This window comes from Myotis daubentonii, chromosome X (assembly GCF_963259705.1).
Source record: "Myotis daubentonii chromosome X, mMyoDau2.1, whole genome shotgun sequence".
Lineage (NCBI taxonomy): Eukaryota > Metazoa > Chordata > Mammalia > Chiroptera > Vespertilionidae > Myotis > Myotis daubentonii.
The window spans coordinates 129,175,788-129,405,552 of NC_081861.1; the positions used below are offsets into that span (position 1 = coordinate 129,175,788).

At 40.8% G+C, this 229,765-nt stretch overlaps 2 protein-coding genes, 1 long non-coding RNA gene and 1 pseudogene across 12 annotated transcripts; 2 read left to right on the forward strand and 2 right to left on the reverse strand.

The window, feature by feature from the left end:
- The first annotated feature begins 47,201 nt into the window (after nucleotides 1–47,201).
- ADGRG2 (adhesion G protein-coupled receptor G2) lies at nucleotides 47,202–161,845 on the forward strand. Of its 5 annotated transcripts, XM_059678560.1 has the most exons (29): nucleotides 47,202–47,257; nucleotides 77,006–77,050; nucleotides 91,940–92,055; nucleotides 114,292–114,327; nucleotides 116,885–116,920; nucleotides 117,028–117,051; nucleotides 118,888–118,926; nucleotides 120,814–120,855; nucleotides 123,105–123,158; nucleotides 129,482–129,537; nucleotides 130,403–130,458; nucleotides 133,177–133,216; nucleotides 133,685–133,722; nucleotides 135,637–135,731; nucleotides 136,456–136,522; nucleotides 137,006–137,385; nucleotides 140,061–140,232; nucleotides 140,419–140,575; nucleotides 141,887–142,030; nucleotides 142,698–142,820; nucleotides 143,731–143,776; nucleotides 143,902–144,005; nucleotides 144,797–144,918; nucleotides 147,208–147,476; nucleotides 154,031–154,130; nucleotides 154,684–154,967; nucleotides 157,433–157,534; nucleotides 158,491–158,643; nucleotides 160,948–161,845. In XM_059678560.1, the coding sequence occupies exons 3-29, from the start codon at nucleotides 91,941–91,943 to the stop codon at nucleotides 161,130–161,132; spliced, it is 3,039 nt and encodes a 1,012-aa protein (XP_059534543.1). In that variant the 5' UTR covers nucleotides 47,202–47,257; nucleotides 77,006–77,050; nucleotide 91,940; the 3' UTR covers nucleotides 161,133–161,845. The 5 variants fall into 5 exon arrangements, with proteins under 5 accessions (XP_059534543.1, XP_059534544.1, XP_059534545.1 ...); XM_059678561.1 differs by lacking the exon at nucleotides 120,814–120,855; XM_059678562.1 differs by lacking the exons at nucleotides 116,885–116,920; nucleotides 117,028–117,051.
- On the reverse strand, nucleotides 60,971–168,221 carry LOC132223329 (uncharacterized). Its single transcript, XR_009450463.1, has 3 exons — nucleotides 168,193–168,221; nucleotides 105,537–105,677; nucleotides 60,971–61,522 (listed from the first exon to the last, which is right to left on the reverse strand). It is a non-coding gene; the product is annotated as an uncharacterized LOC132223329 (long non-coding RNA).
- On the reverse strand, nucleotides 127,652–129,035 carry LOC132224450 (scavenger receptor class B member 1-like; annotated as a pseudogene).
- A 23-nt stretch (nucleotides 168,222–168,244) lies between the features above and the next one.
- Nucleotides 168,245–229,403, forward strand: PHKA2 (phosphorylase kinase regulatory subunit alpha 2). 6 transcript variants are annotated; one of them, XM_059678541.1, is made up of 34 exons: nucleotides 168,245–168,345; nucleotides 168,688–168,909; nucleotides 182,647–182,805; nucleotides 185,231–185,278; nucleotides 186,197–186,365; nucleotides 187,703–187,785; nucleotides 189,990–190,070; nucleotides 191,497–191,595; nucleotides 193,574–193,720; nucleotides 195,702–195,755; nucleotides 196,338–196,460; nucleotides 198,061–198,156; nucleotides 201,608–201,715; nucleotides 202,097–202,175; nucleotides 203,499–203,633; nucleotides 204,331–204,440; nucleotides 205,593–205,737; nucleotides 206,007–206,085; nucleotides 209,990–210,168; nucleotides 210,928–211,104; nucleotides 214,189–214,277; nucleotides 215,278–215,417; nucleotides 215,831–215,987; nucleotides 216,804–216,883; nucleotides 217,085–217,163; nucleotides 217,268–217,397; nucleotides 217,970–218,071; nucleotides 220,566–220,684; nucleotides 221,454–221,483; nucleotides 223,134–223,187; nucleotides 224,921–225,091; nucleotides 227,407–227,460; nucleotides 228,177–228,377; nucleotides 228,896–229,403. In XM_059678541.1, the coding sequence occupies exons 2-34, from the start codon at nucleotides 168,832–168,834 to the stop codon at nucleotides 229,064–229,066; spliced, it is 3,726 nt and encodes a 1,241-aa protein (XP_059534524.1). In that variant the 5' UTR covers nucleotides 168,245–168,345; nucleotides 168,688–168,831; the 3' UTR covers nucleotides 229,067–229,403. The 6 variants fall into 6 exon arrangements, with proteins under 6 accessions (XP_059534524.1, XP_059534523.1, XP_059534525.1 ...); XM_059678540.1 differs by having other exon boundaries at nucleotides 168,280–168,349; XM_059678542.1 differs by lacking the exon at nucleotides 223,134–223,187 and having other exon boundaries at nucleotides 168,280–168,349.
- Nucleotides 229,404–229,765: the final 362 nt, after the last annotated feature.

Genomic DNA, 229,765 nt, shown 5'->3' on the forward strand with positions numbered 1-229,765 from the left:
ATAGTTATATTATGTTAATGCGACTTGTGTTTTTAAATAATTGGTTTGAGCAAGATCAACAGAACATTGGGAGGAGGTTTAATACATGGGGGATTTTGCTGATAATGGACTAGAATTAAAGTACTTTGGGAGTTGGAAAGAGACAGAATATGGGGTCTAAGTAGGTCATTTGCTTCCACATTTACTTCTACCATAGCCCATAGTATAAAATACAGTTTATAGCATGACCCAGTATACACAAATATACATATATAATGGAAATAAAGATTGCATAAGAGGAATAATACCTTCACCACATGTAGTGCATTCTTCTATTTTCCATTTTATTCTATTCTCTTCTGTGCCGTCCTATTTATTATATCCTATTTTATTATATTTAATTTTTCATATGTTGGTTGAAATTCATTAAATTGACATCATAACCTAGGGTTCCAATGTGCAGTTTGAAAATACTGGATTAGGAGTTGTATGGAGTCATATGGGTTGGAGTGTTTGAGTGAAGAGGGGTGACTTAGGAGTGCTGGGCTTTAGACACAAACAGAGATAGAGGCTACATCAGTCTGCTTGGGTTGCCATGACAAAGTACCACAGAATAGATGGCTTAAACAACAGGAAGTTATTTTCTCACAGTTCTAGAGGCTAGAAGACAAGATCAAGATACTGGCAGTGTTGGTTTCTCCTAAGTTCTCTCTCCTTGGTATGCAGATGGCCACCATCTTGCTGCCTTTCCACAGGGTTGCCCTTCTGGTGTCTCTTCCTCATCTTATATTCTTCTGAAATAGAGCCCCACCTTATAGCATCATTTAAATTTAATCACCTCATTAAAGAGATTATCTTCAAATATGGTCACATTCTGAGGTACCAGGGTTGGGACTTTACCATAAGAATGTTGGAGACAATTCAGCCCATAACACAAAGAGGGCAGAAGGGCATGAGCCCCAGTAGTCTTCAAGGCAGAGTTTGATGGTAGGTTATGAGTGTTGGAGGAGAAGGTGGCTCTTACTAGGGGCACTCAGAGCTTTGGGGTTCCTCTTCTTTCCCACCCTTTGAGGTTTGGAGGTCCAAGGAGCAATGCACTTGCCCCTAGCTTATCAATACCTGGTCTCCATTTTAACCTGGAACTATTTTCTTATAGTGTTGTTTTAGGATGGTAGAGACATTAAAGTGTTCATATGCTGAATTAAGGAGTCTGTGACAGTTTTTAAAAATTGCTTTTCTTAATCAGCTAATCAAACAACAGCAAATGAAATAGATTGGGGATGGGGAAATAAACGGAAATTTATCTCACACCTGCCAGAATGGCTATCATCAACAAATCAACAAACAACAAGTGTTGGAGAGGATGTGGAGAAAAAGGAACCCTTCTGCACTGCTGGTGGGAATGCAGACTGGTGCAGCCACTGTGGAGAACAGTATGGAGCTTCCTCAAAAACTAAAAATGGAATGCCCATTTGACCCAGTGATCCCACTTCTAGGAATATATCCCAAGAAGCCAGAAACACCAATCAGAAAGGATATATGCACCCCTATGTTCATAGCAGCACAATTCACCATAGCTAAGATTTGGAAACAGCCTAAGTGCCCATCAGCAGATGAGTGGATTAAAAAACCGTGGTACATCTACACAATGGAATACTATGCTGAGGTAAAAAAGAAGGCACTCTTGCCTTTTGCAACAGCATGGATGAAACTGGAGAGCATTATGCTAAGTGAAATAAGCCAGTCAGAGAAAGATAAATACCACATGATCTCACTCATTTGTGGAATATAGAGAACAACATAGACCAGCCGTGGGCAAACTACGGCCCGCGGGCCAGATCCGGCCCATTTGAAATGAATAAAACTAAAAAAAAAAAAAAAAAGACCGTATCCTTTTATGTAATGATGTTTACTTTGAATTTATATTAGTTCACACAAACACTCCATTCATGCTTTTGTTCCGGCCCTCCAGTCCAGTTTAAGAACCCATTGTGACCCTCGAGTCAAAAAGTTTGCCCACCCCTGACATAGACTGATGAACAGGGACAGATCCAAAGACAGAGAAACAGCGATCAGACTATTAATCCCTAGAGGGAAAATAGGGGAGGGTGGGGGTAAGGGGAAGGGATCAACCAAAGGACTTGTATGCATGCATATAAACCAAACCAATGGACATGGACAACAGGGGGATGAGAGCATGAGTGGGGGGGGGAGGATGGGGCTTAATGGGGGGGGGATGAGGACACATTTGTAATACCTTAGCTAATAAAGAATTTAAAGATAAAAAAAATTCAGACTCGAGAACCAAGATGGCGGCATAGGTAAACACTGGAGTATGCTGCCTTGCACAACCACTTCAAAAATACAACTAAAGGACGGATGGACATCACCCAGAACCACAGGAAAGCTGGCTGAGGGGAAATTCTTCAACTAGAAAGAAAGAGAACAGCACACCGAGACTCAGAGGAGGCGCAGTGTGGAAAATACAAAGGTGCCGAGGTGTGCGCGGAGCAGGCTGGTGGCTGAGGGCACGGTTGTCATTTTCAAGCGGGAGGGAGGCTCAGGCCCTGAGCTCCAGTTCTGGGCCAGTCTCTAGGGACTCAGACTCAAACAGGAGAAGCGGGACTGTCTGGCATCAGTTGGAACACGAGGGCAGCTTTCTCTCCGAGGTTTGCAGCAGTTTCTGGGACTCTGAGAGGCAGAGCCTCTGGGGAAGGGACTGAGAGCAGCCAAAACTGCTCCCTCCACCCGCCCTGTAGATCCCATGCTACCCACCCCGCCCAAGCCCTGCACAGAGCCATTTGCCAGATAGCCGCAGGCAAAGGCTAGATTAGCACCTCCCCAGAGGACAGAAGTTTTCCCACTGCAGACACAGCTGACTCTCACAACCAGTTGGCCTGGAGGTCAAATCCCCCCAGTATTAACTACAACAATCAAGGCTTACCTACAACAAGACTTTGCACAAAGACCACTAGGGGGTGCACCAAGAAAGCATTAAAAAAATGCAGAGACAAAGAAACAGGACAAAATTGTCAATGGAAGATATAGAGTTCAGAACCAAACTTTTAAGGTCTCTCAAGAACTGTCTAGAAGCTGCCGATAAACTTAATGAGATCTACAAGAAATCTAATGAGACCCTTGATGTTATGATAAAGAACCAACTAGAAATTAAGCATACACTGACTGAAATAACGAATGCTATACAGACTCCCAACAGCAGACTAGAGGAGTGCAAGAATCAAGTCAAAGATTTGAAATGTGAAGAAGCAAAAAACACCCAACTGGAAAAGCAAAATGAAAAAAGAATCCGAAAATACGAAGATAGTGCAAGGAGCCTCTGGGACAGCTTCAAGCATACCTACATCTGAATTATAGGGGTGCCAGAAGATGAGAGAGAGCAAGATATTGAAAACCTATTTGAAGAAATAATGACAGAAAACTTCCCCTACCTGGTGAAAGAAATAGACTTACAAGTCCAGGAAGCGCAGAGAACCCCAAACAAAAGGAATCCAAAGAGGACCACACCAAGATACATCATAATTAAAATGCCAAGAGCAAAAGACAAAGAGAGAATCTTAAAAGCAGCAAGAGAAAGAAACTCAGTTACCTACAAGGGAATACCCATACGACTGTCAGCTGATTTCTCAACAGAAACTTTGCAGGCCAGAAGGGAGTGGCAAGAAATATTCAAAGTGATGAATGCCAAGAACCTACAACCAAGATTACTTTATCCAGCAAAACTATCATTCAGAATTGAAGGTCAGATAAAGAGCTTCACAGATAAGAAAAAGCTAAAGGAGTTCATCACCACCAAACCAGTATTATATGAAATGCTGAAAGGTATCCTTTAAGAAGAGGAAGAAGAAGAAAAAGGTAAAGATACAAATTATGAACAACAAATATGCATCTATCGACAAGTGAATCTAAGAATCAAGTGAATAAATAATCTGATGAACAGAATGAACTGCTGATTATAATAGAATCAGGGACATAGAAAGGGAATGGACTGACTATTCTTGGGGGGGAAAGGGGGGTAGGAGATGCGGGAAGAGACTGGACAAAAATCGTGCACCTATGGATGAGGACAGTGGGTGGGGAGTGAGGGCGGAGGGTGGGGTGGGAACTGGAAGGAGGGGAGTTATGAGGGGAAAAAAGAGGAACAAATGTAATAATCTGAACAATAAAGATTTAATAAAAAAAAATTCAGAGAGTGGAAATCCTATATAATAAAGAGCAAATATGCAAGTGGTCATCACACCTTCACACCCTCATGCCCTTGTGCAGGGGCCAGGGGACCTGAGGCTGCACCCCCTGCCCTGGCATCAGAGGACCTGAGGCCATGCCCCCTGCCCCGGTACTGGGCTGGGGGACCTGAGGCTGCACCAGGGGACCTGAGGTCTCAATCCCCTGCACAGGAATAGGAGCATAGAACACATTAAAAATAAATTACTGCTGTCCTGGCTGGTCTCACTCAGTTGGTTGGGTAGTGTCCCATGTACAGAGGGTTTGCAGATTTGGTTCCCTGTCAGGGCACATGCCTGGGTTGTGGGCTTGACGAGGGACCTGAGGCTGCACCCCCCCGCCCAATGGGGCTTGATGGGGGACCTGAGGCTGTGCCCCCTGCCCTGTGGGACTTGACAGGGGTGGGGCTGGCCAGGTCTGGGTCTCACGCGATTTCAAGGTGCGTGCGGATGGGCTGGGACTTGACTCTGGGTCCTACGGTGTGCCCCAGACTCTGAAAGGAGGGATATTTTTATATACATTTTACTAATTTTCTCTCATCTCTGACAATTCTATTATAAAGAAAGGGCAAATAGCAATATTAAAATATTTCCTCTAATTAATTCCCTTTTAATGTGCGTGAATTTCATGCACAGGGCCACTAGTGGTACCATAAAACTGGAGATGCTGATTAGAGTGCCCAAAATCCTTTAGTTCTTATATATTCAATAAGTACCTATGATGTAAAGTGAATATTTAGGCATAGAGGAGGAAATGTACATAATTAAAAGCATAAGCATAATAGTTAAATAAAAATATGCATTATTTTAACTTTGTGTAAAACAACAATTCAAAACTTAATACATGAATGCTAATGGTTCTTAGACTGAAGAAAAAACGGGAGCATAAAACACATTAAAAATAAATTATTGCTGCCCTGGCCGGTCTGGCTCAGTTGGTTGGGTGTTGTCCCGTGAATAGAGGGTTTGCTGGTTTGATTCCCTGTCAGGGCACATGCCTGGGTTGTGGGCTTGATCCCTGATAGGGAGCATGCAGGAGGCAACTGATTAATGTCTTGATGTCACATCAATGCTTCTCTCCCTCTCTCTCAAAAAAATCAATAAAAAATCTTTAAAAAATAAATTACTGTTAACTTAGTGAAAAAAGAAGTTGGTTAAATTCAAGTAGTAAATTCTGAATTTAAAATACAAATGTACATGCTTGCTTATATTAATATCTAACAAAAATCCTCACAATCACATTTGGCTTATTGGTCAGTGTTTGATTCAAGGCTCACTTATCATAAATAAGAACTGAAAATTCTTTTGAAATTGGACAGGGAAAGAGGCTGTCTAGTCTCAATAAGCTATTTTTAAGGATACTTGAAGAACAGAACAGAATTTTCTGTGCAAATATTAACTTGCCACATCATACAAAATTTTTCCCCTTGGACCACCTATATCAGGATGGTACCATTTCAGTTTTCCAGATATGGAACAGCTTAGTTCTCTCCTGCGGTTGCATAAAAGCACAAGTGTCCCAAACCAATGCCAAATTAAGCAATCAACCAGTTCTCAGCCAGTACAGCTAAACCAGATGGGCTGCTTTAGTGACTTCCAAGCCAATTTCATCTATTTTCAAACCAAATTTAATAGATTTGTGCACTGCATGACTTTTTCATTTGTTAGCTTTAGGAGGGAAAGAGCACATTCTTAATGCCTACCTTTGTAAGTATAAAATAATTCCTTCCAGTTCATGGAAAGTGAAAAGTAAAATATATATCACCCATAACCCCACCACCCACTTTAAGGCTTTAGCATATTTCCTTCCAATGTTTTTAATAATGCATTTTATAATGATAATCATCCTATATATAGTTTTTGTCCTGCATTACTTAATTAAGATTATACCCAGCGCTCTTCCTATTACACTTAAAACTCTTCCTAAGCATTATTTTTCATGGATACTAGATATTTCTTCCTGTGTGTCCAATGGAAGGAGGGAGATGGCAGTCCAGGGTGGGACTCAAACCAAAAGGGTAGTATAAAAACAAGGGTTAAGCCCTAACTGGTTTGGCTCAGTGGATAGAGCGTCGGCCTGTGGACTGAAGGGTCCCGGGTTCGATTCCAGTCAAGGGCATGTACCTTGGTTGTGGGAACATCCCCAATGGGAGGTGTGCAGGAGGCAGCTGATTGATGTTTCTCTCTCTATCGATGTTTCTAACTCTCTATCCCTCTCCCTTCCTCTCTGTAAAAAATCAATCTACACTAATAAAAGAGAAAAATGGTAATTGGTGTACGACGATACCCTTTTCATTGGCTAATCAGGGCTATATGCAAATTAACTACCAACTAAGATTGGCAGTTAACTGCCAACAAGATGACTGTTAATTTGCATATGTAGGCACAATGCAGGGAGGCGAAAGGGAAAGCAGGAAGAAGCCCCCTGCCACTGACAGTGATCGGAAACCCAGGGGGGAGCTAAGAGCTGGGGGGCAGGGCAAAGGCGGCCCTGGGGCCGCCTTTGGCCTGCACCCCAGCCATGATCGGAGAATCAGGCGCCTTTTCCGCCCTGGCCAGTGATAGCAGGAAGTAGAGGTGGAGCCAGCGATGGGAGCTGGGCACGGTCGAAGCTGGCAGTCCCGGGAGCTAGGGGTCCCTTGCCTGGGCCTAAAGCAGAGCCCATGATCGCGGGGCCACTGCAGCTGCGGGTCCCCGCTGCCCGGGCCGGACGCCTCAGCCAGAGGCGTCTTGCAGGGGCAGGGGCGGAGCCCGCGTGATCGCGGTGCCCCCTGCTGCCACTGCAGGTCCCCGCTGCCTGGGGCTGGACGCCTCGGCCAGAGGTGTTAGGCCTGGGCAGGGGCGGAGCCTGCAACCGCGGGGAGCTGGGGGTCCCCTGCCCAGGCCTGACACCTCTGCCGGAGGCCTCAGGCCTGGTCAAGGGGCCGATCCGGTGATTGGTGATTGGAGGGTGATGAGGGTCAACTCCTCTGGCCGAGGCATCAGGCCTGGGTGGGGGGCGGAGCCGGGGATTGGGGGGATATAAGGGTCTCCTTGCCCAGGACTGAAGCCTGGGTCAGAGGCGTCAGGCTTGGGCGGGTGCTGGAGCAAGCGATCAGAGGGAGATGGGGGTCCCCTGCCCAGGCATGATTCCTGGGCCAGAGGCCTCAGGCCTGGGCGGGGGCCAGAGCCAGTGATCGGGGGGAGATGGGGGTCCCCTTTCCAATCCTGACACCTCTGGCGGAGGCGTCAGGCCTGGGCAAGGGGCCGATCAGGCGATCGGAGGGTGATGGGGGTCTACGCCTCTGACCGAGGCATCAGGCCTGGGCAAGGGGCAGAGTCAGCAATTGGAGGGGTCTGGGGGTCCCCTGCCCGGGCCTGACGCCTGGGTCAGAGGCATCAGGCCTGGGCTGGGAGCAGAACCAGTGATGTGGGGAAATGAGGGTCCCCTGCCCAGGCCTGACGACTCTGTCAGAGGCGTCAGGCCTGGGCAAGGGGCCAATCCTGCAATTGGAGGGTGATGGGGGTCAACGCCTGAGGGCTCTCAGTATGTGAGAGGGGGCAGGCTGGGCTGAGGGACACTCCCCCCCACCACACCCAGTGCACGAATTTCATGCACCGGGCCCCTAGTAAAAATATATTTTAAAAAAACAACAAACAAACAAAGAACAAAAAAACACACACAAGGGTTAAGGTGATCATCAGGACAACAGACCAAGAGAAGGTCTAGTGCTGGTTGTTGATAAACTGTGGGGTAGAATATTGGGGAGGGGAGAAATTTGTTCAAGATTAACTAAACCAGCAAGAAATAGGCAAAATTTGCCATAAGGCCCGAATCTCAGGCCTCATAGTCTGTGGGTACTGACAAATAACTTTAACATGAATACTTGTATCTCATACCCTATAAGCCTCACTTACCCATTCAAAAAATTTCAGTCCCTTGTGAAATCTTTCCTGAGTGTCTGGGGAAAAGCTAGGGGCACTCCATGTGTTCACAACCATCAGTCTGGGCCACGACACTCTGTTGACTTCTGCTTCTCCAAGTTCTGTCACAGCCTTTGCTGACCTATTTGGAAAGGATTTCTGCTTCTACCCAGGCTCTACCCTTTAAAGGGACAAATTCCTGGAGATTAAGTTTGCCACTCAAAATCCCACTCCTGACATGCTTCAATTACCCAGCAGCCTCCTTACATGTGCTACATTCTGTGTTGGGTTCCTTGTTGCATTACATTCCTTCAGAGGAGTGGGTACCACAACAACATTGCATGGGCCCTAAGTGTACAGAAATTAGTGAGCTAGCTCTCCTTAGTTAACACACCACTAGTTCACACAGCCATCCCACCACTTGCCCCCTATAGCATTGCAACATGCTATAGTATATAGTAGCCACTTCTCCTGGAATCTCAAACTGTGTTGCTGAATCCACTTCATCACACCAAATTCCTTCTTTTCTAGGACTAATTATTTGGAGGGCTATAGTCCTTCCCTATAAGTTGGATTCTGTTGGCATCCTCCTCCTCCCTACTGAGTCTACATGACATGTCTACACATATATATCTAAACTGCAACTGTGGGCTTGAATTAATGTTTTTTCTGCTTCAGTGCCCATGTGTATCAGTTAATTCAAACCTATACTCAAAGAGTGGGGACACCCAACATACATGAGTCTATGTTCTGGCTTAACTGGAGCTTCTGCCACAGTGATTTAGCCATTCAGTAAGAGGGTTTTAGAGCACTTCACTATCCTATCTAATAAAGAGGGAATATGCTAATTGACTACACTGCCCTCAAAGATGGTGGCACCCACAGCCAATAAGGAGGAAATATGGTAATTGACTGTCACACCCTCAAAGATGGTGGCACCCACAGCCACAAGATGGCAGTACCCAGTCCCCTCAGCCCCGCTGGTGCACCTGCTTCCAGAGTCCCCCAGTCCCCTCAGCCCCCCAGCCACCCAGGGCTGGCCTGAGGCAAAAGCAAGCCTTGGATGGTGGCTGCCCAGCCACCCAGGGCCCGCCTGAGGTGCAGGTAACCAGGGCCGGCCGAGGCTTGCACTGCCAGCAGTGGCAGTAGCAGAGGTGTGATGGGGCGTCACCTTCACCTGATCGCCAGGTTGCCTCCCGCTCCTGAGGGCTCCTGGACTGTGAGAGGGGCAGGCCGGGCTGAGGGATCCCCCTTCCAGTGCATGAATTTTCATGCACCGGGCCTCTAGTTAAAAATAATACTGTAATAACATCTTTTTGCACTATTCTCTGGTAACCATCCACATCTTAGATAATTTCTTTTAGAAAGATTTCTAACAGTGGAATTATACAAACAGAAGGTATAAACATTTTAGAGGGTCTTTATAGATAATTCAAATTGCTTTTCTCAAAGGTGGTTTCAATATTCACTCCCACCTGTAACATAGGACAGTAGAAAAGGCACATTTTGGAATATATTCCTGTATGTTTCTGAGGGTAGAATGGGTGGTAGCTGCACTGACTGTTGGAGTTACAAGTAGAAAGGCTTGATTTAAACACTGGCTTGCTAACTATGTGACTTTAGTGAGTCACATATTTTCCTAAGACCTGGTTTCTTCATATGTTTAATGACACCTTCCCAAAGAGCTATTGGAATGACTATGTGAGAAATAGCACTATGAGGCGTAATTTACATCCCTTTACAGCTCTGCTTGGAGACTAGTTAATCTTGGAATGGAATGAGATTTTACTTTTTATTGATCAATTATGGTCTAATTGGTGACCTTTCCCAGCAACCTTTACTAGAGATAGGTAAGTGGGAACAATCCTCTCCTCTCCTCTCCTCTCCTCTCCTCTCCTCTCCTCTCCTCTCCTCTCCTCCCCTCTTCTCCCCTCCCCTCCCTTCTCCTCTCCTCTCCTACTGGCTGAGAATGGAGACTACATCATGCCAATACTGCTTGCCCTGCCTCCCAGATGTTGAGGGCATTACCATTCCATTCAGTAGAATAATAAGCCACATGGTGAATGCAAAACTTTGGACTAACATTTTTGTTTTACGAATGTTTCCACAGTTTTGAATTCGGCTGAATACCACACTTGCCAACAATAGCAAAGTAAGAATACAATTCAGCACCTCATTAATCCCAACATTATTACATGTGTGGTTTTCATTTCACATTTAATATTTATTTTTCTCAAGAGGAAACCAAGACCAAGTTAGGCATGTTATAGTCATCCAGACTGAAGGTCAGGAAGGTACTGGTGAAGGGGGAGAGACAGGGGTTTTGAGGGGAAGCAAAAACTGTGGCTGGCTTTAGTTCTTGTCCCGATAGGTAACATTCATTGATCACTTTTATGAACTTCAAAAATTAAGTGGAATTTTGGACTGACTAAACTAAAACTATGGGATGCATGAACAAATTTAGATTGTCTCTAAACATTTGACTATACCCACCAATTCATTTCCAGCAACCACAGCTTCAAATTATAGCAGCTTGTCAGTAGCATGTTAGCTCTAAAATGGATCTTAGAGACAAACTTCTTGTTTTATAGATGAGGAAACTGAGGTTCAGAGAAGTTATATGACTTATTCAATATTACTCAAGCTATAGTGAACAGAGCCAGGATAGAGCTGAGGCCTCTTATAGAACTCAGTCCAATACAGCACACCATCTCTCTTCCTCTGTCTGCATTTGTGAAATGTTTATCATTATAGTACCTTTTTTGGCTTAACAACATAGAAAATCCATTTGCCAAATGTGCTCCAACAAAAATGTCCTCAGGAAGAGAGTCACAGATGTCCAGAAGTGGAGGGGTGAATGTGAAGGGAATATGGATAGAGCACCAACAAAGTCTGGAAAATCAAGTGGCTTAATTCCCATCTGGAATTAAAATTAAATTGCAGTATAAGAAAATACAGGAGGACATTCACATGCAGAATTTTGTTCTAATTGTACTGATAAGAGCCCTGGTTCTGGATGAAAGAACTTTGGGAGGGGAGGGGGGCTGTTTTTAATCTATTTACAGAAAATTTCTAAGTGCAAAGAAGTACTTTGTACTTCTCTTAAGTAGAATAAAGGTGGAAGTATAATGTCCAGATGACTTTTCTCACTTCCCTTTGAGCTTTCTTATTCTAGAAATATTTAGCAACTGTGAACAGGATAGGTCAGCAGGAGCATCCGACACATTCAAAGGGGTTGTGGATCAAAGGCTGGGGAGGGGTATGGGCCAGATTATGAGAGGGGGTTTGACTTTTGTTCCCACTTAGAAGGTGGTTAATAGTAAAAGAGTTGGGGGGATGATACATCCAAGCAATACTTCAGGAGGAAGGATAATCTGGGAGCAATGGGTGGTAAGAAAGGAAGGAAAAGAGATTGCAAGCCAGAGGCCAGCTAGGAAATACATAAAATCATCAAGGAGAGAAGCGAGAAAGACCTAACTAGAATTGCAGAAGTAAAAATTATCTTAGTTTGGGATCTTCCCAAAGCACACCCTAAGATGAAGATTCATATGCAAAAAGTTTCTTTGAGAGGTGATCCCAGGAAATACTGGTTGGAGAGAGAGGAAGTGATGCCAGGAAAGAAAGGAAGGCAACAACAAATGTGTTAGCTGCCGGGAGACAGTCCATCCTTGCTGTTTCAAAGGACCTGGCATATATGGCATACTGTGCCGGGGTCCAACCCCAGCAGGTCCAGGGGTCCCCAAAGGTGTGGACGGAGTCGGCGAAGATGGAATGATACGGAGACAGTGTTCAGTTGATCAGCAGCCTAGCCAGGATCTCTAGCCAGGATCTCCAGCCAAGTTCTGGTCTGGATCTCCAGAGAGGTTCTGCTCTGGATCTCCAGCGAAGTTCTTCTGTCTCTAGAGGACGTTCTGTGTAGGTTCTGTGCCTAGGCTCTGTCTCTCTTGGTCCTGTCTTCCAAGCCCTGTGTCCTTAGTTCTGTGTTCTGAGTTCTGTCTCTTGCTGTCTTGTTACATCTGTATTTATACCAGTTGATTCAATCCTATCAATCTCTATTACAAAGGTTAGGGCGTTTCTTATCTCCATTCCAGGGAGTAAAGATTATGTAGCTTAAGCATGATTGTTTGTAGTGATCAACCACCCGCATGGCACCCAGTTAAGGAGTTTCATCCCCTCCCTGACTTCAGGGAAAAATTCCTACCTGGGGAAACAACCTTTCTAGGAGAGGCATCCCCTCCCTGACTTCAGGGAAAAATTCCTACGTGGGGAAACAACCTTTCTCGGAGAGGTGACCTTGGTTAAAACACAGCGCCAAGAAGGTGAGCAAACATATTAAGAACCGCATGCCATATATGCCAGGTCCCTTGAAACAGCAAGCATGAACCGGCTCCCAGCAAATTCCCCCTTTTTTATTTTTTAAAAGCAAGCATTAAAAAGAAAAACCTGAAACGCTCTCTTGTATCCATTTTAAGAGTAGGATTGGCGCTTTCCGCTATTACCTGAGTCCTGATCTATCACCCCAGGGAGAGCTTGCCAATCCTGCACTTTCCCGGGGTGGAAAGGCTGCAGTGGGGTTAAGGATAAGGCTCCTTGGGCCTACCTTCTCCCATGCCTCTACATTTACCTTTCCGGCACCTTTCCTTCCTCAGAAAAGCATGGACGTATTTCTTGTATAAAATGTTCCATCTGACTGGGAGTAACCTTAATTCCGCTGTTAACAAGCATATGTGTTAAAAGATCAATACGGAGTCTTTTTTCTTTAGACTCAGTATGGCACATCTTCTTAATCTAAAGATCAATACAGAGTCTTCTTTCTTTGGACTCAATATGGCACATCTTCTCAATCTAAGTTCTGTACTATCCACCTTCTTACCCTATTTATCCTCTATAGGGGGGTCTGTAGCACCCTGGTGGAGTCCTATCCGTCCCGAGTGTGGGGGTTTTCAAGGGGGGGGCTTACCTAAGGGAATCCTGTTCCAGGCATTCCCAAAGGTGTGGACGGAGTCGGCGAAGACTATCCACCCTCTTCCTACGGTGGAGTCCTATCCGTCCCGAGGGCGGGGCGCTTATCTAGGGGTCCCTGTTTGGGCGCCAGATGCCGGGGTCCAACCCCAGCGGGTCCAGGGGTTCCCAAAGGTGTGGACGGAGTCAGCGAAGAAGGAAGGACATTGAGACAGCGTTCAGTTGATCAGCAGCCTAGCCAGGATCTCTAGCCCGGATCTCCAGCCAAGTTCTGGTCTGGATCTCCAGAGAGGTTCTGCTCAGGTTCTCCAGTCAGGTTCAGTCACCAGGTTCTAGTCAGGCTCTCCTGCCAATCTCCGCAGTCAGGTTCAGTCCAGGATCCCTGCCATGCTCTCTTGCCAGGCTCCACCTCCAGGCTCCGAGGCCAGTCCCTATCCAGGATCCTCCGGCATGCTCTCGCCAGCGAAGTTCTTCTGTCTCTAGAGAACGTTCTGTGTAGGTTCTGTGCCTAGGCTCTGTCTCTCTTGGTCCTGTCTTCCAAGCCCTGTGTCCTTAGTTCTGTGTTCTGAGTTCTGTCTGTTGTTGTCTTGTTGCATCTGTATTTATACCAGTTGATTCTAATCCTGTCAATTTCTATTACAAAGGTTAGGGCGTTTCTTATCTCCATTCCAGGGAGTAAAGATTATGTAGCTTAAGCATGATTGTTTGTAGTTAAATTGATTAACTACCCGCCTGGCACTTAGTTAAGGAGTTTCATCCCCTCCCTAACTTCAGGGGAAAATCCCTACCTGGGGATTCAACCTTTCTCAGAGAGGTGACCTTGGTTAAAACACAGCGCCAAGAAGGTGAGCAAACATATTAAGAACCGTATGCTATATATGGCAGGTCCCTTGAAACAGCAAGGATGGACCGGCTCCCGGCAATACTGTTCTTAAAATGTTTGCTCACCTTCTTGGCACTATGTGTTTTAACCAAGGTCTCCTCTCTGAGAAAGGTTGTTTCCCCAGGTAGGGATTTTCCCCTGAAGTTAGGGAGGGAATAAAACCCCTCAACTAAGTGCCAGGCGGGTAATTAATCACTTTAACTACGAACAATCATGCTTAAGCTACATAATCTTTACTCCCTGGAATGGAGATAAGAAACGCCCTAGCCTTTGTAATAGAGATTGATAGGATTGAATCAACTGGTATAAATACAGATGCAACAAGACAGCGAGAGACAGAATTCAGAAGACAGAACCTACGCGGAACCTGGAGATGGAGGAGCTTCACTGGAGAGAACATGGCAAGGGATCCTGGACTGAACCTGACTGCAGAGGTTGGCAAGAGAGCCTGACTAGAACCTGGTGACTGGACCTGGCTGGAGAACCTGGACAGAACCTGGCTGGAGAACCTAGCAAGGGAACATGGCCACAGAACCTGGCTGGAGATCCGAAGCAGAACCTTTCTGGAGATCCAGACCAGAACTTGGCTGGAGATCCTGGCTAGGCTGCTGATCAACTGAACACTGTCTCCGTGTCATTCCTTCTTCGCCGACTCTGTCTACACCTTTGGGGACCCCTGGACCCGCTGGGGTTGGACCCCGGCATTAGCAAGTCAGTTGCTGGAATTCTATCCTCCAGGGGAGCTCTGGGAGACAGAGGAGAGCATACCTCAGAGTAGTCCCTGCAAGGCATCAGGAAGGTGGAGGACTTATTTGCCAAATCCACCACTGGTTTAGAAATGTTTCCAAAAGCACTAACTCTACAGCACTCCAGGCTTGCCCTGTATGTGGGCAAATGTGCTCCAGCAAAAAGGTCCTCAGGATGAGAGTCAGATGTCCAGAAGTGGAGGGGTGAATGTGAAGGGAGTATGGGTAGAGCACCAACAGAGTCTGATACACAGACTCTTGTGTCTCCCTAGAGATACTTAAGCAGTTCTGCATACTGTACACAGGACTTAACATGCTATAAGTAGTTGGGTGGGAAGACCTCTGATCTTATTTTCTTCTCCAGATTCTGTGACTCCATCTTCAAAAATAGACCACCCTGCCTATAAGCACCCATTGCATTCTTGCTGTATCTGGTCCCAGTTTTTAATCCGTACCCCTTTTAAAATTCTACGCCATAACACAAATTTACTTGAGGAACTGGTGATTAGTATCTATCATATGTTTTATGAAATAGTATTTTAAAGACACTTCTCTAATGAGATTACAGGAGACTAGAAATTATAGTAATGAAGGTATTAGTCAGGCATGTGATACCCAAGGTAGGAAAGAAAAACATATTAACTCAACTTGCCTTAACTTCATTGAAGTTGGCAACTGGCAAGCGATCCACTCCATCATTTACTAGAATTAATTCAAAGTCTGTCTAGGGTTCAATCCAGAATAAAAACTTGCCAGGACTTCAAAACCATGCATGACATATTTTCTTTGCAGAACCACACAAGTCAAAATTTAAGAAATTTGAGGAATTTCTGGAAAATTCCATATTAGGTCAATGAAGACTAACTTCAAGAAGAGAGAAATGGATATTAACCCCTTATCAGATGTATCATTGGGAAATATGTTCTCCCATACAGTGGGTTCTCTTTTCATTTTGTTGATGGTTTCTTTTGCTGTGCAGAAGCTTTTTATTTTGATGTAGTCCCATTTGTTTATTTTCTCCTTCATTTCCCTTGCCCTAGGAAATGTACCGGCAAACATATTGCTATGAGAGGCGTCTGAGATTTTGCTGCCTGTGGTTTCTTCTAGGATTTTTATGGTTTCACAACTTACATTTAAATCTTTTATCCAGCCGAGACCGGTTTGGCTCAGTGGATGGAGCGTTGGCCTGCGGACTGAAAGGTCCCAGGTTCTATTCCGGTCAAGGGCATATACCTGGGTTGCGGACACATCCCCAGTGGGAGATGTGCGGGAGGCAGCTGATCGATGTTTCTCTCTCATCGATGTTTCTGGCTCTCTATCTCTCTCCCTCTCTGTAAAAAATCAATAAAATATAAAAAAATGAACTATCAATTTAAAAAAAATAAATCTTTTATCCATTTTGAGTTTATTCTTATGTATGGCTTAAGTTGCTGGTCTAGTTTCATTTTTTTCATGTACCTGTCCAATTTTCCCAACACCATTTATTGAAGAGACTGTCTTTATTGTATGCTCTTGTCTTTTTTGTCAAATATTAATTGAGCAAAATGGTTTGGGTCAATTTCTTGGATCTCTGCTCTGTTTCACTGATCTATATGCCTGTTCTAGCACCAATAATCCTAAACAGACACTTCTCCAAAGTGGACATACAGATGACCAAGAGAGATATGAAAAAATGCTCAAAGTCACTGATCATTAGGGAGATGCAAATTAAAAGGACAATGAGGTATCACCTCACACCTGTCAGAATGGCTACCATCAACAAATCAACAAATGACAAGTGCTGGTGAGAATGTGGAGAAAAGGGAACCCTAGTACACTGCTGGTAGGAATGCAGACTGGTGCAGCCTCTGTGGAAAATAGTATGGAGTTTCCACAAAAAATGAAAAATGGGACTGCCATTTGACTTGGTGACCCCACTTCTGGGAATATAACCTAAGAAATCATAAACAGCATTCAGAAAGAATATATGCACCCCTATGTTCATAGCAGCACATTTTACAAAGCTAAGATCTGGAAACAGCTCAAGTGCTCATCAGTAGATGAGTGGATAAAAAAGCTTTGGTACATTTACACCATGGAATACCATGCAGCAGTGAAAAAGAAGGATCTCTTACCCTTTGAGACAGCATGGAAGGACCTAGAGCAGTGATGGCGAACCTATGACACATGTGTCAGAGGTGACACGTGAACTCATTTTTTTGGTTGATTTTTCTTTGTTAAATGGCATTTAAAAATATAAAATAAATATTAAAAATATAAGTCTTTGTTTTACTATGGTTGCAAATATCAAAAAATTTCTATATGTGACACGGCACCAGAGTTAAGTTAGGGTTTTTCAAAATGCTGACACGCTGAGCTCAAAAGGTTCACCATCACTGACCTAGAGAGTATTATTCTAAGTGAAATAAGCCAGTCAGAGAAAGACAAGTATCATGATCTCACACATATGTGGAATCTAAAGAACAAAATAAATGGGTGAACAAAATAGATTCAGAGATATAAGAAGCATAGAACTGACTGTGGAATCTCAGAGGGAAGGCAGGTGAGGGTGGGTGTGTGGGAAGAGAGCAACCAAAGAATTTATTTGCATACTAGAGGCCCAGTGCATGAATTCATGCACCATGGAAGAAACTGTGGGCCATGAGGCTGTGGTGGGCCTGGGTGGGTCTCGGCCCAGCCTCTGTGCCCCTGCCCAGCCCCTCCAACCATAGCCCCTGGTCCCCTGTCTGCTGGAAGCCCCCCATTCTCACCGCCACCACTCCCACATGCTGACAGCACTGTCCCTGCTCACACCTGCTGATGGTGTAGAGCAATTGGGGGCTGGTGCCATCAGTGGGTGTGAGTGGCAGCTGCCAGCCCTGATAGCCCCTCAGAAGCAGGGGGAGGTGGAGAAGCCTGAGGGGCGACTGGGGCTGGCACTGGGTACTGGCAGCAGGTGCAAGAGGCAGCTCTGGTGCCAGCAGTGGGTGAGAGCAGGGCCAGCACCGGCAGCAGGTGCAAACACCGGGCAGGACCGTGGTGCATGGGAGCAAAAAATTTTCAGTTACCATCAGAGGCTTGCCCTGATGACAGCGACCAGCACCCTGCCTTGGTCTGGTGCCCCCACTCACCTACCCCACCATCCCACGGTGGCCCATGCCCACCATGTTCTGTGCTCTGCCACCTGCTGCTGATGCCCTCCATGTTCCATGTGCACCCCCTGGTGGTCAGTGCACGTCATAGTGACCAGTTGTTCAGTTGTTTCACCATTCAATCTATTTGCATATTAGCCTTTTATTTTATAGGGTAGGCATAACTCATGGGCACAGACAACATTGTGGTGAAGGCCTGGGGTGGGAAGACGGGGTGGCAGGGAAGGTGGGGGTGGCCTAGAGGGGATCAATGGTGGGTAGAGGGGACATATGTAATACTTTCACCAATAAAGATAATTAAAAATATATATATTTTTATTGATTTCAGAGAGGAAGGGAAAGGGAGAGAAAGATAGAAACATCAATGAAAGAGAATCATTGGTCAGCTGCCTCCTGCACTCCCCCTTCTGGGGATTGAGCTTGCAACCCAGGCATGTGCCCTGACCAGGAATTGAACCTTGACTTCCTGGTTCATATGTTGCCCCTCAATCACTGAGACATGCCGGCTGTGCTAAAGATACATTTTTATAAAAAGAAAAAAGAAAAGAGAAATGACTTTCTTTTTTTAAATTTATTGATTTTTTTGAGAAAGAAAACATGGATTTGTTCCACTTATTATGATTTTTTAATCTTAATTGTTGACAGTATTAAAGGGTGTCCCAAAATTCACGCAAGATTTGAATTTAATGGTGCTCGCTATCACGACATGATAATCCAGTTTTTTGTGCCTAAATTGCAAGATATGGATGTGGACGACATGTGGTTTCAACAAGATGGTGCCACATGCCAAACAGCCCAAGAAACAATTCAATTACTGCATGAGTCATTTCCTGGTCGTGTAATTTCCCGTTTTGGTGATCAGAATTGGCCACCCAGATCATGTGATTTAACACTGTTGGACTTTTTTCTTTGGGGTTTTTTGAAGTCTAAGGTTTATGACAACAAGCCCATGACCACCCAAGCCGTGAAGGAGGAAATTGAGCGCTGTATCAATGAAATTCAGCCACATTTATGCAAAACGGTCATGGAAAATTTCAACAAAAGAGTGCGTATGTGCCAGCAAAGCTGTGGAGGCCATTTACCTGATATGCTATTCTATAAATAACCCTATACTGGATACTTTATGAATCAATAAAAATTTACAGTTTTTAATTATAAACTTGTGTTTTCTATCAAAATTACTTCTTGCATGAATTTTGGGACACCCTTTACATAGGTTCCCCTCCCCCCCCCATTAATCTCTCCCAGCCCGCTCCCATTGCCCCCACAAACCCTCACTACCCTATTGTCTGTGTCCACAGGTTATTTATGCATTCATTGGTTGATTCTTGTATATTCCCTGACAGAGGATCGAACCTGAAACCTTGGTGTATTGGCACGATGCTCTCACCAACTGAGAACCTGGCCAGGGTGAGAAGTGACTTTCTTAGGAAAACAATAACTTACTTGCATTTGTGGATCTTAAAACTGACATTTTTGTTCTCTTTCAGTGAGCTTATTAAGGAGGTAGGGAGTGGGAAAGTGCTAACAGCTCCCAGGATAGATTTTTTGAGTGCTGAGGTCCACCCAGTGAACTCCAAAGCCAAATAACCAACCCTTGGAACATTTACATCATGGGAGTAGAAACGCCAAACCTGATATGGCCTTCATGCGAAGGAATAAATAATTATAAAGCCCAGGATGAATATATGGCATCTCTGGGTAAGGCAGTTTTTCCTTCTCCTTTTCATTTGCCCCTTTTCCTTCTCCACAGACCCATGCAGCCCCTCAGGATTTGCTCTGGAAGGCAGGAGGCAGCTCCTGTTACTTTCACACCCAATTGAAGTGGCCTGGGGGCTGACCCAAATCTGGGTGAATCCATTTTCATTAAATACGCAGGTAGATATTTATTGAGCACCTAATAAGTGTAAGGAACTGATTCAAATGTTATTTCATTTGTAAATGCATCTGCTCTGGAGGACTTAGAATTGGGTAGGGGAGATAAGATTCACACAAAGAACTTTAATATAAAGTCAAGAGGGCTAAATGCTCCTCCCATGCTCTAACATCCCTCTGTACTTGTAACTGTTAAAACAATTGTAACGACAACAACAACAATAATGATAGGAGCCCACTTATAGAGCACTTTCAATAGTCTATACTCTATGCCAGTGATGGCGAACCTTTTGAGCTCGGAGTGTCAGCATTTTGAAAAGCCCTAACTTAGCTCTGGTGCCGTGACACATATAGAAATTTTTTGATATTTGCAACCATAGTAAAACAAAGACTTATATATATTTTTAATATATTTTATTGATTTTTTTACAGAGAGGAAGGGAGAGAGATAGAGAGCTAGAAACATCGATGAAAAAGAAACATCGATCAGCTGCCCCCCGCACATCTCCCACTGGGGATGTGCCCGCAACCCAAGTACATGCCCCTGACCGGAATCAAACCCGGGACCCCCCAGTCCGCAGGCCAACGCTCTATCCACTGAGCCAAACCGGTCCCGGCAAAGACTTATATTTTTGATATTTATTTTATATATTTAAATGCCATTTAACAAAGAAAAATCACAGGGGATTGTCAAGGGCGGGGGGAAAAAAGGACACATATGTAATACCCTTTGTAATACTTTAAGCAATAAAAAAAAAAGAAAAAAAAAACAAAGAAAAATCAACCAAAAAAATGAGTTCGTGTGTCATAGGTTCACAACCATCACTGCTCTATGCGGTAAGTATTATTGCTATCTTATCTTGCAGATGTTGAAGCTAAGACACAGAGAGGGTTAAAACACTTGCCCAATTTTACACAGCCAGTCAGTGATAGAGTTGAGATTCAAATCCAAGCAGTTTGGCTTCAGAGCCCACACTCTTAACTGTACTATATACCACACAAGAATTTTTTAATATTCAACTTTTCATGTCCACAACTGTCTCTCAGTTACTATGGAAAGTTCTATGAGGTAGGAAACTTGTGTTCTAGTACATGGCACTGGGACTGGTCCCAGAAGATTCTCAATAAATATTTACTGAATGAATGAATGAACTTGAAGCAAAGGTGAGACTCTGTGGCTGTTTAAAGAAGGTGAAAATGGCATTTATTCATAGGCATGAGGGAAGGCTGCATGGAGGAGGTAGCATTTAGTCTTTGCCTTGACTGGTGGATAGGTGCCACAAAGATGGAGGAACATTTTCAATTCTTTGCTTCAAATACAGACCTTCAGTCACTTGGAGATAACTGGCTGGTTGAAGGGCCTACAGCCAGTGATATGGCAGGCCTGCTCACCAGAAAGAATGGGTATGCTATTGCCAAGTGCCTAGAGCCCTAGGTCTATCTGTCTCCAGACGCTAAGTGATTGCTGGAGACAGAGTGAGGGTACAGACACCCCACAAATTTTAGACGAGGCATTTGGGAGCTCAGAGAGTGTGAGGTTATACCACCTGGCTGTGCTGGGCTGGGTCCCCCCTGGAGCCTCAGGAATCTGGGAAACCAGAGTAGAGGCATGCTAGTCTGTGGAATGCATGCACAGGGGGCAGTGTGACTCTAGTTTCAGGGGACTGCTGCTGCTGCTGCTGCTGCTGCTGCTGCTGCTGCTGCTGCTGCTGGAAAGTACCTTCTAAAGTGAATCTCATGAGTGGAACTGGCCAGGGGGTGCCATGCCCAGTGGAGCCCACTTGATAGTGGTGGTGTGGTGTATACAAGCCAAAAAAGGGTATTGGTTGATTGAGAAAAGCCCAAACGGCATCCAGACCCCAGGAGTAATCACAAGGCTCTGAGAGAGCTCACATCTGTTGGGACTGGAAGAGCACTTGAGGGGCCTTACTTGGATTGGTAACTTTGGAAATCAGACCTGAAGGGCACTTAATATCTTTGTATAAAGAGAACCACTCACTGGGGGGGCGGGGGGGGGGGGGACTATGGAGAATCCAGTCACGGTCCAAGGAAAGGACTCCAGTGGCTGGTAACTGGATTGTGTGAAGTCGGTGGACAAAGAACCCAAACAGAATTGTTTTGGGACTCATAATGCTGTAAGGTTGATGGGGGGACAATGGGGCTCTGCTTGGTTGTTTCCTCCCTATCCCCAATTAGGATTGTGTGAGTCACTGTTGAGAGGCGATTCTCAATGTTACATGGCTGGCCAGGTGTAGGAAAATCCCAGGCACAAGATATAGGCTATTTAGTTGTTATTTCCTATTTGATAACATCACAGTTTGGCAATATCAGTAAAGCTAGAGCAAGGCAGTTGGCGAGAGGTAGAGGCACTTATCCAGAATCTTAAAATCTTCAACTCCACAGTCCCACTTCCTGATCTCATCATCCCTCTTCCACTGTTTACAACAACTCTTTCAAACTTTCACAATACACTCTCCATTCTCCTAGCATATAATCTCCTCATACAACACAAAGTATAGAAGCCAAAGGGAAAGCCATTTTCTTCATGCTACCCTCACATGTTAAACAGATTATCTCCCCCTCCTACTTCATAATCCTTCCTCCATTTCTGCAATGGGGTGTCCACTTTACAGCCACCTGGGCAGGGGTTCCCCCCCTTCCAGGTATTTCAGTTACCTGATTCTCCTGTATCTTCAACCTTCAAATATCCTCTGCCTTTTATTCATCTAGGTTATAAACACTTTCAAATCAAACCCTCTTTTTACTGTCTATCCCATCTTGCCACCGCCATTTTTTCCTTCTCTTTCAATCCAGCTTCTTTATTATGATTTTTCCTTCTATTCATTATTCAAACCACTTTGATTTTTCTTCACCCCTAGCAAGTTCCTGCAACTGCTCACACTAAGGCAATTAAGGATGTTATTGCCAAATCCAGTTCACACCATAGTGCTGGCCACTGCCTCCTTTTCAGGACTCTTCTTGATTTCTGTGACCATCCTCATCCTCTCCTCATGTCCCTCCTGATCTCTGATTTGTCTTTCTTTGTCTTCTTCGTGGGCTTCTTGTGGTTGCCTCCTCTCTCCTTAAATATTGCTGTTCTCCAAGGTCCTGTCCTCACTCTTTCCCATACCTCTCCTCCTTTCATTTTCCCTCCCTTCTCCACACCTCTCCTTATACTTCCACACTTCTCATTTCTATTTTTCTCCTTTTCTTCCTCTCCTCATCCGGTCCTTTTCCCATAGATGAGTCCATTCCAAAGATTTCAACTACCACCCATATTTAGATGACCCTCCCCTCTGAAATCTATATTCAACTGCCTAGAACACTCTCCTGAATTCCAGACCCACGGAGTCAACCCATCTGGACAGTTCCATTTGGATGTGCTTATGCTCAGCATGTCTGAATTGAAGTTTTATTAGAACCCAGCCATGCCAATTCGTTCACATGTTGTCTGTGACTGTTTTCACACTACAATAGCAGAGTTGAGTAGTTAATACAGGCATCCTGTGTCCTGCAAAGCCTAAAATATTTATCATCTGGCCCATTACAAAAAAGTTCAACAGTCTCTGAAGTAAAATATTTAAAGTCCTTTCCCCATAAATTTTGTAATATACTACCATGCAAAAATAATAATTGGAAAAAAATAAATAAAACATCTGGAAATTGAAATAATGAAAAGGAGAATATTTGGATTTCCTAGGCAGCCTGAAGGGCTAGAAGCTACAAAAGTTTGAAGATGATACCTAGCCTAAAGTTAAATCACTTTAATAACAATTATTAAATGTAATTAATTAGATATTTGGAAAATAATATTTTAAGAGATTTGGCTGAAGTCAATGATATTCTAAGGTATCAGTAACTTTCCTTAGCTCTGCAAGAAAAAAGTTTTGATATTAAAACTGGAAGATTAATTAGATGAAAGGGAATAGTTATTGTATATATAAAATATCAAAGTATAAAAGAGAGGTGGATGATATTATTAGAGATAAAGAATTAGGACAAAATCCTTTGACACTACGCAAATACCAATTCCAAAAATACTATTCATTTTGTCTTTAAAATTCTTTAAAAATTTGTTGTTTAATGACAAATATGAGAGAAAAACATAATATTGAAACTTGAAATTTGACCAAATGATGTTTTGAGTCTCTTTGGATTTTAAGAGAACAAATTTTTTTAAATTAAGACAACTAATTTTATATAAAATTCTAATAAATGATTTTCAGGACTTAGTCAAAATGTCATGAAAATAAAAACCTTGTTGAATCTATAAAATCCTTAACCAGAATTATAGAAGTGAGGAGGTCTCCAGATGTCAATGCTATAAGTTCAGCAGTAGCTGAAAAGGGGTTAGCACCATGAGCAATATGATAATAAGATTAATTATCTATGAATTGAGACTACAAGTTACTTAATGACTATCAATTCAATGGTATAGTTATTAGAAGTTGATGTTACTCCTTGTGTCAAATCACTGCTCACTTGGCCATTATTTGGCAGTAACAGTCCATGCAAACAAAAGACCCCATCAAGATTTTCTAAAAATCAAGATATAATTTAGAAATTATGAACTATTTGATGAATGATTTAATAAGCAGTTTTGCACTGCCCCAGGTGCGGCCAGGGAGGGACCGAGGGAAGTTGGCTCCAAGGCGTGTCCAGCCCATCTCGCACAGTCCCAGCCCGCTGGCCACCTTCTAATTAATAAACTTTCAATGTGCTCGAATCCGTGCACTGGGCTTCTAGTAATATATAAACATATATTATATTTCTACATCTGCATCTCTATAATATTTCACTTGTTGTTAAATATTTTGACCATCACCCCTAGGCACAGTTCACATTCCATACTAGTTTTCTGTCCTGGCCTCACCTTTTAAATGGCACACATGAAATTGACTTCCCAGCTCTGACCTTGGCTCCAAACAAGAACTATTCTGGTTCTCCCATGCAGTTGGCGGGCACCTCAGACTGCCTTGAGCCACACTCCTTTTATTTCAACCCAGTCCTGGAGAACCTTCCTTCCCTGGCACAGCCGGTGGGGGGCACTCCTACTTATCTTGCCTCTGTCAGTCTCAGCAGAGCCTGGGTAGTTAAGGAAGCCCATCCACTCTTTTTCTGCCTGTATCAAAATTTGCTGCCTAGGAAGCATCTGAACTCTTAGCCAATATGCTCTTTTTCGAAGAGCCATTTTCAATTCATGTTTTGACTTGAGTTGTAGAAGGAAAGCTTTATTCCTTTATGGAAGAATTACAGGCATCAAGGCAGGTGGGGAATAATTTTGGGAGCTGAAGAATCTAGAATACTAATGTTTTATGAGTCCACCTGAAAATCAAAAGAAATAAAACTTGAACTTTAACATGTTATTTTTCCAGAGTGGGAAGAAGTTCCTCTACATTTTTTGGTTTCTGCTTTGTGATTTAAATGGATTGTGTGAGTGTACAGGCTTAAATTAGATGAAGTTGATGTCTGCTGTATCACTTATTATGCTATGAAATATAAAGTCATGCAGTTTAATAGGAAAAGACAGCTTGAAGACTTCCATGTAAGCCAACTTTCAGAATTATGTTCATGAGGACATACTTCTTAACATTGATAAACTGGTCATACTTGAAACAAATAAGTAAGTCTGTATCTTCAATAGTCAATACAATAAAAATGCTAGCTAGCATTAGTTGTATGCTTCTTCTAAGCCAGACATTGTGTTAAGAATTATACACCATCTCATTTAATCCTCAAAACAAATTTAGGAGGTAGGTACTATTTTGTTCCCATTTACACATTTTACAGCATGCTAGATAGCCTCTCCTCTCCATGCTAGATCCTCATCCTAATCCACTCTTGGCCTGCTCTGTCCCTGGGACTACCTTATCCTCTGGATTCTGTTTGAGTTTGGCCAATGGGGGTCACCACAGGAGATTCCCATCTATATGGTTATGGCAGTAACTGCCTCCCTTCACAACTATAGCTTCTATTAGTTGTCCCATCTCTATAGCTCCAGCTCTCACTGAGAGCTGGAAACACCATTTCTTGCCTTTCTCCTTTCCAGCCCAAGGGTATTTAAGAGCTTCCTGCTGTTGCTGGTCTCTGGGTGTTCTGACATCTCATGTTGGTTCCCTCAACCCTGCCCACACCTCCATAAAATAGTCTCTTCATTAAATCATCCTCACAGATCCCGGCTGAGTGTGCCTTCTGTTTCCTGCTGGAACTCTGACTAATAAGTTAATATTAGATCTCAGAATTATCTGCCAAAGATCCTGTCCACTTCTTTACTCACCGCCTTCTTCTAAATGCTATATTTTTGTTTGTTTTGAAATGTCCATTTGGCATTTTTGAAGGAAGCTGATCTCACAAATAAAAGTACATATTTTTCAGGTCAGCAATGGTAATGTTGACCCTTGATTGAAGGAACTATCTTCTGTAGCTATATATACATATTCATGGCAATTTATCAGCTCCATGGGATTGTTACTTCTTATTCATGAATGTAACTAGGAAGTCTCAAGGGCTGATGTTCGGTTTGACATCAACACACATTATAATAACAGGCAAGCAATTTTTATCCCTTTAAACCAAAATAAACATTTGGGGGCATTTCTGGAAAATATAATTAGACAGATTTCAGCAAGATGCTATCCACAGCTTTAGAGAGGCCTGTGCAAGAAGGACTTCCTTTATTGGTAGCTCAAGGGCTCAGCAGCACAACTGCACTCCTTGGAAAATTTGTATATTATGATATAATCTTATAGATGGATAAATGTTCTTTTGCTTGGCCAAATAATACGCTTTTAAAAACTCAGAGCAGGGATTGGAAATAGAGGCTTGAGTTGCAGCTTCACACTGGCTCCAAATTTCTTAGAGCAGCAATTTTCAACTGATGTGCCATGGCACACTGGGGTGCCGCAATAATTTTTAAAACATGCAATACCTGACTATTTAGTCATGGACACTGACTTCTTTTCCCTTAGTTGTCAACTTTAAAAAATGACAACAGTCAACACAACAATAGCCTCTTGGTGTGAATGAATTAAAATTATACCTTTTTTTGGTCAGATCAGCAAAAAATATATTTTTGTGTGTGCTGCAGATTTTTAGTAATTAGTTTATATGTGCCGTGAGATGAAAAGGATTGAAACAATCTATCCCAGAGGTTAACAAAATATATTTAAAACCTTGTCCTAGAATCTACTAGTATATCCTGAGATATAACTCAGTATCAAACAATGTATAAGACAACCACACATACAATAGATTTAAAATATCACAAATGTAATATAATTTTCCTTTTCCCAACCCTCATGATTCATATTGTCTTAGCCACTGGAATTCCTACATATAGCTTCCCAGTTGATAAGATTGACTTTTTTTTAATGGTGCTGTGACTAAACAGAGATATCTTCTTGTTAGAGCTATGTTGTTCCAAGCACCAGTTCACCACCTGAATATGTTCTGCCATGGGCATGCATATGTTATGATAATTGTGACTTATCAAAGTTCAATTCTAGATTTTAATTTCCCCAACACAAGCCCAGGAAACAAGCAAACATAAAACACAGTCTGAATTGCAGTTTCAAAGAAGGTACAGGATTTTTATCAAAGCCAATCAACTTGGTAATTAAACATTTATATACTTACTTTAAAGTGTTCTTTTGTATTTAACCATCTAAATGTTATTTTATAGATTGAATAATGTTGCAGAGTTGATAAAGTAGAAAATAATTGTAAAATACAGTTATTAATTTTATAGATTTTAGGACTGTATTCCAAAAGGGATCTCAAAATCTCAAAGATCTAAGACCTCAAAATTCTATCTGCTGATTTATGCTTGAAACTTTGGGATAGAGTTTCATTCTTTTAGGTTAAACTCTAAATGCCTGTTGGAATGCAAATACCACCACTGGAGGGTAGTAGTTTGTATTAGATTTGGCTGCATGTAACAGAAAATCCAAAATAGCAGTCACTAAACACAAAGAAGTTTATTTTTCCCTTATGCACAGTAAGTCCTGAAGTGGGCAGTCCAATGTTGGGAAAGAAGTCACATAGTCACCAAAAACCCAATTCCTTTTAGTCTTTTTGCTTTATCATCCTAAGCACATGCATTCCATCTCCAAGATACACTCAGAGTACAAGTTGGGTAGAGCTCAAGTCCATATATATGTATTCAGCCAGCATGAAAGAAGAAAAAGAAGAAGGAGGAGGTGGTGGTGGTGGATGAGGAGGAGGAGGAGGAGGATGAGGAGGAGGAGAAGGAGGAGGAGGAGGAGGAGAAGAACAGGAAAGAGAGAGTTCCAAAAGGCCTATGCCAGCTTCTATCCCCTTCTAAAGAGGTTTCCTGAACATCCCATCCAATAATTCTTTATATCACAACTGTCAACCCTAGCTAAAGTAGGTTGGGTAATGTAGTCTTGTCACTGGTCTAATTGGGATCCAGAATAACACTAAGATTCTGTACCCAAGGAAGGAAGATAATGAGTGATCTCAACCACAGAAGGATAAAATTTTCAATCTTTTCTATGTCATTTGAGCATTCATGGAGATAGGGACCTGAATAAATTATTTTAGGAGAGAGTGGAAGAGCACTGGGATCTGAGAAGAGTAGAAGGAAGGGAGCAAAACTGGATTAGGGAAAGAAAGCTAAAGAAAATATTCAATGCTTGGAACTTACTAGCTAATCAAGAGCAATTTTGGAAGAAAGTGGGAAGAGATTAAGAAATGAAGGGAGGGAGGAAGGGAGGAAGGAAGAAAGGATCGCTCTTTTGAAAATGCTTTGAAGATAGAGACCTGTTTTCTATCCCCTAGTCCCAGCTCTTGTCATTAAAGTGGTTTGGGATGTAAAGTCTCTCCTTTCTTTCAGGTCTGATATATTTTGTTCTACCTTAATAATGTCACATTATTTTGTCATCTCCCTGTTTATATCACTCTCTTTCACTAAACCACACATTCTCAATTGAAGCAATAGGCCTCCAAGGTGCCAAAAATCTTACATATGACAATGATTTATGGCCTTCCAAAGGGCCACAAATACATAACAAATAAAAAAATGTATCTGTGGATTTGAAATTTTATGATGGAGGGGGGTCTTTTGGGGGGAAAAGTTCTACAAAAGCTCTTTAGGAAGAGAAAAAGGGGAGGGGATTGAGAAACACTACACTAAACTTGGCCAACCTTGATGTCTGGAAAGAAATCTCTCTCATTTATTTTGTACTAAAGGCCCAGTCCATGAATTCATGCACGGGTGGGGTCTGGCCAGCCTGCCCTGATCAGGCCAGGCCAGCCGGGGGGAGGGGCCACAGGCAGTTGGCGGGCTGGCCCCACCCCTGGTCGAACTTCGGTTTGAACTCCCTGTCGAACTCCCAGTCAAGGGGACAATTTGCATATTAGCCTTTTATTATATAGGATTCCTGGAACTTAGCATAGTACCCGGTACTCAGAAGGTAAATGAATGTTTGTTGAATCAATAAATAATGCCCAGAGGGACAGCTTCATAGAGAAAAGTCCAAAGATACAACAATAATTTATTAATATCACAGTTAGGGACTGCCTCTAACCCTTGCTCTCACCAACTATGTCAGACAGCAAATGAACTCCATCTGCCAACTCCAGAATGCATTCATCTTAATACAAAGGTTAATGAAAAGATAGTTGATGAAAGAAAGAACAGAGATAAAGGTAGAATTTAAGCAGGAGAAAAGAAGTTTTAAAAAGTATTATTTCTAAAAATACCAGAAGAATGGAAAAGAGAAGCCCAAAGTAAGGAATGTGGACAATTTTCTTTCCCCATTATCTGTTTGTTTCTCTCTCTCTCTCTATTTTAATATTTTCTCCTTTTATAAAATTTCTTAGTACTGAGCAAACCTATAGGAAGACATTGAAACTTCAAAAATAATTTGTCTTTTGGAATACTGGGGCAAATCTGAAAGGTATTTCTCACAATGCATAAAATATTTTTGGAAGCAGTGGCTCCCAATATTTTTTGGAGTTTTCATGTGTGATTGTTTGAACATATGGACTACATGAAATTACATATAAATATGCACATATGTGTGCAAATGACAAATACTTTGTTATCCTATAGAAATAACTTATGAAGAAATACTTTATGTAGGGTTTTACAATTTTGATCACCCTGGAGATCACTGATGTATTCATTAGTTCCAGATCATTCCAGCAGATATGGACTTAACCAATGCCTTCTTAAAAATTATTTTTCAGCCCTAACCGGTTTGGCTCAGTGGATAGAGTGTCAGCCTGCAGACTCAAGGGTCCCAGGTTCGATTCCAGTTAAGGGCATGTACCTTGGTTGTGGGCACATCCCCAGTAGGGAGTGTGCAGGAGGCAGCTGATCGAAGTTTCTAACTCTCTATCCCTCTTCCTTCCTCTCTGTAAAAAAATCAATAAAATATATATTTTTTAAAAATTATTTTCCAATAACAGCTTTATTAAGATATTATTCACATAACATACAATTCACCCACTTAAAGTATAAAATTCAATGGGTTTTGGTATGTTCACACAGTTGTGCAACCATCATCACAATAAATTTTAGAACATATCATCACCTTAAAAAGAAACCCCATACCCATTAGTAATTTCTTCTCATTTTTCCTCAAACCTCTCCCTTTCGCCCCAGATCTGGTCCTAGGCAATCTACTCTCTGTCTGCATAGATTTGCCTATGTTGGACATTTTATATGAATGAAATCATTCAGTACATATGTGGCCTTTTATGACTGGCTTCTTTCACTTAGCATCATGTTTTCAAGGATCATCCATTTTGTAACATGTAACAGTACCTCATGCCCTTTTTGTGGCCAAATAATATTTTATTGTATGGATATGCCTTATTTTGTTTATCCATTCATCAGCTGATGGACATTTGAGCTGTTCCACCTTTTGGCTATTATGAATAATGTTGCTATGAACATTCATGTGCAAGTTTTTGTGTGGACACATGTTTTCATTGGGGGGGGGGGGAGGTAGATCAGGAACAAGACAAGGATATCTGCTCTCACGACCTTTATTCTACATAGTTCTGGAAGTCCTAGTCAGAGCAATAAGGCAAGGGAAAGAAATAAAAGGTATCCAAATAGGGAAGAAAGAACTAAAACTGCCACTTTTTGTGGATGATAGAATTCTGTATATAGAACTCCTTAAAGACTCCACCAAAAAACTATTAGAAACAATAAACAAATACAGTTGAGTTGCAGGATAAAAAATCCATTGCCTTTCTGTATACTAACAACAAATTTTCAGAAAAAGAAATGAAAAAAAACACAATTCATTTTGCAATTACAACCAAAAGAATAAAATACCTAAGAATAAACTTAACAAAGAATGTGAAACACCTATATACTGAAAATTACAAAGCATTATTAAAAGTGATTGAAAAAGACACAAAAAATGGAAAAACATCCCATGCTCATGGATTGGAAGAATCAACATAGTTAAAATGGCCATATTACCCAATGCAACACACAGATGTAATGCAATCACCATCAAAATCCCAATGTCATTTTTTAAAGAAATAGAACAAAAAATCATCAGATTTGTATGGAACCACAAAAGGCCCCAAATAGCCAAAGCAATCCTGAGAAAAAAGAATGAAGCCAGAGGTAGTATACCACCTGACTTCAAATCATACTACAGAGCAACAGTAATCAAACTAGCATGGTATTGGTAGAAAAAACAGACACACAGACCAATGGAACAGAATTGAGAGCCCAGATCTGGTCCAAGGCAATCTACTAGGCAATCATATACATGTAAAATAAAACCACATGTATACGGGCAAACACTTTTTAACAAAGGAGCAAAAAACACACAATGGGGAAAAGAAAGTCACTTCAATAAATGGTGCTGGGAAAATTGGAAAGCCACATGCAAAAGAATGAAACCAGACTACAGTTTGTCCCCATGTACAAAAATTAATTCATAATGGATCAAATACCTAAATATAATATCTGAAACAATAAATTACATAGAAGAAAACATAGGTACTAAGCTCATGGACCTTGGTCTTAGAGAAGATTTTACTAATTTAACCCCAAAGGCAAGGGAAGTAAAGGCAAACATAAATGAATGGTATTATATGAAACTAAAAAGCTTCTGCTCAGCAAAAGAAACCACCAACAAAACAAAAAGGCAACCAACCAAATGGGAGGTGATGTTTACAAACAAAAGCTCCAATAGGGGTTAATATCCAAGATATATAAAGAACTCATATGACTCAACACCAAATAAACAAACAATCCAATTCAAAAATGGGCAGAGGATCTGAATAGACACTTCTCCAAAGAAGACATACAAATGACCAACAGATACATGAAATGATGCTCAACTTCACTAGCTATTAGGGAAATGCAAATCAAAACTACGACCTCAAACCTGTTAGAATGGCTATTATCAACAAGACAAGTAATAACAGTGTTGGAGAGGTTGTGGAGAAAAAGGAGCCCTTATTCACTGGGGTGAGAGTGTAAACTGGTATAGCCACTATGGAAAAGAATATGATGGTTCCTCAAAAAAATTAAGAGTAGAGTTATCATATGACCCAGCAATCCCTCTTATGGGCATCTACCCCCCAAAATTGAAAAAAAAAATATTTGCAAAGATATTTGCACCTCTATGCTCATTGCAGCATTATTCATGGTGGCCAAGACATGGAAATAACCAAAGTGTCCTTCAATATATACTATGGAATACTACTCAGCCATAAGAAAAGATGAAATACTGCCATTTGCGACAACATGAACGGGCCTTGAGAATACTATGCTAAGTGAAATAAGTCAGTCAGAAAAAGCTAAGAACCATATGATTTCACTCATATGTAGGATATAAAACTAAAACTCATAGACACAGACAACAGTATGGTGGTTACCAGAGGGAAAGGGGGTGTGAGAAGTTGTAAAGGGTAAAGGGAGTCAAATATATGGTGACAGGAGACTTGACTTTGGGTGATGGGCACACAGTGCAATCAATATACAGAGCATGTATCATAGAAATCTGCACTTGAAACCTATATAGTCTTATAAACCAATGTCACACCAATAATTTTTTAAAAAAATTTAAAGAAAAAAAGGCATATTTAAAGGTAAAATAAAATAAAATGTCTACATGAGTAATTGATTTAGGCCTATGATGACCAGTTTGCCAACTTTGCAAACAGTATTAGAAATTTGACTGAAGAACTTATTTAGAAATTTATGAAATTTATTAGAATCAGTAACATTCTTGAGGAAGCTGGTTTGTTAGAAAACAATTGATATATTTAAACAGAAAATAAAATATGTTAAATGTATAAATTTGGTTTAAAACTACTTAAAAGAACTTAATTGTAAAAGTCCCTGTAAAATTATTGTTAACATGCAATTATATTTATAAAGAAAACAACATTTATAAATTGAACTTAAAAATGTAAGATCTCAGTTTTTAAGTTATTTAATTTGTTAATTTAATTTGAATCAAATGTTATTTCCAAGAACTGAATTAGCCTCTGAATAATATTTTCTGTGTACAAAAGCCATCCTGAGGCCACAGAAGAACTTCACACTGACAATGAGAAGTTAGTTGCCTCATAAGGGGTGTGACCAATGGATTTACACATAGTCCCCAAGGGCTCTGAGGAACAAACAGTGTTATGTCCTCCTCTTATTTCACGGAATCACTTTCTGGAATGATGAATAAAATGTATGACTAAAAGTGAGAAAATCAAGGGGGATAATGTGGGGAAAGTATTCCTTCAAAATGAGGAAAAATGGAAGGCATTAACTTTTAAAAATTTATTGAAGGAAAAAATATTTGGGATAGGTGTCAATACTCTCCTAAATCAATTTTTAAAATATGAAATAGAAAGATATTGTGTAAAAGTTTCTAAAACAGTATTTCTTAAATATGAATGTGCATATGAATCACTTGGGAATCTTATGAAAATACCCAGTCTGCTATGTGAGGGGATGGCGGTGGTAGCTAATGCTATCATGGTAATCATTTCACAATATATAAATGTAGCAAATCAACATTTTGTACACCTTAAACTCACACAATATTATGTGTTGATTATATCTTGGTAAATCTGGGGGGGATTTAAAAAATAAATTGTTTTTAAAAGTAGCACAACTAATTTTAAAGAGAGCTTTGCATATAGTTAAATTTGCTTATTTTATTTAAAAATATATATGCTGTACTATTGAAAAAACAAATTCTAACGCAGTAGGTCTGGAGTGGGCCTGAGAATCTGAATTTCTAACAAGCTTCTAGGTGATGGTGCCAATACTGATCCCAGGACCATGCCTGAAATTGCAAGAAGTCAGAGGATCAGGCATTATAATTCTGTTCATTAAAGACAAGAATATCCTTAACTTTCATAAGCAAAATAACTTCTAACCAAAAGAACTTCTGCCCTCATAAGAGCAAGGAGAGGTTTGAAGAGGGTCTTAGCTGGTCACTTGCTTCATTCACATAGATGCTAATAGAGGTATGGATATCAGCAGCCAATATCAAGTCTCTTATGTTGGACCAAGGAAGTATAGGATTTCTTTCCTTCCCAAAAAACATCAAAGTCTTTGCATCTCAGTGTCTGAGTTTTATTCCTGGTTGAGTCTTGAGAATGTGAAAGAAATGGGTCTGTTCTGAAAATTCATGGTCAATAAAAATATTTAACAATTTTCTAGGCAAAAAAGTGAAAATAAAGAATCAGAAAATAACCTTATTTGGTGAAGTCTCAGGTGGCAAATGCCACATTCAATGAGCTTGGGATGTAGGGTTGTGTTGATTTTTGAATCTGTTTGATAATAAGGTGAACACTAAGTCCAGAAAACACAACATCTATTCTTCTTTTATCATAATGTCAGTAGGTTTTAGGTTGTCAAATTTTACTTGCATATAGTTATCCTCAGAATGAAGATACAACATTTGAAACAAAAATATATTTTTTTAAATATGTTTTTATTGTTTTCAGAGAGGAATGATGAGGGAGAGAGAAATAGAAACATCAATGAGAAGAGAGAATCATTGATTGGCTGCCTTCTGCACAGTTGAGCCCACAACCCAGGCATGTGAACCTGACCAGGATTTGAACCATGACCTCCTGGTGCATAGGTTGAAGCTCAATTATTGAGCCACACCAGCTGAGCAAAAAACTATTTTAAAAAATTAAACGAATAATCATGTTCATGTTATCTGAGTAAACTCTGCTTTTATGTAAAATATATCAAACACAGGAGTTTTAAAGAACAATCTTACTTATGTGAAATACATTTTTTATTTTTTTCTAAACTGGAAAAGAACTGTACAGATGTCGAGGGCACTAAAGATAAGCAATGCAGAAATAGATTTGATTTAATTTACAAAACAACAACAACACTAGATCCTGGAGTATTTCTCCTTATAATGAAAACACATTTGTATTTCACATCTTTAATAATGAGTAGCTTTGGGAATAAATGTTTATTTTAAAGAACAGTCCAAAGAATAAAATATTAATGCTAGGTCTAGAAAGAATTTGAGAGGCAGGTATGGAAATGGAATGATTTACATTGAGAGTTATTAGTATAAACATTAGTAATGACTAACATAGCTCGGGCATTTACTATGTGCTAGCTAGGCTACTAAATCCTCAACACTGTTACTTCTCAAATTGTAGTGTGCATAAGAATAATCTGGGATCTTATTAAAATGAAGAGTTTGTTTCAGTCTGGGGAGGGACCTGAGATCCTGCATTTCTAAGAAGCACCCCAGTGATGCAGATATTGCTGGGATATAAACCACCTTTCTAATAGCAAGGTTCTAGTTGGATCATCTCATGGAATTCTCACAATAACTCTATGTACTATTAATGTTTCCATGTTACAGATAGAGAAACTGAGTCCTAAGGATATTACACGATTTTTTCCAAGCAGTGGAGCTGGAATTTGGATTCTAAGTCTACATTTTAAAATTAGAATGATAGACAGTGGTTCTCAACTCCGGCTGCACATGAGACCCACCTTGAGAGCTTTCACAATAGTAGTGCCCCCACAATTTAAATCAGATTCTCTGAAGATAGGAACTAAGCATTGGTATTTGTCTTAAGCTTGTGGTTCTTATGGTCAGTCAAGTCTGAGTACCATTGATCTGGGTCAAACCCATTTTTTTACAAATAAGAAAATTAGTCTCTCCCCCCCGCCCAAAGAGTCAGTGTTTATCACAAATAATACAGGTCCCATGATTCAGTAAATATCCTAAATACAGGTTGGGATTGGAAGGAAGGGGGATGTTTATCTTTGTTGAAAAAAAGCTGTATTTTAAACCTTATGAAACTAACAATTAACTAAAGTCTACAAGGTACTAGGAAGACTAAAGAAGATATAAATTAAAATTAATTTGCATTATTTTGAGAAAAAAAGAGTATATAACTGTGTTTCCAAAGACAAAGTAGGATCAGAATGAGCCTCAGAAATCCAAAAGAATGTAAATTGGATATGTTGGGTCATAGCATAATCCCTCTGGTCTCTACTGGGATTTTTAAAAAAGATAAGAACAGTAAACGGGTTGGGTACAGTAAAATTGTTTGGAAATCTGCAGAAATTTCACACCTACCTACAGAATACTTAGGACCACCAATTTTGAAGATTTTTAGATCCACTAAGAAAAGCTTACACTCTCCATGAAATGATTTATCTATTAATTCAGCGAATGTTTGTTAAGCACCTGCTGTGTGCTAGGCACTATATCTTGAAAATGTGGCAATGAACAGAACAGAAATAACAGTTACAGTCTGAGAAGGCTGCTGCTGATCCTAATGCTCTAGCTCTCTCTTCAAAAGAAGGCATGTGACCTAGTCTTAGCAAATCATAACACTACATCCTCTTCACCATGTGATGGTCCAAGTCAGGATATGAGAGTCCATCCCTGAGATTAATATACATTGAACTAGGGAACAGGAGTTCTATTTCTTTTCTGGGACTACTATCTAGGATAATATAAGCTGGAGATGTCTTCAGCCATGCCTCATGCCACTTATCACAAAGAAGTCCTGTATAGAGGGAGGAGGGGGGGTGAGGGGAGGAAGGGAGAGGAAGAGAGATCTGATGACATAATTTGAATTCCTGTATCCAGAATCTACTCCATCTCTGTCCTTCCCAGATTTGTAAGCTGATAAATTCCTTTTCTTACTTAGCTAGTTTGAATCATGTTTCTGTCACTTACAACAAAAAGAGCTCTGACTCATACTTATAGACTCACTGAATGAACAAGTAAAGAACCTCAGAGTCATCTAATCCAGTGGCTCTCACAGTGTGATCCCTAAATCAGCAGCCTCGGCTTGATCTGAGAATTTGTTAGAGATGCAAATCCTGGAATCCTACTCTAAACCCACTGAATCTAAGTCTGGAGCAAGGGCCCAGCCATCAATTTTAACGTCTTGCAGATGATTTTGATCCACATTAGAGTTTAAAGAACTCTGCTCTAATATATTCCTTTATGTGAGATGTGAAACTAGAAGCCCAGAAAAGGGAGGTAACTTGCTGAAGATCACAAAGCCAGTTAGAGGTGACCCCAGATCCTCTTAGTAATGCAAAGGCTGTGGGGTTTGGGAAAGAAGGGCTACTTTGAGTTTTGAGGAAAGTAACACATGGATTGGCATATAGGAGGGGGGAAATATTTTGGGTCAAATAATACAGTATGGTTGGAAACACTTGCTGTGTGTTTCCACAGGAGTTTAGAGAATATTTTACTCATCTTGGCTCCCCAGCTGAGCCAACAACAATGTGTTAAAACTCCATGGCCAATTGCAGGAATCCAGGAGAGTCATTTCTATATGCCAGCAAAGAGGAATTTCTTAGAAAAGCTACAGAAATTATGCTACTATCACATTTCGCTTTGCGGAGTGAAGGAATAAAGAGGATGAAACAAAAAGCAAGGGATTGCAGTTATTCCTGAGTCCCACCTCTCCAGTTGGGAGAAAGGGATCTTATTATTGTTCTTGCCAGGGCAGAAGTTCCCCAGAGGGAAACTGGGCATCTAACCTGGTGACTTGGAGAGTAACTTGTGTTTTTTAGCCTTTTTTTCAGGTGGAGGGAGAGAACAGCAGTATTCCAGAGTGTCCCTGGAAACTCTATTTAGTAGCCTGCTTTCCGATGATTTGCCCAGCTTGCCCTAATGATGTGGTCCATCCAGAGGCAAACCTAAGAAAAGAAAGGCCCTGGCACTAATATTTCTGAAGCCTTCTCTTACTCTCTCCTTCTCCTAATCTTGTACAGATGGGCATACTACGGAGCAAATGAAAGATCAAGGGAAGTTGCTGACTCTACCAATTTTAGAAAGTATGAGCTTTTAATAATTAATGTACACTTTTCCTTTCATACATCTACCTAGGCAAGAAAAATGCCATTCAGAAAGGTACCTGGTTAAAGAAAAACACCAAAAGCATCACCTCTTATTATATAATTAGATGATCATTCATTCATTCATTCACTCACTCATTCATCAATTATGTATTGAACACCAGCTAGGTGCCAGCAACTGGTTGAGGCATTGGGGAGACAGTAGTAACAATTTATAGTAACAAACAGTAAAAGAAAATCCTTGCCCTTATGAAACTTACTTTCTGTCTCTTCAGGGAGACAGGCAATAAACAAAACAAGCAAGTAAAATAAGTTGGTTTGCAAGTCATGCTATGGAGAAAAAAATAAAACAGAGGAAAAGAGTGGAAAGAGCTGGGGCTAGTGAAGGATGGAATTTGAAAGTATAAATATATAGGGTGGTCAGGGAAGCCCTCAGTGGAATCCAGTGTGGTCTTGGCCATTAACACTCAAGAAAGATATCTTGAAACTGGAAAAGACCCAGAGAAAGAGATTCAAACTATTGGTCAAGAAATATCTACTGATTCTTACTATGGTATAGACAAGTGCTCATCAAATATTCCATGTGCTTCCCTACATTTCCCAGACTTCCCTGTAGTTAAATTGGAGCCATAGCACTAGTAAAGGTAAATCGATTGTGAGCAGAAGTTACTTCTGGGCTGAGGCAGTTAAACGTCCAGGTGCCTCCTTTCCCCTTCTCTTCCCTGCCTCAGCCATCTTGTTGGCTCAAGGTGGAGGAGGGTATCCTGTCCCACCTCTGACTCCATGTGAGGGAGAAATTCACCTTTGTCAAGTTAAGCCATTGAATTTCAGGGTTATCACTGCAGCCTAGCCTAACTTTATTTGACAAATACATGTACTATACCCAGATACGGGGGTGAACACTGTAAGGAAAAAAGGAAGCAGCAGAGCTTGCCTTCAAGAAACTTATATTGTAGATGAAGACTAAAATTGAAACTTAAACTCAACATTCAAGGCCTTAAGTCATCAGAGATTAATGAGTGGTGCAGACAATGAGGGTTTGGGGAATTCAAGGGGGAAAGAATATCTGAAGCTGCCCAGAGCTTTTGGACTAGCAAATAATTGTAGAATCCTTTGAGAAGAGGGCAGAGAAGGTATTGAAGAAGTAGATTTTGAACTTACTCTTGAGAAAAGTACAGCATTCAAAGAGGCAAAGGATGGGGAAGGACAGTGTAGGTGAGGAAGAGAGCAAATGCAAAGATGAAGCTATGGGAATGGGCAAGGCACATTATAGAGAGTGTACAGGGATTCTAACTGGAATTGAGGATTCACACAGGGGACTCAGTTGAGGACAGGTCCCAAAGGGCATTAAATGTCAAGCCAAGAGTCTGGGCTGGATTCTGTAGTTAATAGGGAGTCCTGTGGATTGGTCTAAGAGGACAATTGGATCATTCATGTTTGAGATTCAGGGGACTTTCTTAGGAAGCTATTGAAGCATGTAGCTGTGAGGGAGAGAAAGGCTGAACCAGGGAAAGGGGATTGTAGTGCCTCCTCCTTCAGACTTGGGTCTATGAATCAGCATCAGCATTGCTTGGTAGAAATGCAGAATCTTAGACTCCAACCCAGACCTACTAAAAGATAACATACATTTTAACAAAATCCCCAAGTGATTCATGTACATTCAAGATTGAGGAACACTGGTTTGTCATTCACCCCTCCTTCATGTAGTCCATGTGACTCAGGTTATAGTGAATCCATCCCCAGCTACAGAGTTAGTCTGATGGGTCTACCCAAGTGGTTCTCTAAAGTGTGGCTTCCAGGCTAACAACATCAGCATTATTTGGGAACTTGTTAGAAATGTACAACAAAAGTGTAAATTCTCAGGCCCCACTAAAGATTACTGAATCAGAAACTCTGGGGCTGGGGCCCTGCAATTTGTATTTTAATAAGCCTTCCTGTTGATTCTGATGCAGGCTTATATTTGAGAACCACTTGTCCTCACCAATCATGTTAATCACATTTCCTTTCATAGTGATTGGTTCGTGAACCCAGGTTCAAGCCAATTAGTGCCTAGCATTTTCCTGGCAGCTAAATTGGTAGAGATGGTCATGTGACCTAAGTTGGCCCAATCAGACTGAAGACAAGGCTATTTACTACACAGTTGAAGAAAGGTTTTTATCTTCTCCTTCCTTTTTCATGACCCATGGCCCTGCTCCTTTCCTTACCCCCCCCCCTTTTTTTTTGGTTAATCCTCACCCAAGGATATTTTCCTATTTATTTTTAGAGAGATTGGAATCAAGGGGGGAGAGAGAGAACATGGATGTGAGTGATACACATTGATTGGTTGCATCCTGCATGCACCCTGACCAGGGCTGGGGATCCAGCCTGTAACCAAGGTACATGCTCTTGACTAGAATCAAACCCGGGCTCCTTCAGTCTGACACTCTGTTCACTAAGCCAAACATGCTAGGACTCCTTACCCTTCTTTTTTTAATATATATTTTTTATTGAATAAGATATTACATATGTGTCCTTATACCCACGTTACCCCCATCCCCCCTGTTGTTCGTGTCCATTGGTTAGGCCTATATGCTTGCATATAAGTCCTTTGGTTGATCTCTCCCTCTTACCCCCACCCTCCCCTACCTTCCCTCCAAGACCTGACAGTCCAATCAATGCCTCTCCGTAGGACTCCTTACCCTTCTTGATGGGCACAACCAAAGTAGCTTATTCCTTCTTTACTGCTGATTGCCAGCATATACCCATAAAGTAAACCAGGCTGAGGGCAGAGCTGAAAGGATTACAGAAAAAGGAGCCAGAATCCTTGCACTGTGCCTCTGGTCTTCCTATTTCCTGAAATAACACATTTCCTTTCCTTATGATGTAAGTCGGTTGCATTTGTGGTTTCTCATGCTTATAGCCAAAAATGTCATAACTACAGGTAAGACCAAGAAAGTATGGGATCAATGGGCATACCAAAAATATTCTAGGATGATGGAAGATGTAGTTAGTTAATAGCTGCGTTTTGTTTTGTTTTGTTTTTCAGCAAGTTCCCAAACACAAAATCCAAGTAGAATAGCTGTTACAGCTTGAAAAGGGCAACTTAGGACTAATAAAATGGAGCATTACTTCATGCAGTGGGTCCCCATTGGTGAATTGGCTAAAAATACACAAATAATTTTGTTTAAAAGAGAGGGGGACTTAAGGCACATTTTGAGGTGAAATAAAAAAGGAGTAATATACAATATGAGTCCTGAATATATTATGGTTCTGGAAAGTAAGGAAATGCTCCAAAAAGGATGGGACACAGGAGCCAACCTGAAAGAGCTCACAGTGACTGAAGCCAAGAAAATTTGACAACAAAATAAATATAATATTGAATCATAACCCAAAGACTAAAATAACTACCCATGAGTCTATACTTAAATAAATAATTGAATAAGAAATGGGAGTGAAGGTACAGTTCTTCCCTGTAGAAGAGTCCCAATGAATTACTGTAATTAGAAAGAATGAGGGAAATAGAAAATCCCTCTTAGAACACCACGGTAATCATTGTTGCAGGCATGACCCACTAATGCAGGGGTCCTCAAACTATGGCCCGCGGGCCACATGCGGCCCACCGAAAACATTTATCCTGCCCGCCGGGTGTTTTTGCCGCCGCTGCCTGTTGCTTAGCAGCCAACTAGTTGTGTTTTTTTTAAAGTATAGTCTGGCCCTCCAACGGTCTGAGGGACAGTGAACTGGCCCCCTGTTTAAAAAGTTTGAGGACCCCTGCACTAATGGATGCTAAAATTAATGGGAGAAGGTTTGAGGAGGAACAGGGTATTTGCATAGCCTCAAAGTATCTTCCCCAAAGAGGAAAATAGACTTTAGACAAACTAGGGTGCTATAGAGGTGTGTCTATCCAGAATTTCTCCCCTGAAATATGTCCTGTGGGTTCAGAGGCAGGTAAACCAATAAATTCAGTTTAAAATCACACAGGACTTCATGGGTTCCTCCAAGAAACAAAAAAGGCCACCGCTATTCAGAGAGCTTTGTTTAAGACTGAGTTGAACGTAGTTTGGCCCAGAAAGTTGTCCCCTGTCTCACTACTGAAGAACCTAATGGGCTCATTTTCTTTCACCCACTCTCTACCCTAGAATTGCTCCACGCAGGCAGGGTGGTTGTGAGTTGCACAAGCTAATGCCAGCATGCAGATCTACTGGGATGCATTTAGTTTCCTCTGGGTCCTTGGGTTATTTGTGTTGGCACAGGACCATGCTCAGCTCTTCCCAAGTTGGAACACATTCTCAGAAAGGGCTGGTCCCACCATCCTCATCTTGGTTGAGGCCAAAGTCTGGTTTCATTTTTCATTAAACTGTCATTTGTAACTTTCATCGACCAGAATGACAACATGCCCAACTGTCTTCATTCAGTATTTTCACAAGGAGAACCGTTTTGCCTCCCATGAGAGTGTGTGATTTATTTATCTCCTCCATTGTGCAATAGGTTCACCACCATTACAAATAGCTCAATGTTCTGGAGAAAAATGTGGCTGTGTCACACAGTGACTTCACTCGCATTGGCAATGATTGGTCTTTTACTAGATCCACGAAAGTCTACACCACAAGGGATGAAATCACATCTCCAGATATTTCTCTAGTTTGATTGTGAGTACCTAGAGGGCTGGGACCACATCTTGCCCGTCTTCATCTGCCCAGAATCTGGCACATAGTGAATGTGGTAGTCATCAGTACTGTCCACCAATATTTCTGCAACTCCACCTTCTGGGTGCTCGTAGGGCTGCATTTCCTCAGTCCTGTAGGCTGCATTTTCTGTGCTTCTGTGCAACTATGTGAATAGTTCCAGCTGAAGAGTTGAGAGTAGAAGTGTTACACATCACTTCTGGGCTGGAGCATTTAAATACTTGTGGTCCAGAATTATCTTTTCCTTCTATCTCAGCAATCAGCAACATTTGAGAGATGGCTACTCAGTCAGCCTGGGTCCCTGAGTGACTGCAATAAGTGAACCCCCTACCCAAACCTATGATAAACATGTAAGACATAAACCTTTGTTGTGTTTACCACAGAGATTTTGAGAACTGTTTGTTACTGCAACATAATCTAAGCTGTCCTCACTGATACCATAGGCATAAAATAAATATTTGTTGAATGAGTGAATGACTTAAACCAGAAAGGACTTCTGAGCAGTGATAACTTTAGAATTTTTTTAAAAAAATATTTTTATTGATTTTAGAGAGGAAGGAAGAGGGAGAGAGAGAGAGAAACATCAATGATGAGAGAGAACCATTGATAGGCTGCCTCCTACATGCCCCACACTAGGGATCAAGCCCATAACCTGGGCATGTGCCCTGACAGGGAATCGAACCTTGACCTCCTGGTTCATAGGTCGATGCTCAACCACTGAGCCATGATGGCTGGGCAACTTTAGAATTTCTATTAAGGAGAAATTCAGGCATCATGATCTGATTATAATTATGTGGAATGTGGAGGCCATGTTGGCTAGGGGATTTTTCTTGTTTTGTTTGTATAGTACTGTACACTATTTTTGTTAGATGTCTTTTATTAGTGGTATTGGATTGTTGATGGAAATTATTGGGGGCCTAAAATACCCCAAATCAACCTTGGCACTACCACTGGAGCTTAGATGGACCTTGTTGCCCCCACAGTTTTACAAATTGGGAGCTGAGGGCTAGACCCAGTGTAGTCTTAGTGACTACACTGATTAGTCAGTAAAAAACCTGATAAACACCAAACCCTTGTTTCCTGATTCTCTCTCTGGTGCTTTTTCCATCCCTAGTCATTACCCAGTTTAATACCCAGTCATTAAGACAGCAGAAGCTTCAGAGTCACCCTCCTACTGATTCCAGTCCTGGCTCTACTACTTACTAGCTGTGACCTTGAGAGATGCTACTTAACTTCTCTGTGCCTCAGTTTCCTCAGCTGGACAATCAATCCTCAGTGGGTTGTCATGCAGATTTAGTAGCAAAGTATAAAAAAGTTAACATGCCCAGCACACAGTAAGTATAATGTTTATTATCACTATCATCATCATCATCATCATTTAAATTCCCCATCCCACTATCTTGACTTGCACCCCAATCCCATGTTCTTTTTTTAAAATATATTTTTTATTGATTTCAGAGAGGAAGGGAGAGGGAGAGATAGATAGAAACCTCAATTATGAGAGAGAATCACTGATCAGCTGCCTCCTGCATGCCCCACACTGGGGATTCAGCCTGCAACCCGGGCATGTGCCCTTGACCAGAATTGAACCCGGGACCCTTCAGTCTGCAGGCCGATGCTCTATCCACTGAGCCAAACCAGCTAGGGCTCATGTTCTCTTTTTTTTATCATTTACCTTGGAAAATAATGAATCTGTTAAGGGACCATTGTGTGGTATATTTTTAGATTATTTGGCTACAGGTAAAGTTGTCTTTGAAGTTCTAAGGAGAGGGCTTGGCCCTGAGCACTGGTGAGCTGTCCTCCTCTGACACCCACCTCTCTTTGCTGAGAGCTATACTAAGAGGTCCACCAATGGGAGAGGGAAATGAGACAAGGACTTCTGCCCTTCCTACTCAGTCTCTGTCATGTTTCCTGACTTACTGATGCTTGGGGATCAAACTCTATCACCAGTTCAAAGACCCCGTGGACAAGAGCCAAAGTCGCCCCCTCTCTAATTGCTGGGACATCAACCTGCAAGTGCTGGCTAATATTTAACTGTAAGACTTAAGCACCCACAACTTTCTTTCATGTCACCAGACAGTGACTGTGCAGGAGGCATGTGACCAGGGATCCCTCTCATGGAAAACACTGAGAGACCCTGGCTGGAGAGCTGCCCCCACCCCCCCTCAGTCTCAGCCTCTTTCCTCTTCTGTGGGTCCTGATGGCAGAGTTATGTGACCTGAAAGTGTGTGTCATGGAGAATGAAAGTTTGGATGGAAGTGCATCAAAATGTGAATTTTTAATTTTAGGCTAAGGAGTGCCTTTTTTGTTGTTTTTTTAAGACATATTTCCTTAAAGTGGCTTTTTTTTAAAAACAGCAAGGTTGTTTAAAGGAAAAAAAATACTTACTTTGGTATAATTCTTTAGAAACAAAAGCAACTTTTCATATGATCTATACATATTTTAGCTTTTTATTGAAGTAAAACATAGAGGGAGAAAAGTGCACACATCATAGATGACCAAATCAATAAATTTTCACAAACTTAATGATTCATGTAAGTAGCACTCAAGTCAAGAAACAAGACATTACTTGTGTTCCATAAACTCTTCTTACCTCCCTTGTATCCCTCTAGTCACCAAACCCCAATGACCACCATTATAACTTCTAATTTCATAGATTGTTTTTGCCTGTTCTATACTTTGTATAAATGGAATCACATAGTATGTATGATTTCATGTCTGAATTCCTTTGCTCAATATTGCTTATAAAGCCTGTCTATACTCAGCGTAGAAAGCGGTTCATGCATTTTCATTGCTGTCTGGAATTCCATTTTGTGACCATATCACCACAATCCATTCTACTGTCAATGGACATTTGGGTAGCTTCTAATCTAAGGGTTATTACAAATACAATGCCATGAACATTCTCATTCATATCCTTTGGTAAATATATGAACTCATTTGTATTGAGTGTGCACCCAGAAGGGGAATTGCTGGACATAGGGTAGTTGTATGCTCAATTTTATTAGATTCTGCCAAATAGTTTTCCAAAGTGCTGGAATAATTTATACTACCAGTAGCAGTGTATGAGAGTTCTGGTGGCTCTACATAATATGAAGTCTATTTTGTAATAAGTCGAACATATGCAAATGTTAAGTTACTTCAAAAGATTACATTTAACCCTTTGGAGTAACATGGATTCTGATTATTAAAATACAGTTTTTCCCCTTATCATAAGTCTGCCTCAAACTTCTTATGTAACCTGGATGAGCTTCCGGATCTCCACTCCCTCTAACCAGTCAAAAGTCTCTCTGAAAACACTTTCCATTCATGTATACAGCTAGAGTGTTGTGAGTGTTAATAAGTTTTTGTTTGCAAAACAAATTCAATCCCTCCTGCAAAGCAAGGTATAGATTTAACCCTTGTGTCTAATATGGCAGTCAGCCCTGATGAACTCTGTAGAGCTGCACTTTGTGAACATCCTCTCCAGAGATGTGAATGCAATTCTTAATGTAGAATTTTGTTTTGGTGGTAAAGAAAAATGGAATATTCTCTGCGGGCTTGAACAGAAGAGAATGGTGATTTTTAAATGATAAAACATTTTGCAAATAAAGGAGTTATTTGACTATAAAGAGGAGGACTGGAGAGGGTTGTGGGGGTGATAAAAGGTACCAGAGAGGGGATTCACAGAGTTTATTCTTTTCCTGGTCTCTGCAACTAATTGTAAGCAAAACAGAGCCAAGCCCCCTCTAGACCTCTGGTTTTGGCATCTGTAATATTTTGACAAGCTGGTTAGGTGATCTGGAAGTCCTATCCAAATCTAGTTTTTAATCTATAAAGGGGCAGATGGAGGAGATGCTGACACAGAAAAGGTAGAGGGGACCAGAAACAACTGACTTCACCCAGCAGGCAGAGTGGTGGGGATCCCAGTTTTTAGGTATCCCATGTAACATGTCCTTCACCAGACAACTAACGAGCTGAATCATTTCCCAGGGCATTTTCCTTTTACGGATCTTTTGGAAACCCCCCTCCAAGTGGTCTGACATCAGAAATATTGTGGCAGAGGAGCCCTCTCGGCTTTACCACCCATCCCAGTGCACAGTGCTGAAAGTGGCGGAACAGGCATTAGGGTATCAGGGCGACCCCTAAAGGTGAGCGGCTTGTTGGTTCTCCGAGGAAGCATGCGTTATCCGCACACCGGGCGGGCGCCTGAGGGTATCACGGTTCAGGGAGTCCAGAAGCGCCGCAGGCGCCTCGGCTGGCCCACAGTCTCCACTTCTCTTCCCACTCTCAGCCCGGAGGTCCCCGCAGGGCTTCGGCACACCACACTGCTCCTTCATACCCTCCTAAGGCCCTTGCCCCACCCGCTCCCCACCTCCGCGTCCAGCCGTGTTGCCGCCGTGCACTCGAAACACCACGCCGGAGGGCGGGCTGGCGGGCGAACCGTCCGGGAGCAGCGGGGGCGGCGCCCAGCCCGCTGGAGGCGGGAGGCGGGAGGAGGGACGCGGAGGGAGGGAAAGGGAAAAAGAAGGGCCGGACGGCGTCAGCAGCCAGCCCATCGGTGGGGACCGGCAGGTAAGCGCGTGGAGCCGGGATGGGTCTATATCCCCTCTGGTTTTGAGAGCCAGTCCAGGGAGCTGACAAGGGGCGCGGGCGGTTCCCGCTCAGCGCCTGGACTTGCGGCGCTACGGGACAGCGGGGCGAACGCTCCCTCCACCCAGCCGCGGCTCTGAGCTGGGGCCCAAGGCCGCCCTGAAAGGCAGAGAGAGGCAAGCGGCCAAGCTTCAGGGGCCGACACCCTGACAGTGTGGGAGAGTGCGCGCCTTGGGAAAGGGGGCTCCTGAGACGCACTGTCCGAGGGGGTGACTGTGTATCCAAAAACTCCAAACGGACTCAAACTCTCCCCATCGCTCTGGGAAAACGGAGCCACGAGTCTTGGTCTCGCTGTCGCTCTTAGAGACTCGACTCGAGTGCACTCAGTTTACCGCTCCAGTCAGTGGGTGCGGCGGAGCCTTGGGAGCGCTAAGGCGCCCGGGGCCCTGGAGGGCTTGGTGCAGCACCGCCTGGCGGGACCTAGAACAGGTGGCCCGGCGCGGCGGGAAGGGGCGGCAGCCCGGAGTCCAGGGGTGAGCATGAGGGAAGAAGGCTGGAGGTTTCAGCTGAGAGCGTTTAGATAGGGACTTGTCTTTTCGAGGCTCCGGAACTGTATAGGTGAGGAGGAGAAGGAGAGCTGACGGGCCTCCAGAGAGCTGGATGAGGCAGGCAGCGGCGTCTTCCGTGGCTGCTTCGAGGGTGACACTTCTTTGTATGTACCGTCCACATTAATCCCTTGGGGGGTCTCGTTAAAATGCATCTGATTCAGTAGGTCTGGGGTGGAGCCCCATGGTCTGCGTTTCTAACAAGCTCCCACATGCTGCTGCTGCTGCTCCATGGACCACACTTACATGGCAGGCCCTGCAGACGTACATTTTGTCCAACGGTCGGTCTGGAAACCTTAGGAAAAGTGGGACATTGGGGGAGGAGGTCCTAAGACTTGGCAATCCCACGTCCACTCCAAGTACACACATTAAAACGACTGCTACTCATTTAGTAGCGACAGGCTTTACTTTTCTTACCAGTTACTAGCCAAATACACGATCTAACAGTAGAGCTGGCTTCATGGGCATGCGACCTGTGTTTGGTTTAATGCTCTGCTGTCGCATTTCTTAATAATTTGAATAAGGGGCTTCGTGTTTTCATTTTGCACTGGGCTCCTCATTATGTAGCTTATCCTGTCAAATAGTCACCACAGGCAGAAAAAGGGTCCATTTCTTCTAACGGGGCTCAGAGCTGGTGGGTGATGGAGAGTGAAGGTTTATTAAGCAGAGACTAGCTAGATGTTGCTGTTCCATCTTTCTCAATTTCTCTTCAACTATTTTGAGCGGTAAGCCTATGAGTATAACCTCATTTATACACAGTATGACAGTATTTATTGTTTTATTCATATTAACAATAAACAGTTTATTAAGAACTTAATTATTAATGACAATACAATTAAGTTTGATGTTGTAATAATTTGTAAACTGACAAAGTGCGTGTCATTTCCAAAGGATTTTGGGGAGTCCTTTTTAGTGTCTCAAAGTTTTGTTTAGTCAAGATCTAAAATGAGCTGGACATTGCTTGGCTTGGCTGCTTTTAGAGCTCAAATGCAAAGCTGGAAAACAAAAATGCCCAAATTTTGTAGCTGTTCCAGGGGTATTGTTTTACAAGGCCTCAGCTCGATGCCAGCCCCTATCAGATTCCCTCTGCTTTTATCATTCCCCACACCCTGCAAGGTGACTTTCATTAAAAGGGGGATAGCGCACTTTTTGCTTTTGAAAACCACTGAAGAAATGCAAGGCTAGCATCAGTGTTTTCTCCATGAATAAGTCTTGCCCCAAACCCACAGATTCCAGGTGTGCGTTCTTGTCTAGAAAAAAAAAATTTTTTGGAAACACAGAAAAGAAAAAAAAAATTGAACTTTAATTTTGGATATGATTTTGTTCCACAGAGGGAGAATAAGTCTGAGAAATGGAATTTCATTGGCGGGTTTGGCAGGGAAAGGAGAGCCGCTATGTTTTTGGTACCATGAACAGCCTTCCAGAAATCGCAAAGTGAGTTTGCTCAGGTGGTAGGCAGAGCCAGTAAAGAAGCTGCTTTTCCATGACCGATGTGGTCATTCTGGGGCCTCTCCTATGGCTGTGGTGTGGCTGAGTCTGGTTTAGGACATGTAGGTTCCTGGTGCCTTCACTATTCACATGAAACTGACAAATACATTTTCCATTTTGCTGAGAGTGACAAGTAACTTTCAAATACACACTACAAAGTGGGAAGAACACCATTAAATTAAATTAAAAGGGGTTGGGGGGAGAATGTTTCTGTGATGTTGATAATTCTGAAGATAGAAAGGAGAGTTCTGCCTTTAGTAAAAAAAAAACTTGGGAGCTGCTTTTTATGCCTCACTGAGAAAGGCCTTCCCTACTTTAAGAGAGAGAAAAAATTCTCTTAGATCTTGTAAAAATGTTTATGGTTTTAAAAATATGTGGGTCTTTAATTCACATGGAACTTATTTTAGGGGCATGATATGAGTTGAGGTGGCTCTGGAATTTAAGAAATGGGCTAAACATTTGAGGGACATTATCACAAAATAGAAATTCTACTTTTAGTTATTTACCTGAGTGAAATGAAAAGTATGTTCACACAAAGAGCTGTGTGTGAATGTTTATATTATAATCACTGAAAGTTGGTGAATGAATAAATGAACTGTGAAATACTACTCAGCAATGAAAAGGAACACATTTATTGATTCACCCAACAATAGGAAGGAATCTCAAATGCATTGTGCTAGGTGAAAGACGTCAGACTCAAAAGGCTATGTTGTGTATGAATCCATTCACAGGACATTCTGGAAAAGACAAATTTATAGGGACAGAAAACAAATCAGTGCTTGCCAGGGGCTGAGAGTAGTGGGAGGGATTGACTACAAAGGGTCAATAAGGATTTCTTGGAGTGATGGAATTCTTCTCCATCTTCTAAAAAAGGTGAATGTGATTATAAATAAATTGTACCTCAATTTTTAAAACACGCTCAACTCATGAATTAAGTAGATTTATAAAATGGAACAGTGTTCATAGAATCTTATTTCATTGTGGGAATTTATTTTGTGATAATTTCCCTCGAATGTTTAGCCCATTTCTTAACTTTCAGAGCCACTTCAACTCATATTATGCCCCCAAAATAAGTTCCATGTGAACTAAAGACCCACATAGTTTTAAAACCATAAACATTTTTACAAGATCTAAAAGAAAATTTAGAAAATTATATAAGAACTGCCAAACTTTTCTCAGGTGGCTGCACTATTTTCTTTGACTTATACAAAGTGGAATTAGTGATTTTTTTTAAAGAGCAAAATTTTTAAATTTTTATAAAGTCAAATTTATCAGGTTATTTTTCTTCTATGGATAGTACTGTTAGTAACCTGTCTGATAAGTCTTTGTCTACCTCAAGTTTACCAAGATTTTCTCCTTTACTGTCTTTTCGACATTTAATAGTTTTATCATTTATATGTAGGTTTATGGCTTCATTTTGCATTAATTTTTATGGGTCAGAGTTCACTTTTCTGTATTGATAGCCAGTTGTCCCAACACTGTTTGTTGAAAAGACTGTACTTTCCCCCATTGTATCCTCTTGGCCCTTTTGTCAAAAATTGATAGACTGTATAAGTGTTAGCTTATTTTTTAACTCTATTCTGTTCCATTGATCTGTATGTCTATCCTTATGCAAATAACACATTGTAGGTCTTACACATTCTTGTGAGATGAATTCTTAGACTTCTTGTGTGTAATTTTTATTGCTTTTAGAAATTATATATTTTTCTCATTTTATTTTATAATTATACTATTGTATAGAAAGGCTAACTTTTTGTAGGTTTATCATATTCAAGCCACGTTGCTGAACTTTTGTTAGCTCTCATAGTTTTTCTTGGATTTCCAAAGGAGATAATCAGTCTTCAAATGGCAATAACTTAGGGACTGCACTCGCCCAATTTTCTTTTATTTGCCTCCTCATTTTTTTTTTGCCTGCCTTAGTGGATAAGCTTCCCTCTAGGGCAGTTATTTGGGTGGGGATGCTTCTAATAGTGTACCACTAGGTATTAATTATGCTTTCTGTAGAGTTCTGGTAGTTTCCCTTATTACTTCCAGAAGATTTCTTTCCATTTTTAGCTTCTAAATGTCTAAAATTTCATTTTAAAATTTCTTGTTTTGCTTGGATTTTTTTTTCATTGAAAATTTTAACAGTTTAGAGATGAGTCAGTCTTCTCAGCTTTGGATGGTCATATTTTGATCTCCCCAGAGAAGAAGATAGTGTAGCATAAGTCAATGCATTTTATTTAGACTATGAAAAAACTACTTTTAGAGCTTTTTAATAATATTCTTATTTGGGGGGATGCCAGGTACAGTGAGGATGAGAGAGGATAAAGGGATAGTTTAAAACCTACTTATGCATAAATAAGATAGCTTTTTGTAGTGTTTTTCAACTATTCAAAGTGAGAAGCATATTTTAAATTTCAAACCAGAATGAACATATGTACATATAATCGAAACAAAAATCTTACAGTGTTATGAATCTCACAAAATATATACATTGCCTTTGTACAGTATATGCTGATATTTGCAAGTGTCTTCCCTTTGTTCTATTTCATTTCATTTGTTAAATATATTTTTATTGATTTCAGAGAGGGAGAGGGAGAGAGGGATAGAAAATCAATGATTAGAGAGAATCATCTGCCCCCTTCCCACAGCCTCTATTGGGGATTGAGCTGGTAACCCTGGCATGTGCCTGGACCAGGAATGGAACTGTGCCTCCTGGTTCATAGGTCGAGACTCAACCACTGAGCCATATTGGCTAGGCTGTTCTATATCATTTTAAAATGATCATCATGATCCTCTAAATTGATTTGACCATTCTTTCATAAAAACACTGTTTTATAAAATTGTTGATTTAATTTTTAAGCCCCAAACTGCTGAACTGTGTCCAGGACAAATTCTTTTTTGTTTTCTTTTTTTTTTTTTTTTTTTTGTTAATCCTCACCCGAGGATTTTTTTCCATTGATTTTTAGGGAGAGTGGAAAAGAGAGGGAAAGACAGAGAGAAACATTGATGTGAGAGAAACACATCGATTGGTTGCCTTCTGCACACTCCCTCACCAGGGCCCGGGTCAGGAAGGAGCTTGCAACCAAGGTATGTGCCCTTGACTGGAATCAAACCCGGAACCCTTTGGTCCATAGGCTGCTGCTCAGATCTTGCTCTGATGCAAAGTGAATTGAATTATAATACTCTCAGTTAATCATAGCTATCCACATTTCTCTCTTGAATTACTGTGTACCTTCTAAACCAGTCTCCCAGCATCCACCTTTGACCCCACAGAATATCCAGTAAATGTAGTCTTGTAAACCCACTACTCAAAACCCTTTAATACTCTCTACCACACTTAGAATAAACCCCTAGATCCTCACTGTAGCCTCTGAGGCCCTATATGGCCCTTACCCCTATTCTTTTCATACTTCTTCAAACACACCAGTCTCCTAACTAATCCTGACTCAAGCCAAGCATTTGCCTGCCTCCCAGCCTTTGTACCATTTCATCAGGTGTACACATAACTTGCACCCTTATTTCATTTGGGCCTTCTCTAACCCTCATTCTAAAATGGCATTTGCCACCTACCACTCCATCCCCTCATCTCACTTTTGTATTCTTTGTACCACTATTATCTGTGGTTACATATTATTGAATTACTTGTTTCCTGATTCCATATCTTCCCCCAACCTTAGAAATAAGTTCCAAGAGGGCAAGGACTTTATTCAGATTCATTTGTATATCTTGCTCACTGATTGTTGTATGCTCAGGATCTGGAATAGTGGGGCACAGTAAGTAATCACTAAGTATTTGTTAAATGGATGATGAGTGCACCTAGAATCTAGGAAAAAATCACGCATTAATCTTAAGAGAAATTCAATGCACTCTGCCTTTCTGTTTAATTTTAATGTGGAAACTTATTTAAGTAAAGCATGAAGTATATTTTAATGTAAGCAGTTCATTAATCAACAGACATTTGGTATCCATTATGTTTCTGACTCTGTGATAAAATAACGATAGCAAATAGCTAATATTTATTGAGCAGGCACTGCTGTTACTGCTTTATATATTAACTTATTTAATCTTCCCAACCTCTTGAGGCACGTACTATTATTATTATTTTATGAATGAGGAAACTGAGGCACAGAGAGGTTATATAGCTTGTCCAAGGCCATACAAAAGGTAACTAGTAGATCTGGGGTTTGAACACAGACCATCTGATTTCAGAGCCAGTGTTCTTAACCACAATGCTCATAGCAACAAAGAGTATACACAATTCCTGACCTTTATACACATGGAATGTTTATGGCCTTTGTTCCTTTAGCATAGTGGTTCTCAACTAAGGCAGATTTTGCCCTCTGTGGTCATTTGGTAATATTTGGAGACATTTTTGGTTGTCATGACTGGCAGGGGTGGCAGTGCTACTGGCATCTTAGTTGGTAGAGGTCAAGAATGTTGCTAAACATCCTATAATGCAGAGGACCCTCTCCCTTGCCCCTCTTATTTCCCGACTAATAATTACCTGGCTCAGTGGTCCATAGTGCTGAGGTTGAGAAATGCTGCCTTAGCACAGCAGTTCTGAAAGCCCATTCTAATCATTTGGGTTGTTTTCAGAATAAATACTGATATCTAGGTCCAGTTCCTGACTTTAATTAAATCTCAAGTGGGCCTTTAGCATTGCCCAGCGATCCTACCATGCTTGCATAGTGAGTTTGCATTTCTGATGTCCAAAACAGCTGTTTTATACCTTCCTTTATTTCCTTTGCCACTCCTACATCAGCTTCTCATTAGACAGCAACCTCCTCATAGTCTCACCACCCAAACTCCTAACATACCCACATTTGTACAAATACTCATGTACCCCCCACTATTGTGAACCTGAGTGAAACATCCCCAATGTGTCTAAGACTGGCTTCTTTTCTGAGCTCTGGACATATTCTTTTCTTTATAATAATAAAAAACCACCTTTTTATTTGGAAATTTCAAACTACAAATAAGTTGCAAAAACTAAAAATGGTACAAAGAATACCCATGTTCCCTTTATTCAGATTCATCTGTTGCTAACATTTTATCCCATTTGCTTTATTGTTTGCATTCACAGTCACACATAATTTTTTTTTCTGAACATTTGAGGATAAGGTTACATATATCACAGCCTTTATGTTTAAGCACTTCAGTATGGATTTCCTAAGAAAAAGAATATTCTCTTACATAACCACAGTACCGTTATCAACTATAGTAACTGTTATCTAATCTGCCATTTGTATTCCAATTTTGACAATAGACCTGATAATATCCTTTACAGCATTTTTACTTTTAGTACAGGATCAGGTCTAGAGTTGTTATGGCATTGAGTTGTCAGGTGTCTTAGCCTATTTTAATCTGGAACATCTCCACATCCTTTCTTTTTTTATGACATTGGCATTGTGGAGGAGGAAAAATAATTTTCCCTCTACCCTTCTAGATTTTTGGCTGAGACCCCCCCCATAATAAAAGATGGATTAAGGGGAGAAAAACAAACAAGTTTAATAACATGAATACTTCCTGTATACACGGGAGAGACCCAGGAAAATTGAGTAACTCCCCCAAATGGCCCAAGCCACAGCCTAGATTTAGATCAGTGCCTTCTCCATTTATTAGAGTTTCTAAAGATTTAGAGTCACCTCCTCTTCCTGCTATGGACAGAGAGACACCCTTACAAATTGGGATGTTCCTTATAAATGTAAATGTCTCTCACAAGAGGGTAACTTCTACTTGGTTTTTAGAGCTTCTCCAGGGTCTTGTTTCTTAAAAAGAATCAACCTCAAGATAATCCTTATGGCAAATAGGCATATATTGTGATGCCATATTCCGTTCCCCCTAAAGGAATGCTTTAAATCTATTTCTAATTGTTTTCACAGTTTTCAATTATTTTTTCCTCTGAATGCAGCTAGGATTAGTAGCCACCTTTGGACATACACATCTGTATCTATATACAATGTTGAGGCTTTTTATTAAGTTTTAGCATCAGTTGTTTTTCTACTTTTTTCCTAAAAGTCTGTTTCTGTGCTCATTTATTCCTTTATCAACTACCTATATAAAGTGTCTTTTAAAAATATCTCAAAAATTTTGGCAAGGGGGAAAAGGGAGGGGAATGAAGTAAATGATGTTTTGAAAAACTCAAGTACACTTTATTTTGCTGTGATTACACCCAGGTGGGCAAGTTGACACTAGTATCTCTTTTGCTAAATTGCATAACTCCATTCAGCAAATGTGAAGTTAATTTGACAAACTGGATAGAGCAAATACAGTCTAAAATCGAGCATATACCTTCCACTTGGTTTTGGTAGGAGACATTGGATGAATGTGCTCTTTGTGCAGAAAGCCCCAATAGTATCTACAACAATGTCTTTCAAATGTACAAATCAATCACCTGGGGATCTTGATAAAATGTAGATGTGGATTCTGTAGCTCTGGGATGGCCAGAGATTTCTGCTGTTTGAGAACCACACCAGGAATAGTGAGGCTTTAGAGCACATCTGGGGATTACCTGAAACCTTTGTCCTTTGCCCATTTACAGATGATAAACATCCTTGCTCAAGTGCCTCTCTGGACTTGTCCTCCCAGCCCTGGCCTGAAGAAAGGAGTGGGGCAGGGCAGGCATGGAACCACCCTCTTCTTGCCTGGCTTCAATATTTTGCACTTCCTCATTCATTCCAGAGAGACTGGGTATCCATTTCAACAGCCCTGACCCTGACCACTTGAGTACACACCAGCCCCCTTCCAGCCACTCGCTGCGCATTTCTCTGCCCATGAGCCTGCTCTACCCGCCCTTGTGGTAGACTGGGAGTGCCAGGGAATTAACACTGAATTAACACTCCCCTCCCCTCCCAACCCCACCCTGGCAGCAGCCCTTAGTGAAAGCTGGTAGATAAACAGCCCAGCTCCTTTGCCCTATAGTGGGATAACTCTGAGAGAGAGGGACAGGCATTCTACACTCTCAGGCTCCCAGAACTGAGCTTCAGTTGTTCCCAGTGTAACTGGCTTGATAATACATCTGTCTGTATTAGCTGCCTTCCTGCTGCTCTCACTTCCCCATTCTCCAGTTTCCTGGGATCACATCCTAAATAAACTTCTTGTTTTTGAATCCTTGCCTCAGAGTTACCTTCTGGAGGAATGGAAGCTATAGCTGTTTGAAGCCAACAGTCAGGAAGTCCTTTTGTCCGTTTTAGTAAAACCCCATTGCAAGAAAACAACCGGGAGCTCCATGGTTTTTTGTGGGTTGTTTTTTTTGGGGGGGGGGGTGTTCACTAGTGTCTAGTTATTCTGTTGGCATGACACCAGCCATTCGGATGGCTGGAAATAAGCCTGATAATGGAGAGAATGCTTCCGTGTTCCTGGGCTATTTGGATACTACGTCAACAGAGTTGATATTCTGGGCTCACCAGCAGAGCTGATTCTGATCATTCTGGCTCTGGCTGGGGGCGGGGGGATTCCTTTGAGTTTTGCCTCAGAGCCCTTGACCACATTTTGTGGCCTCTGCAAACCTTATCCTGGCTGTATCCTACTCCCATGTTCCTCTTTATAGGCCTCCCTTCCTGAGGTTCTCTACTGTGGACTCTCGGCCCATCCCCTTGGGACAAGGAGTCCTTTCTTGGACCTTTATTGTGTAGAGGCTCCTGACATTAAGTTTCAAAGATGTGCCCACACCTGTTTTCCAAGCTTTGCATCAATGATCAATGTTCCTACTAGCTGTGTCTTTAGCTTGTCCCCTTCCTCCTGCATTCTTCCCCACACTGGAAGTGGATCTGAACCTTTGCATAATGTAAGCCTCTAAGGGCATCGTAGAACTGCCTGCACCCAGATGGGGGTTCTTAGACCTTCTGTATGTCCAGAAGGATACTATAACCCAACTTTCTTCCCTCAAAACCTTGTGCACAGAGTTCTCTATTCTGGTATTCTTCACATATTTGGAGCCCACATCAGGCAGTGGTATTTGGGAAGGTGGCCTGACCTGGAACTCTGGACTGAATTTCTCATAGTCTTCCTGTATCTCTACCAGAGTGTACTGCCCACCAGGCTGAACATCCATGTCTTTGTTTGGACCTCTTGGGGTTCCTAATTAGAGACCCATGGTCCTTTGGATTTGGTATTTTAAGGGTACATGGTACATTTACCAGGATAGCTTTAATGTAAAACATCTGTGAAAACATCAAGGATGGATGGCTAGATGACTGCTTCCTTGTGATTTTGGGCTCTCTTCCTGGCTTGTAGACTGCCCCCTTCTTGCTGTGTCCTCAAATTGTAGGGAGAGTGAGGAGAAGGAGGGAAGGAGGGATGGATGGAGAGAGAGAGAGAGAGAGAGAGAGAGAGAGAGAGAGAGAGAGAGAGAGAGAAACTTTCTCTTATAAGGCCATGGCCCTATTGGATTAGGGCCCCACCCTTATTACCTCATTTAACCTTAATTACCACCTAAAACCCTGTCTTCATATACAGTCACATTAGAGGTTAGGGCTTCAACATATGAATTTTGAACCCACACCAGCACACCAGGCAGATTGGTGCATAGCAATAACTTTGCCTAGCTTTCCCACTCCTCCCGCCCACCCTTCCCCCCACCAACATTTCAACTTTTTATCTAGCTGAATCTTGAAAATCCACAATTAGAGATTAATATGTTTGGTTTAAGGACTTGTTAAAATGTAAATGAGCACAGATTTTGGTTGATGTGCCTCTATGTGAGGTCTCCTGAGAGCAGATAAGGGTTCAAAAAGTAGGTCACTGGGCACCTATAGGTTTGGAATGGGCTCCACCTAGGGGAGAGACAGGGTACTAAAATGGAAGTCGTTTTTCTCAAAGCAATGTGTTCCTTTGTTCATTTTGGCAAGACCCTTCAACTCCTCAGAATCATTTTCTTTCTTTCTTTTCTTTCCTTCTTTCTTTCTTTCCTTTCCTTATTTCTTTCTCTTTTTTTGCAAAATAACCCTTAAAATCAAAGACTTGAGTACTTAATTTTGTTTCCTTGGATCTATGAGCAATTTGAAAGACATTGCCTTTTAACGAGTCTAATTGACTGTATAAAAAAAGGAAGTACATTCATTTATCCAGCCTTCTATAGCACAAACTTTTTAGTAGCCCCAAAATTATGTATAATGACAACAGATGTTTGCAGTAAAGATTCTTATGTACTTTTTGAATAATCAAAGATTAAATTATGTATGGGATGATTTTCATATTAACTGTGATTTTGATAAAGTCTTGGTTACTGTTTGTTACTAAATGGTAATCATTTATCAACCATTATATGTCCACTTGAATAATTCATCTTCCCCCTTTGCTAGCATCAAAATGGCAAAGTGAGCCCTTCTTGTGGCTTGTTATTGCTGGGATCAGCTACTTGTGGATAATTAGTTCAGGTAATCAGTATACTATCAGTCTGGCACATGGCTTTGACCCCTCTGTGATCTTTGCTCCTATGGGAACCCACTGAGGGTGGGTCAGTGCTGGTTCAGTCTCCTTTGGACCTGCTCCACCAATGGTGTCAGAGGTTTTCAATCCTGGCCATATATTAGGTTAAAAAAGTGAAACCATTTTTAATCTAACACAGAGGTAAGCACAATCCTGAAATTGATGTTTATCTTCTCAGACATTTCTTTATACTTATTCTACACTAGAGGCCCGATGCACAAAATTTGTGCGCTTGGGGAGGGGGGGGTCAGCCTAGCCTGTGCCCTCTCACAGTCTGGGAGCCCTGCGATTGATTACCCCAAAGACATAGGCCCCACCCACCAGGCCAGGGCTCTAGGATAGATCACCCCCATAGAGGGAGGCCCAGGCTACCCACTGCAGCGTCACTGGCCGGGTAGCCTGGATCTCCCTCTTTGGGGCAATTGTCGCCCAGCCAGCCGGTGGCCTGGACCTCCCTCTGCAGGGTGATCATGGGGCATTGGCTGGGCTCCCGACCAATGGCATTGCACCCACCCGCCTTGGCTGGCCCGGCACCAGTGAGTGTCCTAATGTGGTCATCCAGAAGGTCATCTGGATGGTCGTTCTGCTGTTCGGTTGTTTGGTTGATTTGCACATTATGCTTTTATTATTATAGATATGAATATGGCTCTCGGCAAGAAAGAATGCTACTTGCATGCTTTTAAATTTTATATGATAGGTTTTTTACTGCCAAATTCTTTTGCAACTTTCGTTTTCAATCAGTTATTTTTGTGAGGTTTTTCCTTGTTGCTACATGTACCTCTAATTCAATTCTTTTTCTTTGCTCTGTAGTATTTCATTACATATATATATATAAAACATATTCATATATTTTTCTATTGATGGTCATTTAAGTTGTTTTAGATTTTGGTATTAAAAATGGGGCTGCTATAAACAGCCTTGAACATGTTTTATTGTACTAATTTGGAATGTTTCTCTAGGGATTATATCTAAGAATGGAGGTTTGGGGTGGCAGGGTACATGCCTCTTCAACTGTACTAGTTGTTGCCAGATTACTTTCCTAAGCAACAGTGTAAGAATCTTCCTGTTGCTCAGCATCCTTCCCAATACTTAGCATAATCAGACTTTTCAATATAGCTAAAATAATAGCTATGATATTTTATCTCTTTTAGTTTTGACTTGCATTTCTGAGTACCAGTATTCATTGGCTATTTAAATTTCATCTTTAGCCCGGCCAACATGGCTCAGTGGTTGAGTGTCGACCTATGAACCAGGAGATCCTGTTACTATTCCTGGTCAGGGCACATGCCCGGGCTTGTGGGCTCAATCCCCAATAGGGGGCATGCAGGAAGCAGCCAATCAATGATTCTCTCTCATCAGTGATGTTTCTATCTCTCTTTCCCTCTCCCTTCCTCTCTGAAATCAATAAACATATATTGGAAAAAATAAAAAAAAATTCAGGTTTTTGCCCATTTTGGGGGGGGGGGGGAAATCAGGTTGTCTGTATTTTTTATTGATTTATAGATATTCTTTTTATATTCTGGATACTAATTTTTAGTGATATATGTTATAGATAATGTCTCCCAGCTTTGGCTTATTTTTATGGTGTTTTCTGATAAAGTTCTTGCTTTTAATGTAGCCAAATTTTTTCTTTTTTTCTTTTATGTTTTGTACATTTTGTGTTCCTATTTCAAAGCTATAAAGATATTTTTCTATATTTTCTCCTAAAAGTTTTTAATGTTGGCTTTTGAAATAACTTTAGTCTAATTGGAATTGAGGGAGCAATCTGTGTGTAGATTGTTTTTCCATGTGGAAAACCAGTTATCCCAGCATCCTTTATTGAAGTGCTGATGTTTGCCCTCCTAAACTGCATCTATCTGGCACTTCCTTTGTTATAAATGCCCATATCGGTATGAATTTGCTTCCAGCTCACTCAAATTTGGCTTCCTGGCATATTTGTCTAACCCTGAGTGAATACTATATTTGATTGCTATACCTTTCTAATGATTCTTGGAGCGGGTAGGTCAAGCCATCGTCTCTTGTTCTTTCTCAAATTGTCTTGGCCACTTGCTTTTACATAAGTACCTTAGAATTACCATAAATTTCCATGAAAAACCTTACTAAGATTTTGAGTGAAATTGCCTTGAATTTGCAGCATTATACATTTTTTCCAAAATTACTTGCATATAGATATCTAATTTGTGTCTTGCCAACAAAATGAGAGGTAGGTTAAATGTCTTGTCCACAGTCGATAGCAGTCAGATCGTTTTTTTAAAAAGACACACACAAAAACTCTTTTTTATCCCTTTTTTTGCTTGAGAAATAATTCACATACCATAAAATTCACCTTTTTAAAGTGTACAATTCAGTGGTTTTTAGATTATCCACAGGGTTGTATAACCATCACCACTATCTGATTGCAGAACATTTCCATCACCTCACAGAGAAGCCCTGACTCCTTAGCAGTCACTGCCTATGTCTTCCTCCTTTTCCCAGACCCTGGCAACCACTAATATACTTTCTGTCTCTATAGATTTGCCTTTTCTGAACATTTGTATAAATGGAATCATATGGTGTGTGGCCTTCTGTATTTGGCTTCTTTCACAAGAGTCTTCCATGTGATGATTCAGAACTCCATTCCTTTTTTCTTTTCTTCATTTTCATCTTTTCTGTTTCATTCCATTTCTTTTTCTTCATTCCTTAAGTCCTTTAGCCAAGTCTTGTTTTTGTTTTTAGCCAAGTCTTTTTAAAAATATTTTTACTAATTTCAGAGAGGCAGGGAGAGGGAGAGAAAGATAGAAACATCAATAATGAGAAAGAATCATTGATTGGTTGATTCTTCCTCCTGCATGCCCACCCCCCCTGGGATTGGAGCCTGCAACCCAGGCATGTACCCTGACTGGAATCTAAGGGTGACCTCTTGGTTCATAGGTCTATACCACTGAGCCACACTGGCCAGGCATAGCCAAGTCTTTTGACCTTAAGTCCAGTTCTCTTTTCACAATTACATATTAGATCAATCAATAAGTAGAACTTTGTTTCTTCAAGAAGCTGACACAATGAAATTATTACTCGTAAGCCTAACAATGAAGTTCTTCAGCCTCACTCCCTGTTGGCATGCAATAGGCACTCAAACATGGAGCTGAGTGCGCCAGATTAGAGGATTAGCATCAAAGTTCTTCAGAAAAAACTTGCCAAACTTTTGCTAAGCACTGTGTCTGAAAAGCTTAATATTGTTTAGGTTGTGAGCTGTGCATTAGATATGCACACTTTTGTAGAAGTAGTGTTTCTTCCAGTGAACACCAGGTAACATCAGTTGAATGAATGTGTTATATAGATTTTAGTTTAAAAGAGTTACATAAAGCAACTTATGTAAAGAACCCTTCTCTCTTTAGAAAAGTTCCTATTCAGTTAAGCAAAATTTTGCTGTTAATTTTAACCATGAGCTTGCATTGAACTATGAAGATAAATTAGAATGACTGACACTACAATTTGTCAAGCCCTGAACTAAATGACACCAATATATATCTTTCCGTGCAAAGCCTGCTGAATCAATTTCACACCACTCCCCAGACCATTCCCAGTGAGGAACTGAACCCATATTTGCCAGGATAGTGTTGAGGAGGGATTAAACACACACACACACACACACACACACACACACACACACTCATAATTAGTTGATCTGGAACAAATCTCAAGCTATTTTCTTAGCCTAAATCAAGCCAATAATTCCTTTAGATTTTAACCAGCTAATTTTGGAAATTGTTTTGTAAGACTTTGGTTCACAACTCACAAAATTGGTTTTGGAAATAATCCTTTTCCCTTTCCCTGCAAGGAATCACAATGCTGAGTTTGAGTTAATTTCCAGTAGTTTTTCTTCCCCTAGGTTTTCGGATATCATTCTCTGTTTCCTTTTTTTTATTTTTATTTGCCATGGATTTGCCCCTGTTTTCCAATAGTATGTTCAACTCCTTCAAAAATTTTCCACTCATTCATCCATGCATTCTTTTTTTAAAAAAATATATTTTATTGATTTTTTACAGAGAGGAAGGGAGAGAGATAGAGAGTTAGAAACATCGATGAGAGAGAAACATCGATCAGCTGCCTCCTGCACACCTCCCACTGGGGATATGCCCGCAACCCAGGTACATGCCCCCGACCGGAATCGAACCTGGGACCTTTCAGTCCGCAGGCCGACGCTCTATCTACTGAGCCAAACCGGTTTCGGCCATCCATGCATTCTTTTGATAAATATTTATAAAGTTCCTACTATGTGCCAGGCACTCTCGTAGGCACTGGAGAATCAACAGTGAAACAAACAGAGAAAGGTTATTTTCTAGTGGGGGAAGCAAATAATAAATAAGTAAAATACTTATTATGTTAGATGGTAACAGTGCTACCTATGAAGAAAAATGAATCAGAAGAAACACAGGGAGCATCGAGGGGTTGCAATTTTAAATAGCATTTCTCTGAGTCAGTGGTTGGCTAACTATGGTCTTGTGGCCCTCCACCTGTTTCTGTAAATAAAGTTATATTGGCACACAGACACACTCCTTCACTTATAGATTGTCTATGACTGCTTTCATTCTACAACAGAAGAGTTGAGTAGTTGTGACAGAGACCATGTGGTCTGCAAAGCCTGAAATATTTACTGTTTGCCTTTTACAGAAAATATTACTTTTTGGCTCTACACAGAGAATATGCAGATTTTACATATTATAACTTCTTATAGAATTAATATACATGTTGTGCATTTCAACTTCCATTGCATTTTTCACAAACACTGCCTCATCTGAGTGTTGCAGTGGTATTGTAAGGTAGGTCTCAGTTGCTTTGTTTTATAGGTGACTGAACTGAGGCTTGGAGAGGTTCTCCAGGGCTGCTAACTTGGTATTTAACTCTAGAAGCTGGTGTGTTTTTCCCCCCAGCTTAATCTCCTATTCCTGATGATAAATATAACCCAGGTTTTAGCACCAGAAGTTTTGTAGTATACAAAACACAGAAAGGTAATACTGTGTAGACATCAAGAGTATGGGCTCTGAAGCCTGGCTAAGTTCGAATCTTGTACCTCTGTGACCTCAAGCAAATTATGTAACCTCTCTGTGCTTTGCCTCAGCTTCCTTTTCTATAAAGCAGTTCTAATAGTATGCCTTCTGGGTAGGGTGATAACATATTCCAGTTTGCCTGGGGCACCCCTGATTTATGCCTGTTTTTTTCTGCATTAATAATGTTTCATTTAACTTTCAGGTACCCTATCCCGAGCATTAAATTAAATAGGTGCCCTAAGCATGTTGTTGTAGGGATTGAGTTAATACAAATAAAAGACTTAGAATTCTGCCCAACTATAGCCTGCATTTACTAGGCCTTGGCTGTCATTTCTTATCTCAATGCCATGCCAACCTATCACTTAATTTTCTTCTGACTCGTTGGTTTCATTAAGTCCAGACTGATTCCTGTCTGAAGCAATTTTGCATGTCTGGGTAAACAGTCCATCATGGATCTTTCTTCCAGGGCACAGTGTCTTCTGTCTGCAGTGCTTATCCCCCAGCGAGCATCCTGGCTCACTCCCTGACCTCCTTTAGCAGGTCTAGGCTCAGATGTCCACTTCTCATGATGTTTTCATAGGCCACCTCTCAAAAATTGTCACCACCACCCACACTTTATATCTACTTCCTCACTTTAGTTTTGTACTTAATACTTGTTACTAATAATGCAGATTCTATTGAGCAGCTAATAAGGCTTTAGTATAGTTTTGTTTTGTTGTTAATTGGTAGAAAAAAACCACAAAAGTCACTATGCCTGTAAGATTTATTTTTTCTGGCTTTAAAAATAATGTATTTTTATCATTAGAACTCTAGAGATTACAGAAAACTGCAATTAAATAAATATAATCCACTCATAGTCCCACTCCTGCCCTCAGAGTTGGCATTTTGAGGTGTATTGAGAAAGCAATTTTATACCAGCTCTAGAGGGCATGTATTTTCTACTTTAATCATTTAAGTTTAGCTAAATAGCTTACAAGCAAATGAAGGTTTCCTCTGTTCTACAATTATTATACAGTAATTTTGATTCCTTTAAGATAAACTTTTCTCCTCCATGTTTTCATCTGAAACTGGTCTGAGAGAAAATATCAAAGCACTGGTCCAGCCTAGTTCCATCTCTAGAAGTAAAAAAAAAAAAATAGTGGAAGAGAAGTTGAATGAAAATGAATGTTCCCCCACTTGGAGTTAAGGTTCCCTGGAGTGTTTACAAAGCCTGACTCCTGCCAATATGAACATCTTAATAGAAATGATCATGTAGTGAGAGACTTCCTATTTGTTGACTTATTTTTAATATAGAGCAAGTTGCATATTCTTTTTGTGTCATTGTCTCACTGAAGAATATAATTCAGCTCCTTATGTGTTTTCTTCCCAGCCTTCTTTAAAATTTATAATTGTTTCATATATTTGTCCATTTACATTTTTATTTGTTTCAGTGCCCCACTGGTATGTACAGTCCAGAAGGGCACAGTTGTATCTGTCTTGCTCAGCAGCATGTTCCTAGCCCCTCATGTAGTGCCTGGCACGTGGTATTTACTCATTAAATATTTATTGAATGGGAAGGCACCTGAGCATGGCAGGCACACTCACTCTCCATGCTGTGGGGCTGCACTCCACTTGGGCCAGGGTGGGGACAACCCATGTGCAAGGTCCTTGGCTGCAAGAGAATGAACCCCTGAAAGGGGGCTCTGGCCCCTCAAACATCATCCTCACTTTCTCCCTCAGGTCTCAAATTCCTCTAACAAATGACAAAGTCATTAATTTAACCATGAAGTTGATTTAAAATGCCAATGCCATTTAAGACTGGAAGCTCCTTAGCACCTTCACACTCAGGGATCAAGAGTAGATATTAGCTACATTTTGGGGGGCATTTGTGATAGGGTGGGAATGAGGAGAAGAACACAGGGAAAGGAGGAAGACTAGGGGTTGGGCTAGTGGGGATGGCCGGGGAGGAAAGGGTACAGAAAGGGTAGTGGGCCCTCCTCCTGCACAGTGTCTTCTGGAGAAGCACATTGAATTTCACCTACAACCCAGGCATGTGAAGCAAATAGCTGAGCACCTGACATACTTGAGAAGTTAATGATGGTGAAAACACTAATAGCTGAGCACTTTTCCTATACTTACTCACTATTCCTTCATTAGAATTTCCATTCACAAATATATGATTATACCCAAGTTATAGGTAAGGAATCTTGAGGTAGAGATGGAGGCATTTAAATATCTGTGACTACTTCATCATGAAACTTGTGATTGGTTACTCAGTAAAAATATCTTACTGCCTTGCTACACCTCCCTTTTCTCTGCAATATCCTGTATGTAAAAATGCTTTGGCAATTTTGCCAATGATTTGGCATTGTTACTATAGAATAAAATCACTTTATAATACTTTTGAATGTGAGTTTTAAGAGTAAAGATTTGGAGATACTGTACATCCATTTTTACTTGCATGAGCACACTACAGCTCTATTCAGGCAGGATCATTTTTACATTAAATACTGTTTTTAATCTATATTTCTAACTATGATACTGATAATTACTATTTATTGAGCATTTGCTATGTGCAAGGACTTGTTTTAAGCATATTATATGTATTGACACATTTATGTGTACTAATAACTGGCAGATGCATAGTATTGATATTATTTCCATTTTACAGATGAAGATACTAAGGCACACAGAGAAACTGAGTTACTTGCCCAAGGTTTTAGGGCCAGCAAATGGCAAAGCCAGAATTCAAAGGCAGGGATTTATGCTCCTTGAAACGCTCTGCCATTTGCTTCATGATTGGGTGCAGCAACCTTTCTTTGCTATGGTTAATATTTATTGACAATTCACAAGGAATTAGGAAGTTACTGAATATTGCTTTCTGAAGAATTCCACTAGCTGTAACCTGACTTTCCCATTTTGGTCCATTTCCTTTCAACCCAACTCTTCCCAATGAGAAGCCAGGAGACTAACAGAAAGATTCTGTTTTATATTCACCCTACACTTTTTTTACTATAATAATGTTCATCCATCCCAGAGACTAACCTACGTGACTATTATACTTCAGATGAGAGAAATAATGTTATTATTTTCCTTGGCATTGTATTTATCATTCTAGTTGAGTCATTAGTTTCACTAGTTGAATGTTTTTTCAGTATATACTCTAACAAAGTGTGGATTGTTGGTCCAGGTCTGGGTGGCAGAAGGACTTGTAGGAGCTGTTTCTGGAGAGTGGTCTTTTCTGCTATCAAGTTTGCTGACCCCTCTGAGAGTAGAGTTCAAGGTCTAGCTAACTGGCGCACACATAATATCACACTACTTTCCCTGCAGTGTATTAAAATGAGTCACAGACCTTGTACCAGGTGGACCCAGTACACTTCATGGTTCATGCAGATTTTGGGGTCTGGTGGCAAGAGATTAGCTTTGGGAGTTATTTCACTCATGTGGTCTTCTCGCATTTTCCCAAACTATCTGGAGAGCTGGTCTCTTACTTCAAGGGGGAAAAATAATACTCCCACACTAGTTGGAACACCTTAGTTTTGGAAAAATCATTTTAAAAAATACTGCAAAGCCACCCATGCTGCATCAGTGCTGGAGGGAGTCATTTAGAAAAAGGCAGGGTCCAGACACTTGTGGGAGGTATGATTTTTATGGGCTGTGTGTCTAGTTTTGCAGTTTTCAGAGGACTCCTTTGGGGTTGTCAATGAAAACCATTGAACTTGTCAAGTTGTTGTTTGCCAGGTATCCTGGAAAAACACACTGACAAATCTCAGCACTGGGCGGGTCAAAGAGGATAGTTCTAAAAAAAGAAAGTGGATGGCTCTGCTCTGGTGAGGCCAGGGCTTGGTGCCACAGACAAATTCTCTGGTGAGAGAGGAGTTTCCATCATCAGAGGCTTTCCCCACCCTACTTCACACCATCCAGTCTGCAAAAATAACTCCACTTCCGGTGGAGCCAAGTAGTCATTTGAAGACAACGTAAGCAAAAGGAGAAGGCAATGTTGATGCTTTAAGAGAATATCCTCATGAGGGAGGGAAAATAATAAAATGAGAAGGCCAGTTAGCAACTGGGAGATTTTCCTAGATATAGGAGAATTGCTTAGAATGGCATTGCCTTTCAGTTTCTAAGGACCAGCTGAGCAGACCTATAATGTAGGCAAAGCCCCTCCTTGGGAGTCTCTTCCTCATCCCTCCCCCTTTGCCCTCTTGAGCTAACAGCAGGATCCCATCTTAGTGCTCCCACATTGTACAGGCCTGACTCCACTGATTCCTCCTGAGTCATCCTTGCCTGTAGTCTCCCCCCTCACCATCAAAGCTGGCCTGATTAAGTCAAACTCATCTGTTAATGATCAATGTAACTGAAATTTGCATTCTTTAATGGGTTGCAATACCTTACCAAAAATATGTCTTGAGAAGTGGTCTTTTACATATCTCAAAAATTAAGAGCTTTCAGAGTAGGAGAGAAGTCCTACTCCACACAGGCTTTAATAGGCTTTCCAGGTCACCATCATCTCCTTCAGTCCCTCTGATGTAGAACATGTTTCTATGCCCTCTACCTTCCAAACACACAAAAGATAGAATCAGCCAATCCTATTTTTGTGTCCTCAAAGCAGGTTCTTATGACTATGAGCACATTTTATAACACCATTCATCCACATGTAGGAGTTGACCAGAGATGTTATTATTTTTTTTAGAGAGAGGGGAAGGGAAAGGAAGAGAAGAGAGAAGCATTGATATGAAGGAGAAACATTGATTGGTTGCCTCCCGCATGTGCCCTGACTGGGAATCGAACCTGCAACCTGGGCATGTGCCTTGACAGGGAATTGAACTGGTTACCTTTTGGTGTCATGCTCATTCATTTACATTTTTGTCTATGGCTGTTTTGCTAGTGGTGGAGTTGAATAGTTGCAGCAAAGGTCCTACAGCCTTCAAAACTGGTAATATTTATTATCTAATCCTTTATAGAAAAAGTTTGCTGACTCCTGGTGCAAAGGGAAAACTGACTTGTATAATTATTTTGAATCTTTCTCCTTTTCGGAACTGTAATTTTCATAATATTTCAGTAGATCTTCATGTGTGTAACATGACATAAACAAGTCTATAGTCTCCCTTTCCTTGATTATACCTTTTAGTTTGGATTTTTGTTTTAATGATAGCTCAGCCCTTCAGAACAATGTTTGAGAGCAGAGAGAAGAAATCTCAAACTAAACTGAACCCCACCTCCACTCTGTCCCCCTCTAATCTATTTTCCACTCAACTGCTAAAACAATCTTATCAAAGTGTGAATACATCACTCAGTTTAAAATTCTTTTGGTGACTTTTCTTTGCTCTCAGAACAAGACACGAATCTTCACCTTGATTACCAAGCCTCAGTGTGATTTGAGCCTTGCTTACTCCTTCAGTCTAATTTCTCAGAGTGCTTTCCTTACCCCTCTGTGTACTGTTCACTCTGGCCTTTTTTTTAGTTCCTTACATGGGCTGGACTCCCTCCCACCACAGTGCCTTTGCACATACTCCTTCCGCTACTCGGTATGGTCTTTCCCTGCCTCTTTGCTGTGACTCTGTAGGTCAAATCCCTTTGTGTTCATTCAGAGGTCCACACACTTTTCTTGGTGGCACTACAGTTGCAGTTTTGCATTTCTTGCTGTTAACTTTTGTATCACATCTTTGTTTCCCCATAGATGATAAGCTCCCTGAAGGCAGGATTTATTTTGCTTTCTAGTGTATCCCCACTACCTAGCATGATGCTAGGAATTTGCCTGGCAGATACTCTGTAAACATTTGTGTCCAAACTGGGATAATGTATGTGAAGGCATCTTTTTTTAAAAGTATATTTTATTGATTTTCACAGAGAGGAAGGGAGAGGGTTAGAGAGTTAGAAACATCCATGAGAGAGAAACATCGATCAGCTGCCTCCTGCACACCCCTCACTGGGGATGCGCCCGCAACAAAGGTACATGCCCTTGACCAGAATCAAATCCGGGACCCCCCCCCTGCCCCCGCCCCAGTCCACAGGCCAACGCTCTATCCACTGAGCCAAACCGGTTAGGGCTGAAGGCATCTTGTCTACCATAAATCACTATACAAATGGAGGGCATTATTCCTATCAAGAACAGGTGAGAAGGAGAAAAAATAATTCTCTTCAAACAGGGAGGCCTATAAACAGAACATAGAAAGGGAGAACTGAAAGATGTCTGAGGTAAAACAGTTTTCCTTTGCCAGAAAAACTGCACTGATAAATTGTGAAAAATCTTAGAGATGTACTCCAGAGGATATACTTCTGATTTACATTTGTTGATGGGAGCCTATAAAATCTCTGTCCACCTGACATTTTGGTGTTCCGTTTCAAAATACATTTACACATGCACCTAGAAAAGAAGAAAACTCCAGGGCATTCTGAGGGAGAAAGAGTCCCATTTAAAAATCATTTTTAAAATGAACATTTATTCAACCCCGACACCTAAATTGACCTTTCTAAACATTAATGCTGTAACCACAAATGGCAGGTTCCAGGACATGACGTAAAAGTAAGCTTTTTAAAAGTCTGAAAAAAATCATTCAGGGGAAAAATAAGTTAGAATGGGGATAAAGTACACTCTAAATGTGGGAGAGGAAGAAAAGCGTTTTAAGAAATGACCTTCTTTCTGGCTTCTGAGTTATATTGAGCGACTTGATGTCATTAGCAAGATAAGCCTATTGATTTTCTTTTATTCATGTAGTAAACAAATGGAAAGCTAAGCGCTTTAGCACTCACAGTGGGTTGTTTCCTATAGTTATAAATATATTTTCTGCTCAAGTAGCCTGGGCAGCCAGGGTAGCCATGTAAGAGAAGGGGTATAACTCTTAACCCTTGGGCATTTGGCTTGAAAAGTCCATGTTCTTATTATACTTCTCTGGTGGCAAGGAACAGAGGGTTTGGCTAGAGTATACCTCAGGAGTCCATTCAACAGGTCACAGTGACAAATGACTCTCCCAGGGAGATAATCACCAGCAAATGCCTAGAGATGGGCTGCCAACTGCCAAGAGTCAACACTGTGGCCTTCTGGTCCCCAGAAATATCTTGCTGAATTACTTCATGAGTGGGGCCCATAGATCATGCAAGGTCTGCGGAGTCTGCTTATATGGGCTTCAGAGGGTGTAGGTTGGAAGAAAATGAGGCAGGCTTTGAATTAGAACTAGCCTAGGTTAGTGTCTTATACCCAGTGGGCCCTTAAATGGGTACTTGCAGTTATTGTAGAAGGACAAAAAGAAAGCAAGAGGCATTGGGGGGAAAGGTGGGGATGAAGGGTAGATGGAGAGGAAGAGAAAGAATAAAGAGGAAGGTATACAAGTTAGCTTTTTCTGTGAAGCAAAACACCCCAAATTTGGGGGCTTAAATAAAGCAACACCCATCTCGTTAGTTCCCAATTCTGGAGCCTGCAGTCTGGGCTGGGCTCAGCTGGATGGTCCTGATGGTCTCAGTTGGGCTCACTCAGGCGCCTTTAGTCAGTAGCCAGTCAGTAGATGACTGTCTTTGGGGGTTGGCCCAGTGACAGTGACTAGACATGTGCCTTTCACCATCTGTCAGGCCAGTTCAGGCTTGTTTACATGCTTACATGGTGGCTTGAGGTTCCAGGAGCAGCAAGAGAGAGCAAACTTCCATGGATAAGCACTTTGTAAACTAATGCTAGTATCACATTTGCTAATGTCCCATTGGGCAAAGCAAGTGGCAAGGCCGGCCCACATTAAGGGGTGGAGAAAAAGACCACCTTTTTATAAGTAGAGCTGCAGTCACATTGCATATGGACAGGCATACTGGGATAGGGAGAATATATGGCCAGTTTTGCAATCCACCACAAAAGGAAAAGGGCTAGTAATTTCTTATGCTGGAAAAGTTGACTGAGGCATAACAGTGTAGAGGTTGAATATGAGGTTCTTACATTGAATTTAAAAAAATGATATCAATAAATCACCAAGTGCCTATCTTCCATAGGTTATCTGTCAAATAGGGCTAGATAATAATGTCACTTCTTACTCATTTACAGTGGGAACAATGAAAACTTTATGGGTAAAAGTTTCCTTGTCTTTTTCTCACTGGATTAGACTAAGAAGCAATTAAGTGTTTAGTACATCTCAAGTGGCAAATAAATTTGGAAACAGAAGAATTTTAATTTCTAGCCCAAGTGTCAAATATACAACAAAAACTTAACAAAGGAAAAACTAACATGGTGGTTTTCTTAGTTACTTGGTGGGACCCATCCTACTTGTACAATTGTTTCTTTCTTTCTCATATATGTATTTTTTAGTTGTATTTTATTTCATTATTGACAATACAATATCAAAACAGCTTAAATAGAGGAAAATGCTCAGTATTTGTTGCTTTCCAGTGGAAAGAGAAGTTAAGAGTTAATTAGAAAAATATCAGGCATGGAAATTGAGGTTGATTTAAGGTTGCAGTAATTATGTAAATTCAGTTTTCCTGATAAAGTGTTTTCATATAAATGGAAGAAAGTTTACCTCTAGTTAACTTTGTATGAATGAAGCTTAATGTAAGACTTGCATTTTTAAAAAATCAAGTATGTGGGGGTTTTTGTGAAATAGCAAATTAATGCTCTGAAAAGGAAGTAATTGGTATGTTCTTGCATGTGCACTTACTTTTAAGGTGGTGACTATTTACACCCTAAAGAAAGTCATGCTGTTTTGAAACACTTTACTTCCAACATGTAGAGTGGAGGGCTGTGGTTGCCTCACTAAGAGGGTTGGGTCTGTTGATTATGGGGTCATTCAAAGGTGGATTTCTCACCAGGTGGTCTTTAATATTGTTACCTCTTCTTCAGCTCTGGGCAGAGGTAACCAGGACAATTCTAGTCCCTGGAGTATGTTTGGCAAGTCTCAAGCTAGGTAATGGGAGGGAAGGGAAAGATGGAAAGTGTAGGATGAAAGAGAGGAGAAGAAGGGAAGAGACAAAGAGAAGACAGGAGAAAGGGGAGGAGAGAAAATAAAGCTTTCATTGCTGCAGAAAAACAGCCTGGTACCAACAGTTGCAAGAGGTCCATCAGCTGTTTTTCCTGGTCTGGTTCATTCCACCTCAGCAGGCAGCCTTGCAACTGTGATTAATATGATTAATATGTGATTAATATGTCATCTTTTCAGTGTTTCAGAAAGCAATTCCAAAAGCTCTCTCAGTCACTTCTACAATATAATGATGATCAATACCAATACATTCTTCCTGCTGTTTAATAAATCCCTTGGGCTGTGGTTTAAACCACCTTTTAGGCACCATTTCGGCCCATAGTAGAGACAGAGTATACCTAGTTACCATTTTCTTTCTGTGAGTGCCTTATATACATAGTGGATATTATTCATAAGCCATCACAACCTCCATCTGGACATGCAAAGTGGATTTTTCCCAGTCTATTCACAGACTATATTTTTAATATGTTCCATCAGGTTTCTGCTCCATATCTCCATGGTACCTTCTGGCCAGTGACTGTTTTGTTCTTTATGCTTCAGCAACATCAAACTGATTCTGAGTCATGCCCACTTAATGCCAGTCTCTGGCTCCATGTCTTGGTTTAGGCCATTTCCTCGCTTTGGAATGCTCTTTTCCATTTCTTCACACAAGGAGTTGCACATCACTTAGGAGGCAGCATAACTGTTACCTCCTTGAGGAAATTTTCCTGGATCAATTTCCCTACACTGGATTAGGTCCCCTTCTTCAGAGCTCCCGTTATACCTGTGACAGAGTTCACAGCTGGTTCATATGGCACTTCCAGAAAGCCTGGCATTCTGGATTCAGATTCTAATGGTACTCTTGGTCAAATGCCCTTGTGCAGAGCGCAACCTGCACAACCATACAGAGTGGCCATGTTTTTGGTACATAGTAGGCATTCAGTAAGTGTCTGTTGAATAAATTAGCTTTGGTTTTCCAGAGTCATCTCACAATTTAACTCCTCTTGAATCATGGCATCCAGAACTGAACAAACCAGTGTGTGCAGGTAAAGATCCTATTAGACAGGGTCTCATTAGTAATGGGGCCACCACAAAGTTCTAGAACAGCGGTTCTTAACCTGTGGGTTGCGACTCCTTTGGGAGTGGAACGACCCTTTCACAGGGGTCGCCAAAGACCATCGGAAAACACATATATAATTACATATTGTTTTTGTGATTAATCACTATGCTTTAATTATGTTCAATTTGTAACAATGAAATTGGGGGTCACCACAACATGAGGAACTGTATTAAAGGGTCGTGGCATTAGGAAGGTTGAGAACCACTGTTCTAGAACCACTCTTATTTGTTCCTCAATGGCATACCTGCCACTCTACAGTCAAGAACCTGCATATCCCCAACCATTTCCTGTATATGTCCACAGCTTAACCTTCACCATCATTTCTATCTATGCAATTTGCTTTTCCTACCATGGTGGAGAAGTTTCTCTTTGAGTATATCTGTCCCCATTCCCAATTTTCAAGGCCTCATTTTCTTCTGGTCCTTTCTTCTATGGTATCGGTGATATTGCCAGGAACTAGGAGAGACTCTGCTCCTAAATCTGGGCCACTAATTAATCATTAGGTTCTAAATGAAGTGGTGAACCCTCCAGGATGCTGCATGTCACTGGGTTTGTCTTTGGTTGATCCTGGGGCGGCATCACATTACCCCAAGGCAGTGGGACAAATGCCTGTGGCTGCTGTTACCTGTGTAGTATTTTGCTCATTGTTTTGTTCATTATCCCCAGAATATATGGGCCCCATAGCTGACACCCAGGGCTTCCGAGCACAGGAGTTCTGGTTCTTGGATACAGCTTTTCTGAGAGCTTCCTCTACACTGGAGAGCTCTAAGTACATACAGATTTAATTTCCTTCCCACCAAAACCACTTGTAGAGTCTGCTTGTCCCCCTTCCCCCCTTCACCTTTTTTTTTTTTCTGGTCACGCTGGTATTGCCCTGGGTTTTAGCCAGATTGGTAAATAGAGGAAATAGGATGCATTTCTAGCCTCCCTGATGTCATACTTTGGGGCAGTCCACAACTGGGGGAGGTTTCAGTTAATCCTAGCAATTGGTTAGTTTGCCGTTCTTCTCTGAGAAGCTTCTCTGTTCCTTGCCATGTCTTACATAAGTCCATATGGTTCCTTTTTTGACTTGCCCTTTTCTTTCAATGATGTAAGAAGTCCAAACATTGGCAGTGGCTATGTTTTGTTACTGGAGTGCTAGTGCTGATCGGATCCTGATTCCTATTTAGTTTTTTAGGAGATACAGGTTGGTGGGTGTGTGGTGGCGATAGTGACAAGGAGGCATCCACAGGCTGAAAGATGTATAATTCTTTAATTAAGTTTAGGCCTCTGTGTCCATCAGACATTTTCACATCATTGCTTTTGACATTCTTTTCCACAACTTGCTCAAGTGAGTTCCTGCTTCCCGGCTGGAAAGTTGGTTTCTTGGCTCTGATTCCAGAAATCCTAGGGCTTTCAATGGAGCCTTTCTAATTGGGTTAGAGCAGGGCCAGGGGAGATGGCATCAGCTGAGCAAATGATGGCATTACCTCCCAGTTAGCCTCCCTCTGAGCTTGATTTAGGAGCTCTGTTTGGAGAACCTGAATGGCTTGGCTCTCCCTTTGTTCTGCTTTTCTCTTCTAGGAGAAATATATTTAATTGTATAAGTAAGACATGAATACATGTCTGTGTTCCATGGAGGAAAAATTGGGCTTCATCCTTTTTCTCCATCACACTTCTATCTGTAGAGGCTTGATGGGTTCCTTCAAGGCTTTTTTGGATACATTCACACTTGTCACTATATAAATTTATATAGTGACAAGTGTGAATGTATCCAAATGTATAGATATAGTTTTGCTTAACATACTCTCATATATATTTTAATAAACTTGATTTTTTTCATTTGATTTATATTTGAGAATCTCTATATGTCAATACATATAGGCCAACTTCATTTTTAAAGCATTAAATATATTCCATAATATGGATAGACCATCATTCATTTAACTATTCATCTACTGATGGATACTTAGGCTTTCTTTCCCCCTCACTTAAAGTTGCAATGCCAATGTGTGTATATTTTTGCGTATATGTGTCAATATTTCTGTAGGGACCATCTCTGCAATTAGAATTCTGATCAAGAGGTATGCACATTTAAAATTTTGAAACATAGCTAAACTATTCTCTCAAAGTTTACATTTACACCAATCGTGTATGTAAGGCTTCATTTTCCCACATGTTCTCCAGCTTTGGATACTAGTAAGCTTTTAACATTTTTTCATCCAGAGGGCAATACATTTCACTGTTATTTGTCCTGTTTTTCACTTGGAAGTGGTCCAAAGGGGCAAAGAGAGTCTTGTGTTGTTTATTAATAAACTGGATTACTGGGAAATATTAAGTGTGGTTATTTGTGGTTATCAATAAGGTTTTGGAAGAGGCAATGTGCTTGAGTTGTGAAATTTCATAAAAAAATCTATGTAGAAAATCCTTATTCACCCAAATGTGGAGTGCAATTATTTCTGTATTCAAGTCACAGTTGATTAGTTTGTTTGATTATTTTAATGTTTTTCAGTTGTTAATTCTACATTCGTTCTACATTGAGCACTGGGACATGTGTTTGTAATTTGTTCATTCTAGGACAGGACAACATGCTTGGCCTTCATTTTTTTCTTCTTTAAACATTGCTTAATGAAGTTTCTCTGGCATATTGGACTTTAATCTACTAAGAACTACTCCTTTTGTTTCTCTTAAAGAACACATTGTGATCAATAGAAACTCACCATGACTCCTTATTTCTTCTTTGAATTTATATTCTGGATTCCTCCTAGAGCACTGAACTTCTATCATAACAGTCTGTTTTTAGTTGGTTCCAAGATCACCCTGTAGATGGTTTCTTCTTGCAAATCTTGATTTAAAAATTATTATGTTTATATTTCACATGAGAGGATACCATTGTGCGATGCCGTTAATGAAGCCTGAGACTGAGCAATAATACAATGCTACTAAGGCATTAACAAGGTCAGCCCCCAAATTGGCTTTGGCTTGTTTTCCAGTCTGTAATATTTCCTTAAGAGCGGGGTTTGCATCCTGTTTCTTTTGTAACTCTGCTGCCAAGTTCAAGCCTTGGTATATAGTAGAGGTCTCTGTACAGCCTCTGCTTGATGAGTTGACTGTAGTATTGAAGCATTATGGTGCTAAGAAGGTCCACTTTCCATTCATCTATTTTTTTTTCTTTTCTTTATTTTCAGATTTGTGCAGAATTTCTCCATCTTTCCTCCTGAACTTCCTGTCAGGTAAGTGAGGCTATTTCTAAGAGGTAATGTAGAAATAATGAACTGTTTGGTTGTGTGTTTTTTCCCTTTCAAATTACTCTCCTTCATTCCAAATTCCCACCCCCTTAACTGCTGTATTCTTTTTTTGTTTGTTTTGTTTTTAACTCCTCACTCCCACCCACTTGGAGCCTTCTTCTCTTCAGACATTTTCTTTTCCTTGGGGATTCCATGGCTGAACGGTTTCTTTTCTGTAATCCCACTGTTTTTGTAGGTACAGATTTTGAAATTACATAGTGCAGTAAAATCTAGGGAAGGAGAGTGATCATTTACTAGTACATAGAACTCTTAGGGATTTTGTTTCACTGTTTCCCCTTTCTTTCTCCCTGGACTGGCTTCCTTATTTCCAACAGCTCTTCTTCTGTTTTGAAATAAAACATTGAAGTGTTCTCTCTCTTACCTAAAGTGTTGTGTGCAGCAGCTTCTAAAGGCTCCTCCCAACGAGATTTCTGCTCCTAACTCCTTTCTACATAGAAATTCTGAAGCCACTATTGATATATATTTCCTGTTTCCTTTGAGACTCATAAATAGTGGTTATTTCTGGGACTTCATTGGTATAAATAATATAAATCTTATAACAATACAAATACTTATTATAATTATTCTAAATTATAATTATCCTATTATAATACTATATAATAAAAGCCTAATATGCTAAGTGTCTGGTCGTCCGTTCAACCAATCAAAGCATAATATACTAATGATATGCTAAGACCGCTCAACTGCTCGCTATGATATACATTGACCACCAGGGGGCAGACACTCAAACCAGTAGGTTAGCTTGCTGCTGGGGTCCAGCGGATCGGGACTGAGTGAGATGGGCTGGATACTCTCTGGAGCCCTCCCGCAGTCCCTCCCTGACTGGCCAACCTCCCGTGTCCCTCCCCGGCCCTGATCGTGCACTGGTGGGGACCCTCAGCCTGGCCTGTACCCTCTCGCAATCCAGGACCCCTCAGGGGGGCACACTGACTGTTAGGTAGTTCCATCTATATAATAAAAGCCTAAGCAACCGTTACAGCAGAACGATTGGAACACCCGGTCACTATGATGCACACTGACCACAAGGGGGCAGATGCTCAATGCAGGAGCTGCCCCCTCATGGTCAGTGCACTCCCACAGGGGGAGTACCGCTCAGCCAGAAGCTGTGCTCATGGCTGGCGAGCACAGTAGTGGTGGAAGGAGCCTCTCCCATCTCTGTATCAGCACTAAGGAGCAGCAAGCTGAACAGTAAGGAGCGAGCAGGAAGGTGGTAAGGAGTGAGGGGTCCTGACTGCGAGAGGGGTGTCTGCCTGCCAATTTAGGATTGGGGATCAGGCCTAAGCCGGCAGGCAGACATCCCCCGAGGGGTCCCGGACTGTGAGAGGGCACAGGCCAAGCTGAGGTAGCCTCCCCTCCCCTGTGCATGAATTTTGTGCACTGGGCCTCTAGTTTAGATTATAAAAACATATAGTTATTGCAATAAATGCTAATAAGTTATTGCTATAAACAATGTTAAAATACTTGTGCAGAGCCACACAACTAGTGAATGTCCAAGCTGGAACTTGAAGCAGGAGTTGGCATAGAGTGATGACAAAAGCAAGAAAAGGCACAGAATATTGGTGGGTGGTTTGCTTTCCTTAGTACCTCACTGCCTCTCAAATGTGATCTTCTGATGATATAAACCATGTACTTCTGTCCCATCCCTGCTCCCATTCCCCCCAGTACAGGTCAATACCTTGAGGATGCTTTTAAGGAGAATCTCCTATTTTCTTCTCTACTTATTTATAGAATTATTGTGCAGCAACTGATTTGGAACCAAATAATTTTAAAAATATATTCTGAGTGCCTGCTGTGGGTAGAGTTGCATGCTGTGGGAGTTAGGGTGAGGTGCAGACCAAGTCTATATAGAAGAAGATATTGTGTTCTGGTGCCTTGTTTTGTTTTCAGGCCAAGATGAGTCTCATGGACCATGAAGAAAAAGCATGCAGAAAGATTTTTTTAAGTTTTTTAAAAAAATCACTATTTATTTGGCCACACCAATGGCCAATTAATCTAAGTAGTGGCTGTGAGCTCTTGCACACAGGAGAGATATCTGTCTTGTTTATTATATCCCGAGTCTGTAGTGTAGTACCTTTCATATAATAGAACCTCAATAGATATTGGTTATTTCCTTGTTAGGTTTCTACAGATGAATGACTGCAGAAAATAATTCTAAAATCTATTTACATTTAGCCCAGGAGTGTATTGTAAACTTATCTTTTAATTATGTTTGTATTAACATTTCTTGACTATACTAGGACCTTCAATATATTACTTCATTTCATCTCTACAGGAACCTTATGAGGTAGATCCAGTCATTATCTCCACTGTTTCAGATGAAGAATTTAGGTCCAGAGAGGTTAAGGAACAAGCCAAGGTTACACTGTAAGTGGTGGAGCTTGGATTTGAAGAAAGGCATATGGCTCTACCATTCATGCTCTTGTATCCTAGGCTATTCTGCTTGTTTGTGTTGTTGAACACATTTACTACGAACATTGGGAGAGGATCCTGAAGAGTGAAGGGAGATAAAGTAGGCTTTCATTTTGCCTTGGGTAATTCGCACATGGGTAATCGAGGATGGTAGATTGCAAGTAGGAGAAATTTGGAAATAAGCAAGGGAGTTAAAGAATATAACACCTTTCACAAGGTTTTATGAATATTCATTTACTTTAATGGCATATTTTCTAATCTTGATGTCTGATATTGATTCACTTGTTTTATTGAGTAAAACTATTTTTTTCCCTTTAGAAAGCACTTAATGCTTATTAAGAAAATCATTTTGCACTGTAAAGACCAAACAAATAATTTTCCTCCCATTTGCTTCTAGAGATGTGAAAGCTTTATATTACAATCATCCTGTCTAGTTCACCATTGACTTTACTTTATGCTATGAAAAATGACATACAAAGCTGCCATTTGGGAGTTCATATCCAGCACTTACCAGTTAACCCAGTTTCTGTCATTTTTAGGACATTGTTTTGTGGGGTTTTTTGTTTGTTTTTGTGGTATTTTTTTCTTTCATATGGGATGCTGTTTATCTTACTACAGCATTGTTGGCTTTAGTTCTTGGTGACTTCATCTTCCAAAAGTGTTGTTGTTGAAGTTCAAAATAATTCATTTTGTCCTATACTTATTCAAATGACCCCAATTTACAAGATTAAAAATTGCTGCTAGACATTTTTGTGAGCATTCCAGAGAATTTTGTAAATAGTCTCATTTGATTTATAAAATGGGTAAAACTGTGAAGACTTTCCTTGTCAGGTTTTGGCAGCAGGGTTATGCTAGCCTGATAAAAATGAGTTAGGCTATGCTCTTTTCCTAGTTTTTGAGTTCTTGTGAGATTGGAATTCTTATTCTCTAAGTATTTGATAGAGCAAATGTGAAAACATCTGGGCCTATAGTTTTCTTTTTGGGAAAATTTTTGAGACTTTTAATGGTTAGATGTCTATTCAGGTTTATTCTTTCTCCTTGATTACTTCTTGGTAAGATATTTTTCTAAGAATTTGCCCATTTTTATCTAGATTCCAACATTACTAAAGTTGTCCCTAAGATCCTTTTATCATTTTTATAGCACCTTCAGTTAAGTTGCTTTTGAAATTCTTTCTATTGGTTATTTGTTTACACTTTCTTTTCATTCCTCCCTTGCCCTCCTTCCTTCCTCCCCTCCTCTTAATTTTGCCAGAATTGTCTTTACAAAGAATAGCCTTGGCTTTGTTAATAACCTTTGTTGTTTTATGTTTTTTTTCCTATATCATCATTTCATGCTTTTATTTTTATTATTTCCTTTCTTCTCCTTTGGGTTTATTTTGCTGTTCTTTTTAAATCTTCCCGAGGAGTGTAACTTATTAATCTTAAGCCTTTCTCTTTTTCTAAAATGCACATTTAAAATATAAATTTCACTCTAAAGATCGTTAGCTCTATCCCCATGTCTTGATTATGGTGTTGTTATTATTGATCAAGTCAAATATTTTCTAATATATGTTATGAATTCTTCTTTGACACATAAGTTATTTACTTAATAACAATTTAACTTTTTGTTGTGACAACTTGATTGTGTTGTGGTCAGAGAACATTCTCCTTTTCTTTTTCCAATTCTGTAAAATATTTTTGAAACTTCTTTTTGGCTTGGTTGGCTTTCATAAATATTCCATGTGCACTTGAAATGATTGTATACTCTATGGTCTTTAAGTCAAGTTGGTTAAATATTGAAATATTCTATATCTTTTGTGACTTTTTAGTTTGAATTTTATCTATTGCTGATGCAGATGCATGAATATCACTCAATATGATTTTGAATTTTTTTCTATTTCTCCTTGATTTCTGTAAAAAATACTGCTTTGTGTATTTGAGGTTATATTATTAGTTGCATTCACATGTAAATTTGTTCAGTCTTCCTATTGAATTGAGTCTTTTATGGATGAAACATTTGATTTATAGGTAATGCTTTAAAGTATAATTTGTCTGATATTAGTATAAACATATTAGTTTTCTTTTGACATTGCATATCTTTTCCATCTTTTTGTTTTCCAACTTTCTGTATCATGTTCTAGTTGTGTCTTTGTAAATAGCATATTTAGCACATATAGTTGAATTTTGTATTTTTTCCAGTCGGATAATTTTGCCTTTTAATTGAATAATTTAGTCCATTTATATTTAATGAATCATTGATTTGTATTGTGTTTAAATTTACCATCTTTTATTGTTCCTAACCATTCTTTATTTTTCTTCCCTTCTTTCAGATTGACTAAATATTCTGAAAACCATTTTCCCTCCTCCATTAGTTAGAAAATTATATGGTTCACTTTTATTTTTTAGTAGCTACTATAGAAATTACAATGTCTACTGACCTTTTCAATGTCTAAAGATAATCAATAGCTTTAGTCTCCTCTAAGATAATACAAAGATCCTGGAAGACTAATTTTATTTTTCATTTCCTAATTAACCAGTACGCCTAAGAATATATATATATATATATATATATATATATATATATATATATATATATGTATATGTATATATATATTTGTCATATTTTTATTCTATCATGTTTCGGTTATCTCTATAAGATATTATTAACTAGAGTCCCGGCCTGCACCCTCTCACAGTCCAGGGCCCCTGGCTCCTTACCGCCTGCCTGCTTGCTGTTCCTTATTGCTCAGCTTGCTGCTCCTTAGTGCTGCTGCGGAGGCTGGAGAGGCTCCTGCCACCACCATTGTGCTTGCCAGCCACGAACCCGGCTTCTGGCTGAGTGGCACTCCCCCTGTAGGAGCGCACTGACCACAAGGGGTCAGCTCCTGCATTGAGCGTCTGTCCCCTGGTGGTTAGTGCACATCATAGCGAACTGTCACTTAAGCTTTTATTATATAGACTAGAGGCCTAAGGCATGAAATTTGTGCAAGGGCCTCTGCCGCGGCCCCTGCCCACCGCCACTGTGGCTGGGGGCCTCTGCTGTCTCTGCTGCCTCTGCCATGGCCCCCGCCCACTGCAGCTTTGTCTGGAAGGGAGGACACCCAGAAGGATGTTTAGTATAATTAGCATATTACCCTTTTATTATTATAGACTAGAGGCCCGGTGCACAAAAATTTGTGCACTCGGGCGGGACGGGGGGTCCCTCAGCCCGGCCTGTGCCCTCTCACAGTCTGGGACCCCTCGGGAGATAACGACCTGCTGGCTTAGGCCTGCTCCCGGGTGGCAGAGGGCAGGCCTAATCCCTAGGTACAGCCCCTGGTCGGGCTCAGAGCAGGGCCGATTGGGGAGTTGGGGCGCCGCCCCCTATCATGCACAGAGCAGGGCAGATTGGGAGGTTGCGATGCCACCCTCAGTCATGCTCAGGGTAGGGCCAATTGGGGGGTTGGGGCACCGCCCCCTGTCACATTCAAGGCAGGGTCGATGGGGTGGTTGCGGCGCCACCCCCTGTCACGCACAGAGCAGGGCCAATCAGGGGGTTGGGGAGCTCCCCCCCTGTCATGCACAGAGCAGGGCGGATCAGGGGGTTGGGGCGTCGCCCTCTATCACCCACAGAGCAGGGCCGATCAGGGAGTTGGGGCGCCGCCACTGTCACACTCAGGGCAGGGCCGATGGGGAGGTTATGGCTCTACTCCATCACACACAGAGCAGGGCCCGTGGGGTGGGGGGGTTGGGGCGCTGCACCCTGTCACACACAGAGCCGCAGGGCGATCAGGAGGTTGGGGAGCTCCCCCCTATCAGGCACAGAGCAGGGCCGATCAGGGGGTTGGGGCGCCTTCCCCTGTCAGGAACAGAGCAGGGCCGATAGGGAGGTTGTGGCCCCGCCCCCTGTCACACACAGAGCCACAGGGCGATCAGGGGGTTTGGGCGCTGCCCCCTGTCATGCTGATCCCGGTGCCGGGAGGCATATTACCCTTTTACTATATAGGATAGAGGCCTGGTGCATGGGTGGGGGCTGGCTGGTTTGCCCTGAAGGATGTCCTGGATCAGGGTGGAGGTCCCCACTGGGGTGCCTGGCCAGTCTGGGTGAGGGGCTGAGGGCTGTTTTCAGGCTGGGACTGAAGCTCCCAACTGCTCCTTTTTTTTTTTTTTTATTCTGAGCCAGCTTTATCTCTGAGGCTCCAGCTCTTAGGACTCCGCTACTGAAAGCAGGTATCTGGTTTGTTTAGGTTCTACAATCGAAACTCTGTATCAACTCCAGGTCTGAGACCCCGGCTAGCTGAAAGCTGGTTTCTGGGGTTTTGTTTAGCTTCTATTTTTGTAACTATGTTTCAAACTGCCAGCTCAGAGGCCTGCAGCGGCAGGCAGGGAACGTTGGAGTCCTCCGTCACTGAAGCAAGCAAGCCTCATGTTAGTTTCAAGCTGCCTGGCTGTCGGCCACCATCTTGGCTGGCAGTTAATTTGCATATTGTCCTGATTAGCCAATGGGAAGGGTAGCGGTCGTACGCCAATTACCATGTTTCTCTTTTATTAGATAGGATATTTTATATGGTCAGTTCATTTGGATTTACCAATATCTAGTGCCATCCTTAGTTCTGGGCAATGGGGGTCTTTGGCCTGTGTCTCATGTTTTATAGGTCCTCTCTCTGGCCCTTCCCTAGTCGTACACCTCTCTAGAGAGTGAGAAGTCTGTGAGACAAAGAAGACATTCCCACCTGGAGCCTGCTTCCCTATCTCCTAACCCTTGCTTCATGCTCTGGGAATCCAGGACCCTAGAATTCCCTATCCAAACATTATATGTACCTATTTCCAGGACCTGCACAGGCCTCTTATCCAGAGCAAGCCATGTTGCCAGTTGTACAAAGGATGACACTGCTTCTAGGGGATAGGGGGGTTTGGATACACAGGTTGGGGTGTTCATACATATGAACAAAGCCTCTTGTAGTTTGAGAAAGAGGCTCAGTGGAAGGATAAGGGCAAACTTGATTTCTTTTTAAATTACATATGTTAGGAATGGGCCTGGTTACATACTAACTGCTTTGTTTGTTCTTTATTCCTTGTTGCATCTCATATCTTACAACTTTTGCCTGAATATATCCTTTACGATTTATTTCAGTAAAGATTTGAAGGCAATGAACAAGGTAACAATTTTGTTTGTTTTCTGGCTTCCATTGTTGCTTCTGAGAAAATAGATGTCTGTCTAACATCCAAGTCTCTGAAGATTAACTGTCTTGTTTTCTCTGGCTACTTTTAAGATTTTCTCTTTGTCTTTGTGTTTTTTTTTCAATTTCACTGTTTTGTGTCTAGCTGTAGATCTCTTTTATTTATTGTTGAGAGTATTTGGGCTTCCTGAATCTGTGGGTAGGTGCTTTTCACTAGTTTGGGGTCATTCAGTTGTTATCATTTCAAACATTGGCTCTGCCCTATCCTCTCCTCTTTGAATTTTATTTAAGTATATGCTAAACTTTTCTTCGTGTCTTTGAACTTTTCTTTTGTATTTCATATCTGGAGCTCAAGTTTGCTTCAGTAGATTCATACTCTCAAGCAAAAGCAGCTCCTTTGAATATATTACCCTTCTGAGTTCCTGCTTTGGCTTCACCTTTGGCCTGGTGATTCTTTTCTATCTTGTCAAGTCTTTGATATGTTTAAGAAAATGCTTTTTTATTGTCTTTAGCAGAAGGTTTGGTCAAAATAATTTAACCTAACATATTCCTGGAACACTGAAGACATTTTTTTTCTGAGATATTTGCTGTTTCAGGGTCTTAAGAGCTCAATCAAAATTTAATTATGCTTTTACTGTTTCCTGATTCTTTTTTTTATATTTTTTATTGATTAAGATATTACATATGTGTCCTTATCCCCACGTTACCCCCTAGCCCCCCACCCCCCCGCTCATGCTCTCAACCCCCCCACCCCCGTTGTCCGTGTCCATTGGTTAGGCCTATATGCTTGCATATAAGTCCTTTGGTTGATCTTTCCCCCTTACCCCCACCCTCCCCTACCTTCCCTCCAAGGCCCGACAGTCCAATCAATGCCTCTCCGTCTCTGGATCAGTCCTTGTTCATCAGTTTATGTTGTTCATTATATTCCACAAATGAGTGAGATCATGTGGTATTTATCTGCTCTCCAGTTCCATCCATGCTGTGGCAAATGGTAAGAGTTCCTTTTTCTTCTTCCTCTTCTTAAAGAATACCTTTCAGCATTTCATATAATGCTGGTTTGGTGGTGATGAACTCCTTTAGCTTTTTCTTATCTGTGCAGCTCTTTATCTGACCTTCTATTCTGAATGATAGCTTTGCTGGATAAAGTAATCTTGGTTGTAGGTTCTTGCTATTCATCACTTTGAATATTTCTTGCCACTCTCTTCTGGCCTGCATGGTTTCTGTTGAGAAATCAGCTGACAGTCGTATGGGTATTCCCTTGTAGGTAACTGAGTTTCTTTCTCTTGCTGCTTTTAAGATTCTCTCTTTGTCTTTTGCTCTTGGCATTTTAATTATGATGTGTCTTGGTGTGGTCCTCTTTGGATTCCTTTTGTTTGGGGTTCTCTTTGCTTCCTGGACTTGTAAGTCTATTTCTTTCACCAGGTAGGGGAAGTTTTCTGTCATTATTTCTTCAAATAGGTTTTCAATATCTTGCTCTCTCTCTTCTTCTGGTATCCCTATAATTCTGATGTTGGTATGCTTGAAGTTGTCCCAGAGGCTCCTTACACTATCTTCATACTTTTGGAATCTTTTTTCTTTTTTCTTTTTCGGTTGGGTATTTTTTGTTTCTTTGTATTTCAAATCTTTGACTTGATTCTTGGGATCCTCTTGTCTGCTGCTGGATCTCTGTATATTATTCTTTATTTCAGTCAGTGTATGCTTAATTTCTAGTTGGTCCTTTTTCATATCCTCGAGGGTCTCACTAGATTTCTTGAGGGTCTCACTATATTTATCGGTGGTTTCCATAAAATTCTTGAAAAACCTTATAAACGTGGTTTTGAACTCTATATCCAGTCATTTGCTTTCCTCCAATTCTGTCATTTGTGACCTGTTTCTTTGTCTCTGCATTTTTTATGCTTCCCTGTGTTGGTAGAGTGGTTTTGTGTGCTAGGTGTCCTGTAGGGCCCAGTGGCTCAGCCTCCCCTGTTACCTGAGGTGGACACTCTTGGTGCACCCCCTTGTGGGCTTTGTGCACAGTCTTGTTGTAGTTATGCCTTGATTGTTGTAGGATCACTGGGAGGAATTGACCTCCAGGCCAATTGGCAGTGAGAATCGGCTGTGTCTGCAGTGGGAGAACTTCTGTGCTGAAGACACCCTTCTGGGGCAAGACTTGCTTCAGTGGGGCTTTGGTGCTCACTGAGTCTGCCTCCTGGGTGTGTCCCTTATGGATCTGAGGAGTTGTAATCCGGATGGTCCCCCTCTGACCACTGGGTACACTGGCTCTTGGAGGTTACCCAGCAGGAGCTATGAAGAGAACTGCAGATTCCCCTTCCTTTTTTGGAGTTTGGAGGTGCCCTGATGAGGCCCAGCTGTGAAGCAATGCAAGCTGCTGTGGGGCCTTGGGCCTTCTCTTGGAAGTTCTGGGTCTGTGGCCCAGCTGCAGTTTGTTAGGTAATTTTCAGGTTGCAAAGGGTCAGGGCATTCATATGCAAAAGCCTCTGCCGCAGCCTGGGTGGGGCGAGGTCTCAGGGAATCAAAGGGCGGAGCAAGGAACTATGGCGGATTCTCAGCCCTGCCCTAAGGGGCCGCGAGTGTCTCAGTGTCCTGATAATTTAATTGCTGCAAGCACCTCTGAGAGAAAGCCGCCCTGGAGTTCCGAGTTCTGCCTGCTGCCAGACAGTACAGTTTCTCCCCGTATGAGTCCTGGGTCCCCAGAGACTTCCCGAAACCGGAGTTCAGAGCAGTCGGGAGCTTGTGACTCCCTCCTGATTCAAAAAGACAGCCGTGTCCTCAGGTACCAGCCCCTTTCAGAGCACTCTCGAGCCTCCGTACCTTTGCACTTTACTTCCGCAGCTCCTGACCCTCAATGTGCTTTTCTCTTTCCTTCTAGTTGTAGAATTTCCACTCCGCCAGCCTTCCTGTAAGTTCTGGATGATGTCCGTTTTGTCTTTTTATTGTGTTTTGAAGTTGTTGTAGGAGGCAGCAATTTCGGTGTTTCCCTATGCCACCATCTTAGTTTCTCTCCCCTGATTCTTTTTAAAAAGTAATAAAACCGAAGACTCTAAAAAAATCCAAAACAACCCTGAATTTCTCTGACTTCTTGACAGTTGAATGATCCAAGTTAATTGCTTTTTCACCTTTTAGTTCTTGCTTTACCTGTACTGAGAACCTCTTCAGTTATCTCCCTTTTTAATTTCCCCTTGTGCTAGTCTTGCTAGCCAGCACTTAAGACTCAATGTAAATATCTCAAAGGCATAAATTTTTTTTTAGAAAACTTAGGGAACAATTATCATCTGTCTTATTATTCAAGTAAAAATATTGATTATTGCATTCATCACAGAAGCCATGGTATAATCAAAGTATGCCAGTTGACTAGAGGTAACAGAGAGTAAATCTCACCCAGACCTGTCCTACAATGGTATCAAATTATTTCCCCCTTTTAATCTTATTCTTTATTCTATATCTAAAGATAGATTTATCATTCATTGCCATTCAAGCTTACACATATGATACAGATTTTTAAAATATGATAGTGATACTATTTAAAATAAAATTGAAGAGATCTAGAACAATTTCTTAGAATGTTACAAGCAGGGCCATGGCACACAGACATGTAGCTTGTGCACTATACAATCCTAGAAGTTGCCACTTACATAAGAGTCCACAACCATAAAAGGGGGCCCTGGACTGAGATAATTCTGGGATAATCTTTAATGAGAAGTTGTCTAGTGTCAAGGTCTAGATTTCACTATTTAAATGCTAGCAAATAGTTTTCTCCGTAATTGATGCTATCTCACCACCCATCCTTACCACCTTAAAAATTTGCTAAGAACCAGTAACTATTCAAATAGTTTTTATTGATTACCTAGACAGCATTAAGTTAATCCAACTTGCACCAGAAGATGAAGAAAAGTTCCAGCTGAAAAGATTAAAATGTCTTAAATGTATAATGAATAAGAGTTTAAAAAGCCACAGATTTCTCTCTTTGATCAAAGATCCTAGGGACCTTATGACCTAGCAGGATGTTCTCTAGTTTATGCAAAAGGCAATAGGAGCTATATTACTTCAAATACCATAACACTTCTCTGATTATGAAGTATATATTCAGCTTTGAGGAAACATATTTCAGGCTTAACAACTGAAAGCAATCTTTTCAATGATGCCTTGTCTGTACTAAGCTCTTTCTTTTAATATATTTTTATTGATTTCAGAGAGAAAGAGAGAGGGAGAGAGAGATAGAAACATCAATGATGAAAGAGAATCATTGATTTGCTGCCTCCTGCATGACCCACACTGGGGATTGAGCCTGAAACCTGGGCATGTGCCCTGACTGGGAATCGAACTGTGATCTCCTGTTTCATAGGTTGATGCTCAACCACTGAGCCACGCCGGCCGGGCTGTACTATGCTCTTCGTGATCCTTATTCTCTTTTCAGGATGATGGCTGGAATCACCCTTCATTCTGGCATTTCCTGCCCTCATTTGAGAGTGGAATACAAGCTCTCTTCAATGAAAGGCATGGTTTATTTTGATCAGAGGCCCAAGCTTTAGCCCATAATAACTCGTCACTGTGTACCATGACTAATTTAACTGACAATATTTTATATGCCACTTAGGTCCTACCCTAGGAGTTGGCAAAACTCAAGAATATGTTTGCAGCCCTGGCCAGTGTAGCTCAGTTCATTTGAGTGTTGGCCCCATATACTGAAAAGTTTTGGGTTTGATTCCCCATCAGGGCACATACCTAGATTGTGGGTTTGATCCCTGGTCAGGGCAAGTATAGAAGGCAATGATCAATGTTCTCTCTCACATCTATATCTCTCTCTCTCTCTCAACAAATTCTCAGGGGAACTGAGTTCAGAAATAAGATATAAATTTTTTTAATTTTTAAATGAAGCTTTTTATGATTTACCTATAAGTGTACAATTCAGTGAATTTCAGGGACTGAACACATCCATGTAACAGAAGCCCCCTTGTGCCCACTCCTAATTATTACACCCCCTCCCTCTTCCAAGGATAACTACTCTTCCAACTTCCTACTCCATCAATTAGTTTTGCCTGCTTTTGTTCCTCATATGAATGGAATCATGTACAATGTGCATTCTTTTATGTCTAAGATTCATCAATATTGTGTGTAGCTGTAGCAGACACATTTTCCTCCAGAGAGACACTGCTACATTTTTGCACAACTATATTAGCATTCTCTTTTGAGTGACTCATTTGGGAGGATCAATAATATGCCATTATAAAGAGAGAGAGGATAAAAGTGCTGAAGAGAAACAACAAACCGCAGGCAGTTTACAATATATTAATGTAGTATATTATTAATATACTAGAGGCCTAGTGCATGAAACTCTTGCATGGGTAGGGTCCCTAGGCCAGGCCGGTGATCATGGCTGATTGGGGCCTTCCTGCTGCTACCCGGGGCCTTCCTTCATTCTGCACCACCCCCTGGTGGTCAGTGTACATCATAGCAAGCGATTGAACTCCTGGACTCCTGGTCAAACTCTCAAGGGGACAATTTGCATATTAGGTTTTTATATAGATTAATATGAAACAATTTATTGATTCAAAAAACGTAAGCCCTCTTTGGAAGAAGGATTTACCTCCTGGTCTGAGACCAGCCAAGTATCACCACCCTGGTACTGGTGATGGCTATAAATTACAGGATTCTTAAAAATTGCCCACTTTTCTTTGAGACTAAGAATTTGTGATTTATCCCAATATTTCTATGCCCTCAACCCTATAATCCCTGAACTCCCTGACCCTGTACATACTAGGTGCAAAATAGATATTATTTGACTGAATGAGTGAAGAGTACAGCTAGCATTTATAGTGCCTTCACGGTACCAGCCATTATGCAAAGATCTCTTGTTAACACAACAACACTATCAGGTAGGTTTGTGCTCTTATTACAATTTGCTAAATGGGGAATCTTGGCCATTTAACATAACCTGTCCAATGTCACTCAGACATTGAGTGTCCAGGACTTGTGAACTCCTCTCTTTAGTCTTCACCGCTGCACACACACTCTATCTTAATTTGGTAGAAGGCAGAGTTGGCAGGGTTCATGGGTGACCTGTGGCCTGGAGCTCTACCAGCTGAGAACACACAGCCTGGACTGTCCCAGCCACTTCCCCTGTGGTCACATAGAGGAAGCCTTCTCATTGGGCTGTCATTGCCTCCTGCTGTGAGAGGAACAGACACAGACAGCATTTGCAATTCTAATTCTGTGTGCCTAGGCCCTAGCTCCTCTAAGCCCCTGTCCTACCTCCACCACATGTATCTCATCTAGTTAATTCCTATTCAGACCTCACATCTCATCTAATGAATGTTGGCCTTCAATAAATATCTGTTGAATGAATGAATAAATGACTGGTAAATGAGGTTTTTAGATTCAGTTCTGATGTAAACTTTGCTTTTTAAAAAAATATTGACTGTCCTCTTGACTACTAAAAATGGAAGCAATAATAATGAACTAATATGTAATTAAGAGGAAATGCAATGTACCCATCCTTTTATAATCTGAGATATAAACAGGAGTAGATTATTTGTAAGATTCTGTGATCCCTTCTAATTCTTAGCATAGTTTTTAACTAGCTTTTTTTTTGGTAATAATTACACAGGGTGTCCCAAAAAATGTATACACACTTTACCAGCTTATAGCTCAGTTTTGAAAATGAAATGCATTTTAATAAACACTGCCTTTATAATAATTTAAAGTGTGTGTATACAGCCCAGTCAGCATTGCTCAGTGATTGAGCGGCAACCTGTGAACCAGGAGATCACGGTTCAATTACCCATTAAGGCATATGCCCTGGTTGCAGGCTCGATCTCCAGTGTGGGGCATGCAGGAGGCAACTAATCAATGATTCTCTCCCATCATTGATGTTTCTCCCTCTCTCTCTCCATTCCTCACTAAAATATATTTGAAAAAATAAAGTGTGAATATACATTTTTGGGGGACACCCTATATATGCAGTATTTTGTGTTTTTCATTTCTTCTTGATATTTTGCATGTGTTGATGATTTCCATAAATCCACATGGACAACCTTACTTGTCATTTTTAACATAATATAATATCCCATTGGGTGGTCCTCCCCTAATAAACACAGGTTTTGCTTTTTTGTAGCCAGTGTCCACCTGGCATTGCCAATGATTTGGAACTACAGTTATTTAAAGGAAGCAGGATTGCAGTTTGCCTTGGTTGAGGAAATGACCTTTTGGTATTGCTCTGTTGTAATTATAGCAAGATGTGATGATATATTTTCCCCTTATTTTATTCCAGGATGTTTTTCTCTGGCGGGCAGTGTGGCCATGTTGGCAGACCTGAAGAACTTTTACTGATGTTCAAGATATTCCTTGTCATTCATCTTCATGTTGTTTTGGCTACATCCCTGGAAGGTAAGATACTTGTTTTCCTTCATTGGTGTGTATGCATGTGTGTGTTTATTTAAGAATTTCTTACTGTGGTAAAATAAACATAACATAAAACTTACCATTTTAAACACTTTAAAGTATACAAATCACTGGTATTAAATATATTTGCAATTTTGTGCACACATCACTACTGTTCATTTCCAGAACATTTTCATCATCTCAAATAGAAACTCAATACCCATTAAACAATAACTTCCCATTCTCCCTCCCCCCAGTCTCTGATAACCTCTATTCTTTCTGTTGCTATGAATTTGCCATATTAGTGGAATCATACAATATTTGTTCTTTTGTGTCTGACTTATTTTACTTAGTATTATGTTTCTGATGTTCATCCATATTGTAGCATGTATCAAAATTTCATTCTTTTTAAAGGCTGAATAATACTCCACATTTTGTTTACCCATTCATTGTTGATGGATATTTGGATTGTTTCCACCTTTAGCTATTGTAAATAATACCTTGAACATTGGTGTACAAGTATCTGTTTTAGTCCCTGCTTTCAATTCTTTTGGATATACATATGTAGAGAGAGAAATTGCTGGGTTATTTGGTAGTTCTATGTTTTACTTTTTGAGGATCTGCCAAACTGTTTCGCAGTGGCTGCACCATTTTACATTCCTACCAGCAAGGCACAAGGATTCCAGTTTCTCTATATCTTCACCATCACTTGTTATTTTCTGTTGTTTTGATAATGGATGTGAAATGGTATATCATTGTGGTTTTGACTTACATTTCCTTAATGATTGGTAATGTTGATCATCTTTCATATGCTTATTAACCATTTGTATATCTCTTTTGGAGGAATTTCTTCAAATCCTTGGCCCATTTTTTAATTGGGTTGTTGGGGTTTTTTTGTTGTTGAGTTTTAGGAGTTCTGTATATATTCTGGATATTAATTCTTTATCAGATCTATGATTTACAAATATTTTCTCCTATTCTGTGGGTTGTCTTTTCACTCTCTTAATAGTATCTTCTCTTGCACAAAAGTTTTTAATTTTAATGAAGCCCAATTTATCTATTTTTACTTTGTTGCCTGTGCTTTTGCTGTCGTATCTAAGAAATCATAGCCAAGTCCAATGTCATGATTTCCCCCTAAGTTTTCTTCTAAGAGTTTAATGTTTTAGTTCTTATGTTTAGGTCCTTTAATCTAGTTTGAGTTCATTTTGTGTATATGGTGTAACGTAAGGGTCCAACTTCATTCTTTAGCATGCATATATCCAGTTTTCCCAGCACCATTTGTTGAAAAGACTGTCTTTTGCCCATTGAATGATATGGGCACCTTTATAAAATATCAAATGACCCCGTATGTGAGGGTCTGTTTCTGGTATTTAATTGTGGTTTTTTTTTAAGTATCTATTTGAAGACACTTCTGCATGGAAATTTAAGAGAGGTAGAGAATCAGCGAAATGAAGCAGATATTTCAGAAAACAGGATCTTCAGAAGATTATGAAACAAGGAGAAAAGGTATCTGAGGAAGGCAGTAAAAAGGCTAGAAATCCTGGGGCTGCAGTATCTATGGGTACAACTGCCAAAATAATACAGTGTGATGCAAATGTAAAGAACACTCCCTAGGAATGTTATTTAAAAAAAAACATCATTAAGGACAAACAGAGAAATACATTTCTTATTCAAAAAAGTAGCAGGACCAAGGAGTCTTCATTGGCTAAAGCAAATATCTACTAGGACCAAACAACAATAGCATAAATAAAACAATACCCACAACACACATACGTGCACACAAAATCAGTGGAGAACTTCCCAACAGGGTAAAACACAATTGGCAGTCCTTCAAAAAGTAGACACTGGGGCATGTTGTCAAGAAGCCACAATAGTTTATTTAAAAAATGATAAGAGCTAAACTTGCACTGACTGCTTACAATGTGCCAGGTTCCTATGTGCTTTATATACATTCACTCTCTTAAGCTTCTCAACCAATTCTATGAAAGGGAGAGTCTAGTCTTAGCCACATTTCTTAGGTCAAGAAACTGAGGCTCAGAGAGAGAAGTAACTTGCTCAAAGAAGTGTCTAAGCAAGGATTTGTACCTACCTCTGAATTTTGTGCTCAAAATCATAAAACCAGGGAATGTGTATGAGAATCACCTTGAGAGCTTGTTAAAACACAGATTTCTGGGCCCTTTCCCGGGGCTTTCTAATGTAGTAGTGCTGGGGTGGGACCTGAGATTTGACATTTCTAACAAGCTCCCAGGCAATGTTGGTTCAGAGATTACACTTTGAGAACTGCTGCCTATACAACTGGCAGAAGTAGGGAGAACAAACTCCTCCAGATATCAATCATGGGATACAAATTCTGGTGTGGCCATGTGACATTCATGTCAACTATGCTCACATATATCATCTTGCTGTGGGATCGGCAGAGCAAAAATCAAATATCCCTACTTTACTGATGAGTAAATGTCCCCAGGGCATCATGGGTTAGGAAGTGGTGGAGCCAGACAAGATATTAGATCTTCAGTCTTATGTTTCAGTGCTTTTTCCACCACAGGGTTAGATGAGGAATGAAAGTGGAACAGCAGGGGGAAATCATCAAAATGAAAGCTGCTTGGTAGAAATAAGTATTTTTGGAAAAGTTTGTTTTAAAATGGTGAAACGGGGCAGGTAAACCAGAAAGTGCATAGCTCTGAAACAAACCTGAGTAGGGAAAAATCTAACTGGATGCTTAAGACTGCTGATTGTTTTCTTTCTCTCTCTTCCTTTCTTTCTTTCTTTCTTTCTTTCTTTCTTTCTTTCTCTCTCTCTCTCTCTCTCTCTCTCTCTCTCTCTCTCCCCCTCCCTCCCCCCCTCCCTCCCTCCCTTCCTTCCTTCCTTCCTTCCTTCCTTCCTTCTTTCCTTCCTTCCTTTCTTTCTTTCCTTCCTTCCTCCCCCCTCGAGAGAGATAAGGAGGGGGAGAGAGAGACCAGTATAAGAGAGAAACATTAATTGGTTGCCTCCTGTAGGCGCCCCACAACCTGGGCATGTGCCCTGACTGGGAATTGAACCTGCAACTTTTTGGTGTATGGGACTATGCTCCAAGCATGTGAGCCACCAGCCAGAGCTGAATTTCTTGCTCTGATTGTCATATGAATTGATTTCTGAAAGCAGTGGTTCCCAAAGTGTGGCCCCAGACAAGTAATATCAGCATCACCTCGGAGCTTTTTAAAAGTGCTGATTGTCAGGCTCATTCTAGACCTGCTGAATTGGAAACTCTGGTGGTGGGGCCCAGCAGTCTGTGTTTTAATCAGCCCTCCAGATGATGTTCATGAATTCCCAAGCTGAAGAATTGGTTAAAATATTTCTGCTGACAGCATGATATAGTAGAAAGATGGTGAGTTTTAGGGTTAGAGCCTTCCCCATGTCTTCCACCTGCTATTTGCATAATTTTGATTTGCCACTAGACCACCAGAACCTCTGTTTCTTAATCTTCAAAATTGGGGCAACTGTGAGCTCCCCCAATGGGTTCTTGTAAGACTCTCTATGCTTAAAAAAAGAAAGCCCCATGAAGACAAACATTTTTCTTCCCCTCCTCCAGCTTTATTGACATATAATTAGCATATAACATTGTATATGCAATGGTTTTTCTGAATTAAGTGTTTAGGAATCTAGAAAGGGCTAAATAGAAGTTTATTATTGTCTTTCAGAACTCCCACTAAGAGTTCATTATTTAATAATCACCTTGATATCACTTACCATGTCCCAGCCATTCTTCTGAGCCCTTATAAAAGGCTAACTCATTTAAAGCTCACTCAGTAACCCTTTGAAGTAGGCACTATTATCAGCTCCATTTTATAAATGAGGAAACTGAGGCACAGAGAAGGTAAGCAAGTTGCCCTAGATTAATCATTTCAGTTGCAGAGCTGCGATTCAAACTCAGGCCATATGACCCAATCTTTATGTATTTAAATACTGCACTATCTTAAACTCTCTGCTATACTAGGCTCAGTAGCTTGGTGGTAATGCACCTATAGATTAACAATAATGGGAGAATCCATAATTGTGAGAATCACTGAATGCTAGATTGGATCATCCAGATGACTCACAGACACCATCTCCCTGAACAGCTTTGAACTGATGCAGGTTCTCTTCAGTTCAAAATGGCTTAGGTCTGGTCTTTGATGAAGATCTAGGGGACCGACCTACTGCTTCTACATTCGTTGTGCAGTAATGAGGGCCTGCTATGTGCCCAGCATTACCAGCTGCTGAGAGAACATCATTTCTGACTCCAGGGAATTTACATGACAGTTGAAGGTACATAATTATGACACACGAGAACAACACAAAGTACAATTAAGTCCTAAAATGTGAGTCAGTGCTATAGGACTCTAGCTTACAGCCTTTGGCCAAAAATTTGGATTCGTCTAGTTAAATGTCATGCCACCAATAGCAAGTGCTATTGGTGCCCTGTCCATATCCCCTGGCCGACCCCAGAGGTCACCTATAGACAGAACCTGTGTATGCTGATGGCTGCCATGACTCTCTGAGAATGATCTGTGCCCATGGGACCATGCTTTGCCTATGTATGGAAAAAGCCAGAAGTACCAGGGAGTTAACACCCCACAACAGTGAGAGATGGGAGTTGGTGTTTACCTATGCCAGCTTCCTGATGGGGCAAGGTGAGGTGTGCCCCAGTTGCCCATAGTAGTAACCTGCTCATTAATGTACCCATTATTCACTTTACTTCCTTTCTTATCTCTTATCCCTACTTCCTCCCTCTGATTCCTGGGGCCATCCCCATTTGGAAACACTCATTTTCCAAGGTCCAGCCAACTATTACTACCTCTATAAAACCTGCCCCGACCTCTTCATAAGAATTAAATCTCTCTCCCCAGTGCTCCTTTTCCCCCATCCATATCTTTTTATACTTGTCACTTTGTATCATGTCATTATGTACTTCCTTAGCATCATGAGTCTTTTCAGTGCATTGTTAGTGTCAGGTGAGAAGGGAGAATGGAGGTTTGATGAGGTGGATGGGAAACTAATGGGAGGAAAATTAGTGAGCACTGAGGGCCTGTTCAAGGCCATGCCCTTTTAGGTACTTTATGTACATCATCTCATTTAATCTTCATAAAAACTCTTCATGGTAGATATTTTTAGTCTCAGTTTGCTGATGAAGAAACTGAGCATCAAAGAGATGAGGTCATTTGCCCAGAGTCACACATCTTGGAGGATACCCAATCGGAATCTGTAGCCTGTACTCTTTATACTATACCAGGCTGCTCAGTAAGTGTCTGAAGACTGAATGAACATGTCACTAAGGCATGAGGAGAAGATGAAGAGGGAGCCTGGGGTAAGCTGCCGGAGAGCAGCCATTCCCCCTGGCTCTGGGGAATCTGCACTGCAAACACAGTAGCTTTACACTGGAAGCCTGAGAGATGACTCAGTAGCTCTTGACAGCAAGGAGAGATAGGTCTGACCCTCTCTTATTAGGCCACTGGCCAACAGAGAGAATCCTTAGAATTTAGTACTTCCAGTTGTGTGACTTAGTGTTGTTTAAAGGAGTCATTCTTGATTTATCAGAAGCCCAAATGGACAGGTAACTATACTTATATTTAGCCTCTAGCTCTCCCAGACCATGCCAATGACTTTCTTTTCTTTCTTTCTTTTTCTTTTATTTTTTTAAAGTCCTTGAAGGAGGTCTTCTTTTAGGTACAACTATTTTCCAGAGGGTGAGATGACATAATAGTGGAAGATAGTCATAATTTCATTCTTGCAGAATTGTCTTCCCCATTTGGAAACAATTACAAATTTGAGCCAATTTGGTGATCTCATAAGCTATAATCCCCAACATACTCTTTCTCTGGGCTGGACCTAGATCTTTCTGTGCTGTTCTGTGCTGCAGGCATTTCCAGTAATAGATTCCTCTATAATTCCCCATTCTTCAAGGCCTCACTGTCGTGTTTCCTCTTACCCTCTCATGCTTTGTCCATCTAAGTCTTGGTTTTTCCTCATGCAGCACATGTTAGAGCTGTAGGAGGTAGAGTATATGCTCCTAAAAGGCAGGACACCTATCTTTTTTAAAAAATATATTTTATTGATTTTTCACAGAGAGGAAGGGAGAGGGACAGAGAGCTAGAAACATTGATGAGAGAGAAACATAGACCAGCTGCCCGCTGCACGCCCCCCACTGGGGATGTGCCCGTAACCAAGGCACAGGCCCCTGACCAGAATTGAACCCGGGACCCTCCAGTCCACAGGCCAACGCTCTATCCACTGAGCCAAACCAGTCAGGGCAGGACACCTATCTTTTAAAAAATTATTTTCCAATTACAGTTGACATATAGTATTAAATTAATTTCAGGTATACAACAGTGATTAGACATTTATATATTTTAGGAAGTGATGCCCCTGATATTTCTAGTACACACCTAGCACCATACACAGTTATTACAATATTATTGACATATATCCTATGCTGTACTTTATATCCCCCTATTTTTTATCTTTAAATTCTTTATTAGTTAAGGTATTACAAATGTGTCCTCATCCCCCCCCCATTAACCCCCATCCTTCCCCCCACTCATGCTCTCATCCCCCTGTTGTCCATGTCTATTGGTTTGGCTTATATGCATGTATACAAGTCCTTTGGTTGATCTCTTCCCCGTACCCCCACCCTCCCCTACTTTCCCTCTGGGGATTAATAGTTTGATCGCTGTTTCTCTGTCTTTGGATCTGTCCCTGTTCATCAGTCTATGTTGTTTTCTATATTCCACAAATGAGTGAGATCATGTGGTATTTATCTTTCTCTGACTGGCTTATTTCACTTAGCATAATGTTCTCCAGTTCCATCCATGCTGTTGCAAAAGGGAAGAGTTCCTTCTTTTTTACCTCAGCGTAGTATTCCATTGTGAAGATATACCACAGTTTTTTAATCCTAAATGCTGATGGGCACTTAGGCTGTTTCCAAATCTTAGCTATGGTGAATTGTGCTGCTATGAACATAGGGGTGCATATATCCTTTCTGATTGGTGTTTCTGGCTTCTTGGGATATATTCCTAGAAGTGGGATCACTGGGTCAAATGGGCGTTCCATTTTTAGTTTTTTGAGGAAGCTCCATATTGTTCTCCACAGTGGCTGCACCAGTCTGCATTCCCACCAGCAGTGCAGAAGGGTTCCTTTTTCTCCACATCCTCTCCAACAATTGTTGTTTGTGTACTGTTGATGATAGCTCCCCCTATTTTTTATAACTGGCAATTTGTACTTCTTAATTCCTTTCATTTTTTTTTTCTACCTATCTCCTCAACGCCCCTCCCATTTGGCAGCAGGACACCTGTCTTGTTTGACTTTGTCCTCCAATACTAAACCCAGTGCTTGTCCCTTTCTCTCTCAATTCCATATCAATAAAGATGAGGTTATAAATACCATGGCATTAATCTGATCCTCAGCCAATCTTGCAACCCCCAGAATCTCACTCCCCACACATAGGCATGAGGCCACTTCTGTTGGGCCCTGATCCTTTTGGCAGGTAGAAGTGGTGACAAGGAATAATAGATGCTCTAGATAGATTGAGGTACTGAAGCACAGGGCATTGTGTCCCATTTTCTACTTAAAACTGGTGAGAACTCCTCACAGGATCCTGTATATCAACACAGGGCAATGATAGAAATGAGAAATGGTGGCATGGTGTATTTAGGCAGAGAGAAGGCTAGAAATGGTATTCTCTTTAAGTCTTTCTCATCTCTTGTGTGGCAGGGTAGAGACTCTAAATTGTCCTCATGTCCCTAGTGGCTAGGTTTGTTGAGAGCCAGAGACAGGGACAGAGCTGCGAAGATGATGGTGTGGACAACTTAGACCAAGAGCCACATGGAGGATGTGACCGATAGTCAGTACTGAAAGTTTACACCTGGGTCAATAAGAGGGGGACCCCAGGCCACGGTAGGATTCTGAGAAACTAGACCATGGTGCCCAATGGACACAGCCTTTGGCAGTGGATACCCTTGAACCCTGCAGGGTGAGGATAGATCTCTGGAGAGGACATTGAGTACCTAAGGTAATCTATTAGAATAAGTTGATGTTCCAAGAGAACACAACTGTTGAAATGTACCTTGATGTGGGTACATCTTTAAGGAAATAACATGAAATACATTGCTCTTGGCAAGAAGTCTTGTGTTCTTATAAGATCACAGTGCTGTAAAAAACTATCAATATAAATTGAGGATGCTTTTGTAATGATGTCTGTGGTAATTATGCTAGTTTTCAATATCAGTATTCTATATGACCTTTATCCTTTCCTCTTCTTTTCTTTCAGGAACTCACACAGCATAAAGTAAAAGTTACTCTCTTGTTACTATGGCATTTGATATAGGATAGAATTTTTTAAATTCTAAGAAGAGAGAAATTAAGAATATAAAATGGACAATAGTCTTGCTTTAGTGAATAAATTAAAATTGCTTATAATTATAAGCAATTATCTGATTAATTGAATAAACAAGAACTGAACACAGAGCTGTGTTGCATTTCAACTATATAGCTTATTTTTGCCTTGTTCCTACTATAAAATATGATTTGTTATTATACTGAATTGAATTCACATTAAGTCTAACAAATTCTGGGTTTTGATGTATAGGCAGGGGGAGATGAGTTTGAATTATTGAAGAATTTTCAGTTATAGGATTTTTTCAAAGTAGAATTTTAAGACTTTCAAGTGGGTTGTACAATAAATATTACCAGGATAAAAACTCTATTTAAGGCCAGGAGCTTTGTTTTATTCCCTGCTATAAGCCAGTGTCTGGCATATAGTAGGCCTTGAGAAATTGGAAAAAACAACTAAATTTTGGGCAAATCCCTTCATGTTTCTGAGCTTGTTTCCTTACTTGTAGACTAACTTTGTATCTAGTCTTTTTCCTACCTATGGCCTATTTTGTAATTCTTTTCTTCTAGTGAACTCCAAGTCCTAGAACAGTGATGGCGAACCTTTTGAGCTTGGTGTATCAGCATTTTGAAAAACCCTAACTTAACTCTGGTGCCGTGTCACATATAGAAATTTTTTGATATTTATAACCATAGTAAAACAGACTTATATTTTTGGTATTTATTTTATATATTTAAATTCCATTTAACAAAGAAAAATCAACCAAAAAAATGAGTTCACGTGTCACCTCTGACACGCATGTCATAGGTTCACCATCACTGTCCTAGAAGATACTAACTTTCAAGTAATTTAAGTAAAAATGTTCCCATTTATGTGTTGAGCAAAGACATATATAACTGTATCCAGTGTGTGTAATCAGCAGCAGAAAAACAGTACGGGTGTAATTTCAAACAAAGCAAACATCACACTCAAAATTTTTCATGCTGTCTATTGTGGGTAAATAAACAATTTTTGAAATAATGAAATGTAGTACAAGGGACTACCTTTGCCAGTTTTCTAGATTTACAGTATTGTACCAAGTCATCTTCAAGTCTCTTAGAAAAGGATTTCTATTAACTTAGTTTCCTGATATGTAATGTGAATAAATGGAACTCCATGGTCTTTCTAAGAGGCCTTCCTATGGTCCTAAGCTATCAAAATTTAAATTAGATAAACACAGTTTTATAATAGATATCCTCACCAATCAAGCATTAGTGAATAGATAAGAATGTTTTATAGTCAGAATGGAAATCATATACATGCAAATCTTGGAAAGTAACCATCTTTTTTACTTGATACCCTTTACATTGTTTACATTAAGAAAAAAAACACCCAGTTTATTACATAAATGTAAACTTTATCCAGGGACACAAAATCATATAGTCTGAATTAATTATCATTGTAACTTATTGTTGGAACTGCGATAAAATACTTTATAAATGTAATGTAATTATATTAAAAGTAATCAACCTCATTTTACAGATGAAGTCATATAAGCAGAGAAATGTTAGAAACTTACTCAAGACAGAGCCAGGATTTAAACCCAAGTTGGTCTCTCTCAAGAACCCAGTCTCTTAATAACATTTAAAGCTTGTTTAAGGAGGTATACTCACTCATCCATTGGAAATAAATGAACATGGGCATTTTATTCATATGAAAAAGATTACCAAGTCAAGAACTAGATGTTATTTAAAGTGAGGAATCCCATATCAGACTTTCAAGGCTCATGACAAGATAAAGACATATAAGGAGAAGACATTAGGACAGGAGTCACAAACATTACAAAGGCCTAAGGGCCTGTTAAGGTTCTTGTACCCAGAAGTGCCACAGCAAAGATTAGGCTTCAAAATAGAGGCAACTCAGAAATACTACATTTCTAACTAAGTAGGATGCAGCATAACTATACATAATCCCAGCCTTTTGTAGCACATTTTACTAGTATGTATCTATTTATAAAACTAGTTCATCATGTGGGAGTCCTACTCTTTTTTAAAAAATATATATTTTTTAATTTTTTACAGAGAGGAAGGGAGAGGGATAGAGAAAAACATCAATGAGAGAGAAACATCGATCAGCTGCCTCCTGCACACTCCCTACTGGGTATGTGCCTGCAACCAAGGTACATGCCCTTGACCGGAATCAAACCTGGGACCCTTGAGTCCGCATGCGGATGCTCTATCCACTGAGCCAAACCAGTTAGGGCGGGAGTCCTACCCTTGAGGTTCATGACAAAACCATTATATGGATGTTTGTTGAGAACAAAACCTGGGAGGTGAGTCAAAAAGAAGGGGGTATTTATATTTACTCTCAAAGTGGCAAAAGACTTCTCTGATTCACACTGATTACCTGACCTTTGACCTTGTCAATGTCATGACAAAAAAACAAGAGAGAAAACAGTAGGTTGGAAGAATGATTTTAGCATTTTGTGCCATCATTGGTTTAATGGGTATTAATTACTCCACAGCATTCAAATTAAATCTGATGTGGAAGCTCACCAAAATTTTTTTTTCTTCAGCACATATAAAGACTCCATTTCTCAGCCTTCTTTGCAATTAGTGGCCATGTGACTGAGTCCTGGCCAATGGATGTGGGCAGAAGCAATGTTTGCTACTTCCAGGTCTAGCCATTAAATATCTCCCACCTGATTCCCCTCATTGTTTGCCTGTTTCATGTTGCTCTCCAGAGCAAATTTGGAATCTTCATATTGAAGATGGCAGGGCCTCTGTCAATCTGGGTCCCTGAATGACTGTATGGAGCAGATACCCCTCTCTCTGCCCTACCCTGCCTTCCACTCTAGGCTATTGATTGCACTTTACACATGGAAAATAAACTTCTACTTTTTTAAGCCCCTGAGATTTCAGGTTTATTTATTGCAGCAACTTGCTTTACCTTAACTAATAAATTTGAGAGTGACCCTTTTTCACCAGGGTTGTTGGTACATCTCATTGTGCTATTGGAAGGAGGTGAGGTAGGCATCTCTTCTTTTTTGAGATCATATAAGAAACCAGGTTTATACAATCTAAGAAAAAGTCCATTATGGTCACTGCTAAGGTGTTCATTATCCAATCAGAAGAGAGTCATTTGAGAGCAGGAACCTCCACCAGAGCCACCTACTCCCTTTGTGCCAACCTAGGCCACTGGGACCTTCACAGTATGGCATGTAACTCTGACTGTAACAAGGTCATTGTGCTTCAGTTTCTTTATTATAAAGTAGCAGTACCTCTCTCATAGTTATATGCAGATTAAATGAGTTAATGCATGTAAAACAGATGCCTATAATGCATCTGAGACATTGTAAACATTCAGGAAATACTAGCCATTATCACTAGAGACCATCACTGTATAATATAAATTTTTTTTGTGATAGTGGAAGTTAGATATCTATACTGCCCAATATAGTAGCCACCAACCACATGTGGCTCAAGTGCTGTTGAGCACTTGAAAAGTGACTGAGGAACTGAATTTTAAAGTTTATTTAACTTTAAATTTAAATAGCCACATGTAGCTACTGTATTGAACAGTGTGGTTATAGACTATTTGCTCTAATTGCTTCAGAACTTTTCTATTTCATACTGTATAAGTCAGGGTTCAATCACAGAATAAGAATCACTAGACACACACACACACACACACACACACACACACATTTGTCAAAGGGATTTGATCTTATACAACTGTGGAAGCTGGTTAAGCAGTCTCTGTAAAGCTGTTGTCTTCATATCTGATGCTAGAACTTGACATCTGTGAAGAGTAGGCAGTAGGGAAGGGAGCATGTATATAAGATGGGGAGAGCAAGAACAAGCTGGAAACCACAAGCACGAGTTGTAGCCACAAAACAGACGGAAAGCCATGTTAGTTCTTGTTGCCTGTGAACTTTCTGCAGAAGCTGAGCCCTTCAGCACAAAATTAAATACATACCTGGCCCAAGAGTCAGAGAATCCAAAGCTGGTAGCTCCCTCATATTAATGACGTGAAGCACTTGATAAATGTCAACATGTGAGATCTACTTTACTTCTACCCAAATCTCCCACAAGAAGCTCTCTTGTGTTTCATACTACCCAGAAACATACAGAAAAAGGAATTCTGGAAATGTAGCTCAGCCTAGCCATGATGTTACATTACAAAGCCAACACACATACTAGGAAGCCAATGAGCTCAATTTTGTATCTGTTAATACTTCTAAATAAAACATAATACTAACATCTCCCAAGGCTATATTTAGTTGTTTATGTTCTGAAAACTGGCCCAAAGATATTCTGAAGATACATACAACCAGCCAACATTATTTTTTAAAGTTATTCTTTTTCATTTGTTCTGTGGTTTAGAATTTTCTCCACATAAGCCCACATTATTATAATCAGAAAAGAAATTAATGTTAATTTTTAGAAACCAGCCTATGACCCCTAGAGAGACTGTGCACCCAACTAGAGGACAACCTAATAACATCATGATCAGCTGTGCTTTCCAATTTTTCCCTGAAACTTTGCTGAGTCTTGACTTTATACAAGAACTTAGGAAACAAGGTATGGTCACCAGATCTGAAACCCTTTGACTTCTGCCTCTTTCCTCACATGTTTCTAAAATGATCCCAAGGCCATTTTGAAAATCCCAAAGGCAGTTTGAAACAAATAATATAAAGAGAAAAGAAACTGAAGTGGCAGTCTTGCTCAATAGAAGGGAGAAATCATTTTTTAAAAAGTCACTAGGAAAATGAGAAATAGAGAGAACCTCACTGTATTAATTACTTACATGAGCAGTATTTACTGTATATTCTTCTCAATGCTGTAATAGTAGTACCTATGAAGTATGTCTTATTATGATTATCTCCATCCCTATTTTCTAGATGGGAAACTGAAGTATCAGGTGGATTATGTAAGTTACCCAAAGTTACAAAAGTTGTAGAAAATTAATAAGTGGTGGATTTGGACCTAGGCTGTCTGAGTTTCAGAGTCTAGGTTCTTAACCTTCCTACCACACTTGAGGGATTCAGGGCAATGTCACATGGACTGCTGGGGTTTGAGAGGTTAACTATTGGCAGCTGACTCCTGCTTTCCCCTCACCCCCACATCCCAATGACCCCCACCCCCAGATCCTCTCATCTTACCTTGTAAGTATCTGTTGAACTTCTCTTTTCATGCCAGCTTTTGAAGCACAGGTTCAAGTCCTCATCATGTCTTGCCCAATTTATTGCTGTAGCCCACTCTGGCCTTCCCACTTCAGATCATTCTCCTTGTTTATTTCATAGCTATATAAAAAAAAAAACATTGTTCTGTCAGGGTCCGGAGAGAGGGGAGAATGGGGTAGGGGCTGGTGAGAGGGGAGAATGGGGAGTCCATTTGGTACTGAGTCCTTATTAAAGGCTCTGAACCTAAACTAAGATGCCAAGCCATTATTGCTCAACTGAGAACTGGCATAGAGTGGTATGATCCAAGGAAGACCAGAAACTCTATATCCTAACCCATAGTGCCCTCACCTCCATCTTACCAAGTGCTTCTGCCATAAAAAACTCTCACTAACTTATAAATTACAGTTGCTGTGGCATGAAAGAACATGTCAACCAATAGCAGAGTCACCCTAGACATTAGTAGGACTCATGGAGGAGGGTGCACCCAAGCAATCATTGCTTTTATAAACTGTATTTCTTCAGGAGGAAACAGAGATAATCCTAGAGTATGCATTCTCTACAGGGGCAATATCACCCCCATGGGGGTGAAAATTGGTTTTTGTAGGCCAAAAAAAAATCTTCTATATTACAGAGGACTGGGACTAGGATGAGGCAAATGAGGGGTCTAGGGCATGAAATGTTAGAAGACACCCACTTTTGCAGTTTTGTGTGTGTTTGTACACACATAGATAATAATATATGTACTCATTAGTTGGCAAGGAGTGCTGTGAATAAGAGAATGGAAAGGGTCAGGCTAAGGGGGAAAGTGCTGTGATTTTAAAGAGTGGTCTGGATCAACTTCTTAGAAAAGGTGACATTTGAGCAAAATTTGAAGGAGGTGCCAGGGCAAACCAAGGGGCTCTCTGGATGAAAAGTGTCCCAGGCAGAGGGACCAGCAATTGTAAAAGCCCTGAAGTGGGGATATGCCCTGTGTATAGGGAAACAGCAGGGAGGCTAGTATGGCTGAGTGATGAGATCTGGGTTAGAGGGTCATTTGTTTCATGGGAATGTGGAGAGATTCCACAAAGAAGCAGGGTATAACACCAGTGTAGTAAGTGTCCAATAAAGGCAGTCTGCCTCCCTCCAGCCAGCCCCCTGAAGCACTAAGCCACATTTACATATTGGACTGAAATAGTTCCAGAAGCTATCAGCCTTCACAAGTAGAGTGAACACAAATCATGGCTAGCATTATGTGCACTGGCCTTGACCAGCAGCCTAGATTACTGTCTATGTATCTAACTTCAGGGGTACCAGGAAGGGGGGATAATGCCCCAGTATCTCCCACCTTATCCTTCCTAAAGTGCACATCCCTCCTTAGGGAACAGAACAGATAGCCAGTAGGTCAGTGGTGCTTTAGTTTTTCAGACCACAGCCCAAAATAAGTAGTCCAGTGTAGTGTGGGGCTGGAGTGCCTATGCTTAGATTTTAGTTCTGTCCTTTTACTAGTAATCTTGGGCACATTACTTGACCTCCCTGTGCCTCAGTTTCTGCCCCTACCAGTAAAATGAGGGTAACTTACTTAATATGGTTTTTTATGAGGACTAAATGAGATAATATTTATGAAGTGCCTGGTCATAGTAATGCTATATAAATGCTTATTAATTAAAAATAGACTCCCTTTTGGGACTCTATTCTTCTCTGAAAAAATGCATATGAATACACACAGAAATTTGTATTCTATTTCAGGGAATTTATGAATACTCTAAAATGCATCTCCTAGACCCTTGGAGGAGGGGTGGCCCATAAACCCCTGAGAGAGCCTAGTTCTGGAGGGGGAAAGGACAAGGAGATGGGTGGTGTGAGAGGGTTGGAGAAGAGCAAGAAACAGGAGCTGGGGGACCTAGAACACATCTTACTCTCTTCCCATTTGGTCAAGGCCCACCTAGAATTGTCGATCATTTGCACTTTGGGAAGTTCCATCAGCTAGGAACTGAAGTTTTCTTGAATGATGTCATTATTATTCATTTAATAAAAATGTTATGTCAGAGCATTTATTGAGCAGTATGACATGAAATGGCCACAGCTCAAGTAAACACATTTAGGCTATGCCAAAGTAGAAATGTTTTCATTCATGTTGTTGGTCACGTAGTAAAATCTGAAAATACAGTTCTTGGAAGAGTGTTGTCCCAAGCCCTAAAGTACCAATATAAGCTATAATAATAATAAAAGCATAATATGCTAATTAGACCAGATGTCCTTCCAGACAACCTTCAGGACGAAGCCGTGACGGTAGGGGCTGAGGCAGAGGCAGCAGAGGCGGCAGAGGCCGGGGGCCGAGGCAGAGGAGGCAGAGGCGGCTGCCGCGGCGGTGGGTGACAAGGCAGCCACTGTGGCAGCAGGGGCCAAGCCCCTTGCATGAATTTCATGCATTGGGCCTCTAGTCTATATAATAAAAGCCTAAGCGAATGTTATGGTGGAATGACCAGAATGACCAGTTGCTATGATGCACACTGACTACCAGGGGGCAGATGCTCAATGCAGGAGCTGCTCCCTGGTGGTCAGTGCACTCCCACAGGGGGAGCGCTGCTCAGCCAGAAGCCAGTCTCACAGCTGGCAAGTGCAGTGGTGGTGGTGGGAGCGTCTCCCACCTCCGTGGCAACACTAAGGAGCAGCAAGCCAAGTGGTAAGGAGCAGCAAGCAGGCGGGCAGTAAGGAGCGAGGGCTCCCAGACTGCAAGAGGGTGCAGGCTGGGCTGAGGGACCCCCCCCCTCCAGTGCACTGGGCCTCTAGTAACAAAATAATATTGTTTTTAGGGTTCCCATATAAGAGTGCCTAGGTGTGGCACCTCATTTTGATCATCTCTCTATGAAACAGTAATTCAATCCAGAGAAGGACTGCCACCAGATTACAAGTTTTGGCTGGGTCTAAAATATTCACGCAAGGGAGGTTAGTCATATCCTCTTTATATCCACTCATAAAGATTAAACCTTTATCTTTCTCATCCAACCTGGTGATGAATGTGTTGGAAGTAAATACTCATTAGTATTAGCACAATCACAGGTTTAAGACAACTAACCAGTCCACATTTTGAGTCTTATACCCCATAGTATCAAACAGTGGGGAGAAAAAAGTAAATTTCAGAAACATCCAGATATGACCTTGCATGACTTGGGTGCAGGTAGTTTGTTTGGGAGTTGATTCCAGGGATTAGGAGTGAGGGAGCAGGGAGAAGGCATTAAGGAAAGAGGGAAAGTCAATTAAAGGTACATTATTGCAGTCACTGTGTGATCTGTACTTGAAGGATCATTTTAACACCCTTTAAAAGATCTGTTAAGCAGTCTATCTGCTGTGACTGGCAGTTATAACTACTACTCTAAACTTCAGATTCTGAATAATGGTCATCCAAGAATTCTCAATTCTTTCATTCATTGATTCTGCTTCATGGATCTCAGATCCATTCCTCATCTTTCCCCTGCTCTGCTTTCTATCACAGGGACCTGACCCCTTGCGATATTTGGATTAAATGCCTGCTCTTGAACTACCTGCCATGGGTTCCTGATTGATCCTTGATTGATAGACTCCTTAATAATGTTATCAGTCAATCAAAAAATGTTTTTTAACATCTACTGGATACAAGGCACTGGACTGGATTCCTAGAGGATAATAAATAAAGCACCAAGCAGCTTAGCATCTAGTTAGGAAAACGCGACATAAAATGGCAAAGTTAAATATAATGCCTAAGAGTATATATTCAAATGCCAAGTGGATGATATAAAGATGAGAGAGCCATCTTCATTGGCTTCTGTAGCCAGGACATACTTTAATGGGCCAGAGAGCTGACGTAAAGGAGGCATCTTCTAAACTGTCCAATTTTGGAAGGGTGAAAGTTTGAAATTTTATTTGAAATCTCCTGACATAAATGTTGGTAAGCAATTAAAACTTTCAAAAACTTCAGTGTGATTCCCACTGTGTAGGCAAGATAGAACTTGTTTAGGAGCTAAATTGGGATTGTCAGCCAATGGTGTGCATTTGGTGGATGGCTTATGGTATTGGGGAAGAAGTCAGAGGCAAAGAATGTTAAGATCCCTTCCAATGAAAAGATTCCAGGATTCTAATATTTCACTCATGTCTGAGGCAGTCAAGGCTTAGGCTCAGGAGGGGACAATGAGCATAGGGAGAAGGAACAGAGGTGAGAGAGATTAGAGGATATTTGTAATAATACCATACATTTATATACTAGTTTATGGTCTGCAGGGTTTGATACTGAAAGCATGATAGAATAGAGCAGCGGTTCTCAACCTGTGGGTTGAGGCCCCTTTGGCGGTTGAACGACCCTTTCACAGGGGTCGCCTAAGACCATCCTGCATATCAGATATTTACATTACGATTCATCACAGTAGCAACATTACAGTTATGAAGTAGCAACGAAAATAATGTTATGGTTGGGTCACAACATGAGGAACTGTATTTAAAGGGCCAGATGGTTGAGAACCACTGGAATAGAGGCTCACAGGGTAGGTTCTGATCATCTCATAGAGGCTCACAGGGTAGTCTGATATCAGACTACCTGGATTCAAATCCCAGCTCTACAGTGAATTGCTGATGAGGCCATGAACACGTCAATAAACTTTGCGAGCCCTACTTTCTCAAGCACTAAAAAGGACTGATGCTAATAAAGTCACATATCTCAAAGAGTTGTTGGCTAATTAAATAATAAAATGTGTAAGAAGCTCTTGATAGATTAAGCCTGGATCACAGGAATCAGTTTTCACTATTATCACACATACTAGTACATCATCTGTCTTTAATCCTTGCAACAGCTTCAAGTTACATTGAGAAGAATGCACAGGATGGTTGACTGGATATGGAGATGGAAGGTGAGGAACGAGAGGAGTTGGGAGCAATTTGGTTTGTAGACTCGGCTCTATTGCTGAAACTAACTCTGGGTTTCTGGTTCCTTTGCTTAACACTTGTGGGATTTTTCTTCATAAAAAGTGGACTCTTGTAACTCATATTCTTCATAATTTTTAAATACTGGTTTTCTGAGTATGGGGAGATTATTATGGATTACCTGGGTGGGGCCAATCTAATCACATGAGTTCTTAAAAGTGGAAGAGGAAGGCAGAAGAGTGAGTCAGAAGGATGCCACATGAGAAGGACTCCCCATCCCATCCCACAGTTGCTAGCTTTGAAGATGAAAAAATAGGGCATGAGCCAAGAGATGTGGGTGGCTTCCAGATTTTGGTAAAGCCCTCAAGTTACAGCCAGTGAGAAAATGAGGACCTCAGTCCTACAACCACAAGATACTGAATTCTGTCAAAACCCCCCAAAAGCAGAACACATATTCTCCACTGGAGCCTCCAGAAAGGAACACAGTCTGTCAACACCTTGATTTTAGTCTTATGAAACATGTAGTAGACTTGTGACCCATAGAACTCTAACATAACAAATTTGTGTTGTCTTAAACCATTAAATTTGTGGTAATTTGTTACAGCGGCAACAGGAAACTAATATACTGAAATTTCCAGCTTAAATTATTTGGCTGGTTTTACCAGCAATACTGTCAAATTCAAGAACTGATTAGATATGAAAATGATGTGAGGTGATGAGAGATAAGTTCTTAGATATATAGAGTTGGAGAGGCAATGACAGTAAGGCATTTACATGGCAGTGATCAGACCACACTTGGCCATGTGGGATTGGAGTTTGGGAGGTAGCAATAATTTTGAAACAACGTGTCAGGGAGGAAACGTAGGGAAAGAGGCTCCATTAGTGGAGCCAGTTTCTTGAGTTTCCAATCCCTCTGTTTGGCTTCCATGCTAAATTTATGTGTGCCAAACTCCTGCTCATCATAATTGGAATATATGGACTTTGTGTGTTTTTTTAAATCACTAGGGAGTCATACTGAGTAAATTTTATAGACACATCACAATAATTTTATTTATTGACTTAAATCAAAACTTCAATAAATGAATAATGCTTTAAAATTTGCTCTTTGTTCGTTTCCAAAGGAAAATCTGAAAAATTTAACTGTTTTCCCTTTCTTTGTTTATGAATCTTTTTAACAATGGAAATATTTTGTCTCCTAAGAATGGCATGGAACTCAAACATATGACTCACTGGAAATGACGACCACCTCTTTGGTTATAATAAATGGGAAGTTGGTTAGGAGAGAGCCCAAGAGAAACAGAGGCCGATACTCAGGAAATGTAAGGCCTATGGGGACATCTCTATGTTACAACAGGAGGAGTGATGTGGAGCATCATAATGAGAGGCAGAAAGTGAATAAAATGTTAGTCACTGAGCAATCAGTCCCATAGAAGAAGAAGAAAAAATGACAAAAGAAAAAAGTTGGGCAGAAAGTTTTTAAATCTCTAGCTTCTATTTACACGATTCCCTCCCTTTATCACTATACATTGCTGCTGGGAGCTCTGTAAGTTCCATGATGGAAGAGGCCAGCTCTGCATGTGGGTTAGGCTGGTTTAACCCTTTGGCTAAATTTTAATCAGGTTTTACCCCCTGATTGTGAGTCCATGCCTATCCAACCCAGAGATGGTCAACCAACTTTGTGGGTTTTCCAGAAAACCTCCCTTTCTGCTCTGGCTCTCCTATTATGCTTGACTAGTCCATGTCCTCTAACATCTAAGAAAGAGGTGAAACTCAAATCAGCCACCTTCCCTGTGGGTACACAGCTCTCCTCAAAGGATTTAGCAATGGAGAAGGTTGGAACCATTGGTGGCTATAGCAGCCATTATTAGCCTCTTTTGCCCTTCAGCATCACTCTCTATCGTTCTTTCCTGGAACTCAACTCTTCCTCAGTGTGGTGTATCATGTTACTTTATTTGTAGATATTGTACCAACCTTGCATCCCAGGAATAAATTCCACTTGATCATGATTTATGACCTTTTTAATGTATTATTAGATTTGATTTGCTAATATTTTGATGAGGTTTTGGCATCTATGTTCATCAGGGATATTGGCCTATACTTTTTTTTCTTTGTAGTGTCTTTACCTGGTTTTGGAATTAGGATAATGTTGGCCTCATAAAATGAGTTTGGGAGTCTTCCCTCCTCTTGACTTTTGTGGAATACTTTGAGAAGGCTTGATCTTAATTCTTCTTTGAATGTTTGGTAAAATTCACCTGTGGTCCAGGACTTTTATTTATTGGAAGTTTTTTGATTACTGCTTCTGTTTCATTGGTTTGTTCAGATTTTATGTTTCTTCTTGATTCAATTTTGGGAGATTACATATTTCTTGCAGGTTGTCCAGTTTATTGGCATATAGTTGTTCATAATATTGTTGTATAATCCTTTGTATTTCTGTGGTGTCAGTTGTTATAGCTCCTCTTATATTTCTGATTTTATTTATTTGGGTCCTCTCTCTTATTTTCTTGATAAATCTAGTTAAAGGTTTATCAATCTTGTTTATCTTTTCAAAGAACCAGCTCTTTCCCAAGAGTATTTTAAAAATTAAACTTCTGCTAACTCAACATATTCTTTGATTGGTAGAATATTAAAGTAACATGAGGGATATTTTGAGGGGCAGAGACTAAAAGGAGGCAATTTCAACTAAATTAGGCTATCAAGTCATTACTCTGGGTACATGGAGAAAAATCAGGTTATAGTTTGTGTGAAATGATCTTTCTTATCATACATATAAATACATATATATGTGCATATATCCATTTATCTATATACAGTTAAACTTGAACAAAATGGGTTTGAACTGTATCCATTTATATGTGGATATTTTCAATAAATACTGTAAATGTATTTTCCTTATGATTTTATTAATAACATTTTCTTTTCTCTAGCTTACTTTACATTGTGTAAGAACACACCATACTAGTATAACACATATAACATACAAAATACGTGTTAGTCAACTGTTTATGTATCAGTAAGGCTTCTTCTAGTCAACAGTAGGCTATCACCAGTTAAGTTTTTTGGGAGTAAAAAGTTATATGTGGGATTTCAACTGCGCAGGAGATTGTTGCCCTTAATCCCCACTTTATTCTAGGGTCAATAGTATAGATAGATATAGATAGATATAGACATAGACATATACACATATACATATATACATAGAAAGAAAAAAGAATATATGTGAGAATGTTAATGTAATTTATCTCTGGGGGTGAAATTATAGGTGGTTTTAATTTTCTTTTTGTTTATCTGTAATTACTGAAGTTTCTCCAATAAGTGTGTATTATTTTTCATAGATAAAAAATAAAATTACTTTGCTTTTACGGAATCTGACTATCTCCCCAAATAAATAATACAGCAGTTTTTATAGTTTATACACCCAGAGGCATCTGATTTAGTTTAATTCATAAGAAAGAAGTAGCATAATAGATATAAAGTCTGTGCTAATAGGTATAAATGGAAGCACAGTTAATGGGAGTTTAATTTATGCAGATGTATACATTTACTTTTACAAATTATAAAGAATGTTAGCCAACAACTAAAGGTCTTATTAATCATTTTAATTTAAAACATACTGAACCATTATACAACAAAATATATAGAGCATGGTTAACAGTTAAATTGGAAGAATTGATTCACCGGAGATATGCCTTTGTAGAGAATTGAAAAGAAGTACTGATTAGGCTGTTAAAAATAATAGTAAATTAACATACTGCCCTCTTTGGGTAGCTATTTGCAACTCATTTTACATTCACTCCCTTTTAAGATGTTACTCTCCTATGAATTCATGCAAACTAAACTAATTTTAAATCACCTTTTTCCTCAACAGACAATGCTGGTAATTCCAGTTTGTTACCACCTTCTGGTAAGACTGTTATTTCATGACTTTGGGGAATTTCAGAAAAATAATCTAAAAGTTCTCCATGCAATATGGCATGTAGTCAAATACAGCAAAATTGTTGTGGGGTTTTTTTTTATGATGCTTAATTATGTTAAATTCTGTCATTAAATCTATAACTAAAAATCCAGTAGCAAACATAAGAGGACAGGCATATTGTTCTCACACATTGCTGGACAAAGCTGGGGAGGAAACTGTGGATTTTCATTACGGTAACTGTTTAAGTTCTTCAATGTTATTTTTAGTATTCTAGTTCACAAGTCTCCTAAAGAGCATCAAGAACATAAACATGCCAATATTCTTATATTTGAAGGATGAGATGTTCTCTTAAACTTCCTCAGTACCCTCACTGAATGAATATTTTTCAAAAGGCTTATAAGGGCTTAGCACTCATAAGAATGGGGAGGCAAACACATTAAAGAGAAATTTATAACTAGGACCCATCTTAGCAGGAACCAGGAATAGAACCTATACTCAAGACTGCTAGCTGGAATGGAACCTCAGGGATAAAGTGGTCCAGCCCCATATTACTTAGTTGATGACATGAAGCCTGGAGCAGCTGAGTACCTTGTCTAAGGTCACACAGTTCTTGCCCCACACCACACAAAGGTGGCTTCTCTGACTCCTACTTCTGTATTCTTTCTGGTATGCCATATATTACAGAACAATCGTTTGTGATAAGGAGTGAGTCAACTCACACTGTATTCTTAGTTGTGTGAAAATGAGCTTCTATTGTTATTAATTCATTTAAAAATAATTTAAAAATAATAATTAAAAAATACTTCTTGTGCATGTACTACATGTCTGGGAGTCTTCAGACATCTCATTTTGATTCCAATCTTTCAATATAGGAATCATTATATTGATGTTAGAGATGAAAAACTACGGGTCAGAGAGAATAAAACTTGTCCATGTTCACACAATCTCTGAAACCAGACTACTTGGGTTTGAATTCAGCCGCCATCCTCCTACCCCCATTGCTAGCTGTGTGACTTTGGGCAAGTTCCTTCACCTTTCTTGTGCCTCTGTTTCTTTTTTGTAAATTGGGGAGGATGATAGTACCTATTTCATAGAGTAATTGTGGAGATGAAATGAGATAAAAACATGTGCCTGGAATGGAGTAAATCCTCAATAAATAGTAACAATCATTATTCTGGGCTATTTAGCAATGGGGCAAAGATTCAAACCCAGGACTTCAAGTCTCCAAATCCCAAGCTCTTTTTACTGTGCCATTTTGCCCCCTCATTGTGAAGCTTCTAGGGTAAAATAAACCACTGTATGTTTCTCCTGGTACAATAGCCTTCACCAGACTTAATCAGAGTGATATCTTTACAAAATTCTGTTTCCATGGAATGGTATATGGGGCTTTGGGTCCAGTCACAGCCTCGGTTCTGGGTGCCCTAGGGGAGAGCTGCACTAATTGGAAGGTAAGAGTCAGTGCACATCAGGGACAGATGGGCAGCTGTGCCTGCAGCCTTCTTTGGATGGCATCACCAGTCATCAATATTTAGAAGAACTGAGAGTCATTAATTAAAAACCAGCTTTGGCCAATTATTTTGATCTGCCACAAGAGCAAAGGATTCCATGTCCACACTTTGAATCTTACTGCTCAGGAACTGTCTTACTTCTGAAGAAAATATTGTTGGTGATTTTAAAAAATGTAGTAAATGACAAAATATGGAATGAATAATGTAGGACAGACAGGGTGTGTGTGTTTCAGCCAAGGCATGAGCAGTCTAAAACACACAGTCCAGCCAAGTGCCTTGACACACCCAAATGTTGTCCTTACAGGCTGAATATCAGGCTCCCTACTGCAAAGCTTGACTTCCTTGTAAAATATTTGTGTTTACTTTTCTTGTGTATATGTAGAGGTCAAGCCACTGGATCTTTTAAACATATAAACTGGCAAAGTGTGTGTAGTAGACTGAGCCCTTAGCATAAGTGGAGTTATTCTACGGTAAATTTATAACTTGATTGTCTTAATAGCAGCCGTACTTTTAAATAACATACCAGGAAATTGTGTTAGGTGATAGCAATGTTTTGTTTTGTTTTTAATCCTATGGGAAGAATTGCTAGGTATCATTATAACCAAATGGACCCAGTGTACCAATATGTGTCATAATTGTAGCTTGAAAAATATTTAAAGTATAAAATGCTTTCTAGAACTCTTTGGCTGAAAATTTTTGAAAGTAGTATATCTTATATTTTGTTGCTGTTCCTAAACTTATTTCCATAATATCCCATAAGTAGGAGCAGGCTTTGTGATCATGAGTCTCAGGTACTTCATCTGTAAAATCTGTAAAATGATACAATTGCACTCATTTCATCTCTTGGGTTCTTTCTCTACAATTCTCTGATTAAAGATATACTAAGTGATTATAGGACTTGCAGATTTAATTACATATTGGTCTCATGTTTTCCACTTCTTTTCATAATTATATCTCAAAAGTTCTAACTCCCTAAAATTCAATAAATAATTGTTTCAAAGTATTAATTTGAAAAACATGTGTGTTTTCTCCTGCAGCTGACTCTCCTATTGGTTTTGTCCCATACTACAATGGTACTCCAGGCAAGATTTTGAAAAAATTTAAATCTAGATTTAGTCCAATTTGTTAAATTTTTTATTTAATTATATCTTTGTATTGTTTTTTCCCCTTGGGACAAAAGAGGTTGAAACTACAAGCCTAAATGGTAAGAATTTTTCTGAAGCAAGTGAAAATTGATAACCATTAATATGAATATAAGTATAATGAATGGTGTTGTGGGTTTCCATATTCAAATAATCAAAAAGAAAAACCCAAAGAAACCCAAGACTGACAACCTGGAGGGCAATCTAAACTTTCTGGTTAAATGAGAAAATTCTTATTATCACGGAGGTAAGACAGCCCTCCATCACTCTAACTGTTCTGTAAAAGAAAAGAAATGTTGCCTGGCCAGTGTTGATTGCTGGACAGGGCACATGCCCAGATTGCGGGCTCAGTGTGGGGTGTGCAGGAGGCATCTGATCAATGATTCTCTCTCATCACTGATGTTTCTATTTCTCTCTCCCTTCCTCTATGAAAGCAATAAAAATCTATTTTTAAAAAAAGAAATGTTGACCACATTTTGAGTACCCCATTTCGCTTGCTCACCAACACAATTCAAACACATTTTTTATGACAGATTGTTTAAATTTGAAAAGCACATCCAGTGACTTCAATATGATTCAGCATGGATTTGGAGGCACAAAGTGTTCAAAGACAGCCTTTTTACAGATGATTTATCAATTTTAAAATAGTATAAAATAAAACACTAGGTTCATTATGCTGGAGAAAAGGACAAAGAACTGGGTTATATTCGAGGGAGGTGGGCAGGGCAGCACATTCTGTTCCCTCCCCTTTGTGGGAAGACAGCCTTCCATCTTATTGCAGTCAAAACCCAATACTTTTCACAATCCCTTAGTCAAAATAAAATCTCACCATGTGTTTGGCAGCTAAGAGCTAAACAATCATAGATGCAGCTCATACTGATCAAAACTGGTATAAATTCAATTTTGGTCTAATGGGAAGGACCAGGCATTGTCATTTTTATATGCAATTACTTTTTACAATGAAAGCACATCTTCAAAATAGCTTTGGCAGTAGTTTTTGGGTCCTATTGTATGTGGTTAAAAAGTGTGATAATGTAATACGTGCCTTTCCCCCCCTAAAGTTTCATCCAGAATAATAAATTCTCGAATGCTTTCCATTAAAATAAATACCAATAGAATAGGTTTTAAATTGCATTTTAAGTGAAACTAGATGAAAATGAGGTTTCCCTACAAGTTAGTTGAATATAATGAAGAATTCCAAATTTAAACTAGAATTACTTTCATAAGAATGAACTCCACTAGGTAAAAATATATTAAGCATCCACAGTACTATAAAGTTAGTATAATGCCGAAACCGGTTTGGCTCAGTGGATAGAGCGTAGGCCTGCGGACTGAAAGGTCCCGGGTTTGATTCCGGTCAAGGGCGTGTACCTGGGTTGCGGGCATATCCCCAGTGGGAGATGTGCAGGAGGCAGCTGATCGATGTTTCTTTCTCATCGATGTTTCTAACTCTCTATCTCTCTCCCTTCCTCTCTGTAAAAAAAATAAATAAATTAAAAAAAATAAAGTTAGTATTAACTGTGAAAATATCATATCCCTTAGAATTTCATTATAATAGAGGAAAAAAGACAAAATATTAAATTATATAAGTTTATTTAAATGGTTTATTTAAATGTAATAATTATAGGAGTGTTGCTATGTTTTAGACATGTAACATGTGTTTAGGAAACACATTTTGAACAAATGAATATTTGCTCAGGAATTGTCTCTGGGGGTTGGAGAATGGATAGTGCGGTGAAGGGGAGGGCAGCAAATACATTTGGTAATGTCAGTTGGCTTTTGCAAAATGCTCTAACTTCTCCAGGGTTGGGGGAGTGAAATGTTTAGAGAACCTAGGAAGATGCATGTGTTTATTAATCATGCCAATGGTTAGATTAATTTTTATTATTTTATTTCAGATGTTACTTCAACCATGTTATCTACTTTAAACAAGACAGGTAATAGCAAGTTATTTCTAAACAGAATATATGTCTTCTGTGGCTTCTTGAGTTTCTCACTTGTGTGGTCTTTTGGATTAGTAAAGGTTATCTCCTTGCCCACTTCCTATGTCTTCAGCTGTTGATTTATTACTTGTTTTATTTTGACATTGAACTGTAATTCTGGTGTCACCACACTCCTGATCTTCCAAATTGCTATGGCCATAGCACTCTACTTAAGATAATATTTTTAGTATAATAATAATATATCTTAGCTCATAAAAATGGAGAATATAGAAAAAATAAAGAAAATAGAATTCATCTTTAGTGTTATTTTCCTAAGACTATTACTGTTAATAACTTGGTATATTTCCATACAGTATCATATGTACATATACACTATCATAGTTTAGGTACATTGTTATATCTCACCCTTTTGACTTCATATTAAGTTATAAGTATTTTCTAGAGTCCCTTGCTATTAATGACCTGATAATACTCCATTATGTATCATAAGTTGATTATTAGAGTTGTTTCTATTTTTTAGTAGAAGTGTTGCTATAAATATCCTTATGTCAACATCTTTGTATTCATCCCTGGTTTCCATAGGATGCATACCAAGGATTGGATTTAATGGGTCAGCATTTTGATATTTTAAAGCCCTTGATATCTACTGCCCAGTTACCTTCTAGAAAGCTTATACCTGGAAACATTCCTGCCAATAGTGGACATGAATGCCCATGTCACTGTACCTTTGCTGAAAGCTGAGTCTGTATCATATATTCTTAAATTTTCTCTCAATTCCATAGGTTCTATTTTGAAATTTTGATTATTAGTGAGATTGAATTCTTTTCCCTGAAAGCACTTTGGTTACTAGAACTAGAAGCTCATTTCACAGTTGTATCTTGATTATTCTGGAAAGGAAAGTATCAGGGCAAACAAAATAATGTATTTAAAGGATTATTCATGATAATACAAATGCTGGCAGCCTCTATAATTACCACCAATCATTGCCCATGGGTCAGTCACACATTGAAACAGAAACTCATCAATAACACACACACAAATGAGGTTTCTGAAACTGTCAGTATAACATCATAATTCTTAAGTGCTTTTCTAAGATTGGAGCTTTGTGTTTTCTTCAGAATTTGTCACTCATCCTAGGAGACAGAGCTTCTTTGTAAATCTGTGCCCTGAACACAGCCTCTTCTAATTGGCCATCCTTACAGCCAAGATTTCTGAACCTGGTTCTCCGTAATCTGGGAAATGAATCTTGGGCTTTGTCCCAAAAGTGTGTTGGAAAGATATTTCTAAGATTTGCTTTTTCAGTGTCTTGGTGCTTCTGTGAGCCTGTTGTATGACTGTAGTTAGATAGTCTCACCCTCTCTGAGAATAATTTTATCTATCAATATGATGGGAATAGTATTGTATTAACTCTTAGAGAAAATAGCAGGACATTTCCTTGATTATAGAACATAATAGCAATGTTTTAGATTCTGTGTTTACTGTTACCATTAATTTTTATTTTGAATCACTGATCTTTACAACCTAACACCTGAAGGTCCTGATAGTGACTTAATTCTACATATCTGAAGTATAAGTCTGCATTAATTTGTCTAGCAGCAGCAGAGCATGGAAACTTCAGTAGAATTACACAAGCACTGGAGTGTGTAATGGGTGTGATCTCACTGGGTAAACATGGGAATCTAAATCCCAGACCTACCCTGTGCCAATGCTATATGATTTGTGTATGGGATTCCCATTCATTATGCTGAGATGACCAAGTGTCTTAAAGGTATCAACAGTATGATTTTCTTAGCACTTCACTAAAATGATACTCATGGCAAATTGTTTTTTTAAAAAAACAAGCAACAATTCTGCTCTAATATTTAAATTGCTTCTTTGCAGAAAAAACTAAAATCACTATAGTAAAAACCTTCAATGCATCAGGTATGACTTATCAATATCAAGACTTTCTTTTTTATAACTAATATAAAATTAAACAAATGCTTGATGTTAATGCTTTCTTTCTCTCTTTTTCCTACCTTTTAAAAATGAAACTGTTTTTTAATGAATAGATGTTTATGCACTGGGTACCTGAAGTTGTACTAAGTGTTTGGGGGCATAATAGCAATGATTAGGCACAATGCCAACCCTCAAGAATCTTCTAGTCTGTGGGGAGAGACAAGCCAAATAAACAGATAATTAACATGAACGTGTAGTATGAACATAAAGGCAATGATTACACAACTGTTTCTGACATGGTTAAGAAGCATAGGAGATAGAAGGGCTGATAATTATCAATGGGATGCATTTTATGAAGGAAAGATTCTTAAAGAAGTGAGTCCCAATCTCTTTTTAAATAATAAAAAAAGATGCACTTTTAAGTACCTAGTGCAAGATTAGGGATACATGATATAATTAAAGGTTTCTGGTCAATTTAAAGCAGAGGTTGGCAAACTATGGGCTGTGGGCCAAATCCACCTTTTTTTCTTTTTTGTAAATAAAGTTTTATTAGAAAAGTACTGTGCCCATTTTTTTACATATTGTCTATGGCTACTTTTCCACTACAATGAATGATAGGGTTGAATAGTTGCAATGGGGATTATATGGCCCAGAAAGCCTAAAATATTTACTGTTTGACCCTTTACAAACAAAGTTTTCTCACTCATGATTTGAAGGACAACCTGTGGTCATGTACTTGGGGGAAATTACAGATAATAGACCTAACAATAGGAAAGAAAATTCTCAGTATGAATAAGCAGCAAAAAACGCACAGCCCTGGAAATGAAGGTGCCACTAAAATTTAGAGAAAGATGAGATGTGATAGAATGAAAAGCTTAGTAAGCAATAGACCAATAGTTGTAAGAAACATTAAAGCACTACTACTCACAATCTATATATTGTATAGTTGCATAGTATGTTTCTAGTGAGTTATATCCATTAGCAAGTATATTTAAAATGAAATCTTTTTCTTTTGATATGGGTAACTTTGCTGTGGAACAACATAGAACTCTACATGTCTGGTAACTTGTGGCACCTAAATTCAGTTTGCTCACAGAGTCAAAATTTTAGCTGAACCATGATGCCTACACACCAAATGTCAACTAAATCATTCTGGCAGAAACCATATCATACACACTAATTCAAATTGTAATTTTAGTTCACGTTCAAACTAGTTTTCTTAGGAAAGAATTAAGCACTCATAAAGTGTAATGGAAATAAAATAGCAATCAAGCACTGTGTACGTAATTTCGACAGAACCAGATCTAGCAAGGATACAAAAATATTTCTTACTATAACAACCTTTTCCCCTTGGTAGTTTGCTTAATAACATTTGCCCCTCACATTTACTAAAGATTTCTTACACTCTGACAAAATGATGAAAGTAATGAAGGAAAGATTCTTAGAGTAGTAAACCCTGAATGCTTTTCAAATCAAAGAAGAGATGTACTTCTCCTTTCACCTTTGGTGAAAATGTTTCTCAGGTTAATATGTCTGGGTTTTTGTTCTAATGTGGCTTATTTCATCTCCCATTAATCTCTGCCTACTGTGTATGCCTGTGTAGTCTGTTGTCCTGGTCATTACTCCATTTTGCCCTCACTATAACTTTTTTTTTTTTTTTACTGGCTAGTATCACCCATTAGATTGTAAGCTCCCTGAGGGCAGGATCCATATTTAGAACCTCATAAAGCCTATAGAATATGGTAGAAATTAGCAAATATTTTTTGAATTTTATAGTTTTGCCCATGTGAAATGATATCATGACTTTGATATTATTTCACACATACATTTGCATGAGGAGCTGAGACCATCATTAGAGTGTTCATGTACTCCTCTACCCAGAAAGACAGGAGAATGTAAGAGTAAGCGCTATTTCATTTAAAGCCTATTGCTAGATTTATATTCATACTGTTCTGTTTTTATTGGACAGGAGAGGGATTAATTGGGAATGGGACAAGAAATTTCAGGGAGGAGTAGGGGATCAGACACGAACATACTGAAAAATAGTAAAGAATCAAGTTAACCAAGTTAACTCACATTCCTTTAGTCTTTGTGGAATTCATCCAGCCAATTATATCCAACTTATTACATTTTTGGTCCACATTTGATGCCTGAATTTATTAATTCTCTTGACAATGTATATACAAGTGAATGTGTTAATATGCTTAATCAGCTGGATTGTGTTTTCTTTGCAGAAGTCAAACCCCAGAGAAATATCTGCAATTTGTCATCTATTTGCAATGACTCAGGTTAGTTCTTATGCACATTATACTAGTATGTTAAAAGATAAATTAGCTTCATAGAGAAAAATGGTTGCTTTTCTCCTGGAGAGTGTGTGATGAGTGCCTCTTTGATCTGTCTCTTTTCATACCACCTGGCTACTATGAATCCTGAATGAAAACAAAAGCAAATTTTAGATTTAGCTGGAATTATCTTCCCATTCCTTAGAAAATGAACGGTTAATTTCTTTAATATGAGAACATGAAGCTGTGCACAAAACATTTTTCACCATAGCTTTAAATCCATAACTAATGCACTTAGAGTTGATTCATGAACATAATTAATAATGAACTTAATTATTGAAAGCCACTTCTTGTATACAAATCCTTCAAGCTTTTCCATAGGACCTTAAATATTATTATAGCTTAGAAACAGGATTTTGTCTTTTGCTAAAACTAAAACAAACCGCTCTACTAAAATGTTGAAAACCTCACGTACACCTAGTTAATTGGGTGCTAATCCCTGTAGTGCCATAGTGGATTTTGCCATCTTTAGCTAAGACTGCCCACTCTTTTTAAAAATTGAGATGGAAATCTCTTGAGAACATGCTATTTTTGAAATGAGGATATTTTCCCTCCTGCTTTGGGCCAGAAGGAATGAAACAACCTCTTTTCTTACATTGGTTTGGCTCTCTGGGCTCCCTTCCTTGTTGAAACCAATGAAAGCAGATGTGAAAAACAGAAAAACATGGTGTGGCAGGTCAGAATTGGATCATGGGAAGAGAGAAGAGGAAGGCAACAAAATATTTTATAATATTAAAGTCTTAGTATGACTCCATTGATATAAAAAGAAACACTCATTAGAGGAATGAATCATTTTATCCTGTTCCCTTTAATCCTATATAATAAAAGCCTAATATGCTAAGTGTCCGGTCATCCATTCATCCAATCAAAGCATAATATGCTAATGATATGCTAAGGCTGCTCAACTGCTTGCTATGACATGCACTGACCACCAGGGGGCAGATGCTCCAACTGGTAGGTTAGCTTACTGCTGGGCTCTGGCTGATTGTGACTGAGTGAGATAGGCCGGACACGCCCTGGAGCCCTGCCGCAGTCCCTTCCAGGCTGGCCAACCTCCTATGTCCCTCTCCAGCCTCGATCATGCACCCGTGGGGTTCCTTGGCCTGGCCTTCATCCTCTCACAATCCAGGACCCCTTGGGGGATGTTGGAGAGCCAGTTTCAGCCTGATCCCACAGGCCAGGCCAAGGGACCCCACTGGTGCATGAATTCATGCACTGGGCCTCTAGTAGTTTAATAATTTGTTTGAAAAACATAGGAACATAGGGGTGAATGGAACTAATGCACATTTGAAAATGTACAAGAAAAAAGGAAAACATAAGAAACAATTGCAAGTAAAATAAGGTTGGTTAATTTAGAAAACAAGAAAACTTTCTGTTGAAAGAATGCTCCACAAATACTTTGTATTTGTGTGAGTGTGAGATTTGCTTATGTGAGCTTTCTCCTGATAGTATGCTCCTGGTAGAATATAGCAGAAAAATATCATCTGGTTTTGAGTCAAGAAAAACAACAACGCATTTGACTTTCATATATTGTGTAACTCTCTTCTTCCTCCCTCCCTCCTCTCTTTACTGAATTCTCCATAATTTCATTATTTTTGTGCTTCATCTATGTTTGAACTGGTGACTAATGTATACTTTAGTGTTGTGTTTACAAGATGTTTGATAACTTTGAAAATTGAACATTTAGTAAAAAAACAAAAACAAAAAAAACTGGTCATCTTGAATAACAGATGTCAGAAAGCTGGTTAGAGTAATGCTTTCCCTAATTGAGTGGATGAATTGACCGTTTGTTTTAGTGTCTGTTGAAAACAACCTCATCAGGGAACCAACTCTTTTGGCACCAGAAATCCCATGATATCCTGCCAGGAACTAGAAACCTCCACTTCTTGCAGGTTTCAATCCGGATTCCTTAAGGGAAATGGAGGCTAATGCAGAAATGGGAGCTGACTAGCCACAGTTAGGCTAAGAGTAAAAAGGAGGTGGCTTCCTGGTTGCCCTGCTACCACTGTGCTCCCAGCATATTTATGAAATTCAACATGCCCTCAACAAGACTAAAGGATGAACTGGAAGAATAGAGGGGTGAGGAAAAGAAATTGTAGGTGTCGACTATATGCACACACACTAAATCAGTTTATACAAGCAAAGATTTCTTTTCAAAAATGGAAAAGTAATAGCCCGGCTGGTGTGGCTCAGCAGTTGAGCGTTGACCCAGGAACCAAGAGGTCACTGGTTCAATTCCTGGTCAGGGCACATGCCAGAGCTTGAGGGCATGCAGGAAGCAGCCAATCAATGATGTTTCTTTCTCATCTATGTTTCTATCTCTCTACCCCTCTCCCATCCTCTCTGTTTAAAAATCAATAAAAATATATTAAAAATGGATAAGTAATTCTATGCATATATCAAGAGTTTTTACCTTTAATAGTTATATACTGTATTAATTGAACTTTCAGTATCAGAGTTGAAGTTCTCCGTAGAAAAGTAGCTTAAACAGATAAATCATGTTAATCTCTGGTCTAGTGGCTTTGTTGGCTGTTTTAAGTGGAAGTGGACCATTGGGAACTGGGATATGGGAATCAGTTGTACTTTGGGGTGCAATAAAAAAGATAAGATGAGGAGGCTTTCAACACTCTAGCTCATGAGTTGGCAAACTACTGCCCATAGTCCAAATATATTTCCTACCTGTTTTTGTAAGTAAAGTTTTATTGGAACACAGCCATGCCTATTCATTTACATATTGTCTATGGCTACTTTTGCACTACAAAGTTGAGTAGTTTCAACAGAGACCATATGACCCACAAAACCTCAAATATTTATTATCTGTCTGATACTTCACAAAAATGTTGGCTGACCTATGCTCTAGTTTATATGACATCCTTGCCCTTTTGCTCAAGAGGCCAGTTTTTGGTCTCTATATTATGAAATACACACAATTGTACCTGTTAAGGGGTCTCTATTTTATTTGTTTCCAGATTGAGTCAAAGCCCCTCCAAGTATACCCTGCAGAAAATAGGTTAACTAAAAGTTACTTCAATGTTACACAACATGAGCATTTTAGGAAAAGGGTTTTCTGGTATATATGGGATGAAAGAGCCAATGAATTGTTCAACTAAAGAAAAGATTTGCCCTGCAACCTATTCAGGTTTCAAAGCAAAATCTCAACTTTGTTCCTAGGAAAGATACTGGCATTTGGCAGTTGTAGTTTTAAAAAGAAAAACACCAGCAAGGAATAAATGGACTTCCATAAGGTTGCTAAGCTTCTGAGAAACACTTTTCCCTCCCTCCCTTATCTATGTAACTGCAACTATAACAACTTTAAAATATTGTTTTTAAACATTAACTTTAGACCCATGGTTCCCTCAATTAGCATCTTTAAAGGAAACAAAATTCTGATGAAATGCATGTAAGGATAAAATTTATTCTACGCACTTTTAGAAAAGGTTTATTACCTCAATAGTGAATTATTTTTAAAAGATGATAAAACTTATTTTTCTTCCAGTAGAAAGGAGACAGAGACTTGCCCCGAGACCAGAAGCTACAGATGGACAGGTCTCCCGCCTGACCAGACACCCAGGCTGACAGGGCCGAGACCTGTCTACCTCTGGCTTGGCACCTAAAAGATTAGGGCCCTCATGGAGGGCAGCTTGGAACAGAGCCTCCCACCACCCCAACCAGAGAGTGGCCCACTCAGTATACAGGATGATGTCAGTTTAGCTAGAGAGAAGGTGCCCACGACACCCAAATCCAGTGCCCGTGTAGACTTTAGGGAGATAAAATCCTGTGGGGGATGAGGATATAGGCAGGGCAGCCACATGGGGCATCTCTCACTCATGCTGGTTTCTGAGGCCTGTGTGAAGGGGCTATGCCCCCAGCCCAGATGGGTGCAGAGAGGCCAAAGGTCTGGATGCAGGCTGAGCCCTGAGCCCACCGCCCCCTGTGCCCATGGCTTTGGCACAAGAAATCTACAGCTTCTGGGCTGGGTTTCAGGACAGTGGCTGTCCCCTCAGAGTAAAAGCCCAGTGCTTCTTGGTGAACCATCAAACAGGGGCTGCAGTGTTTCCAGACTAATGGAGAGGGAAACTGGGGAGAAGTGGCCCAATGACTGAACGGGCTCACCCCAGGGACAGGACCCAATGCCCACACACCGGTGGGTGCCTCAGAGAGAAGGTTCTGAAACAGTCCCTGTTGGGTGAGCCTCTCCTTGAGTCCCCTCATGAATAAACATCTCTATTCATGAGTGTGTCTGTACATAACTGCACAGGCATATGCATACATGTGTGGGGTTGTGTGCAGTGTGTGGACACACTTGTGTGGCAACTGGGAAGTTCAGACTTTAGGACTGGCAGACTGTCCCCTGAGGGAGTCCTGAAGAAGCAGGGTGTAGGGGCTGGGGAGCTGGTCTGGCTGAGTGGTTGGGCTAGGCTGGCTCCATCTCCAGGACCCTACAGTCTTGCTTCTTGCAGAACTGGGAGCTGATGTCATCAGGGATTCAGAATAGGTCTGCATAGCTTCCTTATCCATTGAGCCCTTTTTACTACTACTACTACCAAAAAAAGTAGCATTTCTCCTCCTCGAACCACACTAGTGAAAGGACCACTGGCTTGATCTTCCCTGTTTATCCAATGCCTTTGACAGCCTTGATGTAGAGGCTCAGCTGCAGCTTCACAGAGAAGTTCATAGGGGTTCCTATGACAAAGTGGATGTCCAGGGACAGGGGATGTTTGGGTGTTTTGTTTTTTTTTTTCTCATTGGAGTGGAGGCTGATCACTGCCTCTGCCAGGACAGGGTAGGAATTGTAGAAGTGAAGATGGAGAGAAATAAGGGTGCACTGAACATGCAAATGCTGACATTCTGGATTCCACACTCCAGGCACAGGTAGAAGTCCTTGTTAGGTGGGTAGACAGACCCATTAGCAAATAAGGTGTATGAAGCAAAAGGTAGGGATGCCTTTGAACATCCCTACTTCCTTGTAGATGACCTTTATGGACCAGCAGGCCTCAAGGCTGTAGAATTCCAGTTATATTTGTGAGTCATAAACAGGTCCCACATCTGCCCTGAAGTCCTGTCAATCATGTTACATGGATTCAAGTGCCAAAGTTGAGCTTGCTGAGCCAGTTCCACTTTTCCACGAGGTAGATCTGGCTGAAGTTTTTGATCCCTGTGAACATGGTGAAGAGCCAAGAATTGGAGTAGTTGAGCTCAGCAAATAACCCAAACTTGCCCTTTAAGAGGAACATGTCTGGGAAGTATTTATTGATGAGGTGCATGAGGGGGTGGTCATAGCCCCACATGACCTTGCCTACAGTGTGGTTCATGAAGGCACACTCACCAAGGTAGTGAATGCCAAGGTCATGAACAGTTTTAGGCCCATAGACATATTCTCCATCACCAATGCTGCACTCAGGACCAGGATGTTGGGCTTGACGATGTAGTAGCTCTCCAAGCCACTGGACTTCTCGCTGGAATTGGAAGTTGCAGTACTCGAGGAAAGACACTGTGTCATTGTCATTGAAGGTGATGTTGCTCTTATGCTGGAACTCCCTATACATACATAGGGCCTGCACTCCCACAACAGTGGCTTCTTGCCCTGAAGAATCTCCTTGGGGTTGACATGTCAAAGAAGTAGATAGAGATGTAGAGGGGAACAGGGATCTCCTTCCATATGCCGAAGGACGGGCTACTGGAGTCCATACACACACTCTTGTGGACCTGAAGCTTGATAATGGAGGGCACCACCATGATCACCACAATGCCCAGCACGGCACACAGCAGCCTAGTGAAGTCCAGTGCCCCAGCCGCGCAGTGTGCTCTGGTGCAGCTGCCCATGTCTGCGCATGGTGCCTGAAGGAAACATGGTATTGGTAGAGCCAACAGAGGCTGTGACCCCGGGGCTGTGGGCCACAGGGGCATGGTGGGCCTTGGAAAGCAGTGCATTGAGGAGTGGCCTGGCAGGTGGCCAGCGGTTTTATTGAGGGTGCCTTTGGACAGGCCGAATCCCAGGCACTGGGATTCAGGTAGGCTGGGATAAAATTTTCTTGACAAGGGAACAAGCGTTTCCTCTTTCTGCATTCCTACATAAAATTTAAAATTTATATCTTCTGAAAATTATATTGAGTAACTTTCTGATACAAAGGAGAGTAAATGTGAATAACAGCAAAGAATGTGATGAAACTTTGTTTATAAAGTAATTTGATAATCTTTTTCTGTGTGATATTAATCCTCAAGCTCTAAGGATGCAAGTCTCAATTTTCTTTTTAAAAATTTATTTTCAGCATTTTTCCGAGGTGAGATAATGTTTCAACATGATGAAGAAAGCAATGTTACCCAGGTAGGTTTTAAAGATTTTCCTTATTACAATCTAAAAAATGAATTTAGATGTATTTAAGTATTTGTTTAAGGCTTAGATTTATGATATTTGGCATATTTATTTACTTTTATGGCCAAGTATAAATAAATTTTCTTGTTGAATCCCTAGTTTTGATAAGAGGACTTGACTTCATAATAATCATGGTATTATGTTAATAATTATATTTTAGTTTTCACTAGGTTTGCTGCTGAATGTTTATATGATGCAATTCTATTACCAGTCAAAATGTGAAATTATATTAGAAACTCCTAACAAGAAGAAATATATTGCATCTAAGAACTGTCTTTTAAACTGATCCTATTTGCCCCATGGGGTATTCAGATATAGTAGTATCAGCCTCCTGTAATCTAGATTGCTTCAGAGGATCTCAGCTACAGGTGGTTTGTTCATTCAGTGAATATTTCTTGAGTACCTACTATATGCTGGGCAAGGAGCTAGGTTCTAGAAATATAGTGGTGACTGCTATCAAGTTTCCCCCTTTACATTGGGATCTTTTACTTAAATCTGGGGCCTTTCATGTAGAGAGCTTTAATAGTATTCTTTTGGGGGAATAATGAAAGACAAAATAGAATAACAAAAAAACAGAAATTATTGACACATCACACTTGTTGATTCAGAATATTTAAAAAAAAACCAAAACAAAAAAAAACTGGCTCAGTCTATATGGATTTGATCATTTGCTAGGTAGTATTCCATGCAGTTGGTATTGATAGTCTTTAGGGTGTAGTTATTTGGGTGGTCAGCAAATCTAAAGAACAACTCCTTGTATGAGAGCATAAAAAAAACAATATTTGTTGTATTCTTAATGATTTTGTGCTTCTAACAGAATCCAAATATGGCTAATGGCACCTTGACTGGAGTCCTGTCTCTAAGTGAATTGAAGTGAGTAATCTGCTGTTTGATTTAAATCTTAAGAAATCAACTATGGAAAGATACTTGTTGAGCTATCTTTGCTTTTGGAAACTGTGAATAGGAAAGAGACCTAAAGGTTATAGAGAATTGGTTCTTGAGTTCTTTGCAAACTATAAACATAATTACCTGTCATCAATTAATATCCCTGTGAGGCTCTTCTCTTTGATGCTATTAAATTACCTCCATTTGAATTACTATTTGAATAATATGACTTGATAGCCAGCAAGGTTGAAAGAAGGATTCAAGGTAAGACTTTGTGTATACCATTTGTTCATGCTTTCATGAAGCATCAGTGATTCACAAGTCAGAGAGAGGTCTTCTTAAATAGACCTCAGTTTACAAATAGATGCCTCCAGTTAGACACTAGATCAAAATATGGGCCAGCAGTTGGCCTAGGCCAGGACAGTCTTACCCTGTTCACTGGCAGGAGAAACTTCATGTCTTTGCCCTCGTGGCAGGGAAGCAGCATCAGAGATAAAATTCATCTACTCTCCACTTTACTATTACCTCTCAAATGAAGTTTTCATAAACTTTTAACCAAATTTAAAAGCTCTGGTGAGTATCTGTGATAACACTGAAGAGAAAAACCTTTCCTAGGTCAAAGCAAACAAAACAAAACTATTCTTAAGGCTCATTATTTAATTAGCATTTTGACCTGGCTACTTCTGATGATTCAGCAGTGCCTAGGTAGAGAGAAAAATAATGCATGATTCCATGTGGTAGATATCAGACATTCCTAGTGCTCTTGTGAGTTTATAGTGGCAAAAAGTTATAGTGGTAACTAGGATGGGCAGGAGTGTCATTTATGTCCTTTATATGCCTATTTTTTTCTTACCTCCTGATAAAAACCTAGCTTTTCTAACTATTCAAAGAATATGTGTGAAATAATCAATGTCTTAGTAGGATTTTAAACTTTAGATGGGCAATAGTAGTGATAGGAAACATTTTTTAAACTCACAAATTTATAAATAGAATACAACTTAGCATACTTGCAATTCATCTTAATTACCAGACTTGAAATAGAGATGAATTCATTTAAAGCCACCAAACATTTGTTGAACACCTACTATGTGCTGGGGGTTACAAATGGGAATAACCTCAACTCTCTGAAATAGAAAACTAGACTGCTAATTAAAATCACTTGGGGAGCTTTTAAACACACTGATGCCCAGACACACTCCATACCAATTAAATCAGGATTTGGGGACTGAGACGTAGGCATGAGCATTTTTAATGCTCTGCTGGTGGTTCCAACATGAGTCCATTTTTAGAAGGAGTCTGGAGTCTGGTAGTTAAGATGCAAAATGGGATCAAATGATAACACTAGAGCACAATCCCTATAATGAAGGTCACATTTACAAAGTACCAAAGGATGTTCTAAGTGTCTGAATGTAGAATAGATTGGACATGACTGGAATGGCCAGGGAAACCCCAGAAAGAAGGTGGCCTCTGAGCATAGTTATGGAGGAGTAGTTCCTGATGGCTCAAAAAGCTAACTGACTACTATTGCCCCCATCCTTCCCTTCTTCTTCCCTCCAGACCTTTCCTGGAACAACCAAGAACTATTGCCCATTCCTTAGAGCAGAGTTTCTCAACCTTAGTACTATTGACATTTTGAGCCTGATAGCTCTTTGTCATATGGGATTGTCCTATACCAGTGATGGCGAACCTTTTGAGCTCGGCATGTCAGCATTTTGAAAAACCCTAACTTAACTCTGGTACCGTGTCACATATAGAAATTTTTTGATATTTGCAACCATAATAAAACAAAGATTTATATTTTTGATATTTATTTTATATATATAAATGCCATTTAACAAAGAAAAATCAACCAAAAAAATGAGTTCGCGTGTCACCTCTGACACGTGTGTCATAGGTTCGCCATCACTGTCCTATACATTAGGGGATGTGTAACAGATCCCTGGTCTCCACCCACTAGATATCAGTAGCACCCTACCCCCAATTGTGACAAGAAAAAAAGTCTTTAGATATTTCCAGATGTCCCCTGGGTTGCAGTGTCACCCCAGGTTGAGAACCACTGCCTTAGATTGATTTTTTAAACTAGATTTGATAAGATCATACACATTCAGGATGGTATGGCCATAGACGAATTTTTAAACTAGATTTATTTCATTTTAAGCTCACATGAAGCTCTGCCACATTGGAAAAATGCAAGTGTTGTAAGAGTGCAATTGGAGGAGAGGAATGAGGGAGATTCCTAAAGAGAAGTTGTGAGGAGGGGAAGGCAGGGCTAGAGAGTGCTAAAGGGTGGCAGGGTCAGTTGGAGAGAGAATGAAGAAATCATAGGCTCAGGGCTTCTAGGGTGAGTGGCGGGCCTGTCTCAGAAATTTTGCCTCGGGCCAGCCAGCTCTTCCTCAGGCCTTCTGCCAGAGGCTGCCTGGGAGTTGCAGTAACTTAATGAATAACACGATTGTTCAACCATAAATTTCTATCTTGCAACTGTTGGCTAGTACCAATACAGCTTCTGTCTGGTTAGTTTTTCTTGTCATATAAATAATTTATTTTTTTCCACATAGCAATCTCTTAATATACCCAGTATCTCTTCAAAGTGAACACTGCAAGCAATAAATACTATGTGACTAATGCATTTGCTAAAAATCTAACTTGTTTTGAATTTAATACCGCCAACAGCCTCCTTCATGTCAATTTCTTTCATTTTATTAACAGACGAACAGAGCTCAACAAAACCCTGCAAACCCTAAGTGAGGTAATGATAGTACACCCTGTACCTTGTATATAATTGTTATTTGGGGAAAAGCATGGAGTTCTGCATTCCTGAGGAGATATGTATTCAAATCCCCCCAAATCTGTCATGTAAAATAGTGAATGGACTAGTTCCATTACTCCAAAAAGCAAAACTAGGCACAATGGATGGATGTTACAAGGAGGTGGATTTTCCTTCATGTAAAATTGAAAGTTTCTTAAAACAAGGACCCAGAAGAATGAGCTCTCTTGTGTGATAATGAGCTCTCTGACATTAGATATATCTCTCTAAGCAGATGCTGTATAGCTTGAATAGCTTTGATCATAAGTCAGAAATCTGGTAGGAATATGAAATGGATGAGCCCTAGGAGTTCTTGTAGCTCTAAAATTCAGTGATTCTGTGATTAGTCCAGAGTTGTCTTGTCTGACATCTTCAACTGTCAAAGTAACATATATTTTTTGTTTGTTTCAGACTTATTTTATAGTTTGTGCCACAGCAGAAGCTCAAAGGTCAGTTATTTTTAATACTTTTATAAATATCACTAGAGGCCTAGTGCATGGATTCATGCATCACTGGGGTCCCTCAGCCTGGCCTGCACCCTCTCACAATTTGGGACCCCTCGGGGGATGTTGGAATGCTGGTTTCGGCCCAGCCTGTTGGGATTAGGCCAAGAAACCCGCAGTCCAATGCCACCTGCAGCTCCTGCCTGCTGCTCCTGCTTATCTGGCCCTGCTGCACCTACCGAGGGCTTGCGCCCCATCAGGCCCAAGCCCAGTCGGTCCTGATCAGGAGATGCTCGTGCTGCCGCAGTGGTGCTCACCAGCCATGAGCCCTGTGTCTGGTGCCCATTGGTCAGCTGAGCAGCACTACTGCTGTGGGAGCACACTGACCACCAGGGGGCAGCTCCTGTACTGAGTGTCTGCCCCCTGGTAGTCAGTGTACGTCATAGCGACCAGTCAACTGATCGTTCGGTCGCTTAGGCTTTTATATATAGATTATTCTTGACTCATGAGAAATAAAGTATTGAGGAGTCTTAGGCTGCAAATTCGAAGGCATTCTTCTAAAATAAATACATATTAATGACATTGTGAATATACACTGAGTGGCCAGATTATTATGACCAGCCAGATTATTATGACCACCCCATCAGTACAATGAAGTGAATTAGTTATGCAAATAATAATAATAAAACCTTGAGAGTATTTGCTTAGGAAGTTTTCAATATTCAGTATTTTTGGAAGTGTCAATGAAGTACTGATGGGGTGGTCATAATAATCTGGCCGGTCATAATAATCTGGTCACTCAGTGTATGTATTTTTATTCTTCCAAACATTCATCAGCCTGTCACAAGCATCTTCTCATTTCTTTGTGAAACACAGAGGGGGGTGCTGTTGGGGCTGCTGACTTCTGTTTTATGAGGCTAAGGATCATCAGTGTCCTTAGCCCCAAGGGCCACCAATACAACCAAGAAATGGCTCACAGTGGTCCAGTCAGAGTGAAGGACAGTCAAAGAAGAAGGACCATAATTTGGAACATGGCAGAAGAAGGAGAGGGAGGAAAGGATTGGAAAGAAAGAGAAAAGAAGAAATTAAAAAGTGCATGCAGAGGTGAATTTGAGATTGCCCGATAATTATTTGAGGATGTGCAGATTATTATCTTAAATTGTGTCCATTGGTTGTCCTGATTGCATAAGCCAACAAGCTTATAGGTCAATAATCTCACTACCTGAACCTTCAGCATTCTGTGAGAGTAAAAATTCTAGAAAATGACAGATTTCTACTCATCAAACTATTCATTGATACAAATAATGGCAAGTCTTCCATGAAATTGTATATCAAATCCCTATCCACTATATGTATTTAGTTCATTTTACTTACCTCTTTTTGTTCTTTGCAATATTAATATTTTTTCACATAAACCAATATTAAAGTAGAAAGAAACAGAGAAAATGTCTTAAATTCCAAGTTATCTGATAATCCAGATTGGATTGCCAGAGATTTTGGATTTAAGAGACCTTGACATACATCTAGGCTGGTATTTGAAAGGGCTCTTATGATGGAAATTCAAATGCCTACAGCTGGGGGTAAGACTCTAGATGTCAAGATGCTTGTGTTTTCAGCCAAGTGTCACCCCTGCCTGTTCATTGTGCAGGCAGACAAAATGAATCAGCCGCTGTATATGATCAGAGCCTCTCTGCTTTGCAACCTCTACGAATGTAAACCCCTATAAATTTTTTATCCTATAAAATCTTTTGGATAAAGTTCAGACCATGGTAGCTGGGTATTTACAAGCTTATAGGTGACACTGCAAGTTAACACTGTCACTGTCTCTTTTCCTTACTCTAAGTTTGAAAAAGCAATTACAAATATGTAGATAGGTTTTCAATTTAGTAACATTCTAGTTGTATATTTTTCTCTTTATAGCACACTAAATTGTACATTCACAATAAAACTGAATAATACAAGGAACATATGTGCCGTAATGATGGCTTTGAAAAGTGTAAAGATTCACCCGATGGGTAAGTTGTCTCTATGTTGCTGTGTTCGTTTTCATATGGCTTTGATGCATTCTTTTTAAAATTGAAGATATAATTAATAAACTTACATATGTTACAGCTTTCTACTTTAACTCATTTGTCCTTGGGCAGTTTTTAGGGAGCTCTAAAAGGTGATTTTTCCTTTCTTTATTTTTAAAATATATTTTTATTGATTTTAGAGAGGAAGGGACAGGGAGAGAGAGGTAGAAATATCAATGATGAGAGAGAATCACTGATCGGCTGCCTCCTGCACACCCCACAGTGGGGATCGAGCCCACAACCCAGGCATATGCCCTGACTGGAAATCGAACCATGACCTCCTGGTTCATAGGTTGACACTTAACCACTGAGCAACACCAGCCGGGCTTTTCTTTCTTAATAAAATTTCAGTATACTTTTTGAAAACATTATAAACCCTGCTGAGAAGGAGAGATCTATTTGGAGTGTTGAATTACTTGCCACTGGGATCTGTTTACTTCTGAATTCCTCTTAGAAATTGCGGGAGTGATTGATATTGTGTGCATATAACCCTCCCCAAAATAATTCACTCAATATAATGCCATCCAATTTATTTTATCACCTGTTTTAGACAAATGCTCTCTAAAATGTAGTCAGTGTAAGGACCATAATACTTGATGGATCTGAGCTTCTATCTTGCCTTATTCTTAACCATGCATTTTCTTCTCTTTCCTTTTGTCTCCTCCAGAACAGTGCTGCTGTTCTGTCAGAATACCCTGCCCTTCCTCCCCAGAAGAATTAGAAAAACTGCAATGGTATGTAGCAAACATGCTGACCCTTTTCCTAACAAAAATAATATTTAATCGCCATGTTGGCTAAGGAATTGTTGAAATTTGACAATGAATAAGGGCTTTCAATTTCAACACTTCTCAAATATTACTGCAAATATCAATCACTGAGGATCTTGTTAAAATGCAGATTCTGATCAGGTCTGGGCAAGACCTGAGATTCTGCATTTCTAACAGGCTCCCCAGTGAAGCAAATGCTGCTGGGTCATGGACTCCACCTTAAGTAGTAGGGGTCCAGACTATAGCGCAGTGGTTCTCAGGCCTGGTTGCACATTAGGACCATATGGGGAGTTTTAAAAACATTGATGCCTGACTCCCACCTTCAGAGATGATGTTATTGGTCTGGGGTGCAGCCCAGGGTTCTGGGTGGTATCAGATGGTTGCCAGAGGAGGAGATTCACTTCTCTGTAGCTCATTTGTCTCACATGCATCTCTGATTCTTTCCTTTAGTGACTTGCAGGATCCAATTACGTGTCTCGCTGGTGGTTATTCACATGGCCCATCTTCCAGCAATTCTATCCCAGTTGCTCCTCAGGCCACAGCTATTTCCCAGGTCTCCAGTGTCTTCTCTTTAGCTGTGCCTCTAAATCAACCAGCTGTCATCTCCCAGAGCCCAACAGGGGTGATTCACCTTCCTTCTGTCCAGTCTTCAACTCCCATAGCTTCTAGTCCTACCATTGATAAACTCCCCCAATCTAGAACTATCTCAACCCCTAGTCCCCAAACTGATCTTCCCCACACCCTGTTACCTGGGAAATCCTCACTTCCCATTCCCACCACGTCTGCCCTGGTGAATGTCATCATGACCAGCACACCTCCTGACAAGACAGGTAAATATAAGGAGCTAAGCTGCTCCTAATTTTGTTGTAATTCTGGGTATCTGAAATGCAGCTGCCAGCCTGTAAATGAAGATATCTGTAATAAGATCACATTGATCCTTTCTTTTTATGATGTCTTCTTATTTCAAGAGATTTCTTCCAGGCATTCATAGAATGGAGAAATAGCTTTGAGGCAAACACAGATCTTATTTTATTGAGCTGAGTTATTTTATAGTTTTCTTTCTCCTACAAAATGTTTTGGGGTCACTCTTTTCAACATTCTGAAGAGAAAACTTTTGAACTGTTAAACACAGTAACTCCATTTAGACAGAAGACAATAAAAACTGGTGTTCTTGAAAATTAGTTAGTCACAGAGTGACAGAGCTGGGACTGAGCCAAGGTAGCCAAAAGGAAGAGAAAAACATTCAGAAGGCCCAGTCGTCAGTCTGCATTGGGCTCTAACTGGCAGTGTGATCTGGGATAAGCCATTTTGCTTCTCCTGACTCAGCCTATTAAATTAAAGATAAAAATAATCACACTAACAGCACTTGGTTGAGAACAGTGGCATACATGAGAAGCCCTAGAAACTGCAAAGGGCTCCCCAGAAACAAAGTAGGTTTAGGGATAAAGGCTAAAGGGAAGAAGGAAGGAAGCAGAAAGAATTCTGGACACTCTCCAGAGTTTCAACTCAGTGAGTGAGAAGCAGGTCTTCCTCTAGACCAGTGGTTCTCAACCTTCCTAATGCCACGACCCTTTAAATACAGTTCCTCATGTTGTGGTGACCCCCAACCATAAAATTATTTTCGTTGCTACTTCATCACTATAATGTTGCTACTGTTATGAATCGTAATGTAAATATCTGATATGCAGGATGTATTTTCATTGTTACAAATTGAACATAATTAAAGCATAGTGATTAATCACAAAAACAATATATAATTATATATGTGTTTTCCGATGGTCTTAGGCGACCCCCGTGAAAGGGTCTTTTGACCCCCAAAGGGGTCGCGACCCACAGGTTGAGAACCGCTGCTCTAGAATTTAGATGTTTCAAGGCAAAATCAAATTCTTGATGACATGGGATTGGAGCTCAAGTTGAGGTCCCTGCCCTTTCCACCGCCGTGCCAGCATCCCCAGGAGGTTTAGACTTCTGCCAAATGACTTGATATTTCTTCAGATTTGCACTTCTCTAAGTAATTTTTAAAATAAATATGGACGTTTTAGGCCATATAAAGTCATTGGGGCTCTAGTCTAGTGGCTGATGAAAAATAAGTAAAATTAAAGTTCATTATCCTGAGCCTAAAATTGTCTACCTTTCCAAAGCTATCCCCTTTCATCCTTAGAATCAACCTAACAGGCTACACAGAAAGGCCAGCAAGGTGGCCTCTTGGGACTGTGCTTCCACTCCCGAGACTTGAGTTTCAGGCAATGAGAAAGCAAAGTAGCATATACATAAAAGATATGTTGGGGTATTATCTGGTGGCTAAAAAATGGATATAACTTAATGTTTCCATAGGAGAGGGATGATGAAATATGATATTCTCACAATGACTCACATAACAAAATGACTATTACACAACTGTGCATAAGAACAGCTAGACAAAAACTTAGGGGCATTTCTCAAGTCTTGAGTGAAGTGAAAATAATAATAAATAGTTTTCACACCATGTTTATAACAGTATATTATAACACATGAATAAAGATTAGAAAGGAACATGCAAAATAAGAAATAGGATGTTAAGTGGTCAAATTAAGAGACTTTTTTTGTTGTTAGGTCTGTATCATTGTTTCCCAATTAAAAACACTATTAAAAATCAGGCTTACAGCTGGTAATTTTAATAACATTCTCTTTTCCACAAAAAAAGGGTAACTTCTAGTTACCCATATAAATTCCTGTATGCATGATATAAATTAAATATAAGTACATTTATGCTTGTATGAATATACACTAAATACATGGATATGCTTTTACATATTTTTTTATTTAGGCTTCTTTTTAAATATATTTTTTACTGTTGACAGTATTACAGATGTCAATGTATAATGTACACTGTATACATGAAGTATAATGTACACACAGTAAAATTTATCCAGTTCTTTTGGATGAATGAAAATTTTATAGTTCTATGAGGTTGAAAAACACCATAGTCATGTAACCACCATCAAGATATATAACATTTCCACTACCCCCAGAGTTTCCTCCTATCCCTTTGTAGTCAACCTCCTACCAACTTTGCCCATCCCCTGGCCACCACTAATCTGTTTTGTTTCCTTATACTGTGCTTTTGTTTTTTCTAGAATTTCATATGAAGAGAATCATTCAGTGTGTAACCTTTTGAGTCTGACTTTTTTTCACTTAACATAATACATTGGAGATCCATCCATGTTGTTGCATATATAAGTCGCTCATCCCTTTTTATTACTGAATAAAGTAGTCCATTGTATGGTGGACCACAGTTTGTTTATCCATTCTGCAATTGATGAACATTTTGGTTTGTTTCCACTTTGGAAACAAAGCTGGAAAAGGCTACAATGAACATTCATGAACATGTCTTCTTAAGACATGTTTTCACTTTCCTGGGGTGAATACATAGCAGTGGGTTTGCTAGATCACAAGGTGTATGTTTCTTTTTATTAATGGTTTCTTTCATTATGTGTTCATAAAATGATTTGGCTCTCTGTTGTAGAAACTGTTCATACCAGCAGCATCACTGTTTCTGACCTTGAGAGCCAAGTGTCTCAGATGGAGAAAACTCTGTCCTTAGGCAGCTTGGAGCCTAACCTCGCAGAAGAAATGATAAATCAAGTCAGCAAACTCCTCCATTCCCCACCTGCCTTGCTGGCCCCTCTGGCCCAAAGGTATGACTTAGCAAACTGACCCTATAGTGATAACAATGCTTCTTACATGATTAATTACAGCCAAGTATTTTTCTCCCACAATGAGTTTCATAATGACTTGTTAAGTTGCTACTCTGTATTCTTTCTGCTTAGACTGGGGAAAACAAAGTGGGAGTGTTGAATTTGAACTGCCACTTATCTTTACAGATTGCTAAAAGTAGTGGATGGCATTGGTTTACAGCTGAATTTTTCAACCAAGACCATAAGTCTAACCTCCCCTTCTTTGGCTCTGGCCGTGATCAGAGTGAATTCCAGTAATTTCAACACAACTACCTTTGCTGCTCAAGACCCTACAAATCTTCAGGTATATCCTAATTTAATGTGGAAACAGCCTTTTCTTGTATATGACATCATGTAATATATCATGATATATGATGGAGTCTTATATATGTATGAGTATATGATTGAAGCAATTACTGCTTATAGTCAGGGTTGATATTAAAAATATTTAACATCTAGAACAATGAGTCACCACAGAATTAAAAAAAAGAACATTGCCTAGCCAGTGTGGCTCAGTGGTTGAGCATCGACCCATGAGCCAAGAGGTTACTGGTTTAATTCCTAGTCAGGGCACATGCCGGGTTTCGGGCTTGATCCCCAGTAGGGGGTGTGCAGGAGGCAGCGGATCCATGTTTCTCTCTCATTGATGTTTCTCTATCTCTATCCCTCTCCCTTCCTCTGTCTCTAAAATCAATAAAAACAGCTCCCCTCCAGGGAGCATGCCCATGCCTTTCCCTTTCCCTTCCTGTTCCCCCTCCCCAGGCACCATTAGCTTCCTCACTCCCAAACTCCAAGGACCCTTCGTTTACCTCCATAACTCATTTCCTAAGCCCATTTCTTCTAGGAATTACTTCTTCTACCTCTGTAATTTTCCCAATAAATGTTCTATTACAGTTTGAAAAAAATAAAAACAAGGGCATTGGTTTTGACTGGTCTCAGAGGTCATTGTTGCACCTAGAGTTAACTCTTTAGCAGTTGTATTGTGGAAGTTGGGGTGAGGTATGTTGTGGGAAGTGTCCAGTGGAGGGCTCTAGATAGTTGGGAGATAGTAGGGGCATCAACTACTTATCAACCCATTCCAATATTTTAACAAGTGCTATGATTACACTGGTGTGAATAGTGGTACTGAATAGCAATCTTGCTTCTAATTGTTTTCTATCCACCTATTAGAGGGATTAGGGGCTGGAAACACCCACATAAAACCAAGTCCTGCCTATTAGTCATCCTTTTACAAGTTTAGTGCATGTGGTTCTATGAAGACTTTGCCCTAACAAGTCACCAAGTTGGTGTGTTGCTGCTGTGGTCTCCTTGGGGTCTACAGTTATACTGCAAACCCACCCCAACTTTATTGCAATATAATTGACATATCATATCCTATACTTTCTGACTGTTTCTGTGTATATTTAAAATGTTTTCTTTCCTGCTCCAAGGCCTCCTCTCCCTATTACACGTCCTCTCTAATTTTGCAGCAGAGAAATAAGAAGAACTGATTATACATAGAGACACCACACATAAATGCCCCTACATGATTCTTCATCTTGATTAGTTGTTGTGTTTTCTAACTCCTTATTATATCAGCCCCAGACATTTTTATTATCTTTTACTTGGTTTTCAGGTTTCTCTGGAAACTGAGGCTCCTGAGAATAGTATTGGCGTTATTTCTCTGCCCTCATCACTGATGAGTAATTTACCAGCTCATGATGTAGAGCTAGCTTCCAGGGTTCAGTTCAACTTTTTTGAAACACCTGCCCTGTTTCAGGTAAAGTTTCCGCGAACTGGTTTTGGGTTAAGTTTTATTTGGGAGTGGGGAACTTATGCTTCTTTTAATCCTCATATATCTTAAGCCTGGTATAAATAAAAAGAATTGCCGAAAAGCTGCAATTTATTTTTAAACAGGACCTAGGGGTGCTAGTGATGATACATAATGATAACTGATACTTAAGTTTACCAATGCTGAGCACTATCCTAAGCTCTTAGAAATGTTAACTCTAATACTCTCAACAATTCTGTGAGGAAGAAACTATTAAACTATATATTATTCCCATTTTCTAGATGAGGACATGGATGCACAGAAAGGTTAAGTAACTTGCTCAAGGGCATGCAGCTTAAATGGCTTAATGTCGTGCTCCCTTTGGCAGCACATATATTAAATGGCTTAATGTTATGTTCCCTTTAATATTCATGAAGGCCCTATTAGGTCAATTTGTGAAACTTAACATGGTATTTAGAGCACTGTAGAGTACAACAAGCTCTGCTTCTAATTATGGTTCTTGGGAAAGTCACTTTATCCCCTGACCCTCAATTTCTGACCTAGGTTGTAAAATAAACATATGGACTAAATAGTCCTTCAGGTCCCTTCAAGCTCTAAAACTTTCTGATAACATTTTGTTTTCCCTTGCCAACCTATTGATTCTTTTGTGTGCTAGGACCCTTCTCTGGAGAACCTCTCTCTGATCAGCTATGTCATATCATCAAGTGTTGCGAACCTGACTGTCAAGAACTTGACAAGAAACGTGACAGTTACATTAAAGCACATCGACCAAAGCCAGGTGGGAGAGTCCTGTCTGGGCTGTTCACTGACCAGAAACACCTTGTGCAAACTATACCTGGAAGAATTGGCCTGAAAAAAAGGAGATCCAGCAGAACCTAAAAACTCAGTTAGGGCAGTGTGTAAGACTAGAATCACTTAGTCACTCCATTGGGTTTTAGCATGCCTAATAACTGACCACCTAATCTCCAAAAGGAACAATGCAAAAGCAAGCTCTTATCAACTGCCAAATTTCAGTGCATTTCAATCTGTGGCTGCAGGTCTGATTTTCACCTCCAAAGAGAAAAAACAAAACAAAACAGTTCAGTTCACATTGAGCATCATCTATCATCTCACTACTCAAAGTGGAGTCTGCAGACTCTTAGGCCCCACTCCAGACCCACTGAATCAGAATGTGCATTTTAACGATGCCTCAAGGTGATTCTTACGCACAATTGCTGAGTTTAAGAAGTGCTGACCTATAATAGATACAGAGGCAGAGCTGCCTCAAACAGATTGTCAAACTGCAGCGGGAAGGCCGGGGAGGGTTGGGGGGCAGGAGGGAGGGGGTAAGAGATCAACCAAAGGACTTGTATGCATGCATATAAGCATAACCAATGGACATAAGACACTGGGGGATAGGGGAGGCTAGGGGACTGTCAAGGGCGGGGGGGAAAAATGGACACATATGTAATACCCTTTGTAATACTTTAAGCAATAAAAAAAACTAACAATGAAAAAAAAAAAAGAAGAAGAAGTGCTGACCTATATAAGACTCCCTAGTTGCTCCTAGGGACCAGTGTAAAATAAGAAGTTTCCAAAAATTAAGAATGAAATTCTGAAATTTTAAAAAAATCATAGTTATTTTTCCAATTGCTTTTCTTTTTTCAGTACAATAAATTAATTATTTGTGATGTATCTTTCTACTGCAGGATGACTTAACAGTAAGATGCGTATTTTGGGACTTGAGCAGAAATGGTAGGTTCCAGTCATACCTTTTTCAAAGTCTTGAGTGGGTGCGGGGAGGGGGTATAAGGGAGAAAGGGCAGTCATTAGTGCTGTGGCCTTGCTGATGGAACAAATACTCTTCCCAATGCCAACAGGTGGAAGAGGAGGCTGGTCATCCAATGGCTGCTCCGTCAAAGACAGGAGGCCTAATGAAACCATCTGTAGCTGCAGCCACCTTACAAGCTTTGGAGTCCTACTGGTAATATCCCAAATTACCTGGCCTTAGATTCTGGGTCTGAGGGGTAGTCGGGCATCATAACATAATGTCTAATCTGCTAGATGACTTTGATAAATCAGCAGATATGATATTGTGGCAAAGTTATTGACCAATTAAATTACTCTTCTAATAAGCAAGTGTACTTGAAGGAAAATACTTGAACATGGAAGTATTTTTTCCCATTCTATTTTTACATTTAAGGTTTACTCATTTAAATAGCTAGGAGGACTAAAAAATTCAGGTTAAAGTGGGTAATAAAATTGTTTAGTTTGCAATGCACTTTAAATTTTTATAAAACACATTGATGTAAATTATCTTATTTAAATCTCCCCAACAGTCCTATAAGATAGGTATAATGGGGCATTGCTATTGTCATTTTAATGAAGTCAGAATTAAGACTCATTTGTTAGGTGATTGTCCACAGTCATAGAACTAAGAAATATAAGACCTAAAAGCCAAATTCAAGTCTTTAGATTCCTAGCCCAGTGCTTCTCTAGTGTACCATAAGACACTGATCAAGCACATGCGCTTTGGAGTCAGCCAGACCTGAATTTGGTTCCTGGCTCCTCCACTTCGTAGCTGTGTGACCTTGGACAATTTACTTAATCTCTCTAGGCCTCAATTTTATTATCTTTACCTAATGATAATAATTGTGGCTACCTTGCCAGTTATTGAATAAACTATGGATGGACAGAATACTCAATCAATGTAAGTTATGATTCTTTTATTTACTTAAAAATATTTGGTCTTGAAAACAATATTTTATTTTCTAGGACCTATCTCGAACATCCTTGCCAGCGGCTCAAATGATGGCTCTCACGTTTATCACATATATTGGTTGTGGGCTTTCATCAATTTTTCTGTCAGTTACTCTTATAACCTACATAGCCTTTGAGTGAGTATCCACAACTGGAAACTTGGATGATATGATACAGTGCTCACCTCCATTGCCAAAATATATTAATTAAGTACACTCCTCTGCCTACCTTATCTTGTACAACCATCTAGTAGAGGCACCTATATGTAAAACTTCATGATTCTTTTTATACACTTGATTCCTTCCATTAGTCTATACACTCTCGGAAGACAGGGGTTGTGCCTTAATCATATTTGTACCCTAAAATGATGCCTGGTACTTAGTTGACATTAAGTGTGAAATGAAAGATGGATGAAGACCCAAAAACCCAATAGCTTAAATCTGAAAGAGACTATAGATTCATGTATGTAATAAGAGCTATGTTTAATGTAATGTGTTTCTAAATCATACCTAGCAAACACAAAAGAATAATATATTAACACATGTTGGCTGAAGAAGAATAAAGAATGTAAAGCTTCACTGAAAAATATAGATACTTGATAAGTGTGGCTTTGTAAGTCAAAGCAAGAATGATATTCCAAGTAATAGCATCTCTTTCTCAGCTTACAGAAGTGTCCCTTTGGTCACTTTTTTGGGGGGGAATTCCAACAGATTCTGTTAGAAAAGAAGAAAATATGTATTTTTATTACATTAAATGAAACATATGTAAGTTCTGAAATGTAGATTTTGGACCCTGATCAAGAAATGCACAAATTTACTTTAAATGCCAGACTTAGGATCCAGCTGTGAATACAGATCTTTTAGTGGACCTTTGAAAATATTATTAATGAGACTAAATTACCATAAGGCCAACCATTACTCAGAATGATTTCACCAGATCTAATTTCACACATATAAATATGCACATGTCATCAATTAGCTGTATTTTCCTATGCCTGTTTCATTTAGGTATAGTATAAACTCTTCTTTCCATGATCTCATTTTCACTAATAACATAAGATAACAGGGAAATCTGGCTATGTTTTAAAGATCTGAATATAGGAACCTATTGTATGAGAAGCAGTAGCAATGCTTCTAGAAGTAGTTTGGAAGAAATGAGGGGTGGGTATTGCTCAGTAGATTCCACTACAAACTATTTAAAAGGATGGGTCAACAGTCAGCATGTAAAAGGTTCCACAGAAATACAAACACAAATTTTCCATATGGTTCCACCAATGATTCTGTTTAGATTTTCCCTTTGTTGTTGCTTTTAATGCCTACAGACATACTCAAAGAGAGGGAATTTACCCACATGCAATAGTACCCCCTTATCCACGGTTTTGCTCTCTGCAGTTTTCAGTTACCCGTGGTCAACTCCAGTCCAAAAATATTAAATGGAAAATTACAGAAATAAACAATTCATAAATTTTAAGATGCTCAGTGTTCTGAGTGAGTAACATGATGAAATATCAGACCATACTCCTCCATCCTGCCCAGGAAATGAATCATCCCTTTGTCTGGTATATCCACACTGTATACACTACCCGCCCACTAGTCATTTAGTAGTCGTCTTGGTTATCACAGTGCTTGTGTTCAAGTAACACCTATTTTACTTAATAATGGCTCCAAAGCACAAGAGTAGTGGTGTTGGAAATTCAGATATGCGAAAGAGAAGCTTTAACGTGCTTCCTAAAAGTTTTCAACTTAATAATTCAAGAAAAAATTGTATGCTGAGGTTGCTAAGATCTACAGTAAGAATGAATCTTCTATCTGAGAAATTATGAAGAAAGAAAATCAATTTGTGCTAGTTTTGCTGTCATACCTCAAATTATAACAGGTATAGCCACAAGTTCATGACAAGTGCTTAGTTAAGATGCAAAAGGCATTAAATTTGTGAGTGGAAGACATGAACAGAAAATGTGTTCTGATTGATGGCAACATGTTGCACCAGAAAGGATTGAACCTACTGTATGAAGACTTTAGCAAGAGATTTCCTGAAACAAGTGACACCAAGCCAAGTAAGGAATGGTTAGCAGATCCAGGAATAGGTTTAAACTGAAAAATATAGAAAATCACATGACTTTTATTACTGTATTGTCATAATAGAATTGTTCTATTTTATTAGTTATCTTTTAATCTCTTACTATGCCTAACTTATAAATTCAACTTTATCATAGGTATGTATTTATAGCAAAAACATAGTATATATAAGGTTTTGGCCCTATCCACAGCTTCAGGCATCCTCTGGGGGTCTTAGAACGTATTCCTATTAGGTAAGGGGGACTACTATAGGGGTTTACTAAAGAATAAAATTAAATTGCTTAAAACTCATATATAGACGCACAAAGAGAATGTGATGCTAATTCTTTTATTGTCCTTTCCTTTTAGAAAGATCCGGAGGGATTACCCTTCCAAAATTCTTATCCAGCTTTGTGCAGCTCTTCTCCTGCTGAACCTGGTTTTCCTCCTGGACTCATGGGTTGCTCTGTATGACACACGAGGCCTCTGCATCTCGGCAGCTGTATTTTTGCATTATTTTCTCTTGGTCTCATTTACATGGATGGGCCTAGAAGCATTCCATATGTATCTGGCCCTTGTCAAAGTGTTTAATACTTACATCCGAAAATACATCCTTAAATTCTGCATCATCGGTTGGGGTATGTATTATTTGCTTACACATTGCCTTGGCTTTCTCTGCTTCATCTTCAGTATTGTGATTTTTAATCACATATAGAATGATAAAGCAGGTCATACTTAACAGGCTTCTAAAACAGCTTTAGTCTCCTTATATGTTGCATTGCCCAAAGAACAACCTTGTCAAATCTCTTTCTAGAATGACTATATATTTACCCTGGATTGTTTATGAACACAAAATTCTTAGGAGGGCTTCCAGTCAAGATGATGGAGTAGGTAAATGCAGCACTCACCTCCTCCCATGACATCAAAATTACAACTAAACTACAGAATAACCATCATTGAGAACCACTTGAAGTCTAGCTGAACAGAAGTCCTATAACTAAGGATATAAAGAAGCCACATCGAGACTGGTAGGAGGGGCAGAGATGTGGAACAAGATGGTCCCTCCAGTGCAGGGGCAGCAACTTGCTTTTAAGGCACCAGGGACATAGAGAGGTATTGACTTGTCTGGCTTCAGGGTGAGGCCTGGAGGAGCAACTTTCCACCCAGACAGAAGTACTGGCAAAAGCCATTGTTTCCTTTCAGATTCTTCCCCCTATAGGCAGAGGTGGGCACCATATCTGAGTCTCCACCAACCTGGATAACATTGTTCACCCCAACCAGGTAATTTCCTGAGACCCTGTCCCACCCAACTTGTGGGCTCACCCACGCTGCTTCCAGTGGCTTTTCCATCTAAAGGCCTGTCTTGGCTCATGCTGCAGACTTTTCTAAAACCTCTCAAAGGTTCACAAACACCAAACAAGTGGCATCTGACCTTGACATGCCCCATAACCTTTGCACTAATGGCAGCTTGGCCTCTAGTTCTTAGCTTTGCCTCTCTCAGGCACCTCCAAGTCCAGTACAAGTGACAACCTTCTGCAGATCACTTTGTAGCTCATGTTGGGTGGCACTAGCCAGAGCACAGGCAGTGGCTAACCTTGGCCTACACTTCTGGAAAGGCCCCAGAGCCAGCACATCCAGTGGACAGCTTCAGACCATGTCAGAGCACCACCCCACCACCTCCGTGAGCAACACACTCAAGGGGGTGCACTATAGCAAGTCCTGCTCTGTGGAGTGAGCTCCTGCACAGTAGCTCCTCCACTGTGGTTGCAGCCAGACCTCACCACTTGGTCTGGGGGTTAACCCCGCCAGTTGAGGTGCTAACAGCAATCAAGGCTCAACTACAACAGGAGGGTGCACACAGCCCCCACATGGGGTACACCTGCAGTACCCAACTAGGATAACTAGGGAGGCTATACCACTGAGCCCCACAGGACATCTACTACATAAGGCCACCTTACCAAGACTTGGAAATGTAGCAGCTCTACCAAATACATAGAAACACAGGGAGGCAGCCAAAAACGAGGAGACAAAGAAACATGTCCCAAATGAAAAAACTGGGCAAAACTCCAGAAAAATAACTAAACACAATGGAGACAAGCAATCTATCAGATGCAGAGTTCAAAACACTGGTTATAAGAATGCTCAATGAACTTAGGGGGAGAATAGATCAACTCAGTGAGAATTTCAACAAAGAAATAGGAAATATAAAAATGGAGATAGAAACATAAAAAAGGACCAGTCAGAAATGAAGAATACAATAATTGAAATGAAGAATACACTAGAAGGAATCAACAGTAGATTAGATGAAGCAGAGGATCTAATCAGCAATTTGAAAGATAAGGTAGCAGAAAACACCCGATTAGAACAGCAAAAAGAAAAATAACCCCCCCCACACCCCCAAGTGAGGATAGTTTAAGGGACCACTGGGACAACAGCAAGCATACCAACATTCACATCATGTGGGTGCCAGAAGAAGAGTGAGAGAAAGGAATTTAAAAATAATGACAGAAATATTCTCTAACTTGGCAAAGGAAATAGATACGCAAGTCCAGGAAGTTCAGAAAGTCCCAAGCAAGATGAATCCAAAGAGGCCCACACAAAGACACATCATAATTAAAATGCCAAAGGCTAAAGACAAAGAGAAAACCTTAAAAGCAGCAAGAAAGAAGCAGTTAGTTACCTACAAGGGAGCTCCCTGAAGACTGTCAGCTAATTTCTCAAAAGAAAGTTTGTAGGCCATAAGAGATTGGCAAGAATTATTCAAAGTGATGAAAATCAAGGACCTACAACCAAGATTACTCTACCCAGCAAGGCTATCATTTAGAATTGAAGAACAGATGAAAAGCTTCCCAGACAAGAAAAAGCTAAAGGAGTTCATCACTACCAAACCAGTATTACAAGAAATGTTAAAGGATCTTCTTTAAGAAGAAGAGAAAAGGACCAAAATATGAATAAAACAGCAATAAATACATTTCTATCAATAATTAATTTAAATGCAAATGGATTAAATGTTCCAATAAAAAGACACAGGGAGGCTGAGTGGATAAGAAAAAAAGACCCACTCATATGCTGTCTATAAGAGATTCATTTCATATTGAAAGACATACACAGGCAGAACACAAAAGGATGTAAAAAGATGTTTCATTAGAGTGGAATGAACAAAACAAAAGCTGGGGTAGCAATACTTATATTAGACAAAGTAAACTTTAAAACAAAGACCAGTGTTTTAAACTTTAAAACAAAAACTTTAAAACGAGCCCTGGCCAGTGTGGCTCGGTTGGAGCATCATCCTGTATACCAGAAGGTCAAGGGTTTTATTCCCGGTCAGGGCACATACCTAGGTTGCAGGTTTATTCCCCAGTCAAGGTGTGTATGGGAGGCAACTGACCAATATGCCTCTCTCATATCGATAATTCATTCTCTCTCTCTCTCTCTCTCTCTCTCTCTCTCTCTCTCTCTCTCTCCCTCCCTTCCCCCCTCTACAAAATATAATAATAATAAATAAAACAAAGGCTATAACAAGAGACAAAGAAGGATCCAGTAATTCTACTTCTGGGTATTTATCCGTAGAAACCCAAAACCCTAATTTTAAAAGACATATGCATCCCTATGTTAATTACAGCATTATTTACAATAGCCAAGATATGGAAGCAACTTAAGTGCCCATCAATAGACATGTGGATAAAGAAGATGTGGTATATATACACAATGGAATATTACTCAGCCATAAAAAGGAATGAAATCTTGCCATTTGCTTGGTATTGTGCTGAGTGAAATAAGTCAGACAGAGAAAGACAAATATAATATGATTTCACTTATATTCAGAGTCTAAAGGACAAAATAAACAAAACAGAAACAGTCTCATAGATACAAAGAACATTTTGACGGTTGCCGAGGGGAGAAGGTTGAAGGGGGGCTAGGTGTAAAAGGTGAAGGGATTAAGCAGTACAAATTGGTAGTTACAAAACAGGCAAGGGGATATTAGTCAAAGTATAGCATAGGGAATACAATCAACCATTTTTTATATAATAAAAGGGTAATATGCAAATTGACCCTAATGGCAGAACGACCAGATTGATGGCTCAACCAGTCACTATAAGGCGCACTGACCACCTCTCAGTCCCTTTCCCTGGCTGGCAGGCTCCCATCGCCCAATGGCAAATGGAGAACTGGGGGTGGGTGGTAGGGGATGTGGGCAGCGCCAGGCCAAGACCCCCCACCCTGTCAGTCACCCCACACACAGAGGGTGACCCATGGTGGGGGCAGGGCCGGCAAGTGGGCAGGAACAGCCGACCTCTTAGTCCCTCCCCCTGGTTGAAAGGCTCCAATCGCCCTATGGCGAATGGGGAACCAGGGGTGAGTGGCAGCAGGGGGCAGGGCTGGCTGCGGGTAGCTGAAGAAGATGTCCCTGATCGCAGGCCAGGTCTAGGGACCATACTTGCACATGAATTTCGTGCGCCGGACCTCTAGTATTGTAATAACTATGTATAGTACCAGACGGGTACTAGATTTATTAAGGTGATCACTTCAAGTTATAAATGTCTAATCACTGGGTTGTACTACCTGAAACTAATATAATATTGTACATCAACAGTAATTGAAAAAAAATTTATGAAAACCTCTTTGAGGTTAGAGCTATGAATCCTTTTTGTATCTCCAGCAACTAGAATTGGAGCTGGCATACAGAAGGTGCTCAATAAATTGAAAAATTTAGCTTGGTAAAAATGAGGACAACCTCTCAGTCCCTAAGCTCCCAGTTAGCCTCACTCTGTTCTGTACCTTCCAGATATCACACACATGTATGATGATATGCTAAGAAGGGCAGAGTGAGAGAATGTACAGATAAAACCTAATGTAACTCCACTGCCACATTGGCACAATATTTCAGATGACACCTATTGATGGTGGGTCACAAAGTCTTAGACACTCTAAAGATCTTGAAGTTTTCTTCATTCAATTATCCACCAAATGTAGGAGCCTCCTCAACTTGACTTAACCTTGATTTAAAAAAAAATACTCTAACCTCTGCTCGAACACTTCTATTATTGGGGGAGCTTATAACCTTTGTTACAAAACAAAATTCAACTGAGTAAATTTTAAAGATCTGTGTGTGTGTGTGTGTGTGTGTGTGTGATGTTTTTTTTTTTTTTCAATGATTCATGAATCGAGCAGCATCCAATCTAGAAGATTGATTGGAGCTCTAAGGAGCTGTCCAAAATGAAAGATTTTTATATGCAGAAGGAAGCAGGAACAAAGATTTTATACTAGACAAAAAAGCAGGTTTGATTCTGCAAGGTCACTTTCCTTTAGGGGATGGCAGTGGTCTATCAGGCAGATTGCCTAACTAGTGCTGATAAGGCAATTCCTGATTGATTGGTATACTAGTAAGATTCCATTTCTAGGAGAGCCGAAACTGCAATTAAGACACTGTTTGGTGACATGGAGCTTAGCATAAGTGACTCCATTTGGGGCCCGTTGACTTGTTATTAATACTTTATGAGGAAGCCAGTAACAATTTTCTAAAGCTCTACAGTTCTATTTTCCCATTAAGTTTATTTGGCTCTCTGTTGGCATTTACCCAGTGGTCGTAGTTTTACTCTCTCAGGCAAAAAAAATAAATAAAAATAAGCTGATATCTCTTCTGCCAAAAAGTCCTTTAGATAATCTACAAGTAATATATAACATTACGTACAATGCCCATTTTTCAATGTATTTTCACACAAGTAACTCCATGAAAGACAAGTTAGTGAGGTCAGCAAGGCAGTTATTGCTAACTTCAGGCAAAGAAACTGACTCAAAGTGATGACATGATTTACCACAATTCACACATCTCAAGACCAGCTGAGCCTGGCTTTCTGATTTCTATGCATATCCCTTCCACTCGATTATATATTCTATACCTCCCAAACTCCCCCCCCCTTCCTCAGGCTAAATATTCCTTCAAATATTCCCTACACAACAGTATTTCAGACTCTTTACCACCCTTGGCACCCCACCTGTCATTATATCTTTGTGAATATCTTTGTGACATCTTTCCAGAAAGATGTCACTTTTTCCCAGAAAAATAAGCCCCTGCTTCTGACATTGGCACAAATTCTGTCAAATTCTGTCTTCTTTGTAGAATCCTGAAAGGTCAGATTCCATTGTCAAGGACTAGCTCCATACTCCTAATATCTTATTTTTAGGAAAGTGTCTCACTTTGGAAGTCATATGTCAGTATATCCAGAAGGTACAAATATAAAAGTTAAATGAAATATTATGTTAGGTTGTACCAGGAACCCCAACCTGTCTGTGAAAATGAATTGTTTTTTAGATTTTAGAGCCTTAGATTAGATATTAGGCTGGTCTGTGTGAGGTGTCTGCATGGGCTCAGGTGGAGGGTGATGGGGTATAGGGGAGGAGGACTCCTTCCCAGCCAAAAGTCAATTTAAGCTGGGAGGGACCGTCTCATTAGCACCCTCTTAATAGAAGTGCCTTCGGGCTCTTCAGAAACCCAGCATATTGACAGTCATTACCCCCAAATCGACCAGGTTAGGCTCCTCAATCTATCAATGGGTTCCAGATAATCATTCAAGGACTTTTGAGTTCATAATGAAAGATTTGCCAGGAGTTCCTGGCATTCCTAATAAGTTGACTATAACTCACATTTTGCATATGTTTTAGAATCTACTTTGCCTCCCATGTGAAACTTAAAATTACATTCCAGGCATGTATAAGATGAGAGTAATACTAGCCACTGTAGTGGACAAACCCTTAAATCTCAGGAGAAGATAATTTCTCACACATGCACAGTACAGTTAGCAGAATCAGTTAACTTGTTTTGCAGTTATTCAGGATCCAGGCCTCTGGAGACTCTGCTCTGTCTCAAAACAGGGCTTCCAAGATTGCCCTGAATTTGGGAGAAGAGAGTGGAAGTTGTCACAGGAGGCTTTTATGCAACAGGCCTAGAGGTGAAGCAGATCACTTTTGTCCATATTCTATAAGCCAAGACCTAGTCATGTGGCCACATACACCTAGCTGCAAGGGAGGCTGGGAGATGTCCAGCTGTGTGCCAAGGAGGAAGAGAAACTGGATTTGGTGAACAGTTCATCAGTCCCTTTTGCCAGAAGAAAATAGACTGTGATCCCTATTCTTTCTTCTCACCACCTTTGGTTATTAGAACTATGTGTGACCAATGTTTCCCATCTTCCAGGAGTACCAGCCGTGATTGTGACCATTGTCCTGACTATATCCCCAGATAACTATGGGCTTGGATCCTATGGGAAATTCCCTAGTGGCTCATCTGATGACTTGTGAGTACGAAGCCCCCAAGGGAATATTTAGTGAAGGGAATTCCCCACGAAAGTGGAGGATCTAATCAGCATATTGACTCCAGCTCTCATGCTAATAAAATCCAGTAATATTTACAGCAACCTTTGCAGATTATATATATAAAGTTAAACTAGTTGGAAATGACATGCTACTAGTTAAGCATTAAAACAATAAATTAGAAGGAAGTATTTTGAAAATACTTTTATAAGCCTCTGATAAAAATGAAATACCAATTACATTATGTTAGTAAAGACTCATGAAATAAAGTCACTAGCATTAAAGGGAGTAAAATCCTGAATGTTATCAAAGAACAATTTTTAAATACCTTCAGCTACCAAGTGTCCTAAAATAAACTATTTTGGGTTTTTTCCCTAGGGGTATAAATGATTGTGGAGAACAGTGGTTTTATCATTTTCTTTTCTCTTTTTTACTTGTAGTAATGTTTCAATAAACTGATATAAATTCACTGTATCATTTTGAACCATATTTCAGCATGATAATATGTTTTTCCCTGTTTCCCCCTCCAAATTACAGTTGCTGGATCAACAGCAATGCTGTATTCTATATTACAGTTGTGGGATATTTCTGTGTAATATTTCTGCTGAATGTCAGCATGTTCATTGTGGTCCTGATCCAACTCTGTCGAATTAAAAAGAAGAAGCAACTGGGAGCCCAGCGAAAAACCAGTATTCAAGACCTGCGGAGTGTTGCTGGCCTTACATTTTTACTGGGAATTACTTGGGGTTTTGCCTTCTTTGCCTGGGGACCAGTTAATGTCACCTTCATGTATCTATTTGCCATATTTAACACTTTACAAGGTAAGCTCTACAGTACTAAATCTGCACTGAATGATCCCAGTTGAACTTAAAAATATCACTACTGCCCTGACCGGTATGGCTCAGTGGGTAGAGTGTTGGCCTGCGGACTGAAGGGTCCCAGGTTTGATTCCGGTCAAAGGCATGTACCTTGGTTGCAGGCACATCCCCAATGGGAGGTGTGCAGGAGGCAGCTGATCGATGTTTCTGACTCTCTATCCCTCTCCCTTCCTTTCTGTTAAAAAATAAATAAAATATATTTTTTTAAAAATATCACTACTAAAAGAGTATCAAAGTAGTTTATTTAGTTGCTTAAGATATATTCTTGAAAGGGCACTTTGAGATCCTTGGAAGAGAGATGTTGATTTAATTCAACAAGTGGTACTTTTCCCCACCTTTTCCATCATCCCCTCAAAGAAAACATACTGAAGGGAACCTGCCAGGAACTCTTTCTGAGAGTCAATTACTCTTCACTTGGTTTCTTACTTTTTTAAAAAATGTTTTTTTAATTGAAATAGAGCATCCATAGAGAAAACTACACGTGCCATAAATGTTCCTGTGAGGTCTCACCACTCTGACCTCCTTGGGCTGTGTTTGGGAGACAATTATAAATATGGAGTCAATATACAGACCCAAGTGGCAGCAGCCTGACCCAGTGGCTAATCCTGAGACATTGCTCCGCTGGGACATGCAGCAGGAAAGGGTCAGACTTTGTGTGTCACCCTTACTTCAGAGCTTCCCATTTGTTAATGAAGCCCAGCTGTAGTCATTTCAAACCCTCTTAGCTATATTCTTTGGAAAAGAAAATTACTAATTCTTTTAGACCAGTGTTACAAAAGACTTAGCAGCTCTGATTAATTTTTAATGGAAGTACAGTACTTTGGCATTAAAAGCCAAGCAGCCTAATAGGTTTACATTACATAACAATAATCCATAGCCCTTGGTTCCCTTTTATTCCAAAGCCTCTGTCGGGATGCCTTTTAATTGCATTTCTATCAGCTTGTTTTCATCTTTTCCTGCTACTTTTAGCTCCTATTGCATTCTCCTATAGTTCTTAGGCAAGAGATCAATTTGCTTGTTTTCAAAGAAACCCCAACCTGAGAATGAATTCAAATGCCTAATTTAGCTGTTGGTTCTTACTTTATTTGGAGAGAGCCAGTTAATATGCTTGTTGTTCACATACAATTAATAATTTTTACCTACAATGTACCAGTTCCTGAACTGGTATATCTAGGTGTTGCACTACATAGTATTAAATAGAAACGTTTTATTTGCCAACAATGACATGCTATAAGAGACACTTTAAGAGAAAAAAATAAAATAAACAAGAAGTGCTGGTGAGAATGTGGGAAAAAGGGAACCCTAGTACACTGCTGGTGGGAATGCAGACTACTGCATCTACTGTGGAAAACAGTATGGAGTTTCCTCAAAAAATTAAAAAGGGAACCGCCGCCCTGGCCAGTGTTCTTAGTGGTTAGAGCATCAGCCCATGCATAGAAGGGAAAATGAACCTGCCTTTCTCATTTCCCTAGAATGACTTTTCATTAGAATATGAAGGGATAGAAGAGATATAGTTTCATTTATAAAAGGGAACCTAATTTGCAGGGCTTTGGTGTTGATTAAAGGAGAAATAGGTAGAGGCTCTGATTTGGGACTCAGGTAACCCCATTTTGATCTCTTTCATACATGCTATTTCTCCCCTAAGGCAACCAAGAGTAGCCACCCAGGGTGGCAAATGAACAAAGGTGTGCATGCAGTATTCAAGATATCAGTCTTGAAGGCATACCTGATGTTTTAAAATGAAGATTTTTAAAGTAGATAGATTGGGGTTGGGGCAGACGGAGAACTACAAATTTTCCCCTTCATTCAGCAAATATTTATTGGGAAAGCATTGAGGAGTGACAGTAATGGGGCTGTGTGATGAGCCCTGTGACTGAAAGACTAGGACAGAGGTAAGTAGGAGGTGGGGCCTGAGGGCCTGTTCAAGATTGGAGTGTTGTTTTCTTCTTAACCAGGATGCCAGTGGAAAATTTCCTTGAGCAGGTTAGAGGAAGGCAGGGTGATAATGCTGTAGTGCCCCAGGCTTGGGAGGAAGAGGGGGAAGACCAGGCAAGGGCTTGAAAGGAGGAGCAAGGGATCTGAGACCTTTGATAGAGACAGCATTTGACAGAGCTTGGAAGTCAATTATAATTATGGAGGCGTGGGGAGGTAGGAGTCTAGGTCCCAGCAGGCGTCCTAGGTATATAGCTTGTACTTCCAAAGAAAAGGCCACAGACGGAATGTGAGAGGAGAGGCAGTGATTTTAGAAATGCAGAATCATCATTCCTTTTATAAATATATTTTATCATATATAGAAAGTGTCCCAGGGTGCCTTTTGATAAGCAAACTTACCCAGGACTTTTGATTTTTTGACATTAAGGTCTTACTTTGGAATTCATTGTGTTATGGGTCTTTTTTCCCCCCCATAGGGTTTTTCATATTCATCTTTTACTGTGTAGCAAAAGAGAATGTCAGAAAGCAATGGAGGAGGTATCTTTGTTGTGGAAAGTTACGGCTGGCTGAAAATTCTGGTAATGATTTACTTTACTTTTTATCCTTCTAAATCTTGAGGAAAAAATTGTATAAGTTAAGATTCAAAGCAATATATGCCAAAGGGCTATCGAATATGGAAATCAATGAATGGAACATGCACAATAGAAAATATTGATTGTGCACATTAGGGGCAAAAAAACCTAAAGAATTAAAAAAATAATTACTCATATATGGGAACTTAGTGAGCAATAGAATTAATGTCTGGCTTTTTCTTGATTGAAACAACAGTGAAAATTTTAGAATTTATTTCCTTTTGAGCTAATGTTTCCCATTTACTCAAAGTAATTTTTTTACCTTCATAACTTTTTAAGTCTTGACTCAACCTTGTATATAAACTTTAGCATACATTTGGTTGTTTGGTGATAGCATACATGTGGTTATTTTAAAGTTATATTTTTAGGTCCTGTTGGCTTGTAGAGCAAATAGGTCATTTTTAGGAAAATAAGAAAAATTAACTACTGTCTGAAAACTAAATTCCTTTTGCATGATTACCACCCATGAATACTACCTTTGTTGTATTGCAAAATCTGGTTGCACAAGATCTATATTTAGAAAATGGCAGTAAATGTAGTTTAGTCATTTGCAGGGATTTAAGAACCATGAGTCATCACAACACGGTCTATATGTTCTTAAGACAGTCCTTGTCTCTGAAGTACTAGCTAATTCAGTGGATATATATAGACATAATCAAATTAACTTGGCCTTTAATTCCATGATAATATGTTACTTTTAACCAGGCAGTCATTTAAAGGACAAATATATATAGCCTTAAATGCAAATACATGTTATCACACCAACTTGTGAAATATATGACTTCTCTGTAAGATCTGGAAGTGGGAGATCAGTTGCTAGAACAAGTTACACTGTGATCTGTCTCTTGCCTTTGAGCTTCAACATTCCAACCTGTTTTTCCGTAATGCTTATTCTACTACAGACTGGAGTAAAACTGCTACTAATGGTTTAAAGAAGCAGACTGTAAACCAAGGAGTGTCCAGCTCTTCAAATTCCCTACAGTCAAACAGTAACTCCACCCACTCCACCACACTGCTAGTGAATAATGATTGCTCAGGACTTGTGAGCGGGAATGGTATGTATTTCTCAATATAGTATTTCTCAAGCTAGAGTTTGTTTTATTAAAGTATTATTATCTTATAATGACATTTTTGCTAAGCAAAGCGAACAATTACCTATATGGTTAGTGGGTCAAAGTGTGGTTACCTTATAAAATAGAAAGATTATTAATCCAAATGTATTCACTTTAGAGCAAATACCTGGACAACTGTTTTTTTTAAGATTCAGTTGTGTAGTTTTTTTTTGTGATAGGAATTGATGATGACCTAAAAGTTTTAACATTGAAAATCCTGATTTAAGTATTACCCAAAGACTTCTGTGTTAAATCTGAGCAAGTAGTACCTAAAATAGTTGATAAAATTATATCAATTTTTACTTTATCTATAGTCATACACATCTTTGACCCTTTTAAACCTTCCTATTTTTCACTTATCATGTTTGTTCATTATTTTCCAAGTGTGGCTGCCTTGTTACAGTGCCCAAATCCCCACAAATATATCAATACTATAACCAGTATTGGTGACAATATGTCACCAACATATGAACAGATTATTGCTGCTGCACCTGGATTACTCATTAATTCTGACACTTCTAGCTAAAGCTTCCATTACATTTTCTTCCTTTCATAAGACTGTATTATTTATTACTCACAAAAGTTTGCCTTCTTTGGCTTCTTAATATATCTTTTGCATTTTTATAATAACTTAAATGATGCTTGTATACTTTCTCCTTCCCTGGAGATTTTGCCTTTATTCATTGTTTTAGGATATTAGTTATTTTCATGATGAATTCAAATAAATTTGTAAGTTTGTACATACACCTACCAAATAGTTTTCCAACCTCCCTGAAGATGCCTCTAAGTTGAGGTTTCTCAACCTTGGCACAATTGACATTTGGAGCTAGATAAGTCCTTGTTGGGGGGGGGGCTTGGCCTGTGCATTCTGGGATGTTTACCAACATCCCTGGCTCCACCCACCCAATACCAGTAGAACCCTCCCCATTCACCCCCAGTTGTGACAACTAAAAATGTCTTTAGACATTGAGAAATGTCCTCTGTGCGGGGTGGGCCAGTAAAATCCCACCCCACTCCTACCCCACCCCATCACTGAGAACTATCTATATATATATATTAAAGGCTAAGTGACCGACCATACATCCATCCGACCGTCCAACCAACTGACCGGTATATATGACATACACTGGCAATCCTATATAATGAAAGTCTAGTATGCAAATTGTTCCCTCAACCAGAGTTCTTCCGGGAGTTCGACCAGGGGGCAGGCCAGCTGGGGTAAGGGCACTGGCAGGTGGCCAGGGGAAGGGAAGGAGTACCCGGCTGGCAGCTGACAGCTGCTAGGGACCCTACCAGTGCATGAATTTTGTGCACTTGGCCTCTAGTTTAAATTTTGAAACCTTAGTTTCATCATTACCTTGAGATGGAGATAATAATTGCACTATCCAGTAGGGTAATAAATGACATAATACTTATAACGTCCTTAGCACTGCTATCATTATTATAATTATGGCATGAACTAACAAATTGGCTTATTATTCAGCTTTCCACATTGTCTTCTAATGGTATATTGGTCAAAAGGAAAATATCAAGTAGCCAGAGGGTCTCAGCTGCTGTGCATGCCCCCTCGCCCCCCCCCCCCACACACACACACACAATTCAGGATCATCCTGGGGTCGGGAGGCCCAGATCCAAAGCACAGTTTCTGAATGCCCAGCTGCTCCCTGGCCTAGACTCTATTGTTGGAATTGGTGGTTTCCCCTTGGGAATCAGTCCTATCCTGGGGTCAGTCAGAGGGACTGGTTTAGTTTAAAAGAAATGATTTTTTTTCTTGCCATAACTGTTGTCGCTCTGGATTTCTCTGGTACAAAGTTTTATTTTATAGGAAGCTTAGGGAACCAAGAACCTTGTAAGAGGACATATAGGGATCTCTGTTAACCTTAACCTTTTGGGGTAGAACAGAATATTATATTAGGTTATATTAAATATATGCTACCACTTGAAGTCAATAGATGTTCAACCAGAGTTAGGAAATGGGCCCTTTAAAATCAAATATATTGTTTTGCTTCATACTTTGAGCATTTCATTTTTAAAAACGGCCAAAGAGGAAACATTCTCCAATCTGTTTTACTTACTTTGAGTGGCCTTAGGGAAGGAATGACAGTAAATACAATATAATAATATATCATGAACATTTTTAAAACGTTCTATGTGTGTGTATATATACTTAAGAATAAAGTGTGTATTTTTAAAAGTATCCATTTCTGTGGATATTTCATGACACCAATTTTGGTTTTCATTATATAGGGAATGCTCCTACAGAGAAGAATGGTGTTTCTTTCAGTGTGCAGAATGGAGATGTGTGCCTTCATGACTTCACTGGAAAACAGCACATGTTTAATGAGAAAGAAGATTCCTGTAATGGTAAAAGTCGTATCGCTCTCAGAAGGACTTCAAAACGAGGAAGCTTACACTTTATTGAGCAAATGTGATTCCTTTCTCCGAAATCAAAGCATGATGCTTGATAGTGTGAAAATGTCCATTTTTACCTTTTCCACAATGTGAGATGTATGAAAATCAACTAATTTTATACTCAGCAACTTCTGGAGGAGCATAAGCTAATTGAGGGCAGTGGTTACAATTGGAAGAGAAAGCCAAGACATTTTGAGACATTTGCAACTTGGTTTCTTATCCTTCATTTTAAAAGAAGATTGGTTTTAAACAACTTACTAAAGATTCGTTTAAAGAAAATATAAGTAGTTCACTTCCAGCCACATTTTACTAGTAAAGAGGTTAAGTTATGTTGTCTTTGATAACATTATATAAAGCAACTGTTGACTTCAGCCAGTTGGTGAGTTTAATTGTGCATGCCTTTGTTGTAAATAAGCTAAATTCTAGTGACCCACACATCAGCAATCTTACTTCTACATTTTTTGTATTTATTTTCTAGTGTGTAAATTTATTTCTTTGTAGAATCATGGTTGTGTTGTTGTGTCAAATGTGATAAGATAACTCAAAAAATTTCTTGCTCATTCACTGAGTTGTAAAACTCCTTTTGGAGATTACATGGGATGTGAAATACAGAACTTCATTCAAATCAAAAAATAATGATGCCAGCCAAACTGGGAAACAAATGTAAACAGATGGTGCCACAATTAGCTTATACAGTGCCTTTGAGCAAGTTAAAAAAAAAAAAGGTACCCCACTAGACAGGCACAGCCCCGTGGGCTCATGGTTTGGCAGAGTGGGGGCCATATTTTAGCCCCACTCACCCACTAGAGTGCACCCTTGTACAGGGTGTAAATTGTATATACCTGGAAACATGACATCCAATAACCCATCTCCTGGCCTTATCCCTAATCATTAAATTATGGAATCTGCACCAAGATGTTTAGCTTAATACCATGGCCATAGAGAGGGATGGAAGTATAATCTATTCTAGACCATATGTCAGGAAAATTGTGAATGGGGAGAAGATACATACACTGCCTCTTCTCAAATCCCCAGAGCCTTTCAGAAAAGGGGAGTAGCATAGGGATTACTTTTTAAAAGAGATGTATATAAAGAAAAAAATCATATTGTTCTTTAAAAAGCAATTGCATGGTACTTTGTTGATTGTTATGATGGGTACACTGTGGCCCAGGCAGAGCTATAGTTATTTTTTAATAAGAGCTCTAGTCTCAAAGAATGTATAGTGACAAGGGGGAATAGCTATTGGGAATGGTGAACTATCCTGCAATGCTATTATTTCCATATGTATCAAACCCTGATTGCTCCTAGTTATAGAAGGTCTATCTTGTTTCCCACCTACAGCTGTGTGAGCAGTGCCTCAAGTGTGTTCTTATTAGGAGCATTTCAAAACTCTTTAGTTAATCAAAACCTTTCAGTTGAGTCTTTCACTAAGGTTCCCTCGCATATATTTCAAGTGAATGTTGTATCCCAGATTAACGATAGTAATAATATAATATACTTCTATGAGTGCTGATTTGCCTTTGCAATATTTCTTCTCCAATTTATTTAATTGTCTTGTATTTATATGTTAAAATTGACCAAAATATTAAAATCAACAAATTTGCAGCCTAGCTGGCATGACTCAGTGTTTGAGTGTCAACCTAAGAACCAGGAAGTCATGATTTAATTCCCGCTCAGGGCACATGCCTGGGTTGCAGGCTCAATCCCCAGTGTGGGGCATGCCGGAGGCAGCCAATCAATGATTCTCTCTCATTATTGATGTTTCTATCTCTCTCTCCCTCTCCCTTCCTCTCTGAAATCAATAAAAATACATTTAAACCATAAATTTGCAGTTAATTCTTTTAAGTTTGAAAACTTTCACACACAAAGAGAAAACATTTCAGGTCCTTTCCCTGGAGGTGTGGCATGGAAGTAGAAGGACAGCCCAGATTAAGATGACCATAACAGTAACATTCTTTGGCAAACAGTAGGCACACTGTGACTTTGAAGTTAAAGCAAGGTTTATTCTGTCTCATGAGAATCACTTTATGATTTTTCTCATTTTCCTCTTATTCTTTCAAGCTTATCTCTTTAACACATGTTGCCATTGGCCCACATGAGTCCCAGATATGGATCCCCTCCAAGTGTCTGCTCCTTTACCACTGAACAGTAGGATTTCAAGAAGGACAGGATTTGGGGTTTCTGGGGGAGCTGATTAGCATATGGGAGCCACAAATGGGGAAAGCTGGCCTCAACCACAAGAGGTCTCTGAGCAATCTCTCCTTCGACAATACTCAGCAGCTTCAAAGAGTATTGTTGAGTATTAAGGAAGGCGGTGAGAGACTCTAGATTTGGCGGGTAAGATCTCCCAAACCAAATCTGAAGCAGATTATGTAACCAAAGTGTACACAGCAGGATGCATAATGTCTGGTGTCCTTTAAGATCCCACTCCCCTTATTTTTCCTGTTGTGTTTTGTGTCCTTAAGTCAAATTGTCTGTTTGTTTTACTTCAGACTGATAAGGGGCAGGACAGAGAATGTTCCTGAGAAGCATCCTCCTTTGGGTTTAAAATTGGTCCCACAATCTGAGACTCTACTGAAGGAGATAGAGGTGGTGCCAATATGAGGAGGGGAGGAGTGTCACAGGAGTGGCCAGTATTTGAAATATTTCCTCAGAACATTTAAGAAGTTGTTGTTGTTTTTTCCCCAAAACACACTGCAATCATTAATCCCTAAAGTAATTCTATTAACTTTAATGAACAGCATGAAGATTGCTCTAGGCAAGAATGGTGAAATGGCTTCATTTAGGATACTTGGTTGTGTCTAATGAGGTTACCTAGGAGGCAGGTTAGTTTGTTGAAGGCCATTTTGAAAAAGAGCTAATTGACTAAATGGGCACTTTATCAAATGGAGTTGTATGTTGTCATTTTGTCTCCATAACAGCATTTTAAAGATTATTCAGTTTATCGCTGCCTCAGCTCCTTGCTGCTATGGTTGGAGTCTGAATCACAGGGAAAAGGAAAGTCTGGTCATATGAACATAACTTTGAACAGGAAAAATTCTTATCAGTATATTCTTTTTTTCTTTTTACCTCAGTCCTAGGTACAGTATCGAAAACTTAGGGCAGACAAAAATTGAATACATTGCTTGAGAATATGTTCTTTTAAATACATTTATAAGTATTCTTCACTGTGAAGAAATCTTAGGCTCCCTTATGTTTCCTCTCTTTACCTCTCAATCTCAAACTAGCTATAGGAAGCTGGAGCAGAGACAAATTCAACATTCTTTAGTATATAGTGATGAAAAACAAAATTAGTTCCAGTCGATTAAAGTTAATATGCCAAAGGAATAACTAAATTTGGCTAACTGGCTATTTTCAGCAAATTGGTTCAGAATGGACCCTCTCCTCTGTGTCAAAGATGGAATTCCTTTCTTTAAAGTCAAAGACCTGAACTCGCTAAGAGAAATATTTTTTTGGTTTCTGTTTTGGATGCTGACATGTGGTTCTCTGGGAACTTCCTTGGCTGAAGTCCGTGTAGCAAGACAATGGGTAGATACTCTGACTGGAATCCAGGATCCAGTTCTGGGTTTTCACCTTTATGAAGATCATGAACCAGCTTCAGAAACAACAACATACCCCATCACTTTCTATATTTGATTCTTGACAAAAATTTGAGAAATGATCAAGAAACAGGTCTCTACTGGATCCCAACCAGAGAAAGGCATCATGGCTATGGGACCAAGATATAGAGGTTTTGTATCTCAGGGACACAAGGATACTAAAACATGTCTCATTTTTATATAGCACAGCTTCTAGTCCAAAATGAATCTAGTCACTAAAATTCACTTGAAAATTTAAAAGCTAATATGTAGTAGTCTTCATTCTTGGTTTCATTCCTGAATTTCAAGCTTATTGAAAAATATAGCTCATATGATAATATACATTGATGCATAGACCAAAGCCTAAGAATGTAGGCTGGGTATAAGCCAAAAAGGGTGTATATGTGTATAGCAGAGTTTAAAGAATGAGATCAGGTAACTGAAAATGTTTCTATACTGGATGGAAATTTCAGGTAATGAGCAAAGGTCATCAGTTATTTATTATGGCTGCAAAATGGACTCTTGAAGAAGCACTCAGTGTGAGCAAAGCAGTAATGAAAAGAAGCAATGATCCCAGCTCTTAGATGCAGAAGAATATATGAGAGTTCTAGTAAGAATACATATTCAGATTCAAAAAGAGATTTAATTGACAATAAGGGTGGGGAGCCAATATAGGGTTAAGCCTCGGACTGACTTGTTGGCAAAGTCACAAACAAGTCTTCTTCCGAGTCTTAACCCAATCCAAGAGGTGGCCACTGATTTACACGCGCTGTCATTTAAAAAATAAAAATGGGGGAATTTGCCGGAAGCCGGTCCACCTTTGCTGCTTGACACAGTCGCTGCAGGGAAGAAACATCTGCACAGTTTATGTTTCAAGGGACCTGGCGTCTATGGCATACTGTTCTTAATATGTTTGCTCCCCTTCTTAGCGCTATGTGTTTTAACCAAGGTCACCTCTCCAAGAAAGGTTGTTTAGGACTAAGGAAGGGAATCAGTAAAACCCCTTAACTAAGTGCCAGGTGGCTAGTTAATCACTTTAACTACAAACAATCACGCTTAAGCTACATAATCTTTACTTAGGATAATCTCCTTCAGTTACTTCCTTGTAGCTTAATAGAACAATAGAGTAACCTTGGAATGGAGATAAGAGACACCCTAACCTTTGGAATAGAATGGATAAGATTAAAATCAACTGGTATAAATACAGATGTAACAGGATAATAAAGACAGAACCTGGCTATGATGATCAACTGAACGCTGTCTCCATGTCCTTCATTCTTCCCCGACTCCATCCACACCTTTGGGAACCCCTGGACCTGTTGGGGTTGGACCCCAACAGATAATGTCTAGTTTTATTTACTCCTAGACCATAGTAAATTCTGCATGGAGGTACATCACATTAATCACTGCATAATTTAAGAAAGTTATCCAATGGACCTGGAGAACATTATGCTAAGCGAAATAAGTCAGTCAGAGAAAAAGAAATATCACATGATCTCACTCATTTGTGGAATATAATGAACAACATAAACTGATGAACAAAAAAAGATCCAGAGACAGGGAAGTATCGATCAGACCATCAAACCTCAGAGGGAAGGCAGGGGAGGGTGGGGGGGAAGGGGGCGAGATCAACCAAAGGACTTGTATGCATGCATATAAGCATAACCAATGGACACAGACACTAGGGGGGTGAGGGTAAAAACTGGGGGGCACTAGAGGGGTAAGAACACATGTAATACCTTAATCAATAAAGAATAAAAAATAAAAAAGTACAAAAAAGATTTCTATATACACATTTTTTAAAAGTATGTAAAATGCTGTTTATGTAGTCACTTATGTTTGGGGATGATTTCTGTGATAAGCTTTGTCGGTAGAAATAGAATATATGGAATCTATAGTCAGAATTAGAAATGCTGCAGCAGCAAAATCATGGCTCATCCAGCAAAATTGGAGACAAGTATGTATTAAAGAGAAAGAAGCCATATGGTTTTGAGAGAGGAGAGACTAGGGTGGAGTTTAGAAGTTTGGGCAAAGATTATATGAGGGAGATTTGAGCTATCCGTAAAAGGTTTATGAGTTCAAGAACTTCTAGGTCACAAACTTCCCTTGGTGGATCTCCCACTAGCCTGGGGACAATCTGGATAAATAAAGTAGAAGATCAAGAATTCAAAAAAGAGAAAGTTATCCAGACTTACGTAAGAAAATAAAATACTATGTGAGAGATGAAGGGTTTGGCGCTTTAGTTGAGTGACACAGATTTATGTTGCAGGATTTTTTAAATGAACCTGATTAGGGATTATACACAGGGGAATCCAGCTGAGCAGGATTGATTTTCATTCATTCATTCATACATTCATTCAACATTAATTAAACTACAACTACATGCTCAACACTATAGCAGACATGGTAGGAAATACCAAAGACGGTTTCCATAAATAACTTACAATCCAGTTAGAAAAACATGCTGTACATGAAAAAAAATTACAATGAGGCAATACATTGTCGTCAAATGATGATGAAAACACCTATGATTTATGAAGTACTTTTCAAGGAACCAGGCATGGTGCTACGTGCTTTATAGTCATCCTCTTAATCTTCATAACCACCCTATTATTACCTCCATTTTACAGATGAAAACAGTGAATTTGAAGCAGCTAAAATAGCATGCCTGAGCTCACACCACTTGTAAATGGCAGATCTGGAATTTAAAGTCAATTTGAATTCACTCCAAGACCTAAGCTCTTAGCAAAGAAATTGTTATGGGAATTCAGATAATAGGGAGGACTAACTGGGGGGAGGAACTGTGCCGACATTTAAAGGAAAGATAGGCTTCAGATAGGCAAGGAGGAGGAGGAAGGGCCTGTTGGGTGAAGCAAGCCTTGGGCCCGTGGAAACAATGATTACATTAGAGAAGCTGTCCAGTGGAATTCATATAGGGCCAGATTTTGGTGAAAAATGAATACTGGGCCAATAATTGTGAAGTGTAGGTAATTATGGGTCACAATAAACTAATCTAAGTTTCAAATTGTAGGCCTATGGAGATTAACTGCAAGGCCTGGCCGGGTGAGTGGCGTCCAGATGACTAGGAGTGGGGTTGGGGGCGCTAGGGACCCTGTCCCAGCCACCCTCTTTTCTCTTCCCTACTGGACCCCACTATTCCACTTCCGCTTGGCCAGGAGACTCAGCCAAGGGCTAGGCGAGGAACCCAGCCCGCAGAGGGGCGCCCGGGAGGCCGCAGTGGGCGGGTTTATTTTTCCCGCCTCTGGTGAGATTGGCAGCTCATTCTGGGAGCCTCCTCCAGGCTACCTCTAGCCCAGACCGAGCCCTCCTTTACCCCCACGCCCTTGGAGGAGGGTTCCGCTCCGCTGGTGGGGACAGACCTGGGGGCGGGACTAGAGGGCGGTACCAGGTGCGGGACTGTCAACACACCTCGGAAAGGCGGGACCGGTTGCGCCGGAGGGATTTTGGGGCGTCCTGGGCCCCTAGCGGAGCCCACGCCTACCTTGCTCTGCGAGTTCCGCTCCGCTCCGCTCAGCGTCGGGGGCGGGGGCGGAGGCGGGGCCATGGGCGGGGCCCAGGCAGGGTCGGGGCATTCTAGGTGGCTGCAGCAAGCGGCTCTAATTCTCCAGCCTCCGCTGCAATCGGCAGCTCTCGGGTAGGTAAGGAGCTCCAGGAATGATCCAGGTTCCCCGCTGCTCCCGCGATCTCCCTATTCTTCCCCTCAGGCCGAAGCCTGGGCAGTTCTGTTTGGTGGTGGGGGCGGGGCCGCGGCTGTGGGGTAGGATCGGGCTCGGGGCCCTCCCCCAGGCCTCCTCGCGACCGCCTTTAGACGAAAAAGGCTCGGCGGGGGTGTCATAGCCCCACGCTCGGAATCCAGTTCCCCGATTCTTCCGCGGGGCCGCCAGAGCGCCAGCTGCTGTCCCCGCCCCCGCGCCTTCCAACCTCATGAAACTCTGGTTGTTTTCCAATCATACTTAGATTCTATCTTTTTTGTAAGCTCTGACCTACGACTGCCGGGCTCCATCCCAAGAACTGATTGAGACTGTGAGTGTTTGGAACCAGGCCCGTTTGACAGCTGCAGCCCAGGCGTCCCACCTCCGCGCAGCAGGTCGGGTCCCGGGACCCCGGGAGCATCGCCGAGATGAGGAGCAGGAGCAATTCCGGGGTCCGCTTGGACGGTTACGCTAGGCTGGTTCAGCAAACCATCCTGTGTTACCAGGTAAGAAGGGATCATCCCCAGTCCCCTCTTGGGTCCTGAGACTTTGCAGTTGAGAGCTTTCCTCTTTAAATTAAATCATGCTGGCCTGTGATTAACACCCCCGACCCCAATCCCACCCCATCTTCTATGAGTCAGGGGATCAAAAGGCTGTGTGGCTACTCTTCACAGAATTTTTTGCCCACTGTCTTTTTGCATTGACTCTGCTTCTTTTGGGTAAGAGAGAAGGTGTGTGTAGGTGGACAGAGCACACTGAATGAGGATGATGAACTCTGGACTTGGAGGACAGTAGACAGGAATGAAGAAGCTTCCTGAGGTTTGCATCTCACTCTGGAGTGTGGATCACCTTGTTAGTTACCCACCTGGCAGGGCCTTAGGGCTTATTCTGGTTGCTATTTCACAGAGGAGAAAACTGCAGGCCAGAAAGGTTACTAGGGTCAGACCCAAATTCAGGTCTGCTACCAAATTCCGGAGGACCTCTGAAGCTGCTCATATGGTCTGAAGCATGAGTATGCCTGCTGTTTTGTATTACCAGGCTAAAGTTATATGTGGACCCATCATATAAGAAAACTGGACTATTTTTATTCCTAGTGAAGACAGCAGCTATGTTGCTTGCCTTCAATCAACAGCAACTATTTATAGGACCCTCCTGTCAGAGAAGGAAGTGGCATTCCATGGTTAGATTCCTGGCCTGCGAGTTGAGAGCCATGGTCACTCCCAAGCCACTAACCATTATCCCTTCTTAGCAAATTTCTCAGCCTTGTTTCCCCATTCTGGAAGTATTTATTGTGTACCTATTATATGCAAGGCACTCTGTCAGGTAGCTGGACTCACACAGAAGAATAAATTATTGTAGTGCAGTGAGATTTATGCATAGGGTATAAGACCAGTATCCATTATATGAAACCCCTGGGGCCAGATGTGGTTTGCAAGTCAGAAATGTTTGGATTTTTAGAAAAGTAATATGCATATGTTATATATCTTCTATACTAATAAAAGTGTAATATGCTAATTAGACCAGATGTCCTTCCAGACGACCTTCCGGACGGACAAAGCCAGGCCTGCGAGGGAAGCCCGGGGGGCAACTGGAGGGAAGCCCCGGTCCTAGGTGCCAGAGGGAAGCCAGTGCTGGCAGCCGGGGGAAGGAAGGCCTACTCTTGCATGAATTTCGTGCATCGGGCCTCTCTAGTTCTATAATAATTGCAATGGAGTCTGGGCAGCACCCCTTAATCAAACACATTATTATTTCCACATCAGAATATGAATATTCATACTGAGTAGGAAAGTAAAGACTGAAAATAGTTTTATATCAATTCAGGTCACCTTTTGCCACCAAATGAGCATGCTGCAAACTTAGGAAAGCATTAGAAATTTTCAGAGCTTATTGGCTTTTGAAATTGCACAGGAGGGACTGTGGCTCTTGTTTTGGAAGGTTAACCCAGCGTGGGGAGCAGAGGAGGAGTCCTGAAAGAGATCATGTTCAAATTGAGAACTAAAGAAGGAGTAAGCAGGTGGACGGAGGTTATTTTTTGTCTTCCTCTTTCAAATATGTTATAATTATATCTACAAAGTGTTTTTTAATATATTTTTATTGATTTCAGAGAGGAAGGGAGAGAGAGAGAGAGAGAGGGAAATGTCAATGATGAGAGAGAATCATTAATCAGCTGACTCCGGCACACCCTACACTAGGGATTGAGCCCACAACCCAGGCATGTGCCCTGACCGGGAATTGAACTCTGACCGCCTAGTTCATAGGTCAACACTTAACCACTGAGCCACGCCAATCAAAGTGTTTTTAAATACAAGTTGAAAGGCTGTTCCTTTCATTACTGTGATGGAAAAGGCTATAAGGCGAACTGATAAAGCTTGGTTCTTGTGTCACACCTGGGTTTAAATCCCTACTTCTGCTTTCAATGAATGACATGTACTTGACCTCTTTGAGTCCATGCACTCATCTGTAAAATGGAAATAATAACACCTGCCTCCATTGAAGTATTATGAAGAAAAAGTAGTGCCCAGTCTGTTGCCTGGCATTGTAGTAGGCAATCACTAAATAGTGAGTGCTATTGGTGGTGTTAAGACTTTGATGTAGGCCACACACACCCAGGTCAGATGTGCACTGACCACCTTGTCCCACGATGCTCCCTTTCCTACAGGCCTGGATCCAGTTACTGATTCTTTCTGGTCTTTGAACATATTATGTCTTCCACTGATATGGTGAGATCCTTGAACATAGAGACCTCATTAGTTTTGTTCCCTTTTCATCAAGCAGTGCTCCACACAAATGAAAGTTACTCTTAAGTCCTGCTGGCTCTGAGCCATCCTAATGACCTAGCTTTTGATCCAGACTTGCAATCCCCCGGAAGCAAAAGAACTATTCTTGTTAAAGCAAATTTGCAGTGTCGGACTTTTCTCTCTAACATTTTAATGATTAAAAAGTGGACTGAGCCTTTAGTTGTATTTATTTTGGGGGTAGTTGGTGAGAAGCCTTCATGTTTGTCCTCTTTTCCCCTTCCCAGCTGCATTGTCAAGCTCTGCTAGTTAACCAGAATACTCCAGGTATGGTTCTGCTGGGAAATCCCATGAGCCTGAACATGTAGAATCCTACTCCTTCCCACCTTCCCCCAACCACACCCACCCTACCCCAACAGCTGGTCTTCACAGTTGTAGAATCGCAACCCATTTAGGGCTTCATCTTTTCTGAGTGATCTTAGGCATGCCACTTAACCACTCTGTCAAAATGAATAAATAATTTTGTTATGTATACTTTACCACAATAAAAAATAAGTGAGCTAGAATAATGCTTTCTAAAGTTTACGCTATATTTCTCCATCTATAGTAGATATGTGCAGATGTTTATGAGGCATTTTTTTCAATGTCAGCTGGTACAAGCTTTGAACTCTGTTTCTGATTTGCTTTTTAAATCAAGATCAACTTACATTGATTTTATGTGTTAGAAATCATTCAGTGTTACTGTCAAACTCATAAACATTCTTCTGTTAGAGACAATAGTTTGTTCATATCAGATAGCATGTCAACCAATTCCTTTTCCTATATCCATGAAAGAGAATTTTTTCCATTAGTAATTTGCCAAATATACTTGTTGCTTAATATTATTTGAGTCTTCAAGAAAAGAAGGAAAGAGCTATGTTTATAAAAAGATCCTTTGCAAGTTTGATTTTATATATTGAGAGAGTATAAGTATGTATTCTAGGAAGTATCTTCAAATATTTGTTGACTTAAAAAAAAGAAATTACTAGATTTATTTTTGGCCAGATAAGAAACACTAACTTTGTGCATTTCTTCAAGATCAGCTCTGTTTGAAGGCTCATTTATAAAACTGTTCAGTACAAAGTGGTGATAAGAGAATATGGATCAGAAAGAAAAATAATGATCAAGGCAGTGTTCACTGTAATTGCAGATTATCCATATAATAAAAGCCTAAGTGACCATTATGGCAGAATGACCAGTCACTATGATGTTCACTGACCACCAGGAGCAGACACTCAATGCAGGAGCTGCCTCCTGGTGGTCAGCGCACTCCCACAGGGGGAGCAGACGCTGAGCCAGAAGCCAGGCTCATAGCTGGCGAGTCCAGCGACAATGGCGGGAGCCTCTCCTGCCTCTGCAACACTCTAAGGAGCAGCAAGCTGAGCAGTAAGGAATGAGCAGGTGGGTGGTAAGGCGTGAGGAATCTCAGATTGTGAGAGGGATGTCCAACTGCAGCTTAGGCCTGACCCCTGGGGATTGGGCCTAAACTGGCAGGCGGATATCCCCCAAGGGGTTCTGGACTACGAGAGAGTGCAGGCCTGGATGAAGGACCCCCCCAATGCACAAATTTTGTGCACCAGGCCTCTAGTCCTATATAATAAAAGCCTAATATGCTGTGTCCAGTCATCGGTTTAACCAATCAAAGTGTAATGTGCTAATGATATCCTAAGGCCGCTCTCTATGATGTGCACTGACCACCAGGAGGCAGACACTCTGACTGGTAGGTTAGCTTGCTACTGGGGTCTGGTTAATCAGGACTGAGCGAGATGGGCCAGACATGCCCGGGAGCCCTTCCGTGGTCCTCCCCAGCTGGCCAACCTCCTATGTCCCTCCCCAGCCCTGATCGTGCACCGGTGGTGTCCCTCGACCTGGCCTGCACCCTCTCGCAATCCAGGACCCCTCAGGGGATGTCGGAGAGCTGGTTTTGGCCCGATCCCGCAGGCCAGGCCAAGGGACCCTACTGGTGCACGAATTCATGCACCGGGCCTCTAGTTTGTTATAAAAAGCAGATTATTAAGAGACCAGGACAGTAACTAAATAATGCTATTTAGAAGCAATGGAATTTAAAATGAGAAGAATGGAAAAACTAAAACATGGAGTAATGGAAAAAATAGTAATAATTTTTTTAAAGATATAATTAAATATTGGAAAGTAATAATATGGCAGAAGAATGGGAGGAGACTAGAGGTAAAGCATTCTAAGACCCTTCTCACATTAAGAAGGAAGATAGAGGTATTACATATTTTAAATCAGGAGTTCATGTTTAAGCATTAGCATTAAAGTAAAATAAGTGGAATATATAACTTTTAAAGTAATGGAGGAACAAAAAAAATTTGACAACTCCACAAGAAGGAAGGAAAATAATGCTTGGGGAAAACAGGAAGTTAAAAAAAAAACCACACTCACAGTAAACATAAAGGACAAAACAAGAAGATTCAAATAAGTCCAACTATCTTAGTAATCACAATAAATGTACATTTTAAAATTAGCCAGATAATAGAAATTATTTAAAAATATTTTAAGATACATGTGGTTTGCCTGACTGGCGTGGCTCAGTGGTTGAGCATCAACTATGAACCCAGAGGCCATCGTTCAATTCCAGGTCAGGGCACATGCCTGGGTTGCAGGCTCTATCCCCAGTGTGGTGGCATGCAGGAGGCAGCTGATCAATGATTCTATTATTGATGTTTTTATCTCTTTCTCCCTCTCTCATCCTCTCTGAAATCAATAAAAGTAAATAAAGATACATGTGGTTTATAAGAGACAAAATCTAAAACAGAGGGTACTGAAAGGTTGAAAGTAATTTAGTGGGACAAAATATACTAGGCAAATGCAAACCAAAAAGAAATTGTTGTAATTATACTAATGCCAAGCAGTAGACTTTGAAATTTAAAAAAGTGTTATTACTAAATGATAAAAGGATAATTCACCAAGAAAAAAAGCAATTTTAAACCCACAGAATACTAACAACATTGCTTCAAAATGTATAAAGCAACACTTGACCTTAATTGTAGAAGTTAAGTCCATAATCATAGTGGGAGTCTTTAAACTCCCCCTTTTCAGATACTAAGAGATCAAGCAGAGAAATAATTAGGGCATAGAAGATTTGAGCACCGTAAGAAACAAACTTGATCAAGTATGCATACATAGAACCCTGTGCTCCACCAATAGGAAATAGTATATTTTTAATCTTGCAAAGTGTATATTTTTATTTTTAAATTATGTCTCCTTTTCCCCCCATTTACCTCTCGCTAGCCACCCTCAACCCCCTAGCACGTGCCCTCACCCCCCTAGTGTCTGTGTAAATTGGTTATGCTTATATGCATACATACAAGTCCTTTGGTTGATCTCTTATCCCACCCCCCGACACCCTCCCCAGTACTTTCTTTTTACCCAAACTTGTCATGAATTTTTCAAAAAAGAAAGTGTCAAAAACACTGAAAAATCAAATTTATGTACACCACATTTTTGTGCCAAAATGCAAGAAAATTAGAGAGTGATAATAAACAGTTGCTAAAGCCCTTCCAAATATGTCTGGAATCTTACTAAGCCCACTTCTAAATATATCTAAGTAGGTCTTGGATATACAGATCGTGGATATATCGTGGATCTAAGAAGAAGTTAAAATGGAAATTATGAAATACCTAGAACTGGATAATCACAAAAGCATTCCAAACACAAATTTATGGAATATAGCTAAAGTGGGATTTGAAGATAAATTTAAAACCTTAAAATGTGTATATTAGAAAGAAGAAAAATTTAAAAATTAATGAACTCAAGATCAAGAAAAGGCCAACAGGATGCACCCAAGAAAATAGAGGAAAATAAATAATAAGATAGAAGTAATAATGTAATATAAAACTAATAATATTAACAAAATCAAAAGCTGTTTTTTAGAAAAGACTAATAAATGGGTAAACTGGCAGGGCAATGGGAGAAGAGGAGCACCTTAACAATATAGGAGTAAATGGAAAAAATACTATGACTACTTTTTGGCAGTGAATTTGAAAATGTAAATGGACAGTTTTCTAGATAAATGTTACCAACATTAACTCAAGAAAAACCTAAAATCCTAATTAGACCTATAACCATTAAAGAAATTGAATGAATCAAAAAAGTCCTAGTCCAATATGGGTTTATAGACTAAAACCATGGAACATATAGAGGTTTATTTATTCACTTATCTTTGAGGGGTGAAGAAATTTGGCTTTTATTCTGAGTGGGAAGGAAAGCCATGAGTTTTGAGCAGACCAGTGACATCTGAATAGGGCTTGAGAAGAATCACTTGTAGGGAAAGGAGAAATCCCCATTTCCTTCTTCTGGTTATTTTTGGCTGAATGAATAATTAAATCAACAGGAGACAGACTGACAAGAGAAAATCAAATTTTAGCTCGTGTCCAGGGGAACCCCATATACATGAAAGAGTAAGAGAACTCGCATATATGAGAGGTTCAGAGATAGAAAGGGGGGTTGAGGCATATAAGACATCCTGAGTTAAGGATGAGGTAAAGGTGCCTCCGGGGCTTCAAAAGGTCATTGCAAGATTATAAAAGAAATAGTAAATTACTAAATTACCCAATAGATAGGTCAAAAGAAGTCATCTCTGATCATCTCTATGGGCAAGGCCTCTAATTCAAATTCTTCTTGGGGAGGGGTGGGCAGAAGTTTTTCTTGAGCTTGCAGCTAAAATTGCCCTTGGCTCAAGGTAATCTGCATAACACTGTAGCACATTATGGGATAGCTCATCCTGAACCTTCACATACTCCACCAGCTGCATGGAACATTGATCATAAGGGGCCAAGGAGCAAAGCAGTGTGACCAATTACGAAGCTTCTCCAGTTGGAGCATGATGTCTCAGGCAAAGGTGGTTGCAGTGGAAACAGCTGAGAGTGGTGGAATTTGGGAGAAATTCCACAGATAGAGACAACAGGATTTACTGGTGAATTGAGTGTAAGGTGTGTGGGAAAAAGAGAAGTCAAGAATGACTCCAAGGTTTTGGGCTGGAGCAACTGGTAGAATGGAATTGCCATTTACTGAGATAGAGAAAGTTGTAGAGAAGCAAGTTTGGGGAGGAAGATAAAGGGTTTAGTGAAGTTTTGGTAAGTAGGCAGTTGAATTTATGAGTCTATAAGTCAAGGGAGAGGTCTGAGCTGGAGATAAAAACCTGGGAGTTATTGGTACATATGTGGTGTTTAAACTTAAAATTTTAAAACTCAGTCTGGGCCTCTAATGTGCAAATGGCTTTATCACTCTAATAGATTTTTATTCTTTACTTCTCACTAATTCCTGTAGTAAAGTGAGGCATTAGTGAGATGTCAGTCCTTAACCTAGTGTTATGGAATCTTACAGAACACATTCACAGGTAAATGGGACCTTCTCTAAACACCCATCTTCTCCCTCTGTTCCCATGAGACTTGGCTTTTAGCCTCTTCATAGCCCTGATCCACCCTCTAGGTATGTTGCAGATAACAGATGTCCCTTTGGAAACATGGTCCTTGACAGTGACAAAGTACACCAGATGCACTCTGCCAGGCTGGCAGTTCAGTGAAACTCTCATTTTCCTTGTTCTGGAAACTCCATTTCCATTAGCACTGGCTTTTGGTATCCATTCACATGCTGTTGGTAGGTTGCTGTTAAAACTTGTAGTCAGTTGAAATTTCTTGTATCTAAGTATTAGGGCAATATGTGGCTGGGTCACAGGGTAGCTGCTAGGGTGGGAGAGGGGGACCTTATTTGGAAAAGGGAGAAGAGGTTCTGTTTAAAGATTTGTTAGAGCCCTGGAGGTGGGAGTGTATATGCATAGGGAGCTGAGTCAGCTCAAAAGTGTGGGAGTAATGGCTAATAAAAACATGTGAGCCAAATAAATAAATTAATGTTGAATTCTGTCTAGTTTGTTCCAACCTATTGTTCAAGTTCAAAAGTAGTCTGCTGTTCTCGTGTTGGCTCAGCATCCACTTTGTAGCCCATACATGCCCCTTCTTTTGTATGCACACTAGAGGCCCAGTGCACGAAATTCGAGCACTCGGAAGTGGGGTCCCTCAGCCCGGCCTGTACCCTCTCACAGTCAGGGAGCACTTGGGGGATGTCCGACTGACAGTTTAGCGAGTCTAAGCTGTCAGTTGGACATCCTTAGTGCTGCTGCAGAGGTGGGAGAGGCTCTCGCCACTGCCACTACACTTGCCAGCCTTGAGACTGGCTTCTGGCTGAGCAGCACTCCCCTTGTGGGAGCACACTGACTACCTGGGGGCAGCTACTGCATTGAGCATCTGCCCTGGGTGGTCAGTGCATGGCATAGAGACTGGTCATCCCACCATTTGGTCTATTTGCATATTAGTCTTTTATTATATAGGATACCCTCTTAGGAGCAGTAGATATCACCACTTCAGCATCTCTGGTCTCTCCTATTATTAAAAGCTGCCCCATCCCTTGCTTGTTCTGAGAATCATCTTTGTATTGCCTCTAGCCAAGGTAAGATATCCCCTATTTGTGGACAGGAATTTTAATATGGTTGAGATGGCATTACTCCCCAAACTGATCTTCAGATTCAACTCATTCCTATCAAGAGCACAGCTGCCTTTTTGCAAAAAAGTGTAAGTGCTGTTTCTTGAGTATGTATGATGAAGACTTTAGCTTTTTAAAAAAAATCAAGGAGAGCCCTAGGTGGTTTTGCTCAGTGGTTAGTGTTGACCCTCAGACTGAAGGGTCAAGGGTTCATTTCCAGTTAAGGGCACGTACCTTGGTTGCAGGCTTGATCCCTGGACCTGGTCGGGGCATGGGCAGGAGGCAACCAATCAATGTGTAACATGTTTCTCTCTCTTATCTCTCCCACTCCCTTCCACTCTCTCTAAAAATATCAATGGAAAAAATACCTTTGGGTGAGGATTAACAAAAATTTTTTTCAAGGAGATAATGTTGAATATTTCTTTTTAAACTACACATACCACCCTAGGGAGTCATGTACCATATCTTCTCCGATCACCCTCTATCATTGTACCCCTACCTCCTGTGAAGTTTACTGCCCTACCTTCTGCCTTCTCAAATTTCACCTCTGTCCTGTGAGTTTACTATTCTCTATTTCACCTATCTCTTCTCTTCATTTAGCAATAAGACATTTCCTGTGTTAAAAGCAGTTTCCTGTTTTATTCACTTTTCTACTTTTAAAGCAAAAATGTGGTTTTACCTCCTGTTAGGATCATTCCTAAGGTTCATGTTGTACAAATCTGATTTGCTTCTTCAGGGTTTCCTGAAGAAAGATTAAATCGAAGAATGTGTAGAAAAATAAAACACACATTCTTAAAGGGAAAATTACTTGTATTAACTATACATAATACAAATATAGATAGATAATATATACACTTTTAATATCTTTGGAAATATATTTTAGGCTATAAATCAGTAAAAATATAATTCTTATTATATATTTGTCCATTTGTTTATTTAGCACCTAATGAGGTCAGGACCTTGGGTTAGAGTGGTAAACTAAAAAGGTAGACTTTGCCCTTAGGAAGCTTAAAACATGGAAGCAATACTTAAGATTGTGCCAGAAAGATATCCCGCTTTTAAATTATTTTTTGAGAGGGGAGAGAGAGAGAGAGAGAGAAATAAGGGGAGAGGAGGAGAAGAGAAGGGAGGGGAGGGGAGGGGAGGGGAGGGGAGGGGAGAGGAGAAGGGAAACATCAATTGCTTGCCTCCCGCACATGCTCCCACCAGGGACCAAATCTGCAACCTGGGTATGTGCCCTAACTGGAAATTAACCCGCCACCTTCTGGTTCACGGGATGACCTGCCAACCAAGTGAGACATATGGGCCAATGCAAGATAGGGGTATTTTTGGACAGGAGTTTTAATATGGCTTAGATGGCATTACTCCCCAAACTGATCTACAGATTCAACGCATTCCTATCAAGAGCCCAGCTGCCTTTTTGCAAAAATTGACAAGCTGATCATAAAATTCCTATGGAAATGCAAGGGACCCAGAATGGTCAAAACAATCTTGAAAAAGAAGAATAAAGTTGGAGGACTCACACTTTATGACTCACTTCCCCTGCAGCAAGGGCACTGATCAGGTTTTGGCTCAAGTCTGTGCTGTCTCTTCTAACACTGCATTGGGCCACTACATTGACTCTGTACTAGTAGCTCTCCTGATAGCTGTCATTGACTGAGATCTGCCCCATCCTCTTCCTTTATGGCCCCACACCTGTCACCTCAGGAAATAGTTATAGAGTGGTAGAATGGCTCTTATAGAATTCATCACTGATATTATTTTTTCAAGAAAAATACACAGAGTTTAGTAAAACAGAAAGAACTGATTTATATAAGTGAGCAAAACCCAAGCCTAAAGAAGGGGAAAGGCAAAGAGCTGGGGGTAGAGAGAGAGAGAGTGCAGTTGCCAGGGTTTTTGTCTCAACCATATTAACGGAATAAAACTAGCAGTATTAACAGTAACAATAAAAGAGGACGCCCAGGAATTGCTTTTCCCTAATAAAAATAATGATGGTTACATCAAGCTAACTTGTAGATTCTTCCCCTAACCATCTGTATCTTCATCTGATTTCCTGAAATAATTATATGAAAAAGAAATAATTTGAATGAAATTATTCAAATGGGTCAATAATATTAATATATTTGTAGTTATTGAGCACTGATTTGTACTGCTAGACAAAATGCGTAATACAAGTAACTTTATTTAATCCTCACAAACAACCCCATTAGTTCCAGGCACTACTCTAATCCCCATTTGATAGATGGGGAGACAATGAAATAATTTGTTCAAGGTCACAGTTGGATTGTGGTAGAGCTTTGAACACAGGCAGTCTGTTTCCAGTTCCTGTGCTCTTAAACACAATACACTGAAGGTTATGTGTGGGTATAGATCAAATTAAATTATACTTTTAAAAGATTGGAAAGTCACATAAAGCTAAAATGACATATCTGAAGCCATAGGCTTAACATGGACAAATATACTACCTTCCTCTTGCCTGCAATTTGCCTGTTTGTGTTTAGCTTGTAAAATTGCATCAGATGGAGGCCTTTTCTCTCCCCTCCATTGAGATAACTAATGTAAGCAGAAGACCCCAGGGCTCTAAAGAGATAGAACTCTTCACAAAGTATCCCCCAGTCTATGGTCATTTCAGTTTTTATGAATCACATCAAAATGGCACTTCCACATCTTCTTCTAACACAATATATTATTTTTATAGACTTAAAGAGAGAAGCAAGTCCTAGTCAGCTCAGTCTGTTCTAACAAAATACCATAGACTGGGTGGTTTAAGCAGAAATTTATTCCTCACAGTTCTAGAGGCTGGAAAGTCCAATATCAGGTCAACAACATGCAAATTTTGGGGAGACATAAACATTCAGTTCATGACAGCAAGTATTCTTTTTGATGAGTGCAGTAGCGCCCCAATCTAGCATGGCTTGTTTATGCATTTTGAATGTGGGGATCACCAAAACACTAGGCTGCTTCTCTGTAGTAGAACAAGGGGTTCAGACGATCTAGCTCTGAGTGGGGATGAACTAATCCACTTCAACAGTTAAGCCCAAGCTAAAGAATAAAAGAGGTGACTTTCATTTAGCAGGACAGTGACATTTCATAATCCAAACCACACTTAGCACTATGTGCAAGCAGTCCCTGCTGTGTCATCACAAGGCTGTTTGTCTCTGTGGACTCAGGGTTGATGGGTACGCCAGGAAGGGGCCACGTCCTTTCCCTAGATGTCCTGATAATTTCCTGTCCTGGGTTAGCCAACTGGCCTCAAAACAGATAAAGATGCTTATGTTATACATTGTTGGTGCATAGTGATTTTAAAAAAAAAATAACTCCAGAAGTCCACTATTGGAATAAGACTTGTACCTTCAATCAACCATCCCTAGACCAGTTATAGTTGACTTTAAAATCATTGATTTGTAGTTGTTGGCTGTAGAACTATGTCAATACACTGAATGCTGTTGCCCCTGAGGGCAGTATCAGTTCAGTTTTAGATGTTTTTTTCGAAGGGCATAGATTAAAGAAGAGAGTTGAATATTTAATTCCTTGGGTAAGACAATTTGAAACTATGCCAATGTTTCTTTACCTAATAACCTTGGCAGTATCACTTTGAAAGTATCCAAGAGAGTTTTTTTCACGAGCCTTCTTGTAAATAATTTGGTGCCCTTTTTTAAACTGGCAAGGCTCTGATTGTTATAAGGTGTTTTATTAGATGTATATTTCTTTGCATATTTTCAGGAAAAGTCAACAGAGGCTTCTATGATTCCTCCTATCTTATCTAGTTAATGTCTAGGTGCAGAGTTTATTAAGACTGGCTTTTTAAAAAGCAATAGCTTTATTAAGATATAATTTACTTATCATATAATTCATCTCTTTAAAGTATACAATTGAATAGTTTTAATATATTAATTACAATCAACTTTAGAATATTTTCATCACCCAGAGAAAGGGAAAAATACCTGCTAACCATCACTTGCTTCCCATTTATTCTCATTTCACCCCTACCTCCAACCCTAGATAACCACTAATCTACTTTATGTCTCAATGGATTTGCCTATTCTGGACAGTTCGCATAAATGAGATCATACAATATGTAGTCCTTTGTGACAGGCTTCTTTCACTTAGCATCATATCTTCAAGGTTCATCCATGTTGTAGCATGTGTCAGTGCTTCATTCCTTCTTGTTGCTGAATAATATTCCGTTATTTGTATAGATCACATTTTGTTTATCCACCAGTTGATGGACATTTGGGTTGTTTCTTCTTTGGGACTATTATGCATAATGCTGTTATAAATATTGTGTATACTTTTTGTGTGTGAAGGTCTGGCTTTTTAGTGACGCATCTGGTCTTTAAAATACAGGTTATAAAATAGCTAAATAGCACTCCCAATGTCCTCTTGCTCAGCGCCTCCTTTTTAGGCACATGAAGTGTCTGGATTACAGATGAGGCAGCTAAGACCCAGATAGGGTAAGCAGCTTCCCTGAGGGAAAATGAGATAGAGTGATGGAGTGGGACCCAACTCCACTTCAATAGTTAAGCCCAAACTAAAGAATAAAAGAGGTGACTATCATTTAGCGGTGGCATGGCATGGCTTGGCATTGCTGTACACATTGTGACAATGCTTTACCAATTTGTGTGGATACATGAAGGCAGAAGAAGACTTAAAGCCTGAAGTGCAAATATTTATAAAAGTCTTGCAGGCTTTTTCTGTTTGCTTTTTTTTCTGTTTGGCATTTCCAATAGTGTGATCTGGTCTGAAAGCAAAATAAAAAGAACTTCAAAGTGACAATATTCCTTAGGATCTTCTTAGTGATGTCAGTTCTCGCTCATGATCACACTGTTGGTGGCAGAGCAAGGACTGAAACTCCTGTCTCTTCACTTGTCATTCTGACCCTTGTTGTGGCCTCTGAAGACAAGTATTCCTTGTCCAGGAGCTTGGTAAAGGGTGTTGTTGAATCATTTTGTGTCTCTTCTTTAATAGAATCCCATCACGGGGCTGCTGTCTGCCAGTCATGAACAGAAGGATGCCTGGGTGCGGGATAATATCTACAGCATCCTGGCCGTGTGGGGCCTCGGCATGGCCTACCGCAAGAATGCCGACCGTGATGAGGACAAGGCCAAGGCCTATGAGTTGGAGCAGGTAATGCTGATTGGCAGCCATGTCTTGGCTGCTCAGCACCTCTTCCTTAAACTGAAAAGTCTACAAGGAAGTAGCTGTGTGTACAGAACAGTTTGGTGCAGATGTTGGCCCCATTTCTGCTATAGAATGTTTTGGGGAAGCACTTAAGTGGCCTCAGCCTCTCATTTGTTTTTTCTTTAGATATTTTTCCTTCCAAAAAATAATCACAATGAATTGGAAAATAAAGCATTCCAATTTCTAACTAGCTATTTCTCACACACATGTTCTGTCAATTTTATATATTTATATATATCAAAGGCTAATATGCAAAGTGTCCCCTCGGGAGTTCGACTGGGAGACCAGGAGCTCAATCGCTTGCTATGATGTGTGCTGACCACCAGGGGGTGGTGTGGAAGGAAGGCCCGGCCAGCAGCCAGAAGGCCCTGATCATCCCTGATCATCAGCCAGGCCTAGAGAACCTTACCCATGCACGAATTTCATGCACCGGGCCTCTAATAGTTATATATGAGGTTATATAAACTAATATGATTGTTTTTTTTAAAGTCAGTACACCAGAACTGCACATTCCAAAGAGTATACACCTTTCAAGTAGTTATGTTGAAAGGATGATTATCCAAACAGTATTGCCACCGTTTAAAACATGTTTGGAATTTCCCTTAAATGCCTTTCTAGTTTGAGCCATTTTGAAGCAGTCTTATTAATTTATAGTCACCCTCTAATTTTGAACCATGTTGGTATTATCCAATTTTTGTGCTTATTTTGCCATATAGCTCAATGAAATCCTTTTATTGTTTTTCAAAATCAGAATCCAAGATACCCACCAAAGAAAAGATTTACCATCATTGAGTATGTAAGAAAATAATCAGGAGGTGTTTTCAGTTTCCATGACCCTTCACTACATCCTCCACTGCAAACCATGTACATTCTGTAAGAAGAGATGCTCATGGCCCTGGGTGAGCTTCTTTCATCCAGGCAACTTTGAGCTATCCTATTCTCCAGCCACTTGTGAAGCAGTTTGATAGTGTTGTTAATAGGCCATATTAAGCCTTAGACTGTTTTGCTCAGTGGATAGAGCATTGGCATGTGGACCAAAGGGTCCTAGGTTCAATTCCAGTCAAGGGGATGAACCTCAGTTTCATGCTCCATCCCCAGCATGGTTGGGGCACGTGCTGGAGGCAACCAGTCGATGTGTCTCTCTCACATCAATGTTTCTCTCTCTCTCTCTCTCTCTCTCTCTCTCTCTCTCTCTCTCTCCCCTTCTCTTCCACTCTCTCTAAAGAAATCAATGGAAAAAATATCCTCAGGTGAGGATTAACAAAACATAGGACATATTAAGATCAGTTTTTTAATATTCACAATTAAGACCTGAATTGTGAAGGAAATGAGAGGTCACATAATGTATTGACTAAGAACTCAAACTCTAGAGTCAAATGGCCTGGACTCTGTCCTTGCTCTATCCACTGGGAAACTTTAGCAATGTTACTTCATCTCTCTCAACCTCTGGTTCCTCATCTATAAAGTGAGGTAATAATAATACCTACCTCAAAAGACTGTTGGAAGAATTTGAGAGAATCAGGTAAAGTGTTTTGTACAATGCCTGGATATAGCATCTGATTATCAAAGTACTATTGCTATTTATAAAGATAATTAGAATTATAATAAATGGTTACAGTACATATTATTAAGAAACCTTGGCAGCTACTTGCATTTTGTAAGAACTTTACTCAACAGTTCAGTAATGGTGTCACAAATGGCTATTTTGGCACAGAGCAGTATTACTTGGGACAGGCATGGTGGACTTAATTCATCCTTGCATAACAAAAATAAATTACTAAGAATTGTGTCATGCCCTAGCTGATTTTGCTCAGTGGATAGAGCGTAGGCCTGTGGACTGAAAGGTCCCAGGTTTGATTCCGGTCAAGGGCATGTACCTCAGTTGCAGGCATAGGAGGTGTGCAGGAGGCAGCTAATAGACATTTCTCCCTCATCAATGTTTCTAACTCTCTCTCTCTCTCCCTCTCCCTTCCTCTCTGTAAAAACTCAATAAAATATATTTAAAAAATTAAAATAAAAAAATAAAACTCCAAACTTTATTTTTTTAAAAAAGAACTGTGCCATAAAGCTCCAGGGTACTAGGCTTATACAATTGCTTGCTAAAATATCAGTGAGGTGTCACTGGATTTCAGAGCTGGGAGATGCCACTTGGTCCAACTCCTTCTTTTGCGATAAATCACTTTGTCAGGATTTTCTTCCTTTGTGATGGAGTGGAGAGGTGGAAATAACTAAACCATCAGAATACTTGTATACACTCAGGATCTGCCTTCTCAGGGAAGTGTCCAGGCAGTGTTGGCTTACTGGCCATGTGGTGAGGTTTTCATGGAGCAGGGAAGCTGGTCTTATTACTAATCCCACTTTATTTCTACAGAACGTGGTGAAACTCATGCGGGGTCTTCTCCAGTGCATGATGAGACAGGTAGGTGGAAAACGACAAATGTGTTTGTGGGTCATCTGAGTGGGCATTTCGTCATTTTCATGATGACAACTAACATTCTTAAAGCGTTTTTGAACTTTTCAAGATGAGAAATTGAAAATATGTTGCTTACTTTCTTCTTTAAAGTTATCTTCAATACTTGTATTACATTATATGACTCACAGACTCAAAGGACGCTGTGTTTCAGAATCTCTTTTGAAGAGTTGCTTGCGTAAAAGGAGAACATACCTTTTTTTAATAAATGGGGAAGGAAACATGTTTTTAAAAGCACTCCTAGAAAGCCATGTACTGTTGTTTATTCTGTTGAGTTTATAAAAGGGTTTCTTTTGAGTTGAAATGCTTGAATTTCTGAAACTTGACATTACTATGTATTGGTATTTTCTGTGAGGGTTAAATAAAACAACTCATTGAGCACATACTGTATATAGAGCATCATACTAGGATCTGCAACAGATACAAAGATGACTACAATACTGTCCCCACCCTTAATCAGCATGTGCCTGCTAGTCTGCAAAGACAGTTATTCTTTTTCTTTCAACATAACAGGCCCTCTTCCAATTATCCTTCTCACCCTCTTTTCCTCCTTTTCTCATTGAGTGCCTACCATGTGTTAAGGCTCATGCTGGGGATACACAGGCATGGAAACCCCTTGTCTTGACCCCTTGTCCCTGCAGAACTAGTTAAAATCCCACTGGGCTGGGACATTCCTAAAGATGGGCAGGAAGAATCCCCCACACAGTCCCTCTGTGTGGTGCTCACTAGTGAAAATCCCATTTTCCATCCCTTTGGCTCCCAGAGGTAGCAGATAAGAGGTCTGCATCCAAGAGATTGAACCTAGGTGTGGCCTCTGCCAGCCATGAACCTCTTAGCTATGCAGAGCTGGCTTGCCTTCTCCTTCAGGTGGATAAAGTGGAAAAGTTCAAGCACACTCAGAGTACCAAGGACAGCCTGCACGCCAAGTACAACACTGCCACCTGCAGCACCGTGGTGGGTGATGACCAGTGGGGCCACCTTCAGGTGGATGCCACCTCCCTCTTCCTCCTGTTCCTGGCCCAGATGACTGCTTCAGGTGAGCATAGGCCATTTGAGCCCATTGTACAGGGAGTAACAATCCAGGAGGGTTCAGGGAGGGGCAGATATTGATCAGTATTCAAAATAAGCTATTTCTATCCACTGAGCCAAACCAGTTAGGACTAAAATAAGCTATTTCTGTAAAGAAAAAGCATGCTTCATTATAATATTACTAGAGGCCCGGTTCACAGATTCTTGGACCAGTGGGGTCCCTCAGCCTGGCCTGCGCCCTCTTGCAATCCAACATCCCCCAAAGGATGTAGTAGTGCGTGAAGCGGCAGGCAGCTGGGGAGGAGCCCAGGCCAGGTGCTGCACTGCTCCCACTCATCCCAGCACCCACTGTGCCTGCCAGCACTCACTAGCGCTGCCGCAGAGGCAGGAGAGGCTCATTTGGGCGCTTAGGCTTTTATATATATAGATGAGCACTGACTCTGTGACATGCTAATTAATAGTCAGCCTCCTGAGCACTCACAGGATGAGGGCTGTTGAGCCAGCTCTGTTAGCACCTCTGTAGTTAATTCCAAAGCTGCCTTTCTGTCACTGTCACCTAGTTACTGGGTGATAACCTAGATGAAATCTACCTTCAATAGTTCAACTCTCTGCAGAGTGTCATGCCCCCTCTTACTACTAAAGTTTTCTTCTCCCAGACTTTATCAGTGAATATGCTACAATTAATTTAACTATTACTTTATTCTTTTCCTTTTTGCTGTTATAACTAATATTGCAATACCAACTTTGACCTATATCTATTTGTTTCCTTTCATTAGTTAGATTTCATTCAAAGAGTGCAGAAGGCTTCACACCTTCCCTTTTAATCCTTTCTGTTTGTAGGCACACACACAAAGGTAAATACATTCTTTCCCCCTTCCTTCCTTCCTTCCTTCCTTCCTTCCTTCCTTCCTTCCTTCCTTCCTTCCTTCCTTCCTTCCTTCCTCTTTCTGCTATTAGACATCGTGTTAAAATTTACTTTAGACTTAATTTTTGATGCTCCAGTAAGAAAAATGAAAATGGGGCCCTAGTCAGTTTGGCTCAGTGGATAGAGTGTCGCCTGCAGACTGAAGGGTCCTGGGTTCGATTCCAGTCAAGGACACATGCCTGGGTTGCAGGCTCGATCCCCAGTAGGGGGCGTGCAGGAGGCAGCCAATCAATGATCCTCTCTCATCATTGATGTTTCTATCTCTCCCTTTTCCTTTCTCTCTGAACAATCAATAAACGTTAAAAAAAAAGAAAAATGAAAATGGGGCGAAAGGATTCATTTCCTAGTGTGATATTTGTAATTGGCAGCTCCCTTTACAACATAACTTCATAATTTCATTGTTTGCTCTTCTTTACTAGGTTTACGTATTATTTTCACCCTTGATGAGGTTGCCTTCATACAGAATCTTGTTTTTTATATAGAAGCTGCATATAAAGTTGCTGTAAGTATAAACCCCGGTAGTGTTTTCAGTGGCCAAAAAGAATAAAAAATCATATGGTTCTCTGAGAACCAGGCTATTTGGGGCTGACCAGAAATTTAGCATGATTAGAGGTATAAGATTATGTCACCTCCACACACAAAGTGCACATTTTTGTCCTGGGACACAATTGCAGAGTTCATGTGGCATGTACATAGGCTGGTCTGACTCGGGATTAAGGGCAGCAGCAGAAGCACCTCAGTGGGAGCTGCTATGCCAAGGTGATCACCCCAAACATCCCACAGGTAGAGGGGCCAGAGCCAGATGTGTGCCCCAGACCAGGTGTGTGCAGGTACAAATGTGCATGAACCCCAGCTCCTCCAGGGTTGACTATAAGGGTGATAAGGAAAGTGTAGGGTTTGGTTTGAAAAAGAAAGCCACTATGGTTTAAAGCATAGGTCAGCAAACATTACATGCAAAGGGCCAAAAAGTAAATATTTAAAGCTTTGTGGTCCCTATGGTCTCTTTTGCTGCAACTCAACTTTGCCATGGTAGCACCAAAGTAGCCATAGACAACACATAAACACATGAGCATGGCTGTGTCTCAAATATACTTTATTTACAAAATCAGGTGGCAAACTAGATTTGGTCCAAGGGCTATAATTTACTACCCCCAGGTCTAAAGCAGTAACTTTCAATCAGGGGCAATCTACCCCTCCCAGAGGACATTGGGCAATGTCTTGAAACATTTTTGGTTGTAATAATGGGGAGGGTGCTACTTACATCTAGAGGGTGGTGTCCAGGGACTATGCAGAGCATCCTACAGTGCACAGGACAGCCCCACAACAAAGAATGATCTGGCCCCAAATATCAATAGTGCCGAGGTTGACAAATCCTGGTCTAAAGAAACTTGAGAAATATTCATGTTAAAGATAGGACTTTAGTTGGACCTTGGAGGATGAGTAGAGTTAGATAAGCAAAGGGAGGAAAAGGGGTGTTTGTGGTGAGGGAATAGCATGAGCAGTCATAGAGGCAAGGACAGGCTCTGAGTGTGTGTATTTGGGAGGATGCTTGGGAAAAAGGGGTTCAGAGTGAAGGAGTAGACTTAGGGTGAAAGTTGAGTGTTAGACAGTGATAGAAAATAGTCAGTTTGTGGGTGTGCGGTGTGTGTGGGGGGTGTGAGGTGGAGAGGCCAAATAATGGAGGTGTGGCCATCCAGAGAGAGAGATTTGAACAGGATCCATTAGGGTCATATAAACAGTTTGTCACTTTAGACTCTTAAGCAGGGAGTGAGCTGATCAAAGCAATTTTTGAGTTGGAGTGAAGATGGGTTGGAACATGGAAAGGCCCAGATGTGAGGAATACTGAAAGAAGGAGTCCTAGGTCCTAGCTACAAGGCAAAGAGTCTAAAGTCACTCTGGTGTGTCTAAGTCGAAATTTTCACATTTTGAAAATGTTCATCTTTAGAGACCAAATAATAAATACTGAAATGTTGGCATTGGTCCTGTTCTTGTTGGGTTGCAATCTTTCAATAGTACACATAGCATTATTTCAAAACAGTATCCCGTGCTTAGGTTTCTTAAGAGAAAGTATGAATTCTTATAGATATGCATGTATCAGGTCCTCTATGTGGACGGAGTGTTCTGAGCCAATTCATATTAACCAGTTTAAAATACCAGGAAAGTTCAGTATTCTGTGCCTTAGTGTTGACTTGGGCTCCTGTTACTTGCTGAGCATTTCTTCCCCCAAGAGGTAATGCTAGAAAAAGATATTAAATTATTTTAAATGGTTTGGTTGGCTTCAACTATTTCTAACCCATTTGTTGAAGTTTCTTTATTCCATCTTAAAATTTAATATAAGTTCAAAGGAATTAGCTAAATTGAGGGGCAGCATTTTATTTGATTTTAAGATAAATAAAATATTTTGTTTTCTACAAATCAAGAGTTTCTCACAAATTAATAATTTTTAGGAATAAGAAAATTGAGAGCACTTTTGCATGCATTTTTGGTTCCACCTGAGTATTTACTTCTAAAACTCTGCACAAAGGTCAAATGAACTGAAATCGAGGAAAAACACAGCCTGTGTGTGTAAAACCACGAATTTGGTGGTCTTGGAGAAGAGATATTCATGTTCCATTATGCCTGAAGTAACATAAAGGAATCATTTTTCCATAGCACTTCTCATGTTCCTCTTTTTCCTGCTCTGATTACTGCCTTTTTCTCCTGCAGGATTATGGAATGTGGGAACGTGGCGATAAGACTAATCAGGGCATTCCGGAATTGAATGCAAGCTCTGTAGGAATGGCCAAGGTGACGGCTCATCCTCCTTGTTCTTCCTTCTGTGCGTTTTCACTGCTTTGACTTGGTTCTCATTAGAAGTATGAGCTTAATCTGATTAGTATATTTTTCAAAAGTCAACAGCAAGTATGAAATTCAAGTGGTGCGTGTACCCAGCCAACTGAAATTATAGGTAAAGAATGTAGGTTTCCTGCACTGAAATCTGCATGTGCTTAAAAATAAGGGCACTCCCTCCTCATTGTCCATTGTTATCAACCACGGGTCTAAGCTCTTACTGTTGTCTAGGAAGCTGGATGTAGACCTTCAGTCTTCTTTTCTGGGTCATAAGGAGGGCTGAAGAACATGGCCACTTTGTAGGGCAGGGCTTATAAGTTCAAAAGTCTATAGCGTCAGGCAAGTAATATAAAAATATGTGAAGTTGGCCAGATAGAAAAATATTGGGGGGTATTGGGGATACTGAGAACATTCTCTAAAAGTATTCCAGTTCAAAATCATTTTAAAAACTTACTTAGGTCAAAAGAGAATACACCTGTGGGGCAGATTCAGGCTACCAGTTTTCATCTCTTGTCCTAGACATTTAGCATGCTTTCCTCTCTTCCTCCTCAATACCAAAGTGTACTTTTGGAAAGATTCCAGAGCTAAAATTGTGAAAGCAACAATAAATATGCTCTGTTAAGAGAATAGACTGATGATTGCCAGATTGGAGGGGGGTTAGGGGGGTGAGTTAAAAAGGTGAAGGAATTGAGAAGTAGATTAGTAGTTACAAAATAGGCATGGGGATGTAAAGTACAGCATAGAGAATATAGTCAATAATATTGTAATAACTATGTATGGTGCCAGTGAGTACTGGAAATATCAGGGGGGGGGGGAACACTTGTAAAGTATATGATTATCTAACCACTATGCTGTATACCTGAAACTAATAAAGAATGCAAACTGCAAGTGAAAAAAAATTTCATAATAAAGAAAAAAAATACTAAAAGTAAAAACTATTTTCTGTTAAGGTCAACTGACAGACAACATACTTAGTACTAAAAGAATTAACTTTCTTAAGTACCAGATATGCTAATGTTAGGAGTTAATCACTAAAATAGGAGAAAGAAAAGCCAACCATGAATTTAGTGCCCCCTCTGTGTGTGTGCATACACACACACACACACACACACACACACACACACACACACACAGTTATTAATTTGTTAATATTTAATTTTTGTATAATAATTTCACTTGGGGAAATATTTTTATTTTCTCCTGCTCTGATCTACTGAAAATAAGGATAGAACATGACCATAGGCCTCTTTAGCTGGATTTTAAAGATAATGTTTCATCACCTTTGGGAAAACACATATACTAGATTGCTTAATGAAAAAGGAGTATCAGATATGGGAGTGCATGTTCACTAGAAAGGAAAAGTAATTCAGACCTGTGTTTGTAGGCAGCACTTGAAGCAATTGATGAACTGGATCTTTTTGGAGCCCATGGAGGACGCAAGTCAGTGATCCATGTCCTGCCTGATGAGGTTGAACACTGCCAGGTAACAGCTCAACCTCTCGCATTCCAGAGAGCTGGATAGGAGACTCATGAAGGGAAGACCTAGGCTCCAGTTTTCCTTACCTTTCTAGCTTGGTGGTACTTGGCTTCTTCAAGCTTTAGTTCCCTCATTCATACAGTGGGCATATTGGGCCATTTCCCTCCTGCTGCACAAGGTGGTCTTAAGGATAAGAGTAAATCAACTTAATTTGTCAGAGTACTTTGTAAGCCAGAAAGTACCATGCAAACATAAGACACAACAATATTATATATATGGAGTCAGCAATCATGACACCTTGTTTTGCAGAAGGCAAAATCTGTTTTGTTTTGAGAACATAGGTGGATTTCTCTCAGGTTTATTGCATGATGCCCTCAAATTGAATGACTAGCAAGCACTAGTTCACTTGGGGACGGAAGAGGAGATGGGCAGAGTGGGTAATAGTGGAGAGATGAGATGGGAGAAATGGCAAAGTAGTAGAACCTTCATGAAATAAAAATTAGAGAAAGGAGTGATTTTGTGAAGATTAGGGAACTCCATTAAGCAGTTAGTAGGTCACCAACTACTGGTCAATCACCGAACTCTTATTTAATGAGGGCCCACTGTGTGCTAGGGCTATGGGAGTCAGATACATAAAACTTGGAGTGTATGTTTCCAGGCAGAGAGAGCCTAGGGAAGAATAACTAGTTAAAGAACTAAGCCTGGGGTGGGGGGTAGAGGGTGGGGGTTCAGTGGGTTATAAAAATGAAGTTTTACTCTGAAGCTGAAGGTTCACCCCCATTTTTATCCTACTGTCCAGCTCACTCCATTTCCCCCCATTAAATATTTGTTAGTGGGAAATCTGTGATTTCTTGAAGTATGGTTTAATAGAGTCAAGCTGGTGTGCATCTTAATAAATGTGTAGTCTAGTGGAAATTGTGTGAGCTTTGTAGCCAGCTGGTCCTGGGTGGGAATCCTAGATCTGTCGCATACTAGCTGCATTCCTTTAGACTGAGTCTTTGTACTTAGAGTCTTAAGAGGCCTCATGTGTGAATTGGATGTAGTACCTGAATTCCTTCTTCATATGGAAGATTTAATAAGCTTATGTTTTCAAGGGTCTAGCCCAGCCGTGGGCAAACTACAGCCCGCGGGCCGGATCCTGCCTGTTTGAAATGAATAAAACTAAAAAAAAAAGACCGTACCCTTTTATGTAATGGTGTTTAATTTGAATTTATATTAGTTCACACAAACACTCCATCCATGCTTTTGTTCCGGCCCTCCGGTCCAGTTTAAGAACCCATTGTGGCCCTCGAGTCAAAAAGTTTGCCCACCCCTGGTCTAGCCCCATGTCTGTACATGTTAAATCTCAGGATTAGCTTTTTCCCTTCCCAAACTGTTCCTTATAGTCTCAACTTCCTTTATTTTACAATGCTTAATCCAACCACCTTATACTTGAGGCCATATTATAGTGCTGCTAAGTAACCCTTTCTCTCTAGGACTAAACTAAATACTGTTATTACCATTTTGCCTGAGTGTTCTTGTGTTCTTCTGGATTTGACTTTTTCTTTAAGTGGTTTCTCAGTCACCCAGTCCAACTGGCCACATTCCATAGAAGCCAGACATTTCTCTATAGTGGCCCTGTATGTGTGTTCTTCTCTGTCTTTTTCTTCACCATCAGGACATCCTAATCTGCTGATACAGGTAGCCCCTAGTTCTTCCCCTGCATGTCCTGAAGGCCCAGCAAAGTCTACAGAAGTCACAAAGGAAGGGAGACAAGGAGTTCTCAGCATGGTTTCCAGGCAGTACCGCACTCCCCTGACTCCTTATTCTCCCCCAAGGAACAGGAATCATTGGTTGGGTGGGCAAGGTCGCCCATCAGGGTCATATTGGTAGGACAAAGCTCTAATTATTTGAATGTTCCTTTGGGGCAAAGGTCATGATCTCTAGATACTGTACATAACTATTAGTACATCACAGGTTAAATTCACCTCTGTTTTTCATTCAGTCTATTCTGTTCTCCATGCTGCCAAGAGCATCGACGTCTAAAGAGATTGATGCTGGACTTCTTTCTATTATTTCTTTCCCGGCCTTTGCAGTGGAAGATATGAACCTTGTGAATGTGACCAAAAATGAAATCATTTCTAAGCTCCAGGTAAGCGTTGGTCACACTAGTGCCTATCTGCCCTGTGTTAAGTGCCACTTTCACACTATGACTTGGAGCAGCCTCACCCAAGCCTTGGTTCTCCATGAGGCCAATAGCTTGGTTTATCTAAGTGGGTTCATAGAGTGAGATATCCAAAGCTGAGTCTACAGGTGACAAAACTAAGTCTCTTAGTGATCAAGTGACTTGGTTCTCTTCCTAAGTTGCAGAGGTTGACTCGAGCCATCATCTTTGAACCCAATTCATACCACTCCTGTACTTCTAAGGCAGAACTTCTTACCCCTTTAGAAATCACAGACTCCTTTGAAGATGTCTTAAAAGCTATAGAGTCCCTGCCAGAAAAAAAATACATGTCTCAATATCCTCAAACTTTACACACAATATCAGGGAATTTAGTGATCCCAAAGTTAAATTGAAATTTTTTTAAAATCCCTGTTCTGAGTAACTATGTAACTATGATACATTACATCAAAGTAAGAATGTTATTAAATATTCCAGCCAGCCTTGGCTGGTATGGCTCAGTTGGTTGAGAGTCATCACATGCACCAAAAGGTCACCGTTTGATTCCCAGTCAGAGCACATACTTGGGTTGTGGGCTCGATCCCCAGTAGGGGGTGTGCAGAAAGCAGCAGATTAGTGTTTCTCTGTCACATGGATTATTTTCTCTCTCTCTGCCTTCCTCTCTCTCTAAAAAAATCAATGGGAAAAAATATAAAAGTTTCATTAACAAATTGTGTATGTGTGTGTATTTAAGAGAGAGAGGAAAGGAGAGAGATGGAAACATCAATTAGAGAGAAACACTGATCGGCTGCCTCCTGCATGTTCCCCACTGGAGACTGTCTGCTACCCAAGCATGTGCCCTGACTGGGAATTGAACTAGAACCAGGGACCACTTGGTTCATGGGTCAATGCTCGACCATTGAGCCACACCGGCCGGGCAGCAAGTTTAAAAAAAAAAATTCCAGCCAACTGAAGTTATTGGTAAAATTATCAAAGAATGCTAGTTTCCTAAGCCAAAATTCACGTTTATGATCTTACTTAGATTCCGTGAAAAATGATTTTAGCCCTTGGAAACAAGAAGTTAAAGGGTCTCCAAGCACATCCCCAAAAGACGATAGCTGTCTCAGTCAGGGTTCAGTGGTGGAAAAGGAACCTCTTTAGATAGTTGAAGCAGGCAAAGAATTAGTGCAGGGAATGAGTGTTTATAGGGAGCAGATTCTAACTGGGCCTCCCAGAGCCATCTGGGGCTGGCCACTACGGCAGTGCTTGCCTCCACGGCCTACACTAGAGCAACTCATACACACTTAAGAAATTGGGAAATGGTCACCCGAAGCTGCTATCCGGGGATTTACTAGTAGAAAGGCAGATTAAGAGAGCCCTGCCACTGCCATTCTTTCCTGACACCCAGAAAGATGGACAGGAACACTGGAGCCTGCGGCAGGAAAACCAGAAGTGATAGCTCTAAGCCACAGGAAGCCCCACCTGCCTCCCTATCAAGCTTAAGGATGTAGGCTCCTTTGCAGTGGAAGATATGAATTTTGTGAATAGAGCCTATCTGCAAGGAGTCTGGAATGCCCTTTTAGTTTTCCAGTCTTTCAAGTAGAAGCAGTCCAATCCAGATATCTGAATGGTGGCTTTTCCAAGCAGTGAGATTCCCTTTGCATCATTGCATAATTTGACAAATCAAAATGAAAGGCTGGTCATTCACTGAACTCTTAGTGATTATTCTCAAACCTCTGATAGTTTAATGTAGTATTTTGGAATTTTCTTCCAAGGACTCATCAAACCAGAATTTACTTTACGTAGGACTTAAAAATAACTTTTTGTACTGATAACAAAGACCACTTGGTACACATTTCAGTATTACAAGATTCATGAGAAAGGGGGCAAAGGGTTGACTGGGGTTAAAATCAAAAGGCAAAGAAATTCTTCTGACGTCTCCAAATGTACTTGTTTTTCTTTATCTTCTTAGGGGCGTTATGGATGTTGTCGCTTCCTTCGAGATGGTTATAAAACCCCAAGAGAGGTTGTATTTAAATAATGTTTCTTAATATTCCTTAACTGCTTCATATCTAAGTTGCCACTGTGGTGTTCTCCCTCTATTGATTATAATTACATGTTAGAATATTGGAAAGAGAAGTCTTAATTTTAGTATCAGCAAGCCTGGAGTTAGACAATAGAATAATAAAATCATTAGGACAGCAAGCTGGTGGTTTAAAACCAGCTTGTAGACAGGGACAAATAGTTCCGTGGCTCACATGGGTTTTTAAATACCAACTGTGGCCGCCTCCTTGGGTTTCTTTGCCATAGTGACTGATAGAATAATATCAATAAAATAGTCTGCCAAGCACTGTGAGAGATAAATTGCTATTTATTTATTAGAGATATAGGAAACAATATAGTAAACTACCAAGGAGTCTTGTGTACATTTCTGATAGTTTACCATAGAAAACTGCCAAAAATAGCATCTCCCCATTATAGTAGAATCCTAATTATACCAACCTCAAAGCTGCATTGAAAAGACAAGTGAGGGAAACCCAGTGAGGTACAATGGTATTATGTATGTATCTGACATCACCTTTCAGAAGGTCTACCTATTTGATTACAGGACCCAAACCGACTGCATTATGACCCTGCTGAACTCAAGCTCTTTGAAAACATTGAATGTGAATGGCCCGTGTTCTGGACATATTTCATAATCGATGGGGTCTTCAGTGGTGACGCTGTTCAGGTAAGAAGATGCTGCATATTATGTTTAATCTTCCACTTATCTGTCAAAGGACTTTGCTAGAGGTGGTCTCTATCCAGTTCACCAACATATTCCCTGGGCCTAGGATATAGTAAGTACGCAGTAAATATTTGTTAATGCAGCATTCATTTGTTCAAGACAGGTTTTTTTTTAGCATTTGCTGCTGTACATACTTTGGTGAGCAAAACAGACCTGTCTTTATGAAGCTTATGTACATAACTGATGAACTCAAAGGTTTGCTGCTTTTTTAACCTTTTCAGATCTGACATTTTTTAAACCTGCTTGAATCACGTGTTCTAGTTTGGGGTGAACAATCGAAGATTTATCTTAGTTTTTGAAAGCTGCCTCTGCTCAGGAATGCTGGGGGGCTGCAGAAACAACAGCAAGCTTAAAATGTTATTGTCGCCCCGTTGTTCATTCTTACTTTTATGCTGTAGTGATTATCTTGGATCTTATGTTTTCTTTTTATCCTAGAACTGAAAGATCCAAAAAGATTGAGTTGGAATTTCAATTGTGAATAAGTTTGACAATGATCAGAAACAAACAAACAAACAAAGACTAAGGAGACAAAAAAGACTATACTTAGTACCTTATTTTCTAGGTCTCATAGAATTTACTACCCTTATGCCTATCCTGTTTCTTCTACTTGCTGCTCAATGACATTTAAAAAAATGATGCACCACTAGTCATGCTTTGACTGGGCTCTCCAAAGATGAAATGTCTTAAATAGCAGGTGGCTAGTTAAGGTTTTTCTCTCTTTTTTCTTTTCCCTTTTAATATGTAGATTTTTATCAGTGATTTTTTAATTTCATGAAAATGTTTACATCAACAGCATCCTAAGAATAGGGGTACATCGATCATAGTACGTACACTTCCTTTCCTCACATGAGATTTGTTCAGCAAGTGTTTCTTGAGCAATAAATATTTGAATGAGGGCCTTGCAGTGTAAAACTACCTATAGGGATGCGCTACGTAAGATCCGGCCTCCACTCCAAGAAGCTTATAGTCTGGCTAGTGAGACAATTTTTATTTATTTATTTATTTATTTATTTATTTATTTATTTATTTAATATTTTTTACTTATTTTTTTAGAGAGGGAGAAAAGAAGAGAGAGAAAAAAACATTGATGTGAGAGAGATACATCTATCGGTTGCCTCCTTTACTCACCCTGACCAGAGATTGAACCCTCAACCTAGGTACGTGCCCTGACCGGGAATCAAACCTGTGACCTTCCACAGGACAATGCTCTAATCAACTGAGTCACACTGGCCAGGGCAAGACAAAATTTAAATATATGAGAAGTTAAGAGTGAAATATTTAACTCATGGGTTAAAAACCACACAGAGAAAAAAGCAAAAGGCCATACAGAAAAGACCAGTTGTGTTTCACTCCTCCTAACACTTGCTGTCAGCAAGAGTCCTGTTTCCTCCTGCACTCTGAGCTAAAGGTATTTGCGCATTTCTTGGCCCCGTGTCCTACTTCTAATCTGTTTGTTGCCAAGAGAGGTGTTTTCTGTGTTGCACTGCTGTTACAGCATTAAGGACCCCTCTTTCATACCATTGGGGATGGGACTATTTTCCAGGTCCAAGAATACCGAGAGGCCCTGGAGGGAATATTAATCAGGGGCAAGAATGGGATCCACCTGGTGCCAGAACTCTATGCCATCCCACCTAACAAGGTAACCAGGCATTGCTCATCGAGAACAAAGTGACTTGGTGCTTGGCCTTTTCATATTTTCCACCCCCGCTCCAGAACTAACATTTTTTCTCCAGGAGAAGTGGTTTGTAAAGCCTTCAGTAGTATTCCTGTCTATCACAGAAGTTATGGCTTTGGAGCCATGCTTGCAAAGGGGAGTCCAAGTGAGGCATCAGTGGAGGACCTTCAGAGGCTATCTGTTCCTCACCTGAGCCCAAGACCAAATGAACCTTCAAATGCACAAAACACTGTTGGACACCATGTTCTCACGCATATCCACAGAAGAAGAAACCAGACAGAATCTTCCTAGGGAAGGAGGAGAGATGTGTAGATATGGTTGAGAATCTTTTCCTTTGAGTCAAGCCATTTCAGAGCTTAGAAGACATTCTATATCAGGGAGAGAGAAATTGGCCAGTTCCAATAAGATGCCTAAAGATAGTTTTGTTCTATGCAGTTTCCTAAATTGGGCCATGATGGAGATATATATATATATATCTTGGTGGGAAGATTTCCTTATATGTGTCTTATGTTCAGAAGAAAAGAATTCTTTTTTAAAAAATACATATATTTTATTGATTTCAGAGAGGTAGGGAGAGAGAGAAACATCCATGATGAGAGAGAATCACGGATCAGCTGCCTCCTGCACGCCCCCTGCTGGGGATGGAGCCTGTAACCTGGGCATGTGCCCTTGACCGGGAATCGAACCTGGGACCCTTCAGTCTGCAGGCTGACGCTCTATCCACTGAGCCAAACTGGCTAGGGCAGAAAAGAATTCTTGATTCAAGGCTGTTTGTCCTTCAGATGTTCTTATTGCTTCATTACTGTATTTGCAGGAAGTACGTGGAGACTTCAGAGAGCAGCATATTCCCCGTAATTGACAGGAACATCAGGAGATCTTAATCCAGCAGAAGCTGTCACGCCACAGCTTGGGTTTAGGGGTTCTGTGGTTGAATCAGGCCCACAAGCACATGGTCAGAGGACTGGTGGGGCCTCTGAAATTGTGTGCCTCTGCCTAAAGAGGCTCTGGAACCTGTTAAGTGCTCAGATAGCACTGGTCCACCTGGGACCAGACCCGAGGGTCAGGGCCTTCCCTTGCTGCCTTCTAATGGGTGGTACATTTCCAGGTGTTGGAGAGTCCCTCACCATAGGTACTGATCAGGCCATGGAGCCTACAAGGGCTCTTTTCTCTCTAAGAGTCAGAGACCTAGGCGTCCTGCAAACGTATTCATTTTACTATGTTTGATATGTATGTGTTGCTGGGGAGGGGCTGATGGTGGGGCCTGGGTAGTTATTTCCCAGCAAATATGTGTTCAGGTTCCCCCTTTCCAATACTGAGGCATTTGGCAGAACAAAATTAGTAATAGGAGGTCATTTGGATCCTGGAAGCAGAGCAGGTGGAAATAAACTACTTCATGGGTATTTTACTTATTTGATGGTAGAGAATAACCATCCATCTGTGTTCTACTAAAAGGCATATATTCCTGACTATAGTAAATGCCAGGTGTGAACAGTGCTGGCTACATGTTGTAAAAAATTACTCTGCAACTTTTCTCTCTTCTAAACTTTGCACTGACCTTTAAGCAAGGCATCTATTTTGAACACTCTTTTATGTTGATCACAGTGTGTGTGTAGGCTGCTTCCAGAGAACACGTGGGAATGTTCCCCCATCACAACAGTGGCATGTAGAAACCACTGCAGATAGGGACACCCAGACCCATATGGCACCTTTGTGCAAATTAGAAAAAGGACCTCCTCCTCGAAGTGGCTGCAGCCCCAGGCCATAGTGGCATCAAGCCTGGATTTTAGCCTCACTCATTTCCTCAGCTAGACATGCTTATACAAAGGGCTACCATCCATGGGGTCCTCCTTTGCATAGCTTGAGACTAATTCAAGTGTGTCCAGCAGATATGTATTAAGCAGCTGCTCCGGGCCCGATACCAGGCTAGATCCTGGGATACAAAAGGGTTGCAATGCCAGCTCTGCCTCTGCAAGCTTGCAGGCTAGTGGCGGGGGCGGGGGTGGGGGGAGGGTCAGAGGAGCTAGTCCAGGGATGGAGGGCAGACACAGGAGTGGTGGTGGCAAAGGCCTGATGCATTAGAGGACCTGCAAGCAGATCAGAAGGGGTGGGAAAGGGGGAGGAGGTGCCACCAGGAGGCAGGAGCCAGCCCGTGGGTGACAACAGGATAGAGCCAGGCTGTCTTGTGATCCGGACACCTTGTCTGCCTTCTGTTCTTTGCATAGACTATATCTCATTCTAGATCTTTGCAGTCTTTCTGGACATTATTTCCATTTCAATAGCTTTAACATACAATCTGATTGTAAAAGTAATCCTGCACACTACAAAACATCCAGAATTCTGCCAAAAGAAGTAAATACCTATCTCTAATCTTACTACCCAAAGATAACCACTGTTGACATTTTGGTGAATCTCATTTCATACTAGTATCTCATTTGATTATTTGATTGCTGGTGATGTTTAATTCTGTTTAGCTTATGATCTTCAAGTTTTCTTAATGTTTACTACTATAGCAAATTTTAAAAATTTTACTAAGTATATTAATAACATCACTGATTAACACAGAAAGAATGACTGCCCCCATGGTGTGATTTTCCCCTTTGGAGAAGGATAAATGTTTCTACTTCCTTTGATTGACTGATATTTTCTGGAAGGAAAAAAGTGGTCACTGACATTATCCCCAACCAACATTGTAATGAATAAAAACCCAAAGGTCAGCATGGAATTTACAACAGAGAAAGTTATAGACTAACTTTTGTAGTGCATAGCCAGCACTGTCCATCAGAAAGAGAACTATAACTAATTTAGATGAGTCAAAAGCCCCCAATGGATTCAGCTTTTTGAATCCCTGATGGAAACTTCCTGATCTAATACTACAATTGTTTTTTCTCAATAAATAGTGCCACCTTCTGGTGATTTTCTTGTGTAAGCATACAGAGTTTATGAACTCCTGGGGATTGCAAGATCAAAGAAACCTGACTTAGCATCCAGTGATGCACTGCCATGACAGAAGGCTGATGTTTTAGATCATTGTATCCAAAATACAGCCAGATGTAAGCATGAGCTGTGCAACTTCTTGTTGCCTGGAGCTGTGCTCAAAGAAGCTGGCCAGGCTTCCAGTGTCTGTCTCTCTGCCTTTTGCCATCAGTGTGCTTGTGGGCAGAGCACTGGCCTGGAACCAGGCCTAGATATGAGTTCTGCCTCTGCTGCTTTTACGTATGAACCACTCCTCCTACCCCCTACCACCAGCGCAAAGGTTTAGCTTCCTTGGCCTCCCAATTCCAGCTCTCATACAGAATTGGCCTGGAGGAGCAAATGAGTAGCATTTTGTAAATCCTCAGTGTGCTCTCCAGTGTATGGTGACATTGGTCTTTTTATCCTCTGACATTCTGACTTTAGGGTTTTCTCTCTTTGCCAGGTAGATGAAGAGTATAAGAATCCTCACACGGTGGACAGAGTTCCTCTGGGGAAGCTGCCCCATCTGTGGGGTCAGTCCTTGTACATCCTCAGCTCACTCTTGGCAGAGGTAGGCAACTTTGGAGCTTCACAGATGGGGAACCAGAAGAGCACAGTGGCTCTCTGTCCACTATGGTGGTGAATGTCTTTGGCATCTTCATGGCTTTAAAGTCAGCTGCTCTGGAGTATTCGTTACCATTGTTCTCTTTACTCACATAAGATGGTAGCATACTTGACTAGCCGTGGAGAGCTAGGTGCTGAAATCATAACACATTTATTGGTGCCTATCTAAATGATCTACTGTGCTTCAGAGAAAATAAGCAATGGACTCAAAATATATAAGGGAATAAATACTGAATATTTTGAGCCCTAAATTATGTCATTTTCAAATTTGGGTTAAATTTTGGTTAATCAATATTTCATAGTGTTAATGCTCCTTTTTTCCCTCTAGGGATTCCTTGCCACTGGTGAAATTGACCCCTTAAATAGAAGATTTTCCACTTCCGTCAAACCTGATGTTGTAGTTCAAGGTCTGTGAGTGTGTTTACTATTTTTATTTAACTTTGTAAAACCCATGTGTATTTTTTGCTTGAATTTATTGGGGTGACATTGGTTATTAAAATTATATAGGTTTCAGGTGTACAGTTCTATAATACATCATCTGTACAGTGTAGTGTGTGTTCACCACCCCAAGTCAAGTCTCCTTCCATCACCATTTATCCCCCTTTAGCCTCTTCTACTTCCCCCTAACCCGTTCCCTCTGGCAATCACCATACTGTTGTCTGTGTCTGTGAGTTTTTTCTTAATTCTTTCACCTTTTTCACCCAGCTCCCAAACCCCCCTTCCCTCTGGCAGCTGTCAGTATGTTCTTTGTATCTATGAGTCTGTCTCTGTATTGTTTATTAGTTTATTTTGTTCATTAGATTCCACATGTAAGTGAAATCATATGGTACTTGTCTTTCTCTGACTGGCTTATTTCACTTAGCATAATACTCTCGCAGTCCATCCATGCTGTCCCAAAAGGTAAGATTTCCTTCTTTTTTATCGCCAATTAATATTCCATTGTGTAAATGTACCACAGCTTTTTTATCTACTCACCTACTGTTGGGCACTTAGGTTGCATCAAAATCTTGGCTATTGTAAACAATGCTGCCATGAACATCATAGGGGTGCGTATATTCCTTCTAGTCAGTGTTTTGGGATTCTTAGGACATATTCCCAGGGAATTGCCTTATGGCCCAGTGATTCCACTTCTGGGAAAACCCATGTATTTGGAATGCAAATGTTCCATGATTTTCTATTTTATTTTTTTAAGTGTGTATGAATGCTTTAGCGTATATTAATTTATAACATCATAGCGAAACACATTACTCACATGTTTGTGGTGATGCAGGTGGCATGTGCTAGCGTGGGAGCTATTTCCTTTGGGAGCAGGGGAACAGGTTTCTCCTGGTACTCCCATGTAGAACTGTCTCTATTCCTGACCACATATGAAAAGAACACCAGGCAGGTTTAGAATAGTAAATGTATATCCAGGGGAAGGAAAGACATCATATGAAATGAGATAATTTGACATGGGATCTGTTGAAGACCATTTTTAGAAGTCTTCTATCAGACTGTCATGTACATTGTGAGTACATGAAATATGCACCATGAGCATTTAGAAGAGGCAAGGCCAGAGAGAGCCAGGAAGAGCAGCAGTACATGTGCTGTCATTTTCAAAGACACCTAGTTCATGGAGAGCATGCTAATGTGTGTATCATACTCCAAAGAAGAGGTCATTGATACATATATCAATGTAAGGAGACAAGGGCCACAATGTAATGCAGACTGTGTGTTCTTCTTATTTGCAGTTACTGTTCTGGCAGAAAACAACCACATTAAGGACTTATTGAGGAAGCATGGGATAGACATCCAGAGTATTGCTGACATTCACCCAATCCGAGTCCAACCAGGCCGGATCCTTAGTCACATATACGCCAAGCTTGGTAGGTTTGGGGAAATAGAGCATTTTTGGCAAGGAGGCATCTTGGTTCTAGGCTTTAGATCTGGGGGGAGACTGTGATATGTATAAATTCTTTAGAATTTTGGGCAAAGCCCTAAAGCAGGCGGTTTGATCACTTCCATGTGAAGAAGAGTGGGCAAACAATCACATTCTCCTCATGCCAGTTCAGTAGATGTCACCGCAGGTTGGCCATGTGATTTGCCAAATCTGTTGTAAAACATGCAGCCACCTTTGAAAATTCACAATTGGAACAGTCATTTGTGTCTTGATAACGTTTTAATTTTCATCTATAGTCTCAGAAAAATGCTCATTTACCCATTAAAATAGGAGGGGGTTCTCTTTACTTTTTTCTAAAATCTGACTTTGTTTAGTAAATTAGAAGTGAACATTAATTAAATCCCTGCAGCAGTTTGATTCTATATAGATGTTGAATCAGGTACTGTTCATATACATTCATGAAAAGGGGGTGGAACTTGTTTTTAATTCATCTTTGTCCTATTTAAGGATGTACTGGTGTTAAAAAAACCAAACCCCACAATGGGTTCAGTCTTAAAATAAGTTCAGTCTTAGTGGAAGTCAGTTGGATTAGATGTTACTGTATTTACTCTAACACCATTTCTCTCTCTTTCTTTCTCTCTCTCTCTCTCTCTCTCTCTCTCTCTCTCTCTCTCTTTAAATAGGACGGAATAAGAATATGAAATTGAGCGGGCGACCATATAGGCACATTGGCGTCCTTGGAACATCTAAACTATATGTGATTAGGAACCAAATATTTACTTTCACACCTCAGGTGAGAAGAGCATGCCAGTAGGAAACCAACAAGCATCTTTTCATTAAGCTCTCTTTTCTGGCTGGTGAGCCACTTTGAATGTGGTAGAATGTGCGTGCATATGTTCAAATAGAGACATTTAGGATGGCACCCATTACCCTAGTATAATTCTTTACTCATAGTAGGTGCTCTATTATTGTGCCTTGAATCGAATTGAGTGTGTCATAACTTCCAGTCATTAGTAGTGAAATTCACACCGCTTTATAAATTTGCTGGTACCATATCACTTGACTCATAGCCCTTGTGCCCCTAATCACAAGAGTCCCTCACCCTTGCTTAAGTTGTCATCAGACCCTCTGTAACACAGCCAGTCTGATTTTCAGGCCCCAACCCCCTTGATGGGGTCCTGAATATACTGATTATGGAACTTTGTTTCAGAGTTTTTGTTTCCAAAAGAAACTTGTCCTCTGGAACCCAAACCAAACATTTTCCATCCATTTGGGCAGCTAGAAAGACCAACTGTGGTACCACTTTGTCAACATGGAGCACAGCCACCCCCCCTCCCACACACACACACACACTACCTAGGCACATAATCAGGGGTCAGTAGCCTCAAATTGCTCTTTTCACCCTGACCCACACTGCTCGCTTAAAGCTTGTGTTTTATTTCTTTTCCTAACAAATTTCAGACCAGAGCATGAGCTGAGCATAGACTAGTCTAGAGGCCAGAAGACAAATTTGATTTTCATCGACATCAGGTCACAGTGCATTTAGTTCATGTTAGCCAGGCCATCAGTCAGGTAATCATAGTTCCCACATCTTGGTTGCTCTCAGTGCCCTCACTTGGAAAGCATCTCTGAGCCCAGAAGCCCTGGAGGAGTAAGAATTAGGGAGTTATTGATTTCCTTTAGGAGACAGTGATATTGGGCCTGGTGCTTATATCCTCTTCTGAGGAGTTGTAAAAAGATGTAGGCATGCACCTTTCCCTTCCACGGCTCTTGTGCAGGTGACAAGTTGATTTGTCTGAGAGCCCCATGATCGGTGGATTATAACCAGGATTGAACTGTTTCTCTGGAAACATAGCACAAGGATTAGTGCTGCCATGAATGACAGCTGGGGTTGTGTCGAGGGAAATGAAGAACAACCTCTTACCTGGCCTGTTCTGACTTGCAGTTTACTGACCAGCATCACTTCTATCTGGCTCTGGACAATGAGATGATCGTAGAGATGCTGAGGATTGAGCTGGCTTACCTGTGCACCTGCTGGCGGATGACGGGCAGACCCACGCTCACCTTCCCAATCACCCACACCATGCTCAGTAACTCCATGAACTTGATCTGCTTGAATCATATCCCACTATTGGTTTGGGCCCTTTTCTCACTGTTTAAAATGGCTCCCATGGACAGAGCTAAGTATTGAAGGGGTTTTCAGCAGTTCAGTTTCTTAGCTCAGAAATCTTCTATGACATAGGTATTTAATTAGGTTGTGTTGATGAAAACATTTCAGTGCATGCCTCCTCCCCCCACAAAGAAAGTATTCCCAGATTAAGTAAACTAACTCATCTTTTCCTTTTTTTTTTCCCCTTAGTAAATGATGGCTCAGACATTCACCCTGCAGTTCTTTCTACAATTAGAAAACTAGACGATGGATATTTTGGAGGAGCTAGGTAATTTGTGATATTTTTTTAAAAAAATAAAAGTAACACTGACCTTCCTTAAAGTCTTTTTGCTGCCCTTCTCCCATTTTTCATCTCAATTGCTAAACATAGAAGCATGGTGCTTTAGAGTAAGAAGGAAGTTAAAACTTATTGACTCCAGTGATCCATGTGAAACTGGAATAATCTGTAAAGCAGCACTCAAAGGGTGTTTTTGAAGCTTTTGTGGGTGCCAGGAGGCCTGGGGCATAGAGAGGTAAACATATCAATTCTCTGAAGTGGCATTCCTGGAATGCATATATGGAATTCTGTGCTGTTTCCAGTAAAAGGCATGAAAGAAAAGACCCAGTGCCTAAGATCTAGCAGGTGCTCAATAAATGCTCCTTGAATTGACTTGAATGTGCTATCACCTGAAGAATAATTCACAGAACTTTATGAATTCTTTAGTGGCCCCCAGAGCAGAGCACCTGAATGTGCCTAGACCAGTGATGGCGAACCTATGACACGCGTGTCAGAGGTGACACGCGAACTCATTTTTTTGGTTGATTTTTCTTTGTTAAATGGCATTTAAATATATAAAATAAATATCAAAAATATAAGTCTTTGTTTTACTATGGTTGCAAAGATCAAAAAAATTTCTATATGTGACATGGCACCAGAGTTAAGTTAGGGTTTCTCAAAATGCTGACACACCGAGCTCAAAAGGTTCGCCATCACTGGCCTAGACCACTGTCCCCTCATCTCAGTGGAATGATACCCATTCCTTTGTAGGCTCACAATATGGCAGAAGCTCCCAGATATTATGGTTAAGCATCTTGCGTGATGGGGGCTCACCTCCCAGTAAAACCACTTTGGTTTTTTTACCCTCTGACTGTCACAAGGCAGTGGTTTTCTCTGGAGCATCTATGCCCTGACCTCTCGGAATTCCCTGGGATATGCCAGAAGGACCCCAGGAGAACCTCACTGGGAAGCCAGCCTCTAGTGAGATGTGGCCTCTCCCGGACTCAGGGAGGCTTCCATTTGGTCCCTGGTAGAATGCCACTTGCTAAATTTGATTGGGCCTTGAAATCAGCCCTTCTTCTCACATCCTCCCACACTAGAGACCCCGCTGCCACAGTAACTTTTTCAAATTGTGGTAAAATCCACATAAAATAAATTTAGCATCTAACCATTTTTAAGTGTACAGTTCAGTACTGTTAAGTACATTCACATTGTTATGCAACCAACCTCCAGAACTCTTCATCTTATAAAACTGAAACTCTGTGCTCATTAAACAACTCTCCATTTTCCCCTGTCCTCAGCCCCTGGGAACTACCATTCTACTTCCAGTCTCTTGGTAGCTCATCTAAGTGGACTCATCCAATATTTCTCTCTTTGTGACTGGCTCATTTCATGTAGCCTGATGTCTTCAGGGTTGAGTCACTATGCTGGGGTTGGTACCTCTGCTCACAGGGCCTACTGCAAGTTTTGCTCTAGACTTGAAGTGACCCTCACTCTGAGCTGCTCCTGGCTTCTCTCAGGAGTGTCAGTGAGACCATCCCCAGCATTTTGCCATCTACATTTCCAGTGCTAGTGCATAACTGCAGTCGGCACCCACATTCATACAATTTACCTCCAGTTTAAATAAGTTACCACCTGGTGTACAGCATCTTATCTAGGAGAAAATACCATATGCCCATAATTAACTGTTTTTCAAAATTACATATTAATTGAAATAATAATCATTGTCAAAAGGACACTGTAGTTAATTGAGCACTTGCAATGTGTTTGGTGCTTGGTACGCATTGTCACATTTAGTCTTCACTTTGTCACGTGGGCTGTATTCTCACTTTATGGAGAAGGAGCAGTCACCTCAGAGAGCCAGCGCACAAGACAAACGGGCGCAGAAGCTCTGTGAATCCAGAAACCAGGCTCTAATTCCATGTGGAGCTGGCAGAGGGCTTACAGGAATCGGGAGAACCTCCCATTTACAGGGTATGGCAATGGTTCAGAGAACCAGGGAACCAGACAGGAATGCCTAGGCTCCATCGGCTACCTTTCCTACTGAGTTCTTGATACTATCAACGTAAGAAACATTCAAACCTGTAAAGAATTTTTGTGAGTTTATGTGAACCAAACTGTGGCAATTGCCAGGAAGCAAAATCTCAATACAATGAGATAATGCTCCAGAGAATGGCAGTTTTGCACCTTATTTTATGCATTACAACCAAAAGAGAAGATGTAAGTGGGTTACATGAAATTCATTGCTAATAGATTGAGGCAGGAGAAAGCAGAAGAGCGAAACCTCTGGGACTGAGTAAAAAGTAAAATGATACAGCTTTTACATAGGTGGGTACAGGATAGTTAATAGTCAACAACATGATAAAAATAACAATGAGAGGATTTGTAGTATCTGGTCTGGTACATTGGTTGTGCCCCGAGGGGCCCCAAAGAAAGGGAAGTTACCCTGACTTTACAAAGGTATGTTATCATAGATGCAAAAGACAATAGACAGGCTTAGTTAAGGTAAAGATTGACCTTTGTTAGGGAAGATTCTAGTCTAGGACATGACTATCTGCCATAAACTGCTTTTAGTTTAAAACGCTTTAATTTCAGACCATCCTTTGTAGTTACTTTAGGTCTCTGAATTTGCAAGGTCGCCACACAGGCCTTCCCTGAGCTTGTCAGGTTAGCATGTGGCCCCTTTTCGTCCACAGCAGTTACAATTGAATCTCATTTTGCTTTTTCCTTTATGTCTGAGGGTCTTTTAAAAGCTAAACTCACCCTAGATGCTGATCTCTACTTCCTGGAACCAACTGGGGTAGCTTGCTATTAAATTACTGCCTTTTCACCTTTGACCTGAAACCTTTCAATTTAATCAGAGAGAAACTTTCCATTGTCTTTTTTCCTGGCTCCACCTCACCAGTCCTGTTCCCCAACCTCAGGGCAAAACCATCACTAGAACTAACACCAGGGCTCTAGGGGGGAAAGTTATTACTTTATGAAGGGAAGGTTTTCTTGTCCTCAGGCCTTGTTTGTGATGTAGTCCTTTTGCCCATTGAAGCTCAACCACCTATGAATTCATTTGCATCGCTGCTTTAATTTACTCCTTAAATGGTTCTCTCAGCCATTTCAACTAAGCCATTTCATAATCTAATGCTAGTAACTCCAAGGCATCTTACTGTTTTCTGCCTCCAGATCTAACATTTTAAGAAGCACACAGAAGAGGTTTTCTTTCTGTAGGATGGACATCTTACTACTCCCCGAACCTGGGGGTGGACCTGCAGAACTCGAAGGCTGTTGCCTTTGCAGCAGGACCCTACACTGGCAAAGCCATCTCTCAGTTTTCAGTGGAATTTTTTCTAGCCTGGTAATATACTAGGGCCAGTATGAGGATTTACTCTGGTTTGGGGATGGCCACCCATCACATTCCTTCTAGACAGAACCTGGGCTCTGAGACGTGCCTACCTGCACCTTTGTGACCCCATTGCATGGTAGGGACTCAAACGATGGCACAAGTACACCCAGATAATCATTGCTTATGGTTTTGTTCTGGTCCAGTCATTGAGGGCAAAAAACCTCCTAAAGGTTGGTTCTGGTTAAAAGTGGTTCGCTCAATATGTGTGTTTTTTTTTTCCTTCTTTTGTTCATTATGTTTTGTAAAACTTTGGTTGGTTCGCTAAAATATATTTCTGTTTGTGTTGGGCTTAGGGATAAGAAATCAGCGTGATTCATTTTGGCTGTTAATATGCTGTGTACTTCCACTTTATACTTGCTATTGAATTTTCATTTTAATTTCTTGGCTGACTACTGCAGAGTGACATATTTATTGATCCTGGCAGAAGCGCCACCTGATTCTTGAAAAGTCTTTCCATGATTCATTAGTGGAAGTTTGTCCATGTGCACCTATAGCTCTAACATAGTGTCTCCTTGGCAGAGTGAAATTAGGGAGCCTTTCGGAATTTCTCACCACATCTTTCTACACGTATCTGACCTTCCTGGATCCAGACTGTGATGAAAAGTTGTTTGATGATGATGATGCCAGTGAAGGGAGCGTCAGTCCTGATAGCGATTCAGATTTGGGAGGATATTTCGAAGAGACTTCTTACAATCGAGGTATAGCTAGGAATGCCTTTGCAGGCTGTCATTGAATTTATTGAAACCTTAGCATTGTCGTAGAATTGCCCTAAGACACAAACACAGAAAATGACTGTTAATTAACCTAACAAAAAAGACTTTGGAAACTTGCAGGCATTAAAATGAATAAAATGCCACTTTAAGGACCTAAACTACAAAAGTGGGGCTTTTTTAAACCTAGAGTGACAAAGAGTTTCAGGAATGAGGACTTTTCACAAAATGTACAGTATTCTAAAGACAAAAACACAGGGCTTGAATTTTCAAAAAAATCGTAGAATAATCTAAGTTTGGTTGGATATGAGAGCTGAAATCCTATGTGTATAACATTTCTCAAACTGAATAGGATTTGGGGTTGAAGTGACCTGTTTTTTACTTTGGTATAGTACTTGGGATTGGGGCTGGGGGTTCATAATTCTTAGCTCACTCATGACAAATTAAAACAAAAAGCAGGTGTCAGTTGCTGGCCCTCAGGGTGCCTTACATATTCAGCTCATGTTGTGATGCTCTCATATGAACACTTTTCCTAGGATGAAGTTGTTTTTTCAAACAGTAGCTTTATAAACACATAGTCTGTGTAAATCTCTTTACTCTTGGGGAGGGGTGCAAATATCTATATCAAAATCTTGTCTCCCACTAAATTTACTTAGTGCTTTGTGCTATACATAATCACTATTATGCCTTTAGAATATTTCTGCAGCTTGTTTTCATTGGCTCTTTTGCTTGCCTGTTCAATTACAGAAGGCCAGGATGAACTTGACCAATATATCAACCACCTCCTGCAGAGCACATCCTTGAAGTGCTACCTGCCTCCTCTTCGTAAGAAGACTCCAGAAGACAGCCATGTTTTCAGTGCTATCCACTCCACTCGGGATATACTTTCCGTGATGGCAAAAGCAAGGGGTTTGGAAATTCCATGTATGTTATTAACTCTTTTCTGCCTGTTAAAATAAATTTTTAATCAAAGTCAAAGACTCCAAAGACACAACAAAATGCAGATGTTTCCTCCCTCACCCCTTCCCTCCCTACTGCCCCCAGTTCTTCTTAGAGGCAACCACATTCAACTCTTATTTATTTTTTTGGCATTTATATAGCTCCACATTTCTAAGATAATTCTAAAATAATGTGTGTATACTGCTATCTTTTGATGCATTGACTTTATTCAGCATCTGTTGACTTTCTCTTATGGGGTGATGTTTAGCTGTCTTAAATCACCACCTCTCCCTCTGCTTCACTTTTCCTAGCCTTCAGGTATAGTTGTATTAAAACTAAGTTAAATCAGTACTCACTCTTTATGTTATTGTTTGTATGCAAATATTATTCCCAACTGAGCATTATAGTATACTATGATTATATTATTGTTTTCACTTTTTTAAAAAGCTAATAGTTGCTCTATCTTTTTGCCTTGCTTCATTTTTAGACCTTCCAAATGGCCTCTCAATACAAATTTCCACCAGATCAATCATATCTAGGAATTTCTCCATTTCACTATTTTTTTAATAGAATCCACAAGTCTCCTTCTGTCTGGCTGATTGGGCTCTAAGCCTGTTGCACCCCTAGGACTTCCCTTTATTGCAATTCTTGGAATCTCCTTTGCTTATCTCTTCAGTTGGGTTCCCTGTTTCCTGAATCTGGCATGTTCTTCTTTCTCAATTTATTCCTTTGGTGGAGCACATTCTAGAACAGTTTCAGTAAGTTAAAAAATATATAATGGAAGAGGGTATGGTAATGACAACCCTCAATTTGTGAAATTCACTGCCCCTTTGGCGTGGTTACCCTCCATGTCCAGGATATAGATTTTATCCTGGGATCTTCCTTCACCATCATCCTGGAGAGTTCCTTGACAATTCTTTGTCTCCTGTGTTGGCTCTTCTGTTTTTTGTGTCTCAACTTTTCCTTATCTTACTCTCTGATTTTGGTTGGGGATGTCTAATAGTTTCCCAAAAAGCATTACATGGTGGTTCAAATTGTTGAGACTTTGCAAGTCTGAAAATATCTATAAATACTCTATATCCATTTGAGAGTTTGGCTGGATATAAAATTCTAGCTTGAAAATAACATTTTCTTCATAATTGTGAAAGCAACATTTCATTGTCTTCTCATATCAAAGTTACTTTTAAGAAACTTAAACCCATTCTGATTTTTGATCCTTAAAATATAAATTGTTTTTCTCTTTGAAAACTTTTAGGATCTTTTCTGCTCCCAGGTTCTGAAATTTCACCCATGCCTTGATCTGGGTGTATTTTCTCCTCCACAGTGTTGGGTACTCATTGGACCTTTTCAATTATGGAAATTTATGTTTTTCAAACCTGTAAAGTTTTTCTGAATAATTTACTGACTCATTTCCTTCCCTACATTTTCTCTGTTCTATCTTTTGGTACTCTATGATTTCAGTGTGGACTTCCTGGTGAAGTCTTTATCATTTCTCTTCTGTCTTCCTTTTTTTTTTTCTTTTGCTCTATTCTGAGGGAAGTTGCTTCAACTTTTTGTTCCACCTTCTCAATTGAATTTTCTCACTTTTGCTATCATGTTTTAATTTTTTGTTCTCTGAATTGCATTCCTTCTTATTTCATGCATACAATATAATTTCTTATTACTCTAAGAATATTAATGGCAGAGTTTTTGGTTTTGTTTTCTTCTCCCTAAGTGGATTCCATTTCCCCCAAGTCAAATTTCCAGTTTCTTTATTTTTCTACCTTCCACATTAGAGTCTTTCCTTCAATGCAGGGTGTTCCTTGGTTATCTGCTCATCTGTGTGAATCTCAAAGCATGTAGGTGGGGCCTGTTGGGTGTACGGGTATAGACTGGGCAGATTTCCCAGAGATACTCTCTTCTCCTCTTTGACAGGTAAGGATCTGGTCCTTATTCCCTCTAAGGAATATACACAGGCCTTCAGCCATGCCGTTCGGCCCCCAGTCCAGGGACCCTCCTCAAAATGACCCTCTATTCTTCTGTCAGGGGGAAGGTGGAAGAAGGTAGTTGCCGAGCTGTGTGGAGTTAAGGAAGGCATCTAGGGAGCTCACTGCTTCTCACACAGCAATTACCCAGTCTTTCTTATTCTGGACCATTCCCTCTAGACTCCCCCCCGCCAGTTCCAGAGGTACATAGTGCAGCAAGCTTCTGACACTTCTGAGGATTCTCTGATGCAAATCTGACTGGTTCTTGATTTTCCCCACTGCAGACTTGTGGTCTGGTTGCCTTGTGTCAGCTAAGTCAGTTATCTTTCATCCATCAGCTTTCCTACTTCCAAAATGATGTTACTATTATCTTCTCTCCTGCTTTTCCCTATTCTTGAGGATTTGTCTTTTTTAAAACATTTTTTTTTTCTGTAGTGTTAGTTGGGATTTGAGAGGAAGTAAAATTAAAATGTATGTTTAATGTGCTAGTATAACTTGAAAGTATATAAATGCCTTTTATATATGTCTCGTCTTTACCTTGAGAACTTCCTGTTTTCCCAAGATGATATGAGATAGCCTGGAAGACACAGATGGCTTAATGAATAAATATTGATAATGATAACATCCAAAAGTGGTTAGAAAACATAAGCCCTAATGCCTGGCAGTGGCAAAGTGAAACACATATTGGATAGGAAGCCCAAATACCTTGATTATGAGAAGGCCAGTGACCTTGGATAAATGACCTACCCTCTCTGATTCTCAGTTTTGTTTTGTTTTGTTTTGTTTTTTCATCTGAAAAAAAAAAAAAGAGATTGGGCTTAATCGTTTCTAAGGCTCAGTCCAGTCTTAAGATGCTATGTAATTTTTCCCTGAATTCCAGGAGGGAAACGTGAAATTTTACTCCTTAAATCAATGTCCTGCTCATGTGTTTCCAGCACATGATGTAGCTACATGATAAATTCTTGTTGAAGTTAAACTAATTAAACTAATTAATCGCTTTTTAATTGGTTTTTATTGAATAAGGAGTAGCTACTTTACCTCTTAAAAGAAATATTTTCTCCTTTCTCCTCCTCAAAATAATTCTCTTTATTTTTTGGTTTTCCAGTTGTTCCCATGGCTTTGCCAACTAAAGTTCTAAATACGCACCGTAAATCGCTGAATCTTGTTGATTCTCCTCAGCCACTCCTAAAACAGGTAAAGAATTTAGAATCACTTTGTTAACAAATGTAATATTCTTTGATGTTGGTATAGTCCCAATAAATCTTTTAAATGGTTGAACTCAAAAGAAAGCATATTTCTTGATATCCAGGACTTTTAGGATTGGAAGTTCTGGTTTTCCATATGAACCCACTCAGTTGTCTAAATCTGCTTTGTGTCAGTATGCACATTGAATTTGATGCAAACCTTTATGTTCTACATGTAGGAAAATGCTACTGACTTTTTGCCCACTCATCAGAATCTGTGTCACACTGGAGGAAATAAGCTAGCTCACTACCTAGTCCTGTCCTGTCCTGTCTGTGCCAGCCAGCCAAGGCCGGCAACTTGCAGAGTAGGGTACAAAATCAGAAAAGATTCCTCAGGAGAATAAATCTCAGGGTGTTTGCCACTGGTTCCCATAATCTGTTATTTTGTCCAGAAATCTCCTTTGATTTTATCCCACATGAATAGAGAGATTCTGTATCTATTGGAGAATATTTTAACCTAACCTCAATTTTAGGTTGTTTAAAACTCACATACTTTTTGCATTTGCTTTTTAAAAATATTTTATTGAAGTATAACATATATAGAAAAGTGTATAGAGTATAAGTATACAGCTCACTGAATTATCACCACACCAATAGACACAGGTAAATGACCAACCACCCTTTGTGCCCTTCCCGGTCGCTTCCACCCCTCCACTCCAAAGGTAACTGATAGGATAAGTCCTAACACCCGGAGTTAGCTTTGCTGTTTTTGAACTTGGCATAAATAAAACTCATACATATGTTAACCTGGTCAGTCCAGTGTCTTGCAAACATTGACTAATGCCGTGATTGACTGATCAAAAATCGTAAAGCACTCACATAAAAAGTTACAAAAGATTCACTGAAAACCTGGAGCACAGTGACAGAGTTCCAAAACCAGGTTGATGTGTCACTTTGCATCTGAAAGTTTGCATGCTCAGTTCTTCTCCCTTGCTTTTTGGTTTTTGTAGGGTCCCGCCCCAGAAGGTGACTTCCAGTGGCCCAGAGATGATCATGGCGATATGGACTGTGAGAAGCTGGTCGAGCAGCTGAAAGACTGTTCAAACCTACAGGACCAAGCAGACATTCTGTACATTCTGTATGTAATAAAGTAAGTTTCTGGTCTTTGCTAGTCCGAGCTTTCCCCCATCTCCTTGATTCTGTCTTAGTCTTTTTTGGCCTTCCAGCAAGCTGGGTCATGAATATATTACCCAAATTACCCAGGATCACTGCAAACAGACTTCTATCCCCTTTTCTGCCTATTCATGCTGGCCTCTCAGGATGAGGAGGGTGGGTGAAGCCAGGATCGCACTGTTTCCTGATGTTAGGCTTCTGTTTCCAGTGGACAGAGGGATGCATTGGTAAGACTCAACCCAATCCTGAGATTCGGAAGCAGTAGGAGGGCCCTGAGCACTTGGCAGAGTGTGCAGTGATTCATTCCCCTCCCTGCCAAGTGAGCTTCGCTGCAAGAGAATCCGGCCTGTAAATGTTGCGGGCCACACTTCTAGGGTTTTCTCTCAACAGGGGCCCCAGCTGGGACACTAATCTCTCCGGACAGCATGGAGTCACAGTTCAAAACCTACTCAGTGAACTCTATGGGAAAGCCGGCCTGAACCAGGAGTGGGGTTTGATTCGCTACATCTCTGGCCTGCTCAGGAAGAAAGTGGAAGTCCTGGCCGAGGTCAGAGCCACTGTGCTGGCTGTCCATCTGTCTCTTCTAGCCCCATGCCCTCTTCCTTTTATGAAAGCTTGAGGCAAGCACCTCTTATTTGTAAAAGAAACTAGTTATTTAATATATGGGTGGAACGGGCTCCCCTCTCCGGACCTCCCACTGCTTCTTGGAAGGCGAGCAGAGGAAATGAAATTGAAGTTGATTCATTTTGTTCCTTCTTAGCTGCAGAAAAAGGTTTACCAAGAAGTAAAACAAAAATGCTCTGTGGCCTGGCATCCTTTTAAACAGAGCTCTCTTATTTCTGTACAACCACAGTATAATCATCATTAATATTTGTAACCCTATGGCCCTGCAAAATCCAGAACTGCTTTCTAAGACATTAAAGTTCAGTGATATGGTAAGGAGATGGTATTTAGTATATGTGCATAACGGGGAAACTGACAATTTAAGATTATATTATGGTTATTGACTCTTAACATTGGTATTTCAGGACTCACAGCCCATCTGCTTGTAGCATATCAGGGAACCCAATGTATTGGCTGCAGTGGCTGGGCGTTAAATACCCACTAACAGGGCCTGCAGAGCCAGGCCTGGGGTTACGTGTTGGGAACACAAAGGTCACAGGGATGCAGCCCTGCCTGGGATGCTCAGTCTGGGGTCTATGAATGAATTTTTCAAATAAATGGCAACATGTGTCATAAACTTTGTAAAGGTAAAAAGTTATGATCTTATTGGCAATACCCTTCCCTCTGAATTTGCTCATTTCCTCATCTCTCCTTTCTCCCTTTCTCCCTCTCTCCCTCACCCTTTCCCCTAAATGAGTAGGCCTGCACGGACCTGCTGTCCCACCAGACGCAGCTCACAGTGGGCCTGCCGCCAGAGCCTCGGGAGAAGATCATCTCTGCGTAAGTCTTCAGCCTGGGGGCCTCGGGTTTGTGGGGGCCATGGGGAAAACATCAGTGCCATCCGCCATTCAGGAGGAAGGTCTCTTTAAAGACACTGTCACTCCAGAGCTTCCAGCAGGACAATAAGGGTCTTCCACACAGGGCGAGGAGACACCTCTTAGGTATCTTTCATGGTGTTTGTGTCCTGACACTCTTCCCTAGGCCCCTTCCCCCGGAGGAGCTCACAAAACTCATCTACGAAGCCAGCGGGCAGGACATTAGTATCGCCGTCCTCACACAGGTCAGCTGGCTGGGGAGGGGCAGGGCTGCGGCCTTCTCTAGGCTGTGGGGGCTTCTGCCACTACCTGCTTTCTGAAACGCTGTCTCCATGTGTGTCTGCGGCAGGAGATTGTGGTCTACTTGGCCATGTACGTCAGAGCTCAGCCCAGCCTCTTCGTGGAGATGCTCAGGCTCCGGGTTGGACTGATCATTCAGGTGATGGCCACGGAGCTGGCACGGAGCCTGAACTGTTCAGGTGCAAAGTGTGGGCGGGCCCTCGGGAGACTCCTGTGGTCAGTCCAGCAGAACCTCCCCCAAGCACTCTGGAACCCAGGCTTCTGTGCCCTTGCACATGCTGTTGCTTCACCTAGTTCTTTAGTTTAGATGGTAACTTCCACCAGGCCATCCAGAACAGGCTGTTGAATTTCATGTCAGGGAAAGAGGCATTAGAATCTTCTGTCCTGCTCCTGACATCTAAGTTCCTCACTGTAGTTCCTTGCAGTGAGGTCATCACCTATTTAATAACACCTCTGCTGGGACAAATCCTATCAACTGAAATATGTAAATGAACTGCAAGACACATTCTAATATCAGGATCATTACAGTGTGAACATATGCATGCGACAGTTAAGAAAATACATAACTTAAACAGTAGCATTTAGAATCACCAAGGATCAGTACATTTCAGCCCTGAAGCAATAAATAGAGAGGTAATCCTGAGTAGGGAAACCTGCCACAGCATCCTTTGTCACCCCAAGGCCCATCCAACTCTACCTTCACCTACCACCAGCCTTGTGTCTGAGACACTTATAAAATGTTTGTTTTTAGGAGAAGAAGCTTCTGAAAGTTTGATGAACCTAAGCCCTTTTGATATGAAAAATCTCCTGCATCATATTCTAAGTGGAAAGGAATTTGGCGTTGAAAGAAGCAGTAAGTAAATGCTCATTTTACCTCTGTGGGGAGGAGAGCAGAGAAGGCCTGATTGATGCATCCAGCATTGCCTGAAACGGCTTCATTTATATACAACTTGACATCAGAAATTGCAACTCAGGGCATCATGTATGAGGATAAGGTTCCTACTTTACCGAGATGGACAAAGTCCCAGGGACAAGGTTCCAGCTTGTTGGGCTTTGTGACCCTCATAGGCTTGCTGGGACAGTCCTGGTCCCACGTGGGTGTGGTGAGCACACCTCTGCACCTTGGTCTGCTGCCTTCCTCCTGTCAGATCCAGGTACTGTCACTGTGCACAGGTGTTAGGAGGGGTGAGTTAATCAGGGCATCAGGATGGAAGGGCTGTCTTTTCTGAACACCTGAGTGCCCCACCTGTGGTTTAGACAGAAGTGTCCTCAAGCAGATCCTAGTTCCCTTTATGGGGCTCAGACAAGAGCCCTCTGCAACCTCACAATGCCTTCTTGCTGAGTGACTTTGCTTCCTCCCCGGACGGCCTATTCCGTTTTTATCTGTACCGACACCCTGTTTGCAGTGTTAGGAAATATAATCACCCAAGTCCTGGTGGAATACTGTTCTCAAATGCTCTCTAATTGTAATTGAAGCAATTATCATTTCTCATAATAGAGCAAAATGATTTGCAGACACATTTGTGAATTTATTTAATCAAGCCAAAGAAATGCAGCGTGGGCTGTCATTCTTTTTATTTAATAAGAAGGACATTGGGTACTTAATATTTTCCCCCAGAGTGTGCGCCAGCTGGCTAACAAAGACCGCATTGTGCCTTCAGAGGGGTTTTGGTGGCTTTTCTCCTTTCCTGAAGGAGGCGTGCTCGAGATCCTTTTCCAAAAGTAATTTTCAGTTCTTTCAACGCCCGATCCTTGAAATGTAAATGTACAAGATAAATATTTAATGTGTTCTGCTCATCAAAATAATATACATGCTTTGACACAGATAATTACTAAAATTTTGTTATCAGATATAAAACTATAGATGCTTACAAAACTAGGAACAGAGTAATGTCATAAATATGTCTAATTGCAAGCAAGGCCAGAAGAGGCCCTGTATTTTGACGTATAACATCATTTGTTAATTGTACTTTTTAATTGTTAAATTTTTATAAATCACAAAACACAAAGAGTCTTAGAATTTTGATTAAATCCTGAGATGTCTGAATTAAATATTTCCAGCTAATGCTCACCCCATACAGGCCTCACTGTAGCCTCCCAAACCCTTTTGGCTTCTTTCCTGGTATCCCTCCTCCCTCTCCAGCTAATCATTGTTTCCTTTGTGGGTCCCTCCCTCTCTGCTTTGCTTTAAATGTTGATGTCCCTGGCTCCTTATTTGCCTCTGCTCCCCTGGGCAGTGTCCTCCACAGCATGGCTTCAGTGGTAACTTTGTTGGGAAGGCTGGGCATGCAGGGAATGCTGCCTGAGGAAGTGACCTTTGAACTGGGCCTGCAGAAGGAGAGGATATGCCGGGCAGTGAGGAGCAGATGGGACTAGAGCAGGGGTGGGCAAACTTTTTGACTCGAGGGCCACAATGGGTTCTTAAACTGGACCGGAGGGCCGGAACAAAAGCATGGATGGAGTGTTTGTGTGAACTAATATAAACTCAAAGTAAACATCATGACATAAAAGGGTACGGTCTTTTTTTTTTTTTTTAGTTTTATTCATTTCAAACGGGCCGGATCCGGCCCGCGGGCCGTAGTTTGCCCACAGCTGGACTAGAGGAAGCAGCATATGCAAATGCCCAGCACCTTGTGTCTGGCCTGGAATGGAGAGCTAAGAGGGGCAGGTGGGGCTCATATCCGTAGGGCTCTGTGTGCCACTGGAAAGATTGATTGGGCTTTATATCCTGAAGATAGTGCTAAGCTTGGAAGGATTCTGAGTGGACAGTGACATGATCACACTTGCCTTTTAGAGTGATCCCTGTGACCCCAGCATGGGAACCAGGTACTGGGGGCAGGGCCACAGGCAGGTGTGAGTGCAGCAGGTTGAGAGTGAGATGACAGAGGCCTCCCTGCCCCTTCTGTGGCACAGCAATGCACTGACCCTCAGGCAGCCACATCTTCTCTGCCTTTAGCCCTTGGTTTGGCTTGTTCTCCCAAGACTTCCCTCTCGAGCCCCAAGGCCCCTTAAATAGGTGGTCTGTTTTCTACAAGGAAGGTGTGCTTTTGGAGAAGTAAAGAAGTTACTTTTAAAATATCCAATTCATGAAAGGATTTTATGACCACCCAGTGTTTTCTGCATGCTGCTTAAGCAATGTTCACTCTCATCCACTCACTCAAACACATATTGTGTAGCAGATATGGTTCTAGGAGGGCAGATGAGGTCTCCTCTAATGGAGTTTATAATCAATGTTTTATAATCAAGGAGGGGAGAGAGATGTGGATAAAAATAAGCATATTGCACGTATTCCTTACTCAGGGAGAATGCTATATAGTTTCTAAGAACCATGTGTGTTTCCCCTCCAGTGCGACCTATCCATTCTTGTACATCTAGCCCTGCCATCTCCATCCATGAGGTGGGACATACTGGAGTCACCAAAACTGAGAGGAGTGGCATCAACAGGCTAAGAAGTGAGATGAAACAGGTAAGAAGAGCTGTTGGTGGTGACGGTGCCAGGAGAGAAGTGGTTTCCCTACCTGGGCTCACCCCAGAAAGTGATAGAAACCCAGGGCATGTAGGGCATAGCCTGCTCTTTGTAGGGGATGAGATTCCTTCTCTCCTGGAATCTGAACACACCCCATACCCAGATATCTCAGAGCTGCTCACACATGCTCATCCTTAACTTTAACATGTTATGTGAACATTCCAGAAAACACCCTTCTCCATGTTTGCCTCTGTTGCTGAGAATCGCTCTTTTGAGTGGGCCAAAGCCATTTAAAAAATAGAGATGTGCAAAAAGTAACTGCATCATCTCTCCATCAAATGTGCCCTTCAAATGAAATAACCAGAGGAATCTAGAAATAGAATGGAATGCTGGTGATACCTGTATTTTCCACCAGCCACAAGTGTCTCTTTTCTTTGCTCACCTTTATTTAATTCACAATAAATTCCTTCTGAACTGACCTCACAGAACTACAAGTCAAAAGCTTCTCAGTCTTAATGTGCTGGTACTGTGCTAGGACTTGACCATGATCTACAGTAGAAAACAGTGTCCTTCTGACCATGAAATTAACTCGGGTTTTCTTCTCCTCTTTGAATGATGACCCACTAGATAGAGTCCAGGAGACAATAACGGGTCATTTGCCCTGCATTTGGAACAGCACTTCCTGGGTTGTCTAGAGGGTGATAGAAGTAGCAGGGCACCCTTGATTCGAAACTGGTTTATTTATTTCCTGATGTATTTTTACTTTCAGATGACTAGGCGATTTAGTACCGATGGACAGGTGAAACATCTTTGTCTTGTTTCGCCCTTTACTGTGCGTGCTTCATGTTCTTTCTGGCTCGAATGTGGAAAGCAAGGCTATGAATACAGAGAGTCTGAACGTTTGGCGAGTGGTCAGGCTTGGGTGGAGGTGACTCCATAGCTGTGGCGGGCAGCCCTGGGGACAGGCAGAGTGCTGGACTTGAAAGCAGGAGAAATGGCCTTGCTCCGGCCTTTAAACAAAGTCCATTTATTAAACTCTTGGGCAGTGGTTCTCAACCTTCCTAATGCCGCGACCCTTTAATACAGTTCCTCATGTTGTGGTGACCCCCAACCATAAATTATTTTCGTTGCTACTTCATCACTGTAATTTTGCTACTGTTATGAATCGTAATGTAAATACCTGATATGCAGGATGTATTTTCATTGTTCGAGACCCACAGGTTGAGAATTGCTGCTCTTGGGTTTTGTAGGATACTCTGTGAAAGAGATGGTTCTGGGCTTTGCTCCAGCAGAGGTGTCTGTTAAATAAAAGGGAAATAAATAGGAAAAAGTAAAATGTGGTCATTGATTGTATCGGTAGAAAGTATACCCTATTCCTATCCCCAGATTGCCTGGGGGGATTTAACCCTGAAAGGAAAAAAATGTAAGGGTACCGTTCTTTATATCACCCTTGTTCCATGCTTCCTCCTCCTTCCTCCAGAAAATTGGAGTCACCTTCCTAATGATTTAATGTCTCCATGACTAAGAGAGTGTAGAGGAATCATATAATGACATGCAGGCTCTGTGTTGTCCCAGGGTAAAACACTGTGCTCTCTCATTGAAATGTATGCTCTTTCCAAGTAAAGAACAGACTTTCCAAAACATGTTCCTTTGCCAGCCACTCGGTGGCACCATCCCTCTGGTTATTCACATCCCCATGGCACCTTCCGGGGGAATATGGGTGGTTTCTTCTGTCTCCATTTAATGTCCTTGCATATTATGGGGACACAATGATGACCTTTCTTTTTTGATGACTTTAGAGTCAGTTAACCAAGTACAAGTTTTGTATTTGGCCACTTCCGTCAAGGACACATTTTCTCTATCCAAAATTTAATAGCTGCCATGGCATTTGAAATGTCTGTTCATTTTTGCAAGAACTCCACGCGTGGGTGCACATGTGTATGACAGGAAATATTAAGGGTACATTCTAGATTTTTAGACGAGGAAATAGTTATTTGCCCAAAGGTCATCAGCCTGATTTTATTTGTTCATTTAACAAGTACCTATTGAATGCCAGTAGGTGCCAGATGCTAAATGCTGTTTATGGGTATTTTGTTGCTCTCTGAAGATTTTACAACTCTTAACATAAAAGATTAGCTTTTCATGGCTATGACTTTGGGAAGTAAATTGGGTCCTAACTTGATGTGGAACCCTCCACATCTGAGTGGAACATGGTACCATTTCATACTGAGAGAATGAGCATTTCCCAAGTTCACTGCGCAGAGCCCAGAGCTCTGCCTGCCTGGTCTCTGGGGCTGTTTGCCTGGTTGCTGAATGAGATCGTCTGTCCACCTGCATCCTCTGCACCTTCTTTCTGGGGGTATTTTCCACACTGTTCTATGTTCCTCCTCTCTGCTTACAACCTTTGGTATCTCTGCACATGACTGAATGGACTCTCTTTGTCTTGTAGCTCTTTTCTGTGAGCCAGGCCGCATCCAGCACCTCACATTGCTTCAAGTCTATGGTAAACCATGCGTCCCAACCCTTGTCCCCACTGCCGCCTCCTTGTCTGTGGTTTGTCAATCCTCTTGTTGCCCTTCTCATGCTCCCTCCTCATCCCTAATTCCTGAAGATTTAAACAGCATTCAATGTTTTCATTTGACTGTCATTAGGAGTAGAGCCTAGAAAGCCAAGAAGTTCTTAAACTGAGCTTTGTTTGTCCAGGAGCTTCTGGAACCTTTGAGGCATTGGTTTTGTGCCTCTCCCTGGAGCCATGGTGGTGAACCATTGCCCGCATGTGCTCATTAGCACTGTGTAGTCATAATGCTCTGCTTGGCATGAGGCCTCGCATAAAGTGGAGGACTAGGAAGTGTGGGAATCGCTGAGGCAAATCTGAATCTTCATCCTGAAATGAAAAGGAGGAAACCAGCTGAGTCATTGATGAGTGCGGCTGTAATTACTTTTATTTGTATCTAATTGTTGCCGTATTTAAATTGCAGTAATGAGCCCAATGGAATAGCCCAGCCTAACAGCCTTTTCAAAATAAGATCCCATGAAGTCAAAATGAGTCCATAGAGAACACTCCTGCCTCCTGCCCTAGTAGCATGCTTAACATTTGGATTTCATTTTTAAACCTTTCAATTTAATATTGTGCACTGAGAAGTGAAAATGCCAGGTAGTCCAGAACAAAGGTAATGGTAAGGATTTAGGTTATCCCTTTCCAACCTGGAGACCATGTGCTTAGAATCCATCCATGGGAAGAAGGCAGGCCCAGCGCCTTGCTGCAGGGAGAGAGCATGGTATGGCTTCACCCCATCTGCTTCTGGGGGTCCCCACATTCAAGCCTGGTCTCCAGGCCCCTGATGGGAACCTCTCAGAGCCACCTCTGAGGTCATGTGCAGGCCCTGCCCTAGCACATCCCTCAAGGAAGCCAGAATAAGTCTAGCCTCAGGCAGGGAGGTGGGCAGGAGATGACATCTCTCCCTCTGCTTCAGCAAAGCATGTTTTCCTGGCGCAGAGGCAGCCATTGCCCCAAATTAGGGTAAAGCTCTGTGCTGAGAACAGGCTGAGAGCAGATTGAAAAGGACAAACACATATACAATACTCTCTGGGGTCCTCACTACTAAATGGGGATCCCCAGCCTTTTTGGTTTTGGCTCCAAAACCTCCTCCACCCACCACACACTCACCCCATGTTATAGGGAGGTGATCAGTTAGTTCTCTGTGGCACTGCAGAAGTGGGCACTTTGGCATTTGTCTCCCTGGGCTGCAGTACCTCTGGGCGGGTGGTCTCACCTATTCCAAGGGACCCCGTGGGCACTTACAACCAGCCATGCGTGCTCATGGGGTTTTCTGTATTTTCACCCAGTGAGTGCTGCAGGACAATCCAACTGTGTCCCAAGGTGTAGATGAGGTCGAGGCCTGGAGCCAGTGTTCAGGGTCAGGAATTGCCACAGCTAGGGCTGAGCTGGGATTCGCAACTGATCCCAGAGCCCACACTGTCAGCTGCTTGGCCTCCCCATCAGGCTGGGGTCCTTGTTGCAGTGGTACCTCGTGGGACTGGGTGCAGTGCACCAAATAAGTTCAGTAACCAAACCAGTGTGGGAAAGAGTCAATCCAGCTTCAAGAAATGGTTAGGCTTGAATCAAGGCAGCACAGTTCTCTCTGGGCAAGTAGTGAGCTGGTGTTTTGACTGATTCACTGAGCTGTCTTGCAGCACCAGCTATGAGGCTTCTGAAGGCCATGCACTGTCTTGCAGAGGTCCAGCACCCCACCCTCGCCCACTGGCACATCATCGTCAGACTCAGGAGGCCATCACATTGGCTGGGGGGAGCGACAGGGCCAGTGGCTGCGCAGGAGAAGGCTGGACGGGGCCATCAACAGAGTGCCTGTGGGATTCTACCAGAAGGTGTGGAAGATCCTTCAGAAGGTGAGCTTGGCCACTATAATGAATTCCGCAGGCCTTGGGGCTGGGGGACACACAGTGCCAGGTAAATAAACCGACCCCTCCCCCACCCCCCGCCTTACTCCCTTTGTGAGGCATGGTGGCACCTACTGGTATCATCAAGTAGCACATGGTTGCAGAACACATAGCCCCTGACCTTGGGTAGCTCACAGCCTAGAACAGGCTTTCTCCACCTTGGTACCACTGACATTTGGGGCTGGGGAATTCTTTTTTGTATGGGGGCTATTCTGTGCATTGTGGAATATTAGCCAGCATCCCTGGACCCCACCCACTAGATGCCAATAGCACCCCCTTCCCCAGCTGTGACAACTAAAAATGTCTCCATTTGTCCCCTGGGCAGCAAACCACCCGGGGTTGAGAACTGCTGATTGGAACCACAGCAAGTTAGATGAGGTGACAGCCCAGGTTGTGTGGGACCGTCCCTTTTGACATATTAGGAATGTAGAAAAGTCAGAAGATACATAAGAACCAGAGAAGGCAGGGCAGGCTTTGGATTAAAACGCCATGACATAGATGACCCAGAACAGCCCGCCCCCATCCCATAGTCTCCTACATGATCAGACAGGCATGGTATCCATGAAGGTGCCCTAAAGCACAAGCTCTACACACCCTGGGCTTCCACATAGAGGAAAGGGACCTCAGACCCCTTCCTTTAGTGCTCACTGTTCCTGTGGCCTGCAAAAATCTTAGCAGAGGTCATCAGAAACAGATGTAAGGGGACAGCCACAGACTGCATGCACTGCATGCACCTGAGTGCAGTAGAGCCTAGCCCAAATGCCTGTGGCCAAGGAGGGGTCCGTGGGGGAAACTCTATGGCCCATTGCTCTCTCTACCCACATTCTGTCCCCCTCCTACCTAAACCCCAGAGCATTTGTGTCTCTCTGGGTCCCAGTAGATCTTGTCTTTCCTCTTGCCCAGAAGGGCAGTCAGCCTCAGTTAGAAGCTTCTATGCATCATCATTTATCCCCCTGTACCTTCTTCTACCTCCCCCACCTCCCTTCCCTCTGGCAATCACCATACTGTCCTCTGTGTCTATGAGTCTTTCTGTTTTTTTTCTTTGCTTAATCCCTTCACCCTTCTCACCCAACCCCCCTCTCCTCCCCCATGAGAGCTGGCAGTCTGCTTTCTATATCCATGAGTCTGTCTCTACTTTGTTAGTTTATTTTGTTAATTAGATCCCACATATAAGTGAAATCTTTTATTAACCAATGTCACCCCAATAAACTCAATAAAAAAAGAAATTTAATAAAAAGCTTCTATGCAAACCAGGAACAATGGGCATGACGGATTTTTTTCATAAGCTATTTTTGTTAGCTCATTTCACAGTAGGAGAGGAGAGAAAAGTCATCCCAAATAAGTGCATACAAATTCCTTCCTAAAGCCACAGCATCACTCAGCTGTGGTATTTCTGTGGACTCTTAGGGAGCCTTTGGACTCTCTGTCTTTCTTACTGAACTAGGCATGGGGAGGTCAGAGTGGTCCCTGTCCTTATGCAGCTGGGCTCCTGGTCCCCACGTGGTACCAGAGCCCTCAGAGCCCTCAGGGCCCACACAGGCCTCTAGTTCTCCATTATCTGCCTCTTGTCAAGAGGCACTAGTGTTTGCAGCCACTCTGTCCTCAGCCCCCCAGGGACAGGGGTAGGCATCTGCTGCTGGCCAAGACACTGGGATTTGGAAGGCAGCCAATTGGACTAGAACTAACTGTTACTAGAAAAATCTCCTCACTCTTCCTGGGGCATCACACACTTCCATCTAGACTTCCACCGAGTCAATACCAAGACACTTTTATTATGAAAAAGCAGCATTTTGTATTGAGTTGGCGCTTGATATTTATATACATGGGTGTGCGTGTGCGTGTCTGTGCATGTGCTCGAGTTTTTTTGTGATTGCTGCTTATTTTAGAAATCTCAAAAATAGATGCCTTGCACAGGCACAGAAGTATCACTTCACCAGCAGGAGCCATGAAAGTCTCCCTTTATATGGCACCAATGGGGGCCTCTCAGCCAAGCGTATGAAGACCCGGCAGCTCCTGGGGCATTGTTCGTGAGAAATCTGAAACATGCCTGCTGGTTCCCTAGGATTGTTCCATCGAAAACACAGCCTGTGGGCAGTGAGAACAGCTCTCTAAAAATAAATGACAGTCTGGCGTGTTCCAGCCCTCATGCAGGTTTCCAGGGCAGAGCAACTTGAGTGTGTGCGCATGTGTGTGTGCATGTGTGTGCACAGTTATCAATCACATGCTGAAATTGGACTGAAATGGGATGTGTGTTCTGTTTGCAGTGCCATGGCCTGTCCATCGATGGTTATGTGCTCCCATCTTCAACAACACGAGAGGTACGATGGGAAAAACCCAAACACGGGCCTACCACCATTTCTACCAAGTGCTCTATGTCACGGACTCTGACCACTGATACTTCTTTCAAGCTTCTTACATATATAGACAGGCCATTTGAAGGTCCGATCTTTTTAGCTTACTTACTCTCAATTTTTGCAAAGTTTCTTTCCCACACTTATTAGCATCACCTTTTCCCCTTCCTCTCAGAAACAGCATTTCTGACTGTGAAGGTCTTTAGATTTGCCCCATAAAAGCCTATTAAGAGAAAAGAGCAAAGCCGCATGCCACACTCATCAAACCCATGTGCAGCCTCCTCTGACCCCTCTCTCTGCTGAGAGCAGTCATCTTCCCTGGTTTCTTTCCTCTTATTCATTCTTTTAAAAACTGATTTTTTAGTTTTTACCCTACCCAAGGGACCATGCCATATGCTACAAGAATGATGAAGAAGAATGAGACATATGAAATGGTCCCTGACCTCAGGAAGTCAAAGGCCAGTGGGCTAGGTAAATAAAGCTAGGACAAGGCCAACTGCCTCCCAGAGCAGAGCCTCAGCCTCTTGTTTCAGAGGGTTCCTGCTGGCAGAATCAGGACAATGACCAAAAAGGAGGCAACATTTGAGCTGAGAACTGAACCCAGTGGGTGCTGTGGTTAGTGTTGGTGACAGGCTGTGTCTGTCCTGGCTCACTCCTGACACCCTGGCTGGACCCTTTGGCAGATGACTCCACAGGAGATCAAGTTTGCTGTCCATGTTGAGTCAGTGCTGAACCGTGTGCCTCAACCCGAGTACCGGCAGCTGCTGGTAGAAGCCATCATGGTGCTGACGCTGCTCTCAGACACTGAGATGAACAGCATTGGGGGCATCATCCATGTGGACCAGATCGTGCAGATGGCCAACCAGCTGTTCCTGCAGGACCAGGTAGGTGTGTCCAGGCCTGTCCAGTCATCCCACAACCAAGGTGGGGACAGAGGCAGGGTAGCCAGTTAGGCTGGCATTTATCAAGACTGGAGATTCTGAGTCCAATAGGAAAGAATGTTCTCGAACAAAGAAAATGTCATCACAGATGGTGGAAAATGTCAACCATTTGGTTAAAAAATGGCACAGTGGCCACTTGGGAAACTTAAGACCTTTGAGGTGGACTGGTCCATTTCAGCATAGGTTTTAGTGCAAACACTATTCCTGCTCATATATAGCCCTGGGTAGACAAAACTACTCACTTTGGATTAGGAGAAGCCATCCACTTATTACAGTGAACTGGGGCATGTGGGAATCCAGTGCAGTGCCCGGAGCAGAGGCCAATGTCCAACCCGAGCACTGTAGGCTCTCCTTCCCCAGGCCTGTAACTCCATGGGCCATGGGCCTGCAGCACACAGAGTCATCACAGGGCTGTAAAAGTAAAGTCTGCTTATTCTTTACTCTGCCTTTTCCTGCTGCAGATGTCGATTGGCGCCATGGACATCCTGGAGAAAGACCAAGCCACAGGCATTTGCCACTTCTTTTACGACAGTGCTCCAAGTGGGGCTTATGGGACAATGACCTATCTAACAAAGGCAGTGGCTTCTCATTTGCAAGAATTGCTGCCCAATTCAGGCTGCCAGATGCAATAGTGCCTTGGTGCTGTGAGTCTGTCACTTGCCCCCTAGCCTCATTGGGAACTTCCTTCTGTTGTCCAAGATCCCCTGTGCTGTCACAAAAGCATGTCCCATTAGAAACACTGGCAGGGCCCAGCCAGCATGGCTCAGTGGTTGAGCATCGACCTATGAACCAGGAGGTCACAGTTCGGTTCCTGGTCAGAGCACATGCCCGGGTTGTGGGCTCGATCTCCAGTGTGAGGTGTGCAGGAGGCAGCTGATCAATGATTCTCTCTCATCATTGATGTTTCTATCTCTCTCTCCCTCTCCCTTCCTCTCTCTGAAATCAATAAAAATATATTTTTTAAAAACACTGACAAGACAGAGATGGCAGTAACCTGAAAACAGTATATGTCCAAGCCAAAGAAAGAACTGAGGAATCCTGTGTTTCCCCAAAGAGCGGCATAGGATCATTGTCTCCAGGTCTATTTTGCTGGAACATTTTGTCATAGCATCTGGTCTCCTGGAGTCTGAGGAGGAATTGGAAACTGGTATCTTTTGAGTGCAATGTGAACTGAAAATCCAGCTTAAATTGGCTCTCATAGAGAGTTACTGAAATAGGTTCGGTGAGCTACTGAATATGTTAAAGATCCTTCTAGTAGCAGTAGCTGCACAGGCAGACTTTGACAAGGGGAACATCTTAACAGGATGTAGCTTGTCTGTGGACCAAACTGT

Coding starts and splice junctions, on each gene's coding strand:
- ADGRG2 (XM_059678560.1), top strand. CDS start 91,941: ATGTTTTTCTCTGGCGGGCAGTGTGGCCATGTTGGCAGACCTGAAGAA. Junction 120,856..123,104: donor AAAAACCTTCAATGCATCAG/GTATGACTTATC, acceptor TTTTCTTTGCAG/AAGTCAAACCCCAGAGAAAT. Junction 144,006..144,796: donor CAAGCTTTGGAGTCCTACTG/GTAATATCCCAA, acceptor TTTATTTTCTAG/GACCTATCTCGAACATCCTT.
- PHKA2 (XM_059678541.1), top strand. CDS start 168,832: ATGAGGAGCAGGAGCAATTCCGGGGTCCGCTTGGACGGTTACGCTAGG. Junction 202,176..203,498: donor ACCTGATGTTGTAGTTCAAG/GTCTGTGAGTGT, acceptor TCTTATTTGCAG/TTACTGTTCTGGCAGAAAAC. Junction 204,441..205,592: donor TATTTACTTTCACACCTCAG/GTGAGAAGAGCA, acceptor TCTGACTTGCAG/TTTACTGACCAGCATCACTT.